This window comes from Erithacus rubecula, assembly GCF_903797595.1.
Source record: "Erithacus rubecula genome assembly, chromosome: 18".
Taxonomy (NCBI): domain Eukaryota; kingdom Metazoa; phylum Chordata; class Aves; order Passeriformes; family Muscicapidae; genus Erithacus; species Erithacus rubecula.
The window spans coordinates 1950216-2237101 of NC_136670.1; the positions used below are offsets into that span (position 1 = coordinate 1950216).

The 286886-nt window shown below is 47.7% G+C and overlaps 4 protein-coding genes across 4 annotated transcripts in view; 2 read left to right on the forward strand and 2 right to left on the reverse strand.

The window, feature by feature from the left end:
* AHCY (adenosylhomocysteinase) overlaps positions 1-14439 on the forward strand; it is a 23165-nt gene extending 8726 nt beyond the window's left edge. Inside the window, exons 5-10 of the mRNA XM_079321920.1 lie at positions 1921-2033; positions 4562-4769; positions 5558-5645; positions 6457-6574; positions 10471-10665; positions 13481-14439. Coding sequence (XP_079178046.1) covers positions 1921-2033; positions 4562-4769; positions 5558-5645; positions 6457-6574; positions 10471-10665; positions 13481-13612 — 854 coding nt within the window. The 3' untranslated portion in view covers positions 13613-14439. The remainder of the gene's footprint in view (positions 1-1920; positions 2034-4561; positions 4770-5557; positions 5646-6456; positions 6575-10470; positions 10666-13480) is intronic.
* A 12497-nt stretch (positions 14440-26936) lies between these two features.
* On the reverse strand, positions 26937-30469 carry ASIP (agouti signaling protein). Its single transcript, XM_079321915.1, has 3 exons — positions 30271-30469; positions 28193-28254; positions 26937-27269 (listed from the first exon to the last, which is right to left on the reverse strand). The coding sequence occupies exons 1-3, from the start codon at positions 30449-30451 to the stop codon at positions 27093-27095; spliced, it is 420 nt and encodes a 139-aa protein (XP_079178041.1). The 5' UTR covers positions 30452-30469; the 3' UTR covers positions 26937-27092.
* A 76281-nt stretch (positions 30470-106750) lies between these two features.
* Positions 106751-117220, forward strand: EIF2S2 (eukaryotic translation initiation factor 2 subunit beta). The gene is made up of 9 exons (XM_079322028.1): positions 106751-106909; positions 110886-111072; positions 111947-112050; positions 112999-113134; positions 113416-113516; positions 113888-114036; positions 114832-114888; positions 115294-115379; positions 116304-117220. Exons 1-9 carry the CDS (start codon positions 106895-106897, stop codon positions 116477-116479), a joined length of 1011 nt encoding a protein of 336 aa, XP_079178154.1. The 5' UTR covers positions 106751-106894; the 3' UTR covers positions 116480-117220.
* An 8338-nt stretch (positions 117221-125558) lies between these two features.
* RALY (RALY heterogeneous nuclear ribonucleoprotein) lies at positions 125559-239531 on the reverse strand. The gene is given in 11 exon segments (XM_079322029.1): positions 125559-127130; positions 127356-127404; positions 131030-131172; positions 132158-132271; positions 133411-133533; positions 133536-133573; positions 133724-133771; positions 140659-140731; positions 147548-147812; positions 201271-201352; positions 239309-239531. Coding segments are annotated over 8 exon segments (840 nt in total). The 5' UTR covers positions 147804-147812; positions 201271-201352; positions 239309-239531; the 3' UTR covers positions 125559-127130; positions 127356-127359.
* Positions 239532-286886: the final 47355 nt, after the last annotated feature.

The window sequence follows — 286886 nt, forward strand, 5'->3', positions numbered from 1 at the left end:
TTGAAGGATGAGGAGTGTGTCTCCTATTTGCCAGATACACAAGAAGAGAGAGGGCAGGTTTGAATTGGAGGTTACTTCCATGGCCTCCAAAAGTTATCCTTCAAGGAGATGACTGTCCATGATCCAGGAAATTGCTCTAGAAACTGATTCTTTTGGGATACTGTCCACAGATGCTCCATTTCACTGTGCACAAGGCTGCAGTGAACCTTAAACTCTCCTCCAAGCAAGCCCTAAATATGCCGAAGCCTGAATGCATTCCTTCAGCAGGTGGCCATCAGGGGAGTGGAGCTGTTGAGGGCTCTGTGGTGAGATAGAAGTGATGGGGATCAGTCAGCCTAAACATGGATCACAGAATGGTTTGGGTTGGGATGGACCTCTTAAAGGCCATCCAGTTCAACCTGCCTGCAATGGGCAGGACACCTTCAACCCAGGCTGCTCAGACCCCATTGAGTGTTCCCAGGGATGGGGCATGCAGCACTTCTCATGGCAGCCTATACCACCCTCATGGTAAAAAAAAAAAAAAAAACAAAAAAAACTGCCTTATCTAGTATGAATTGCCCTCTTTCAATATAAAACCATTCCCCCTTGTCCTGCTGCGACAGGCCATGCTAAACAGTGTATCCACATCTTGTAAGCCCACTTCAAGCTGCAGTGACCTCTCTCTTCCAGTTAATCAGCCTTTTCCCTTCTAGTGCTGTTGATCTCATTTCCTCCATGCACTACATACAGAGTGGTCTGGGGGCACTGGGAGCATCTCATGGTTCAGTCTCAGGCTCCACTGGGGAATCTGTCCCAAGTTCTGCTGTGAAACCTGTGTTCACTTGCATTCAGAGTTCCTCACTGGGGTTTGGATCAGCTCACAGCTGGATGTTTTGAGTACTGAGGATAGATTTGGGCAAGACTTGGCATCTATGAGTGAGCAGTTCCCTGGAGCCAGGAAGACCAAATGTGTCATGGGGGCATCACCAGCTGGTCAGGGGAGGGGATTGTCTTGCCCTGCTCTGGGCTTGGGCAAGTCTCACCTTGAATGTCGTGTGGCTTTGGTCACTGCAATGTAAGAAAAATGTTAAACTGTTAGAGAGTGTCCAAAGGAGGGACACAAGGATGGAGAAGGACCTTGAGGGGAAGCCATAAGAGGAGTGGCTGAGGGTGCTTAGTCTGTTCATCTGAAGGAGATTTAGGGGAGAGCTCATTGCAGTTATAACTTCTTTGTGAGGGGAGGAGAAGAAGACTCAGATAGTAACAGGAGCCAGGGCATGGCTGGAGCTGTGACAGGCTGGAGATCAGGAAAGGTTCTCCCCAGAGGTGCTGGCAGTGCCCAGGCTGCCCAGGGAACGGGCACGGCCCCGAGGCTGCAGGAGCTGCAGGAGCGTTTGGACAGGGATGCTCAGGGTGGGGTTATGGGGTGTCTGTGCAGGGACAGGAGCTGCCCTGGGTGACCCTGGGGGTCCCTCCCGGCGCGGGCGCTCTGTGTGTCCGTGCGCCCCGGGCTGCCAGCAGAGGGCGCCGCGGCGCCGCGGAGCGCGGCCGGGCCGGGGCCCGGAGGCCGCTCCTGTCCCCGGGCGCTGCTCCTTTCATCCCCCCGCCCCGCTCCTGTCCCCCCAAACCCCCTGCCCCGCTCCTGTCCCCGGGCGCTGCTCCTTTCATCCCCCCGCCCCGCTCCTGTCCCCCCAAACCCCGGGCCCCGCTCCTGTCCCCCCGTGAAAACCAGCCCCGAGGGGGTGCAGCAGAGCACGGGGCTGCTACCGGCAGGCACAGCACTGGCAGGAGCAGAGGTGTGTGCCTCTGAAGCGCATCCTCCGGTGTTTCTGCAGTTGTTTGAGGCTTCTTAAGCCTCTGGGGGATGCTCCCAGCACCTGAATGGGCAGGTTTGCACAGCATTAACTCCAACTAAAGTGAATCCTTTTACCTTTCCCGCAGGAATTAGAGGTATTTCAGAAGAAACGACCACTGGGGTTCACAACCTATACAAGATGAAGGCCAATGGGACCCTGAAAGTGCCAGCTATCAATGTGAATGACTCTGTCACCAAGGTAACACAGACAAAGCCCTTCTGCAGTGTTCTGTGCTCTGCCCAGATTGGTGTTGGGATGTTGTCATTCCCATGAAAGTATTCAGTCTCTTGCTGAGCTTTTCCTGATCTTCTGGTTCTGAGCAGAGATTTTTACCATATCCTAAAAGTGAGACCTTGATGTCTCTAATGGGATGTGCTGTTGTAAGTACCCTGTTGTAGGGTAGTTTTGGAGATCCTGGATACAGTCAGCACCTGTGGCAAGGAGCCTGTCCTCACTCTAATTTAAAGCCCCCAGGCAGGTGTCAGGCACCAGCTGGAAAAGTGTTCTACCTCCTTGAGCTTGTGCTGGTAAGGGTTGGTTGGTCATCCTGTGGATAATCTCTGAGCAGCAGTTGCAAAGGAGAGGACATGAGGGAGACATTTATCCCTTGCTTAGCTTTAGTACTGCTTCTGAGGTAAACCCTGGTGAAGTGAGAATGAATTGGAATGCTGTTTAAAGAGTGGTGGTGCTTTTTGGCTGCAGATGAATTATAGTGTGAATTAAAGGTGCAGTAAAGGTTTATGCATGTTGGTGTTTTTTAAATCTAGTTACTGACTTGAAACAAGTGTCTGTTGGCTTGGCAGTTCCCATGTTTGGTCTGCCTTCTCTGCATTTTGCTGCCTCCTTTCTGCTCACTGAGATGCACCTGATACTTCATAAGTAGTGGGCTGCAATCCAATTAATGTTCTTTGCATTCTTTTCACCCAGATTTGTGCTGCTTGCATAATAATTATTAATACTGTTTAGTAGATCTGGAAATTCAGATGTTTCTAACAAAGCCTCTTGAGGGGATTTGGGATTCTAGTGCCAAATAAGTGCTTATTTTCAAGTACTGTTTGGTATTTATGCAGTACAAGATTTGTACTAACCACAATTACAGATCTCTGGGAAAATGTGCAGCTGAGCTGACAAATTCTGCTCTCCTGGTCTGATATTTCCAGTTGGTGCCAGGCTCATGTGCTAGCATTTGGAGAAAGAAGGCAGGCACAGTAGCCAGCTCTGTTCTTCCCCTCAAGTGTATTTTGGATGGGGCAGATATCTGCATCCAACACTCTGCTCTCTTGTCTGCATGGGAATGTACAGACACCAGGAAGGCTTTGATTGCAGTTGGGGGATTTGGTGATGAGGAACCAAATCTGACCGTGCTGCTTTCCTTCATGCTGCAAGGAAAATCTGCAGGACTAGGAAAGAGGGGTACCAACTGGCACTAGCTCTAGTATTTGAAGGGTTTGTAACACAATTTTCTGATTTATTAATGCCTCTGATAATGTTTATAGGCACTGGGTCAGGAATTTCAGATCTGAGGTATAATTTGTTACACTTTGGCCAGTTTCTGCCAAGAGAAGTTTATCCCATTTCTCTTCATTCTTACAAGAACTGCAGATGTTGTGGGTGTACCTTCCACTAGACCAGCTTGCTGCCTCTGGGAATTTAACCTTAAGATTGCCTGTAGCAGACACTGCTAAGTGAGAGCAAGAAGGACTGGTGCCCTAACGCTGTAGAAAGCCAGGACAGGCTTTGAGACCAGAATTTTGCTGTGAATTATGATTTTTAAGTATTGCTTCCTTGGGGAGAACAGCACAACATTAGTAGCCAGATTCTTTAAAAAGTCTTGGTCTCTGTAACTCCCTTAATAATCAAATCTGTTTGTACAGCCCTTCTTCCTGGTCAAAACAGGAGACTCCAGGGGAAGGAGCATTGCAAGAACCAGTACGATAAGATGTGTTTGAGTTTAGGAAGGTCTTCAAGGGATGAAGTACAATAATATTTGATGTCTGACTTAGCTGTAGGCACTTTTGATTTGAGGGTCTGGCTCTTAATGTCAGTGTTACAGTAGGAGGATGTGGTGTGATGGAGCATTAGGAGATGAAATCCAGGGGTTCCTGGTTGCAGTGACCGCTATTGTGAATGGCTGCTTGCTGAATTTTTCCATGTCTGAGCAGTAGTGAGTGACTGTTTTAGGGAATTTGACAGTGTTAGGTTAACTCTTTGTGGGGGAAGATGTAATTTTGATCTTCTGGGAATCAGGAACCAGTTTTTCCTGGTGGATGTGGGCAGCTTGCTGCTCTGCAGGCTGGATGTGTCTTGCAAAGATAAGATGTGCTGCTGGTGTGTTTTGCCTTCCTGTGGCACTTGGTTTAGTTCATTATCTGGTAAACAGCAGCAGGGAACTGGTGAACATCTGGTTTAGGAACTCAGACCTACATTGGTATGAAAGACACTTGATAAATTCAGGTTACCTCTAACAAGTTCTTAACAAGTCCAAGCCCTGGTCAGTAGACATGATGTATTTATGAAATGCTTCTCACCATGTTGAAGCCTGGGTCTGATATAGCCTATGGATTGAAATTGGATAAATAAAAGCATCAAACCAGGTTGCCAGTCCCTCATCGTTGTTAAAATATTCAACTCTCGTAGTACTTGCATAAATCCATTTTCTTTCTCTCAAGGAAATCTCACTTGAGTGCCTTTCACCTCTTCTGAAACAGCTCTGTTTTCTCCCTCAGAGCAAGTTTGATAACCTTTATGGCTGCAGAGAGTCCCTGATCGACGGCATCAAGCGCGCCACAGACGTGATGATTGCCGGGAAGGTGGCGGTGGTGGCGGGCTACGGGGACGTGGGCAAGGGCTGCGCCCAGGCGCTGCGCGGCTTCGGGGCCAGAGTCATCGTCACCGAGATCGACCCCATCAACGCGCTGCAGGCGGCCATGGAAGGTGCGGCTGGGCCGAGCGCCGGGCTGCTGGCGGCAGCTCCCGTGGCACTGCCGGGCACTAAAGGACAGCTGGCCAGGAGCAGTTCAGTGGCTTCGGCCCTGTCCCTGCTGAGGTGGAGTTAGATCCAGTTTAACTGCAGGAATTCTTTGCTTGCAGTCAGGGAAGGAGTTTGTTGCTAGAGGCCTTGAAGGTGTGTTTGGAATCAAGGATTCAGAGATGAGTGGGGGGGGTAAGGCTGAGGGATTGTCCTCAAGTTGTGTGGTTCTAATCTCCAGTGTGGGATAAGGCTGGACTGGAACTAAAACATTAAAAAGCACCTGGCCTTACCCTTGATAGATTTTTGGAAGAGCAATGTCATCCTCTCTGTCTTTCCAGCTGAGGTCAGGTCATGCTCTGGAGCTGTTTTCTTCTGTAGGTGCCTCATGTTACTGTCTCTCTTGGTATCAGTTTATCCCATTTCTCTTCACACCTGCCAAGAACTGCAGGTGTTGTGGGGGCATTTACTTTGTGAATTCAACCCTCTGAATCCAGTCTGAGTGCTGTGACACTCTATACCTCTGGACATTGAATGCATAGATTCACAAATTTGAAAAGGGTAAGGGATGGATGGTTTTTGTGCCATGCTGTTTAGCAAGACTAGTATCACACCACCTCCCATCATCCCTAGGCCAGGTGTGGGCAGAAACATTTGACTCATTCTTTCTCTGCACTTCTCTACTTTTCATATTGTGTCCCCTTGTTAATAAATGTTGTTGGTTGTATAGCGAAGTAACTTTTTCCCTTTTCAGGTTATGAAGTTACAACCATGGAGGAGGCCTGCAAAGAGGGCAACATCTTTGTCACCACCACTGGCTGCACTGACATTGTGCAGGGCAGGTATGACCAAGCCACTTGCTTTAGTGAAAGCATACCTGTCCAGTTAGATTTCTTTCTTTAAATACAGTAATAACCTGTCAGTAGTGTCGTTACAGTGAGCACAGTCTGACTTCTGAACATCAAAATTTAGCGTGAATTTAGTGAGAAATTCAGTCTTTGGTCAGTTTTGTTGGATTTTGCCACACTGTAGTTGTTCCTGGCTTTTGGAATGTAATGAACAGAAGAGGAGGCAGGTAAAGGTTGAAAGGGATTCCATCTGTGGCTGCATATAGCAACTGAAAGCAGCCTGTTCTCAATGAGCTGCCCTGCAGTGTTTGGTTGCTGCTTCTTAGAACTCAGTTTATAGCCCCAGCTCCACAGACCCCTTCCTTTCTTTGCCATGATGACTGTAGATGTTGTAATGGAAGATCAGATTAAGTGGGAGGAGATCAGGCCATTAGTATCTAGAGATGTAAAACTGCTGGGAACTTCAAAGTCATGAAGAAAATATTTTCTTCTGTGTAAGGAGAATAACTGCAGGTATTTGTTTTGACCAATCAAACAAAATGTTATTATTTTCCATACTGGGAAAATACTTTCTCTCCAGTAAGCTCTTACATCCTTGGGAAATGTCCTTCCCAAGGACTTTGAAGAAGCTTTAAAGGCTTTTCCTGTAGACTTCCCATGCCTGGAGGGGTTTCCAGTCCCACACACCTTGTGAGAGTCAATCCAGTTACTGAGCTGGGCACTTGTCAGGGCTGTGGATTGGAGCATATGCTGAGGGAGAAAAGCTTGTGGATTAACTTTTGATACAACTTTTTTTCTTTTGTAGGCACTTTGAGCAGATGAAGGATGATGCCATAGTGTGTAATATTGGCCATTTTGATGTGGAAGTTGATGCCAAGTGGCTGAATGACAATGCAGTGGAGGCAGTGAATGTCAAACCTCAGGTGAGGCAGCCTTTCCACAGGCTCTCCTGCTGGAAAAAGGCAATGGCTGCTCAGTGTCTGTTTCTAGAAAGGAAATTATTTCCCTTGAGATTCTTTGGTGTTTCTAGCTTTGTTGGAAGCCACTGTTGCTGTGGTGAGAATGCAGATTCTGCTAATCTGGAACAAGCTGCATGTGATATTCTTGGGTTGGCATTTAAGCAATTGTTTCCAGCCAGTGCCCAAGTCCCTCTTGTGGCCTGGTGAGGTGCCTGGTATGGGTGCATCTTTCTCCATGTGTTTGTTCCCATTTCCTTGAGAGGCAGGAGCCTCCCCTTAGTGCTGATTGTAGAGAATTAATTGCATCAAGTCCATTCAGCTTTGATGTTTGGGGCATGGGCAGGGGGTATGCAAATGCCTGCTTCAATAGCCCTGAGCTGAAAACAATGCCTGAGCTCAGCTTCAGGAAGCCAGTTAGATGAGGAATGCAGAGCAGAGCATTAGAGACCCTGTAAAACTTAAGAGCAGAGCCCATAGATTGACTGATGCCTGACCTGAATTTCCTCCTGTGGAGCTGTTTGCTCATGTACTGTTCTGCAGCAGAACAGTTGTGGTCCTAAGGGAATCTCAATGGTATCTCTTTTGGGATTCTGTCAGGGTTTGGAAAAATTCACACCTCTTTGTTTTCAAAGTGATTTTCAATGGTGTGATTTTTTTTTTTTTTTTTTTTTTTTAATCTACTCTCAGATTGAAGCCTCAGGAAAGCCTGTCTGGAGCTCTGCCAGACTTAGAGGTCTCTTCCAGACTTGTTGGCTTCATTTTAGAAACCTGTGTGGGCAGACCAGGCAAGATGTTTCACCCTTGCCAAGCTTGCATGCCCACCATGTGTAGCTGAAGGCAGAGCTTAAAGCAAATACAAGGAAAATCAAAATCTGAAAATTTCAGCTTTCAACTGTCTTAAAGCAGAGAAGCAAAACTGAAAATAGATCAAAACTGTTCTGTGACACCAGCATTGAGGGAAAACATCACATAAAGCAAACCAGGCTTTATCTGACTTGGTGTGGGACTTCTGGTTACCTTTTGAAGAGTGAGTTTCCTTGCTGATATCAGGATTCTGGGACAGGATTTGTAGTTTTTAATAACATCACACCCAAACATACTTCTCACATCTCCATCTGCCCTTCCAATTTTCCTAACTCCCCTGTGGCTTATTGGCCACCCACATCAAAGTCTTACTAAGCACTTGTAACAAGTTTTTTGTTTAAAAAAAAATGAAATTGCCTTTTGAAAAAATATGGAATTGGGGTTAGGGTTGTCCATATGGATTAATGCTGAAGAAATATAACTTTCCTAAATATTCAGATTTTTACTAAAACCTGGCAGCTTCTTTTCTGTATTCTGAGCCAGCGATGGGAATATAGTACAAGAGCAAAAATCCCTGACTTTCTGTGAGGACATCTGTCTCTGAATGAGAGGATTGATGCCAGGGCTGAGCGTGGTTAACTTCAGCTGAAGGTACAAAGTAATTGAGACCATGTCCAGCATGAAAGTTTCAGTACAGTGCTGGGCTGATGTTAGAGATGTTTAATACTCCAATAAGAAAAGCATCTTACTGTGCCATTGTGACTGATGTGTTGCTTTCAGAGGACAGGTAAGGAGGAAATAGGCTTGTTACTGAAAAGCTGGCAGGTTGGTTTGGCTCTGGGTTAGCACTGCAGCCCTGCTCAGCTGTGTTTAGGTATCAGAGACTGACCTGCAGCACAAACTAAACTCGAGAGGACAAGGAAAAGTCAAAGTCAATGAGCTTTGGCTCTTAAATTATTCCCATATAGTGAAGGGAAGTGCAAAGCAGCCAGAAAGTCCAGAGCCAAGTAAATTCCAATGGGAAAAGGCACTTGTATAATGTGAAGAGGAGCTTATTGCTTGGATGACTTGAATTCTACTTCTGGAGCAATTTCTTGAGCTTATAAATCAGCCTGTTTATCTGCCTGGATATGAGATGTGTTTCACAGTATTAACTGAAGTATCTGCTGGTACCACTACTATTTTGTATTTATTTCTGTGCATTAATTTTATATTTCTGTGCATTAATTTGTATATTGAATGACTCCTGTCAGCACAAATTGCTGAAGATGTGGGGTACTGTGCACAAGCCAGCAGCTGTCCAGGGGCAAGTTGTGTGGATTTTATGTATCTTATAATATTTTGACACCTAAACCACCCAATTGAGAGTTCAAAACTGAAATGTTACTTTTAACTGCTCAGTTATCTTTTAGTAGGTCAATCTGTGAATGCAGTGTTTGTTATAAGTAATACTGTAGCTGTTCTCAGGATTTTTCATATTCTGTTTCCCATCTGGTTTTTTCTTTGTTTTTTTACTTCCTCCCATAATCTCATGATGGCCCATATGGGTTTTTTTGGGTGGACACAGGAGCACTGTCACTGGCGATCCACAATGGAGAACTGGCATCCAAAGTAACAACTGCAGCTGCTCAGGGGGATTGTCCTTATCCCACCTGCTGAGTGCTTTTGGGCAGGAGAAACCAAGACTGATTAGGGCTGCACTTTGAGGTGGTTCCTGCCTGCATGTGTTGTGCTGAAATCACAATAATCTGTCATGTTAACTCAAGAAGCAGAAATTGGTGTTGTGCTTGAAGCATAGCTGGGGAAGCAGGTGGAGGCACAGACCTGCTCTGAAGGCAAAATAGAGAATATGGTTTGCATTGGTTTGCTCTTGGCATCTCTGCTAAAGTCCTGCACAAGGATGTTTTTTCATAAGAGGGTATTGCAACAATTACAGCCTCATCACATGTGGCTTTTAACTTACAGGCCAAAATTGAAAATTATGTGTTTTACTTAATATTAAATAACTTTTAGCTTCTAAAGTTTAAGTACAGCTATGGGGAAGGACCCTTTTAGGTCTGTCACAGTTGCTCTGCTGTGCTAGCAGAATATAAATGGTCTGAAGCATTAGTTTTTGTTAAAGTTGGTTGCTGATTATGTTTTAAGTATTTCCAAAGTGCTCTACTCCCAAATGCTTGGTATGACATGTCAATAAATGCCAGTTAATACTGAATATTATTGTGACTTATGGGCCATATTGGTGTTACATTATTTCTTTAATATTGTAACCTCCTCCAGGGTGAAGGCAGGGCAGAGAGGAGCTAGTGAGAGATGGAAAGGGGAAGCAGGAGTTAAACTTAACATTGCAGGAGTGCAGCCTGGCCCAGGCAGGTGGGGCACGTGCTAAGTGGCATTGTCTCCTGAGCTGTGTGGGACTCTCACAGCTGAGGCTCTGTCTCCTTAGCCCATCTGAGCAGACTGTGTGCAGAGTTCTGCTGTTCCTGGGGAGACTTGGGGAGGATCATGCCTGTGGTTCCCCAAGAGCAAAGCAGGGTACACCAGGAGCCAGGACAGCTGTTTATTGTATGTATTGGCCTTGCAGAGGTGGGAGCAATTCCAGGTGACCTTCAGCAGGCTGAGGACTCTGGCTGTTACCCTGTGTTAGATGCCAAGGCTCTGGACTGGTGCATGCAGAGGTGTTCCCTCTTCCCTGTCACCACACACCAGTTGTGACCAGTGTGTGTAAATGAACTGGGATTTACTGCTAGCAGCAATGCCCATAAGAGCTGGCTGGGACTACATACATGTGGAAAACCAGGAGAATTGGGGAGCTTGTTAAAAAAAATTGTGGAGTTGACCAAAAAAAAAAAATTGGGGAGCTGATTGAGAAAAGGTGGGAGGGAGCTGTTTGAAAAACAAAGCGGGTGGCAGGACGGGTGTGCTGTGAAGCCCAGGGGTTTTTGCAGACACCTGGGGTGGAGAGAGGGGTGTGTGTTATGATCCAGGAGCTGAGGTGCTGGGGGAGGAGGCCCTGAGGCCAGGCTGCCCCGTGTCTGAGTGTCCCTGCTGCTCCCCAGGTGGATCGCTACACCCTGCGCAACGGCCGCCACGTCATCCTGCTGGCCGAGGGCCGCCTGGTCAACCTGGGCTGTGCCATGGGCCACCCCAGCTTCGTCATGAGCAACTCCTTCACCAACCAGGTGCTGGCACAGATCGAGCTCTGGACCCACAGTGACAAATATGCCGTGGGGGTCCACTTCCTGCCAAAGAAGGTGAGTGGCAGCCACACAAAGGTGCTGGTGTTGGTGTCAGATGTGCTAGGTGTGAATGCGCTGTTCTTTTGTGTGCAGAGCTGTCCTGTGATAGAACATCCAGGAGAAAGCTCCTAACAACCAGCTTGTTCCTTCTACAAACCTGTCTAGCAGCAAAAGTGTGTAGTGGGCAGAGTTGAAGCTGGAGGGAAACTGAATCCCTTTTTCGGTGGTTGATAGAGTGCTGATCCCATTTGCACCTGAGAGAGCTTATCACAATGTGGTCCTCATAACTTCACAAAATGTTAATGACATATTTTCTTGTATTTCCCTTTAAACTTATCTCTGCATTCTTTGTTCTTGGAAAAGTCTGGATCATGTCACAGGTTGCACATTCCTTTTAGAAAACTAACATGGCTTTAATTTTCCAAAACAAGCCTGAGAATTTGAGATGGTTCATGGAAAAAGATGCTGGAGTTAAATCCCACTGCCTTTGGAGCATAAGCAGGTGTGAGAGTAAATGTGAAAATAGTTTCCATTTGGGAAGTAGATTGTGTGTGTTTGGGCTTACTCATGAGGTGTTTGCTGAAGAACTTAAGTTTACAAACTCTTCAGTTAAGGATCAAGCAAAGCATACCAGAAATGCAGTGTAGGAGTGGATCAGCAAACTGCCACATAATTGTCTTCAAAGGGACAGTCTTAGTGACAGCTCTCTTGAAAATGAGAGCCCAGTGTGCTGATAAAATGTGACTTCATCCTTTCACTGAGTAACAATTTTTAATAAGCATTTTTTTACTAGAAATACATAGAAATGAGAAGTAACGTCCAGAGCAGTTAAACATGAAGTTGCCTGTTGGAGGAGCATATGGCAGTGATCTCAGGTTCATCCACTGTGACAAAACACTTCTGACCCTCTGTGCCTTCACAGAGGGCTTTATTCAAAGAATAAAGCAGTCACCTTGTCAGAACCAACAAAAGAGTTTCCTCTGATAATTTTATGGGTTAGTGCCTTTTCTTGTTCTGGGCAATTGCTTTGAGGTCCAAATGTAAGACTTAGCAATCACCAAGCACCTAACACTGCACTTTCTTTGACTGCAAGAATATTGCTTTGATCAGCCATTACAGATGTGCACACATTTCTGCAGTGTGTGTTCCTGGAAGTCTAGGCAAACTCTTGTCTCTATGTTCTTGGCACCAGATCTATCCTGCTCAGCTTTGATTTTAAGGTGAGAACGTCTGCTTATCTTCATCTAAATTTGTGTGTCTCTGTGTCTAAGTCTTGAAGTCCCCAAGCTGAAGCAGCTGAGAAACAATTGATCCCTGCTGTCAGTAGAAAACCTCATCTGGGAATTGTCAGGGACTTGGTTCCTTTTCAAGTGAGTGGAATCTGTCTTAAATTCACTGGAAGCATACCTGTGAGAGCTTCACACCTCAGTCTAATGAACCAGATAAGAATACAACTTCTGACCCTCCTTTTTTTTGTCTCCTGGCATCCTGACAGGATGTACTAGGCTTAAATACTTGTTTCCCTTCTAAACACAGACCTTCCCCTTAGTTTTTATTTCTTTCATGATTTACCTGACTCTTTGGTGGATTTCTTGGTTCACTGCCACCATTTCAGCCATTTCCCCTTAGGTTTCTGATTTTGTCTTGGTGACCTTTGGCTGTACTGGTTCCCAAGAGAGGCTGTCAGGTCCACAGTGGTCACAGTGAGCAGGCTGAGCTGCAGTGAGTTACACTCTGTGCAGATGGAGCTTTTTACCTGGTTCATGGCATGGGATTACTTCAGGGTAGTGGCTTTGTTACCACAGCCCCTGGAGGGGGAAATCCAGGACTAGTTCTTGATCATTTAGGCCCTGCTGGTTCACACAAGCTGCAGGTTTGGCCCTTGATTGTTTTGTTGATTTACTGTCCTTCAGTTATATTGCAGCCTTTCATGTCTGCTTAACTAATATGAGGGAAATATTGCTGGTTTTCTTCTGTGCTGCTGGGATTTAGACTTACCTTGTATTACCACTGTTTCTTTTGCAATGATTGCCTGGTTTTTGCAGGAATCACAAATGGTCAGACTTGTCTGTGATCCCTGCTTGTGCTGTCCCTTCTACCTCTGAATATCCCCTGTGGCTGTACATCCCCCTCTGTCACAGCAGCTTGTTCACCATCCTCCTGTTTGTTTTCTGACTCTCCTATACCTGCTTCTGGAGCACTTAACTGCCTTTTAACTTTATAAATTTTTCAGTTTCTTGAGTTTACACATCTGGGATAGAGAAATTATATCAACCTTCCTGTGCTTGTGTCCTACAGCCCAGCTTGTTTTTATTCTTCATGAAGATAGTGCCAGTAGATACAAGTAGCCTTGCTGAACTGCAGATTATGGAATGAATTTCATTATTCATGTGTCCCTAGGATGGGATATTTGGAGAGGACAGGAATCTTTTTCCTCTATTAAGACTTACATAATATTGTGGGATGACAGTGTAGTATGTCCAGATGTCTTTGTAGTAGAAACTGGGGCTTTATCATTCTACCAAACTGGATATTCTTATCTCTGAGGAGTTTGATCTCTGCTCTTTGCCTGCTGGATGGATGTGAATGTGTAAGTGAAATTGAAATAGATTTGATAAAATTTTGTCTCACTTAACTTGACTTCTGCAAAAGCACAAGGCTCTTCCATGTGAGTGCAGGTCTGTGAGGTGAGGGATGGTGGCAGGAAAAAAGCTGTGTCAGTGTTAGTCCCCTGGGACTGCTGTTGGTTTCCACATTCATTTCTGTGACTGTGACTTCCTGAACTAACAACTCAGTTCTAATGTTCTTATCTTAATGTTTTGTTTTCCAGCTGGATGAAGCTGTGGCTGCTGCTCATCTGGACAAGCTGAGTGTGAAGCTGACGAAGCTGAGTGACAAACAGGCCAAATACCTGGGCTTGCCCAGAGATGGGCCCTTCAAACCAGACCACTACAGATACTGAGCAGTGGCACTACCCAAAGACCAAAGTGCAGGGATACAACCTTCCAAAGCTCTTGTGTGTGCTGGGCTTCTGAGGACAAGCCTTTTGCCATTTTCCTCTCAGTGCTGCACAACCCCTCCCCTTACCAGGGAACCTTCAGGGCCCTGTCAGTGGAAGAGGATCACTGACTCCTGGAATTAGAATAGGTTACTTAGCTCATGTCACTGTGAAAAGGATCCTATGCACCTTTGGTTGGTTTGTAATGCTCCAATAAGGGGAGCAGGACAGAAGGTGGCTAAATGAGAGTGTGTAGTCTTGTCATACAAGTGGCTGACAGCTTTGAACAGGCTCACCAGTGAGGTGGGGAATGGTTTCTGCCCTACCCCAATCAGGTGAATCCCATTAGGAGACTGGCAGTGTCAGGCCCTCTCCACAAGAGTGCCCTGGTAAAGTGCATATTGTGAAACTGGAGGAAATAGGGAGGATATGGGTTGCTTGGTCTCCTTGCTGTAAAATCAGCTCAGCCTCCTATTCAGAGATTAGAGCTGGAGCCTTTACCTGAGTTAATTTACTCCATCAGTTTTGGTTGGAACAAAGGCTATTTTGTGCTTCTGCCATACCAGCTTGAGGAGGGGTGAGGTAAGAGAGACTTTTAGCAGCCTTCAAGTGTGTTGTGAGCAGCTGAGAAGCCACTGAGGGGAAGGTTGGGTTTAGGGACCTTGTTCAGTCCTCTGCAGATACCAGCAGCACACTGCTACCCCCAACTTGATTTCTGAGTTGTCATGTCTGCTGTATCATGTTTGTCACTGACTTCAAGTGCTTTTATTAAAGATCTGACTGTGGCCTGACTTGTTTTGTGCAATGGGATGTTTTGGGGTTTGCCTTGAAGTTGTATTGGTATCTTTAAGCTACTGAAAATATTTAATGTACCCACATGGGGTGTCCTCAAGGCAAAAGCCAAGATGCTGTGGCTGCATCTTGTGCTAGGGCTGAGAAAAGCTGCTCCTCAGGAAATATTTGAAGGGCTGAATCTTATGGGATGGTCACAGAATTACCTCCATTTGCCATGGAGGCTCTTGACACTGTGCTCTTCAATCAGCATTGTACTGCAGACCACCTCTGCTTTTGCATGTAAGAAGATGAAAGTTTGGAATGAGGTTACGAAGTGCTTGAAATTCTCAGATTCATGCTCAAACCTCAGTGAGCAGTTGGAACAGATGGTGTGGAGTGTGAACTGTTGGAGGAGGAAACAAAAGAGATGAGTAAACAAGGTGTTGCTCAGTGTGCAGCTTTTTCAATGGTTTTGTTTTTCATTGACCCCTAAAAAGCACCAATTTAAACTGAATTTAGGTCCACAGGGACACCATAAATTACTCCATAATCATTAATGGTGATTATCCTTTAAGAGACACAGCACTTGAATACACATCTAAGTGTAGGTTATGTGCACCTTGTGCTTGTGACATAGAGTACCAATGGTGGAAAATGTCACTGTGGTAGAACAAATGCAGTAGGAAAATAAGGACTGCTGGTATCCTTATTCCTTAGTTTCCACGACTTGGGCTTTGGCTTCTCAACCCATTTCACAGCTGAAATTGCTGTGCTGAAAGTGCAAGGCTGTAATTCTGCTCTTGGATCATGGATTCCTAAAATTCAATTAGGGAGGGCTACCTGGGGGTCTCTGGTTCATCCTTCACCTTATACCAGGGCCATGCTGAGATGAACTTGCCCAGGAGAGTTCCAGTTGTGTTGGGACAGATCACATAATCTCCAGAGGCTTCTCTCCCAGAATGTGACCACCCTCTGGTGAAACTCTTCTTCTGTACATTTAACTGGAATTTCCTATGTCACAGCCTGTGCTGGCTGCTTCATTTTCTCCCTCTGTGTGTCTGAGAAGGGGCTAGTTCCATCTTCACTGCATGCATGATTCCATAGGCAAACCAGGGAAGTGTCCAGAGCAGCTCTGAAAAGATCTCATCTGCTTTGCAAGGCCCTGGGCTGGGGCATTAAAGCATCACTGTGAGAACAAGAACTGTCCAGTGCCTTTCTTCAGCATGTTCATTAACCAAACTAATGAAAATCTGATTTGCTGCTGAAAATCCACTATTGTGAACAAGTTAGCAATGTGGGATGAGGATGGTTTGATTTGATAAAAGGCAGAATTTATATTTGGAATATATTATTGGGTCTTTTATTTTTTGGTGCTGAAGAGGACTAGATCAAATGCAGGCCCTAATAAAACCACTGGCAGAATTTCTCCCTCCCAGTGCAGCTGTGGTTTGGTGGCTGCAGCACTGCTGTGGTCAGTACCTGTCAGCAGAGTGGTTTGGAAACTGGAACTGCAACAGGAGCATGTTGAGTATTTTTGTTCACTTCACATTCTTTAGGTGCAGCTGTTCAGCCTTGGGGGGTCATCTTAGTTCTTAATGTGGTATGAGCTGTTTGAACTCTTTCTCAAGGGCAACTTTTGAATAATCTTTACAGCAGAATACACAGAGTTCCCTTGCAGAAGCTTTCCAGGACAAATGGAAGACTTTGACACCCGACCTTTGGTGTAGCAGCTGATTTCCTTTAAAAAAAATACATATTGTTCCATGTTGTGACTCCCTGCTGGCTTCTTAATGTGCACAATCCACATTACAGCAAAAGTGTGCCCAGGTGGGCAAGAGGCCAAGGGCAGCTGTGCTGCCCCAGGGCTGGTGTGTCCAGCAGGGCAGTGACTGCCCCTGGCTGGCCACTGCTGGGGCCCCCCCTCCCATCCTGGGCTCACTTTTGGGGCCCCTCACAAGAAGGAGACATTGAGGGGTAGAGTGTGTCCAGGGAATGGAATGGAGCTGGGGAAGGGTCTGGAGCACCAGCAGAGGCTGAGGGAGCTGGAAAGGGGCTCAGGCTGGAGAAAAGGAGGCTCAGGAGGGACCCTGTGGCTCTGCACAGCTCCCTGACAGGAGGGGACAGCCGGGGGATCAGGCTCTGGGAACAGGGAACAGTGATGGGACAAGAAGAAAAGGCCTTGTGTTGTTTCAGGGGAGGGTCAGGCTGGATATTAGAGGACATTTCTTCCTGGATAGGGTGGCCAGGTGTTGGCACAGCTGTCCAGGGAGTGATGGAGTCTCCATCCCTGGAGGGATTCAAAAGCTGTGTGAGTGTGGGACTTGGGGACATAGGCTTGGAGGTTCTGGGGGAATGGTTGGACTGCGTGCTCTTAAAGGTCTTCCCAACCTCAATGACACTGAAATCACTCAGCAATTTATTGAAAGAACTCAATAAATTGCTCTTTATTGGCAAGATCACATTAGATGTCAGAGTTTTGCTAAATCACTCACAACAGTGTTTTTCTCTGTTTTCTCTTTGTTTTCAATCCACATGCTATTAATTCAGAGCTCACTCTAGCCTGAGGTCGAGCATCTAGATTGCTTCAATGCAGATTGCCAGCCCCATTGTGGCTGCTTTACAATGGTTTTAGCGGCTGCTAATGAATGGAGAATAGCGCTGAGACGAGCCCGGCGTCTCTAGGTGCCCAGGCTGGGCAGTGTCCCCTCCCCAGCACCAAAACCCCTCAAGTGGGCTCCTCTGGCATCCCACACCTGGCTGGTGATGCAGAGCACGGTGACAAGGCTCCAGCTTTTCTCTCTTCTGAGCTTCTGCAGAGCAGGTGTCCCAGCCCTGGGGCAATGTGAGCCACGGGCTGCCCGGTTCTGGCAGGGGATCCAGAGAGGGGCAGCAGAGTGAGATTCAGTCTCAGGCTGGGGGAGCCCAGCAGGTCCGGATGGATGCACAGAACAGTGTTTGTTCCCTGGCAAGGTGTGAGAGGCTGAGCCAGAGCAGCCCTGGGGCCCTGTCCCAGCCAGGCTGAGCAAAAGCACAAATCCCAAAGCAGACTCACTTCGGTTCAGCAGCCTCTTCCCCAGCCTTGTGTGCAGGCTCATTTTGAGGGGCAAAAATACAACAAGTGAGATTTCCATGTGTGCCCAGAGGAAGTGCTGTTTGGGAAAGTGTGGGCCTGGGTGAGGAATGAGGAGAGCTGGTGTGTGCTGTCCTTCATGCAGCAGCAGCTGGCTCAGATTTGCAGCTTCCTCCCACCCCAATACCAGCAACCACTGGTTGAGAACTGGGAAATAGCAAGTCCCCTCTAGTTAACAGCTATTCCTTAAATTTAGCTCCTCCTAGCTATTAATTTAGCAGAGCTTTTCCCACTGTTTCTTTCTACTTGACCCAGAAAAAACCTTCAGTACTAAAGTAGTGCCAAACCAGCTGGGAAAAGTTTTTATTTGCTGCTGTGTCAAATTTCAGGTTGTTATTTAGCACCTTCAAGTGGTTTGCACTGTCCCATTGCCTTCAGTGAGGTTGAGTTGTTCTGGCTGGTAACAAACACTGTCATCCTGGGAAATCTGTCACTGCAAATTGATGGAACCTGGTGATCAAATGAAATTAATGATGAAAGATTGTGCTCCTGGTCTTCCAGCAGCTCTGATTTGGCCAAAAATAATCAAGTGTTTCTCAAATGACTGTCAGACTAGCATCTGTTATTGTTTCCTTATTGTTACCTGTGAAAATACTCCTCTCTCGTAAATAAGGCACCTCCTGGCCCTGTTTTCCCTCTATTGTTGTGTCAGAAGTGATAAGAGAGCACAGGTTGTACATTTTTCTCCATTTATCTCAACCAGAAAAGCCAGCCTCTTTGATTTTTAAATTTGCCTTATAGTCTTCTTAGGCCTTGCTCTTTATTTTTTTTGCAAGGCTGGAGTTCTGTGAAATGGAGATTGATGGAGGTGCACAGGGAAATACAGATCAGTGCAGAGGAAGGAAGGGATGGCTGAATGGATGCTGCTCTGATGACTCAGATTCATGCCTGAGCTTGTTTTCATAGCAGTGTTTCTTCCTGCAGATGATAGGAAGCTAATTGTGGGGTTTTTAGCCTGTGGGGCTTTTTGCTGAGACAAATCAAATGCAGTAAATGTAGCCTGGGAAGCCTCAGCAGGGTTTGCAGTAGCATTGTTTGCCACTGGACAGCTTTGCACTGCTGTAACAATTACAATTATTTTTCTTTTCTTTTAAAATCCCCTTCATGCCTGTGGTTTGCACGCCAGCTTAGGGAGAACAAAAACAAACAATAGACTGACAGAAGAACAATAAAAAACTCCAGACTCTTCCAGAAGTGAGTGGGATTAAAAAAAATTGGGTTTAAGGTTCTGCAGAATCCTTTTTATGGGATGGGGACATCCCAACCTCTTGTCTAATTCTCTGAAAATGCACAGCAGAAAGATTAAATACTTTAGGATACTTAGAAAGTTTGTAGTAAAGTTTTCACTTCTTGTTCCATCTGCAGAGTCCAGAGACACTTTTCAGCACACCTAGTATTTTTCTGTAGCACCCTGGTTTTGGTTTCATAACTGGAAAATAATTTCTGTAAGGGAATATTTAATGGGCCACAGCTGTAGGTGTGTGCTCCTTTTTCTGTTGGAGCAGCAGCATTTTGGAAGTAAACTGAACAGATTGCAGAGGTTCAGGTACCTTAAATGCTTAATAATTTAAGGTAAAATTATTAGTAATTGGACATGAAATTTTGGGTTGAGCCAGGGCTTGCTGTCATCATCTTCATTTTTATTAGCTTGTTTCCACTAAGAACAAACATTCAGTGGTCCTGTTCTTCCTCCTCTCCAAAACTTGTGTCCCGCGTGTATTTTATTAACAACTGGCTGCAGACTCCTTTGACTCTTCTGAGGGTCTGTCCTGGCACTGAGATGTCATTTTGGGGATAAATCTCAACATCTCTGACCACACTCCAGACTTGGAGGAAAGGAGCAGTGATGGGGAATGTTGAAGGGAATCAAATCATTTAGTTTGCTTCCCAAACTGAGAAATTAATACGAATTCAATCACAACTTCATAGCAAGGAGATCTTTGAAATACTACAATCTTCCTGTCAGATATTTCTGAGGTCTTTTCAGAGGAGGAGGGATCTCTGGCTGTAGAATTACTTTGAGTCCTCCTATTTCCACTTTAGAAGACTCTAAAGTTTTATGTCTTTCACCAACAAGTGAAAAAACATTATTTTAATGAATTGATGCATATATTTATAATAGATACATATATTTTTTTAATGCCACTCTTATTTGTTATGGAACACATGGAAGAGAGAGGCTGTGTATTTTTGTGGTGCATTTCTGGCTATTACTGTTGTAAGTCACATCATGTTGTTGTTCATCTATTTGAGACAACTGTGCACAGTGAAGAGGAGCCCATCAGAAATCCCAAATGACATTTTAACTGAGGAAACTGCCCAAAATGGCATGGGTACCACAAGAACATTGTTGGGTAAAGCTAATAGATTAGCTAAAACGTAGGCAGTGAGTGATGAAGGTGTTATTAGAGTATATTAAAGTCAATAGATGATTTCCACTGATTCAGAGGAGTCTGCAGGGGATGGTGTATTTTGGTCTTTTCCTGCTTTTATCTGTATTAAATTAAAGCCACATGTGAATTGTGTTATGACATTAATATAACCATTTTAGGACTCCCATATTTCAGACAGGGTTTAATCTTAAAGGATTTCCTGGATGGAAAGATAAGTGCATATGCCAAGAAGCAATTTAAATACTTCCTGATTTCACTGAAAAAAAAAAAAAAACCAACAAAACAAACTTCAGAAATGAGGCAGGAATGACTAAAGCTTCCTTTTTTTTTTTTCTGGGAGAGTGACTTGACCATATGTTGGCCATCTGCAAATCATCTGAGAAGCTTGCCAAGAAAATCTTTGTATTACCTCAGCAAATAATCTAAAAGGGGCAGTTTGAGAGTGGGTGATGGAGCTTTCAGCAGCCCCTGGCCTGGTGCTGCTCCTCCAGGAGGAAATGGTGTCCCACAGGTGGGAATGGTGTCCCAGAGGAGGGAATGGTGTCCCACAGGTGGGAATGGTGACCCACAGGAGGGAATGGTGACCCACAGGAGGGAATGGTGTCCCACAGGTGGGAATGGTGACCCAGAGGAGGGAATGGTGTCCCACAGGTGGGAATGGTGTCCCACAGGAGGGAATGGTGACCCACAGGAGGGAATGGTGTCCCACAGGTGGGAATGGTGACCCAGAGGAGGGAATGGTGTCCCACAGGTGGGAATGGTGTCCCACAGGAGGGAATGGTGTCCCACAGGTGGGAATGGTGTCCCACAGGAGGGAATGGTGTCCCACAGGAGGGAATGGTGACCCAGAGGAGGGAATGGTGTCCCACAGGTGGGAATGGTGTCCCACACGAGGGAATGGTGTCCCACAGGTGGGAATGGTGTCCCACAGGAGGGAATGGTGTCCCACAGGAGGGAATGGTGTCCCACAGGAGGGAATGGTGACCCAGAGGAGGGAATGGTGTCCCACAGGTGGGAATGGTGTCCCACACGAGGGAATGGTGTCCCACAGGTGGGAATGGTGTCCCACAGGAGGGAATGGTGTCCCACACGAGGGAATGGTGTCCCACAGGTGGGAATGGTGACCCAGAGGAGGGAATGGTGTCCCACAGGTGGGAATGGTTTCCCAGAGCAGGGAATGGTGTCCCAGAGGTGGGAATGGTGTCCCACAGGTGGGAATGGTGTCCCACACGAGGGAATGGTGTCCCACAGCACGGAATGGTGTCCCCCAGGCCCCATGTCACTCCTGCCAGCCCTGCATGGCTGCTCCTGGTGCTGGCATGAGGCCTCTTGTGGAAGTCAGGCAAAGAGCAGGATTTAATTTCCCTCTTCCAGCCCTCCCTGATGAGACTGTGCAGGAGGCAGAAAACACTTATGTTGATTCTGTAGGACCAGAAAAACTTGAACTAGCCTGTCATGCCAGAATGACTTTGTCTTGGGTGTCTTTGTCCCCAGATCAGGGTAGTTTGTTGGTAAAGGGGAAGAATATCCCATCAAACCCCCTTTCTAGTGGTGAAATTCCATTTTACAGGTCTTAGGGCTAATATTGTGGCTGCCCTGGATCCCTGGCAGTGCCCAAGGCCAGGCTGGATGGGCTTGGAGCAGCCTGGGACAGTGGGAGGTGTCCCTGCTCAAGGCAGTGGGAATGGGATGGGCTTTAGAGTCCTCTCCAACCCAAATCATCCTGTGATTGTAAGAGCATGGAAATGTACTGTGGGACTGTGGTGTGTATTCCTGTTTTTATGCTATCCCAGGAGCTGCTGATGCCTTTGGAAAATACCTGTTGGGGTCTGGACACCAGCAAGATGAAAGCTGAAACAGTGGAGGCTGCAGGAAAGGAAAGAATTGTTCATGGAGTGCCAAGATTCAGCACTGCCCGTGTGTGCCCACCTGTGATGTCCCCAGTTGTGGTTTTTATGACTGAATTGTGACCTGCCAAATGTTGCCTTTATAAGGCTGGGGACTTCACTCACTCCCTTTGGCCAGAGCTTGCCAAAAGGGACTGGTGATTTTCTCATCCCCACATGGTGCTTCAAGTGGTTTGCAGCTGGCCCAGGAAGCAATTATTTCTTTCCAGGTATTAAATGTACTACAAAAAAAAAAAAGATTTTTTTTCTGGTTGCCAATGAATAGCTGCTTGCTGTGCATTCCTGGTTTTGGAAATGAGGTGCATGTGGCAAATCTGCTATGGGTATTACAGGGGTAAGTGGATTTTGGAGTGCAGTAACCACAGCAGGGCACCTTGTGCTTCCTGCTGGGTTCTGGGGATCACAGTGTGGGGAGCACTGTCCAGCAGAGCAGCAGGTTGGAGCTCTGGAATAGACAGAAGAAAATTGTTCCTGAGTTTGTTAGGGGAATCCATTGTTAAATATCATATTCTCCAGGCCTGAGTGTGTAACTCAGAGACATGTCTTGGAGTTAAATAGATCACTGGATGTGGACAAGTGTTGAATTGGTCTGTTTAGTGTGTTTATGGAATCACTTCTGGCCATAGAATACTCTAATTCATCTTAAAACGCTCTGTTGAAATATATTATGATTTAATGTTTTTTTTGCATCGGCCTTGAGTGCCATTTAATGTCTACACCCAGCCCGAGTGAGCTGGAGGCTGCAGTACCTCATGGGGATGTGTCCCACCATGCTGAGAGGCCCCTTTGCTGGAGCATTGGGATGGATTTCATTGTGCCCTGTCAAATGAGCTCCCACAGATTCACAGCTCAGCATGTCACACACAGATTCCTGCTTGGCCCCTCAGTGTGGTTATACAGATCCCCTTCTGCTGCCCCAATAATTCTTTTCATCATGGGTTTAATGCTGTCCTCATCTCAGATGGGCCTTGCTCTGTCTTTCACCACCCTCAGCCAAAGCAGCATCACAGACACAGCTGACTCCTCTAGAGAGCTTGAAGAAAAGTCATTTTACCTTCCATCAAATCTTCCCTTCTCTCAGCAATTCCTAAAGGCTTTGGTTGGTTTCTTTTGGGGTCTTCCACAGAATTTGAGTGGTTAGGTTGGAAAGCTGTGGCATGTTTGGAGGTAGTTTGGTATGGCCATTAAAGTGTTAATTCTACTGCTTGTTTTATCCATCAGGATAAACATGGATTTTGTGGGCTTTGAGTGTGACAACAAGCAATCAAGTCAGGAAAATACAGTATCTGTTTCAAATTTACACAAGGCAGGAGATATATGGAAAAGCCAACAGTGATTTATTTGTGTTTCATCCTACAAACGTGTAACTGGGGTAGAATTTCCATCAGTCTCTAGGAGAACAATGACTGTCACAGAACATTCCTGAGACTGTCTCTACACTTGAATCCCAGTAAGTTTTGGTGGAGACGTTTTGGTGTGTGACAGGTAAAAATTACACACTCCATCTTTGTCATGTGCATGTTTTATCATCTGTGTGCTGATGACATTTCAGGTGGGACCCTGGGGGACTCCTGCACTGGCAAACATCCCCTCAGCATAAATAACTGCTCAAACTAAATAAATTGAAGCAAATATTTGGTGTACATATTTTGCTGATTTCTGCATCCTTTGTCAATACCTCATGCAAGGTGATTTTTACCCAGAAAAGTCAAATCACTAAGGCTAATAACAATTTCAGAGTATTTTATTATATCTATTCTCTGGTGTGATAGATGAACAACAAAGAAAGAAAAGCCTCTTTCTAATCAATTCCAGTTACAAAGAAGGCTTATGAATGAATCAAATTTAAAAACACACTACAGATAGATGCTATATTAAAAACTATGTGCATATATGTTGAAAAACAAATCACCTTACTGCCATTGACAGCTTTTTTCCTTCTCCTTCGTTGCCTGCACACGCCATCCTGTCCTTGTCTGGGTCAGCTCCTTGGCTGGGGCTTGGCACTTGGATTTCCCTGTCTGACAGCCCCAGGTTCTGCTACATCTCCATCAGTGGTGTGGGTGAGGGGGCAGAGGGAGCCCAGGGGTGTCCTGGCAGGAGTGGCTGATGTGCCAGAGGGATGTGCTGCTGTCCAGAGGGACCAGGCCAGGCTGGACAGCTCAACAGGGAAGAGAACAAAGTCCTGTCCTGGGGAGGACAAAGCCAGGACACTCTGGGGACACCCAGCAGGGAGCCAGGAGAGGTCCTGGGGCACCTGGTGGGCACCCAGAAGGGGAACTGTGCCCTGGGCAGTGTTGGGAGCATTGTTCCCAGGTCCAGGAGGGGATCCCTCCTTGCTCATCCCTGTGGAGCTCATCCCTGGTTTGCTGTGCCAGTTTGGGCTGCCCAGTGTGAGAGGGCAGGCACTGGGGAGAGTCAAACATGAGGAAACATTTCTTTTTCTGGTTTTAATGGTGAATTAGGCTGACCAAGAACCAGGACAGGTTGCCCAGGGAGGTGCTGGAGTTTCCCTCCTTTTAGATGTTCCAAGCTGCCTGGGCAGGCAAGTCCAGATGGATGGCTGCTGACCTCAACCATTCCAAGGTTCTGCAAAGCTGGAGTGGGAGCTGCAGCTCAGAGCAGCTGTTTGTTGGATTTCTGGCCCTCCTTCCTTCCATTCCATCTGCTCCCACTCCCCTTGACCATGGTAAAATATAATATTTCTGACCAGCTGAACTTCCTAGTATGAAAATGATCTTGTTTCCACATAAGAAGCAGTGTGATTTTTGGTATGTTTTTAGTATCAATCTGATGCTTTGAGAGGCTACCTAGAACAGAACCTAGACAGTGTTAAAGGAGTCAAGTAGAGATTTTTAAAAAGGCCTTCAAAGGATACACCTTGGGCAGTACAAGAGCCTGGTCATGACTCCACCTAAGAGGGACCCAAGTAATGAACTTTCACACTTTTATAAGTTTTGATCTATTTCCATATTGGGGTTCATTGTCCAATTCCAGCTCCAGGTTATGCAGTCCCATCCTCCCAGACTGCTCTCCTCAATTCTCTGCTGTTTACACCTTCTGGGCCTGAAGCTGCAGCAGTGTTTTTGGTTCTCAGACTGGAAAAAGGATTGTTTCGTCTGACTGAGCTGTGAGGAGAACTTGCTAACATTTTATATGAAGTTCAGAGTTATAAACTAATGCAGTACAGAATCTGGAAAATATGAAAGCTAAACCTTAAGGCATCAAATTAACAACAGTTTGTTATAGTTACGAGAATTTTGAAGCAATTTGATGGAACCTAAATCTTCACCTAGTAAAAGAAGGAGCCACCCTCTGAAATCTATTATAATGTATTGTTCTTCCGTGTCATCTCCTTTTTCATAATAACTGAGTGGCTTACAGATTCCTGAGCCAAGAAATCTGTCTGAAACACACACTTACATATATTTACAAGAACTCAAGCTTATATCAGACATGTCAGTTGATGTGCCTTATAAAAGATAAGGAATGCAATGACATTCTGTCATCATTAGGGCTCTTTCTTAGATTAATCTGACAACTATATATATATATGTCTAGTATGAACAAAAATTTCTGTCAATATCCAACCTTAGTTTTGACTTCTGGGCTTTAGACGATTATTAGAATTAAAATTTAAAAAATAAAAAATCTTGATATGGCTTGAGCCACTTTGACACTTTGGAGTGTCATTTGAGTCATCTTTTCCTGCCTGGAAGATTTTTATAGCCCTCAGCTGTGTTTAGACATAAATCAGTAAACAACTGTCTTCTCAATTAGACCTGCAGAGGAGATTAGAAAATGCCTGATTAGGATTAGAAATTCATGGCTGGAAAAAATCTGATTGTGAAAGCTAAAGAGCACCAAAAGGGGCCCTGGTGCAGGCAGGTGGAGAGAACACAGGAGATGTGGGTTAGCCCTGGAGTGCTCCTGTGCTAACTGAGAATAGCAGCTGGATCAAAGGAAAATGCTAAAAATGAGGAAGTAGAACAGAAGAAAAAAGAGTGTAAGGGAGCAGAGGAGAGACACTGTGGGTACAGAACAGAGGAGGCAGAAAGCAAGAGCTGGAGTCTGGCAGATAAAAAGTCTCCAATGTCAGGGATGTTTTCTGGGTCTGCTCCCTCCTCACTCTCCTGGGAGTTTAACCAAGAAGGGTTTTCCTCCTGTGCCATCTTGGATACCTCAAATTTAAGGCAAAGTCTTTCAAGAACAAGAAGAAGAAATCTTCTTCAGCTTCAGCCATCTGTTTCTGAGCCTTTAAGTGTTGATACAGCATGTGATGTATTTTTTCCCCTGGTTGCTGCAGCACTTGGACATTGCTGCCTGAATTCACCCTTGGAGATGGTTCTGGGAGTTCCTGAAGCAAGAAAGGGCAAAGAAAGGGATTGATTGCTTGGAATGGTTTGCTCTAAGATGTACATGTGGGATATACATTCATCTTTTGCTGATCTTTCTTCCTCAATGTCCCAGATATGTCTTGCTGTTTTGAGCTCTGTAGATGTTGTGTCCTTGAGTTGATTATTATAGATGGTTGGGGGGGGGGGGAGGGGGGAAATCTGATTTTATATTCCAAGGCACAGATACATTTAGTTTTCAAGTATATATGTATGTCATACCCTGGGAGGCACTGCCTGGTGGCAGAATGAATGACTGATACCTCTGAAGGTGGATGCTTAGCTGAAAATTACTAAAAAATGTCCTTATAGTCTTGGGTCCATCTTTTCAGGTGGAATAACCTACACAAATTCTTGTCCTGACTTTTGTTGAATATGTGAAATGGAGTTAACTCCAAACCCTGCATTTTCAGCCTGATTTTAGCCTGTGCTGAAGGCTGGTGATGCCCCTGTGAGCAAAGCCAAGCTCTAGTCCCTCGCTGGCCTAACCAGTCCTGTTTTAGTGGCCATTTGGGTGCCATGGGGACAGGTTTTGTGGTGCTGGTTAGACAGTTCTGCAGACTGGCATTAGTATGACCCTTCAGATAAAACTCCAAACCCACAGGAATCCAGAATTCATCATAAAACACAGCTCTTCTGCTAAAAATGCCTAATCAGTGCCAATCTCCCTGGCTGTCTGCTGCCTGAAACATTAACCCCATAATAAAGACTGTCCATTAAATTTTAAGAGGGGCAAATTCAAGCTTCAGAGCTCTCTATTTTGGTTCCTATGCACACAGGGCAATATGAAATATCCACTTGAGAAGCTGATGAAAGACAGAAGGCTTGTCGTGCTCCTGGCTTGGCTTAGCATTTGGGGTTTAACATCAGGCACTGGCAGATTGTCTGGAAGATTCTGCATTTGCACAGAGCACAGTAGTGACAGCAGGAATTCAAGTGTGGCCTGCAGGTTTTGAAGGTTGGCACACAGTTAGCAGCAGGTGGGGGCCTTGGCTTTGGAGATATCTTGTGTTTGGCATTTTTCTGGAAGAGAAGAACATGAGAATTCATGGACAGGTGAAATGAGGGTGATGAACAGCAGGAGGTTCTGGGGGAGGAGCAGGTGGCTGTGGGAGCTGTGCTAGCAATGCAGGGGCTGGAAATTAATGGGAAAAGGTGGCTTGAGACCAACCTGCTGAGCAAAATGACAAAACTCAACTTGACCATGAGTGGATGGAGCTTTGGAAAGGGTCTGCAGGGAAGAGCGTGCCAGCAGTGAAGGAAGGGGTGCAAAAATGTACTCAGATGTGAAGTTACAGTAAAAGCAATTCTGTTTGGATCTCCCAGCTTTTCAGATGAGTGAGAACTCCCTGTCAGTCTCCTGTTTGCTGAGCTGTGACACAGAGAGAGCAGGGCAGAGACTTGGCAGTGCTCACCTCGTGAGCCAGGTGATTCTCCTTGGGGATCCTCAGCTGCACACACGGCTCAGGGAGTGGGACAGACCTCTCATCTCCCCAGCAGTGCAGCTTCTCTGATGGGGATCTTGGAAAGGTGGAAAATTTTGGGTTGCCCAGCATGTGCCTGGGACCCAGGAGGGATCTCTGGAGCCCTGCAGGCTCCTGTGTACCCTGTGCACTTCTGAAACTCAGAGTTAAGGAATTGTTTGGATGGGAAGGGATTTTAAAGCACATCTCATCCCACCCCTTGCCATGGCAGGAACAGCTTCTGCCATCCCAGGCTGCTGCAGCCCCATCCAACCTGGCCTTGGGCACTGCCAGGGCCACAGCTCCTAATTTTCTTTCCACCATTATTGTTTCACATCTATTTTTGCAACATTTAGAGCTTTAAACTGTATGTAAATTATTTAAATCAGGGAATGACAGTAAAAGCCTTGCAAATTAATGCACCAAGGGAAGCTCTAGAAGTAGCAAACTGTTCTAATCAAAGTTTTCTGAACAACCACCTACCTTGGATGCTTTCTTGTTCTCTGCCTCTTTCCTGCTGACTTTCTGGGATTTTCTAGTTAAATCTTTAAAGAGAATAGCACAGCAAAATGTACAATCAGTTTTACAGAATGTTATTTCCATGAGATAATTCTATTTTTGTGTGAGAGGAAGCAGATAACCTGCACTGCCACCTCATTGCTGCATGGTTTGCACTGATGCTCATCTCAATTCAGAGTCTGAACTCTGTCACTGCTGCTTGTGAGGAGCAGAAGAGCAACTGATATTTGTATTTTAGAAGAGATTTTTAACACATTGTTTGGTAGATGCAAACAATGAATTATTTCAGAGAAATAAAATTAAAGGTCTCTGTGAAAAAGATTGGGGTGCTCACGCACAGTGGACAAAAACAGGAAAACTTTTTAGAATTCCATAATTTATTCTGTTAAAAGCTAGTGCTTCAGGCATAATTTTGAAGGAATTAACAAAGGTACACTGCTTTCCACAAACAAAAACTCTGCTGATTTGGAATAAACTCTGCATCTGTGATGCCACCTTTCATTCTGCAGTTCTCTGCTCCTTCTTCCCCATGACCTCATTTTACAGAATGTTACTTGCAAAAGTGTTTAATTCATATGCCTGTAATTTTATATCTAATTTTAGGTATTTATGACTATGTAAATTCCATATTGGGGATTGTTTTGGGCTCTAACACAGCAAGACTGTTAAAGTGTGAGACATTTCCCAGCTCACCAAGCTATAGTGGTTTTTTTGATCCCTCTACTCTGGGTATGTGAGTTTTGTAATAAGCACTGCCTGTATGTAATGGATGATTGAGATAAAAAACACCCATATCCCCACTGGTGAATGGTGGCCCCTTATCTATTCCAGGATCTTTTATCAACATATTTTTGAATATTTACTGATTGCTAGGATTTACAGAGTTGCAGAATGAAGAATAAATATTTTGAGCTGGTTTGGGAGGTTCCATTTATCTTGTGTTGTTATAAGTTAGGGTCATGCATCTCTTAGAAGCAGTGGGGAGAAATGTGGCACAGCTCAGCCCATCTGCCATGCCTAAAGCATGGGCTCACATCGGGGAGAAGATGGAGAAATCAGCTGAAGGGATTGTATTTTATAGCTCTGATTTTAATTGGGGTAAAAAAGTTACTGGGATTGTGAGAGTGAAGGCATCAAGGATCACAAGGACCACAAAATGGTAAAGGCTGAGAACAGCACAAGCTTTGCTAAACTCTCAGTCAAACAACACTGAGTTAATCAGGGTTCAGAGGTTCAGATTTCTTTGGAAATGCATGTGTGGGGCAACCGTTTCTCCTTAAAGACACGTTGCCCTGAGCAAGAACATGGAGAAAATACTGGAAACAAGATAAGAACCAGAGTGCTTTAAATTAAAGCCCTAAAAACCTGCAGAAAGGAGTAAAACAAGAGAAGCTTTACTTTTTAAAAACTATTAGCATTTTGACACAATTATGGATGTTCTGTAGCTGACTATCTCCAAACACCCCTGAGTTTCCTCAGAGGAGAAGTTGGTGTAAATTACATGGAAACAGTTAAGGCAGACATGAAGAAAGAATTTTGTGAAGAAAAGAATTAAGCATCACCCTAAGGAGGCTCTTCCCAAACAGGATAGCTGATCATCTGCCAGTAGGGATAGAGTTGGTCCTGCCTTGGAAAGATAAATAAATCACCTTGGCTCTCGCTTGCAATGCTCTTTTCTCCCCCAGGTAAATTAATTTACCTGAGATTGTATTAATACTGTTGATTTTTCTACCACAAAAGCAGACCCTTAAAACCCTCACATTATGTTCTTTTTTTTCTCATGTGCATAAGATTTTCAAAGGAAACATTTCCCATATTAGCACAAACCCACTTGTCTTCAATACAAAAAGGCTTATAGTGTGATAGGAGCTGAAGTGAAACCTGTTTACCACAGGTTTACCACATTGTCACTCCTGGGTGCTGCAGCCACCACAGTTCTGCAGCCTATGAAGCCAAGAAAAGTTATCCAAATAATCCAGAATAATCTGCAGTGTTTCCTGCAGATCTTGTTGATTTGGCACCGAAGGGCAGGTTTTACTCACCTACTATGGAGATGGGAGGGAGATCTGACAGGTCCATTTTGCTGCTCCTGGACAGGTTGCATTCTGTCTTCTCCTCAATGACCAAGTGGGAATCAGCAGCTCTGAACAGGCTGTAGCAGAGCAGGAGGCTGAGAAAGAGATTCCTTCTTGCCATCGTGGAGAGGAAAAATTCCATTGTCATGAAAACCAAAGTTGGTCAGAACCTGCAGAAGTGAGGCAGGGATATGAATTTCAGCCCTGGTTTTCTGTCATGTGGTGCACAAACAACAAATTTCTGAGAATTTTATTTGCAGCACTTTGCCTCTGGTACTGGAATACCTGAGATTGTAGTTGCAAGAGTGGAAGAATGCTATCTCAAATACAAGTCCCTGAGATGGTATTTTTTCCTGGTTCTTTTCTTAAAAGGTTTATTTCCCACAAGATGTGAGGGTTCTCCCACTGAGCTTTATAATGGTTATTTTATAGCCAAGGGCAGAAACTCAACCACATCATCAAATTTTTCCCAGAAAATCTTGTCTAGAAATTTGTGCTAGAAAACATAGAAAAATAATGACAATTTAAACCCTCCCAAATTGTGTTTCCTGTTAATTTTCTGCTCTTAAAAATAAATCATGAAGTAATGTCTTGTTTTATTACACCTCCAAATGGCTGCTCTAATCCCAGCCATAACTCATGTGAGTTATAAAAGACCAGTGCTGTAAAGTGTTTATGTCCCTTGGGGTTATGCACTGAATCATTTCCAAGATGTGGCCAAGTCTGGGATTTTGGGCTTCTGGAGGCACCTGAGCTGTGCCACTCACCCCAGGTGACAGTCCCTGCAGGGTGACAGAGCCAGCCTGAACTCCTTTCCTTGTCTTTTCTTGTACTTCAAAGACTTTTATTTCCATGTGCCTCAGTTTTCTGCACTGTCAGGGTCATGGGAGCCTTGTTCCCCCAGAGGGGAACTGCCAGGATCCAGATTTATGGGTGGCTTTGTGTCAGTGAAAAGCTACTGGATGCAGTAAAAAGAGCAAGTGAAACCAAATGTTTTGGGCCATTCATCTGGTTGTAACGACTTCATTAGTGGGAAGTTAAAAGATGAAGGGTTTCTGCATTGGGAGGGCTTCAATCTGGTCACTGCTGCTACACCAGGTCTGTTCTACACCTGCTTTTATGGCCCCACTGACCCCCTCTTCCCTGGGAGATGGTCAGTATTATGCTTCTAATTCCAAGTGCTTGGATCAGTTCTAGAATTTGTTCTGCAGACGATGCTCATGGAACAAATAAGTGCTGGTGGCTGTAGCTGTGCCAGGAGGATGCTCATCCCTGCTCTGGAGCCAGGCTGGAGCTGGAGGGGTTCAGCCTGGAGAAGACAAGGCTCCAGGGAGACAGGAGAACCCTTCAGCCCTTCTCAAAAAGAGAGAGAGCAACTTTTTATCCAGACGGAGGGTGATAGGACAAGGCTGAATGGTTTCAAACTAAAAGAGAGAGTTTTAGAGGGGAGAAAGAGTTTCTTTGCTCAGAGAGTAAAGAAAAGCTGAGGACCTGGCACAGGGTGCCCAGAGCAGCTGTGGCTGCCCCTGGATCCCTGGCAGTGCCCAAGGCCAGGCTGGACAGGGCTTGGAGCAGCCTGGAACAGTGGAAGGAGCCCCTGCCCATGCTGGAACTGGATGGGCTTTAAGGTCTCTCCCAACCCAAACTATTCTGACAGTCCATAATTCACTCCTGGACCTGTCTGGGCTCCACTGGGGTTTGCAGGGATGCATATGCTGGATCCTCTGTGGTTTATACATCAGCATGAGCTGCAACTGAGAGAGATTTATCTGGAGATTTACAGGGGAGGATTAACCTCTGGGGAGGCAGTGCTGCAGTGTCTGGAAATGCTGCACAGCTAGAGTCACTCAAAGCAGATGTGAAAGTTCAGACCCCAGCGGGGTCAGAGTCATGGCTGGGAGTCTCCTTTAAATGAGTTGATTCAAATTTTGTCATACCAGATGTGAAGAGCCTTTGATTTGAGCCTGAATCACCTCCAAGAGGAGAAGGTGAATCTTGTTTAGAAGACTCTAAAAATTCCAAAAGGAACAAGTCCTGCCTTGAGAATTTTTTGTTGTCATGGTAAAACCGTGGGCTTGAATTTTCAGCAACCGAAGTTTAGTAAAGTAACAAGATGATACTTCTGTGTTAATTCTTTACCTACTCTGATCTTGCAAACTCTCGTACACAAGCTCTGCCTTCACCCGTGGCAATTGCCCATTTATAATGTGAGTATCTGTAAATATTTGCTAGCTCAGGCTCCTACTCTGATCTTTTTCTTATCTTCAGAAGAGCTGCCATTTTATTGGCTTTTTGCCATCTCCATTCACAAAACATGTCCAAACCTTACAGAGATTTCTTGATGCTGCCTTAAGACTGCTCTAACACATACCTACATGCATAAATAACTATTGGGTCATAACCATTCAGGTCACAATTGGAACTTCTTTTCATCAAACTGATTTTACCAACCTGAGTATCCTCATATTCTAGGTCGATGTTACAATTCATACAAGAACTAATAATGACTTGTGTGCCCAAAAGCTTGTCTATGTTTTCCAAATATACAGCTGGTCAAATATAACATATTGTCTAAAAAATCTTAGCCTGCTAAACATTAAAGTGTCCTGATTTTTCAGATTTAGACTTGAAGGGAAGAAAGAAACTTTATATGGTGAGGATGATAAAACACTGGCACAGGTTATCTAGACAGGTGGTCATGCCACATCTCAGAAAACATTTAATGAGAGGTTGAAGGGTCTTTGAGCAACCTGATTTAGATGAAGATGTCCCTGCTTATGGCAGGGGAGTTGGACTAAATTACCTTTAAAGGTAAGGTCACTTCCAGCCCAATCTATTCCACAATTCCACAGCACAGGGCTGGTCTGTGGCAGGTGGATGGAGACATTTGGGCTCTCATTCTTTCCTTGCCCTGAGCTGGAGTGAAGAGAGCAGGCTGTGAGCTGGCAGCTCTTTTGCTTTGCACATAGTGGTGTTCATGCTGCAGGTTTTGGTTTTTAAAGCAGCTTTTTATCCTTGTTGCAGGATATGCTCTGTAGGATACCTGTGGTGCTCAGCTCAGTGTGTGCTGCCCACCTGGAATGTTGTCTGGCACAAAGCTGCCTGATGGACACACCACATTGGCCTGCCCCCAATGTGTCCTTTAAACAATCTTCCACCCCAAAATGTTGTTTCTGTTGTACTTCCTTTTCTCTATCTCAGTGAAATTGCCAATGGATGTGATTTTGTCTGAGCAAGCAGTAAAATTTTACAGCTGAAATCTGATCACTTCAAACAGCAACACTTGAACGATGGTGGGGTGGAAATGCAAACTCGGTTTGAACCCTGGTGCATGTGGGCGTTTTGGTCACAAGCACTTAGGTGGTAGAGACTGTACAGCCCTGGGGTGAGTGTTTGAACCTGGAAATTGCACATATTTGGGGAATAAGCATTTGATCTGCAAAACTCTGTCCATTGGCTGGAAAAGCAGCCCTGGGGCAGCAGAGCCTGTGAGGTGTGAGCAGCTGAGTTCATGGAGGGGTGAAGGAGGAGGAAAGTGGAATCAGGAGTGAAGTAAAAAGGTGTTCATGGCCCCAAACCTGCCAGAGCTGAGGAGTGTTGGGACAATGCTCTCAGGTACAGGGTGGGATTGTTGGGGTGTCTGTGCAGGGCCAGAAGTTGATGTTCCTTGTGGGTCCTTCCAGCCTCAGGACATTCCATGATTCTGTGATTAATCTTGGGTTTCCTCTTCTGCATCATATTGTAAAACTCTTCCCTAAGTTTGTTTTGTTTTTATGGCAGTAAAGAGAGGCTTACTTTTCCTTTGCCCATTATTTTCCTTCTGGGACTCATCAAAGACTGATTAAAGCAATCAAACTATTTTCCTTACCTCTAGCTATCTTCACATCTGTTTCTCTCTGAGCACTTAAATTTAGAAGTTTATTTTCATTTTGAGCCTCTAACAATTTAAAAGTAAATAGCTTTAATAGTGGAATCTTGAGAGGAGGGTTACAATTTCCCCTACGCTACTAAAAGGAGGAGAACTTTAACATACAAGAACTTTAAGATACAATTTTAAAATTTTTGGTTCTAGAGGCTCAGTCTTGCCCAGGGATGAAATTTAAGCAGTGAATTTTAGCTGCAGTTTAGCAAATAATGTAAGGAAATAGTTAACATGTTGTAGTGGTCTTGATTGTCAAGGGAGTGATAGAATTTTATTTAAAACCAAAACAAAGGCAGACATTTGAAAGTGTGTTGACTGTCGTCAGAGATCACAGTACCCTTTTATGTCCATTGCCTCTCTGCTTTGGATTATTATATTCAATATGTAAATAAAACATTTTTATCTTTACCCCAATTGTTATCTTTCACAAGCATTTTTCTTGAAGGTAAATTTGGAAAATGAGAGATGATGGGGAACAACTTTTTTCTCTTTTTAGTCAATTTTTTTGTGTCTTAAAAGTCTTCATGGAAATTTGGTTTGCTTAGAAACACCCCAGCATATTCAACACTTTTGAGGAGAACTAATTTCTTGTCACAGCTGATTTCACTCTGTTTAGAGATTTACCTTCATCCACAACAGAGTGAGGAGTGTGAGGCATTCATGCAAAAAGTCTGCCATGAACACTGGAAGGGACCAGTTGAAATTTCCTTAGACAGTTTTTCTGACAACTTCAGATTGACTCACAAATTAATCAGTACCTTTATAAAGAGCTGAAAAGAGCTGCTTGGGAAAATGAGATGTTAAAGGAGGTGAACAAAGACATGTAAAATACATAAACCCATTTTACAGCACTCAGTAAATCTTCACCTACACTGAGCTGCTGAGCTTCTGCTTTGAAAAGGATCCTGGAAATATTAAGGCTGGGAAAGAACTCCGAGATCACCAAATCCAACCCTTGAATAAACACCACCATGCCCACTAAATCATAGGAGAAGACATGAAAAAAACGGAATATGAGGAAAAAAAAAAAAAGCCAAGAGTTAGTGGCTGCCTTGAAAAGTGTTGAGATTTTTAGACTGTGAGAGACTGAAAAATTTGGGAAATGAAACATGGAAGTTAATGGGATGACTGGGGATCTCCTGAGGGAATTCCATGGTCACTTAGAACTGTCCTATCCAGTCTGCAGAGCAATCCCACCTCAACCATCAGGAATATCAGTAAAAAGGGAAATAAATGGTGTACTAAGGAGCACTTGGCAGGAAAGTAATGGATCTGCCTAAGAAAAATAGGAATCACCAGTGGGCCAGGCAGAGCTGTGCTGACCCAGCCACAGGGCTTCCTCTGCCTTATAAGTTTCCTAACAACAGTTTAGGATTGACTGCACAGAGTGCACAGAAAAGATTGGTGTTTTTACAGGGCTGTAAAGATGTGGAATCTCATGAGGAAAACCAAAGAAATAGCTGCTACTCCTCCTTAAACCACAAAATAATTTAAATTGAAATTTATGCAAATTACACAATTGAAATTAATTGAAATTGTGGCTCCAAGAAGAGCCTGCTGGCTCTGTTTGGATTCTGACCTGAATTTGTTCCACCCAGTGCTGGGGGACCAGGCTGATAATGTCAGTGCCCCTTTTTGGTGTGGGCCTGCTGTACACCTCTGAGAGAATAGTGACAGAGCCAGACCTTGCAGAGTTTTTGGTGTTTGGGTAGACACCTGAACTCCTCAATCCCCTCCCCATGTTCTCCCATGTCCCCGTGGACAGCTCGTTGCCATCCCCACCCAGCACATCTGCCTTTGCTTTTCACACATTTAAAATAAGAGGAAAGTTGAGTGAGACCTTCATGTGGAAATGTGACTTTGCAGATTGGAAATACACTCCACACATGCTCAATTCCAGCTGGGTTAGAGTGGGCTCTGCCCTTCATGTGTTGAAGTGGATCCTTGGAAGCATGAGAAGGGAAAACCCTTCTGTTCCCCTGTCATGTTCTGGTCTTAGTTCTTAGACCCTTGGGAATAAAATTTTCATTCTCTTCAAATCCACTTGCAAAAGGCAAATTATTGAGCACATCCAAAAGAACAGAAATTAAAGGAATTTCTAATTTTGCAGGTACATGGATGCCCTGGATCCCTGCAAGTGTCCAAGGCCAGGTTGGATGGGTCTTGGAGAAACCTGGTCTAGTGGGAGGTGTCCCTGTCCATGACAGGGGATGGAACTGGATCATCTCTAAGGTCCCTTAGACCCAAATCAGTCTGTGATTCTATGATTTGATCATCAGGGAATAGGTTTCCCTCAGCATTTGGATCTATTAATGCTTTACTCAAGTTCCACTTGGCAGTTGTGCCACTGTTTGTGTTGTTGGAGGAGGACACAAACAGGTTGTTTTATACAGCCTGCCTACAGACTGAGATGAAGACTTTCTCTGGGATTGCTCATGAAGCCCAGTTTCCAAATATTTTCTAATGTTCTCACCTTCACTGACTTTGCCAGGAGAGGGGAAGGCTGTTTTCCAGTAAGGGAGGTCTCTGTGTGCACATCCATCCCTTCCCCTTGACCTTCAGTGCAGGTTCAGTGTACATGGCTTTTCCCTTGGGGGGATATCCCATATATCCCCATCTGCTACTGATCATAATAGGAAGCCCTCAATGTACTCCCAGTTTTCCTCTTTTCTGCAGCACAGTGAGATGCAGGATAATAAATACCACTCCATTGCCTGGAGAGGAATGCTGTGGCCACCCCCAGCCCCAGTGCTTGCACAGACATCTCTCTGCAGGGTTTGTGCTTCATTAGTTCCAATCACTGGGGTTATAATTACCCCAGTTCTGCCAAACTCAGCTGTTCTGGAAGCCACAAGCAGTACAATGCTGATCACACTGGGTTCTGACATTGAGAAAGGATTTCAGACTAACCTTTACACATAACTACAGTAATCATTGCATAAATGCATTTACACAAACCACCAGATGCTGTATTTGTTCTGAATGTGATTCCTCATTTGTCAGTCAATGATTATTGATTCCACCCCACATAATATCTGTTTTTTTGTTATTCAAGAGCCAGGATAAATGTCACTATTGGAGTGTCCTGTTTAATACTTATTTCTGGGCATCTTTCATTCTAACTTCTCTTTTCTGATTTGCTTATAAAAAATTGACCATGGTTGTGGAAAAGAAGTTCCAAGAGTGTTCCAATCCCACACTTCTTTCATTAATTCACGTCCTACCTTTGCATTTTGGCTCATTTTTAAAAAATGCAAAGCACTCAGTTGTGGTGCTTGGACCTAAATAATAAACTCAGTGTAGTTAAAACTGATCCATGTGCTGTCTATGGAGACAGCCATGTCTGTAGCTGAAAATCAAATATTTTTCTGACTTTCAAACAAAATTAGATCCAAGTATTTTTTCTTTTAAGGGTAACAGTTGAGGCCATTTTTAGTTTTCCTCTAACACTTCTACTTAAAGCTACCAGCTAATGTTTTCCAGCCCACAGAATTAGCCTTAGGCTCCCCAGGAATACCCTGGAGGCAGAGCTGCAAGTGAAGCTTGGTTTTTACACCCCTTGCAGTCAGGGATTTCATCCACATGCTCAGATGCTGCCAGATAAGGACATTCCTGCTGCCTGTGCAAGACCCTCACTCAGGGTGTGGTGGGATGGCAAGACACCAAACAGGGGGGCTAAAAGGACTCAGTTTCCCTTTTAATAAAATGAGTTAAAATCCTTATTCATCTGTATAAAAGGGTGTCATCTTCACTTGTTTTTAAACAGAAAAAAAAAAAAAAAAGGACATGAATTTCTAGGACTGAGATTTCTATAGGATGCCAGTGTGTTACATCCAGATTTCTGCTCCTTTTCACACTTAAATTGGAAAAAAGAAAACCTGTAGAGTACCAATGAGTAAAGTGAAACTGGAAAGTGGCGTTGGAGGCCTTCTCTCAGCTCATTCTCATTCCTTTGGTTCTTTCTTCCAGACTCTAGCTGGCCTTTTGTGTATTTTTATGTCATTCCCAAGTGCAGGTGCCTGGTCCAAGAGGCACTGTCTCTTCTCTAGTTCCTCTATACCCACCCCACAATCAGTTCACTAAAATGAATTCTGTTTGTTGTACACAGAGAAGTCCACTAGAGGGGATTCTGTAGTGTTTGATGCAATATGCTGTTTCTGCGCAATTTTACCTTTAACATTTTTTTAACTTACTGAACTCAATCTACCCTTCTTGCTCCTTTTATTTCAATTTTCTAGTCCTACTTCCTGTTCTCTTTCATTTTTAGCCATCCACTGTGCCCTGTTCCAAGTTCCTAAAGAGAATTTGACAGAATTCCCTTTAGGCAATTTTCTCTTGCCTGCACGGTATTTAGTTATTTTTCCTTGGCACACTTTTATTGCTTCTCTACCTTTGTCCTCAGCATCTCCAGCTGGATAATCCTGAGGAATGAAGCAGTGAACCTGGATGAGATGCAGCAGTGCAGAGGCCACATTCAGACACTTTAGCTTGAGAGCAAAAAACCATTAATTTCTGAAGGTAATGGCTTCTGGATTTCAAATGATGGAAGAAGAACTGGCTCTATTGTTCACAGCATGAATGCAGCTGTGTATAAAAAGGAAATTGAATTCTGGGGTGTCTAGAGAAGTATTTTGTAACTGAACTATGAAAGTGTTTAATATTTTATGCACATAGTGGTCTTTATTTAGAGAATCATGTCCAATTTTGGTCACCCATGTGGAGCAAAAATGTGTGTAAGTCAGAATGAATTTCAGCAAAGAATAATAATTGCTTGAGATAAAAGGTGATCCAGCAACACCTCCAGGGGTCCTGTGCTTTGCACCCAATTTCCTTATACCCCACTGGCAAAAGTTCCCTTTTTGGCATCAATCCTTCCTATGATCTCCAAATCTTTGGGGCTCCTTGATGCTTACAGAGCATTTGTGAAGGTCAGACAGTATAAAAAGATTTGCCATGTGCAGGAATGTGCAATGACAGGAATAATTTGGCTTGTATATATTTCAAAGTCCTGACTTACAGATGATGTACATATTATTGTGCACATAAATATAAATGCAACCATTTTTAACTCTGTGTGTGTGTATGTGAGGGAGGGGACAGCTCAGCACAGACTCTTTCAAACCACCCTGTGAGTATTTTTCTCTCACAGTTACCCTGGTTTGTCAAGCCCCTATAATTAACAATGTGTCAGACTGTTTAGACCAAAATCATTTGAGCTTGGATAGGCTGGAAACAAAGAAAACAAAATTTCCCTCTGGAGGATCTTCAGCTGAGTTCTCTGTGCCATCACAGCTCAAATTCCAGATAAAAAGGTGGGAATCACACTCTATGGCAGCAAGGAGCCAAAACTCTCTGGCTTTCAGGGACAGCTGTGGTAAGACTGAAAAGGAAGAGTCCTCTTAGAAGAAAAACTTGTCACAACCTCTCCAAATCAGGATAAATGACTCTGCTTGTTCTCCTCCCTCCTAGTGACCATTTGGAGCCATCCCTGCTCAGGTGCTCTGTTCTTTGTTCAGGATGGACAGAACAACAAGCAGAGGTCTGAATTACAGGAGAAAAGAGGAGGAGACATAAGGGGAATCTTTGCCACGTGCAGCATAGGGAAACACTGCAATCTGTGCCCGGAGATTCAGTCTCCAAAGTCAGGGAGATTTAGGAACTATTTGAATGTCAGTCAGTCTGCTCTGGCATTTCTTATATTCAAAACTAACACAGATTCAGAAAGAGTCCCCAGACCAGACAAAACCACACCCTCCAGGAACTATCAGGTGTGATGGTGCACAAAGAGCACCATCAAGGGCTGGATCCTTGCCTCACTTTCCATACAGATGTCAGAATCCACAACTGAGGATGGAGTGAATCTTAAAACAGAAAGAGATTAAAACCAGAAATACTTAGACAGAATTAGCATCTGAAGAAGTAACTCTGATGCAAGCTGTGCTCTAGCCAGGTGGAAAAAGGCCAGGGAATCAAGAATTCCAAAGCCTGTTTGCAGGAATAGGGATGAATGATGCAGCTCTTGTAAATGGTTTCAGGGATGTGGCCTGTACCAGAGCTGTTGTGCTCATTACTGTGCTTGCAATGGGTTTAGAAGTGACTACTGACCCATAAAATAGAGGAACCTTAAGAAAGTAGCCTGAAATCTCCAGAACAGGACTGGATAAATAAAGTGCTGCTAAATACCTAGGAGGGGGAAAATCTGTATTGAAGCTTTTGCAAACACACAAAACCATTGGGATCCCCTGGTCTCATTTCTTCCAGGACAGGCTGCAGATCCTGCCTAGATTTCAGTATTTCAGGCTTAATTAAACCAAGTGATAACATCTCTGGTCATTCATTGCTCTAAATTTGTCTTATTTCAATTTCTAGGAACTGAAACCTTCTAAACCTTCTTTTTCATTTTGGAAAGTGCATTTACTTTTTTTTTTCTCCTCTGAAAGGTGCTTGGATGAGCAAATAATTTCCTAATAATCTCCCAGCTCGGGCAAACATGTTGAGCCTGTAGAACTGCTAAACCTAAACCACTTCTCTTCCAGTTCTCTGATTATCCACATGGCTCTCCTGTTCAGTTTGCTAATTTTTCATTACATGCAGAGACAGTGACCCTGATTGTGCCAAAGAATCTCCTTATTCCACTCTCGTCATCTTTAATCAAGTTCTCTACCTTCTAGTCCAAAATTTTGCTAGGATTTGAGTCAAACCAAGGCCTGTGCAATCCATGTGGCTTAATTATCCACAGGGCAATTAAAGCAGTGATAATTACCTGGCTAATCCCTGTTTTATTGAAAACCAGCTTGTCAGTCAGCTCCACCAGTTTAACAATTAACACCTAATCTGAGATGGCTGTTTAGCCTTCCTTCAAGGTGCAGCTTGGAATTTAAGCTGTCTCTGAAGTTTCCTGTTTTTAAGTAGTTCTAACATTCTGCTTTAATACCATCAACCTCCTATAATATTTTGTCCCTTTAAAATTATGTGTATTCCTGGTCCCAGGGTTGTTTAGAGCTGAGGGACAGGATTCTTCAATAGTGAAATTATACTCATGCCTTCATACTGAGATGTAGGGGATTTTTAAAAAAAATAAGTGTTCTCTTTTGTTTCTCATTTTCTGCATGTTTAAGTCTTTCTAGCATTTGGGGGAAATCTAAGATATTATGATTTCCAGCTCTGTGGAACCGTCTCTAGAAGAGTGAGCATTTAAAAAGGGAAACCAGGGAAGTGCCTTTGAATATTGTATGAAAGAGGAAGCTGTCAGGCTATTGCTGCTCCATTTTCACTTCCTAGAGAAACTCCTATTTTAAATACTTATCCCTCTGCTGTCTTGTAAGACATGACATTTTTGACATGTTCTTCTCCTCTCCCAATTCATTACTAGATACAGAGTTTACAGATATGGATATGTGAGATTTCCCATTGGTATTCCCTTTGAAGCCTCTGTTGTTTTGGGGTTTGTTCTATTGGTTCATTCAGAAACAAATCAGCTTTCATATTACAATCAAGACATCAAAAATGTAAAGTTTTCATTTTAATAGAATATTTGGTCTGTGACTGGTGGAGGCTGATGGTGGATTCACCTCTGAAATCCTTTGGCAACAACAATCCTTGTGGTCATGGAGTAACATGACAACTGAGAACAATGGTCAGTTTATGTCTGTTGGTAAAAACAAAATGAATTTGCTGTCTAGCTTTTCCTACTGATCAGTTTTAAGCAGCTGACAGTCAGAGGACAGAGCCAGGAGAGGTGCTGAGGTCCATGTGAGATCCCCATTTGCTGGGTGTGGGAAGCAGAGTGAGGAACAGGAGCTGTGTGCTGGCAGAGCTTCCCACTGGGCAGCACACGCCAGGAGATGGGATGTGATTCATCCTGGACTTGTTGGGGTGTTTCCTCCCTGCCCCAGGTGATGGGGCTGGCTCTGACACAGCACAGCTGTACCCTGGGGCACCCTGCTTCCCTTGGATGCCATGGAGACGGGAGGAATTCCTGCTGAGCTTAAAGCACACACACCTGCTGAAGGGGAACTTGAAGGGGCTTTGATTAAGTGGTTAAATTTAAGAGAGAATACTAAAAGTCTTTAATTTGTCTTCCATGTATAATGTGGTTTCTAAATATCCTGTCATTCTTTTTAATTTTTTCTGCCTGTGTCCTTGAAATCCTCACTGAGAGGGTCTGACACAAATTAATCTTGGTTTGTAAACACAATTCATTCTTGAGGGCACCACTTGTATATTGGTGACATATGTTGGCCTGTCCCAGCTGAGAGTGCTGAATGGCAAGGTGGGGAAACCTTCCTGGCTGCTGATGGGGAGAAAAGGAAGTTTCTGGCCATTCCTTCCACATCCTGGCAAGGTTCTGTTATCCTGACTGTGGCACAGACATTTAAGAACACCTGGAGCCATTGGATTCATCTGGAATAGCTGCAAACTTTATCTGCTGTACTCAGGTGCCCCCACTAGAAATTACAAAAAAGAAAATAAGAATAAGGTTATTTGCATTGCTCTTTTCTGTGTGTGGAAAATCCTGGGATCAGGGACTCAGATGTCATGTCCCATATGGAAGGAGGATATTGGAACAGTCTTGAGTATCTGTGCAAGATCAGTGAGAGATCTGCACTGTCTCTACAGAGCACAGCTTTTCCAGGGAAGGGGAAATCCATGTGTAGCCCATACGTGGGAAGAATGAAGACACATTTCTGAAAGTGGCACATTAATGGACTAACTGCCCACAGGAAAACACCAAATGTTCTAAGAATAAAGAAATGGTGGACAAATATCCAAGAAAAAAAAAAAAAAAGTGTGCTGTGCATTTGGGCTGAGAAATGCTGTTCTGGGAAGCAGGAATGCAAAAGGATTTGGGGTTGAAGTGGAAATGAGCTGTGTAGCATTGCTGTCAAAAGTGCAAATGGGAAAATTGGAGCAACTTTAGTAGGAGGAGGCATATTTGTTTGAGATGATGTGGCTGTGTCTGGAGGGCACTTCAAGAACACCACTAATTTATTGGAAAGCATTTGGATAAAGAAATTGAAAAGTGTGTCTAAAAAGAGCCTCAAAGCTGAATTCCTGGGATTCCAAAGGGAAAATGGAGAGTGTCTCACTTCCTGAGTGTGCTTGGCAGGACTGGAATGAGAATGGGGTGAAAAATGAGTTTTCAAGCAAGATGACAAAGCTCAAATGAGATGAAGCTGCCAGAAGTAGAAGCCAGGCCCAAAACATTTCCAGGATTTGGATCATTCTGGTTCAGTAACAACTATACTTTAGAACTCTGCCTTTGGCTTTTCTACTATAGAAATTTGATTTAAATATTGTTTTTTTCCCAAGAAATACAGCTTCTAAGCAAAATTGCTGGAAATCACATCATTTGTGTTATGGGCTAACTAATGACTAGAACCTCAGTTTTATTTATGATCTTACCAGTTCTCTGAAGCTGTGCTAGGAGTGTGGATGCTCACTTCAACTCTGGAATTTTGGGGAGTTATACAATTGTGGAGACAAAGATGTTGCTTTTACACTTACGGCATTACAGTTTTCCTACCCACTTGACCTACCTCTCTACTTATTTATTTCCAAGTGCTATTTAAAATATTTTATTTTCTTTTTAGGTTTGTTTTTGTTTGTTTTGTTTTGGAATTTTTGTTTGTTTGTGGTTTTTAAATTATTTTTTTAATCTTACATTTTGATATATCTGAAACCACTTGAGGTCATGGAAAATAAAAGTTACCTCCAGAGTGTCAGGTGTTGAGCCAGATGTATTGAAACAGCCCATTTCAAAATCTTAGGAATATAGTAAAAGAGCAAATTCTGAAATTCAACTTGTAAATGGTTAAAAACTCAGTGTGAATCTTAAATAATAGATACATAGATATTGTGCATATATATATATATATATTTTTTTTTTTTTTTTTTAATATGTGGTAACATACATTACATCTGATGGGGCCACTGGATGGTTCTCCACTGAGAATTGGCCACTTTCTGAATTTTTCTTTTCAGGAAATACATTTCCACCTACAGAAACCGTGGATGTGTCTGTCAGCTGTGCCTTCCCTGAGTGTTCCCCTAAAAGAACATCCCTGCTGCCATCAGCAGCTGGGTCTGGGACCTGCAGCTGCTCCCAGCACAGCTCCCCCTTCCAGGCTTGCTTTCCACTGCTGCAGGAAATGCCTCAGTTATGGGAATTTTGAAAAGTTCAAAATTAATTTAAATTTTTTTTTTCTCTGCAGGGAGATAGGAAGAGGCTGATGTGCACACCCAGAAATTTTAAACTGGGATATTTCTATTGGCAGGACAGAACCTGTACTTTATATTCTGCTAAGCAGTTAAAGTTATCATGTTGAATGGATTCAAAATGCTTAATTCAATAGTATTTATAAAGTAATGTCTTTCTCATTATCTCAGGTTGTTTTTTTAGAGGCATGAGCAATTCAAAACGCAGAGAGAAGCAAATGGAAAAGGTGCAGTTAGTGTTCCCTGCAGAGAGAGCTGCCTTCTGCTTTCTAATCACTCAAATTCAATATACTTATTGCAAAGAAATTAAAACTGAGTAAAGAAAATTGAAGAGAAATTGTCTGATTTGAAAGAAAAAAATAAGATGGCTATCCCACTTAGGTTAAGCAGTTTTCCCATTTAATTTGCTTTTCTAAATGAATGTATTACCATATAAAAAATAAGGAAGTTAATACTTTTACTATGTAAATATCCTCTATGAGCATGCACACTTAATTAACACAGTTTTTTATTATTTAGTCAAGGGTTTTAGTAGGTGTTCAGTCTGTAAAATACTGGGGAGTGATCAATGTGTATCTCTGCTTCTGTGTCTGTGTGTAACATATTGAAGGGAATGCTAAAGAAAAAAAACTATTTGAGCCAGCAAAATCCCTCAGTTTTCAGTGAATTGGATATTTTTATGTACAAGAAAAAGAGAAGACAATTAAGGAAAATACTCTGATATTTGTGTATTTTTGCATTTGGGCTAGAATGCTGTGAAAGCTTTCTGAGCCTGCTTCAGTGGGGGAAAAAAAATATTCTGTGAAGTGGGAAATGCATCGGGAAGTGAAACTCTGATATCTGTTCTGGTTTGGGTTTTTTTTTTCCTGAGAATATCCCATGTTTGCTTTACAAATATCAAAGAAAAAACCAAACCCAGCTCAAAACAACAGCAAAACAGCTCCAAACCACCACGAAAACCAAATGACAAAAAATCCCCTTTAAGCCCTAATATGCATCAAAAGACCCTTGTAAAGAGATTGATTAAACAACCTAAAATGAGAGATTTCAGGCTATCCAAATAAAATTTCTGGAATTTTAAAGGGGGACAGTCCAGTGATGCCTCTGCAGGACTTTTTCTGGGTTGGCCAGAGCATTTCTCACATTAAGAAGATGCCCAGAAACTCCAAAATTTCCAGCCCAGCACCAAAGGCAGTTCAGAACACAGAGAACTCTCCTGTGCCTTCATGGTGTGGCTGAAAGGCAGCAGAGAGAGAGAGCTGCAAAGTTTGGATGGAGAAATAAAAGAGGGAAAAGTAGACAAAAATCTGGACAACAGATATAAATGAGTCCTTTTTGAAAAATAACAAAAAGTATAAAATGACCAATAAAATTGTTCATTTTTCCAGTGATTGCAGGGATTATAAAATTGATAGAATTGAGTAGAAATCGATGTTAAAAGAAAAAAATCTGGTCCAGCAAACAGCAGCCAGAAATTATCTCTGCATTTATATCTTGTTAACTGTGTTTAGCAATCATTGCTTGCTGAACTTGCACAAAATTAATGAATATTAAGAATACTAATGGAAGACTGGACAATGGGATATGTGTGGTGTAGGATTAGTTTTTGTGAGGTGCTACAGAGAAAGCTGACAGGGTAAGTCAGAAAAATACAGAACACCAGTTCAATAAATAATAGTATCACTCCTAAAATAGATCAAATCAAATCATTTATCATTCTGGCTTGATGAAAGCTTCAGGAAAATATAGATTTATTTTAAAATTATATCATAATTTTATTTACTGCACTTAGGGGAATAAAATACCGTATAAATCAATAAAATCAATTGGAACAGTGTAAAAATAAAGCTTAGGAAATGTACGTTGTTAATTTTAAAATCATGTAATAAAAGAGTAAAGAGAGATAATATAATAATTTCAGGGGGAAATCCTTAGAAGTAGACTAAACGAAAAAGCAAAATTTGTAACAAAAAATCCTAAGAGGCAGAAACACCAAATAGAATCGAAACAACCTAAATCGCAGGCAGGGCATGGAAAGGAAAGTTTTGGAGTAGAAAAGCGGAATAAAATAAATGCAGAAGAGCAAAATGGTAAAATAACAAACAAAAGAACAAAGTTCGGAGGGTTTTAAGGCTTTCCTGCTTGCCAGGGAGATGAGCAGGGGTGATGTGAGGGAAGGGAAGGGAATGTGCGGCAGCCAGAGGGGATGGGCTCAGAGCGGAGAGCAAGGAGAGCTCGGGGCTCGCTCCTACCGAGGCACAAAGGTGTCCTGCTCATCAGGGCTCTGCTCCTGCCGCGGCACAAGGGCACAAAGCTCTCCTGTTCCTCAGGCCATGCTCGCCATTCCCTCGTTCTGCTCGCCCTCAGCTCAGCGCTGCCGCTGCCGTCCCTGCCTCACCCAGCGCTCAGGGTCACTCTGGCCTGCTTCAAGTTCTGCTTTTTATCAGTTCCCCCCGCTTTTTTCTTTTCTCTCCCCCCTCCCTCCTTCTCTCCTTGCTGTCTCATCGAAAAAAAAAAAAAAATAAATCCCAGTGGAAAGTTGACCCTCAGCCCCTCCTTTTTCCTCCCGTCTGAAACCCACCAGGGCCGAGCCGCTCCCGCCGGCTCCCGGCAGAGGCGATTCCAGCTGAGGTTTGGCTGTCCCTCAGGTGGGAAAGGATGGACGGCAGGGACAGGCGAGGGCCTGCAGACATGAACCCCATTGAGCTGTGCTCCGCAGAGCTCCTTTGGGGATCGCTGCGGGCTTCCCTGCCCGAAGATCGCTGTGAACGCTGGGCAGCTCCCCGGCCAGACAATGGCACTGTTCTGTGGAGTCGCTAAAAGCCAAAGTGCCACGGAGGAAAGGATTTTTTTTTTTTTTTTCCTTAAGCTTGATAAAGGCATGCACAAAGACCAGATGAGTTTATCCAAACGCGGGTGCGATTATTCAAAGCGTATCGAATGTCCCTGTATAATTTCAAGAGTTACATTATAGATCTCCATGGTTTTTTGTTGGCCATTTTGCAGCCATGTGCATGTCATGTGTGCCATGAGGGTTGGGGTTTGGGGCTTTTTATGCTTTTTTTTTTTTTTGACTTTTCATGCTTTTTGGGGGCTTTTCCCTGCCGGGGAATAGAAACACAAATGGTTGAGCTCTTTAGCTCTGACAACGCTGCTCGTGTTTGCAGCCTGGGGCACCAAAAACTTCAGACTGGAAGGAATGACAAAGCGGCGATGGGTTTTTTGGAAGCTGAATGATCAAATTTGATTTCATAGCCTCGAGAGTGGGTGTATAATAAAAGTTGATTGAGGCGTTGAAGGTCTGATATGAAATAAAACTTCAGCCCCCTTGCATTTCTCTGTCTCATTAGCAAGTCTGTATTTTTTTAGTGCTAAAGATCTCATCAGGACTAATCTGGGGTCAGAAAAACACCTCTTCGGGAGGTCTTTTTGTTACTTTTTTTGTTTCTCTCTGTCAGCCACCCAAACTGTGGAGGGTTAGGCGAGAAAGATGATAGAAAGGTAACACAAGCTGATTTTATAAGACTTGAAAAATTTGCATAGAAACATGAGGCCATGGGAATTGCTGCCTTGGAGCAGGAACCACCCCTTACAACCCCCAGACTGGAAAATTCTGTAAATATCTAAAGTTGTTTATTTTCTTTTTTATTACATCTGATTGAAAGTACTAGGAGTTGCTGATGTCGCAGTGTTTTAGAGTGCAGAATATTTGCTAAAGGAGATAACACAGTGCCTAGCCTGTGTTTTTTCCTAAAAGCATCCAGAATGTTAGCTTGGATCTGGGGACACTTAGGGATTACACACCAAAGCAATTCCTGCACGAAGGAAAGATGTGTCCAGCCTCCAGAAATATGGGGGACAAAATGGAAATTGTGTGAGGGTTTGAGAAGCAACATTTGAGGGACCCGGTGGAGAGGAAGTTGATGAGGAAAAAATACCTGAGTGGTGCTGGGAGCAGCTGCTCAGAGAAGCTGTGTGAAGATACCTGGAAGAGCAGGGGGGACACAGACCTGCACGAACATCTGGAAAGATGTTTTTCCCTTGTTCTCTGCCTCATTTTTGTTGGGTGATGGGTTTGAAATAGAACACACTGTAGGGCACACTGGCTGAATTTCAGAGGGTTGGGATATTAGTTTCTGAAACTGGCATTTATTACATGAAAAACTTTTAACAGCAACCAATTACTTAATCTGAAAGCATTTCAACTACAGAATTACATGCTGATATCTGCCAGGGAATTTACAGCATTAGCAGCATTCCTTTTGAAAGTTTGAAGTTCACGTTGAAAATTTTAATTTTTTTATCTCCCTTAAAAAAAAAGCTTAGTCTAAATTTCCCATTACAAACCCCTTACTTTTCAGACACTGCTGTTACTTAAATTAGGCCCAAATTCTTTTTTTCTTATCTTGCCTTTCAGCCTTGAGGCCATGAATTTACATCTCATCAAACTGCAGACATTTATGGGATGCTATTAATTTTCTCATTTAAAAGAGAAAGGAATCCCAGGGATTTGTTCTGTGCTGCTTTGTAAAGAAACTCCATTGTGATGGTGGACTGTGCTTTGGGTTGTCAGACGTGATGTACAGCACCTGGTTTGCATTCACTGTACCAGCCTCATAAAAATTTGGTGTGTGAGCACATTTGGGCCTCTTTTCTTGGCTTTATTTCAGTCAGTGTTTCATTTTCTCCCTCTTTGGCTTTTTTTACTTTCCATTCATTTGCATTACAACAAAATCAATGTACTTTTCTTATTGCCCTTATTCCTCAGTTAGTACATCTTGGCTTTTCTTCCTCCTCTTCTGTACATGAATGATTCCCTCTATGATATTTGTTTTTCCCATTTTTCCAGCCAAGTTTCCTTTCCTCTCTGATGTGTTATGCACCTGACTTTATCTGTCTTTCCTTTATCCACCTCATTTTTCCTATTATCCAAGATTTTTGATCTCTCAGTTGCCCCCATTTTGTCAACCACTTCATCTTCTCATAATTTCTTATGTGTGGGTCCCTCACCTTGCCCTCCATCATTCTTTGTTCTCTGACTCCTTTGTGCCACCTCCTCCCTGCAGATTCAATTAGTGGCACTGGGAATGGGTGGAGACAAAAAGAGTCCCCACAAGGATCTGGGTGCATTTGGGGTCTGTTTGATTCATACATTGATTCCATGGGTATATGAGATCTGACTTCTCTCAGCAACACCTCTTTGGTTTTTTTTTTGAGTCATGTTCCTGTGACAGGAAGCATCTCAGCCATCCTTGGTTTGCTGCATTTGTACAGTGCAAGAGGCTAATTTATTAATAATTTTTTTAAAACTTTAATCTCAGTTGCAAATGTTTTTATTGGGAAAACATTGCTATTCTGAAAGCTTTCTCATCTTGTCTTAAAAGGTGTTTTTCTTTCTAATATATAAATAAGAAAGTTAAATTAAATTGCTGTTATTTACAAGTCTGTCACAGGTTTCACTAGGCAGAAGGTTCTCTGCTTCTGTGACATGCCAGTATCAGCAGGTGATCTAAAATATTTACTGGAAGGACCATCTGAAGGGACAATTACAAATTTCATGATTGTGCTGCTCACTCCTAAGAGGAAAAACAATGTAAGTCTTTGGGCAGCAGAACAGTGCAAGGATGGGAAACCCTGGCAGAGCAAAATCAAATTTCATCATTTTCATGCTTTGAGATTTGTTTGGTTCAGTTTGGATTTTAAATCCAGGCTGAAATCTTCTGCTGGAAAAACAAGCTTTCAAACCTCTGTACTTAGTAATAACTTTCTTTCATCCTCTAATATTAAATGACAGCACTAACAATGTGCAATATCAAGTTACAAAGCATATTGTCCTGGTCATCCAATGAATCTGCTGTGGTGTAAATAAACCCAGCATAAACTCAGATGTGAAACTCACTGCAGCTGAGATAAGCAAAGCCAAAGAACAAAAGTTTTAGTTGATTAGAACTAGATGAAATTCATATCCAGATTGGTGTAAACTCTGGGTAATTTGCTTGAAATATTATCCACCCCTGAAGATCACCTATGTTTCTTGAGACAATTGATCATTTGTGCTTTAAAGCTGCTTCCCATTTTCTCAATTAGCCCCATCTGAGGAGCTCTTCATCTGATATTTTGCTTGTCAAAACTTGCTAGTCAAGGCAGGATTGCTTGTCAAAACTTGCTAGTCAAGGCAGGACAGAAGCAGTAAGACCTATGGGTAATTTAAGAGGTGAATTTGTGCTAAGGGCTTTCAAAAATCCCAACCACTGTAATGAAGATCAAACACATCTCTGAAACCGTTCTGTCTCAGTCAGGCAAGAAGAAAATCAGCAGGCAAGGAATTATTATCTTATTTATGCAAAGTTTCTAGAGAAAGATAAAACTCATATATGCACACATAGAGCACTGTGCTCTGGACCCAGGTGCGATGCAAGTCCTCTACTTAGAATACTCATGTACAGAGCCATAGAACAGTGTCATGGAATATCCTGAGCTGGGAGGGACCCCCAGGATGAGCCAGGGCAGCTCCTGTCCCTGCACAGACACCCCATAACCCCACCCTTAGCATCCCTGTCCAAACGCTCCTGCAGCTCCTGCAGCCTCGGGGCCGTGCCCGTTCCCTGGGCAGCCTGGGCACTGCCAGCACCTCTGGGGAGAACCTTTCCTGATACCCACCCTAAACCCCTCTGGCACAGCTCAGCCATGCTCTGGCTCCTGTCACTGTCACAGAGCACAGATCAGAGCTGCCCCTCTGCCTCCCCTTGTGAGGATATTGAAAACCCCAATGAGGCCTCCCCTCCGCCTCTTCCTTTGAGGCTGAACACAATAAGTCCCCTCAGCTGCTTCTCATATGGCTCCTCCAGACCCTTCCCCATCCTTTTGGCCTCCTTTGGATGCTCTCTAAGGCCTTAATATCTTTTTTTGTACTGTGGTGTGCAAACTGCCCCGGGACTGGAGGTGAGGCCTGTGCAGAGCAGAGCAGGCCCATCCCCTCCTTTGGCTGGCGCCGCTGGGCCCGATGGCCTCCAGCACAGGAATGTCCCTGCAGCTGCCAGGGCACTGCTGACACATCCAACCTGCCATCGACCAGCAGCTCCTCCTGCTGCTGCTTTCCAGCTCCCCATTCCCCAGTCTGCCCACACTCCCTGGGTCAGCCCATGCCAGGTGCAGAATCTGGCACTTCCCCTTGCCGAGCTCTGTCAGTCACTGATGGCCCAGTTCTCCCTGCAGGGCCCCCCTGTTCTTTGAGAGAGTCAACAGCTCCTTCCACTTGTGCATCATCTGTGAACTTGCTCAGTTTCCCTTCCAGCCCTGCATCCAGGTCATTTATGGAGGTGTTGAAGAGCACAGGGATGAGGATTGACCCCCCTGGAACCTCCCTAGTGGCCTGTGCCAGTCTGATGTCACCCCAGCCACTGTCACCCTTTGTGCCCAGCCCATGAGTCAGGTCATCCACCCAGTGGTGGGATGGATGTTTTGCCCAGAAGGAAAGCTTTGCTGAAGTCCAAAATAATTACATCTATAGGCTTTCCCAGGCTGAGCAGGTGTTGTTCCATACTTCCATAGAAGTGAATCAGGTTGGACAAGCAGGACTTTCCCCTCATGAAGCCGTGCTGGCCATGACCATTGGCTGCATTGTCCTCCAGCTGTTTTTCAATACTGCCCAGAATAACCTTCCCCCCTGATTTTACTGGGCATTAAAAGAACTTAGAGGCCCATAGTTTCCACCTTCTTGCCCTTCTTGAAAATCAGGACATCTGCCTACTGCTAGGTGGCTGGGCCCTCTCTGAATTCTCAAAATCATTCAAAAACCATTGAGAGAGGCTTTATGATGACATTACCAGCTCTTTGAAGATTTTTGGGCAAATCCCATCAGGCCCCATTGATTTTTAGGGATTGAGCTGGGGCAGCAAATCCCACACAATTACAAGGTCAATTGGGATTTGATTAATCTCACAATCATGGTCCTCCAGCAGAGGACCCTGAGACCCCCCTGGTCCATCATCCATTCTTTGCCTCCATCTTCAACAAGAATGATTGAGAATCAACTGAAGTCAGCACCATGTCAAATCAGACATTCGTTAGAGACTGGGGAAGGCAAATGTGAAATAGCTGCATTTCAGTAAAAAACAATTTCAGTCGAAGGAACATCAGAATAGAAATCAGCAGATTTTACACCTAATGTTTTAAAAAGAGAGCAAATTATCACTGTCAAGCAAATCCTTATCCATGTGTGAAAATGGATAACAACAATCAAAAATAGAGGAATGAAGTGTCTGAAGCATCATGACAGGGTGAGATGTGAACAATACAATGAGTCATTGGATGAGGGCTTCCAGCAGAAGGGCTCCCAGCACTCAGTGAAATCTCCCATTCTCTTACATCTGAGCTCCTGATCCCTCCTGAAAACAGCCAACTTGGTTAAACAGGCTATATCTGAATAATTCTTGCTTTTGCATGCGAGTATCTACTGTAAAATATTCTGTAAAATATCCCAGAAATATCAGGTTATGCTCATCTGCCTTTGCAAAAGTCAGTGGAAAGCAGTTTAGGACCTCTGTTATTTCAGTGGCACATCTCTTACTGCTGGTTCTACAGAGTTGCACTGCTATATTTATTTTTTTTCTGTGATAAGTAATGGAGAAGAGAGACATGTTTGGAAACATGTTTAGAGAAACCTCAGTGTTGGCAGTGGGAGAAGTGACATATGAAGTGAAAGTGACACCAATCCGATTTACACTTTTGAGTAAAATATTGTGAAATGTTGCATTTAATTTGGGTGTAATAATGCTACAGCTCAGGAGAATGTCTTACCTTCAGGCTCAAGAGGTCTTGTGTCTAATGGTTGGTCTGAAAGTTTGTGAAACCAAAGAATGCTGTTTCACTAGAAGCAGTCAAAAAGGACTGAAATCCACATGGCTACAGGTTGATTCTGGATTTACTGCTGGGTTTATGCAACATAAAACCCCCCAACCTCCCACTCCCCATTGATATTCTCGGGTTACTCTTTCCCCATCTTCTCTCATTCCTTCTCATTGCTTGGAAATTCATAATGTTAGTTGTCTTTCACTCTCATGATGATCTAAAGTATTTCAACCAGATTTGACTTAATTTGTTTACCTGTCACCCTCATTTTGAGAGCCTGGGGGTCAATAAGAGGTTAAGACTTTGTTTTGCAATTTAAGTACTTTAAATCCCTGAGAAGAGAAATAGAGTGTATTGATGATGGAAATATGGGAAAAGTATCAGAGCTTTTGGATTGGAACAATTAAAGGCAAAGTATTTATTGAAAAGCTTTATTCATAATACCTTTCATTATGTAATTTTATAATGGCAACTGCTCATGAACAGTTAATTCTAACCGTCTCTTTCACTTTCAGATTTAATCAGGAAGAGTTTTAGCAGCAGGCTGAATGTTTCATATTTGTGCTATAAACTTGTCTGACTTGATCCTGCTTCCACTAAAAAAAATATAAGAAAAGGAAAAACTTTCAAGGATGTGTTCTTAGTTAAAGTTTCTTCACTTGCCTGAAGAGCAAATGCAGCAAGAGTAGACTATTAGGAACAATGAAGGGAAGAGAAGGGCAATGGTAACATGAACTGCAAGGTGGCAGATGTATTTTTTTTATTGTCACTAATTGTTTTTAGGACTTTAAACTGTAAATGTTTATAGGGAAGGAATTTCCATGACTCTGTGAAGTACCTGCTGTATTTCTGACCTCTGCAGAACCTGGTCAAAAATGTCAAATATCTTCACTATGTATGTATATTCTATAGATAAAAAATGAGGCTTGCTAAATGCTTCAGTATTTTACATTGAATTCTTGCATTATTTGCACTTTAAGTTACAGGCTTTGATGGTTGTCATGGCCAACCCAATAAAAGAAAAACTGCATTTTAATTAAATAGCTAATTTACATCCAGCATTCATAGCTTTGTTAATGCACGTTATGTTTATAACATTTTTCATACCTTAGTGAGTTACTGCGCTGTGAGGGATGTATCTGAACATTAAAACAGGCTCTACTGTTGGAATCTTGGAATGTCCTAAATCAAATTTAATTGTTCTGCTACAGCTGTATTCTAACTAATACTAGAAAAGGATTTTAAGGACCCCATAATATTCAGTAACGATTGCCATTTTTTCAGGTATCAGACATTTCTCAGTAGTACTGCTGTATGTTTTGAGATAAAGCACTACATTTTTTTTCTTACAATGGAGTTTGAAATGGAGGGGGGAAAATCCACTACAAAACCGGTATTACAATACATCTTTTATTTTTAAAATTATTTTGGTTTTTACTTTCCTAACATTTAAAAATTATTTTGGTTTTTACTTCCCTACCATTTAAAAATTAAGATACCGGAAACAAAGATCAGTGGTCTAATTACCCTACCAAAAAAAAAATTATCTGGGCTTGCCATCCTCCCTCACCAAATGGAGAAAAGGGTCTCAGAAACTTGCTAGAATTAATCAGAAAATGCAAAACTTGTTCAGTGCTTCTGCAAGAGACACAAACTGCACAGACGTGGAACCCAGCAGCGCTTTTAGAGACCGAGGCACCAAATTTGTCAAATATTCAAATATTCAGTGCTTCCACCTTCTCGTTTTCTATACCAGAAAAGCAGCAAACATCTGATCTTTGTTAATGCTACCTTTGTATTTACAGGTTCCAAAATTCTCTGTAGGTCATAAAAAGATCTTGTATAAATCTGAACATATGATGTGTATAATCTTGTATAAATTTGAAAATATTAGGTGTTGCTGGAATAATAACAAAAATGTTTTGAAAGTGGTTTAAAACAACCCAACTCAACATTCAATGAAATCTCTCCTTAAACAGAAAATTAAACTCTTCTCATTGAAGAAGCTACTTATTCTTCCCCCGTAATATAAAGAATTTGAGGCTGATGTGTGACAAAACTCTGTAAGAAGTAAAACTATCAAAACATACCAAACATATCAAAATATGTTTACAAACTAGAGCTATCCAATTTCTAAAGCCAAGCTTATAATTGAAAAAGCAGAAAGAAAACGCTGTCTTGCCCATAAAGAAGATTTGCAGAAATTAGTATTTTAATTTAATTAAAACTTGTCTCCTCTTTTAATATATTCTGTTTATATTTCACAAAAAATGGGAAGTAGTTATAATCTTCAAGTTTCAACCAACCTGCATTGCTATTTAAAAAGTAAAATATATATCTATTTATGCCTACATATAAGCCAAATATTTAAACTACAGATTTTTCTGGCCCCTGTACTTTTGTTTTAGCCTACTAAACAATCCACATCACATCTAGAGTTCTCGCTGAAGCTGTATCTTCTGAAAATATTTTGTTGTAATTTTAAAAAATAAGGAAAAATATCAAATAATTAATAACTTATTAATAAAAGCAAAACGTCAACTTACACCACAAAGCATTTACTCACCCCAGGAGTGTAGCTGAAGAAAGCCTACTTCCAGCCAGACTGCAATGTCATAAAAGTGCTGTACCTTGACTGGAAGTTCTGGCTTTTCTCATGGCAAGAAATTCCACTGCAAGTCTGGTGAAACTAATCCTCCTAAATCCTTTGATTTATCTAGAGCTTCTTAGATAACTCAGCTTTTAAGGCCTCTGTCTAGATTTATTTTTCCTGAAGTGAGCCACTGGAGCAAAGGAGGGAAGGGCAGAGCTCTGGGCGTGCGAGGGCTCCTGGCACTGCAGTGTCAGCCCAGGGGAGAGAGGCACAGCAGGATGTGCTCAGTACACTTGTTTAGCTGCATTAGAGATGAGCCTCCAAGTGCATTTACCACGTACCTGCCTCATGGGCCTTCCTCTGGCTGCACTTGGGACATCCTGGTCTGGCTTCCTGCTTTTAGAAATCAGGGGTGAAGTGAAGGAGAGATGTGAGTGATCTTGCTTATATTCAATATCCAAAACACGTTGAGAGGGGCTGTACTTTGGAAGTGTTATAATTTCTTTCCTCCCTCTCCAATGTGATGTCTGCTGGGAATTCTGCTGTCAGTCCATCCCATCCTTTAGTTACACAATAGAAGTGTACATCAGAAGATTGAATAATTTGTACACCACATATGTAGGGCACAAGAGATCCACCCATGGGCACTTCTGGAGAAGGAAGAAACTTCTGACTTGGTTCTGCTCTGTGGGTTGTGTTGCTTGTTTTGTGTCTTTGCTGTTGGCAGCTATCACATGTTGAAGGTAAAGCCCCATCATCAAAGGAAGTCTATTGGTTTGGCACCTTCCTTCCATGAGTTACAAGTGATATCAAGTGGCCTGGGTTGAAAGGGACCTTTACACCTTCCACTCACTGTCCCAAGGCTGCTCCAAGCCCCACCAACCTTGGACACTTGGGCCCTTGGACACAGAGGCAGCCACAGCTCCTCTGGGCACCCTGTGCCACGCTGTACACCCTCACAGGGAACAATTCCTTCCTAATATCCTGGCATTCACCCTGCTCCTTCAGTGGGAAGCCAATCCCTTTGTCCTGTCACTCCAGACTTTTGTAAATATTCTCTCTCCATCTTTCTTTTTCTTTTTCTTTTTCTTTCTTTCTTTCTTTCTTTCTTTCTTTTCTTTCTTTCTTTCTTTCTTTCTTTCTTTCTTTCTTTCTTTCTTTCTTTCTTTCTATCTTTCTTTCTTTCTTTCTTTCTTTCTTTCTTTCTTTCTTTTCTTTCTTTCTTTCTTTCTTTCTTTCTTTCTTTCTTTCTTTCTTTCTTTCTTTCTTTCTTTCTTCCTTGCTTTTTTCCTTTCTTTCTTCCTTTCTTTCCTTTCTTTTCTTTCTTTTCTTTCTTTCTTTCTCTCTCCATCAGCTTCTTCAGATCCTGGAAGGCCACAATTAGATCATCCTGAAGTGTCTCTTCTCAAAGAAGGTACTTTCTTCATTAGAGAAGCAGAATGGTCAGAATGGCCTCCTTTTTTTCTTAAAAAAAAAAAAATATAAAAAATAAATTAGGCTTTGCTAAGCAGGCACTTCACCTGCTCCACGGGCATGAGGTCTCATGGCCTGCAGTTGTCTTCCCACCTCAGTCATGGTGGGCAACAGCGACCTTCAAGCACCCAACCCTAAAGTCAAGCCACTGAGTGCTGCGTTTCTGACTAGTTCCTGGGGAATTAAAGAGGGACAATGAGCTTTGTGGTCTGTAGGGAAGGCAAAGGGCTCCTGTTGGCTTCTTTGTCTTGCTGTCTTGTTCATCCTTTGCCAGGAAGTTCTGATGAGACCCTGGCCTCTTCTGCTGAGGAGGATGTTGGTTTGTAGAACAATGTGCAGATGAGGACTTGAGGCTGCTGCTCTTTTGTCCACATCTCCAGTGGGAAACCTCTGCCTTTCCCAGCAGAAGAGCATTTCCTTCCCTCCCACACTCAGGACACTCACTGATCCCAGGATACCATGGTGCTGCTCCAGCAACTTGCTCAGGAAATGGAGAAGAACTAATGGCCACCAAGGGGAGGGAGAAGAGCAGTGCAAGCTGGCACTGGCTCCTCTGTTCCCACTCGTGAAGGAGAAAAGGGACACACTGTAGGACTGTCATGGCCTGGAGACACAAGATGGGGCAGGGACACAGCAAGTCAGGGTCAAGTACTGCAGAACAGAGTCTGACTTGGCCACACAGGGCAGCAGGCTGAGGCATAAAGCTGCCACAGTGAACACTGGGGGTGTTTGGGAGCCTGGTTGGAGTGCATGGCCAGCATTGCTGCTGCTGGGGTGTTGGTGTCTTCCATCCTGACACTGGGACAGTGTGGGTTGGATGCTGTCTGCAGCAGTGACCTGACTCTGCCAGGGCTCTGCTGATTCCAGGGAGGTGGCCAAAAGCCCCTGGTGTTGGACAGCATGTGGGAGAGTCCATGGCATTTTGTACAGCCTGACTCCAGCACTCCTGGAACACTTTGTGTTTGAAGGGACCTCAGAGCCCACCCTGTCTTGGGCAGGGACCCTTCCACTGTCCCAGGCTGTTCCAAATCCCGATGTCCATCCTGGTCTTGGACACTGCCAGGGATCCAGGGGCAGCCACAGCTGCTGTGGGCACCCTGTGCCAGGGCCTCCCCACCCTCACAGGGAAGAATTTCTTCCTAATATCCCTTCTAACCCTGCCCTCTGAGAAGCCATTGACCCTTGTCCTGGAACTGTAGGCCTTTGTCCAAAATCTCTCTCCAGCTCTCTCAGGACAATTCAGGCACTGGAAGCCTGCAATAAAATCTCCCCAGAGCCTTCTCCAGATTGAACAATCCCAATTCTCTTGGTGTTTTCTTACAGGAGAGGTGCTCTAATGATGAAATGTTCCACTTGTATGAACCACACTCACAGAAAAGAAAGGTGCAAATAACACCAGAAGAAAGAACACTTCTCTACCTCTGTCTTGCTCTTGGTCATCACCCTCTATTGTGTGAGTCAAGGACTGGGAGGAGAGGTTGTTCTTCACAGCCTTGTATTGATGACACTCAAGGGGATGTCACCAGGACAAGGGGAGAGGAAGAAGCCTGGAACTACAGCATCCCAACCAATTCCTGTTTCCCTGACCTGGGCAGGGTGAAGTGAGTCCTGCTCCTCCAAGACCACCTTGACCATCACCTCTGCCACCAGGGCTTGGGGTAGGTTCTTTTCAATTTCCTTTTCTCAGCTCTGCCTTTCTCAAGTCTAAGGGCATTTACTTGAATGGAAATTTTTATTAAGCAATTACTAAGCATGAATAAGCATTGTGCAGCCCTAAAAACCTTCTCCTTCTTTTTACTGCACACAACACTTGTGGATATTTATTTTTTGCTGGCGGCATGACAGCAGTGCTGAGCTGAAAGCATTGCACAAGGAGAGCTGTGCTTTTTCACAGGCCCAGCTGTACCACACACAGCCTGGGACAGCATGTTGGTCAGTGCTGAGGATGGGCACTGCAGCTACACATGTAAGCAATCTACTCCCTCCAGTTTTCCCAAGAAGGCAATAAGAGCACAGAATCCCTTGAAGCAGATAAAAACATAAAGATTGGAACCACAGGGAAGATGGTGAAATAATGTCTCAGGCATTATTTTAGTGAGAAGAAATATTGAAGGTCTTCACAAGTTTTGGGGCAATGCAGGCCCTTGGGTGAATGATGGTCTGTAGCTGAGAGTGAGGCTTTCAGTAGATGAAAATATTGTTTATTATCTGATTATGAAATTATTTTGTAGTGACTTCTGTTGTATACAGTCAAGATAGAAAACCCAGAACAGTTAATCCTTTGTAATTGAAAGGGTACTTCATTTCAAGATGTAACCACAGAATTTTTATTTTTTTTTCATTTAAAAGGGGAAAGCATATAATTTTATTTCCTTCTCAGTATTTTCCCTTGATTTTTCTTTTGTTGAAATTTCTTTCATTTGCATCTGGCTGAGCCTGGCCTTATATATGATTACCAAATAACTTTGCCAGAATAAGCTTGAGCCTTCTTCACAAAACTTCTGCTTCTTTCAGCTTCCTATGACAGTGATTACACAGCGAATTTCCCCCAGGGAATTCAGTTGTATATTCACCAAACATGGCTCTTCAGATGCATAGCAGATAAAAATTTAGCTGAGAAAAGTAATTACATATTTTTGTCACTGAAGGTATTTTAAGAAAAACATATTTTGCTTTTTCCTAGAAGTGTTATAATTCCGACTGAAGATACAATATAAGGCAATATTATATAGGATGTAGTCTCTTCTCTCTCAATCTATATATTTTTCTACCATCCCCTTTCTAGCAACAAAATTTTATTATGTAAGTTTTCTGTCAGCCTAGAAGTAACAAAATTCAGCACTGAGGAAATACATTTCATCATGAGAACCAAATCTTCAGGTGACTGAAGTCAACAGGTCTGAGTGGGGTTTGGTTGGTCATTTTAAACCATCTGTAAATCTTGACTCATGGTTCTGTGTACCTGGTGCAGAAACTCCCAGTATTACCAGTTGGTGTGTAAATGGGCACAAAGGACCAACTTTGCAACAAAATCCTAACTTTGAACCAAGGAAAAACATCTTTTCTCAGGATGGCCTAGTTAACTCCACAGCCCCATCAAGATGTGCAAGAAGGTTCTTACTTTTGCACTTACTTCAAAACTAAATGGTAAAATCTTAATGGAATCTGGAATTATGTCCATAGCCAATATTGCCTATCCTTTTTGATCAGTTCTTCCTGTAGTATTTATCTAATTTCCTTTCTAGTTAGAGTGATCACATCAAAATAAAACATAACATCTATCAGAACAACTGTGCACCCAGTGAAGGCAGCAAATTGCAGAGAGAACTCCTGACTAAACATGTTCAGTGGTTTGTTTGGGGACCCAGCACAGCCCCAGGAGTCACTGCCAAGAGTCCTGGCAGCCTGAGCTAAGGTGTGTGTAAGGCACAGACCTGCTCTGGGGACATGTGGTGTCCAAGTCATGGCATATTCAGAAAAATCTGGAAAATTCGTGGAGCAGCATGAGAACAGAGGGCAGGTTAATAACTGCTTTATAATAACTGCTCTATTCTAAAATATGTTATAAGACAAAGGAATTGGGATTGTTTTCATCAGCTAAAAGAAGGCACAGAATTTAGATGAGTATGTGGAAATTTAGAGGATAAATCAGGGACCCACAGTTTTGATCTTTTCCCTAAATGGATGATGTCAAGCAACTGGCAGACACTATTGCTATTTGTCCATCAGAGCTGGCTGCAGTTGAATGGAACCACAACACTGCCAGCTGAAGTAGCTGTATCTTGGACAGGGACAATGTGTGAAGCATTGCAAAAGAGTTGAGTGATGGTGTCAGTGCTCCAGGCAGGGTGGGTGCCAGCACTGATCTGCACCTTGCAGCACTCTGCTCCCAGTGCAGCAAAGCCTTGGTGCTCACAGCTCCTCTCTCTTTACTTAACAGGTTCTCCTTTGCTTTATTTCTTTTTAACTTTCCACTCATGCTTGCATGAATTTTATCTCAATAATTAAAATATCCCATTCCTCTCATCCATGACATGTCCTTCTGGTATTACAGAAAAGTGGCCAAGAAACATTTCTCTTTTTTTTGTACAAACCTCTTGTCACATAATTTTTTAACCCTGTGGTGCCAGGGTGCTCAGGGGTCCCCACCCTCCCAGTGTTTCCAGTGTGGCCCCACGTCTGCTCCAGCCTGCCTGGAAATGGGGCTGGACTGGGGGTGCCTCTGTCCCGCCTCTCCCCCACCCCTATGCAGGGCTGGAACTGGTGAGGCAGTGAAGGCAGAAGCAGAAGAGTCACATTTTGGGCAATCCCCACTCCAGTGTGTCCATGGGGCTGGGGAGGTCCAGAAATGACCATGGTGGTGCTTGCAGAGCATGAGGAACTTGGCTGATTCTGCACCACCTGACGGTGCTGACATGCAGACGGGATCACCCTTCACCTCTGCAGGACTCACACAGCTGTGTCTCCCAGAAAGGGCAAGGACAAAACACCTCTCTGAAGTGTTTCCACACTTATCTGTCCTATCTGCCATCCAACTCCTCTAAGAAGAGTTCTAGGAAGTGTGTTGTCTGGCTTTAGCTAAACATGCTCCTCTTTGATGCCTGAGTAAAAGATGTGCTGCCAGAGTGCTCTGTGAGTGGGATGTGCTACTCCAAACTTCCATTTGATTGTGAGCACCAAGATTGTCAGTCTTATTTATAACCAGTGTCATCTGTAAAGTCCAATTGCATTTAATGAAAGGTTTTACATAAGAGGAATGGATGCTCAGTTTCTTTTGTGCCTATGGAAAAATTGTTAATCATTGCCAAGATGATGCTTATATGGCTGGTGGTGCTTTTTTGGGAACTGGAAAGAACAAAAGCCTCATCCAAGGCTGGAGCACATCACTCAGCTGTGGAGCACATTGTTTCCCTTTCTGTGAATGGACAGAAATGCTACAATAATATGACAGATTTCATTGAAGGGAGGTTTCTCAGTTTTGCTGAGTGCATGGAGTGCTGCTGCTCTCTTTTTGTTTAGGACAGGGTGTCTGTATTCCTGTCCAGAAACCCTTGACAGAAATCTAGGAGCAACACGAAGGGAGTAGGAGGTTTGAGCAGAATTGGTGTGGGCAGGCTCTGCCTTGTTTCGGGCATCTGGAGCCACAAGCTCCAGCTGAACTTCTGGTGCCTGGGACATTCTGTTCCTGCCACTGCTCCACCACAAACACATTCCTGAGCAGCACACAGCATCATCTTCATTTTGCTGTCGATGGATGGCCCAGGCTCAGCATCTCCTGGCAACTACTGCCCTGAGGGGATTGCCAGCTCTGGGAAACCCATGGAAACCTCCCCATTTCTTCACCATCTCTTCCTTATCTTCCACCTGAACTCAACTTGCAGTGCAAGAATAGCTTGTGTGCAGCCCCACAGATCTGGAAAAAATACATTACTTAGCAGAAATTCCACTGGACCTGGTATTTTCACCAGAAGTTTTGTTTTGCCCCAAGTGTGGTTTTAAAGCACAAACTTGGTGTTCTCAGCTGCAATGCTCCCTCTGTCACCTGCCTAGAGAATGCTGTGGCATTTTTTTATACTGCACTCTGACTTACCTGTGCCAGACACTCAGGTAATGTTAATTGTCTCATCCTACTCAGAGAATACACATATTTATTTTCACTTCTATCAATTATGTTTAGCATTTTACTGTATTCCAAGTGTCTGCTAAACAGCAAAAAAGTGAAAAAAAAAGCTAAAAAATATGACTTCTTAGGAATATAATGTATATAATGTAGCTATTTTTCTGGTACCCAGAGAAGTCGGGGCTGCCCCATCCTTGGAAATGTTCAAGGGTCCAATGTTCATTGGACCAACTTGGTCTAATGGAAGGATCCCACTTTTACTGTCCAGAGACAGAAAATGGTGCATTTAGAGTATTTTTTTTAATATATTTTAGAGTATCCCAAAGAAACTTGGGAACTTCCAAGACTACTTGGAGTGAGTGATGAAGCAATTTAAGAAATGCACAACGTTTTGTTTTGTCAGCAAATGTTTTGGGAAGCCTAAGTGAATGTGTGTTTACTATTGAAGCAACAATGAACAAGACCAGGAGGAATTTTCTGTTAGGCAGACATTGAGCAAGAAGCAGTTGTATTATTTAATCTGTTCTCTAGGACAACATCTAGTAAATGATCCATTGTGTGAGGGGGCATCTGTGCTAATGTGCTTTCTGTGAAAATTATGAAACTTGTTATAACTCAGACTTTGAGTGTCTGACAACGTAGACAGTGAGTGAATTGAAGAAAAACTTCAAAGGCTGAGTCTCCAGACACAGAATAATGGGATTAATGGAACACATTTAGCAAGCATGTAATTACCATGCCATTTCTTGATTCTGCAGGTTTTCTAGGATTCAGAATAAGATTTGCCCCATTTTTTTTTAAATCCTTAAAATGAAAACAATATTCATTCATCTGTTTGGATCAGGTTTTGAAAGGCTTGATTTATCAAGGCTGGTTAAAGATCTGAGTGCTTGAAAAAGGCAATGGAAGGAGTACACCATCATCTCTTAAGTCTGACTATCCACAGCAGCATCTGGCCTTGATATCCTCTTAGATCTAAGATAGATCAATGCTGGTGTTTGAAATCCTGCAGTGGGAAGTTCACATTCCCCTCCAGATGTTCCATAAGATTTTTGTGTCAGTTGGTGGCATCTCCTTGAAATAGTCAGTCTGAAATAATACTTTCTTTGGGACTGAGGGAAGGTTTAAGGCAAAAGTCTGGTGAGTCCTCAAGAAATAATTTCCACGTTAAGAATGTTCTTTGTTCTTGCACTTTGTTTTTTTGCAGAGGTCAATGCTTTATTATTGTTCTCTTAATAAGTGACACATTTCTCTCTCTCATTTCTCCTCCTTTAAGGGGTCAGTTGTGCAATGCTTCAGTGCTTTGTGTAGGTTGTGTCTCTTGCTCCACACAAATGTAGATTTTCCCAAAGATGGCAATGAACTGAGGGAAATCCTGAACCATGGGATTATTGGAACACATTTAACAAGCATGTAATTACCATGCCATTTCTTGATTCTGCAGTTTTTCTAGGATTCAGAATAAGAAATCCTGTGCCATAAAGGGCACATGGGGCCCAGCCCCACTTGTGTGCTCTCATGTCCTCACCTGGACACAAGGATTTTGTGGCAGTCAGTGTTCTCTGCTCTTCCTTTGCCCACACACTTCAATTTTCTGATTCCTATTTCCCAAACCTGAGGCTCTATTAATTATTTGAGCATGGCTACCTGAAATTAATCCATCAATCCAATCCAATACATAATAATATTACCCTGATGTGGTGACCAGCAGGTCAAAATGAATGTGAGTGGCCAGGTAAGGTCCCTGCTGCTCCTGCCAGCTTTGGCTATTTAAAGGCATCCTCAGTGGAGAATATGAAATTCCTCCCTGGCACAGGTGCCCAGAGCAGCTTTGGCTCCCCTGGATCCCTGGCAGTGTCCCAGGCCAGGCTGGACAGGGCTTGGAGCACCTGGGGTAGTGGAAGGTGTCCCTGCCCATGGCAGGGGTGGGACTGGATGGGCTTTAAGGTGCTTCCAACCTAAACCATTCTATGATTTTATGATTCTCTATGTCTCTGCTTTTGCTAGAAGTATTAAGGTTTGTGATTTTTCCCTCTAACTTTGGGAAAAAGTGAATTTAAAGACCATAGACCAATATCCAAATTTGCTCTCAGTGTTAGGTGAATGAAGGAGAATCACTGACATTGGTGTAATTTGCTAGTGTGGCCTTCATGCAGGGAGAGAAAGAGGCTTGCAAATTCCTGTTCCAGCCTGGGTGTACTGACCTGGTAAGAACAGATATTCTTCAGACACAAAAACCTTACTTAGAATGGAAAAGAAAAACAAGAAAGAAGAAGGCCAGAAATGCCATCCAGTGAGGCTCTCAGCACAGACCTAAGGAAAATTCCTATGCAGACTTAAAAATACTTCAAAGAGCTTTAAAAATTTCAATAAAATTAGAACAGCAGCTGAACTAACTAAATATGTGTTTTTAAATCAGTGGGTTTTCTCTCTTTCACTCCTCTCTCTAGATGGAGCTGCTTGTAAAATAGTCCAGGAAACTGAATAAAATATGTTTTCAGTTCTCTCTGGTCACAGTTACTCTGGTTATGGAATATAATTTACATCCATATTTTCTCAGCCTTCATGCCTTTGAAGTTGCTGTGGTTCATAACTTTGGTATCAAGGAGACTGACCTGTGCCAAAGACCCTTAGAGGAAATAAGAGGAGTAAATCCTCCCTTGCTGAACCCTGCTGAGGGTGAAGCCCACAGGGACCTGACACCTCCTCCTGAGCCTCAGGTGTCCTCTGACAGCTCCTTTGTGCTACAATCCTGCCACTGGGACACCTCCAAGCAGGACAGCTTTCCCAAGGGCTGCCCTGCCTTCGCCCCTGCTTGCTCTCTCTGTTCTCTACTTCTAATAAAGAAGTTGGAAATCAAGAAGAAAAACTGCAAGTTGTCATGGTGGATGTCAGAGAGGAAAACTGAACTCATGAATCAACTTTGCTCAGACCTGCAGGGAATGAGCAGTACAAGGGGAAGTCCTGCAGTGCTCCCAGGGGAGAAATCCTAGAATGGGATTGGAAAGAGGGGAAAGTGTCCAGAGCAAAACTGTGGCATTTTTATACTGCATTGTGACCTACCTGTGCCAGACACTCAGGTAATTTTAGCTGTCTCATCCTACTCAGAGAATACACATATTTTACTCTGCTTTCAGTTCTAGCAATTATGTTTAGCATTTTACTGTATTCCAAGTGTCTGCTTAACAGCAAAGAAAGTGAAAAAATGCTAAAAAAATATATGACTTCTTAGGAATATAATGTATATAATGGAGTTATTTTTCTGGTGCCCAGAGAAGCTGTGGCTGCCCCATCTTTGGAAATGTTCAAGGGATGAGGCTTGGACCAACTTGGTCTAATGGAAGGATCCCACTTTTACTGTCCAGAGACAGAAAATGGTGCATTTAGAGTATCTTTTTTTTAGATTTAAGAGTATCCAAAAGAAACTTGGGAACTTCCAAGACTACTTGCAGTGAGTGATGAAGCAATTTAAAAATGGCACAAAGTTTTGTTTTGTCAGCAAATGTTTTGGGAAGCCTAAGTGAATGTTTACTAATGGAGCCTGAGCTCTGGCATGGGATTCAAGCTTGTGTGTCTTTGTGTGGGCTCAAGGGTGGGAAGAGAAAGCTAAAAGATGGGCTCTGAAATCTTTAAAAGATCCCAGAAATGGGGTTTTGAGATCATCTACACAAAATCCAACATTTGTTTTTATGACCTGGTCCAGTCAGTAACATTCCCCTTCCTAAATGATCCACAAAATTATCTCTCCAGGCAATCACTTCTCCAACTTACTCTAGGCATGTTTCACTGCAACACCTTTTCTCTGGTAAATATTTTAAAAATTAATTTTTTTTGGAGGGCAGTTGTCTTTGATTTCTCTCAGACTCCATGAAACCTCCTTTCAGCTCCCAAAGCAAGAGCAGAGACAGCAAAAGTCTGAAAATATCTGGATATATTTCCCCATGTTGAATTGATTCAAGGAGGGTGCCCATGGGACTGTAGCTGTGTATTTCGCTATTGCTGCAGGGACTCAGCAGCTTCTAGAATTCTCTTCTCTTTGTCTGCTTAAATACAACTCAGATTATATGAAATAAGACTTGTGTTCAAGCCTAAACATTCAGAATTATAACTTTTCAAAATGACAGCTTGAGAGGTTGCAGTATTTTCCTGAATATAGAACAACCAGCTGTATATTTAACTATTAACTGCCATTTAGAAATAACAATAAATTCATTTATTGCATCTGTCCTTTAAGTATTTACTATGCAGATTTGTCTGGGAAGAAATAGTAAAAAAAAAAAAAAAAAAAAAAAAAAACCAAAAAAAACAAACAGAAATGTGTCATACATTTATATTTCTGTTGAAACAAAATGTATTGTTTTCTGTAGAAAATTCTGGCTGCAACAAAGAAAGTGAACTTCAGAAATAATAAGAATAATAAGCAGGGGAAAAATAAATAAAATTCCAATAAGTTAAACTCTCTGGAAGTTTATTTAGTCAAATTTTTATTTGGCTTATTTATTTACCCCCTGCTATTCCTATTATTTTTAAGAGCTTATAATATTAATAACTTATGAGAAGTTTAATAACTTATTGGAAATTTAATAAGTTATTAACCTTCTAATAATTTATTATAAGGGGGTTTTATTAAAAAAATAAATGAAAAAGCTTCTGAAGCAAGTTTAATGAACTTTAGGAAAAATAAGAATAGCAGGGTAAATAAAATTCTAATTAGTTTAATAACATCTGTCTTCTAATATCTTTATTAAAGACCAGTTTTTAATCAAATTGGGAAAGAAATTCTTTCTCATGGAGATGGGAAAACCTCTTAAAGTAATTGTGAGATGCAGATAGCAGTATCAAAGAATACTCCTGTATTATTTCTCTGAGCTTGTGTTCAGGTAACAGCTTTCTGCTGTTTCCTGTGCTCCCTCAATGACAGAAAATTTCAAGGGGTTTCAAATCTGCATTTTGAAAATTGATCATTGATTGCAATTTCAGAAAATGTAACCTCTCAGTCAGTTTTGTAGCAAACCCCAGGCTGAGGTGAGCTAAACAGAGGCTTGATGGTGACACATGAACTAAAAGAGAAAGAAATTACAGCTCTTTGCTTCTCCTTGCAGATAGAAACACACACAGGGCTGAAAAAGAAATCAAGCAGTTCTTTGAACTTCAAAAATACTGCTTAAATAGATTTCTGCTGAAGGCAAAATATTTACAGACTGTAGCATGAAGAGAAACATCTGCTGGTGGATGGCAGCTGAGAACTGAACATGGACCACAGTAGGACAACATCTGGAAGTGACACAGTGCTGAGTCTCCCTGTGAGAAATGAGATTTTATGGTATCTGTGCAGGAATGTATCACTGGAAAACTGCTCAGTGCTGTGACTGGTTTTGTTGCCCTTTTCCAGTGGTCCATTTGCACGTGAATGAGCAAACCCTGAAACCTTTTAGTGTTTTCCAGCAGCTTTTCCACTGCTGAGGACGAGTGAAGTTCATAAATTTATGAAGCCTTCTGTCTTCAAAACACAAACTAAAAGGCTTTCTGGTGTTTGAGTAGCTGCCCTTGAATGAGTCTGGGCAGAAATGAAATAGTGGGAGCTGAAATGTGTGGGACTCTGCCCAAGCCTGACAAAGGCCTGCTGTAAACCTGGAGGCATGCTCCCCTTCCTGAAGGCAGGTTGTGTAGGCACAAAGCTTTACTTTGTGTTTCCATCCTCTTGAAAGCTTAGGGTCTCTCAGCATCACCTATGGGACCAGTTCTTAGCTTGAATTTTCATTTTCCTTTGACTCCAGCAGTGTAGAAGGAAAGAGTCTTGACCAAATATCTATACATTTATAAATATATTGGCATTTCATCACCTGGTGCAGTGAGAGGTTTGGGAGCAGAGATGCCCTGTCTGGCCTACTCTTCTACCTATATAACCCCAGGCCATGGAGAACAATGTCACAGAATTCAAACTTTAATCCAAAAAGAGCATTTAGCCACCAGCACTTGCTGATTGCTGCTCAACCCCAGCACCACTGAGCCACCAGCTCAGTTTTTTCTTGTTAGGACGTCCTAGGTTACAATATAAAAATGTGTCCAAAAGTCTGTATTCTACCACCAGGTGTTGAAACCAGATGGGCCAGTGATCCTTATCTCTGTGGGAGATATCCTCTGCTAATGGGCCAGCTGTTAAAACCAGGTGGGGCAATCATCTTTATCTTTTCCACAGCCCATTCTCCCTCCAGGGAGATATTTTCTGCTAATGGCCATTGAGTCCCAGTGCATGACTGATAAAATTCCATCATCCCACTGAGAGATGCTCCAGCCAGGAGTAGGAGCCAAGCCTTTCCTACCTAGATAAAAACTGAGATTTGGAACACCAAAGCTGCCCTTCCCACTGGTTTCCAGAGGACAAGAGCTGCCAGAGCTTTCTACAGGATCACTACTTCAACAAGAGCACTTCATCTGGGCTGCTACCACCACCCCGACTAGCTGGGTGTCAGGTTGTATTCTGACTCTGTCAGTGGTTTTTCTTTTGTACTATTGCATGTATTTTATTTTTCTCTTTTTTCCTATTAAATTGTATTTCTGACTGGGAGTCTTTCACTGGTTTTGCTTCCAAACCAGTTCACAGGACAAAATAGTTTAAGCTACCAAGGGCATGGCTGGAGCTGTGTCAGGCTGGAGATCAGGAAAGGTTCTCCCCAGAGGTGCTGGCAGTGCCCAGGGAACGGGCACGGCCCTGAGGCTGCAGGAGCTGCAGGAGTGTATGGACAGGGATGCTCAGGGTGGGGTTATGGGGTGTCTGTGCAGGGACAGGAGCTGCCCTGGCTCATCCTGGGGGTCCCTCCCAGCTCAGGAGACGTTGTGGTTCTGTGATGGGAATTTTTGGTTTGCTTGGTTTCTTGGTTTTTCCCCCTCCCCCCCATCTTAAATTGAACTATGGCATAAATTTTGCTAGAATTAAGAATAGTAATTTACAAAAATATGCCTGTCAGGAGGAAATAGCTCTCTGCTCCTCAGAGACTCCCTTCTGGTGCTGACCAGCATGTGTTGAAATGTTCACAGTCAAGAGAACTGGGAAGTAATAATGAGTGTCCCAAGGGAACCTCTTTCACTAATTTGGCTGATGTTCAGGTAGCAACACAGTACATCCAAGAAACCCAAGCTGACTTATACACCCAGTTCATCTCTCTCTCATCCATACAAGCCCCACAGTTCAATATCCTGAATTAGACACACAACAGGGATTATATTCCAGCTGCCTGGTCTGAGCTTTATCTGGTTTCCTGGAACTTCAGAGCCCTGAATGGATTTTGTGGGACCTGAAGGTTTTTGTGGCAGTAGCTGTGCAGAAAGTGGAATTCAGAATGATGGTTACAGCATAGCCTGTGATTCCAAGGAGCCAAACTGATGGTACCTCCATCAGAAGAAAACTTCCTTTCCAAGGAATGGCTGGCTGGCTGAAATTTTTTTCATGGGTTGGGATTATTATTTTTGGCACTCCCTGCCTTCAGAAACTGCCTGATCTCCATAGACAAAAACAGGTCTTGTTCACATGTAGGTAGTGGTCTAATGCTAAATGAAAATAGCTTTGAATGTTTTTATGACAAAGTGCTAAACACAATATTCATTGGTGCTGAGAGAAGTTAATGGCTATGGCCAGTGAAGAAAGCTGGGCTAATTTTGAGACATCCTTACAAGAAAAGAAAAGGTATCTGGGACCACCATGGCTTTTGTGCCTTCTGTAAAGGCCACAGCACCATCTGGGGATAGGAAATTTGGTATTTGGAGCTGGCAGCAGCACAACAGGGCAATCACTGCCTCCATGTGTATGACACTAATTCTTGGCCTCATCAGGTGATTATAATAACACTGCTTTGTTCCACTTTAATGTATTTTTCCCCTTACTAAAGTCCAATTAACTTCCATTCAGGACAGCTGAGTACAAGCCAAAGCCAGTTGTGCCTCCACATATGTCCCTCAAACCCCTTTAGAGGCTGGATACCTCTCTCACATGCATTAATATATCACCTATTACCACAAATGTGTTGTGTATTTAATTTCTATATATCTATACCATAAATGTGTTGTGTGTTTAATGTCTATATATCTATCAAAGCAATCCCAGCAGTTTAACACCTTGGCCTTGCCTCTCTCACTGACTCACAGTGGTCCAGCTCTGGAGTGAATCTTTATCACAAATTCCATTGATTTTTCCATGGAGAGAATCTGGAGCTTGACCAGCTCTCTGTGTTTTCGTGTAACTCTGAGTGAATCAGCTGCACTCTGCAGTATTTGAGGCTTCCAAGCTGCAGAGCTCCTTCCTAAGGGAATATTTGACAAGAATCCCAGAAGAAACAATATTAGTTTGCTCTGAAGTGGTGGTTTTGTGTAGGAATGTGGGGACTTAAAAAACACTGGATTATTTTCTTTTCTATTTTGAGGCTTTTGTGTATACTACTATTTTGGATTCAAAATATGCCCTACTGCTGGTGGAGAAATTTTGGTTGGTTTGGGGTTTTTGTTGGCTTGTTGGGGCTTTTTAAGAGGACACAGAGTGTCTGCATTACCTGAACCCCACTTCTTGTAAATCAAACAAGTATAATTTAAAGAATACACCTTACTCTTGCAGACTGGATATAAAACCACCTGATCATTGTAACCAACAGGTCTTTCTGTTGGTTGTCGTGTTGCCACGTAAAAGCAGTTTGCCCCTCAATCATTTGAGTGCCTAGATGTGTTAAAAGGTGATGAAGAGTCTGTTGCATTTCTAAAGGTGGCTCTGGTGGCTCCTTTCCAAAGACAGGTGCTTCTTTTTGTGTGCAGTTTGGTTTTTTAAAAAATTTTCTTTTTCCTCTTGGTAGTCCAACTTCAGATTTTAATCAAATATCATCCTGCTTCTCTGAAACTAAAAATTCTGTTTATTGTAACAGTGTGTTCCTTAAGTTGTTCTTGTTGATTCTAGGAAAGTTGTGTCTTGAATTTTGCAGCCTGGTTTATGACTGGAGTGATGTTACTGAGAGCTGACTCATAAATGCACGTTGGTGGGCAGGGTGAGGCTCCTTTGTGTCTGTGGGGAAGGAGTTAGCAGTGCTGTGTCCATGGCATCTGTCACTTATCCTGAATAACCTCACAGAAACATCTTTTTGCATTGTTTGAACACGTAATTAGGGGAAAAGGAAGTCTAGTGAGAATTGAATCAGCTAGTTAAAAATTGGAGTGCAAACTTCAGATCTGAGAAGAGAATGGGTTAGAATTATTTTGTGTGCTTCTCACTGTAAAGTCTCATGTGATGAGAGCTGTGGATTTGGTTTACTTCCCATTGTACCATTTTTCAAAAACATCAATTTCATGGATGCAGGGAGAAGGAAGCTGGATATTGTCTTCATCATTCAGGAGGGGTTCTGGCAGGAGCAGAGATGGCATCCAGCTGTAGAGAAATCAGTCCCTGACTGCTGTGTTTCAGCTGTATTTCTGACCTGAGAATTTCTCTTCTGTCTTCTCTCTGTCTTATCTGGGCTAATGCAAAGAGATAGGAAAATCTTCCCACATACCTGACTGTGGGCAGTGAAACAATTCCAGTTTCAAGATCAAAGTCAGACAACTCAGGGTGAGGGAGAGGTAAAAGCTGCAGTTCCTGCTATGGAGAGACAGAGTAATGGGAACAAAACCAGACATCTGCAGTGTTAATCCTCACACTATTACTCATCTGCAATAGCTGATTTTTCTAGGGAAAAACAACTCAAAATTCAGTGAAATCATTGTTGCAGCAATGGGAAAGCAAAGGAGCATCTTAACAGCAATGATTAAAGGAGGTAAAACCTCTGTCTGGATTAACAGGAGCCTAAAGGCAGATGGAGCAGGGCAGGAGTGAAGTTTTGGACTCTGCAAGTGATCTCATGACATGGACAGACAGGATCTGGAGCCCTGGGGGATGGAATTAGGAGATGTAACACTGGAAGATTTTTGGCTTTTTAAAGGTGCCCTTTAATGAGGTTAATGACTCTGAAATGCTGCAGAGGAGGAATGACACTGCTGTGCAAATTCCAGAACCCACCCTCCCACCCTTGTGTGAGCTTGTGCTCACAGCACCCAGATTTGGGGATGTAAAGTCTCCATGTGAAATATTCTGTTTGGAGACGTGTCTCAGATTTTCTCCAGTAGATCTGCATTGATGTTAATTAGTTAATATGGTGATAATAGGATTTGGGAAGTTAAAGTCTGTGACTATGATGTAGCTCTTATTTCTTTTACTTTCCTCCTGGCTAGGATTTTATGTAAACTATTTATAAAGCTATATAATAAACCACATAAAATAAATATATATACATAAATACATAATATAAATTATATAATAGAAATAGACAATACATATTTATATAATGTAATTATATATTATGTAATACATAATTATATAATATAAATTTATACATTATATATAAAATTACTAAATATATATAAATATATAACATAAACCATTAATTTTAATAGGTAATATTATTTTTATTTATTTGCTGAAAAAATGGGTATTGGGGGAAGAAATACACTAAGTTTAGCTGTTTCTTGTGAGGATAGAAAATGTGGAATAGGTTTCCTTGAACTCATGTTCATGATGTTCTATTTCGAGTGCTGTGGGAAAAACAAAGGAAGGGGGAAAAAACCCTGTGTTGGCTTCCTGAGGCAAGAATAGAAGAAATGAGGGATAGTGATTGTACTCAGTTCATCCAAAAAGGCAGTCTGCATGCAATTTGATCACTGTAAAGCAAATTTTAAAAAAAATACCATCCAGGTCAGGTGACCTGGTAAGCATATGTTAGCCAGATTTGAAGAGAAATGGGTCTTCTGTTTAATGCACATTTCTTGCAAGGCTTTGGAGTATTTTCTGAAAAGAGGACCTGTAAGAAAGCCAACACTGAGGCTGTTCCTGTGGTTGTTGCTATCTTGCCAAAAAAATCACTTTGACACATAACTGCAGGCACATATAAAACACTTTTTGGCTACTCCCTTACCAATATGATGACACTGCTTAAGGACCATTACTTCCAAGTCCCCCAGATTAAAATGTCTTTGGTTTCCTATAAATCTTCTGCTACTTCTTCTGCCAGCAGTTCTGGTGTTTATGACTCTCTGGGCTTGCAGAAATAATCTGTGATTGTTATTACTTTCCACTCCCAATCTTAAGACACTTTTCCTTTGCGTGTTTGACACCCCATCTCTTTGTCTTCTGATGTAATTTTATACTCTGCTATTCTTTTCTAAGTTCTGTTTTAAAACCAGCACGGGTGGGATTATTGAATCAAGCAGTAATCACTTCAAGAGACTTATTTAATTATTTTCATAATGAAGTATTTTGAAGCACAGAGGTTTCAAGAACTGGAGTTTTTGGATCACTGAACACGAAGGCAAGGAAATATTGTCTCAGTTAAGTATAAATCAGAAAATGCTTCTTCATGAAATCAAGAAGTTTTACAGAAATATTTGAATTTTGACAAACTTTCTCCAAAGAACTTGCAGGTTTTGATGAACTCTTGCCAGCCTTTTTTGATGTCTTCTTGCCTTGGCTTTGCATCTTTTCGGAATAGTGATCCAAAATGCTTGACTGCTTGGTTGGTGGTGGTGCTTTTGAGTTGTTGTTTTTTGGGGGTTTTTTTCCCCTTCATAAAGAAGCTGTTAGGAAAATATCTTTTTTTCTAGGATCCATCCTTACCTCTGTGCAGAAGCAATCCAACCCTTAGATGTTGCAGCTCCACCAGGAACTTCTGTCTGCGCTCTATCACCTGCTGTTGCTCTGTCCAGCTCATCTTGCAGCAATGCCCAAGGTGATGAATGACCACCCCTGTGGACCTGGGCAGGCTTTTGGCAGAGTCCTGTCTGTGACTCTAGTGCATCGGAATGTTTAATTTCTAAAATCCAAGGCAGTTTTGTTGTCACTTGTTTCCTGGAAACAATTGTGATTAAATCTGAAGACTCCTTATAAGAATTTCCCTTATTTCTGTTAAAACTTTTCTTACAAACTCTGCTAACTGCTTCAGTCTGTCCTCAAGCTCTCAGAAGGGTCCTGTGTATCCTTCTTGACTATTTCTGTGTTGTTTCATTTATGCAATTTTCCCATGTTATTTTCATTTGGCTTAGAATCATGGTGCCACTGAGGTTGGAAAAGACATTTGAGATCCAGTCCAAACACGAACCTAACACTGTCCAGGCCACCCCTGATCCATGTCCCTCAGTGCCATGTCTGACAAGATGAGGTTTTCTGAGAGGCTTTTCTGTGTCCTGCACAGACAGGGACCTGTTGATCATGCTGGCAATTTGTGCTCAGCTCTCTAAAACCACCTTGGATGGACCTTTCTCAGCTCCATCTTGTCTTGCACCAATTATTTCTCCTTTGTCCCCCCTCCCTCCACCCCAGTTTATCCTTTCCCAGTTTACTTACTGTACTGATTTGAAAGCAAAACCAGTGAGAGACTCCAAGTCAGAAATACAATTTAATAGGAAAAAAGAGAAAAATAAAATACATGCAATAGTACAAAAGAAAAACCACTGACAAAGTCAGAATACAACCTGACACCCAGCTAGTCAGGGTGGTGGTAGCAGCCCAGATGAAGTGGTCTTGTTGAAGTAGTGATCCTGTAGAAAGCTCTGGTAGCTCTTATCCTCTGGAAACCAGTGGGAAGGGCTGCTTTGGTGTTCCAAATCTCAGTTTTTATCTGGGTAGGAAAGGCTTGGCTCCTCCCCTGGCTGGAGCATCTCCCAGTGGGATGATGGAATTTTATCAGTCATGCACTGGGACTCAATGGGCCAGCAGCAGATGATATCTCCTGGAGGGAGGATGGGCTGTGGAAAGATAAAGATGATTGTCCCAGCTGGTTTAAAGATGGCCCATTAGCAGAGGATATCTCCCACAGAGATAAGGATCACTGGCCCACCTGGCTTCAGCAGGTGGTGACAGAATACAGACTTTTGGACACATTTTTACATTGTAACGTAGGACACAAAAGAAAACAAAAATATGGCTAGACATACAACTCTCAATCTCCAACTGTGCTTGATTCTAATTGCATTACTGCTTGTTTTAAAGCTATTTAGTGTGCCACTGTTGGTTTGTACGGTTGTAGTTTCTCAATCACTGTTTACTACCACAATGCATCCCTCTCTGAAAGTGTGACATTTGGCACCAATGCTTTAAAAATAACCTGTATGTATTTCATCTGTTGCCCTTAGATTTTCAAAGGCTTTGCACAGAGGAATAAGCTCCACTCCAAAGAGGGAGTGGAGTGACCTTGATGTGGAAGTGCAGTGGTGGAAACAGGCAGGATCTGCTGATTCCAGTTACAGGTTGGAACTCTGAGTCCCATGAAGACAATCTCAGTGAAAACAAATGTAACTAATTATTATGAAAGTCAGAGTTGCCTGTATGTTCTGGATTTCCTCTAGAAAACAAAGCAGTTCAAATGTTTAAAGTTAGTTAATTCAGCCCCCACTTGAGAGCTTTGATGGAAGGGCTGGCTTCAATCTGGTTACATCTGATAGAAAGGGCTGAGGACAACGATAGAAAACAATTAGTTCTTACTCATTTAATCTTGGGATCCAGTGGGACTATGAGTTTTTGTTTTCAAGCTGCCTGTTTGCTGTGCTGGATGACAGAGTAACAATGCCACAGCCTGAACACAGAAATAAAAATCCATTAATGGACCTACAGAGGGGCTACAGTGTCTAGCTGTGCAGCCCTTCCTGCTGGACAATTGAAAATTCAAAGAAATAAAATCTCTGCATGGAACAGTCCCCTCTATGCAGGTACACAACTGAGTAAATCCATCTATCCCTGGGGGATTTTCAGCTCCAACACTACGCAGAATCTAGCGGGAGCAGAGGATGCACTAATTGCTGGGCTTTGGCTGAGAGCAAGTGGGACCAAATAAATTATCTGGAATAAGGATGGAAATGTGGAACATGGCTGTAATTCTAAATATTTGTTCTTAAAACTATTTCAACCAGTACGATTTTTTCCCTCTTTGTGTTTTGGTTTGGTTTGTGTGTGTCTTTTTATTGTTGTTACTGTTTTGGTAGTTTTTTGTTGTTTTGTTTTGGGTTTGTTTGTTTTTGGTTTTTTTTTTTTATTAGGAAAGATTCTCTGTATTTCTTTCTCTCTTTCCCTTGAGCAAGAAGAAATATAGAGTAATGTAGTGATGCCTCCTTCTTATCTCTTCAGTGCCTCCAGGGCCAACAGTCAGAAATACCTTGGGAAAAACATGATTCATTAAATTAGTGTTGCCTTTTGCCCAATCTGGAAATGAAACTGGAGATAATTTTAATCAAGAGATAATATAAAAGAGATTCTTTATTTAAAGGCCTTCAAGAGAAGTTATGGAAAGGTGTCCACAAAAGCCACCCCCCACCAGGGGTGAGTATATTTTATAGGTTTTAAGAAATAAGTGTAATTGATAAAAGGCACCAATTAGGAGCACAAGTGGTGATGAAATTACCCCCCCCAGGTCAAGCCCCTTCTCTGTAGCCCCCCTTCAGCACTGGCTGTACTTTATTCATGAAATGGATCTCCCAGAGTTGTTCTTTATTTTGGTACCCAGGAAGATCCAAGGTAGCACAGGGGTCTTGTAACCCCTGAGCTTGGAGCTCTGGAATCTGGTTGGTCGTTCTGCCTAGGGAAAGGCCATGAAAAATTACTGGGAGAACTAGTCACTAATACAATAGGTGACAGAGTTGCAAATAGATGTGTGAAGATAAGGAGAACATAGAAAAAAAAGGCAAAACCCAAACAGCATCATAGAGGTATTTAGTAGCAGTCACTGACTGATTGCAGATTAGCTGGTTGAAACTCACAGAACAGAAGAGCTCCTTTTAACCACTAGTGGGGGCTCAGCTCCTATTAAAAAAAAATAAAATATTCCATTCACATTGCCAGATTTGGCAACAGATATTTTTGGCAGTTACAGAGGAACACCCCTAAAACTCACTCAGTGTTTTTTTTCCCCAAATATTAAAGTCACCTGTGGTTATGGAGATGATTTTATCTTCCTGTAGACACGTGCAACACTCCAAGTAAGCAAAGTCACCAAGCCATTCTTAACTGGAATTTCTGAGGAGCTTCACAAATACAGAGAACATCATTCCTGCAATTATCAGGAAAAGCACAGTTTTTATTAGAAGGGAATTTTAAGTAAGTTCAGTTGGTAAAACACAGTCACTTCTAAAACTGAACAGTATTATCTAATGTTTTGTCACATCCTAAATTAATTATAAGTGAGAAAATGAAGGAAAAAAAAATAAAGAAATCAAAACCAAAACCTAGAAACACATTGTTTTTATTACAGCTTTAGAAAGGTTCTTTTTGTGCTTCAGGGTTGCTTTGACACATTGACTTTTGATGGATGGTTTGCATTAGAGCTTGACTTTATGACAAGTAAGTTTAGTCTATTTGCATATTGGAGGTTAATCTTCCAATTATGGCTTCAGGTAATGAAGTAATTTACCCCAAGTTTGCTCCCCCAAAACTCACTTTTCTTTACATTTCTCAGGGCCCGAGGTGTCCTTGATTCCTAGCCTGGAGAGGAATTGTTGTGTCTGACCACAATGGGAAAGCAGTTGCTAACACTGAATATGGAGTTTAGACTTACACATTAAAGAATTGCAGGGTTACAAATACATGAAAATATACAAGCTAAAATCCTAAGGCATCAACATGAAATAAATGAAATGCATGATCCATAGATATTGCAATGCAGGAAACACTCCAATCTCACGAAGTAAAACCACATATGTTGATTTTTCAAATTGCTATGGGAAGCCTGGAGCTGGTGCCACAGGGGGTCACCAATTCCTGCAGCTCCTCCTCCCCAGTCCTTGGCTCCAGCTCATGGTCAGAGTGGCTTTGCCATTTCCCAGCCATTCATCACCTCTGCACACACACACTGTGCCCAGCTGGTGCCACTTAGAGCTTGGCCTAAGTTAAAGCTGGCCCTAACACTTGAACAAAGAGTAATGTTATGGTTTCAGGCTCTTTCTGTCCATTTAAAATATAGTCTATCAATTTTAAGCAGGAGGAAAACCAATCCTTCAGCAAATGTTTCTCAGTGATGGAAGAAAAGGCTCCCAGCAACTGGATGTTCTCAATTTTCTCCTCCTTGGATTGGACCACACAGTTCATGATTAAAACATTAAATATTTATGTGATTTCTTTGGGGTTTTTTTCCTGGCTAAGGTTATGTGATTTCAGGCATCCTGGAAATTTCTAGTCCCTTCTGCCCCACCTTTCCTAGGGAACACAGCAAATTCTAATTTACCTGATACTGAGCAGATATAATCTAAGGGGAGGGATTCAGGTAAATAATGTCAGAGCAATTATAGGCTAATCATATTTTAAAAGATAATTCACTTTTTGAACATAGGCTATACATAAATGCCATCTTCAAGCTTTGTCATTAACCAGTTTACTCAATCTGCTAATCCAAACTATTGTACAAAAGAATCTCTATTTTCCCTATTTTTTGTGATTCCAGCAGTGCTGGAAAACAATACAGCTTAAACACAATAATAATAGGGGAAGCACGCCATGGACCAGGCGTGTGGAAATGGAATTGTTAAATGTCATCTTGGGAGGTTTTCTAGGATCAGTGGAAATAGATGGCTTTATGAACTGCCATACAGAAAAAGAAAAATTAGCTTGCTTAAACCCGTAAGGATGCAGTTATCCACAGTGGTCCTTCTTCCTTCATGACGCTTCCTCCAGGTTTGTAAAGTTCACTGTGGATTTCCCTTTATCTGTGTAACTTGTTTGCTATGTTGATGCACAATGACAGTTAATGCAATGCATATTTCCAGATAATTTGCACATTTGCGAGGAACTAATTTTGTCTCAAAACAAACAATTTCTTCTATGGTTGTCAACAGCAAGAAGTAGACTTGTTCCAGTCTTTGTTGTGAATGGTGGGGAGCTCAGGATAAAGAACTGTGGTGGGAAGCTGTGATGGAGGAGCTGTGGGCTGTCCTGGTACCATCCCCAGCACTCTCACTTGGAAATTACTGGCAGTTTAAAATAAAAATAAAAAATGGAGAACATAAATTTTAGTTTTGACAGTTAAAGAGTGCTGAACATGAGCTAAGCAGAGCACTTAGAATCATGGAATCACAGAATATCCTGAGCTGGGAGACACCCCATAACCCCACCCTGAGCATCCCTGGCAGCCTTGGGGCCATGCCCGTTCCCTGGGCAGCCTGGGCACTGCCAGCACCTCTGGGGAGAACCTTTCCTGATCTCCAGCCTGACACAGCTCCAGCCATGCCCTGGCTCTGTCACCGTCACAGAGCAGAGAACAGAGCTGCCCTGGGGATGAGCTGCAGCCCCTGGTGGGATCTGACCTCAGGCTCCTCCAGCTGAACACGCCAAGTGCCCTCAGCTGCTCCTCATGGGCTTCCTCTCAAGGCCCTTCATCCTCCTCCTGTCCCTCCTTTGGACCCTCTCTAACAGCTCTAGATCTTTTCATATTGTGGTGCCTGAAACTGCCCCCAGTGCAGAGCAGAGTGGGACAATCACCCCTCCCAACCAGCCTGATGCACCCCAGACACTCGGAACCACAGCAAGGATTGTGCTCCTCAGGGTCATGCCCAAGCTTTGATTTTCACCCTACATACCATGTAAATCCTTGTTATTGTGCCCCCATCCTTTCCTCACTGTGTGTCGCTGGGTTTCAACATTACCTCCTGCAGTGCCATTGTCAGGACTTTCTTTTGCACTTCTTTCCCTCTTCTGCTTATTTTATTTTAAAATAAAATTTTCTGTGGACAAACCCATGCTCTCTTCTTCCCTACCTCCCCAAGACATTACTAACTCTCCCCAACTCTAGTCCTGGCTGTGCTTGCAGAGTCTGCCTGGAAATTTGACCATGATCTAGCAACACTAATTATTTTTACAGCTTTGGGGCATCCTGGATGGACCCTGGAGCTGGTTCCTTGTCCAGAACTGCTGGTGGATTGCACCCCGTGGGAGGGAGGGAAGGGAGGAAGGGAGGAAGGGAGGAAGGGAGGAAGGGAGGAAGGGAGAGGAAGGAAGGGATAGAAGGGAGAAGAAGAGGAAGGAAGGAAGGAAGGAAGGAGGAAGGAAGGAAGGGAAGAAGGAAGGAAGGAAGGAAGGAAGGAAGGAAGGAAGGAAGGAAGGGAAGGAAGGAAGGAAGGAGGAAGGAAGGAAGGAAGGAAGGAGGAAGGAAGGAAGGAAGGAAGGAAGGAAGGAAGGAAGGAAGGAAGGAAGGAAGGAAGGAAGGAAGGAAGGAAGGAAGGAAGGAAGGAAGGAAGGAAGGAAGGAAGGAAGGAAGGAAGGAAGGAAGGAAGGAAGGAAGGAAGGAAGGAAGGAAGGAAGGAAGGAAGGAAGGAAGGAAGGAAGGAAGGAAGGAAGGAAGGAAAGGAAGGAAGGAAGGAAGGAAGGAAGGAAGGAAGGAAGGAAGGAAGGAAGGAAGGAAGGAAGGAAGGAAGGAAGGAAGGAAGGAAGGAAGGAAGGGGAATTACACAAAAGAAATATGGAAGGTAACTATGATAAGGTCTGAGAATGGAATGGGTGCTTTGAAGTTTCAGTGTTGTTAAAGGTATTCATGATAAAGGGATTAAAGTATGAAAAAGGCTTTTAAAAGCCACAAAAGGAAAAATAAATCCAAACTCAAAACTCAATAAAAGCCAAACAAGATGAAAACAAAGCTGACTGCCAAAAGCATAATACTCAACCCCAGACCATAAAGTACAAATGCAGTCCAGACAGAAAGCACTCTAAACACAGAGACAATCTGACTTAGAAAACATAAATGGAAACAACTGTCAAAATTAAAGTTCAGTAGGATAAAGGACAGTCTAAATCATGGAAAAATATAGTCTTTTCATAAAGGGACTCTTAACAGTGCAATGATTGATTAAGCTCAGCTCTATCCAGCAACATTTATAGTTCCAAGGCGACTGTTTCCTGTGGTATTTTGGAATTGTTTGCCATGTAATTAGGAACACATACATTTTTCTGCTCAGCTTTTAAAAGTGGATATTTTATAGCACATTCTGTCTCCTTTCAGCAGCCATTGCTTCCTGGTGCTGTGAAGGTGGCTCTGGGCTCCCTGGTGCTCAGCCTGCTGCTGTGCCCCTCACAGTGCCTGGGAGTCACTGAGCTCTCCTGCCCCACGTGCCAGAAACTCCAAACCAGGTCAGGACTGCTGTCCTCACGAAACCTCAGGCTCCTACAGCAGTGCAAAGGAGGAAAATACCAAATCTCTTTGTTAGGCTTCTTATTTCCATCATTTCTGGTAAATTTTAAAGGCCATAGAGGTTTTCTGTGAGAAAGTCAATGAGAACCTGTCTCCACTTAATACAAATGTTATTTTAAATGCCTTCACTGAACACAATGCAATGCAAATCCCAGAACTGTGGATTCTCAACTTTGGTGTCTCAGTGGTGTAGTCAAAAAGAAGCAGCAAATTTAGACAGATGAAAGACCCCAAGACTCCTTTATAGGAAGCCCTGTGAAAGAAAGAGACTCTTCCAGAATGATATTGAATTTTTTTTTTTTTTTTTTTTTTTTTTTGCATTTTGGAGATTAGAATGTGTCAAAACTAGTTTTCAAAGCTGCTTTGGCCATACTGAGTTCATCTGGAGCTATTTTATTTTGCTTCTATCATGGGGTGCACAAGAAGAATTTAGAAATTCAGTTAAGGAAAAAACTTGCATGACCTGCAGCTGCCTTTGGATGCTTGGCCCTGATACAGGAGTGAGGACTTGAGAGACACCTGGGCAAGCTGCAGCAAGTGAATTAACACAGAAATGGAACTCTGCCCAGGATATAAGGGTTAAGGTAACTTTAGAAAATCCAGATTTTTCAAGATTACATGCCCAAATCCTAATCTAAAATAATTAATCAAAAAAGAGATCATGAGTACTGAAAATGAGATATTTTGACTTTGTAGAATGAGCTAAAAATTTTAGCACTGAGGAAGAACAGTGCAAGTATAAAAGCATTTAATAAAAGAAAGCTTTGGTTGGGTTCCTATTTAGTGTCTGTTCCTGCTGATTTGTTTTTTCTGAATTACAGTGTTGATAGAGAGAAAAATACTCATCAGAAAAGTTTACCTAAGGGATTTCATTGACTTGTTAAAACAGCATTAACAATTAATAGCAATTGCTAATAGCAAAAATTTTAAGGGCAATCTATAGACCTGATGGGAATGTGGTTTTACCCTTTCAGATAAGGTGATGATAAACCCTAATCCTGCAGTAAAGGTTTGCAATATGTTATCCAAGCTGTTGATCAGTCCTGAAAGGAGAAAATGGGGGCTGTGAAAGGGTACAGAGAGATTAGTAAGGGCTGTTTCAATAAGAAAACTGGGACCTGAAGAACTGCACTCCTGGTTTAGGGGAGCTGGAAGTATTCCAGGGAATGAACCCCAGAGCCCTGGTTACTATTTGGCTGCTGTAAAAATAGAAAGGGTCGAGCAACAGGCAAAAATGTGAAAATTCGTTATTTTCATTACACATTCTTTTCAACACTTTCAAGGTATTTCTGAATCTACAAAAATGTCAGTTCTTCAGACCTCCAGAGAAAAGACAATTTCCTTCAGATCTGATCCCAAAACAATTAAAAGCCTCAGCTCAGCATTTAAATCCTCTAGGCAGAAGCAGATGTGTTGTGTGCTGTGAGGTGAGCAGGGAGCTCAAGGCCTGACCCAGCCAGCCTTGCCAAGGCAGTGCTACTGCTTCTGACCCATCAGTTGTGAAATCTCAATTAAACACAGCTCCTGCACTAGCAAATGGTCAGAGTGCCATGTGAGCTTCAAAAGCAAGAACAGAAATACAAAAGAAAGGGGAGAAAATTGTCTAAAGTAGCACAGGTCCTTGGAAGCAGAGAAATACATTTCTGATTGAAAGCTTCTGTTTGTGGTCTTTTAAATAAGAGCTAGACAGGCTCCAAATTATAACCAGGTGGCATCTAAAACAACTTTAGTAGATGGCCTGACCCCAGAAATGTGTCCATGTGTCTACTCTTAGGGTGTGTAGATGTGAGAACAGCACAAGATGTGTTAGAAGGTTTAGGGCAGGCAGGAATAGATTGAAATAATGAATACAGCTGGAAAAAAAATTGTGAGGAAAAAGAATAGCTTTTGTGGCTATAACTCCCTGGCATGTTCCCTTGGGACAGAAAAGGAAAGTCACTAGGTAAAAGGAAAAATGTAAGACTTTGGGGAGATTTAGGTAAATAATGCAGGATTGGATCTGCAACAGGAGAAACATCAGCTCAGTATGGAAATGGCCTTGAGGGATGGGGAAGGATATAAGACAAGGCTTCAGGATGTGTCCTACTTAATCCCTGGGCAGAGATCAGGATGGAAAAAGGGAAGGTGAGCCCAGGGCCTCCATCTCATCAGGTGTGGATGACACAGGTTCTGGAAAAGCAGGTGAGGGACTGGATCCTGCAGGTGCAGGGACTTCCCAAGGTGCCAGGGCAATAAAGGGATGCTGCTGGGTATTGGTGTGCCCACCAGCACAGGGAATGTAGGGCACCTGCAGCATGTGGGGCCTCCACAACCACCATGAATCTGCTACTGGATGCACAGCAAAATCCAAAGGAATTTTGCCAACTGAACTACACATTGGTTTCAAGAGGAATTAGAATATCTTGTGCACAGCCTAATGCTACTGCCAGAAGAGTAGGAGCAAGACCTTCTGCCTCCAGTCTTTTTGTGATGAACTGAGTTAATGCTGGGCTTGGAAAAGCAACATCCTCATCTTCTGTCCCAGAGAAAGGTGAAATACCCCTGGCCACAGTGGAAAGCAGGGAGCCCACCCAGGGAGGCTCCTCAGAGCAAGGACTGGTGGTGCAGTGCCACATTCCTATAGGGATCCTGCTTACCATATCCTGAAAGCAGCTGCCAAGGCTCCTCAGCAAGCCTCTTTCTGTTTATTAACAATTCCAGTTTCATTTTTCATGTGGGAATTTGTATCACTAAGATTTTTGCTAATGACTTTTAGGATTTGACACTGTTATGTACCAAACACCTGCTGTAGCTCACACCTGTGCTGGCGGCCCTGGCTGTCACTGGGGCTGGGACAAAGTGCAGTAAATTTAGCAGATGCTTTACTCATCCTGCTATTAAGAAGTGTTGCTACAAGCTTGTCTTGGCACAGGCCAGAAGCAGGGCTTGGGTTCAGCAAGGGTTTCACAGTGCTCAGCTGTGTTATCCTTGCATCATCAGAATGCAGGAAAAGTCATCCAGAGTTGGCAAAGCCTGTGTTCTGTGATGTGGCTGTGGTGCTTCATGGTGACTCAAATACAAGATAAAAAATGAATTACCCAAGTGTTAGTTACAGTTATGGAAACAGGACTCAAAATAAATTGGGAAGAGACCTGCCTGGTACAGAACAAAATGAAATGCCTGGAAGTAGATTTGGGTAGGAAGGCTGACTTTGCAGGAGCTCTTCTGGAAACACACTCATTCCAGACCAGCTGTGGTGTGTAAGCCAGGCTGGTGAGACCTGAACAAATGCCAGACTGGAATTGTCTGCAGAGAATTGTGCCAGTGTAGTAAGTGTGGCTGTAAGGACCTGGTACCAGCAGGGAGGCTGTCAACAAGGGCAGGTTTGGGGTGCTGTTAGCCAGCTCTCCAGCCACACCCACAGGCAGCAGAGATAGATTAATTTGGATGTGCTTTGCATTGTCAGATAACCCAATCCCCTCAGAGAAGAATGAAATTTAAAACTATTGCCCTGACCTTAGCAAATAAAAATGATAGGGTAGTATCTACTTGTAGGTTGTGGCATAGTTAGGGTTATGATATTTATTTCTCCTTCCACTGGTTCTCAGTTTCTCCTTTTTGGGTTTCCCCCCACACACACACACAAAAGAAAAAACTTCAAGCACAAAAAGAGCCAAAGTCCCATGCTGGCAAATAAGAAAGTCCTACCTGTTTCTGGGCACAGTCCAATCCATTGTTATTTGTCTGTGACTCAGAATCTGCCCCCCCTTGGGTAACTAACTGATCCTTGGGGGGTTTTCTGCTGGCTGCTAAATTAGGAATTAGGTATATGAAATGGAAGCCTTCACATTTCAAACTGCACAACAAGGTCCCCAAAAGAGCAAATAATCCTGGTCAGTCTCAGGAGTCAACGAAGTAAAAACTGAGGTCATAATTTGAAAGAGAGTGGCTAAACTATTAGAGCCTGTATAGGTCTTAACTTCAATTGCTTAAGTTCAGTTTTCCTCGATGAATTCTCACAATATGAACTATAAAGCTATGTACATAGGGGTTTTTTTCTCCTTCTTCTCAATTTCAAATATGTCTAATTAGAGGCGTATTTGCTAGACTTAAAGTAATTGCTTTTTGTTTCTCTCCTGCACCTCAGGCAAAAGATTCTCAGCTCAAATCTCAACAAACACTGGCAGAAATATACCCAGCTCATATCTTGTTTCTTACCTAAATGGAACTGTTAAAGATAGACCACAGAAGCCATATGGGGCAGAACCCTCAATGCCTCAACAGCCCCACCCCTGCTGAGCCCTTGAGCATCCATGGATGGTTCCTGTCCTGCCCTTGGTGCCCCAGTGGCATCCTGACACTGCCTAGGAAAGCCTGTGCCTGCCCTGGATCCCAGTTACAGTGGGATGAGGATGGGGATTGTTTCTACTGCAGGGATTTGAGTCTGCCCTGGCTCATCCTGGATGAGCCTGTGGGACACAGGAGCAGAACTGCAGAGTTACAGTGCCAGGACACTTTGGTTAAACCTAAGTGAGCAAAGAGCTGCCTAGTCCCCTTTGGATGTGGATTTTTCAGATTGTAATAGCACCACAAATCAGGCAGGGAGCACTGGAAACTGGGAACAGAAATGTCACTTCCATTCACATCTCCTGCATGCCAAGGGGCTGAGGCACTGGAGGTACCAAGCTTTGGAAATGAGGAGTGGAGATGTGGAGAGCAGCAGGGTTTAGGGGGAAAGAGAAACCTTTCCACCTGGGTTTCTTTATCCCATATGTGTTTTTAAGGACACAGAAATTTTCTTTCTTCTCCTTCCTGAGAATTCATTCGATTCTCTAATCTGCTGGGATGTACATTCATTACAGAAAAATGCATCTGGTCTTCCCTTCTTCTGTTTCTTCCTTTCTTTTTCTTTTACACCATCCATTTTTAACTGTCTCTCTTTTTTTTTTTCCTTTCCTGTAGAGACTTTGACTTCAAAAATCTGCACTTACCTGTGACAGTACAGCTGTGCAGACATAATAAATCAGTGCATCTAGTTCAAGGCTCTTTGTCTTCTCATGAGGGAGACAGTGGTCTAATGACTGGGGGCATTTCCACTGAGTGATTTACCAGGGTTCATTATCTTTCATCTGCCATTGTTCTCATTCCATAAGGTTTTGCTGTTCACAATTCTGTCCTACAGATAAAGGTGTAAGAAATTCTTCCCTGTGAGGGTGGGCAGGCTCTGGCACAGGGTGCCCAGAGCAGCTGTGGCTGCCCCTGGATCCTTGGCAGTGCCCAAGGCCAGGTTGGACACTGGGACAGTGGAAGGTGCCCATGGCAGGGGGCTGGAACTGCATGATCTTTAATATCTCTTCCAACATAAACCATTCCATGTGCTTCAGGTGCTATATCCCAGTGAATAAGGATGAAGTCTACTGCAGATTTATCCAGTTAATCTTGATGTTTTGATCCCCTCTTGTGTTATTCCTTTACAATTGCAAGAATCAAAATGTGTTTTGCTGTAGCCTCAAGCCATGCCAACTGTATTAAAACCAAAAAGTCAACTAAGTGGGATACGAAATCGTAAAATATTTAATAAATACAGAGGTAAGGCTGATACATCCTTTGTAGATAATTTCTAATGTATATAATATGTTGATTTAGTTCTTTGCTAAGCTATAAAGATCACCTTTTTCATTCTTTTGAAATAAAAGATTTAAAGGTCGTGGTGTGGGCAAACATGTACTTCTAAGAATGAGTGGGCAGTGAAGAGCAAAACACTTCCATGTTTTATTCCAGTGCATGCCATTTTTATTACATGCCTCTGTTCTCAATTCTCTGACTTCTACATTGGAAACAAAAAATTAATTATTTTCTCTGCATTACTCAGAACAAATTTACAGGACTTTCTTTTATGTCTCATACTTTGCTCTGAATAAACTGACCAGGCCTGAGTGCATCCAATGAAGCACTGAATCCTTGACAGGATTTCTTCTAAAAAAGGAATCCCAACTGCACTTTAGTACTACTGCTGCTGAAAAATCAATGACCCAGGAAATGATACAGATAGTGAGGGGATGCTCTATCCTTATCTGAAGAAATGGAAAATAACAGCTGGCACATAACACATAAAATGGGCTGCTGTGCCCTCGGCCAGGGACTCAGCCAGCCCAGGGGTTATCACCAGGTCTGAGAAGCTGCATGCTGACACCTGGAGAGGGCTCAGCTCAGGGACCAGAATTTCTCAGTCAGCTTCTCAATGTCTGTCCTCTTCTTGGTAAATATAAATATTCCTGTTAGTTCTTATGACTTTCTAGCCCTTTTCTGGATCCTCTTCAGTTTTTAACCACAGTTTTATTTCATGTCTATGACTTTCAATCTATATCACTGAGGTAAGAAAAAAATCTGTTTGCAACCAGCTGCCTTTCACTGTGGCATTCCTTGATCTTCCTCAACCACTGGGGCTGGAAAAGACATCCAAGATCATCAATCCAACTGTTAACCCAGCAGCCCTGTTCATCAAGTGCCACACTAATGTTTTTTGAACACCTCCACTATTTCCCTGGGCAGCTGTTCCAATGCCTTACCACCCTTCCCGGTGTCTTAGGTTACCATGTAAGATGTAACCACAAGTCATCATCTTCATAAACTGCCAAAAACAGGAGGGGTGGTGTTCTTAATCTCCTCTATGACTCATCCCTGGTAACTCCCTCTGAGGGATATCTTCTGTTAATGGGCCGTCAAGCCTCACTGCATGACACATAAATTCCATCATCCCATTGAGAGATGCTCCGCCCAGGGGGAGGCACCAAGCATTCCTACCAGAGCATAATCTCAGGTTTGGAACAGTAAGAACAGCATTATCCACTGGATTCCCAGGTGGCAAGAGCTCCATAACCACCACTGGATCCTCAGAGGATGTGCTTCAACAGAAGCACATCTATCCCTTCAACAGGACTGCAGCCACCATTTAATCAGACTGCTACCCCCACCCTGACCAACAGGGTGTCAGGTTGTATCCTGACTCTGTCAGTTTAAGCCAATGTTTTCTGCCTTTATTTTCATTTTTCTATTAAATTGTAGTTCTGACTGGGAATCTCCTACTGGTTTGTTTTCAAACTAGCACAGTCATGAAGAAATTTCTCCTAATATCCAATTCAAACCTTCCCTGGCACAACTTGAGGCTGTCTCTGTTCTCTGGGAGCAAAGCCCCAGCTGTCCCCTCCTGTCAGGGAGCTGTACAGAGCCAGAAGGTCTCTCCTGAGCCTCCTTTTCTCCAGGCTGAGCCCCTTTTCCAGATCCTTCAGCCCCTTCTGGGGCCCCAGATCCTTCCCAAGCTCAATTCCCTTCATGCTCCAGAGAACTTGATTTTCCCCCAATAACATGCACAATGTTGTGTAAGTCTGTCCTATTTGCACCTGTTCTTTTCTATATTTCTTACTGGAATGAAGAACAAATTAGCATAGCTGTACCTTTGCAATTTATGTAACAAACATGTGGAAGATATTTCAGTGCAAAGAAATTCTGGACACTTGGTTACTGGTCTAAACATTAACATTTCTTTGAACACAGGAACGTATTTTATAGTCAGAAATACTGTTTTTGCAGATGGCTGTTTCATCTCAATAAATAAAGCTTTGTTTGGGATTGCACTGAAGTAAACAATGTGGTTGGAATTTCAGAGAAGAGAATGCAATTAAAGGAAGAATGAAAATTGAAGCTATTTAGTTTTGTCTCAACTTGAAAATCAAGTTTCATGTTTGGGACCTTTTTGTAAAATCAGAATTTTTCAATTGTTACAGAAACCTTACAGAGACTGTTTGATTCCCTTAAAGTCTTTCTGGTAGAAGAAAAGATGTCACTGCCTAGAGAACCATCTGACTTTGCAGTCTTTCAATTACAAAGACATTAAATCTTTTCTCAAACCCAAAATAATGATTTGAGCCTACCTTTGATCATAATTGTCCAGACACTCAATAATTTTATGTGATTTTTACTGAGAAGACACCCAAACTTTATGGATCCTAACGGCATGCGAGACTGAGGGATGGGTGGATGCTTTTTTGTTGCAATATTTATAATCACTTATCCATTCTATTTGTAGACATAAATAATGGGAGGGGATATGTTGCTTCACCTTGCTTTCTTTCTTTCTTGACAGACAATTGGAAACATCTTGAGTTTCCTGGGTGTAACATGTCAAGCTGTGATTATGTTTTCAGCTTGGAGTGTCAGTGGTTTCTTAGTTTTTTGCTTCTCAGAGCCATTGGCAAGGATTTGAGCCACAGCACCAAGTCATTAGTGAGACAAAAACCTCATGAGGAATAATGCGATAATCCCCAGAATGGAGTTTTGCATGAGTGCATGAAGAAGTGCTTGCAGATGGGATAAATTACATCAAATATCTTCAGGCAGAAGGACAATCTGCCTTACCAGATCCTCCTGCTCTCCAGACATGCCACCCCTGTTTCTGGTTTCATCTTATTATATTTAGAGTTTCCATGAGAGTATTATTTTTTCATATCCAAGATCCCTCTCCTGCAGTCTTCCTTTTGAAGGTTGTATTTTTGGCAAAGAAAACCGGCGCTGTTTGTCCAGGACAGATATGTCTTCTTGTTCCATCTTCTGCCCTCATTTCTGTCCTTTAAAACAATGCCAAGGATATTACTGCAACCTGAGATCCTCTTCAGCGTTGCAGATTATCCTCAACAACATTTATATAATTTTAAGTTATGTGAAAGTTAAAGGAGGACTAGCAACATTCAAAGGAAAAACTGTGAAGCAAAAAGATAAAAGAAGGGACAGAAGTCAAAAATAATCAGGAATGTGGAAAATGGCTGAGGAAGATGGCACCTAGCTGTTTGCTGAGGAAGAGATATTTCTCCTAAACTGTGTCACCTTTTGGGATTCCAGGGTCTGCACAATCTTCTCCCAGCATTCCCAAGAGATACCCACAGCCAGCCTGAAATGGGACTTTCAAAGCCTTTGGGTGCCCCACTACCCCCCTGTCCATTTTACGCATGTTTTGTCTGCTGATCTTGAAGATAAACACTTCAAATTTCCCTGGAGGTGCAGAGTGGGGCTCTGTGAAGTACAGACTATGACTCACTGGAAAATGTGAGCAGAATGGCACTGCAATTGTTAAGGGGCTTTCCTCCTAATCACACGAAGTATTTGAAATGCAGCAGCCTTGTATTAAAACATATTTATGGCTCAACCAAGCATCAGATGGCAGGAGAGATTGGAAAAGCACATTTTTGTTTCCCCAATCACTCTGTTGTTCTCTCAGAACATATTGATCCCAAAATGCTTGCCCAGGCCCTGAAGCTCTGGCCCATCTGGCTGCACTGATCCATTGCACTGGACACCTCAGGCACATGACTCAGGAGTTTGATTCCAGCCAGGATTTTACTTTAGGCTGCTGTGAATCCAGTCCTCACCAGAGAGAGTCAAGAACAAAATGTGATTCAGGAATCCCAACCCAATGACCTTTGCAAAAATCAGCTGTTTTTTAAAGAATAAATCATTTTGGCAAGGTGACAGACAGGAGGCTGTGCCAGCCATGTGGGAATGCAGCTCCCAGGACAGGAGTCACATTGCTGCTGCTGGCATTTGTTGTAGTGCTTTCAGTGCAATCTTGTCACATCCCTCTCAGGATTGGCTCTTCCTGGAGCATTAATTAAGCATCCAACTCTGGCCAGCAGGATGTCCAGAATATCCCACAGTGTGCATCACAGAGTCATGGGGATTATCATGTGCACGTTCTCTACCATGATGGTGATGCCTTTCTTCATCCCTCATGGAAGTGTCTTCAGCTAAACTGCAGCACTCTACACTTAGCACAGCCTAGACTTTTAAACAGGCAACTTAGGGATTTTAGTGAGTGTGTTCTAGTGAAACTAGACTATTAGCTCAGCAGATGGGGCAACTTGCCACCCATACCCGAAATTCCTCATGTCTGGTTTCCTGGTTTAAGTGTCTTTATTATGAATCTTTTATATATTGCAATGCATAAATGATAAAGCAGACAGAAAGAGAAAATGTTGAAGCAGGAGTAGAGAATGCAGTATATTACAGAATCCCAGAATGGGTCAGGCTGAAAGGGATCACTGTGAGGAATCTGGTCCCACCTCCCAGCTCCAGCAGGGCCATCCCAGGGCATAGGAGTGGGTCCAGATGATTCTGGAATACCTCCAGTGAGGGAGACTCCACAGCCTCTCTGGACAATCTGTTCAGGGCTCAGTCGCTGCACAGGAAAGAATTTCTTCCTCCTGCCCAGCTGGAACTTCCTGCTGGCCCTGCTCCTGGAGCTCCATGTGCCCCTCATCCAGAGGAGCTCAGATGCTGAGAGAGGCTGCATCACTCCCTGGCCTGCTGGCAATGCTTTCCAGGATCCCAGTGGCCACTTTGACCACAATGCACAATTCCAAGCACTGTTGGCTCATGGTTAGTGGTCAAGGACCAGGGGAATGGTTAATATAGGAAGTGTGCTGGCTGAGAGTGAAGTACCTTGAACAGATTTGGTTTTTTTTGGTTTTTTTTGGTTTTTTTTTTTTTTGCGGCTAAGGGCTGCAAGTTGCACACAAACATCATTAAAGCCACATAATAGATGTATTAAGGCTATAGCAAAAAGTTGTTGTCTGGTGAGGCTAAAAATGACCAAAAAAAGAGTGAAAAATGTTCCTTGGTAAAAAAATTAATTGACTTCATTACCAGATGATGAATACCACTTGCTGGGAATTCTCTGCTCTCCTGCAAAACAACACTGAAATGCAATTTTTCAGTTTAGTGAGATTTAAAAATAATTCGTGGTGGCAAGTGTGTGGAAAGGAGTTAATATTTTTCAGGAAACCTGCTCTTGGTTTGCGTTGTAGAAAGTGTTTGCTTCCTGTCTGCAAGCTGAAGTTTTTCAAGGAAGTATATGACCAGGATGTTATTTCTCCTTTCATTTTAGGTTCAAGTTTCTTGCAACAAATGGCTTCAATTATCACTGTATAAGAGGATTTTTATTTTCTGATAGTAAGAGACTTTGTTAGAGATTTTCCACGGAGAATCTTTCTGCTGTTACTGTTCAGAAATAATACAACTCTTGATCTGGGTTTTTTAAATTTCACCGTTTATTACAAATTACAGCAATTGTCAGAACTTTTTAAATACCATTTCAGGTTAAGCAGGCAGGTAAACTGTCCTATCCAGAATTTATGAAACAAGATAAAACCAGACCTGGATAAAACACATGGCTGTAAGCACAGGATGCGACCCCAAAGAGAAAATGGTCAGAATGACTTTACAGATTTGTTCCTACATTTCTCAGGGCAGGAATTGTCTTCCTATGTACTTACAGAGTCCACGTTGTGCAAAAGCCATGGACATGAGGGAATCAGCCTGAGGAATTACCTCATGGATTGCTCCATGTGGGTGCTGTCTCAGTCATTTCCAAAAGGTTTGGTGGGCATCTGGTGCCCAGCCAGAGCCAGCCCACCACATGGCTCATTCATCTCTGGGGGTGGGGAGAGCTCCAGATTGTGCCTAAAAGAGAGATATGTGCAAGGGAAAGGCAAGAGTCAGGGACTAAAGAAATCTCCAAGTTACCAGATGAAACTAAACATGACTTTATGGGCTGGATTTATCTCTGTCCTGGCTTACTGGCCCTTGCTGTTTACTGTGGTTTGGCTTTGCCATTGCTGCAGCAATAATAAAGTCACACATTTGGTCATGACATGGAACAGTCTGTCTCCCCTAGAAAAAGGCAGTGATAATAATAGGCAGTGAATTGGATTTTCTTCCCTCCTGGCAACAAAGTGAAGTAACTGGTGTGGCAGACTGCTTACTGCAAGGGATTTGAGTCAGTTATTGGAGAAATCTTTCAACAAATGAAGGATTCCCAGCTTGTCCTGTGCAGAAGGGACAGCAGGAGCTTCTGTTCCCTCCAGACAGCTCTTTCCAAATGGTTCCCTGGCTGGGCTGTCCCTTACCTTCCACTCAGCATCTTGAGTTACAGCACAAATCTGTGCTTGTCCTGTCCATGTGAACTGTGGCACCAAGCTCAGAAAATCACTTGAGTTGTGTCCTCAAGGGATGCCAAAGAGAAGGAGATGCAAATGGCAGGAAGTGCTGAACATCAGGATCCCTGTGCTCTGCAGCCTGTGATTGGGGAGCAGTGTGTAATCCAGAGTAGAACAATAGCCACAAACACAGTGTCAGCCATGGCAAAGCTGGTTTTTGCTCTGACAGGCAATGGAATTGAAGTGGGATGGTCCAAGATGCTTTAGTGCACGGGGTTCCCAACTCTGGGTAAATTTTTCAGGGGAAAGAGGCATGTAGAAAGGGATTTCATTCCTTTCCCAGTGCTGCTGCAGAGGTGTGATGCTCACAGGCTAGGGAGGAAATGCTAAAACAGTCAGATGCTGGAACTCCTGAAAGTCAGGCTGTCTCCAAAGGGGCTTCTCTGGAAAAAGGGTTTCATTATAGAATGAAAATGAAAAAGTGAATTTTGGCTTTACTGAGCCAAAATCTGCCCCTTCAGTAGGGCATGACTCAAACCAGCCTCCTGGGCTAAATCCTTTGAGTGTTTCAAGTAAACATCATCTTCCTGCAGGACTTGGGTCCAGCCTTGGCCATGACTGTTGCATCCTCATTTAGAAGTCAGCAAAAATGAAAGGTGCTCTCAAGGGTGCTGTTAGAGGCCTTTGAACTGTGCAAACCTCCCAGCTCTTAAAATATGCTCTTAGAGCATATTTTAGTAACTAAATGGCTTGAACTATTTCAAGATGTAGATGGGGATGGATAAATCTTTGTGGCACTCATATTCTTACACTAACACCCAACTGAAAATTAAAATCCATTGTGTGGAGTGGAAAATGCAGCCAAATGAGAGTGTAGTGTTTGAGGGCAACAAAGCAGCTGGGTGTGAAGCAATGCTTCATAAATCTCCAGGCGCATTTCAGCTGCTTTGCCCCTGCCTTCAGAGGATTTAGAGATCAAGGTATGTGGAGATGAAATACAGTTTTCACTTCTGCAACTTGGGCTCCTGACTTTTGTTTTCTTTCTCACTTGTCTCAATATAAACAGAAGTATTCAATACCAAGGCATGTGTTTACTTGTTAGGAATGTCATGGCTCACTTACCATGAAAGAAATACTTATGGGAAAGCATACTATTATGGGAAATACTTATACTGAAATTACTCTTTCAGAGTCCAGAGATTTCCAGACAGCTGCACTGGGAAGATGATGGTGCTACTGGCAGATCAGAAGGGGTGCCTGCTTTCCCTTTTCCTTTGAACAAAAGGATGCCTTTATTTTCCAGACCTGCATCCTTATGCTCAAATCCAGAGCTGGGAAACTAATTCGCATTTAGTTTTGTATTTGCAGTTAAATGACAAACTCCATTAGGTGGGTGGCCAGAAACCCAGGGCTATCTGCAGCCTTTGCCCTTCCCTTTGCTGTGTATCCCACAGACCCTAAGAAGAGTCTCCTCTGCTCCTGTGCCCACTAGGATAAGGCTAATTGCTACCTTTTTTCCTTTTTCTCTCTCTTTTCTTTTTGTTTGTTTGTTGTTGTTGTTTGAGGATTTTTGTTGCTGTTGCTGCTGTGTTTTGGTTGGTCCATTGTCTTTTGGGATTTTTTTTGCATTAGACTGGTGTCAATTGTGTTTGTCTTATTTTTGTTTGTTGGTTTGTTTGTTACCAATCTGTTGGTTTGTGACCAGTAATCAATTTCTGTTTGACTTATTGCTTATAAAACAGAATATTTTCTCTGCAGCTGTCCATCACCTGCAGTGATTGAAAGGAGAAGCAGCAGCCAGAGCCACACTCCTTTGCCATGTCCCTTGCTGGAATAGGACATGAGCTCCAGCAGATAAACAGGCTGATTCAGGATTTATACACACACTAGACACCACAGAGGGAAACCAAGCATGGATTCTTGCTCTATAAGGATTCAGGTTTCTTTCAAACACAGAGTTGGGAGACAGTTTTGTTTTCTCCATTCTGTAAGAGCTCCAGTCATGGAGCTGAGTGTTCAGAACCTGCTGCTGTGAGAGTTTGTGAAGAGGAGGGAGGGACACATGAGGCTGCCTTTGGAATTCCCTCTCCCAGCTGCAGCTGGATCGCACCTGCAGCCATTGGCACCAGAGTGTCACAGTCCCAGCTCTAAGAGCTGCCCACCAGCTGGAGATCCAGCACATCCAGATGTGATCACGTGTTCTGAACACTCTGTGAGGCTTCCCCAGTGTGTTTGGTGCTGTTTGGTTCTGCCAAAGGTGCTCTTAGCAAAGCAAACACAAAGCCATGGTTATTCTTATGGAAAAGATTTCCTATGGAATAAAATGGCATTTAAGATCCCTTCTTACCCAAAGCATCCTATGATCTTTCTTTACTTTCATGCACAAGTCCAGGCTAGGATTTAAACTCCCGGACATTTGGATCCTGCAGACTTCTGACTCTCTGGTGACAACAGGCACTGAAATCACCCTGTCCTGGTTTGGAGGGCAGGTGTCTGCCAATAAAGACAGGAGCTTGTCTTTGAAATGGAGAATGTAAAGCCTCTCTCTCTGAATTATTATAACTTTGGAATTAAGAGGCTCTCAGGCATAGATATGGAAATTAGGAATAACAGTTCTTTACTGGGAAAATTAAAATAGAAATACAGTATTACAAAGAACAATCCCAAACACTGCCAGAGTCAGAATCCAAGCTGACACCCATCAGTCAGTCAGGGTGGTGGCAGCAGTCCCATTCAATGGTGGCTGCATCCTCCTGCAGTGGCAGATGTGGTTCAGCTGGAGCAGTGCTCCTGGAGAAGGTGCAGTTTCCTCTGAAGCTCCAGGGATGATGTGGAAAGGTCTGTCTTTCCTCTGGAATCCAGTGGAAAGAAGGTACCTTGGTGTCCAAAATCTCAGTTTTTCTCTGGGCAGGAAAGGCTTGGCTCCTGCCCTGGCTGGAGCATCTCCCAGTGGGATGATGGAATTTTATCAGTCATGCACTGGGACTCAATGGGGCAGCAGCAGATGATATCTCCTGGAGGGAGGATGGGCTGTGGAAAGATAAAGATGATTGTCCCAGCTGGTTTAAAGATGGCCCATTAGCAGATAATATGTGCCAGGAGATCAGGGGCACTGCCCCACCCAACTGCAGCAGATGGGGACAGATACACATTGCTGGGCACATCCTGTATTGCAACCCAAGACACACCCTCAGCTCCCAGAATTAGCATCTTGTAAAGCACTAGGTCCAGCAAATCGCCTGTGTCTGGAGCAAATCATGTTTTTTTTATTCTTCTTTTTTATTATTATTACTGTTATTTTTCTGAATATGGATTTTAATGATAGAGGTGCCTGCATGCTCATGCTATAAACAATCTTTGTGCATTTCTTTTCAAACTGCTCCAAAGAAACAGAAGCTGCATCCTTGTCCCAATAGAGTTTTTAAATTTTTTTAATATCTTGAAGACAGATTGGTCTGAAGTTAGGGTTTGTGAGGCAATTCCATGAAACTAACGGGCTAAAAATATTATTGTTTGTAGAGAAAACCTTGTCAGATATTCATCTAAAACACATTTATCCTGTTTAATTGCATAACTGAATCTTCTGCCTGTTTTACAAAGCTTTTTTTCTTATTTTCTGCACCTTCACCTGCCTCTCAGATTCATCTGAATTCTTGGATAATTGAAAAAAAATCTTACATTTTGTTTAAAAACCACTCATTTGTCAGAGTTTGTTCCTAAGGAAAGGTGAGCACTGGTGTACCCTGTGCAGGGGCTGCACAGCCCAGTGTGCTCCAGTGATATTCAAGTGAGATATTCATGGCAATTGGGCACTTAATATGTGCTCAGAGCCTGGGGCAAAGTGTCAGCAGTTCCAAGTGTTTCCTTCTGACTCCATGTTCCGAAATGCCACTGCTGTACAGAGCATCATGGGGGAGGATTCAGTTCCAGGAACTGCCACAACACTTGTGCAGCCCCACAAAATGTCTCAGGCAGATCCTCTCCTGGCTTTCAGGGGCACCAGCAGCCTCAGAGGGGCAGCATTCCGAGCTCCCAGGCCAGCTGAGGTGTTGTGTGAAGCCAAAGGTCTGTTTGATGGTGTGATGCTGGGTGTGCACACACACAGGGACTCTTAAAAGTCTTTTTTCACTCGTCCATAGCTGTGAGTGCCAAAGCACTGGGATCTATCAAAATGTGTGACTAATGAAACCATCCCCTCATTACTCAAATCTTTGTAATTTACTGAATGCTCTCTGTGGGTCTGCTGTCACCACTGAGGCAAGCCAAAGGCTTTCAAACTTGCCAACTTTCATGGACTGAAGAGTTTCCTCTCCCTGTGAAGGAAGGGCATTTGCAGCTTGCTTCCATGATATTACCATTTGAAAATAAGACCAAAGAACCAAATATTATTCTTGAATTTTTGCTTTTTAAATAATTCACAGAATCAAAGAAGATCCTTACTGTCAGAACGATGACAAAAAAGTTCATTTTCAGGCCAAGGTATTGGAGGCACCACTAGCATTTCTGTGAGCAAGGCCATAACATGCCCAGAATAACACTTCTCATTTTTCTTTTCACTGTGTGCAAAAACCACCAAGCCTCCATTTTCCAACCATGACTGTACAGAAATCCCATTTAGGAATGTGGGTGAGTTACACAGTGTCCCTTAACTCAGCTTACTGCTCCAGTGTTTGCAGTTCTTTCCTACATTGTACAATAATGCACTAATTAGAAAAAGACTGAGCAGAACTCTTACCAATCCCCCTGATTTTTCTCCTGGAGCAGCTTCCTCCTGTATGTGCAGCTTCTGCTGATGCAGTCACCTGGTCTGACCAGTGCATCTGTCCCTACAAAAGTGTGGGTGCTGCCAGAGTGCCAAGCCTTGCACATTGAACAAAGTATCTGTGGGAGATGGAGAATGGCTTAAAATGGGGTTTTAAAACCCACTCAACATTTGTTTTTTCCTTTATTGCAGATTTATTTTGACTGGGCTTAAGTCAATCACTTATAAATTTAGGTAATAGGAAGACAAGGAGCTGCTTCAGTGAAATACCTGCACTCACAGATCTGTGACAGTTTAGAAATGGATCTAATTGTTTTTATTTTCATCAAGGAGTTTGCTGGAATTCCAGAACCAAGATGTAATTTACTTCTGGACTTAAACCCTGGTACTGATTCATATTGCCAATTATCACCAGTGTGTGTCAACTTCCAGTTAAGGGGCTGCCATGAGAAAATAACCTAAATCATATGTCCATGTGTATCCATTTTTCTCCTACTCACAACTTGTGACAGAAGGTGACATTTCCATCAGATTGGGGAAGTTTTTTATGCTCTTGTATCATTCCTAGACATACCTTTGACATTTTTATCCAAATGCAGCTTTCTGTAATACAGACCTAGAACAGAATGTTTCCTGGCCATTCAGGATTTATTCCTCCCTTAAACAGATGCAGTTAAAATGCTGTGTACACAGGGTGGGCCTGGACCAAAGCTAGTGACAATTTTTCCTGAGTGAGATGTGAATCAAGACCTGCCTTGGTGCTTTGAACACTTTTGATCTCAATCAGCCTTCAAGGGAAGGAAAGTCTCTAGTGAAAAAAGTGACGCCTCTACAAATGCGAGTCTTGTACCTGTTTTCTGTAAGAGGAGGAAAGGTTGATGGAGACAGGGAATATCAATGCACTTTTGATGACAAAGGCAGAGCCTGCTGTTCCTCATGTGCAGGAGGGACTAACATGGGCCGTGTTCTTGGCTCTAGGACCAACCCACTTTCACCTGCTCTTTCTCAACCTCATGTAGAGCTTGTCCAAGCTGTGTGTTCATCTTTACGGCTTTTTTTAATATCCAAAGATGTTTTCTCACTTCTCTTTCTTTCAATGTGTATTGGGAAGGGTACCTATCAAAAGCTCTGTCTGTATATTATTTTATTGCCAAATGGGTTTTTCTGTGATTTTTATCAAGCAGAGTAATAAACAGCACCTACCTGTGCTTTAGGGCTCCAGGGAGCTCTTGGACAGACTCTGCACTGTGACTACCAAAGCAGGCTGGCAGAAATCCGACAAGAAAAGTTACATGACAAAGGCACAATTCCCAACATAAGCATTTCTCACACATTGGAAAAGAATTCACTTCAAAAGACACTCTCTATGCTTGTCGAGGCAGAATGCTTAGCAGACTGAGCTGTGACAGAGGGGAAGTTGGGCTCTCTATAACTACAGTTTTCAGTGAATTTTGAGTACCTGGTTTGTTCAGTAACTGTTGAAATTGTCTCCAAATACCATTCAAATTATAGCAAAGAGCTGGAGAGAGTCAGGAGAACAAAGTCCTGCCTGCCCCTCTTCTGAAATAGCGAGTGGTGTGTTCAATCTTCCCTTTGCGAGGAATGCACAAGTGGTTTCAACCACTGCATAAACCTCTGCATTCACTGTTTTTGTCCAATTTGAACCGAAAGCTGACTGATCTCCAAATATTACGGAAAAAATTGTACTTTGAGCTGTACCACGAGCCATATGCCCCCATTTATGCCCTTTCCAAAGGAGGTGCAGGAGAAAGGGGGAAAGTCCAGGGTTGCTGTGCCGGGAATGGCGGAGGGAATCCCGGATCCCAGGGCCCGTGCAGGGCAGGGCGCTGTGCCGGGAATGGCGGAGGGGATCCCGGATCCCAGTGCCCGTGCAGGGCAGGGCGCTGTGCCGGGAATGGCGGAGGGGATCCCGGATCCCAGTGCCCGTGCAGGGCAGGGCGCTGTGCCGGGAATGGCGCAGGGAATCCCAGACACCACAGCGGGCCCGAGCTGCTGAGCACGGGCGCCCTCTGGCGGCGGCGGGCGCGGCCTTCCCTCATGGATCCCCTCATGGATCCCCTCGTGGATCCCCTCATGGATGCTGAGATAAACAGGACAGGAGACTAGCTCATTTTTAAGGTCTTTATTGGAGGTCAGCTTTGGGAGGGGAACATGAGGGGTCGCGCACACCACCGCTTGTTCCTGCTGGACAGCGCTGAGGAGGAGATACACAGCTTTGTCTCTCGGCAGAGCTGGGGCTTCCATCCTCACAGAAATCCCCAGAAAAACTTGCTGGCTCCTAGCTTAGGGGTGTCACGCCAACCAGGTGCTGTAAGGTTATAGTGACCAGCAAAAAAGCTCTGGTTGGTGATTCCATCTCCTCCACTGTTTTCCTCACCTGGGAGTACCATTTTTCAGTCCTACATGTTATACTGGCTCGTTGTTTTAGGGGTTTTTACCACTAAATGGTATCCCGTGAGCACTTGCTGTCACACGCCATTTTGGAGGGGACAGTGGAGGTGTGCATGGGTAAGAGAGCAAGTACTGGAATGGGGTGAGGGACAAACAGCTAGGAGCATTAACAATTTACAAAGACATAAAATGTTAACAACAAATAGTTAATATCAACAATTCTGGTCGACTGGGTGGAAACACATAAACACAAATACCAACAATTCATTAACAATTCACACTTAATTAATAACTTATAACTTCATGCCCAACGTTAACTCATTTATAATAGATGTCCTCATGGATCCCCTCATGGATCCCCTCATGGATCCCCTCATGGATTCCCTTATGGATTCCCTCATGGTTTTCCTCATGGTTTCCCTGATGGATGCCCTCATGGACCCTCTCATGGATCCCCTTGTGTACTCCCTCATGGTTTCCCTCATGGATCCCCTCATGGATCCCCTCGTGGTTTCCCTCATGGATCCCCTCGTGGTTTCCCTCATGGATCCCCTCATGGATCCCCTCATGTTTCCCCTCATGGATCCCCTCATGTTTCCCCTCATGGATCCCCTTGTGGATCCCCTCATGGATCCCCTCATGGTTTCCCTCATGGTTTCCCTCATGGATCCCCTCATGGATCCCCTTGTGGATCCCCTCATGCATTCCCTCATGGATCCCCTCATGGATCCCCTCATGGATCCCCTCATGCATTCCCTCATGTTTCCCCTCATGGATCCCCTCATGGTTTCCCTCATGGATCCCCTCATGCATTCCCTCATGTTTCCCCTCATGGATCCCCTTGTGGATCCCCTCATGGATCCCCTTGTGGATCCCCTCATGCATTCCCTCATGGTTTCCCTCATGGATCCCCTCATGGATCCCCTCATGCATTCCCTCATGTTTCCCCTCATGGATTCCCTCATGGTTTCCCTCATGGTTTCCCTCATGGATCCCCTCATGGATCCCCTCATGGATTCCCTCATGGATCCCCTTGTGGATCCCCTCATGGATCCCCTTGTGGATCCCCTCATGCATTCCCTCATGGTTTCCCTCATGGATCCCCTCATGGATCCCCTCATGCATTCCCTCATGTTTCCCCTCATGGATCCCCTCATGGTTTCCCTCATGGATCCCCTCATGCATTCCCTCATGGTTTCCCTCATGCATTCCCTCATGGATCCCCTCATGCATTCCCTCATGGTTTCCCTCATGGATCCCCTCATGTTTCCCCTCATGGCTCCCCTCATGGGTCCCTGGGATTGGGAGCACTCAGAGCCATGGCACCCGCCCCTCTGGGATGACTGCTGTGCCCATGGCTCTTCCCACTCACGACTCACAGGGATCACAGAATTCCAGAATGGTTTGGATGGGAAGGAACCTTAAAGCCCATCTCATTCTATTCCTTGCCAGGGACACCTGCCACTGTTCCTGCTCCAAACTCCATCCACTGGGACACTTCCAGGGATGCAGCAGCTGCAGCTTCTGTGAGCAATCCATGCCAGGGCCTCACCACTTCTTCTTTCCCAGTATCCCATCCAACCCTGCCCTCTGGCAGTGGGAAACCATTGCTCCTTCTCCTGTCACTCCAGGTCCTGGTCCCAAGCCCTTTTCCAGCTCTCCTGAAGCCTCTTTAGATACTGGAAGGGGCTCCAAGGTCTCCCTGGACCCTTCTTTTCCTCAGGCTGGCATGAGCCATGTGTGATCCCATACCCTCAGTTTAGGTATGTAATGGCAACATCAAACAGATGTGATGTCTTCAGGTTTTAGCACCGTGGCACAATCTGGCTTCAGCATCACAGCGAGCCCAAGAGCACAGCTCAGAATTCAGCCAGGTAAATCCATGAGAAATTTGGAGGGCTGGGTAATACTCAAAAACACAAACCTCCACAAGGGTGTTTTCCATGACTGGGGTTTCCACTGTGCCATCTCCACAAATTCAAGGTTGCACTTGAAGTTTATTCCTCCCAGACTGTGACTGCTCCTCCCTGTAACTTGGGTAACTGCACGATATTTGCATTGCACTCAGATTCTGAGCTGCAAGGACCTGAGCTTTAGTTACTGAAGTTAAAATCCTATTTGATCTGCTGTCTCATAGGCCTCTTACTTATTGCCACAACTGTTGCTCTTCAATAAAATAAGAAAAAAAAAGTAATCTTTAATTCTGTGTGTTTCTACAAGCTCTTTAAAGAATCCACACTGTGCTTTTCTGAACAAAATTCATGTAGCATTTTTCCCTCAAGATATCAGATCAAAGATAAATATTCTACCTGGTCTTGGCAAAATGTAATTGATAACAACTAATTAAAAACGAATGTAACAAGCACTATTCAATTTCTGGAACTTAATTAATTCACAAGGAAAGCAAGGAAGAAGAAAGAACGGGGCAGTCCTGGATCCTGAACAGTGTGCTGGCATGGGAAGGGGAAAAATCAATGTAAAGTGACCTGGAGTGTATGCTTTGATGTGGTGGGGCTACAGCCAGGAGCTTCAAGGACAGCATTTTGGGGTCTGTGCAGAGAAACCCCAGCCCAGCACTCCTGGCAGATCTTTTTCTCCTTAGGTTTTCCAAGTATCATGCACAGCATTATGTTATGTGTTATTCACTAGGCAGCCCAGCTGAAGGGAATCTCGGGATTTTTGATCATTGAGTATCTCGGGATATTTGTCATCAATAAAACACATTGTCCAAGTATCACTGACAAAGAAAGCAAAGAATCTCATTCCAGAATGTGTTAGCAGATATGTTATGGATGAGGCATTAGGGAATTGTCTGAGTTGGTCTGGTACTTCTCTTTTTTTGAAGCTGTGTTTCAGGGATTTAACAGAAAAGTATTGTAGTCATCTTGGGAAAAGCTAAAAGTGGTCCTGTCCTGGTGCCTGCTTTGTCTCCAAAGTGATGGCTTTGCTAACAGAGCATGCTGGGGGCCCTCACTGCCCACTGGGGCAAGTGGGAAAGGCAGAGGAAAGGAAGACCAAGGATAGACAAGATATTTCTTGTAGGTGATGACAAAGTTAAATGAGAGAGTGTGCATAAGTTTACATCACCTAATGGGAAGTTATTATGGGCCTTCAAGAATTCAAATTGTCTGGAAATACTAAAATGTAAAACAAACCCTGTAACAATGTTTGGGCTGCTGGCTCTGCCTGCTCTAATACTATACCTTGCATGAAACAGATGACCTTTAAATGTCAGAGTTGGGAGGCAGAATTTTAACACCTCGTGGTAAATAGCTGTTTTCTCTGGTGCCATGTTCTTTCATTAGGTGTTATTAGGGACATGGAGTGAGGAAAGTGTTCCTGCCCATGGCAGGGGGTTCAAAGTAGATGATTTTTAAGGTCCCTGCCCACCCAAAACATTCTGTGATTTTATGACAATGGGATTGGAGAATCTGACATATGAGGAGAAGCTGAGAGAGCCTGGTCATTCAACTTATAAAGACAAGGCTCAGGACAATCATATCAGTGTGTACAGAGGAAAATAGAAGAGAGCCAGACTCTTCTGGGGCGGGAGAGACAGGCTGAAATTCTGCTTAAAGAGAGAACAAAGACATCTTACTGTGAAGATGGAACAGGTTGCTCAAAGAAGTTTTGGTGGTCCCATCCTTAGAGATATTAAAAACCCAGAAGGTCCTGAGGAACCTATTCCTGCTGCCCCTGTATGAGCAAGGAGCTTGGATCAGACACTCTCCAGAGTCCTTTCCTGCACCCACAAATCTCCAGTTCTGGGGATCACACAGGCTGACCAACCAACCTGTACCCACACAAGCTCACAAGGTCAGCTCCCTTTTCCAGCTGGTACATCACACATGCCTGGGGGCTTTAAGCTGTTTAGGAGGAATTTCTTCACAGAAAGTGTGATTAGGCATAGGAATGGGCTGCCCAGGGAGGTCATTGTCCCTGTCACTGTCATTGAGTCACTATCCCTAAAAGTGCATAAGGAAATACTGGATGTGGCACTCAATACCATGATTGAGTTAACATTGGGGTGTTGGCTCATAGCTTGGACTCAATGATCTCAGAGGCCTTTTCCAGCCTAATTGTTCCTGTGATTCTGCATTCAAGAGTGAGGACAAGCTCCTTGCCACAGCAACAGACTGTGCCCCTGAAGCCATGATCTCCAAAGATGTCTTCATATTATTAAACAGCAAAAGAATGTACATTCTTACATACAAAAAAGCCCACGATGTTCTGACAATGGGGTATTTACAACAGCATGTCCCATTAGAGACATCAAGGGCTCAATTTTAGGATATGGTGGAAATCTCTGTACAGAGCCAGGTCAGGAAAAGCTCAGTGAGCAAAGGAGACTTGCATGGGAATGTAAACATTCCAACACCAAGCTGGTCAGAAAGAAGAGTGGCACAGCTGGAGGCCTGTCATTAGTGGTGTCCCCCAAGGCTCACCCCTGGCCCCACTGTTGTTGAATCTGTTCATCAATGCCTTGGATGAGGTAGTTGATGCCTCCCCATCAGGGTCACTGTGCATCCCTTCAGAGGGATCTCAGCAGGCTGGAGAGATGGGCAGAGAGGAACCTTCTGAAATTCAGCAAGGGACTACACAGCTGCACCTGGGGAGGAACAGCCCCAGGCACCGGCACAGGCTGGGACCAACCTGCTGGGTTGCAGTGTTGTGTAATAGGACCTGGGGGAGATTCTGCACAAGCCAGCAGTGTCCTTGTGACCAACGGGGCCACTGGGATCCTGGGAAGCACTGGGAAAAGCATTGTCAGCAGGTCAGGGAGTGATGCAGCCCCTCTCCTCAGCATCTGGAGTGCTGTGCCCAGCTCTGATCTCCTCTGGACAAGGGGCACATGGAGCTCCAGGAGCAGGGCCAGCAGAGGCTGCAGAGATAAGGAAGGGCCTGGAGCATCTTCCTGATGAGGAAAGGCCGAGGGACCCGGGGCTGTTCAGCCTGGAGAGGAGCCCCAGCTGAGAGGGGCCCTCAGCCCCGGGTGTCCCTGCGTGCAGGAGGGGCAGAGCAGGGCCCAGGCTCTGCTCCAGGGCCCAGCAATGGCACCAGAGCCACGGGCAGGAGCTGATGGCCAGGAACTTCTAGCTGGGCAGGAGGAAGAAATTCTTTCCTGTGCAGAGACCGAGCACTGAACAGGCTGCGCAGGGAGGGTGTGGAGTCTCCCTCACTGGAGATATTCCAGAAGTGTCTGGACGCCATCCCGTGCGATGTGCTCTGGGAGGCCGTGCTGGAGCTGGCAGTTTAGCCCAGACGCTGCACTGTGCTCCCTCGAGCCGGGTCCGTGCCGGGCTCCCCTGGCCGGCCCAAAGCGGCGGCAGGAGCTCCGCCCCGCCCCGCCCCGCCCCGCCCCGCCCCTCGGCGCTCCCGCCGCCGCCCGGCGCGTGCGCAGCGCGGGAACGCCGCAAGTCGCGCGAGGCGGCGCGGCGGGCGCGCGCAGGCGCGGGGCGGGGCGGGCGCGCGGCGCTGATGCAAGAGCCGAGCACGGACTGACCCCGCGGCACCGAGCGCCCCCGACTCCGGCCCGCGGCCCCGCCGCAGACATGTCCGGCGACGAGGTGAGACCCGCCGGCCTCCGCCACTGCCACACGCGAGAGAGCCGCGCCCGGGGGCCGCGCCGCGCCGGGGCCGCCGCCATGTGGGCGCCGGGCCTGAGGCCTGCGGCGAGCGCGGCCTCCGCCCTGCCGGGGCCGGGGCGGGGGGCGCGGGCCGGGCCCCGGCGGACCCGCGGCTGGCTGCTGGGGCCGCAGTCCGGGGAAGGCCTGGAGCTCTCCTGGAGCTCCGGGGTGCTGCCGGCGGCCGCCCCTGGCACGGGGAAGCCGGAGAGGGAGGCAGATGGCACCGCAACCGCTCCTCCATCGTGTTCCGCGCTCTCCAGCGAAACGCAGCGTTTAGGCAGTTACTGCTCGCTTCTGGAGCTTTAATAGCTCGGCTTTTAACCTTGAGAGCCGAATAGCAACATCTGAACAAATGGTAACTTCACGTTTTCCGCATCTGGTGGTGTTTGTCTAGGCACAGTACCAGGGACGTTAATACATCCGTGTCTGAGAAATTTTTCTTTCAGTTCTTGTAAATGCCCTGTGTTTGCAGCTTTACTGGCCTCATTTCCAGTGCTCTCATGGAGGGAAAAGGAAAGTTTCCCGTGAGAAGCTGCTCTGGCTGGATCTAGGAGATGACTGCTTCTGGCCTTGTGTCTTTTCTCTGGTGTTATTTAAAATACCTGTGTGGCTTGTTTCCTTCAGAGCAAAGTGATCACTCAAGCCTTGGAGACAGGCTTGTCCTGCGTCATACAACTGGTGTAATTACGACTTATTTTAGTGGTAGCTGTGACTGGCTTACTCAGCTGCTTTAACGTCTAGAATGAATACGTTGCATTTTTGTGCCGAAATGTGTCGTGGGAGCTGCAGGTCTCATGTCTGGGCTGTTTTTGCACTCAGGAATGCTTGCATCAGGTGCTGTCTGACTCAGGGGATCACAGGGCCACGGAGCAGTTCATGGTTTGAATTTAGTTTGTGTCAGTAAAGTGGGATTTCTTACATAGTGGATTAATTTGAGGTGATTCCTGGGATCCATAGTGGAGTTCCATTTCTGGGCTACTTTATGTGACAGAGAATAAAGATGATGGCAGATGACACAGCTGAGCTGGCACTGTTCCTCAGGCTCTTGTGCAGTGAGTGCAGGTGCCTTCCAGAACTTCTGTGTCTCTGGTTGCTGGGAGCCAAGTACTTTGATATTAGTGAAAGTTTTTAAAGCCTCTGAAGTCGAGGAGGGTGAAGACAATTGAAGACAAATTAACACTGGAAACTGGGACAGATGGTAAGAACTTCATTGTGTTGAGCTGTAGCTTAAAGTTTTCAGAGCAGTGTATGAATGAAACTCGTTGGGAACATCCCTCAGGGCTGCCCAGAGCTGGGGCACATCAGGGGCAGCACTGGGCCAGTCTGTGGGGGGAAGTGGTCTGTTAATGTCTGTTTTGTTTATTAAAAACCTACAAAATACATAATCCTACTGAAGATCTGAAAGTTCTTTGAATCCTGCAGTTTTGTGAAGCTTCAGGCCATAATATTAGAGTGTTGTGTTTTGAGCAGCCAGAAAATTTCAGTGCTGTTTGCTGTTAGTAATTTTGCCCCTCACCCTAGACATAAGTCAGGGTAGTGTAAGGACACCTGAAGTGACTCGATCAGGGCAGGGGTCATATCTGCTTCTTAGATATGCCTCTGTTTATTCAGACTTGGGAAATGGGATTTATTTGTGACTTCTCTGCCACAGCAGTTCAGGGGATCACTGGCTTCAATCTTGAGTTGCATTTGGCCTGTGAAACTTTGATTCTGTTTCCCCCTTCTGTTTGTTCAGTTGCTAATTTTTTGTGAGCTGGGATTTTGTCTGTGCAGACACTTGAAGTAAGGAGCAGGTATATGGAGATGACTGTGAGAAGGAGCCATGTGGTCTGCAGAGGAGAAAACCCTATGTGGGAGTTTGGCTCTGAGAGCAGGAACAGGATGGGAATTTATAATTCTTTTCACGCAGGAGAAGTGTCCAGGTTTGTTGTGTTTGTTCTGGGAGCTTAGGTTACTTCAGTAAAAAAACTGCAACTTTGTAGTTTGCCAGCACTAAATGGTATCATAAGGTTCGGACTAAGCCAATGTGTTGAGCAGAGAAAAGAAATAAAGAAAGTTTGGAAACACCTGCCTCAAAGCCAGAACACGACCAGCTGAGTTATCAGGCTGATTCATTTATGTCATGACTTGTTAAAGCAAATGTGACCTAAGATTTCTGCTGAGTGCTTGTTGGAGCCCTTGGTGAACAAAATATCTCAGGCTAGGCCTATTCCTCCTCAGGCTGTGGAGTGTGACTGGTTCTGGGTGGGTGCTGGGTGTGCACAAGCCTGGCTTGCCCTGCTCAAGGCCACCTGTGTTTAAAGCTGAAAACCAATCTCCTGCATCCAGGAGCTATCTTGGTGTGTTCAGTTCAGTGTGGTTAGGCTGCAGACACTCTGTCTCTGTAGACACAAGAGATCCTTTATGGAGGTTCAGATGACTTTTCCTTCACAAAAAGAGTGATTTGGGTTGGGTGAGCTGGTTCCTTCTTAGAAACTGTTACATCTGATCCTAAGTTTGTATCACATGAGACAATAAAATCCTCTTCAGAGTCTTGCAGAGCATCTTCATGGAGATGAGTCAGGCACTTGTGCTTGATCCCGAGGCTGTGCACTGTGCCATGCAGACAGCTCTCTGCTGTCCCAGCAGCCTGGGGAGCTCCAGGAGGAAGCAGACGTGGAACCAGTTGGACATGCTGTGATTTCTGTGCATTGCAGCAGCCTGATTCTTCTGCTGCTTCCTTAGGCAGTGGTGTGAAGCCCTCTGGCAGAACTCTTGAAGATCATTCCAGCACAGTTTGTGCAACTAAAGACCCATTTCAGCATCTGAAAGCCTCAGTGGCACATAAATGTGCAGGCTTTGGGGATGTTGTGCTGCAGACACCCATATGAGCAGATTGATGCCTTTAGTAGAGGCTGTATGTTTCAGAAAACGGGAAGAATGTCTCAAGAACAGCATGGGTAGGAGAATGAGAAGTGCAAGGAAAGGTGGTGTTATGGGGAGAGGAAACCAGCAGACTTCAGGGGGTAGCTGGGCAAGAAGTTGGAGAACTGCTCCTTAGTGAAGTGCTGGCTCTTGCCTCGATGAGGGTGTTTATGATGGTGAAGTACAGCCCTGTGAGAACATTCTTCCATTACTGGATAAGAAACATTGGAGAAAGTGTCTAAAATGGTTGTATTTAATATATACCATGGTGTGACAGTCCAGATGTGATAGGCAGATGTGTGTAACAAGCTGACCAACAGCTGGGATGTCAACTTGTGTTTGAAGTGAAATAAAAGGCTTTAATGTGTTGGGAAAAGTCCCTCATTCAGATGATGAATAGGTTAAAAGTGAGTCTGGGGTTAGTGCCTTCTTCACAGCCAGACAAGGTGAATTAAGCTGCTTTGCTGGCTAGAGAGCTCGTTAACAGCTTTTAATTACCCAGTGTCTGAGGTTGTATTCAGTCTGGGGCGGGAGGAGGGTGAGACCTTTGCCATTTCAGTGTTCAGAGCTGATGCAGGTCTTGCTGTAACACCAGCCCCTTCTAGGTTTCTTTCTCATCCAGAGTGTTCTTGTCAAGAGAGTTATTGGCAAATCCTGCTCAGAATAAATCTGGGAATTTATATGTCTCACAAGTGGAAGTGATGTGTGATCAGACTATGTGCTTTGGTGGGGTTAAATTCTCTGTGTTGAGTGGTGCTGTATTACTGCAAAATTGGAGTCCATAATGGTCATAAAATAGAGATGGTAGCTTTAAGGTATTTTCAGCTGCACTAATAAGTAGGTGACAGGAGACTTGGGGTACAGGAAAAGTAGCAGATGCTGTGAACTCTGTCAGTTTTCCCTTGTAGTTGCCACAGTTGAGTTTGAAGCCGGGGAGCAGTTTGGAGAAATTGTTACAAATACTAAATGGGCGGTGATTATTGAGCTTCTAAGGAGCTCTTGACTTTTACAGATGATTTTCGATCCTACTATGAGCAAGAAGAAGAAGAAAAAGAAGAAGCCCTTCATGCTGGATGAGGAAGGAGGAGGAGGAGACCCACAAACAGAAGAGACTCAGCAATCAGAAACAAAGGAAGTTGAACCAGAGCCAACAGAAGACAAAGATGTTGAAGCAGATGAAGAAGACAGCAGGAAGAAAGGTAAAGTGAATCCATGCAGATAAACTCTCAGAGGTGCTGTTTTGGGACCACAAACCCAGTTTCCAGAATTTGGCATCCCAAAATATAGTGCCAGAGCCTTGGTTTGTTCAGAGATTTGTGAGCAGTCTCTGCTGCCTGTTTGGAGGGCAGATTGCCCTCCTGCTTGCAACCATGTTCACAGACATCACCAAGCTCCCAGGGGCTTTAGTAATTTCCAGTTTTCTGACTCAAGCAGTCCTTTGTGTAAAGCACTGGAAAGAGGCTCTCTGAAGTGGTGTAAAGTTTTAAATCTTCCACGTGCAGTTGTTGCTGTAATTCCACAATTATGGCTCTTTTTCATTTGACCAAGTAAGCAATAGTGTGAATAACTGAAACATGGTTAAAGGAGTTTGTAGTTTTTGTACAGTTCTGAATGTGATAACCAGAATGTTCTTTGGAATCTTTCAGGAAGTGTGTGATTGTGTATAAAAGCTTGCTTTTTAAATTGAGGCCAATGTCATTTCAAGATTGCCTAATTCAGAGAATGCCATTAACTGAAATCCAGTTTGTTGATAAAATTGGCTCCTGCTGCAGACCAAGGAAACTTCCTCCTGCACTTCTCATTTTTTGTCCAAGCATCTCTAATGACAAAAGTGACTATTTTATCTTGTACAGTAGAAAGAATCAAAATACACAGTTAGGAGATATTGAAACAATATTTGGGGGCAGAGTGGAATGATCTCTTCAAACCTGAAGGATGTCCACAGGGGTTACAGATAGTTGCTCATGTCTTACTGTAATGTTTTAAAGCCTTGGGTATGAGTTAGAAAGCTTCATATCTGAGCTGTTTCTACAGTTACACTTCTTTAGGCAATCCTTTGTTTTTGTTTTTTAGATACAACAGATGACTTGGATGACTTAAACTTTTTCAATCAAAAGAAAAAGAAGAAAAAAACAAAAAAGATATTTGATATAGATGAAGCAGAAGAAGGTGTAAAGGTTTGTTTACATAACTATGGCTGAAAACTCTCTTGCTTCCATTTTCTTGAGATTGGCAGTGCAGGAGTTGTCTCAAGTCTTATCATTGTGTCTTGGTGCAGTTCATAACTAAACTTTGTGTCTTTCTCTTTTTTTGTTGCTCCTGCCTGGGCTTTTTGTCCAGAAGTGGAAAAACCTGCCTGCTCTGAAAGAGCAAATAATTCACCAGTCTGTAGGGAGAGCTGATTAACCTCAAGGTTAATTGTCTTTTGGGGTTAGAGAGGGTGCTGGATGTCAGAAGACACACACAGAACAGTCCTCTAAAGGCCAGCACTTCAAATAAAGTGCCCATATCTGCCAAGAAATCTGTTTTCACTCTGGTGTTTTCTTTAGAAAGGATTGGCTACTGTGCTGTGTTCCAGAAGGTGTACAAGATATTTTTACTCTTCTCAAGTTTTATTCCAAGTAGTGTTTTTGTATCACATGTCAGTGTAACTGGCAAGCCCAGAGAGCAAGAGGACAGAGAAATGTAATGTTATACATAAACCTTCTCTTTAGATTCTGCCTTTTGGGGAAGAAAATGTTCCTCTAATCTGGCTCAGAAGACAAAATACTTGCTCTGTGTTCTTTCAGTGTGCAGAATTGTGATAACAAATTAGAGTGTATCACAGCTTTGCTTTCCCTGAGTGCCACCACGAGGAGTGTTTTGTTCCCTCCTGGCCTCAGATGGCTGCTGCCTTAAAGTGCAGCCTGACCTTGTTCCTGGCTAGCCAGAAAGTACAAATCTGGCCCTGCTCATGGCAGTAGTGCAGGATACAGGACTCTCTTGAACATGCTGGAATTCCATTCTCACCTGTTGGATTTCAGGCTTGGGGTGGATGTCACCAGTATTCACCTCTGTAGTGCAGCTGGTGTTATTTTTGATGTTGGGGTTAACACTGGATAAACTACACTCTTACTACTTTGCAGGAATTGAAAATTGAAGGGGATGTGCCAGAGACAGTGGAACCTGAAGATGACCTTGATATTATGCTGGGCAATAAAAAGAAGAAAAAGAAGAATGTGAAGTTTCCAGATGAAGATGAGATAATGGAGAAGGATGAAGGTAGAAGTATAACCTAACTCTGTGAGATTTTGAAAGTGAAATGTAGTCCACCTTGTATGTGAATAAGTTCTGTTCAAATGCCTTTTTTGTTCCAAAATTTATTGGTAAAATGTTCTATAAAAGCACTGTATAAATTTCCCATGAGTGCTGGTGTCTCCTGCTGACAGAGAAGACTTGAGTCTACATCTTAGTGGAATTTTCTCCTGTGTACCTTTTACAAATCATGTAAGCATGAGTTTAAAGAATATTTCTTAATGAATCCCCAAAAACTTTCTTTACAGCATTTGAGGATGAAGATAGCAAAAAAGATGATGGAATTTCTTTTAGTCTTCAGTCAGGACCTGCGTGGGCAGGCTCAGAAAGGGACTACACATATGATGAGGTAATGTTCCAGAGACTTTTAAAACATATTTTCCATGTTCATCTGCATCAGTAGAGCCTTATGCTCATATTTCCTATTTCTAACTTCATAGTCAAGGGCTTGTAGTCAGAGGCTCTTGAGCAGAAGCTAACAAGGCATGTCTTCTATCACAGTAATTTTCACATTGGTTGTGGTTCAGACACCTCTGCCATGGGCAGAGCAAACCCTTGGGGGAGCAGTGTTGGGATTGTGAATTGATCAGAAGGTTTTAAATGTGCTCTGAGGCAGGTGGGGCAATGCTGTAGGCAGAGGCAGTGTGATGCTCACTGTGAACTGTTCCAGGTGGCTGTTAGGGGTGAGATGCTCAGTGCTGTGCATCCCTTCTTTTGCAGTTGCTCAATAGAGTGTTTAACATCATGCGCGAGAAGAACCCGGACATGGTGGCTGGAGAGAAGCGGAAATTCGTCATGAAGCCCCCGCAGGTTGTGAGAGTAGGGACCAAGAAAACGTCTTTTGTCAACTTCACAGATATCTGCAAACTGTAAGTTCCCCTTTGGATTTCCCAGGGATAGCAGATGGATGCACTGCTCTGTGCTCCTGTGCTGAAGGCAGAGTTTTCTGGCAAGTGTCTCTTTTTCAGAGAGCTCGTTGCATTTCTCTGTGAGAAGATATTTCTGGACGTGATTTATTGAGAATTTCTAATTTTGTACTTAAATTACAAAAATGGTACATGGGCTGAAACTTGCAGAGTTCATTGGCTTCTCTCAAGTTGGGTCACCAGTGACATTTATGTGCAAGCCTTGAGGAGAAGGGTGGGAAAAGTTCTAATTTGAGCTGGCTACAAATACTGTTCTCTTGCTAAATGATATGGGCTCCAGTAGAGTTTTCCCACTGTTTCCTGCAGGGATATCTGTGTCTCAGTTATGTCTTGTGAAGGCAGTTCTGTTCTTTTTGAGCACTCCTGGGAATGCAGATCAGATGGGTATCAGAAGTGTGCCAGAAAACAGACCTGGTGAAACCCTGCTGAGGATCTGGGTTGTGCATTGAGGGAAGCTTTTCATGTTTTTTTAGGGGGATGGGACACTAAGAATGAAAAATCTTTAATGGAAAACTTCTTTTCACTAGTTGCTGTAATTTTGAGTTTGGGATAGTGGGAGGTTTTTTTGTGTGGACTGTTCAGTTTTCTTGTGTCTTCATTCACTGTGTGTGTGCTCCTTGTTGCAGACCCCTGGCACTGCTCCCTTTGAAAATAAGTTGGATTTACCCTGTCAGTCCTGTATAAATACCAAATTTCTCTGAAGGGGGAAGATTAAACATTTCCTTACTTTATTTTTAGATTACATCGTCAGCCAAAACATCTCCTGGCGTTTTTGTTGGCAGAATTGGGTACAAGGTAAGGCTGCTGGGTTATGTGTGTGCTTAGGCTTGTTATTGGTTAAATATAACATTTTTGGGGTTAGATCTGTATAGATGTGCTGGAAAATGAGGCTTTTGTTCCCTGCACTTCAGTGCTGTGCTGGGTGATTGAGGAGAGAACATTTTAGTGAGGAGGTACAGAGGGAAACTCCAAGGGAATGGTCTTGTTCACTCCTCTGAGACAGGCAGGTGAGGGTTGTGCCTGGGCAAAACTCCCTGTAGGAAGTAGCTCTAAGTACCTCAGAATTGTGCATTTTACTCCCTACAACACAATTGTGGATGTGCTCTTCTTGAGGAACACATCTTATTTTGCTTCATGTTTCTGATTTGTTTTGATGCTTCACACCTGCAAATCAAATAATTATTTTTTCTTTTCAATTAGTGGTTCAATAGATGGTAACAACCAACTGGTAATCAAAGGAAGATTCCAGCAAAAACAGATAGAAAATGTCTTGAGAAGATATATCAGTAAGTAGAACTCCCTTTCCCACTGCAGATTTCTCTCAGGCCCTTTGTGCTGCCCATGCATGGCCCAGGTGTGTGCCCACCATGGAGGAGGCTGAGGAGCCACAGCTTTCCTTTGTCATTGAATAATACAAATACAGGTGGTTCTGCTCTGTCCTGCACTAAAATGTGCCAAGGAAAGCAGAGCATTTAAAAACTGCTTGTTTTCATGTGAGCTTCATATCTTGGCTTTGATGAGGACTGTGGAAAACAGCAGCAATTGTTAATTTTGCAGTCTGTTGTACCCATGAATTGACAGATGCAATGTTTGTGTGCCACAGCTGGTCAGAGGAGTCAGATGATGTGTCACAAATCCTGCTTTAGTGCTGTGTCAGTGGCAGAGCTGCTGACACCTGGCAGTGCTGCCTCAGCAAAGGAGCTCAGGCCACACCAGTCTGTACTGGTTGCTAACTTCAAACCAGTGTCAGTGCACAGAGTACCACATGTTACTGTATATGGGGTTGCAGAGTGGTGAAAGGACACAGTAACGTGGCACTCTCTTGCATGGTGTAAGAAAGAGCAATTTATTGAAGAAAGTCATTGCCTTAAATAAGGCATTTTGTGAAAAACAAAATATAGATAGTTCATTGGTCAGAGAAGGAGACACTCTTGTCCCAGGCTTCTCAGGTGTTTATCTTTTGTCATGATTCTTTCTCTCACATTTACAGTAGAGAAAGAAGCTCTAGCCTGGGAAAAATCCTAGCTGAGCCTGAGAAAGCCAGAGTGCAAAAATCCTTCCAGATTCTCCCTGGCCCGTGATGGCCACAACCCCACAAACCCTCCTGTTCCTTAGCCGGGGGCGATGTGTAGGTGTTGATAACCAGCCCCTCGCAGCTGGTGGAGCTGCCCTGCAGGGCCCAGTGCACACTAACCTGTCATTGCCCACAGAGGAGTACGTGACCTGCCACACGTGCCGCTCCCCCGACACCATCCTGCAGAAGGACACGCGCCTGTACTTCCTGCAGTGCGAGACCTGCCACTCGCGCTGCTCCGTGGCCAGCATCAAAACCGGCTTCCAGGCTGTCACCGGCAAGAGGGCCCAGCTCCGTGCCAAAGCCAACTAGCTGGGCTCGCCCAGATGGGACTGCGCAGCTTGGCGGCGGCCGATGGCAGCCGTGTATTAAAGCCGGCTTGGAAAAACCACAAGGGATTTGGCTCTTTGATTGATTGGGTCTGGGAAATCCTTGCGAGATGCAGATCCTCGAGCTGTTCACGTACATTTGCTCATTGAATATATTTTACCGACTGTAAGGAGCGTGGTGGGAAAGGAGGTGCTTTTTAATCCGTTCAGACTTCTGTAAAACACGAGATAAATTAAAGATACTATAACAGTGAGTGTCTTGGATTTGGATTTTTCCTTCAGTTTCTTCTTCCAACACTGGTGGGAATGGTTGGTGTGTTGTTCTGCAGATCCTGTCACTGAGCTATGTCCAAGACCCAGAATGAAGTTCTTAGATAAAGGTTATTTTGCTTTTACATAACAGGCTTGTTTTAGTTATGCTGTCATGAAGCAGAGAAACCAGTGACAGAGTCCCAGGGCTGACAGGCCACCATGAGCCCTGCTCCTGCTTGTGCACAGTCAGGGGGGTCAGCACATGCTGGTACTGCTTAATTAGGCAAAAATAGCTCTGAGAGAGTTCAGACACCGGACTGGTGCTGAATCTTAACACAGAATCAATAAACTGTACTGTAAGTTTTCATAGTGTCATTGTACTAAATTTTGCAATTTCTAATAGAGAAACGTTTATATTTCTGAAGTCCTGCACTCTTCATCACTTTAAAAAGAATCTAAATGCAGCAGAAAACAAAGAAATAGTAGGTTTGTCATTGTATGGTGGCTGCAACACAGTCTTCTATAAATCTTGAATTTGCAGGAGATACTGCCAAGTAATTTGGGTTCCAAATTAACACTTTCTGCTTCAGGATCTTCCCATGCCTTTCCTCAGCTGGCATTGTCAGTGACCTTGAGGGCCACCCACTGCTGTCCTGGCTGAGTTTTGTGTAGAAGTTGTTCCAGCTGGGGATGCAAAGATGCAGAGGGGGAGTGAAGGTCCCCCCGGGGTTGCAGAAGTGGGGACAGTTGTCACTTGATTGCCACAATGTCCTGGGGGAGGGAAAGGTGCAGCAGCTCAGGGCCCTGGACAGCCACCCCTGCAGGTCAGGGGAGCAGCCTCCTCCCCAGGGGAGCTGGTCCTTCTGAAGGCAATACAGCAAACACCACAACTTGAAGGGTTTCTACTAAGTTTTAACCTTTGTATGTTAACACAGAGCACAGTATTGCTGGGGAGTCACTCACTTGCTATTTGAAACTTTGACAGTGCTGTAAGGTGAAAAATCAAGGTTTTATGGTTGGTTTCTTGAAAGCATTTGAATTTCAAGTGAGCTATAACAATGTTGGATGTATCTTAAAGTGAATAAAGCCAGGATCAGTGCCTCTTGTAACATTATTGTTGTATTCTTGTTTCTTCCTCTAGCTAAGAGTTTCCCATTGGGAGTAAAACCTTGGAGAAGTGCGAGTTGCTTTTTTGTTTTGGTGACTTGCTGGTGGGACACCCTGAAATAGCTGAAGAGCAAAGATACTTTGTTTTTAAATGCTTGTTTTTCCCTGGATCAAATACCTTTAACATACTTTTAAAAATACACTGGGGCCTTGAGCTGGTGCTCTATTTCAGTGCTATAAAGAAAAGTTTGATTTAGTGAAATTAGATCACAAAGATCCGAGTTAATAAAGGAATAACTCATTGTTCCAACCTCTCAGCTGTGAGCTCTGGCTTGCAGGAGAGTTTCATAGGTGTATTTTGTAGATGTGCTTTGAGTCTGGGCATGAAACCCTGAGGTTTTTTAATGACTGATACTCGAGTGCACCATGTGGAGCTGTAGGCTCAGATCCTGCTGTGCAATGACCTCACTAATGCAGAAAAAGTCAGTCTGAGAGCAGATAGCAGCTGGGGTTTATTCTTTTTAGGAAAAACTTCCAGAGTGCATTCAAATATGAACACAAATGCCTCATGCTGCTTGTGAGGCTGATGTGACTTTGAAGTGCAGTTGTGTTCAGAGGCAAAAGTTTTACTTGAGCTGGCTGTGAGAAAGCAGAATAAGAATGGAGCTCCTAAAAGAGGAGGGGTGGCTGTGGTTGCCCTGATCTGTGTGCAGATGCCTTTTTGCAGGCAGAGCTGGCTGGCTTTGTCCATGTTTTTTTCTCTCTGAGCTGGAAATTGGCTGTGTGTAGATGTGGGAGCCAGATTTTAAATACTGAATGTCCCTGTTTGACCAACAGCTGGGCTGCTTCTCTCTATGGATTTTGCCATGCCCAGTTCTCCACCCGATCCAGGTAATCTGAGCAATGCAGGGCTGTTCCTTCCCAGCAGTGAAGGTGAAACATCTTCCAGCCCAGAACAGTGAAGAGTAAATCATCTAAGACTTGTCCCTGGAAGTGCTGGGAGAACAAACAATAGTTGTGGTCAGTCAGCCTGAGATTTACTGATGCCTTGGAAGAATAATCTTTTTATCCCCACTTCTGCCACAATATGATTTTATCTCCACCCTCAGGTGGTTGCAGCTCCAAGAAGTGGGGACCTTGCTCATATCCCTGAAGTAACCAGGGAAATGGGAACATCTCATTCCCTAACTGAGCACAAATCCAGTGGGATCAGCTGCCCTGGGGCTTGTGTGCTTCTGTTCTGAAATCACTGGTGGCTACTATGAAAATCAGTGAGAATAAACTCCATGGCTGGGAGCTTCTGGCCAGAGCAAGAATTTATTCATTATTATAAGTAACCAGAGCTGGTGTAAAGGAGGAGCATTTCTGAAATGGCTCCATGGAGAGCTGGGAGTTCCTGCTTGGTCCCAGGACTGTGACATTGTGCAGCATCCTCCAGGTATGGCCCCCACACCCCGAGATCCCTGGTTTGGTTGGGGCAGCTTCTCAGGGAGACTGGGGCACCTGGGGCTGTCAGCAAGGAGACAAAAAAAGCAGATTTTCAAAGCTGCTGCCACCGGGACAGGGTTTGTCACAAACTGCAGGGGGTGTTGAGCTTTAATCAGGTGAAACGACCTGTGGTGGTGGCTGGGGGAGAGAGGGAAATACAGGAATTGAAACAGCAGGAAGTTCCTGAAAATCAAGAAAATGGGAAGTCGAGTGTGATGCTGACAGCTGAAAATCATTAGAATGTATCTGTTCATCTTCTGCATAACACCTCCAGCTCTCTGTTCTGCCCTGTGCTCAGTTTTCCCCTAGAGGTTTATTCCAGATTACTGGAATAGCATCCAAGAAGGTGAGAGGCCAGGCTGTGAGAAGGATTTGAAGGCAAACATTGAACAGAAAGCACAAGAATTTAGCAGTCCAGATTCAGTCTGGCTGGAGAGCAAACTGCAAAGCCTCTCCAGCTCCTACAAGAATGACTGGATTTTCTGGGTTTCCTGCTGTAGTGAAGGTCAGTGCCTGGATGCCAGAGTAGCAGAGGACCCAGGTCACAGGGGGAACAGGGCAAGCCTGTCCTGGTGAAAACCTTTCCTCATTTTTGCAGCAGTGCCAGCTGGAGCTGCAGAGTGTTGGATTCCCTCAGTGCCCATGGGAGCAGCCAGGGTAGGGCTGGACCTGCCTGGCTCTGCCCCTCATTCTGCTCTCTGTAGGGACATTTGGCATTTCACAGCCTGCTCTGGTTCCAGGGGTTTGTCCACCTTGGGAATACTCAAGTGGCTCCAGTTTGGGTTAATAGCTGAAAGGATTTTGTGTGAACAGTCAAATCCTGTGGCAGAGAAAGGAACACAATTCCATGTGTCCTTTCCCCCAAATGCAGGGAGCTGAGGGAGCAGAAAGGTTGCTCTGATTAGTTGCTTAAATGATCTTGTGACAGGAGAAGAAAAAAGCCATTTGAGAAGATGTTTAATGGCAATATCTTCCTCCTAAAATTCAGGGCCTGATGCTGATCCTTAACACACATTATCTCACCTGGACAAGCCTTTCCTTTGAAGGGACCTCACCTGGCTTCAGTCCCTGGGCTAAGAAGTTTGGTGTTTGCAGCTCTTTCAGTCATTATTTTATCCCTTTCATTATTTTACCTATATCAGTGATGAAGACAGGGCAGTGCCATCAAAGGTCATTCAGCCAGCCTTCAGTTTTTAAGGACAGGCTCATTCCTTGCTTCCTGAGATTGCTGTCCATCCTTTTTCCTTTTTGCACATTGCAGACACCTGCAGAATTCTGGAATAAAGCAGTCACTGCTTTACCTCTGTGTTGGGATAAATTTTGCTGCCCAGTACCCACAGGTATAAGTGGTACCTCCATCCCTCCCTCCATGGCATCTCCCACTGTTGTTCTCTGGACTCAGAAGTTCTGCTTTTTCTAACATTCTTCATTCTGTAGGAAAGCAAATCCCTTTTAAAATCCATTGTTTCTTCCCCCAGCCCTGCTTTGGGTAATTATCCCATGAGTTTGGTGCATTTCTTTCTTCAGTGTGAGACCCTGCACTGGAGGGGAGCAGGACTGTAGGACTGATGGCAAAGAAGTTTGTACCCTGATTGTCACCAGTGACAGGTGCTTTATTACAGGGAGGAAATCTAAATGTGGTTCATTTTCAAAATAACACACAGAAGGTAAATAAATAATAAATTTTCAGTTACATTTTTTGTTTCTTGGGCTGAAATGTCTCTGTTCTGCTCATGGCCCTCAGAACCTGCTGCAGGCCTTGTGCTGTTTTTGTTCAGCACCAAAATTGCCTTTTTCCCACCAAGACTGGGGAAAAAAAAGTTCTGAGAAATGTGACTCATCTGAAATGAAGCTTAAAACATTTCTCTTTGCTGCCTTGTCCTCACCCTCCCTGACACCCTGGGACAAGAGAGGGAAGAGTGGTTGCTTTCTCTGTTCTGAAGGAGCTGTGCAGAGAGCCCTGGCTTCTCCTCCTGTGATTTGGGCTCCAGGTGTGGCTGGAGGCTGTCACTGTGGCTCCAGGTGAGGTTTCCCTGTTGGTGGGTAAGTGCTTGCTTGGGGCTGCCTGTGGGGTCTTGAATATTCCACAAATGGCAGTTTGGTTTAATTCCACACCTTCTCCACTTCCCCAAAATTCATTTAAACCATGTGCTGTAGCACATTGTTTCCCTCTACTCTTTGTACTGGACAAGGGAGGTGACCTTTATTTAAATCCTTCCCCTGGCCAAGAACATCCCTGGATTGGAGTTCAGTGTGCTGGGACTGGAGCCCCTCTGTCCTTCTGAAGATGCTGTGGGCACAGAGATGACTCCTGAGCTGGCCCAAAGCAGCACCAGGGATGCTCTGGCCTGTGTGGACAAAGGGAAGGGCTGAGCTGGTGCAGCCCTGGAGGGGATGTCCCAGGTGAGCTGCTCACCCCACCTGGCTCAGGCTCACCCAGCAGGAGGAAGCTCTGAGCAAACCCGTGGAGTTCTGGGGGATCTGCAGCCCTGGGCCAGCAGCAATCCCCTGCCTGGGAGGAAACCTGGCCAGTGAAAGGTGCTGAACTTGGTGTTTTCTTGCTGGGCCAGTGCAGGGTGTCCAGCCTGACCCCTGCCCTCTGTCCAGGAGTCTTGGGTTGCAATACAGGATGTGCCCAGAAATGTGAATTCTGTCACCATCTGCTGCAGCCGGGTGGGGCAGTGCCCCTGATCTCCTGGCACATATTATCTGCTAATGGGACATCTTTAAACCAGCTGGGACAATCATCTTTATCTTTCCACAGCCCATCCTCCCTCCAGGAGATATCATCTGCTGCTGGCCCATTGAGTCCCAGTGCATGACTGATAAAATTCCATCATCCCACTGGGAGATGCTCCAGCCAGGGCAGGAGCCAAGCCTTTCCTACCCAGAGAAAAACTGAGATCTTGGACACCAAGACAACCTTCTTTCCACTGGATTCCAGAGGAAAGCCAGACCTTTCCACATCATCCCTGGAGCTTCAGAGGAAAACTGCACCTTCTCCAGGAGCACTGCTCCAGCTGAACCACATCTGCCACTGCAGGAGGATGCAGCCACCATTGAATGGGACTGCTGCCACCACCCTGACTGACTGACGGGTGTCAGCTTGGATTCTGACTCTGGCAGTGTTTGGGATTGTTCTTTGTAATACTGTATTTCTATTTTAATTTTCCTAGTAAAGAACTGTAATTCCTAATTCCCATATCTTTGCCTGAGAGCCTCTTAATTACAAAATTATAATAATAATTTGGAGGAAGGGAGTTTACATTGTCCATTTCAAAGAGAAGCTTCTGCATTTATTGGCAGGCACCTGTCCTTCAAACCAGGACACCAGGACAGGCACTCCCAGTGTGGCTGAGTCCTTTTGGCACTCAACCAGGAGCCTGTGGGGTTCCTGAACACATCTCCACATGCAAAACTTTATTGAGAAGAGGGAATTGAACCTTCTGCAGGGGGCAAAAAGACAATGCAGGAGGGATACAAGCACTGTGACAGACCCAGAACTGGCTCTCACAAATTCCCCAGAGGACAGTCCTGTAACAGCTGCAGTAACTGAAATGTTCCCAAAGTGCTGCACAGCCTAGAAATGTGATGCTCATCAAAGTTAATGGGAGTTACAAAAGCCAGTGGGAATTTTGTTGCATCCTCTGACTCAGACTGAATGAGTGATTGCAGGCATTTTGGCCCCAGTGATGTTTTTGTCCATGTCCAGAAGCAATGGAAGGAGCAGCTGGGACTGGAGGAACCTTGCTGTGCTGCCTGTCCAGGCCAGCATGGGAAAACCAGAGCACCAAAGCTTCCTGCACATCTGTCATCCCATCCCATCCCATCCCATCCCATCCCATCCCATCCCATCCCATCCCATCCCATCCCATCCCATCCCATCCCATCCCATCCCATCCCATCCCATCCCATCCCATCCCATCCCATCCCATCCCATCCCATCCCATCCCATCCCATCCCATCCCATCCCATCGTGGCAGCAGCCTCAGACATTGCAGTTTCCTTTGCAGAGGTGCAGGCAAGGGCAGCAGGGACAGAGACTTTTGCCACTGATGGGATGGCAGCAAACAGCAGCACAAGTGAGAAGCCAGGTGAGGTCCAGGACACTTGGGAATGGGACTTTCCCTCTGCAGGTGGTGGGGAAAGTCTTTCACAAAAACTTTATTTATTTTTTTTTTTTCCCAGCTCACACCATGACAACTGTGTATGTTCAACTGAGCTGCTCAGCTTATCTGGTCACTTTTCTTCACAATATACAGATGGTGAACTAATTGTTGCCTGTGGGCTTGTTCTGGAGAGAATGGACTGGCCCAACCCTTGTCTTCCCACATCCCTGCAAGGGAGGGACAATTTACAGGGAGTGGGGACACTGGACCATGGAAAAGGAGGTTGGGTGCAAATAGGGTGGGACCCTTCACATTTATTCAAGAACTAATGGGATCTGACATCTTATTCTGTCATGGTGTTTAAAGGGCCCTGGGGAGGACCACACCTCTGTAAGACAGGACAATCCTGAAGGGCCTGGAAGGCCTGAGATGAGATGGGGAAGAACACTGGCTTGGCTGAACTTCTGCCTGGAACTGAGGAGAAAAGAGTAATTTTTGACTTTTGGAAGAGCAGGGAGGCAATTTAGGGCAACAACAAAGGTGCCATGAGGTTATGCAGGGAGAAAATAAGAAGGGTCAAAGCTCAACTTGAACTTAACTGGCTACTGCCAAATAAGACAGTAAAACATGGGGTTGTAAATGCATCAGCAACAACAGTAGGAGTAAGGAAAATCTCCTTTATGGGATGTGGCTGGGGCTGGTCTCTTTTCCCAGATATCAAGGGATAGGAAATGGCCTCAGGTTGTGCCAGGGGAGGTTTAGGTTGGATATTATGGAAAAAATTGTAATTGAAAGGGTGGTTGGGCACTGGAACAGCTGCCCAGGACAGTGGTGGAGGGGTTTAGAAGAGGTGATGTGACCTGGGGACATGGGCCAGTGATGGCCTTGGCAGAGCTGGGCAAGTTGGACTGGATGTCCTTAGAGAGCTTTTCCAACCTAAACCATGCTCAGAGCAGGGGTGACCCCTCCTGGCCCCCCTTCCTCCTGCTGGAGCAGTGCAGCCACAGGGAGCTTTGCAGCTGCTTTATGGCCCCAAGGGGGAATGAGAGGATTGGGGGTGTCCCTTTCCACCCCTGCTGCCCCTCACCTGGGCTCTCTGCAGGGTCACAGACAGACCTGGCTGAACACCCAAAGCCCAGGACTCACCTCCTTGGGGCCCCACCACCAAGCCAAGAGCAGAGTGAACTGCCCTGCTCCTGAGAGCTCCCAAATCTTTCCTCTCCGCCCAAATTAGGAGCAAAATCAAAGCAGCTGTTTGCTGGGAGGTCTCTGTGCTCCAAAGCTGAGCTGGAGTGACCCAGCCCCAGCTCCTGAGGCACTGCAGCTCAGAGCTGGCAACGTGGCTCAGCAGACTGAAGGCTGGGCTGATTTCCATCTTCTGGGCAGCCAGTTTGACTTGGTTTGGCTTTGGGTTTCCCCCCCCTTCTGTTGTTCCTCCTTCCAGCCACAAAGACACCCAGCCTCAGTCTGATGCTGCTGCTTTCTCACTCAGCAGCAGAGAGCTGGTGGCTGATGGCAGGAGGGATGCACAGGTGGATGTTCAAACACCTCACACTCACCATGAACTCAGGCAGTTCTGCCCTCCAGGGCTGGATGGTGGCTCAGCCACAAAGAACCCATCCAGGTTGGATGGGCCTTGGAGAAACTTGGTCCAGTGGAAGGTGTCCCCAGGATTTTTAAGAAGGTCATCTTTCCAACCCCAACCATTCTGGGATTCTGGAATTCTCCCCACTGGTCACTAGTACCTCCTGACAGTGCTCTGGTGCCAACCAGAGCAACACTGTGCTTTAAGGAGCAGATTTTAGCACTGCTGGCTTGTGCAAACTGGCAAAGTAGCCAGATTTTTCCAGTCTGAGTTGGACCAGTGCAAAGTCCAGAGATTAAAGGCCTGGATTTGGCCCCTGCTCTCCCGCATCAAAGAAGTTCCCAAGCCTCCAGGGGAGAATCCCAGAACCCCTGTGAAGGCTGATGTTTTGCTCAACCCAGTGGAATATACCTTGGGCAAGGGAGAGTAAATCCTGTGAGCAGAGCTGAGGCTTGGAAACAATGTCTGGAACAGAACAAGTGTGTGTATAGGGCAGAGAGAATAGAGGGAAGCAAATTCGATTTCTTTCTTTTATTATACAGGATTGTATGTACAAGGTCACCTCTCTCCCAACCAGCAGCAGCACAGACAGTTCACAGCCAAAGCTGCAGCTCATCTCTCCAGGCCTGGAGAACAGCTGGGGACAACTCAGTGCAGACCTTGCACAGGAACCGGGCGAGGGCGGGGCAAGCACGGCTCTCCAACCCCTCCTCAAGCAGCCCAAACTGAGAAATGCAAAGAAAACTTTGTGCTTCAAGAGCCATGCGTGCTCCAGGGTGGCAGCAGGGAGCTGGTGTCACCCCTGGAGCTGTTTTCCCTTCACCTTTCCAAGAGATGCTGTGGATGAGACTGGAGCTCTCAGTACCACGCAGGTGTTGTGTGGGAAGGACTGGCCAGGCAGGGGAAGGTGTGGACACTGCTCTGGGTTCCAAGCACTGACTCTGTGTGTGTGTGTGTGTGTGTGTGTGTGTGTGTGTGTGTGTGTTCTGGAGGGGAAGGGGAATAAAGTGCTGTGTGAGGTTCAGCCCCTCCAACCCGGGAGAACAGGATGAGCCCAGGAAGGAGAAGGGAGGAGGAGAAGGGCCCCAGGAGGAGCCCAGTGCTCCCAGCAGGCCCAGGGCAGAGCAGCTGGCAGCAGGGGAGGTGCTGGCACAGCCACATGCTCGGTGCTGGGGGTGCTCCCTGTCCCAGCCTGGGGCCATGGAGCTCAGGCAGCAGCAGGAGCAGCTCTCCTGCCTGGGCAGCAGCAGATGTGGGCACCAGGGAAGGGCTGAGTCTCTGGCTCCAGGCTGCAGGAGGTGGCTGCTCCACATCCCTTCCAGGGAGCAGCTGGTCCAAGGACAGGGTCTGATCCACACCTTGCACCCCTCACTCTTGCTCAGCCCTGACACGCTGGAGAACGAGGACACCAAACCACCAAGGGTGACGTTTGCTTGCTCTCCCCTGCTTGGGATCACTTGCTTTCCTGCAGCTTCCTCTCCCCTTCCCTCTCAAAGCAGCTTCCCAGAGCACAGCAGCAGCTCCAGCACCAACTCCTTTCCACTGGGGGTGACCGTGGACACACAGCAGCTCATGGGGCACAAGAGAGGTGACAGGAGGTGGCCGTGCTGAGGACAGCTCACCCCACAGCCTCTGACTCAACAGGATCTTCAGCACAAGAACACAAACTGTCCAGACTGAGACACCACTCTCCCCTCAGTTAGGAAATGCTCTGGCTCTCACATTGCACAGGAAAAATGTCTTTACTGGGCTGGGCTGAGTTCTCTCTGCTCTCCTGCAAGCAGCTCTAGAACACCTCTGGCTCCCCTGGGGACACACCTGCTCTCCTGCTCTCTGTGGTGGCTCTGGGTTGTGCAAGTCAGGCTCCTGCCTCCTCTGCTGGCTGCAGAGCTCCAAATCCATGGCAGGGGTGGTGGGGATCTGCTGGGAGGATGAGTTTTCTTTGCCTTTGCTTTACAGATGGATGGAGGATGTTGGGCCATGTTTCTCCTTTGGATGCCAGGTAGAGATGACAGCAGCACTTCCATTCAGCTCTTGCTCAACGTGCCAGGACAGGGTTTAGCCTCGTGCCTTCCTCACACTGTTGCTCATAGCTGCAAGGAGAGAAGGGGGAGCTACAGCACTGTCCTTGAACCCCAGAGATTTGTCACTCAGGAAAGGGGGTGAAGGGCTGGCCATGACCCAGCTGAGCAGCCAAGCTCCATGCTAGTAAAACACAGAGGATCAGTGGAAAAGAGCCTCTCCTGAAGCAGCAACCCCCCAGGCCCAAGAGGCACAGAAGGAGAGCCTGGGCTCCATCAGCAGCACAGGAGCTGTACCTGGTTACTGTAGCCTGGCATCCTCCACGGCTGTGTAATGGCTGTTCTCCTGCAGGGAAAAGGGAACCACAAACAGTCAATCACCCTGTGTCCCTCCTGCCTGCCTGGGACACTGGGACACCTCCCATGTGGTCACCAGCTGCTGTGGGAGAGCAGTGCCAGGGTGCTCAGTGTGATGGAGGAACTACAAAACACACCTGGAATGGACACCAGGGGCCAGGGCTGTGCTTTCTGGCACAACAGAGGCCCAGGCAAAACCACACATTTCCTCTGGCTCCTTACTCTGAAATGGCTCTAGCAAACAGCCCTGGGGTGGGTAATTCCCTCCACAGCTTGGAAGTAATAGAATCACTGAATCATCTCAATTGAATGAGACTTCCTAAGATCATCAAGTCAAACCATTAACCCAGCACCTCCACGTTCACTCTCCTGGGCAGCTGTTCCAATGCCTGATCACCCTTCTCAGTGAAGAAATTTCCCTGATCTACAATCTAAACCTCCCCTGGCACAGTCTGAGGCCATTTCCTCTCCCCCTGTTTCCTGTTCCCTGGAACTGCCCAGTGCTCCAAGGTGCAGCAGTTCACAAAGGCCAATCAGTGTCCTGATTCTGCTGCTGAGCACAGAACTGGTCCCAGTTTGGAGCAGAACTCATTCTCCAGAATGGCAACACCCATCCATCACTCAAAGGCCACAACAATGGTGCTGAACTGCTCCCCATGCAGGGCTATGGGAAGCATGGCATGTGTTTGGACTGATTTGATGTCTTGGAAGTCTTTTCCAGCCTTTCTGGTTCTCAGTGGGATTTCCTCCTGGAGCTGCTGTGCAGGGCAGCATCACTGGGGAATGGGGTGCTCAACAGATACTGCACAGGGTGAGTATCTCAGGGATGGAACTGGATCCAGGATCTGTCTGCAGGGGACATGAGGGGCTCCAAAAGGAAAGGCAAGAGGCTCTGCCTGAGAGCCAGGGAAGGTGGCTTTGCTCTGGGCAAGGCAGAGCCCAGCTGCAGTGGCTGTGAGCCAGCTGAGAGCCTGTGGGGGAGGATCAGGGCCAGCCCAGAGTGGCAGGCATCCCCTGGGGGGACCTCCACCCCTCTGGCATCTGGGGGGAAGGAGCAGGGCTGGAGCAAGAAACAGGAGACTTTTGGAGAGCATCAAGAGTAAGTTCTGACCAACTGAGCAGAGGAGACATTGTTCTGGTTCCTGATGGCCAAGAACAGCTGGTCAGGGATGTGAAGGTGGAGAGAAGCTTGGCTGCAGAGCCCAGGGGACTGTGAACCTGAATACCCCCAGGGAAGTGACCAACACCAACAGCAGGATCAAATCCCTGAACTTAAGAGAGCAGATTTTGGGTTGTTCAGGGAACTGCTTGGTAAAATCCCATGTGAAATGTCTGTGGAGGCCAAGGAGACCTGGACTCCTATGGTGTGAGACTTTCAGTGGGCACCCAAGACCAGCCCCAAGAACTGTCTGGATGCAGACTGGGCAGATAAATGACCAAAACTGCATGAAAACAGAAGAAAATCTGACTGCAAATCAACCACTGTGTGCTGTAAATACCTGAACACATCAGGTTCTCTTTAGCTTTCCCTCCAGAGCAGCTGTCTGTGTGCAGGGATCTCCCCTTGAGCAGGGCCATCCCTCAAGACACCCTTCAGCTGACAACAGGCACTGGTGGGCTGGCAGGTGACATTTTTTGCACACATGTGACATTTAAGATATGTACACAATAATCTTTTATCCCATACTAAGTGTAGTAAACAGTACTGACCACCAATCCAGCTGCACTTACTCAGTATTTTTCATGGTTCAGAACTCAATAAACTCCCTCAGCTCAGTCTGACTGATCTCTGGCTCTTCTCCTGCCCCTCCCCTGCCCCTCAGAGCCAAAGGGATTTTAGGGACCCCATGTGGGTGCCATGTCCATGGACATGGTGGTGACAGGCACACTGGGGTGTGGGATGAAGCAGTCACTCCCAGGAGCTGGGGGAATTCAGAAGTGCTCAGTGCTGTGAGCTCTGGTGAGCTGCCTTGCAGGGCTCCCTGCACACGATCTGCACACACTGCCTGACCACCCAGAGCACCTGGGAGCCTGGCTGAGGCTGGCAGTGCATTATTTCTGGTCTTGATGCCACATCAGGACCAGGGAGTTACAGAGAATAGAGATGTAAGTGAGCTGAAACAGTCATCTTTTTCTTCTCTTAATGAGGACCAGCTCTTCCCAAAGCACTGCCAGCAGATGTTTCTCCACTTTTTCTTACCCCAGCAAAGGCAGAGAAGTGCACATTTTTTGTTGACAGGCTACGTGCTGCTTTATCATCATTAACATCAGCAAGTCTCCCCCTAATTTCTACCATCTGTTTGCTCTGGTGTAATTCAAACCTGGCCTTCCTTTCCCTGACACAGAGCTTGTGCCTTCCTTCTCCCATTGCCTGGTGTGATGCCTCCCCTCCAGCAGGACTGGCAGACTCCAGCCACGAGGCCCCAGAGCTGAAAGAGCTGAAAGAGCTGAAGGAGCCTGTTCAGAGCCCTCCCCAGCATGGCTCAAGCAGGGCAGAGCAGGAGAGCACAACCCAGCTGGCAGTGTTCACAGCTGGAGCAGTTAAAGGCTTGGGAAGTGCTGTGGATGTGCAGATGGTCACCCCAGGGATGGGGGGAGAGGAAGAGGAGAGGGATGCTGAGCTTCATCCTCACTTCTGCTGCCACCAGTGCTGGGGTGGAGCTGTTCCAGGGGCCACTCAGGGCAGGTCATGTCTTCCTACCCTGCAGCCCTGTAGCCCTCAGCCTGGATCTGGAGCTGATCCTGTTCTCAGCAAAGCTTTGGTTTGGATAAATGGCAGTGCTGCCAGGGCTACCACAGTGCCTGGAATGACCTGTTCTGTATCCAAACACTGGGCTCCCATCCAAATGCACACATTGGTCACCAGGTTCACCAGGAACACCCTTGTTTGGGGCAGGACTAGGAGAAGTGGGGCTGATGTGTGCCCCACACATGGCTGGGGTCAGACCTTGGCTTGAGCCATGGGACAAATGGCTCTGGAGAGGGAGTTTGGACAAGGGATGGAGGGATAGGAAAAGAGGAATGGCTTCCCACTACCAGAGGGCAAGGACAGAATGAATATTGGGAAGGAATTCCTCCTGTGAGGGTGGGCAGGCCCTGGCACAGGGTGCCCAGAGAAGCTGTGGCTGCCCCTGGATCCCTGGCAGTGCCCAAGTGCCAGGCTGAACAGGGCTGGGAGCAGCCTGGGACAGTGGAAGGTGTCCCTGCCCATGGCAGGGGGTGGAATGAGAAGTTCTCACAGGTTCCTTCCAATCCAAACCCTTCAGTGACTCTGTGGATGTCTGATCAGCTACAAGAGCACTGCAAATGCAGCTCACCTACCACAGCCTGTCCTTGCCATGTTTAAATCCATCCAAGAATCCCTTGGGAACAAAGCACTCAAGGGTACATGTCTGCATTTCAAGAGCCAACTATGTTTCTTCAGCACCTCCACACGTGCTTGCACGGGCAGGCAACAGAGCAGCTTGAAAGAACAAGCTGTGAGCAACAATCAGATTGAAACACAGCGATTTCTCTGGAGGAAGGAAAGACTACTTCTCCTGGGGATTTGTCAAGTTCCAGTGACCCTGTGGCCCAGGACTGGGCTCCCTGCTGCAGAGTACCCAAGCTCTTACCAGTTCATCGTCACCCTCGTCCCGTGGCAGCCCCTCCTCCTCGCCCTCGTCCCCGTTGAGCGGCTCCTCGGCGGCGGCCTCGGCCTCGGAGGCCGTGTCCTCCTGGGACACCTCGCTCTTGCTGCTCTCCTTCTTCCTGGCCTCTGCAGGGAACAGCAGCCTCAGGGCTGGGAATGGGGCCACTGCCTGAGCTGCCCACACAGCCCCCACACAGGGCTGGGGAAAGAGTCCTGATGGAAACGCTGCCTGCACTGGGGAGCTCTGCTGGTTCTCAGCAGGCAGCCTGGGGGATGGTGGAGAGGGCAGAGAAGGTTCTACACCCCAGCAGGATGGTGGGAGCCAGGATAGGGACAGGGACAGGGATAGGGATAGGGATAGGGACAGGGACAGGATAGGATAGGTACAGGGATAGGGACAGGTACAGGGACAGGGATAGGGACAGGGACAGGGATGCGATGGGATAGGGACAGGGTCAGGGGCAGGGATAGGGATAGAGATAGGGATAGGGATAGGGATAAAGACAGGATGGGATAGGGATAGGGACAGGGATAGGGAGAGGGACAGGGATGGGGTTGGATAGGGATAGGATAGGACAGAGATAGGATAGAATAGGAAGAGGGAAAGAACTGGAATAGAGTAGAGTAGAGTAGAGTAGAATAGAATGGAGTAGAATAGAATAGAATAGAATAGAATAGAATAGAATAGAATAGAATAGAATAGAATAGAATAGAATAGAATAGAATAGAATAGAATAGAATAGAATAGAATGGAATGGAATGGAATAGAATAGAATAGAATAGAATAGAATAGAATAGAATAGAATAGAATAGAATAGAATAGAATAGAATAGAATAGAATAAGAATAGAATAGAATAGACAATATGATGGGATATGACAGAGTAAAATAGAACAGTAGAACAAAAAAATCAAACTAAAAAAATACAAACTATATGAGAATAGAAAATCTCATCATTTTAAACCCCAACTCCACAATTTCAGGAACTCTGGTGTGTAATTTTGGCCTGGGTGATTCTCCCCTGAACCTGGGAGTTGACACTTCCCTGTCAGAGCCTGGAGGAAGCTGTGATGCCCAAGGCCAGCCCTGAGGCATCCCCACACCCCACTGACCTGCAGACAGCTTCTGCTCCTCAGCAATCTGCTCCAGCCGGCCCAGGAGAGCGTCAATGTTGGATTTGATCTGTGTCAGCTCAGTTTTGATTGTCTGCAGCTCGCTGCTCTTCACTTGGGGGGAGGAAGGAAGGAAAGGAAATCACTCAGTGCCCTGCAGAGCAGCCCCACCCTCTGCCTGGCTCAGAACACCTCCCAGAGCAGGCAGGAAAAACACAGAGGAATCCCAGGCTGGGAACTTGCTGGGAAGCTGGCAGGGAAGCTGGGGGGCTGCTCCCCACGAGCCTGTGGGTGCTGTGTGCAGGCAGCCTGGGGAGGCTGAGCCCAGGCCTTGGCACCCTCAGGCTGGACCTGCTCCTTCCCCAGGCACACCCCTGCAGCCAGCTCCCCAGAGGTTTTTTTGGGATTTTATAAATACATATTATGGTATTGGTTTTTCACAGATATTGGGGTGGATACAATATGTGTGGTGTTGAAATGTTTTTTAAGGTATGGTTTTCTTTAGCAGTAACACAAGCTGATAAAGTGTCTTTGTAGTAAGTGAACTGCCTGCTTGGTTGGATAACACCCAGTGAAGACACCTGCTACTGATATACCAGCTACCAGGATGGACTGTAGAAATGGAAGCCCAAATTGAGACAGATAAGGAAAATAAATTAAAACCACAGCCAAGAAACATGCATACTCTAAAAAGGGGGACTCAAGGAGTGGCCATGTAAAACAGTTCCTGGGGTGACTTTGTGATATTTAAGGCTGGATTTGAGAGTGTAGAGGGGGAAGGAGAAGTGGTGGGTAGCCAAAAACTAAGCAAAAGCAAAATAGAGCTCTCTCCTGGTGTCCCCCACAGGGACACAGTCCAGGAGACAAGCAATGAAATCCCATCTCTGTGCTTTGGAAACAACCGACTCAGACATTCCACCTCTTCTCCTTCCCCCCTTCAGTCTCAAATCCAACCTTAAAGGTGCAAAGCTTATTTCTGGGCTGAACAGATGAATGGGGACACAATTCAACATCACAAAATCACCCCAGGACAAATATAAAAAATATTTTTTAGAAAAGTCTGAACATGCATGACAGATCTACGAATACGCAAGGGGCTGATGAATTTAAGCCCTTGGCTGATGAATGCCAAGCACCGGCCATATCACCCTTTGCTTTATTGCTTGTCGCTCATTATTTTTCACTAAACCTTTTAAATTTCCCCAGGAAAGCGAATCTCGTTTCTCAGAGGGAGGCCCCGTGCTCATACTCACACTTGATCTTGGCCGAGCTGTTGGCGATGGCGGCCGACCTGGCGAACAGCTTGACGGGCAGCGAGGCCTTGACGCGCCGCACCAGCGGGATGGGTGACGCGCGGGGCCGCTTCACCGGCACACCCGCGCACCGGCGGACACCCGGCCCCGGTACTCGAAGATCCTGAGGGCAGGGCAGGGCAGGGCAGGGCAGGGGAAAGCAGCTGCGCTGCAGGGTCCCAGCCGAGCCCCGCAGCGCTCCCGGCGCTGCCATCGGGCCGCCCCTCAGGCACCCACGACCCACCCCCGCCCGCCACCCGGCGCGCCGCCTCACCTGTCGTAGAAATCGTCCCTGTAATAGTCATAGTCGAAGTCGTAGCCACTGCAGAGACAGTCAGGGGTTAATTAGTGCTGGTAATCCATGGTTATTGTTCCCTCTGAGCGCCCCCAGGGCATCAAGGATGAATAAAGGGATCCTTCCTGAGGGACTCTGCAGGGAGCTGGCCGGGCCCGGGAGATGAGTGAGGGGGTTAAGCTGCTTATCTCAAGGAGGAAAAAAGTTGGGACAAAGGGGGGATTTATGGGGATATCTGCCGATTTAAACCTCTCTGCCCCCAGCCAGACAATGACCATGTCCCATTTTAAACTTGAGCTGCATTTTAGCCCAAGGTAGGGCAGGGAAGGATGAGCACCTACATGGCTAGCTGGGAGTTCATCTGGTGTTCTGCATCTTTGAGAGAAGTGGCAAGAACGATGTGTGGCTGACTGGGATGGCTGGGAGGAATCATGGAATTCCAGGCTGGACCCAAGAGCTGTGTCCTGCCTGTTCTGGCACTGAGCTTCACAACCAGTGGCTTGTTTCAGTAACTGGCTGCCTTCCAAAAGATGATTTTTCCACACTCTTGGATCCCTCAGATGACCCAGCCTGTGCACAGGGGGGACCTGAGCCCCTGTGGATGGCTGGAGACACCAGAGCTGCTGTGGGACAAAGGAGCTGGTGCCAGGGTTAAGGACAAGGAGGTGGCTCCAGCACCTCCTGCCCGAGTGCTGCTCTGCCATGGGGACACCAGGGAGGATATTCCATGAATCTGGGCTTTATCCCTGAGCAGCTGCTGCCTGTGGCATTCCCAGCTGGCTGAGGACGGGATGGGCAGGGCAGGGTCTCACTGCTGGGCTGGGGAGGTGTCATCACCACAACCCTCCCAGATCCCACTGCAGGCTGTAAATGAGCCATTCTTGACAGATGAATCCCAGATTCTGCTCAGGCGCCCTCCCCTTCTGACCCCACTTGTAGCCAGCATTTGTGCTAGGCTCAGAGGAGACAGGAATATCCCACAGACTCTCTCCCAGTCCAGTGATGGTCTGGGTTTATTTATTCCCTCTTCTGGATTGAAAAGGAAAGGCAGCTCCTCCCAGGGCAGCTGTTTGTGGGACTGAGGGGATGGAGAGCATGGAATGAGGCACTTCCATGGAGCTTTTTGTGATGGGTAACTGGATTTTTGTTCTAACCTGGGGTGAAACCTGGAGATGCAAAAACTCTCCAAGAAAATAGCTCGCTCCTCAGTTTGCCAATTCACTTTGATCACTAAGGATGTTTGACTCCAGCTCTGTTTGAATCCAATAAATACAAAATACCATCAAAATAGAAAACCATTTGAAAGGAAAATTGAAGTAGGATGCTTCTATGCTGTTAGACTTCCCCTCTTCAATTTTCCCCCCTCTCCTTAGATGCAACTCAAATGAAATTGGTGCAATTTTGTAATATTTTCAATCCTGACGGGCTGTGGTGAAGTGTTTCTGACTCTCTCCAGCAGAGCCAGTGTTGTCCCCAGTCCCAGAGAGAGGACAGTGGTATCTCCCTGTGGCCCAGGCCCCTGGGTGGGATAAAGCAGAGCACAAACTCCTTCCACGAAGAGCTGCTCTCGCTGGGAAGCTCCCTGGGCTTAGAGCACGAGGCAGCTTTGGAGCACTTGTTCATAAACATCACTAAGCTTGGGGGTGTTTGGCAAAATTCTGAGATGCTCAAATTCCTTTCTCCTGATCCCAATTCACACTCCTGATCTGAGCTGGCCTCTCCTCCAAGCCCTTGCTCCCTGGCACAGTTGTGGGATCAGCACATGGGCAGGTTTGTGGGATCAGTGCATACAATCAGCTGTGGGATCAGTGCATGGGATCAGCTGTGGGATCAGTGCATGGGATCATCTGTGGGATCAGTGCATGGGATCAGCTGTGGGATCAGTGCAGGGCAGAGCTGTGGGATCAGTGCATGGGATCAGCTGTGGGATCAGTGCATGGGATCAGCTGTGGGATCAGTGCATGGCAGAGCTGTGGGATCAGTGCAGGGCAGAGCTGTGGGATCAGTGCATATGATCAGCTGTGGGATCAGTGCATGGCAGAGCTGTGGGATCAGCGCACGGCTCAGCTGTGGGATCAGTGCATGGCAGAGCTGTGGGATCAGTGCATGGGATCAGCTGTGGGATCAGTGCATATGATCAGCTGTGGGATCAGTGCATATGATCAGATGTGGGATCAGTGCAGGGCACAGCTGTGGGATCAGTGCATGGGCAGAACTGTGGGATCAGTGCATGGGATCAGCTGTGGGATCAGTGCATGGGATCAGCTGTGGGATCAGTGCATGGCAGAACTGTGGGATCAGTGCATGGGATCAGCTGTGGGATCAGTGCATGGCAGAGCTGTGGGATCAGCTGTGGGATCAGTGCATGGCAGAGCTGTGGGATCAGTGCATGGCAGAGCTGTGGGATCAGTGCATGGATCAGCTGGGGATCAGTGCATGGCAGAGCTGTGGGATCAGTGCATGGGATCACTGTGGGATCAGTGCATATGATCAGCTGTGGGATCAGTGCATGATCAGATGTGGGATCAGTGCATGGGATCTCTGGTGAGTCAGTGCATGGGCATCAGCTGTCTGACAGTCTCATGCATTCAAGGGGGGCATGCATGCAGGCTGTGGGATCAGTGCATGGGATCAGCTGTGGGATCAGTGCATGGCAGAGCTGTGGGATCAGCTGTGGGATCAGTGCATGGCAGAGCTGTGGGATCAGTGCATGGCAGAGCTGTGGGATCAGTGCATGGGCAGCTCCATGGGGCTGTGGGGATGGAGAGGAGCTGCAGCAGTGCCCTGCTGCTGCCAGCACTGTCCTGGGCCCAGCCTGGCACCTGGGAACAGGAATGGAGTCCTGAATGGGGTGGGCACCTGCATCTCCAACACTGACCCTGCCCTGAGGCATTTGGGCACCTCTGCCCTGTTCCTGGGCCTGGCTCCAGCACCAACACGATGAAGCTCAGCCTCAAATAGATCCCACCTGGAGAAGGGTGGAGATGCCCAAAAGCCCTAAGGCTCTTCCCAGATGAGTCAATCTGCTGCATGAAGTGGCCAATGAACCCTATCAAGGTTATAGCCCTGTGTTATTCCCTATTTTCCCAGGGAATGTGGGAGCAAAGCTGGGCAGCCCTGTGTTTTTCTGGTGGGAATCACTCCTGGCAGCTCTGCAGGGCATTCCCAGAGGCAGTGAGGAGGTCACAGCATGCCTGGACTGCAGGGCAGGGGCTCCTGAGCATCTATGGGTGCAAAGCCCAAGAGTGAGGAGCTCTTCTGCCCTGGCCCTGAACCTTTATGGGACTGGAGACACTTCCACCCTTTCAAAAGGGATTAGGGACATAATTATTCCAGGGAGCTGGTCCTGACCTCCCAAAACACAAACCCAGCCTCTGCAGAGCTACTTTGACTCCTGCTGACCATGGGGCAGCCCTCAAGGAAGGCAGGGGGCTGCAATGAGGGATTTGGGGCAGCCCTCAAGGAAGGCAGGGGGCTGCAATCAGGGATTTTTGGGGCAGCCCTCAAGGAAGGCTGGGGGCTGCAATGAGGGATTTGGGGCAGCCTGTGGCTACATGACCCTGCTGTGACACAGCAGCCACTCAGGGCTTAACAGATGATGTCAGGGAGGTAGGGGCTGGATGGTTTTAGCAGCATCCCTGGAATCAGAGCACAGGGCAGGTCTTCCAGAATGACTCCAGGGAAAAAGCTGGCAAAAGGGAGTGCCTTAGCATGGGTGATTTATTCTGAAAATTCCACTGCTCATAGGACAAACCATCCTGAGACTGAGGGATTATTCCTCAGTGACCTGGCAGCTCTTGTCTTTGTACAGGAACAGTTTTTGTAGTTTGTCAGTCAGCTGGTGACACTGCAGCCTTGCAGAATAAAGCAGGGACAACCAGAGTGAAAGGCTGGAAAGCAGGAAGGCTTCAAGGAATGCCATGCTTCCACCTCCTGATGCATTGCCTCTGCTTTGCTGGCCTTTAGCAACCAAACAACATTTCTACTGCCTCAGGTTCAAAATGCAACTGCTCATAACTGAGGGGAGATTGTTTCCATGTGCTGCCTCCCATTGCATTTGTGGAGCCACTTCTGAGCCTGGACCTGAACAGCAAAGGTGCATTTGAGCATCTCTGCTTCAATTACTGCCTGACACTGCTGATCCTGAGTGCCATGGTGAGCTCAGCTCCCACCCTCCTGTCATGGCATTACTGCAGCAGGCAAAGGAACACCTGCTGGAAAGCTGCTTGGAAAATGTGGCACTGATCAGTGATCTGGAGCTGTGTGAGACTTCTTCCTCCTCATCCCCCCACTCCAAGGCAGTGGGAAATAAAGGAATGTGGGATAAAGCCTGGCATTCACAAAGTGCTGGGGCTGCTGTAGGCTGGGAAATCACTGCTCAACTCCCCCTCTGCCCTGGGGCTGCTCTCAGCCCTGTCCATGTGGATTTGGCACTGGGATGTCACTGCTCCAGCACCAGGGCCTGGGAGGGGTGTTTGGGGATGGGCTGACACCAGCTTTGGGTGTAGCAGGGGATGGATGCCAATATTCACTGGCTGTGACAGTCAGCCAGCAGTGGTTCAGAGACCCCTCCTGGGACCACCCAGCAGCTCTTGCTCAGGTTGTCCTCTCTGTCCCTTTGGCCAGGGAGCAGCTCTAGCCCCAGCTCTGCAGGGCAGGGCAGAGATTTGTGCCTCCAAACCCCAGAGTGGCACTGGCAGAGCCACCTTCCCTTCCCAGCCAGCTGACAGCAAGGTGAGAGTGTTGGCATCAACCTGAACATGGCCCCAGGTACCCCAGGAAATGCTGTCCAGACATTTGCTGTGCAGGAAAAAAAAAAAGTTGCCAAAGGCAAATTTGGAGAGGCAGTGAGTGACTCCCTGGGGACAGGGTCACAGCAACTCACTGCCCAGCCACGCCTGTGGAGGTGGCCAGGGTGGCAGGCAGGAGCAGCCAGGGACCTTCCCTGTGCAAAGGGATGCTCTGGGAAATGCCAGAGGGAGGGAGGCCCAGAGGCCCAAGGGTAGAGGAGAGCAGTGATGGCAGCAAGGTTTTGCAAGAAGTGGAGATGCCTCCTGTGGAGACACCTGAGAGAACTGCTGGTGGCATGAGCCTGGGTGGGGGTGGATGGGAGGCTACATCCCCGAGGATTTCTGTTAAACACCTGGACACCCACCTGGGCTGGTGGATAGGTAAAAATGTCACACCTGCTGCTTCCTGTATGTTGGAAATGAAATTTCCCTTGCCTGTCCCTCGACCCTCCCATGCAAAGCAAAACCAAGCCTTGGGAAAAATCCTCTGTTGTGTTTAATACAGCACTTCTATAAATTACAGTGCTGTGACTTTCCAAGTCTAACATTTAGAAAAATTGATGGTGGTTTGGGAAGCTGTAACCACAGCTCACTGCAAACCAGGGAACCCTGTTTTCCAGGAGATATCATCAGTTCTGCCAGTCCAGATGGCAAAGTTTTAATCTGACAGCCAGTCTGGGATGAAATACTGCTGGAGCTCGGAGCAGTGCAGTTTTCTGGCCCATATTTTAGCATATCCATATTTGTGGGAGGGAGCAAACATCTCTCTCAGCAGTCTGGAAGTCTGAAATATTGGTGATTGCAGAGGAAGGGATTAGTGCTGCAGGCATGGCTGAGCAGTGAATGGAAAGCTCGTTAGTGCAAGATGTATGGAAGGAGCTGCTGTGTGCTATGGCCCAGCCCCACATGAGCAGCAGCATTTGTGTCACCTCTGCTCCCATCTCCTTCCCCTCAAGTGGCATCCCCTGGGAATCCAGAGAGCCACGTCCTGTGAGAGGCCAAAGGGGCCCAGGGTGGGTGGAGAAATGTGGGAGGAGGTGGACTGAGAGGTTCTGGAAGGAACCCAGGGTCCCTGAGGCTGCTGGGGCTCTGGCTGTGCCAGAGCTGCACTCTCTAACCAGGATCTGCCATTCCACACCACTCCAGTGCAGAACTCATGGCTGAGTCTGAATCACAGGGCTCTCTTCACCCCTCACACTTTTTTCTTCTTTTTCTGGAAAAATCTCCAGTTCTCTCATGATTTCCCCTTTTGCTACACCCACCTATAACCCCAATACTGATTTTAGTATTTTCCTCCCAGCCTCACACCTTCCAACTCCTGACTCAGTCCCTCAGTCTCCTCACCACGAGACTGGCAGCAAAATTATGACAATTTATAAATAAAACACATTTGGGGATGTTGTTATTTGGTTGTGGGCTGAAGCTGCAGGGCACTCCTGACACACCTTTTCAAGTTTCCCCTTTTGCACCCAGAAGCAAGAACTGAGTGAATTTCCCCCACATTCCCCTGACTCCAGAGTCTGACACTTAAATGAAAATCTTCACCTCTTGTGGAAATAATGATAAATTCTCTCGAGCTGAGGGCTCAATGGCATCTGTAACAAGCTCCATGTGCCAGACCTCTCCATGTCCCTCCTGTTCCCTTGATCGCTGGGCTGTGCTCCTCAGAACAGGCTCCCTTGGGATTTCCCCCAGCCACCTCCTTGGTTCACCTGCATTCATCACCCCAAGGGCCTCCCACTTTCTTCCCTTCTTCTCTCCCTTCAACAATCATCCTTCTCTTTCTCTAAATTATCCCTGTTTTTCCCCCACAGCCAGCACCTCTGTGCCCACTCCTGCTCCCTGGCTGCAGGGGGTGCTCCCCTTTCTACCCCTCCTCTGGTGTGGTTAAAGCAGGTACTTCCACCCTTCTCCAACACCTGCACAGGTGGGATTATGTCAGGAAACCTCCCCAGAACACCTTGGGGCTGGCAGAGCCAGGAGAAGGAGCCCTTGGGAGAAGCTCTGGATGTGCAGGAATGCCCTGGCTGCTGGGGGCAGGCAGCAGGGAGCTCAGGGCAGTGCTTGGGGGTGCTGCAGGGAAACACCAGGCCAGAGACCTCACCTGCTGTGGTGAACACCTACCTGTACAAGGCAGAGGCTGCTCTCTTCAGCCCTTTGGGTCTGTTGGGTTTGGGCTCCCCAGCCATGTTGATGTCTGCAAGGAAAGGACAAACAGCTGTGACACAGCACATCCCCAGCCACCCCTACCCTCACCTGGCACAGAGCTGGGGTGGGTCACACAGCCCTGCCCCAGGGAAACCAGCTCCCCCACACCCCCACCCATCCCAGCTGCTGCTGGCAGCTGCACAGCAAGGTGAATAAACCCTTGCACTTGGCAAACCTCTTCCTTTTCCTTTCCAGGGCCACTCGCCACTCCCTGAGCAGCCAGCACCCTGCACATGGCCCTCTCCACACACACACAGCCAGGACAGCTTTCCTGGGAGAATTCAGTGTGAAAGGCAAAATCCAAACCTGCTGCATGCTGCTGACTGCTGACCATCCACCCCTTGATCCTTTGGGAATAACAAGGAATGCTGGGCAGGAGCCAGCTGGGCACTGGCTGTGTTAACTCTGCACAGGGTGCCTGTGCCTGCAGCCTGCATCTTCTGCCAGGGGAGGGGAGAAGGAGCTCCTCTAATCCCCTGAGGAAATGTCACTCCATGGCCATGGGGCCAAAACTTGCTCTTGATGTGAGAATGAAGTCACCCAGCCAATTTCATGGAGCTGCTAAGAGCCTGGCAATCCAACATGGGTGTGGAGCCAGAACTCAGAGAGGTGAGTGCTGGCAAATGCCCTGCTGCCTTCTCCAGCCAACCCTAAACCCTGTTGCTTCTTCAGGTCCTGTGTGTATGAAGAGGTGTCAGACCTCTGGGCATGTCAGATCTGAGCTGAGCAAGACAGGATTTCCTCATGTGGACCAGCACTGCCAAGCCTACCACGAAAACATGACAGGAATAAAGAGAAAGGAGTATTTATGTAAAACAAAAAAACCCCTCATACTTCAAAAATCCAAGAACTGGAAGGTGAGGGAGTGAAAGACCAGCTGCTGAGTCTGTGGGGTTGGTAAGAACCCTCTCTACCAGCTGGTGTGAGGCCAGTGATCTCCAGGAGCTAGGAGGATCCACATCTGTGTTTCTGGAAAAGGTGGGTAGGTTCAGGAGACTCCTCATCACAGGTGCACCTCCTGAACCTGCTGGTCCTCAGGGCTCTGCCCTGACCTGCCCTGAGGGACCTGGAGCCCCACAGAGAACCAGGGGCTGAGTGTCCCACCCCTGGGTACATCCTGCAGCTCCATGAGACCAGTGCCCCATGGAAGCACTGGATGGGCCAGAGAGGTGATGGGAATAAAAGATCCCAAAATGGTTTGGGTTGGAAGAAACCTTCCCTGACAGCCCATCTCATTGTACCCCCTGCCATGGGCAGGGGCTCCTTCCACTGCCCCAGGCTGCTCCAGCCCCATCCAGCCTGGCCTGGGACATTCCCAGGGATCCAGGAGCAACCACAGCTGCTCTGGGCACCCTGTGCCAGGCCTCAGCATTGTCACAGGGAGAAATTCCTCCAATCCTGCCTTGTTTTCTGCTACCTGCACCTTAGAGGACATCCAACCCAAGCTTTTAGCAATTTAAAACTTTTGTTTTTTTCCTATTTTATGAAGGGACTTTATGAGGAAACCCAGACAGGTGGGTCCACACACCATTAACACAAAGAGCCCACAAAGTGATCCAAAGGAACATTCTGCTGACTTAGGTATTAACCAGCACAACCATCTTCAGGAGCACAGGAAGCACTGCTGGGATGGGCTGCACACACAGGACACACCTCTGGAGGAGCATGGACACAGTCCCACTGCCCAGGGCCTTGATGTGCAATTCCTTGGCTGCTTTCTAGGGTCTGTCAAGAGACTTTATTCCTGCTGAAGCTGGAGCTTGGCCTCTTTCTGAGCTTGAACAACACAAGTGCTGTGGTGTGGTTGGCTCAGCACTGCACCAGGTGCTGCTCTGGAGGCACATTCCCATCAGAGCCATCAGATCCCCTTTCCTTGTGCCTTCCCCCCTCCACCCTGCCATTCCCAGCTGCAGGACAGAGTGGAGCCTGAATGGTGAGAGGGCTGCACAGGGCAGGTCCAGGGCAGGCTGCTGCCAGCAGGAACATTCACACACACTCACCTTTCTGAGCCAGCAAGGCACTGCAGGGGAACAGAGGGGTCAATCCTGCCTTGCTGCAGCCCAGGACACATCCCTGGCCAGCTGCAGCTCGCTGCTGTGAGCCCTTTCTGCTGCCAGCCACTGCTCCTGCAGGCTGCAGAGCCCCTGACAGCACCAGGCTGGGGAACACCCTCCAAGGGAGAGGCACTGGAAGCCCAGTAGGGGAGAAGGACAACAATTAGCTCCACTTGCTGGTGCCAGTGCTCCAAAGAGCCCTGTGGAGCCCTCACTGGCACCTGACAACAGCAGGGAATTCACACTCTTAGCTCTGGTGGTGAAGAGCAGTCAGATGCCACAAGATTCCCTTAGAGTGGAAAAGGACAGACAAGAGCTCAGCAGGAACATCAGCCTGGACAGATTTTGCATCCCATTCCCATTGTGGCTCCTTCCTGTGCATCAGTGGCTCCATCTGCCCCCCAAGGCAGTGCTGGCCCTGCTCCCTCAGTCAGTGGGGAGCTGTGCTTTGTGCAGTCCCCATGGCAGGGGCAGGGCATGGTGTGAAGCCAGGGCAGCTGCCTCCTGCAGTGACTGGGGTGGCTGCAGAGGGCACTGCAGGGGCTGCCAGGACCTGCAGGGACAGTCCCCTCAGCAGGGTGGCTGCAGTGTCCCCTGGCAGCCCCAGCCTGTCCTCCCTCGCCACATTCCCACATGGCCATCCCTCCTCTATTTAGAGAAAAGCTTCCAGCCTTGATTGTGTCTCCTCTGCTGGCTTCTCCTGCAAGGGGAAACCCCAGGGCTCACTCCTCCCAGGAGCAGCAAGGGGAAGCCTGGGGAGCTCTCCTGTGCTCAGACTGGCACAGGAAGGGCAGGCAGATCAAAGGCAGCTGAGTCTGCAGCTGATCCAGCTCATGAACAGCACACCCAGCTATCACACAGTCCTGCTGCCTCCTTTTGCAACTCCAGGCCCTTGGGACCAGCAGAGGTTTCAGGAGTTTCCTGAGAGGAGGTTTTACTCACAGCAAACCTCTCACCTCTCTCTTCAGCTAAGTGAGCAGGTGCTCCCTGTTTCTGGCCACATCTCCTGGGCTCCCCAAGTCCCTCTCCATCCTACCTCAGGCTGCACATGTGGGCAACATCTGGGCTGGAAGCATTCCTGGCATGCTGAGCTCTGTCTGGTCTGCAGCTCCACTGTCTGGAAGGGAAGTGAGCAGAAGTTTCTGGTGTCTGGATAAACCTCAGAGGCAACAGCATGGCCTCAACACAACTTATGTCAGCAGCAGGGTGGGAATAGGCTGTGAATTGCTTTCCTGGGTGCCCAGTGCCCACAGCAGGCTTGGAAATCACTATTTTTCATTAAAAATCCTCTCCCCTGTTCCAATTCTCAGGTTGGGGCTGGTGATACCTCAGAGCAATCCGAAAAAGCCAAGATGTAGCTGGGGGGATTTGCTTGTTCTCATCCCTCAGCAGTGCAGATGTGGGGGGGAGTTTAACATCCTGTTTCACATCTGCTGGCTGAAGTCATGAGCTGGTCTGGAGATCAGCTCTCCTGACAGGCTGAGGGTAAGGGCTGCTCCTGGAAGGGAATCACTGAATCACAGAATGGGTTGAGTTGGACGGGACCTTAAAGCCCAACCAGTCCCCATGGCAGGGACACCTCCCACTGTCCCAGGCTGCTCCCAGCCCTGTCCAGCCTGGCCTTGGGCACTGCCAGGGATCCAGGGGCAGCCACAGCTGCTCTGGGCACCTGTGGCAGGGCCTCAGCACCCTCACTGGGAACAATTCCTTCCCAATATCCCAGTAACCCTGCTCTGGGGCAGTGGGGAGCCATTCCCCATGTCCTGTCCATGGCTTGGATACCAGGCAATGTCTTTCTCCACCTCTGCTTTTCCCCAGCAGTTCCCATCCATTGTGGAATGATCCAGAACTGTGGTTTCACTGTTTGACTCCTACAGTCAGAGCCCAGAGCTGAGGTTTTGGGTCACAATGTCACATGTGCCTTTGATCCCCCCCAAGGGGAACTGGGAGCCTTCAGCCCCTGCCTGGGGGTGCTGTTGGGATGCTGATCTCCAGCTCTGTGCCTGGATCCTGCTGAACCCTGCCATGGCACTCTGGCCCTGCTGGGTCACCTCTGACCTGCTCTGCAGATCCAACATCCCAGTCTGATGGCACTGGCCATCCCTTCACCATCCCCTAAGGAACTGATGCAGTTTTAGGTTTTGCCTCTTTTGTTCTTTGGTATGTTCTTTGTATTCTTCACACATATATTTGTAGCTCTGTAGTATCTTGTATTAGTGACTAATTCTCCCGGTAATTTTCCATGCAGAAAGACAAAACAAATTCCAGAGCTCCAAGCCCAGGGGGTACAAGACCCCTGTGCTATCTTGGGTCTTCTGGGTACCAAACTAAAGGACAATTCTTCAAGATGCATTTTTGTAGACAAAGTACAACTAGTGCTCAGAGGGAGACTCCAGAGAAGGGGCTTGACCTGGGGGGGAATTGTCTCACCACTTGTTCTCCTAACTGGTGCCTTTTATCAATTATACTAATTTCCTAAAACCTATAAAATATACTCAGCCCTGTGGACATATTTCTGTAACTATCCCTGAAGGTCTCCAAATAAAAATGTACTTTTATATTATCTCCTTACTAAAACCTCATGATTTCCCCTTTTGCTACACCCACCTATAACCCCAATACTGATTTTAGTCTTTTCCTCCCAGCCTCACACTTTCCAACTCCTGACTCAGCCCCTCAGTCTCCTCACCACAAGACTGGCAGCAAAATTATGACAATTTATAAATAAAACACATTTGGGGATGTTGTTACTTGGTTGTGGGTTCCTGAAGCTGCAGGGCACTCCTGACACACCTTTTCAAGTTTCCCCTTTTGCACCCAGAATCAAGAACTTGATGAGTTTCTCCCACATTCCCCTGACTCCAGAGTCTGGAACTTAAATGAAAATCTTCACCTCTTGTGGAAATGATGATAAGAGGAATGATAGATTTGTCTTTGCAAACAAGCTGTGGGTCTGCTGAAAGGTAAGACTAGCACTGAGAGAGAAAAGAAACAATGGGAAGGATTCCACTGACTGATGAGTGGAAAAATATATTTGCCCTTACAAACAAACTGTAGGTTTGCTGAGAAATTAAATTGGATATTGAAAGATGAAAGAAGCAATGGGGAAAATCTATGAACTCCATAAGAATTAAAAATTAGAAGGGAGGGTTTTACATTAGAAGGGAATCTCAGGTATCAGGTGTTCTGGGCAGTCTGTGCCTCTCAAGTGCCTCAGCCAGTGGGGAAAGAGAGAGGGAAATTCAAGCAGAAAAACAGGATAAACAGGAGGCTGCATCCTCCAAAAATTTGAGAGATCCCAGGGGAATGAATGCCTCATGGCCTCTCTCTTTATTTGAGTAAAATAAAAAGGACTCCTCTGTCTCATTCTGGACATAAACCTCTGGTGTTTGTGGATTAATTTTCCTACCACAGTTCAGTTCTGTCTCCCACAATCAACGTGCTTAAGGAAAGAGCTGATGAAGGACAAAGGGGAAGGGGCTGCTGAGTCTCCTCTGGAAATCTTTTCCAGGCTGGCTGAGCAGGATGGGCACTGGCTCTTGGATTGCTCCCAGCCTTGTCCAGGGCAGCCAGACAAGCCCAGGGGCACCAGAGATGGTGCCACAGCTGTAATGAGCAGGGCTGGAAGGCTGTTAAAGGGGCTGAACAGTTCACAGAACCCTCAGGGCTGCAAGGAACCTCTGGGGATCATCCAGACAACCCTCTGCCCAGGCAGGGTCACCTGGAGCAGGTGGCACAGGTGGGTTTGGGATGTCTCCAGAGAGAGAGTTCCACACCCTCCCTGCCAGCTCTTCCAGAGCTCTGCCACCCTCAGTGTCAAGAAATTCTCCCTCTCATTGAGGTGGAACTTCTTTTGGGTTAGTTTATGGCCATTGCAAATCGCAAAAATTTGAGAGACCCCAAGGGAATGCCCCATGTCTTTATTCAAACAAAGCAAAAAGGACTCCTTTGTCTCCTTTTTGGACATAAATCTCTGGTGTTTGTGGCTGTCTTGGGTTACAGTACAGGATGTGGCCAGCAATGTGTATCTGTCACCATCTGCTGCAGCCGGGTGGAGCAGTGCCCCTGATCTGGCACATATTATCTGCTAATGGGCCATCTTTAAACCAGCTGGGACAATCATCTTTATCTTTGCACAGCCCATCCTCCCTCCAGGAGATATCATCTGCTGCTGCCCCATTGAGTCCCAGTGCATGACTGATAAAATTCCATCATCCCACTGGGAGATGCTCCAGCCAGGGCAGGAGCCAAGCCTTTCCTACCCAGAGAAAAAATGAGATTTTGGACACCAAGGCACCTTCTTTCCACTGGATTCCAGAGGAAAGCCAGACCTTTCCACATCATCCCTGGACCTTCAGAGGAAAATTGCACCTTCTCCAGGAGCACTGCTCCAGCTGAACCACATCTGCCACTGCAGGAGGATGCAGCCACCATTGAATGGGACTGCTGCCACCACCCTGACTGACTGACGGGTGTCAGCTTGGATTCTGACTCTGGCAGTGTTTTGGGATTGTTCTTTGTAATACTGTATTTCTATTTTAATTCTCCTAGTAAATAACTGTAATTCCTATTCCCATATCTTTGCCTCAGAGTTCCTTAATTTCAAAATTGTAATAATTTGGAGTGGAGGGTGTTTACATTGTCCATATCAAAGAGAAGCTTCTGCCTTCATTGGCAGACACCTGTCCTTGAACCCAGGCCAATGTCCTTATTTTCCTGAGCTCTCCCTGCCCCGCAGCATCCGCACTCACCCAGGGTCTGTCCGGCCAGCACGCGGCCGTTCTCGCCCAGCACGGCGGCGCGCGCGTGCCGCTCGTTGGAGTACTGCACGAAGGCGTAGCCCTTGTGCACGGAGCAGCCCAGCACGCGGCCGTACTTGGAGAAGATGCTCTCCACATCCGACTTCTTCACCAGCCCCGTGTTCAGGTTGCCGATGAACACCCGCGAGTTGATGGATTTGGGGTCGTTCTTGTTGGTGATGTTGCTGGTCTGCACCTTCAAGGACATCTTGGATGCCTGCAAGGAACAGGGGTGTTGGGAAGGATGAGCCAGGGAAACCTTACAGATATGCATGGTTAGATTCTGAGAATATAGAAATCATTGAAATGAAAGCCATCTTTGAGACACCAAAACCTCAGTTACTGAATAACTAGAAGACAATAGAATGGCCAGCTGAAAGTAATCCCCTCTTGATAGAACAATGTTTTCTGCTAGACACCAGATCCAAAGCTCAGAGAAGATCCTGCTAGGGTCCAAAAAGTAGTTTTTAGAGTTTAAAGTATAACACATTATGGTAATGTAATGATTCTTATACGCTGTATGTAAATGCTATAGAATTTGTAACTTGTGTTAGATTGGTTAGTAGAAATTAGAATATTCAACATAGAAGAAGATTTATTGTATTGTAAACAGGAAAATTGCTCTCTTGCTCTTGCTCTTACTCTCTTACTGCTACCACCCCTCTCTTACCTCACTCTCTCACTTCTTCCTCTTACCCCCATTTTCTCTCTGTCCTACTCTAGGCTGCGGCTGGCAGCCCTTAGCAGGACTCTGCATACCCACACCCTCACAATAAACTGCAACTTTAACACCAGCTTATACAGAGTGCCTGAGTTTGTTCCTGAGGACCATCCACTCCCATATAGAGACTCCCACACAGGGGGAAAGTTCACAGAGAAATGGATGGGGACTGATCCCTCAGTGGAGGTAAAGCTCCTCAATTCCAAGTGGTCACAGATTTCAATTTCAACAGATCTCATCTCTAGGAGCCCCTGGGTGTTAGGAGACCACTGGCACAATCAATCCTAAATTCTTGCTAGAAATTAACTGATCAGGCTGACACCTGGCTGGTTCTGTGCAGGGCCAGAGGTTCAACTTTAATGACACTTCCAACTCAGGGTATTCTGTGATTTTGAGGTTGCTTTTAAGGGAGAAATCAAGATTTAAATCCATTTTGCATCCAAGTTGTGATTAGGATACTGCTGGGAGCCAAGCAAACAGCCTTTTGTCAGGCTGCTCAAGGACAAGGAATTATAACAATGATTATGCACCTGCAGGGTGTGTGAGATACATGACCAGGGCTGTCACCTCTCCTGTAGGGGTGTCACCTCCCCTGCACCAATTACATCATGTCTATGCTTGCTACCACGAACTACCCTATATAAGTGCAGTGTTTCTTTAAATAAAGGCTCTCTTTTTTGCTCCTCTATTACACAAAGAACTTTGCTGCATTATCATTTTGCAGCTCTCCCATAGCTAAAATGCAACATTAAGTAAAAGCTTTAATGCTGTCATACCAAAGCTTTTACCTCTCTATGTTAAATCACAATTCAAATAACTCTTTTTGAAGCAGTCTGCATCCTTTTCCAGGCTTTCCCCTGCCAAACCCTCCCAGCCCAGCCCAGCCCTCACCATGTACAGGGATGGGTTTGTCCCTGGGAGGGCCACACTTGCACCTGGAAAAGAATTTGGGAGTTCTGGATATAAATGAAAGGATTTAAGCAAAGATCAGCCCATGTGCTCCTGCTGGCACCTGCACTGCCTGCACATTGGGCTTAGAGCTGGACTGTGTGTGAACAGGAGGTGTCACTGTTAGCTCAGAAATCACATCACAGCAGCTGGGAGCCACTCCACCCCCCTTCCCCTTCCTTCCTGGATCCTCCTTGGTGCCAGTGGAAACACATCTGCCCTCTGAGCATGAGGGACAGGGCTGGAAATCGTGTGAAATCCTCAGCTGAAAAGTGTCTGCTCAACAAAACCCACAGCTGTCCAGAGAGATCAGCTTCATTTCCACCTTCCAGCCACAGAGGGAAGCTTTGGGATCCCAGCAGGGTGTGGGATTTACCTGGGGGCTGTGCAAGGTGCTTTGTGATGCTCACTGAGCTGCTGCTCTTCCCCAGCCCCTTCCAGCAGCAGCCACAGTTCCCACTCCCAAGGGCAACACCACCAGGCTGTCCACAACTCTGCAGGTGCCCAAGCCTGGCCTGGTGTCCTGCCTGCTGGTCCCCAGCTCCTTCCCTGCTACTGCCTGGCTTTGGGGCTCTCTGGGCTCCAAGCCCAAGTGTGAACAGCCTGTCCAGGTGGGACAGTGGCAGCTGCCACTGGTGCAGCCCTGGACCCTATTCCCCTGGTCCCCAGGCCCTGGCAGGGCACTGGAGGAAGTTCCAGCTTTGCTGAGCCCTAAAACACAGAGCTCCCTCTCCAATACTCCTGCCCTGGCAGGCTGAGCCTGCCACAATAAAAGCCACAACATTTTGGGGTTGTATCCAAGACCACAGGACACAAAATCTCTGGCTGCTTCTCTCTCCCCTGCTAGAGGGGAGAACATCATCACAGCCACCTCAGCCTTGGCCAGTAGAGCCAATTTTGGCTCCTCAGGGGATGGATGCTTTCCCTTCTGAGCTCCCAGTCCCCTGGGATGGGATCTGCTCCTGCCCAAGGGTGCCCACACAGACAAGCACTGGTGTGTCAGGGCTCACCGGCACTGCTCCAACCCCAGGAGCTGCAATTCCATCCAGGACAGGCTACAGGAGGAGACTGCCCATCCCTACACTGGGGGTGTTTGCAGCCTGAGCCAGGAGCCCCAGGGTGCTGAACAGCCCCCAGCAATGGCTCTGTGCCCAGCTCCAGGGGCACACCTGCACCTTCCCACCTGGGAGCACACGGCTGAACACCCCATCCCTTTCACCCTTTAAACAGCACTGGAGACCCCTGGCAGCTCTGAGACTCTCTCAGAAGATGTGGCTCCTCAATAAATCTCCTCTGGCTCCAACCCCTGCAGCTCCATTAACCTGCCATCAAGGCTGGCAATAATCTTCCTGTTAAATCCAACCATAAAAAGTTAGACTTTGTCTGAGTCTGGCTCACTGTATTTTCCCTTTAACACTTACAGATTAAAACAGCCAGAGACTTTTGCTTTATTACTTTAAAACCAATTCCTGGCAGGCAGAATTTTCCTAAAAACACTGGGAAAAACAGCCAAAGGACAGGACTTTAAAAGGAATCTATGTGAATTCTCAACCTTTGCCAAGTGGTGCTCCAACTTCCACCCCTGCATCAGCCTTTGTTTAATGCTCTCTGAACTTATTTTTGCAGTGCCACCTGGAAGAGTCTCTCAGAGGAAAACTGGTGCAGATGGGGAGAAATTGAGGCTTTTTCTCTTTGGTCATTCTGGGTCCAAGCCTAAGCCTCAAGGATTAATTTCACAGAAATCCTGAGTATCTGCACCAAGCCCAGCTGGAGACTGCTCCAGGGTAGCCAATGCCCAGGGAATCTCCATCCTGAACCTGGTCAGTGCTCAGGGAATCTCCATCTTGAACCTGGTCAATGCCCAGGGAATCTCCATCTTGAACCTGGTCAGTGCCCAGGGAATCTCCATCCTGAACCTGGTCAATGCCCAGGGAATCTCCATCCTGAACCTGGTCAGTGCTCAGGGAATCTCCATCCTGCACATGGTCAGTGCTCAGGGAATCTCCATCTTGAACCTGGTCAATGCCCAGGGAATCTCCATCTTGAACCTGGTCAGTGCTCAGGGAATCTCCATCCTGAGCCTGCTCAGTGCTCAGGGAATCTCCATCCTGAGCCTGCTCAGTGCCCAGGGAATCTCCATCCTGAACCTGGTCAATGCCCAGGGAATCTCCATCCTGAACCTGGTCAGTGCTCAGGGAATCTCCATCCTGAGCCTGCTCAGTGCTCAGGGAATCTCCATCCTGCACATGGTCAGTGCCCAGGGAATCTCCATCCTGCACATGGTCAGTGCTCAGGGAATCTCCATCCTGAAGGTGCTGGGAGTGGCTGAGGCTGTGCAGACCCTCAGAGACCCTGCACACTGGTGGGGTGTCTGCAGCCAGGTGGCCCTGGGTGGCATTGCTGCCCTGAACCCATGGACAGCTCTCATTTCCCTGGGGATTCAGCAATGTCACACTGGTGACTCCAACCCATGTCACACCTGGTCACTCCTGGAGTCTCCAGCCCATATTTTCTTGTTTCAGAGCCAGCCTGCCCTGGCACCTCTTTCCCCCACCCCAGGCCATGCCACAGGGACACCCTTGGTCCTTCTGAGCTGCTTCCCCTATACAGGATGCACTCTCACTTTTCCATCTTCATCTGGCAGAGTCTGGGCAAGTCTCAAACCCATTTTCTACCCACCCATGGTCCTCCTTCCCCCCAGACCTCAGAGAAATTCCCCTGGTCCCTGGGCAGAGTCTGAGTCCTTCTCCCCACCCTTGGGACCAGCATCCAGCCTGCACTGCCCTGGGGCCATCCCACCTGAATCCAGGATGCTGCAGGATCCTGTCCAAAGCCTTCCTGAAGTTAGGGCAGGCACCAACCACTTCTCTTTGCCACAGAAAAAAAGTAGCTTGGTCAAATTTGGCCACACCATTTCCAGGTCTGGCCCTGCTGGAGGCATTGCTGAAGAAAGTTCCTCAAGATCAGACTCAGCACTCAGATCAAACACACCCCTGGCTCTGCCCTCACACCCCAGCACTGAAGAACTTCACTCTGCTACCCCCAGTCCAAATGAGGGAAAGTCCAAAGCCTCCCCAAGGACTGATCAGCCCAGTCAGGTATTACACGAGCCTGAAGCTCTGCCCAGCTGTTTGCAGCTGCAAACCCCAATGACATCAGGGGCTGAGCTCCTTAACCTGTGCAGGAGGGATGTGGGTTAAGCTCCCCTGTGCCTGGGCTGGAACAGCCTGCAGGATTCAGGTGGGATGTGGGGAAGGTGGGGGTATAAAACTGTGTTTTCCCCCAAATTCCACACGAGCCAGCTCTGCAGCTGTCAATGTGGATTTCCTTCCCCATGTGCTATTTTAAAAAAAAAAACCTGGCTAAAGGTGAGGTGTGGACAGGAATGTACCAGATGGATCTTCACTGGGAAAAGGAAATCTCCTAATGCATCTCCCAAGATGGAGATTTTGGCTGCCATTGAGTTGAGGGGGTTGGAAAAGGGGAGTCCCTGCTGCCCATCCCCACCCCACCCTCCCTGTCTGGCTCCTGTGACCTTCCCCACTCTTCCCACAGCTGGACCAGCACTGCTGTGCTTGTTCCCTGTGCTGTGTCCTCCCCTGCCCACCTGGGAGGCTGGGTCCCAACAATCCCACCAGGCTGGAGATGGAATGAGCAATTCCAATCCCCATTACTGACAGGTAAGGATTTACAAAGCTCTACCTATGGTAATACCCCCCACCCTGCAGGGAGCAGTGATGGAGAGGGGAGCTCATCCCTTGGAACTCCCAGGGGAGCTCATCCCGTGGAACTCCCAGTGGCTCCAGGGCCACCTTGGGACACAGCAGGGGACGTGCCTGGGCTGACAGGGACAGGAGATGGGACAGGGCCACCAGATGGCCAAGCCAAGGTCAGGCAGGGTGATGGAGGGAGGCAGTGGGACCCTGGTGTCTGCAGCTGGGAGCTCTCCAGGGCCATCAGCCCAGCAGGCAGCAGGATTTGGCAGCAGGGAGAAGGGAAGGCCAAGGCTGGGGATGCTCAGAGGGTTTGGGCCCCAGCACTGGTGTCTGACAACCCCCTGGGCACTCACTGTGGGTGCCAGCATCCTGTGCATGCTCTGCTGTGCCACCCAGAGCCAGGCACTGGCACTCCCTGGAGAAATCAGCCTCCCTTTTTCCTCTGTCCCACTCAGCTGGGATTTCTTACACTCAGCAGTCACTTGGCAGCCCATACCAGCCTCCTGCTGTAACAACTGGAAAAGGGCATTTTAGCCATGGCTGTTAGTATCTCCCCCTCCCTGCATTCCAGCAGGGAATGTGTGTCCAGCTGAAATCCAGCACAGCCATCAGCAATCAGCACAGCACCACAGCTGAGGGGAGAGTGGCCTCTCCAGCCTCCACCACCTGGATACACCATGGAACATGGAGGGGCTGGGTCAGTGCACAGCAACTCGGTGATGTCTGCTCTGAAACACCCACCCAGCACACACACATATCCCTGGTAATTCAGGATATTCCAACAACCATTGCTGGCATCAGCAGGTGCATTTCCACAGCTCTGATTTCACTTTCATCCCCCATCCCACAACTGCCTAGAGCTGGGAAAGAGAAAAGACAACAGGCAACAAGGAATAATATTTGGACATGAATAAATGAATGTGTAAAGGGGTTGTTCACCTCCAGGACCCCAGAGAACATCAAGGACAGAGAATTATCCCTGTTTTCTGCAAGGGAAGCTGAGGTCTGGGGTGGAGGGGTGTGTGCCCCCAGCCTCACCACAGCCTCCAGTGTTACTCCCAGTCCCCAGTGCCCCAAAGACTCAAGGAGACCTAAGGATGAGATTGCCAGGAGTAAGACTTCTCCTTCCATACTTCCTTCCTTCTGTCCTAGGATCACAGCATCACTTGAGGAGGAAGGGACCCCAAAGCCAATCCCATGGCAGGGACACCTTCACTGTCCCAGGCTGCTCCAAGCCCTGTCCAGCCTGGCCTGGGACACTGCCAGGGATCCAGGGACAGCCACAGCTGCTCTGGGCACCTGTGCCAGGGCCTGCCCACCCTCACAGGGAACAATTCTTCCTAATATCCAATCTAAATCTACTCTTTTCCCCTTTATTGCTTCCTTCCCTCCCTCCCTCGTGCCTGTGCCATCCCCTCTGCACAGGGGACAGCAGTGAAACCACACCCTGGTGACCCCAGGCTGGGCTCCCCAGCACCCTGGGTGCACCATCCCTGCACTCTGACCCTCCACACAGCCCTGGAGCCTGGGCACAGGGCTGTGTGCCACTGCCAGCTCAGAAGAAAATACAACAGGGATTAACTGAGCTGCACAACCCAGAAATTTAAGGATCCCCCACCAAGAGGTGGTGAGGACCACTGCAGGGTCCCAGTGAGGTCCCACACCCCAGGACAGGCTGTGCCCACCTGCACATGCCCCAGTTCCAAACCAGGAGGGATGGGTGCCAACAAACCCTGCCTGTGACAGCACACCTGGCAGCAATGTCATGCACTGCCTGCTGCCAGCATGCAGGAATCCCTTAAAAATCCTGCTATTCCAGCCAGGAACAGCCCAAGGCTGGCCCTGGTGTGCAGATAAGCTGTGTTCCCTGCTCTCAGTGCCTTGTTTCCCAGATTAGCTGCTTCACTGAGAGCCAGGTGGCTGCACATCCCAGGGGCAGTGAGGAACTGGCACGGCAGGAGAAGTGAAAGCAAAAGGCAAAGCCAGGGCCCTGCTCCTGCAGGAGCTCTTTGTGTCTCTGTGATGGCAGCAGCCAGGCTCTTCTCCCCCCCAGTCACATCTGCAGGGGAGATGTGCTTTTCTATCCTGCCCTCATCTCCCCCAGAACAGCAGCCACGTTTCTCCAGCTTGGAGGTTTGACAAATGCAGACATCCTGCAGGGACCTCCAGCACAGGGCAGAGGAACAAACTTGGCTCCTGCCAGGTTTGGGGAAAATTTGGCATTTGGGGTGTTGGAAAAAGCACCAGTAACCTATGTCATGCCAGCATGGACAGGTGATCCAGCCTTTGGAGCTGCAGTGGGAGTGGGGTGCACCCTGCTCAGGTTCTTTTTACCAACCCAGATACTCCTGTGCAGGGCAAACCCTCTCCCCACTGCTATCTGGAGGTTCCCTCATTGCCTTCATCCCAAACCTTTCACATCCAAACATCTTTCTTGCCACTTGCAAGGGAGCAGCACAGAAAAATTTTGAAACTTGATGGGGACAAAACTCTGAGTAGGGTCTGTTGTGACAGGACACAGGGGAATGGTTTTAAACTGAAAGAGGGTAAATTTTGGTTAGATACCAGGAAGGAATTGTTCCCTGTGAAGATGGGCAGCCCTGGCACAGGTGCCCAGAGCAGCTGTGGCTGCCCCTGGATCCCTGGCAGGCCAGGCTGGATGGGGCTGGAGCAGCCAGGGACAGTGGAAGGTGTCCCTGCCATGGCAGGGGTGGCACTGAATGAGCTTTAAGGGCCCCTCCAGCCCAAACCAGTCTGTTTTATGAACTTAAAGGTAAATCAGCAGCATTACACTGCAAGACAAAAATCCACCATGGGAGTGATCTGCACTTTCTTGCAAGCAGCCAGAAAAAAGAGTTTTAGTGAGTCTTAGGGAAGGCCTGGGCAGTTAAGATCCCCTAGCACAAACCAATTGGCACAGGGAGGATCTCACTCTGGGCAGCCATCAAGCTTCTCCTTGGCTCTGAGAGGTTCAGGAAAATCACAGCATCACAGAATGGCTGGGTGGGAAGGGACCTTAAAAATCATCTTGTTCCACCCCCTGCCATGGGCAGGGAGACCTTCCCTTATCCCAAGCTGCTCCCAGCCCTGTCCAGCCTGGCCTTGGGCACTGCCAGGGATCAAGGGGCAGCCACAGCTGCTCTGGCCAACCTGCTCCTGGTTGTTTGTTTTTTTTTTCCTTTAAGCTGAAAAAAAGCAGCTTTGAAAAGAAGCACAGCCAGCTGTGACACAGGGATTGCCCTGCCCAGCTCCATGGGGAGCCCAGAGCTACACAAGCCCTGGGAAGCCTCTGCCACCTCCAGAGCCAGTCACTCCTCCCTGGAGAGCTCTGAGTAATTTCCCCAAGCACTAGAGCCCAGCTCAGAAGTGTTGGTTTAATAACCAGCACAAACCCTGCACTCTTTTCAATAACTCCTGAGTCCCCAGCAAGTCCTGCACACAATCCTGGAGGGCTCAGCCCTCCTCACGGAGAGCAGGGAGATCCTGCTCACTGCTGTGAGCTCCAATAAACAGAATAAACTGGGGGAAACCAGGGCCTGGGTTTTCTGGGGAAAACAGCTTCAATCCTCTCAAACAGGAGTGTTGAAGGACTGGGAAGTTATTAAAAAAGGGGGTAGACAAAGATACCACAATTATTAGACTGGTTCTGCAGGCCCAGGGCTGTCCTTGGGGAATGTTTGCTGTGCTGAGAGCAGGGAGGGCTGGAAAGCTGGAGATGAGCTCAGCAGGAGCCAGAGTGGGAATCTGTGGGGTCTCTGCAAACCCTGTTCCCCCCGTAAATGCAAGCAAGCACATCCCAGCAAGGGAGGGTCCTTCCAGGCAGGTCCTGGGGTCCCTGAGTGCCCCCTTGGGCTGTCCCCTCTCCCCTGGGGCAAGGGGCTCCTGCTACAGGGACTGTCCACTTCCAACACTTCCCAGGGCTCCAGATTACACATCATGGAATCTTTCAGGCTGGAACAGACCCCTGAGAGCATCAGTCCAAGCATCCACCCAGCACCACCACCAGGCCCAGCACCATCTCAACCACATTCCCAAGTGCCACAGCCACAGTTTTTTATCACTTGCAGGGGTGGTGACTCTACCCCTGCCCTGGGCAGCCTGTCCCAATGCTCATCAACCCTTTCCATGAGGAAATTCTTCCTAACATCCAAGCCAAACCTCCTGTGGCACGGCTTGAGGCCATCAGCACCCTGCTCCTGCCTCTGCAAGCACCTGGATTCCCCCAGGGAACTGAGGCTGCCACCCCTGTTTACAACCTGACCCCCCTCAGTTTATGGGGTGGGTGATGGGGGAGCTGCTGCCCACCCTGCTCAGGGGAGGCTGCACCATCCCAAACCTGGTCTGAAAACAGCAGGGCAGAGCAAAGAGCCAGGTCTGGCTGAGAGTGTGTCTTGGGCTGCAGTACAGGATGTGTCCAGCAATGTGTATCTGTCCCCATCTGCTGCAGCTGGGTGGGGCAGAGCCCCTGATCTCCTGGCACATATTATCTGCTAATGGGCCATCTTTAAACCAGCTGGGGCAATCATCTTTATCTTTCCACAGCCCATCCTCCCTCCAGGAGATATCATCTGCTGCTGGCCCATTGAGTCCCAGTGCATGACTGATAAAATTCCATCATCCCACTGGGAGATGCTCCAGCCAGGGGAGGAGCCAAGCCTTTCCTACCCAGAGAAAAACTGAGATTTTGGACACCAAGGTACCTTCTTTCCACTGGATTTCAGAGGAAAGCCAGACCTTTCCACATCATCCCTGGACCTTCAGAGGAAAACTGCATCTTCTCCAGGAGCACTGCTCCAGCTGAACCACATCTGCCACTGCAGGAGGATGCAGCCACCATTGAATGGGACTGCTGCCACCACCCTGACTGACTGACGGGTGTCAGCTTGGATTCTGACTCTGGAAGTGTTTTGGGATTGTTCTTTGTAAACTGTATTTCTATTTTAATTTTCCTAGTAAAGAACTGTTATTCCTAATTTCCATATCTTTGCCTGAGAGCCCCTTAATTTCAAAATTATAATAATTTGGAGGGAGGGGGTTTATATTCTCCATTTCAAAGAGAAGCTCCTGCCTCTATTGGCAGACACCTGTCCTCCAAAACAGGACACAGGGCAGTCCTGCAGGAGGTCAGCACTAATCCAGCCTGGCAGATGTGGCTCTGCAGCAGGGGAGGCTCCAGCCTGATCCTGCCCCGCTGACGCACAGGGATTGCACTGGCAGCATCCTGCCCTGGAGCTGCTCCAGCACAGTCCCCAGGCACCTGGGCTGGTGTCACCTGAGCTGCTGCCCCTGCCAAAGCAGCTCCTTTAACCCTCTTCTCTGCAGTGATGTCCCCACAAACCTGGGCTTCACTCCTGCCTCCCCCCCCAGCCTTCCTTCAGCTCTCCACCTCGCTCTGCAAAGAGCTTTCTTTTTAAATTTTTAATTAAAACAAGTCATTTCAAACTGCAGAAATCCTGCCAATCCTTTGAAAAGCTGGCTCTGGTTTAAATTTCTGAAATCTTCCTAACAGAGCCATAAATAATCAATAGCTGTTTAAATAAGTATTTAATCAGCTGTTAAAGGTACAATAGTCACAAAGTCTATCAGGTCAGCACTCAGTTTATAGCTGTGGCTTGTTACCATCTGTCCTATATATTATTTATGCCTGTAGGAGCTTAAAAATCTATTCATTAGAGCATTAAATCCTTCCTAATAAGTGTGATAAAGGATGACCTAGAGCTGGGCAGTCAGAGCTGTCCAAGCAGCTCCTGCTCCTCCCTCTGCTTGGTCTGCACAACCTGGGGCTCCCCAAATGCTGCACAATTCTCTGCTCACCCCAGAGCTGCTCAGCCCCTCTGCACATTGAACAGGTTAAACACCCCACAGAATCATGGAATGGTTTGGGTTGGAAAGGACCCTTAAAGATTGATTTATTCCATCCCCTGCCATGGTAGGGACACCTTCCACCATCCCAGGCTGCTCCAAACCCCATCCAACCTGGCATTGAATATTCCCAGGGATTGGGCAGCCACCATCTCCATCTGCTTGACAAGGCTGAAGTTTTTCTTTGAAAGCATTTTCTCCATGAAAATGTATTTTAAATTAAGGCACTTTTCTCCTAGAAGCCCTCCCTTCACAAATAGGAGCATCCTTTGATTGCAGAATATGCAACAAGTGGAGTTTTCAGGAGCCTCTGCTTCCAATCATCTCACAAATCTCTCATGAACATTCTTTTTGACAGTAGCAAAATAAATTTTAAAGGTCAATTGAATCAGATAAGCCCAGTCTGGCAGCCCTTTCAGATGCAGAATTCCATGGACAACATTTAGGTTCTGTTTGAGTATAGAAACAAATGTCTATGGAGAAAGAATCTTCAAAAGAAAAAAAAAAAAAAAAGGAGAAAGAAAATGAAAAGGAAACAGCAATTAAATAGAATGTCATCTGTAATCCCAGCAGTGCAAAACCTGATGATTACCTACCAGGCACTGGACAATGCTACATGCACTAATCTAATTAAAGGCCTTTTTCACAGGCAGCTGAAGCCAGCTCATTAGTGTGTTACTGAGATGCTCATTAATGGCTGGCCATGACTAATTCCTTGAGAATCATTCTTTAATTCTTTATCATTCCCAGCCTAACAGCAAACACAATGTGCTTCCATCCCCCCTCTCCCACTCCCACAGCTCTGATGCTCCTTAACAAACACCCCCCACCAGCCCAACTCCTGTTTTAACAGCAAATGATTTATTTATTTATGGGGGAAGCCAAGGGAAGTTTTTGGGAAGTTTCTCAGCTGGTATGAGCTGCACTGCTGCTGCCAGCACCCCTGAGCTCTGCTGCCCACACAAACCCCTCTGGCTGTGCCCAGCAGCTCTCCCAGGCTCCACATCCCCTTCCAGACCAGGATGAAGGTTCCTGTGGGAAGGACATGGGGATCTCACACCAGGGAGATCTGGGCACCAGGAAGGCTCCCATTTCATGCTGCCATTGCCTGAAACCATGAAGAAGGAAGAATAAGGAACAAAAAGGAGACAACTCCCAAAAAACTCCATCCTGTCCCATACCTATTACTATATTATAAAAACCCTCAAATTCCAAACCCTTCACCATGTGAAATCACACACTCCTATTCAATACACACCCATGATTTTAACTCCATCACTCAAATTTGGCAGCCTTCTCCAAGGCCTCAGGTCAAAAGCAGTGTTCTCCAGGGGGTCAGAAAGCACAGAAAGCTCAGAACTCCCAGGGTTCTGGGATTCAACAGGCTCGTGGCAGGGGGTCAGAACACGGGAATGAGGAGCTCAGGGAGCCTCACTGAGAGCCTTGACCAGCTGAGGGTTTTGCCACTCTCCTTCCTTCTGAGTTAATTACCAGCTAATTGCCCTTCACAATTATTTCAGACACTTCCAATATGCAGAATGACATGAATTATTAAGACACCAGTCTCTGGGATGTGGCTCTCACTTCATTTCTGGTTGGATTTGCTGAGTTTGGTTGTCTAAATGCCACCTCTGAGAACCCCCAGAGATTGGGGAGGGACCTTTTCTGCAGGGAAAGCATCTCAGGAGGGACAAGGACACCTGGAGAGGCTCAAGGGACCAACTATTGCAAGGCCTATGGTGGCAGCCATTCCTCTCCTTCCTGAAAAATAACAAATCCTGCTCCCAATCTACTGGCCTTTGTCTCTCCATGGATGCAAGGACTAAAGCCTGGCTTTGCAGAGGGTGCTGTGTTCCCCTGGGGACTGCTGGTCTGGGGATTTCCCTTCACATTGGCCAAAGCTGAGCTCAAACCTCACCTGCTGCTCTCATGCTGCACCAGCAGCAGCCCCTCATGCTGCCAGGGTGATGGGGAGGGTCCTGGGACTCTGCTAATGCTGCTTTCAGCCCTTCCTGGGGACACCATTCAGCTCCCACAGAAGGAGCTGAAGACACAGACCCCCTTTAAATAAAGCAGCAATATTGGTAGCCCATCATTGTTTGTTGATTATGGTCATTCTTTCCTGTAAATTAAGTTCAAAAGTCATCAACAGATTTGTCAGCTGTGACTTATGAGCCCTTCTTGCTGTAGGGGAGTGAAGCAATGACCAATCCCCTCCAGCAGCACCTCATCTGTCATGTGTGAGGAGTTCCAGTCCCCAGGAACCCTCTGAATCCATGAGCAAAGAGCTACAGAAACATCCTCCCAGCTGATGGGACATTCCTGGGTCCCTAGCACAGCCCCAGGCTCAGGGAGCAGGGACATGGGGCTTTACCAATGTCAGCCTAGCCGTGGGCTCAGCTTTGGGGATGTGATGCTTTGGGTTTTAGCTTTTGTATTTTTCAGAATCTGTGCTGCTTGGTAACTCTAAAACTTCAAATTAGGTGTTGGTGACTTCTCTTCACACAATAGTCAGACAAACTAAGTAATCTAGGACAGCTTCCTCCCAGCTAAAGAATCAAGGAAAACTGGTACCCAAAAAGCAGAAACAGTGGTGAGGAAATAGGGGCAAAGCCAGGGGGCTGAGTTCTCATAGCCTGGGGCTGTGCTTGGACAACTGACCCCAATGTGAGGATGAACCAAAACTTATAAAAGTGTAAAAACTCATGACCAGGATCCACCCTGGATTTGATTTGGGTGCAGCCCTGGCTGGGCTCTTGCACTGCCCAAGGTGCATCCTTTCAATAAATACCTATTTCCTTTCAATAAATTCCTGTTTCACTCCTTCTGCTCTGTCTGGTCTCTGTTCCAGGTCAGCAGCTGGGGCATGTCCCAAGCAGCAGATGTGGCTGCAGGGCTGCAGGAGCTGAGGGATGGAGCTCTGGGAGTGTTCCCCATCCAGGGAAGCTGCTCCTGGTGATGAAGAGGAGCATGGAGAGCTTGCAGGGAAAGCAGCTGGTGCTGCACACAGCACTGGGGGTGCAGCACCCTCCTGGCTCTGTCTGGGATAGAGGTGGCTCCCCACAGATCATCCTAGTCCAGCCAGAACTCCACACCAGGGCAGGGATCCTGCAGCTCCTGACCCACCAGGGATGCTGAGCTCTGCCCTTGCTGCTGAGCAGCTTCCCCACCCCAGGCAGGCTCCCCTCCTGCTCCCACTCACATCAGCCCCAAACACTGCTGGCCCTGAGTGTGGCAGGAAGGCAGAAGCTCTCCAGGTCTCTGCAGATCCTTTCTCTAAGCCAGCCCCAGTGTGGGGGTGACATCCCAGTGCCACTGGGGAAGGGCACACATCCCATGTCAAACTGCCTGGGTGATGCCAGGGGACACTGTTGTTAACACAACAGCTTATAACATCAATTACATCACATTCAGTGGCAACTTGGCCCTCATCACTCAGCCTCCTCTGGGAGAGGGGTCATGGCCCATGGACATTTCCTCTTTGGCTTCCATTTGTTGGGGCTGGTGGAGGGAGCACTCACAATGGCAAACCTTGATTTTCCAGGCAGCAAAACCTGTGGGACAAGCTTCTCCCAGAGCCCTGAGGTGTCCTGGGGGAGCCAGAGCAGAGCAGGGATGTGGCCCTGCAGCTGTGGGGCTGCCAGGATGGAGCAGAGCAGTGCCAGGACAACACCCAGCCCTGCCTGTGACAGCAGCAGAGATGACAGACAACAGCCCTGTGTGTGCCTGACATCCTCATGCCCAAAAGCTGATCCTCCCTCATTCACCCTCACATGAAGAAAGCAGAATTTATGCAGTTAACCCTATTTTCTCCTATGTAACCCAGTCAAACCTGCCCTTTATCAGCAAACCTGGCACTGTGACTGCCAGCTCTGTTTGCTTTCCTGGCTGTGCAGAGCATCTCTGGCTGTCACAAAGAGCTGGGAGCAGAAACAGATCTGTCTGGACATGGCTGCTCCACAATTATTCACTTTAACAGTAGCAGTCATTGGGAAAGCAGCAGCAGAAGAATGATTTCATTTTCATAACCTTGAGTTCCCCCTGCCCTGCCTGGATGAGCTTTCCTCTGTTATTTCCATCCCCCAGGAATGCTCCAGAGTGTTTTCCATGTGCTGAGGGCTCAGCCTCAGCTCAGATGCCCAGGGCTTGTTCCAGTGTGATGGATGATGAACCCCCAGGGAGTCTGTGATTGACCCTCGTGGATAAACCCTGAGCAGCCAACCCAAACTCATTTCCTGTGCTGAGAGCTCATCTGCAAGTGCTAAATGAGCTGCTGTGAACTGTGCCCCTGCTCCTGCACACACACAGGGCCAGCCCTGGCTTGGGGATGAGCTGAGGCTGAGGAAGCTGAATGGGGAATTTAAACTGGTTTAAGGAACTCAGGGGTTGACTGTGGTTGGATTTCAGCCTTTCCCTCATCTCCCACTTTGCCATGGAATCAGCCCCCTGATGCACCCACAGCCTTTGGCACTCCTGGTCACACTGGTTCTGGCAAAGGCAGGAGGTTTAATAATGTCTATTTTATTATATTCTATTTTATGCATTTCTATTTTATGCAAGAGTCTGAGCCAAGCCAACACCTCTTGGTTATTGCTTAGGACCCCACTGCTGCCAGAGAAAAATGAAGAGAGTTCAATTTTGAGGGGTTTTCCTAACCCCACTCCATCCACATGGCTTTTGTTTAGTTAAACTAGTGACAGCAGCTTGGTTCTTTGCAGGTGGGGTCTGCAATGGCAGCACTTGGTACCCACTGAATGGCTGCACTGGGAACCCACTGGTGACCAGAACTGTCTCCTGGCACCAGGGGATTTTGTGAAACTCACTTTGATTGTCAGCCACAACTCCCACAGTGCCTCTGCAGTGGAGAGCTGCAAATGTACCCCAAACACTGCACAATCCTAGGATTATTTGGGTTGGAATATCCTCCAAGATCAGAGTCCAGTTGTTATCCCAGCACTGCCAAACTCACCCCTAACCTGTCAGACATGGCAGGAATAAATAAAGAGAAAAGAGTGTTTATTTGAAAAATGCTCCTTTGTTTTTTGGTTAAAAATCAAACTAGTGAAGAGAGTGAGGGAAGATCTAACAGTTGTGTTTGTCTCCCTGCCCAGAGGACCCCTCACTCCTGAGCAGAGAGGGGGAAATGTCCCTGCAGTCACCTCCTCCAGAGTTACTGAACTCCCTTCCCTGTGGCTCCCAGGCTCTGTGCCTGCTGCCAGCCCAGGGGGACATTTCAAACTGGGAGGGCTCTGCATGAAGAGCATTCACACAGGGAGATGAGAACTCCCCCTCTGAGCAGCCACAGGAGCACTGACACAGGACAGATGGGAACAATTCTTGCTTTCACTCTGATCTTGAACCCCCCATGCCACAGCCCAGTGAGCTGCTCTCTGGGCTCAGGATGAAGCCAGGAAGGTTTGCTGGAGGTGTGAATCACTGGAAAGCATCCTGTGGATGCCAATGATGGCAGTGATATCTGTCATTAGTGCCAAACACCCCCACACAGCCAACACACATCTTGTCCCTCAATGGGGACAGTCTACAGCAACATCCCAAGTGGCTTTATGAAGAGCTATTGAGAAACTTCCTTAAGATGTTTGACTTGGGGCAGGTGTTTTCATCAGGATCTGAACATTTACTCTGAGACCTGCATAACAGAGCTATGACAACACCCAGCAGCAGGAGGATGGGGCCAAAATCAGATTACAAACCAGGTACAAACACTTAAAACTGGGGGTAATCAGCCTGAGAGGCTTCTTGCTCTGACAGATCCTCTGCTGCTTTAAAGCAAGGCAGATAATCTTCCTAAAAATCCTGACCTGCTCCCTCTTACATGCTCCTTTAATATGGAATTCAGGGAAGAGTCAGGGCCTGATTTATACAGATGGTCAGATTAAGGGATAATTTAACCTAATAAATTTATTCAGCAATGTATCACACACATGACAGTTCATGCACAGAGTGCTGTCTCCCTCCAGGTTCACATCCCTCTGTGAGCTCCAGGACATCCTGGCAGGAGCAGGGGGTCCAGCTGCCTTGCTAAAGCTTGTGGTAGTTCCAGCTCTTCATCTAAAATGCCTAAGAATGTTCCTCTGGCTGTTAAACTACAAGTTCCCTCATTTAAAGGATGTTCAGGAACTATTTTCCATTCTCTTGGAAAGGGTGCCCAGAGCAGCTGTGGCTGCCCCTGGATCCCTGAAGTGTCCTGGAATAAGCTGGGGCAGTGAAGGTGTCCCTGACATGGCAGGGGTTTGGAATGAGATGGGCTCTAAGGTCCTTCCAACACAAATAATTCCATGATTTTATGAACCTAATGCTGTCAAACCAGAGAACTGAGTGGACTTCTGCAGAAACTCCATGGATAACACAATTCATGCCACCATCACATTTCATTTCTACTCTTCAGAATTAGTACTTCTCTGGAATCTCTGCATATTCACCCTGAATTTCTGAATATCCACTCTATTTCAATCACCAGTTACAGCCCCTGGGAAATGCAATGGAGGACATGGGCAAACTCAAGCATTAAACAGGCACAGGTGGGAAATCTTCAGCCAAGCTCAAATTTGGCCACCCTGAAGCTCTGCAGAGCTCAGCCTTGAGCTCCTCAGGTGGAGTTGGTGACTCCTTGTGCCAAGGGCAGCTCAGCAGCACCATCCTGGCCCTGTGCTGGTGCTAGGGGAGCATGGTCCATCCAGAATGTGGTGGAGAAGAACTCCCAGAAGGTGGGGAAGGGTTTAGAAAGAGATCCCCTTTCTCCTTAACCAGCTTTGAGCTTCTGAAATCATCATCCCACCCTCTGGGCAGTGCCCTTCCTGCTCCCCTCTGGCAGGGGAAGGTGCCAGGCAGAGCAGGAGGGCATTACACAGGAATTTGGGGAGATTTCCACACCTTTACAAAGCTCCCTGCTGCCTGACACCTCCTGACTAGAGAGATTAAAGGGATTAGAGGCTTATAAATGATGAGGCAGGGAAGTGAGGGGCTTTAGAAAACACCAAGGTCTTAATTTACAAGGAATGTTTAAAAATGAATGGAGTGAGGATTTTCTCCTGCAGGGAGGTGGGAATTTTTTTATTGTGAGGGAAGGTGATTTGACCAGACAAAAAGCATCTCCTTTACAAGTGAGGAGAGTGAAGGGGGTGGCAGGAGTGAATAAAGCACTGGAGCAGAGTTGGGGAGCACAGTTCCATGACGAGTTCATTGACTAAAAACTCTATTTTGGGTAGGCTGAGGTGGTCACTCCTGCCAGGGACTCCTCTGCCCAGGGTCCCAGGAGGAGGAGGGGTGGTGTAATGGCCAGGCAAAAGCCATTCTGGATGATTTTTATGTATCTTATCTCTCACAGAACAGAGCAGAGCTGGAGTCACACATTATTCTGGAGTCACATAATTTCTGCTCATAAAATCCACCCCAGGTCCAGACACTTCAGTGCAGAGCAGGGAGTAAACACAACATATCTGAAAGGAAGGAGGAAGTGAGAAGGATCTGGGACTCTATAATTAACCTTGTGACACCTGTGGATGGTTGACAGTGTGAGTGTAAATTCTGACACACATTTTTATGTGGTGCAGCCTCCCCTGCAATGCCACAAACCATAACAAAACCAGAGCCACACTAGAGGGCATGAGCAGCAGTATTAAACCTGTTCACCTACTTATACTTCAAAACCCCTGTGCAAAGTTAAATTAAGGCAAATCAGGACTCTAAATGGAATTCAGTAGTTATTGGTGCCTCAGTAAAATTCCAAAATCCCAACCATTAAGGTGAGAATGTGGGAAGCAAGGATGCTCCACCGGGGTTTCCAGCTCCCAACAGCCTGACCATGATCATGAGGTGTCTGGAGCCAGTTTGTCCCTCAGGTCACTTGCCCTGTGCCTTGCAGAGAGGAGATGCATTTCCTCATCTGGTCTGAGGTTCATTCCTGCAGTGAAAAATCAATAATCACTGTAATCACACCCTAGAGGGCTCCTGGTATAGTTCTCCTTCATTCCCTAATTTTGGAGGTGGACCTTGCTGCTTTCTGTAATTTGCTCCTGATTTATTTCTGGGGTTGTCACCAATTTATCAGGCACAGTGTGGCCAGCAGGACCAGGGCACTGCTCACCTCTCTTTACTCCAACCCTCAGATCAGTTCTGGGGCACTCATCAGAAACACACTGAGAGGCTGGAGCACCCAGGGAAGGGAACAGAGCTGGGGAAGGATCTGGAGGGGCTGAGGAAACTGGAAAGGGGCTGAGCTTGGAGAAAAGGAGGCTCAGGAGGGACCTTGTGGCTCTGCACAGCTCCCTGACAGGAGGGGACAGCTGGGGGGGAGTCGGGCTCTGGGAACAGGGACAGGAGGAGAGGGAACAGCCTCAGGCTGGGCCAGGGAGAATTGTGGTTTGAGATTAGGGAGAATTTCACCACTGAAAGGGTGAACAGGCTGCCCATGGCCATGGTGAGTCCCATCCCTGGAGGTGCTCAAAGCCCTGTGCATGTGGCACTTGGGGACGTGGGTCAGTGGTGGCCTTGGCAGTGCTGGGTCTGAGACCAAGCTGGACTCCCTGGTCTCAGAGGGCTTTTCCAAAGCTCTAAACAGTTCTGTGATCCTCCCTCTTTCCAAGCAGCCTCTGGCTGCCTCAGAGCAGTTGCTGGTGGCCCTGGGTTGACTTTTGTGCCTCTCTGCCCCTCTGTGTGCCCAGGGTGTGCCCTGGAGCCTGCAGGGCTCAGCCCTCCCCAGCCTGAGCACAGAAAAGCAGGAGACAGAGAGGAATAACCAGGACACTGTGCCTTAGAGCACTTCCCCAACTGGGCAGGCTGTGGGTGAGATTTGCAGAGCACTGGGTGAGGGGGAGTTTCTGGTGGAGCAGGGGAGTGCAGGCAGCCAGCACGATCCATCAGCAGGGCAGAGCCAGACAACTGCTCTGTGAGCTGCAATCCCACTTACAGCCAAGAAAAATGAGCCATCATCACAGGAATTATGTGTGGCAGGGAAGGACAAACTGCTCTAATCAAATCAAGAGTGGTGCAGGTAACTCCTGAAAGAAGGAATTATCTGCACCCAGCTCCATTTGGAGGGAGACACTGGGCTGGGAGGATGCTGCTGGCAGGACACAGAGGCACAGGCACTGCCCCAGCCAGGGGGGATAAATAACACTCAGCAAGCAATGCAATGCACCTCCAGAATACTGATTCCCTGCTGCTAATATTTCCTGGCTCCCTGCTCCACAGCCAAGGGGATTTGATTTAAGCCAAAACATAAATAAAGAACTTCCCAACTGCACGGTGAGGTGAGGCAGAAGAGGATGGTGGGGAGGAAATATGGAGCAATGAAAACTAAAGCTAATCATGCAAGTTGCTGACACTGACTGGCTCCCAGAAATGCCTGAACTGGCTCCTGAAGGCAAAACTTTCATCTGGGTCTCCACTGCTCTGTTATTTTCCTCAAGAGGAGTGTGAACCTCAGGGTCAACACCTTGAAGCTCCTTTCAAGTTTGCTGATCTGAGCAGCAGAGAACTTTCTTCTGCCCCTGTGCTGGCACAGAGCAAACCCCAGCCCCTGAAGTGTTTTTTAATTCAAAGTTTTGGGGTCCTTACCACCAGAAGGATGTGGAGTTGCTGGAGAGGGTCCAGAGGAGACCACAGAGGTCTGAGGGCTGCAGCCCCTCTGCTTGGAGCCAGGCTGGGAGAGCTGCAAGGGCTCACCTGGAGAAGAGAAGGCTCCAGGGAGAGCTCAGAGCCCCCAGGAAAAAACAAATTCCCTCACTTAGGGACACACAGGGCCATTAGGATTGTGAAGTCCTGAGCAAGCACCCCTGTATCAGACCCCATCTGGCTGCAGGTGCTGCCCAGGGCAGGACAAGCTGTGCCCACAGCTCCCAGCAGGTCTGGCCCATGCTGAGCCAGGCTGCACTGGCTCTGCTCAGCTCTGCCTGCTCCTGTGATGTATGAGAGCTGGGAGCTCTCATATATCCACTGGGCAGCCTCATTTATACAGTGTTTGAGAAATAGATGGTGTATGAAGTGCAATTTGGTGTTGTAGCAGAGCTCTGTCCCCCTTGGGGTGTCAGGGCATTTGATTAAAGCCCTTTTATGGGAAATCAATATTTTCCTCATTATAACTTTCATTCTCAGGCCTAAAAACTACTGAGATGGACTTGTAAGATGCTGCACTACATGCATGCACACATGGGTCTATTCATTAGGGAACTAATCCCACAGCATTTATTTTTCTTTCATAAGCTCTGACAGAGGTAAATAAGCAGTGAGGGGATCTGTCTAATGGGTGAGACACCACCTGCAGCAGGCATGCACTGCTTACTGCTGGATTAAAGGATCCTGCTTCCAAAAACTGCCTCAGACCTCCCCAAGATCCCAGCCAGATCCCTGGACAAAACTCTTCCAAGGCCACAACAGCCTAAAGCACTGAGTCACACCCAAGGGCTGCAGCTGGGTGTCTCTGCCCTTGTGAGACCCCACGGTGGCCATGGGCAGGGGACAAGGACATGGAGCTGGAGAGGAGAGGAGAGGAGAGGAGAGGAGAGGAGAGGAGAGGAGAGGAGAGGAGAGGAGAGGAGAGGAGAGGAGAGGAGAGGAGAGGAGAGGAGAGGAGAGGAGAGGAGAGGAGAGGAGAGGAGAGGAGAGGAGAGGAGAGGAGAGGAGAGGAGAGGAGAGGAGAGGAGAGGAGAGGAGAGGAGAGGAGGCTCCAGGGAAAGCTCAGAGCCATTTCTAGTGAGCAACTTTTTGCACAGACAGAGAGTGACAGGGCACAGGGGAGCAGGCTTAAACTGAAAGAGATTTAGGTTAAGTGTTAGATGTCCCTGTGAGGGTCACAGGCCCTGGCACAGGGTGCCCAGAGCAGCTGTGGCTGCCCCTGGATACCTGGCAGTGCCCAGGGCAGGGTTGGATGGAGCTGCTGGACACTGGAAGGTGTCCCTGCTATGGCAGGGCTGGAATGGGATGGGCTTTAAGGTCCCTTCCCACCCAAACCACTCTGGGATTCCATGGTATGATTCATGCTCAGTGGAATGAAATGAAGAAAGGCCTGACTTGAGATCCATGGGATCCATGACTCAGCTCCTGCCCCTGGGGATCTGGGGCTGTCCCTCTGTGCTCTGGCTGTCCCTGCAGTGCCACAGGCTGAGGCCACTGTCCTGCAGTGGGGTGACACCTGCACACACACACCCCTTAGGGGCTGGAAAAGGACTGGGAGGGTGCCTGGGATTTTGGCACAGAGCCTGTGGCTCTTCCCATGGGCAGCACACCCAACCTGCTGGGACCACCCTGGGCTGCTGCTCCTTCCCACCCTGCAGCAGCTACAGGAGCCAGGCAAGCAGCAGCAATAATAACAAACTAATGCTTAATGATCCCTTCCCAGAGCAGCTCAGATTTATTTCTCCAAGGGCTCACTTTGACTCCTGCAACCTGAAACCATGGGAACAGCCCAGATGCTCCACTTTGGAATGCACAGCCACCTGCACCTGCACCAGCACCCTGCCTGCATCCAACCTAATTATGGAACCATTTGGCTTGGAAAAGCCCTCTGAGATCCCTGAGTCCAAATGCTGCCCCAGCACTGCCAAGCCCACTGTGTCCCCAAGAGCCACACCCACATGGAAATGATGATAAAATTACAATAAATCCAATTTCCCCTCTGCTGACCACTGAGGAGGCAGATGAACATGCAATACTTCCTCTTAACAGTTTGAATTTAAAGTTTTCACATTCCAGTTTATTGCTGGTCATGGATTAAGATGATTTTGGGAGCCCAGACCTGTGCTGCTCACTCCACTCCATCCCTCTCTTGGGCAGCTCCACTATGGACTCACCTGGTTCTGGAAAGATCAGAATAAACTTTATAACCCTCTCCTGAAAGCAGTTCAGCCACTCCACCCCCCCACTGTGACAAAAGGACAAACTTCTCAACAAGATGAAAGGAACAATATGACCCTGCTGGCAGACTGAAGGGACAAAGTCGTAGCATCAGCTGGGGAGAGAAATGTTTCTGTTTGTTACTTTTTTTCTATCAAAACACAACATTTCATTAACATCTGAAAGGACTGATTATCTTCTGCTTGCTCCCAGGAGATTAGGAAGTGGGAAGGAGAAGTCTGCAAACATTTTCCAACTCTCCTACTGTTTATTCTTGGAAAAATGTCAGATGTTCAAAATATATCTGAGGGTTTTGTGCCCAACCACACATGGATAATGATGCTGCTTTGCAGTGGGATGAGTGTGTATGAGAAATGCCTCAATTTAGAGGAAATATGACTGGATTGGGGTTTTATCCAGGATGAATGGGATCAGACAAAGGGAGTTTTGAAAGGGACCCAGCTGGTTTTGTGGGGACAATCTTCCCCTGGGTGAAAGCTGGCAGGGCTCAGATGGGGATCTGCTGCTGGGAACAGCCAACACCAGCCTGAAGCTGATCCAGTGCTCATCTGTGCCCTGCTCTCTTCCACAGCTCCTCTGCTCGACAGTCACACTCCCACAAAGCCCCAGAATGAATTAGTTTGTCTGGGTAAAGACATCCAGACAAGAAATAAACACAAAGCCAGGCATCAGTGTCCAAGGGACAGCAAAGCACATCCCCATCCTCAGCTCAGCCCTGTCTTTGTGTCCAGGAGAAAACACCTTCCCAAGGCTGGGATGGCAAGGGGCAGCTCTGCATTTGTAGCCCAGGTAACTGATGGTGACCTTGTCCTCTCAGGGGGGCACATCCATCCATCCATCCATCATCCATCCATCCATCCATCCATCCATCCATCCATCCATCCATCCATCCATCCATCCATCCATCCATCATCCATCCATCCATCCATCCATCCATCCATCCATCCATCCATCCATCCATCATTCATCCATCCATCCATCCATCCATCCATTCATCATCCACCCATCCATCCATCCATCCATCCATCCATCCATCCATCCATCCATCATCCATCCATCATCCATCCATCCATCCATCCATCCATCCATCCATCCATCATCCATCCATCCATCCATCCATCCATCCATCCATCCATCCATCCATCATCCATCTATCCATCCATCCCCCCTGCCAGGCAGAATAATCCCTGGTTCCTCCTGACCCCACATGACAGTGTGGATCTGCACACCCCCCCGCCCCAATAATTTTAGGATTTGCCACTGAGGGATTTTCATCATTTTGAGCAGCTTAGACACCAGAAGGGAGCTCTGCTGCTTCCCAGCACTGGCAGGATTTACAGGCAGGGGAGGGGAAGGAAACTTTATGAGATTTACACACTTTCTTTTCTTTAAAAAGTGTCACTTTCTATTTCCTGACCTGGTTTCCAGGCTCACATCTGCACGTGCACTCGCAGGAACCTGACTTCAGGATTAGAGGCAAGCAGTGCCTTTAATGCTTTTATTTGATTTAAAAGGTGTCAGGAATAAACCCAGATGTCTTTCCTCCCTAGCAGAGTATGTCCATCAGGAACCCCACAGCCTCCAGGGACAGGCACATCACTGGGAGCACCTCCAGGGCAGTGCCAGTGGAGATCCAGAGCTGTCCCAGGGAGGGAATCCAACAGATGGCTCAAAGCAAACACATGGAATCACAGAACCCCCGAGTGTCCTGAGCTGGAAAGGACACAAGGATCATGGAATGGGGCACAGACACCCCATAACCCCACCCTGAGTATCCCTGTCCATACACTCCTGCAGCTCCTGCAGCCTCGGGGCCGTGCCCGTTCCCTGGGCAGCCTGGGCACTGCCAGCACCTCTGGGGAGAACCTTTCCTGATGCCCACCCTAAACCCCTCTGGCACAGCTAAGCCATCCCCTGGCTCCTGTCCCTGTCACAGAGAAGAAATCAGAGTATTCCTCTTCTCTTGCTCACATGGAAGCTGCAGACTGTGACCTCAGTCTCCTGAGCTGAGCACACCCAGTGCCCTCCTCACAGGGCTTCCCTCCAGGCCCTTCCCCATCCTCCTGTCCCTCCTCTGGACACCAGGACCCTCTGGGGTGCACTGGCTGCTCCCCAGTGACACAGGCTGGGGATCCTGGGGGATTTGGGGCTGTCTCTCAGTGCTGTGTGAGGTGCTGCTGGAACCCACACCCAGGGCGTGTCCCTGAGTTTCCAGGAACCTCTCCTCTCCTCTCCTCTCCTCTCCTCTCCTCTCCTCTCCTCTCCTCTCCTCTCCTCTCCTCTCCTCTCCTCTCCTCTCCTCTCCTCTCCTCTCCTCCTCTCCTCTCCTCTCCTCTCCTCTCCTCTCCTCTCCTCTCCTCTCCTCTCCTCTCCTCTCCTCTCCTCTCCTCTCCTCTCCTCTCCTCTCCTCTCCTCTCCTCTCCTCTCCTCTCCTCTCCTCTCCTCTCCTCTCCTCTCCTCTCCTCTCCTCTCCTCTCCTCTCCTCCTGTTACTAACACATTTGAAAAAGCCCTTCTTGCTGTCCTTGACACCCTTGGCCATCATCCTGGGACAGAAGGATGACACTGGGACAGTGTGTGTATTCCAAACCTGCTGCTGGCAAACCCAGGAGCAGCTCATGCCACTGCACCTCAGGTGTAAATTACAGCAAGCTCCATAAAAATGAGTGCCTGAGAACAGCTCTAGGAAGGCCTTGAAGAGCTCCTGGGTAAGACTCTGACAGGGGCATGATCCTTTTTAGACACCAGAGAAGTACAAGGAGTGGCAGCTTCTGAACAAGGCAGCTGCAGAAAACATTCCAGCCCAGCACAAGAGAAAATCCAGGTCTCAGCCACTCACATTCCACACTCATGGACACCCACCCAGGCCCAGGCAGAGCTCAGCTTGTAAAACTGGCACAATTCTGTGAGGAAATGCAGGAGCTGACACCAAAACCTGAACAAGCCACAGCAGCACCAGCTGCTCGTGCAGCTCCAGGTTCTGCCCTGCTTTCACAGAAGACAATTAACTATAATTAATAATTAACTTCAGTGCAGCAGGATTGGTCCCTAAGGAAACACCAGGATGACTTTACTGGGTTTCACTCATCCTGTAGGAAACATTGCCAGGTGACAATGCTCAGTAAGAAATTTCCATGGAAATTGTAGGATTTACAAACTTCCAAACCATTTATAAACCCTTTGATTTTCAGGGTGAGTGAAAACCACAGGTCTGTATTTTAAGCACCTTCTCCAGAACACCTTGTGGCCCCAGGGGTAGCAGATTATTGTGATTTGGGGTGAAACATGTCCTGGGAGTTTGACTGGAGGAATGGCACTTCTCCAAAACCCAGGGTACTCCACAACCATGACCTTGGCTAAGCCTGACATCACTTGTTCCAGAAGAGAACCCTTCACTCAGAAGGCACTTAAAAACAAGGTCTTGTAAATCTGCCAAGTTTGATTAGGAAATGTGATTGTTTTCCCCCCAAATTCTATCTCCCTAAGAACCCTTCTGAGTGAAAACATCTCTCTCTCTGAAGACACTGAGGATTCAGGGTGCTATAACAGAAAACCTTCCTTGAACTTCCAGGTGCTTTCTGACAACTCTGTGAAGTTTGCTGGTGTGCTGTCAATGCCCTGTAATTTAACATCTGTGCACTCAAATTTGATTTCAAATGGTCACTCAGGTCTGAGTTTTAAAAATATCTTCTAGATTTTCTTAATAAGGGCTTTGACTCTTTATTTTATTTTTCGTTCTTTTAAAAGGAAGTTTAAAAGACATGAAATTCCACAAGAGATAGAATTCCCCAAATCCTTGAAAATCTGTGCTTAAAAGATGCCAAAACAATTGCTCCTAATTCTGGAAACTTCTGAAACTCCTGAGAGGCACTTGGTAAGTGTAATAAAAAAGCCAATAAACACCTTCCACTCCTACCATGTGCTGTGTACTGGGGAGCAGACACATTCCCAACAAAACCACATTATGCTTGTTAGAAAGATCATTACATTGCTTTTGATTAAGTGTCAGGAATAAACTGTGGATGAATGATGGAGTTTTTTAATGAGTTCAAAGTCCATGAAATAATTTTCTTCCCTGGGTCAATTAGAATTTCAAAGCAAAATTCCTATGGGACCAATTTATTGGGAGTGCAAAGAGGCTTTTGTTCTGCATTTCCCAGACACTCCATAGGCTGCCTGTGTTTGAATATCTGGGATTTTGCTTACTCAGATAAGAGGCTGAATGCCCCAGCTGAGAGCTCTGGGGAGCAGCTTTCCCTTCCTGCCTGATAACACAGATTCTGCTGCTGCTCCTTACAAAAGGAGATAAATGTCCTGCACAGTGAGCACTTCCCCAGGACTTGTCAAACTACCCAGGGGTTTTTGCAGGAGGAGATGCTCAGTGTAATCTGGATTCAAGGAGCTCTTGCTCTGTGAATGGGATCCTGCCTGGAGCACCCACACAGGTCAGCAGTGCCACTTGAGGGGATGTGGGACAACACAGACACACATCCATCATCTGTGCCAGCCAAACCATCCCAGCATGTCTGGAGAAGGAGGCCATGGACAGATCCAAACTGCTCTTGGGTCTGTGACACAGCTGTGAGCTCCCCAAAATTCCAGCTGGAAGTCATTTTCCAAACCTCTCAGAGAAACATGGAAGTGCTGCTGGCAGCACCAACAGTCCAAAGATGCATCCCTGTCTCTGTGGGCAGGGGACAGTGTGTGCAGGGTAATACTGAATATATCTACAGGGTAATACTGAATATATCCAATCATTTCATAGAGGAAGTCAAGAAACATAGCTGAGAAACATTCTCATTCTTAAAAAGTGCTTAAAAAAAAGCAACCTGGAGGAGTGGAAGGTGTCCCTGTCCCTGGCTGGAATGAGATTGGACTTTCATGTCCTTCCAACCCAGACCAACACTAGCACTATAAACACTCAAGTATTCCAGCCAGCTTTGGCAATATAGCTCATTCATCTGATCTCTTTGCTCTCAGGAATAACTTAATTTTAAAATTTTTTTAAATTTAACTTAAGAATATAAATGAAGTGACTTCCTGCTCTGTTATACCAGGCTAACAGTGCTGTTAGCACTATAGCATAAATATATATATATATATATATATATATAACTACTTCTTTCTGAACTGATCAGTGGTCAATGAATCCCAGACCTGGGCAGTGCTGGCACCAAGCCTTGAGGGACCCCTGGGCCCCAGACTGCAGCTTCTACACCACAGACATGGTCTTGATTTAACCAGTCACAAGTCCAGGTGCTGCTCTGGCACATAACACATCTGATCCAAAGCATCATGGTTCTGTTAAATTCATTCCTTGCCCAGCAGGATGCACTAAAAATCAGGAAATCCATTCTTCAAAACTTCCCAGCATGTCAGCTCCTGCAACTTCCACAATAAAACACAGCCCTGGACTCAACAGGAAATAAGACACGGGCTCAAGTCATGCTTGGTCCTCTCCTTGGCAGAGTGAATTCCCAGATTTCTGATTTTCTGGATTTTCCATTCAAGGCAGCTTTATCTTTACCCCCACAAGAACAGGTTTGCCCTTGGTGGGAAGGTTGAAGCCCATTAAGTGGAGAGGTTCTCAAGGAATTCCCTGTGAGCCAGCACAGCTGGAGAAGGGAAACACAGGCAAAAACATGGAATATCCTGAGCTGGGAGGGACCCCCAGGATGACCCAGGGCAGCTCCTGTCCCTGCACAGACACCCCATAACCCCACCCTGGGCACTGCCAGCACCTCTGGGAACAACCTTTCCTGATCCCCAGCCTGAATCCCTCTGACACAGCTCAGCCATGCCCTGGCTCCTGTCCCTGGTCACCAGGGTCCAGCCATGTGAAATCCTCTGCTCCACAACAAGGAGGGGCAGTTGTGGTAGTGCTCAGTACCCTGGTGCTGGTACTCAGTTAATTCTTTGTTTAAACCTGAGCCCAAGAGCAGCCTAGTTAGATGCAACAGGACACCCCTCCAGCTTAAGTGCTTTGCTGGACCAGCTCCTGATTATAATATAAGGCCAGGGGCTCTGTGCAGAATACAGAGGGATTTTGATTCAATTTTTCTGATGGGGAAGGCAGGAAGGAAGAATGTAGCTTTTAATGAATGCCCTCCTCAGTTTCCAGTTTATATTCCAAAAAGCTGAGAGCTGTGGTCTTAAGGCAGGGAGGAGCAGCTCAGCATCACCCAGTGAGCATCCCCCTGCCCACCACACTGTACTGACATGGAACTTAAAAAGGAATCAACCTTATCTTTTCAGTCAAAAAGAGAAAAATAGAATGGCTGTGCTTCCTCGAAGGAGGGACAAGTGTGACTCAGGCTTTCCCCCTGATTTTGGATGCCCCCAGAGGACACCCACCTGCAGAGAGCCTGTCCCAGGAGCAGGTCCAGCTGGGCAGAACCTCCTCCAGATCCAAGCAAACCTCACCTAGAGCCATGCAAAGCAAAAGGGAAGGCACTGCCTGTGCAACAATGGGGATGCTGCCCCAGTTTGGAGGTGCTGAATCTGCCCAGCAGTCAGGATGGCAAAGGGGGATTATCCCAAACTACCAACAGCCCCCAGCTCCCTCCCCCCAGCCCTCCTCTCATGAATGAACCCCCTGAAACCCTCCACAGCCACATGGCTGCACAGCTCCATGTCTGTAATGACCAAAATGACAATTCATTTCTCCCTCAGCCTGCAGAGCTTCAGAGATTCCAGCTATGGTGGGAGCTGCTAATGACCAACCATCAGCACTGCAGGACTGCCCCAAAACCATGGGCATTGTGAGAGCTTCTACTAACCCTGTGCCAAAAAATCCCCATATTTCCTCAAAAATCATACAATGGGTTGGGCTGGAAAGGACCTTGAAGACCATCTTGTTTTAACCTTTCTGTCATGGGCAGAGACACCTTCAGCAGACCAGGATGCTCCAAGCCTTGTCCAACATGGTCTTGAAAATCAAACCATGGAAAATCCAAACCAGCCCAAACCAGCACAGCACTGCAAACTCCCAGTTCCACAAGATGGCAACTTCTGCCTGTTTCCACCAGGATTTCCAGAGGGTTTTTTACCAGCAGCTGGTCTGGAGGGGGTTTGGCTGCTGCCAGTTTGAACACACTGTGGCTGTGAGTGGTCAGCACTGAACTGGAAACCAGCTCTGCACATCAATAATTGTGTATTTAACAATCCCCAGATCTGGCTGCTCTGAATTCATCTGTGTCCCAGTTCTCTGTTCATCCCAAGCCACTTTCTTCTTAATTTCACCTTGTGGTTTAACCCCAGCTGGCAACTCAGCCCCACAGAGCTGCTCCCTTGTTTCCCCTGGGTGGGATCTCACACCTGGGAGGGTAAAAATGAGGAAAGCAGGTTGGGATAAAAGCACTTTAATGGGGAAAGCAAAAGCTGTGCATGCAAGCAAAGCAAAACAAGGAATCCATCCCACACTTCCCATGGGCAGGTTTCAGAATCATTACAGATTTATGGAATGGTTTGGGTTGAAAAGGACATTAAAGCTCATCTTGTTCCACCCCCTGCCACAGGGTGGAATCCCCCAGACCAGGATTCTCCAAACCCTGTTCAACTTGGCCTTGGGCATTTCCAGAGCATCCTGGGGCTCCTTGACCCTAACACCATCACCCCAAGCCTCACCTCCTTCCTTCTTCCCCCAGCTTTCCATGCCATTCCACAATCCCACACAGCCTGGAATATCCCTGGGCTCAGCTGTCCCTTCCAACTCCCTGTGCTCCCCCGGCTGCTGCCCCAGTGGGGTGAGGAGCAGAACAGAGCTCAGGTGTGCCCACAGCATCCCTCTAACACCTGTCCTGCTATTAACCTGCTGTGCAAATAACCAGGTTATTTAACAGAAAATTAACCAAAGCAGCCCCTGGTGCTGCAGCAGAGAGATCCTGCATCACCACCCAGGGCCAGGCCAGCTCCCAGTGGGATCTGCACCCAGCTCTGGGCTCAGCCACAGCCCCAGGCAGGTATTTAACCTCTAGAGCCATCTAGAAATGGAGCCCAGGCAGTCCCTGCCCATTCCTGAACTGCTTGTGACCACAGGGCACTGCCACAGGGCTGCCTTTTTACTGTGGCCACTACACTTCTGTGCAGATTTGTACCTTGTAACTTGCCCTTCCAATGAGCTCTAAACTCTGGGACTGGGTGGAGAAGGACAGAAAGTGTCTGTTTCCTTCACAAAATAAAAAGGCCACTTTTTCAGGGAGCAGGAGCTTTGTTCCCCTCCAAATGCACTCTTGAGCCTCCCTGCATATGCACAGACACAGACAGGAGCTCTGAGAGCAGCTCAGCTGTGTGGTCTCAGCAATCCTCCAACCCCAACCAAGTCAGAAATATTCCTCAACAGCAAAGACAGCAACCAGAGATGCTGGTTAGACCAAGCAACTAATAAAGAAAACCTTTCACAGATCACAAAGGCTGTGACTCAAAGCTAAACTTTAGGATTATTGCACTTACAGCTTCAGTAGAAAATTCAATTAAATGACAGCCTAGCCTGAGTGCTCCTTTGCAGGGATGAAATGGACACACCAAGCAGAGTCCCTCTGTTGTGATTTGGGGAAGGAACAAGAGCAGGAAGGAAAAGTGTCCAGGGATGGAAGACAGGAGATGTAGGACCCAGAACAGATACTGGAGCAGCTGGAACAAACCAGTTGTGGGAGGCAATTTAAAGTAAGGAATTATGAGATAGGCAAGGAGAATCTAGAAAAACAAACCCCAGAAATTCATTCCTTTCAAAACAGAGGGGGAGACAGGGGCAGCAGCAGCAGGGTGAGCAGCTCAGCCTGGGCACTGGTGGCTCCTTAAGGATTCCTGCTGCCACCTCCTGTGCTGCTGGCCTGGCCTGGCAGAAATGGGGCACAAACCCAGAGGAGTGTCCCACCTGCACAGACCTGCCTGACTCACTGCCCTGGGGCTCAGGAGCTCTGTGCCATCCTCTGCTGATCCATCCTCTGCTGATGCAGCTCCTGCCTGGCCTGGGACAGCTCATTTTGGGAATGTTCTTTGCCTCCTTCCCACAGGGCAGGCTCAGCAAAGAGCAGGGACCTCTCAGACCTCCTGTCCTTTGCTCTCCCCTCCCTCTGCTCTCCTGCCTTGCTGGTTTTCTTCAGGAGCTGATGGAAAAGCAACACAGGGCAGCCAGGTTGCTGAATTTTGGCTGCAGTGCCCTTGCTCCACACCCCAAAACCCATGTGGGTCACACTTCAGGTGCCTGATTCCCCCCTGTCAACCTGGCTGTCCTTGGGGAGACTGGCCCTCAACACCTCCATGCCAGACAGATGAAAACACTGAAGTTTAAATTGCTGACAAGAAAAACATGTTGGCATCTGAAGGGAGGCTCCCTGTTAAGCAAAAACATGAAATAGTCTGTAAAATTAAAAAATAAAATAACAAAACCAACAGGCTACTCGAGCATCCAAGACAAAATCTGTGCTGGTCATGAGCTGCTGCCTGCTAAATGGCCAGGCAGGTTTTATTAACCAACAACTGCAGCTGCAAACTCCACTGACAGCAGAGCTCAAGAGCCAAAATAAATCTCAGACTTTGCAGCCCAGGCAGTGGAAACACCAGGGTTTGCAGCAATCTGGGATGCCTGGGGAGAGCAGAGGGAAGGACATTCAGAAACTGGCTGGGCAAGTGTAACTACACTGAGCAGATCAGCAAAGCTGGAGTCAATACCCAAACCTTCAGATTCAGACTTTCAATCAAGTGCTTAATTAAGGGAGCCTAGAAAAGCAGGGTTCTGCAATTTAATGAGACACTCAACACAGAGCTAAGTGCTTCAGATATCCAAGCTTTCAAAAAACATGAGAGTGATAAAAGAAAGTGAAGACTATGCAAATATAACCCCTCTTTGGGTCGACTGCAAGGCTTGCTGCAAAGAAAGGAGGATGCACCAGTGCTGGAATGGCTCTGAGACTGTGACAGGAATCTTGATGAAGGAACTTGATCCTCAGTGGTTTCAGCTTCTGAGTTTAACTGGACAGCCCAGATTTCCATCTGCTATGGGCAGAGCTGCCTCCTGCACTTCACTCCCCTGGCTGCTTCACCTGAAGAGCCCAGAAGAGGCCAACAGCTGTGGTGGCAATTCTAGCCAAGTTTCACAAAATGAGCCCTCTAGGTGTCTCTTTCTCTCCTCTGCATGTCCTGACAGGGGGATCAGAAAGCAAAATGCCCAAGCAGAGCTGGAGGAGCCCTCAGTGCAGGGAGTCATGTCAGGAAGACACCTGGAGAGACCAACTTCAGATCCAGGGAAGCCTGTGAGTGCTTGGCTTTGTTCTGCCCCTGAGCTGGCCTGGCCAGAAGGGGTTAATAGGGTTAAGGGTTAATGGGACAGGTCTGGAGAGCCTGGGAGGCACCAGATGAGACACCTCACTGAGAATGGCTCTGTGCAGTGTCACTCCTGCTCTGAGGGCTGTGACTGTGTGGTAAACCAGAGAGAATCCCAGAGTGGTTTGGGTTGGAGGAACCTTAAAGCTCATCCAGTGCCACCCCTGACACAGGCAGGGACACCTCCCACTGTCCCAGGCTGATCCAAACCCTGGCCTTGGGCACTGCCAGGGATCCAGGGGCAGCCACAGCTGCTCTGGGCACCTGTGCCAGGGCTGCCCATCCTCACAGGGAACAATTCCATCCCAATATCCCATCCATCCCTGCCCTCTGCCAGTGGGAGCCATTCCCTGTGTCCTGTCCCTCCATCCCTTGTCCCCAGTCCCTCTCCAGCTCTCCTGGAGCCCTTTAGGCACTGGAAATGGCTCTGAGCTCTCCTGGATCCTTCTCCTCTCCAGGTGAGCACCCCCAACTCTGCCAGCCTGTCCCAGAGCAGAGATCCCAAATCCCAGTCTTTGGGGATTCCTGCCTGATGAGCATCCACAGGGGCTCTGTGCAGGGTGAGATCCACAGGTCAGACCCTAAACCCAGGGCTTGGCAGGACTTTTGCACTTCTGATTTGAAAACTGAGATGCTCAATTCCAGATTGACACTCCAGTGATTAAAAAAAAAAAAAAATTATTAAGTACAGCAAGCTGCTCCAGAGGTGATTCAGGGCTGGAACAAAATGCTTGACAAAGGGAAAATTAAAGACTTTGTTCTGTTTAGCTTATCAAAAGGGATATGGGAAGGTGATGTGATTACTGTGTGTAAGAACCTTCATCTGCAGACAATACCAGATACCAAAGGGCTCTTTAATCAAAAAGGTAAAGACAGAACAGGAATAAATGGCTGCAAGCTGAAGCCCAACCAATTCAAATGAGATAAAGGACACAAATTACAGCAGGGAAATGATTAACCAGTGACAAGGGGGGGCAGGGGAGTCTGTTGACATCTTAACTGCATTTCTGAAAGAGACACTTTCATCATGCTCAGGCTCCCAGGCTGGGCTGGGCTGGGAGTGACACCAGGAGGCACAAACGATGGTGGAACACACTGATGGGCTGATCCCAACACCTCCCACAGCCTCCAGGCTTCTCCTTGAGGAAACCCATCCCCAGGCATGCCCCTGGTCAGAGGCAGCAGGTTAACCCTGCCCTGGAGGGACAGGCCAGCCTGCCCTGGGATGCTCCTGGGCAGCAGAGATTTGGGAATCCATGCACAGCCCACCCCTCACTGTAAGAGACCTGCCTGTCTGTGCAAAACTGCTGAAACGTTTGGCTTGCTCCCCCTAATCACAACTCTGCTTTTTTCACACTGCTCTAAACACCAGCTCCAGCCCCCAGCTCTATTATTTCCTGCATTTCACACCCAGAGAATACATTCTGGCAATTCCCCCCGGTTCTGGTTTTTAAGCACAGTGAACAATTCCACCCAATGCACTGTGAGCAGTGTTAATGAGGCTCATCCACACTCTGCTGGCAGCAGCTGCTGCACAGAGCCCTGCACCCATCTGGGAGCTGCAGGGCTGCCAGCCTCCCCTGGAATTCGGGTCCCCCTTGGGTGGCAGCCCTGTCCTGGGGCTTCTGCTCTCACCAGCAGCAGCAGCTCTGGGCAGGCACCCACTGAGGTCAGGGCAGGGCCACCATCAGCACAGACCCATGGAATCTTTTGGAAAAGCCTCTGGGTCCAACCATCAGCACCATGTCCTGATTGGTGTCCCCAGGTGCCACAGCCCCACAGCTCTCCAGCCCCCCAGAAATGGGCACTCCAGCACTGCTCTGGCAGCCCCTGCTGTGCTTGACAAGCCTTGATACCCAACCCAGCCAGCAGCCCTGGCTCAGACACTGCACAAGGGTGCCACCCTGCACCCAGGAGGTCCTGGCAGCACCAGGACTGCCCCAGGTGAGGGGCTCTGCACTCCCAGGGAGCCCCAGATGAAATCATTTGGTACCCTGGAGTTCTCCCCTCTGCAGACCATTCCAGGGGTGGTTTCTCAGAAGCTGGAGGAGGAGGATGGATTTACCCTGATCCCCAAGGACACCCAGCACCCACTGAGGAGCTGCAGGTGGCTCTGGGTGGAATTGGGAGCCCAGCCCTGAGCTGGTGGGGCACAGGCTGCTCTCCCAACCCAGGACTCCTCTGTGCTGGTGGCAGATGTATCCATATCCCTGGGAATGCATTAATGAAGTCCCTGCTCCAACAATATTTACCTGCAGGCTGCCAAGTGCTTCAGGGCTGAGCAAATATTTGTGTGCTCCACCCTGAGAGTGCTGCTGGCTGGGAACAGCATCCTGGGGAGATGGATCCATGGGGAGCTGCATGGCTGGGGCTGCTCCTCCACAGCCAGCAGAGCCAGCAGCTCCTTTTCCACAGGTGTGACAAGGGACACCTCAGGGGCCAGCCTGGGGGAAACTGAGGCTGCTCCCTTCTGCCACAGGGCTGCTCCTGAATCCTGCTGGGATAACCCAAACCCACCCTGAGCTGAGAGGACACAGCTAACACCCACTAACTCCCTGCTGGAAAAGCCCAGCTCACTGTGAGAGGCTTGAGGAGTCTCTCTGGACATGACCCATGAACCCTCCTGGGCAGGGCTCTGTTTGGCTCCTTGAAGCAGGGGGCAGCAGGTTTTGGGGAGATGCAGCCTTTCCAGAGGGCACTGCTGGCAGCAGTGGGATCCATCCCTTTGTCCTGTGCCTGGGATGCTCCTGCTGATCCCTGCCTGGGGCTGGAGCTGCCAGATGCTGGGTTTGGGCACCACAGGCTGCCCCACATCAGGCTCCTGCCCTGCCACAGAGACAGGAAAACTCACATCTGGGGTCCAGGGACACTCCAGCTCAGCCAGCCCAGAGATCAAGCAATTACTGCTAATTAGGAGGTGAAAATGGGGAGTGGTTGAGCAGAAAGGCTTTTTTGGCACTGAGGATGGAGGGGACAGGATGAACCATCCCTGTCAGGGAACCAAGGCAAACATCTTCAGCATCTTAAGGAGGACATTTGGTAAGCTGAGCCCTGGTTGTGTTTCACCCCAGGAAAGGCTGGATATGGCATTCAAGGACCCAGGTTTATTCAGGGATCCAAGTTTATTTTATCCTTTGTCATCAATTTGTCACCCTTATCTCCAGCAGCCCACACTGGTCTGGCAGGGTTGGAAACAAATATTGTCCTTGAGGAAGCAGCACAAGCTGGGAAAAGAGACCTGAAAAAAGAGGTTTCCCTGGAAGAGAATTCTCAGGTTTCTGGGAGAGGGACAGAGTACCTCAGCAGGGAAAGGGGCTTTGCTGAGGATTCCTCTCTTCTGTCAGAAAATACCCCCTGACAGTGCTGGAAAGGGAGGGAAAAGGGTTTGCCACGAAATCACAAAGCTCACAGAAAAATGTATCAGCTGTGGCCCCCTTTTCTCAGATTAAAACTCTAAGTTACAATTTACTGTTTCTTATTCTTCCTATTAGAAGCATGATAACTCCAAAATTAAAAACTTTCTATGATAATTGTACCATCCCTGGAAGTGTCCAAAGCCAGCCTGGATGGGCTTGGAGCAACCTGAGACAGTGGAAGGTGTCCCTGCCCACAGCAGGGACAGGATGAGCTTGAAGGTCCCTTCCCACCCAAATATTCCATGGCTCCACGATCTTTGAGGTCTATCTCTACTCAAACCACTCTGTGATTCTATGACTCTAAGAGGAAATAATTTTTAACCTAAGAAACTTGAATTAAAACTCACCCTTTTAATTTTTCTTCTGTAGAATGAAATCCTCAATGTTACTGCTGTGGGGAGCTATGGAATCTATAAAAGGTGGCCTTCCCATAAATTCTGTGATCATGGCATTATTGATCTATCCCCACTCCACACGACTTCCCTGCAAAGAACCTAAAATTTCAGATTATTGAGAGCATTGGTCAGCAAACAGCCACGTGCTGGACTATTTGCTGTGCTGCTCCCTGTGATAAATAAATAAAACTGCTGCTTTGCTCTTTGTAGCATTGATTAGATCTAGGTAAAACAAACAGAAAAGGGGAAAAAAAATCACAGGAGGGACTTACAGCTGCTCCTCAACTCAATCTCAGCCCAGGGGAAGAGTTCTGGGTGATCATTAAAGTCTCTTCCAACCCAGCCCATTCCAGATTCTGTGATTTTTTCCCTGCTCCAACCTTTCCTTGTGCAGTCCCAAGCCCTTCAAAGCCCAGCAGGCTCAGAGCCCAGGGGCTGCAAAGCTTGGGGTGGGACCTGCAGCAGGTGAGGGTGCCCAAGGCAGCACCAGCCCTGGCACAGCTCAGGAGATGGGGACAGGGGGGGCAGACACCTGATGTCCCATCACACAGGAGGGCACAGAGGCAGAGGGGACAGCAGCCACGAGATCCAGGGCTCCATCCATGCATGCACAGCCCTCCCTGCTCCCACACACTCACTGCAGTGCCACCCCTCCCCTGTCCTGCTCTGCCACCCATCCCTTCAGCACCCCCTCCTCCCACCTCCTTCTCCACAAAACACTCCTGTGCCAAATCCTGACTCATGCAGGAAGAGCAGAGCCCTTCTCAGCCCAAATGGTGATCTTTAATTCTGCCACCTGGAGCACAGGCTTCACTCCTCATTACTGGTGTACACAAATCTGCCTGCAGCAGCAAGCTCCCAGTGCTGTTTTTCCCAGGGTTTTTGGGAATGACACTGGCATCACATTCTCCCCAAGCCTTGTCCAGCCTGGCCTTGGGCACTGCCAGGGATCCAGGGGCAGCCACAGCTGCTCTGGGCACCCTGTGCCAGGGCTGCCCACCCTCACAGGGAGCAATTCCCTCCCAATATCCCATCTAAATCTACCCTCAGTAAGCCAAAAACCATTAGAGGAATCCCAAATTATATTTTCTGTTTGCAGGCAGGAACTTCCTGTGACCCAGGGGGCTCACCCCACATTCCAGAGGGAACTGTGGAACAGGATCAAGCCACCTTAGCCAGCACACCCTCTGCTTTTTCTTTTTGATCCCCAAACCTTCTGTTGCTCTGTCCCTCCCACCCAAGCCAACACCTCCCTCCCTGCCAAGAGCAATCCCTTGGACAGAGCTTCTTGTTACTCTGAATTTTATGGAATATAGATCTGCTTTCTCCCCAGCTCTGAGCTTTGCTGACTCAGAGGAAAGGGATCTTTAATGATCCCCTAGATAGCTGTATTTTTCTTACCTAAGTGCTCACAAATTGCAGCCTACGACCAATTAAACAGATGGTCTCTCGTTTTTTAACAACAAACATAATTTGTAATTCTGAAATGTCAATAAAAAGTCCTTTCTTCCTTTTTGTATTTCACAGCATTTGCAACTCAGCTCGGTAATTCTGGAGTCAATAATGAAAAAAAGGGAGCAATTAGTGTATTAATTGGGAATCACCAAGTTACTTCATAGGAGATATTCCATATTTACCCTGCTCTGCCCAGCCTGCTCCCAGCACACAAATGCTGCCCCATCATCCCAGCTGGGGTTATAGAGCAGCCCATCCCTGCTCCCAGCCCTTCCCCTGGCTGGGAACACCAGGCCAGTGATGGTTCTGGTACAGGGCAAGGGATGATGAATCCTGGAGGGATGAGCAGGATTCACCTTGAACTCAGCTGTGCTTGATTTTTGGAAGCAGGTGGGGAAAACCAGCCTGGTCACCGTGGAGAACTACAATGAGAAAAGGGGAAAAGGATTTTCTGAAAATGTTGATGTCCACCTTTACCACAACTGTTTCATTTCTTAAATTATTCCTTTTTTTTTTTTTTTTTTTCCTGCTGACTGTTCTAGTCTATTCCTAGAACTGGAAAACAGAAGTGGTGCCCAACAGGAAGCAGTGTTTTGGTACTAGAATACCAGTGGTGTAGTTAGCAGACAAACCACAGTTCAGACCTCCAGGATAGGGGATCCCTGAGCCAGGCAGGGTCCCCAAACCCTGGGGAGGTCCAGGACCCCACAGCCCACGGGGCTGTCTCACACCAGGGAAAGGAGAGGGGGTTATGGAGGGATATGGAAGGTGATGGAGGAGCAGGGACTGAGCACCTTTGCTGGGTGGGGTCACACCCTGAGTGTCCCCAGTCCTGCAGGACAGCCCAGACCAGCTCCCTCAGCCCTGTCCCTGCTCCCCTGCAGCCTGACATCTGGGGAGGGGATGCTGCTCTCCTTTCACAGCAATATCCAGGCTCACAGGAGGCACTCTGGCAGTGCCACACACCAGGCACAGGCAGTGAGTGCTCTCTGCTTTCCCCAGCTCCCCTTGGAGGGATCTCCCTGCTATCAGGAGGGATATTTCTGATAGCAGAGTGCTAATGCAGCCTGGCTTTAGATGGATTGACAGCTCACACCTGCAGCATTAAGGCTTCCATCAGCTGGCTCCTCACACAAAGAGCAGCATCTCTATCAAATCCTAATACCTGGTGATTCTGCAAGTTTGGGATTAATACCAAGGATAAGGAGGAAATGCAAGTCAGCTGAATGCAGGGGGATGTTATCCCAGTTTGGGAACAGCTCCTCTGCAGCAGCCCTGGCACTGGGAGCACACTGAGGATGCAGAGGATGAAGGCACAGAAGCACAAACAGCCTGAGGGACCATTGCAGGAACTCTGGAAATAGGTCTGCAGGTGAAATGAGGAGAGGCAGCACAGGCAGTGAGGGGCAGGGGAAGTTCACAGGTCTCACTGAGCCCACCAGAATGGCCTGAGGAGTGGCAGCCCATCACCACCTCAAGGGAGGGGATTCTCCTCTCACTGCTCAGGTGAGACCCCACCTGCAGAGCTGCCTCCAGCCCAGTGCAAGAGGGAAATGCAGCTGATGGAGCAAGGGGCAAGGAGGCCACAGAGATGCTCCAAGACAGGCTGGGAATGCTGGGGGTGCTCACCTGGAGACAAGAAAGCTCCAGAGAGACCTCAGAGCTCCATCTCCAGTCCCCATCCTGCCTCCAGGAATGGCTCCCAGTGCAGACACCATGGCACAGGACACTTCTCCTTCCATGCAGTGCTGTGCTGGCCCCAAAGCAGGGCTGCCCAGGACACCCCAGGAGGAGCTCACACCAGCTGGGTCCCTGTGGCCAGAGCTGGACATCCCTCCCTGGATGCACTGGTGTCCAGAGGGCAGGATGGAAAGGGCAGCAGAGAGCAGCTGGGAGAGCCCCTCCTGGGCTGGGTTCTGTGTCCCTCCTGGGCTGGGTTCTGTGTCCCTCCTGGGCTGGGTTTCTGTCCCTCCTGGGCTGGGTTCTGTGTCCCTCCTGGGCTGGGTTCTGTGTCCCTCCTGGGCTGGGTTACTGTCCCTCCTGGGCTGGGTTACTGTCCCTCCTGGGCTGGGTTTTGTGTCCCTCCTGGGATGGGTTTTCTGCAGAGATTCCATCAGTAAGAGATGGTGATGGATTTTCCAGCCACATGGCTCTGGGATGAAGCTCCTGATCTCTGGATCATGGCTGCAGCTCTGAGGAAAAGAGCTCAGGAGGAAGAAATGGCATCACTGACGAGAAAAGCTCAGGGAACATTCTGTGGGGCTGGTCTCTTAGAAAGAACTCCCTGTAGTGACAGAACAGCTCCTGACTGAGCACCAGGAGCTGCCTCTGAGCAGGATGATCCTCCAGGCTCATGGAACCACAGAATTATTGGAAAAGCCCTTCAAGATCCCTAAGTTCAACCATTAATCAGCACCAACCCAAACCCCTAAGGACATTCCCATCACTGCCCTGCTCCAATGCCTGACTCTGTTCCAGCCTTTCAGGGAAGAAGTTTTCCCAATATCCAATCTAAACCTCCTCTAATGCAACTGAGGCCATTTCCTCTTGTCCCCCTGCCCCTGTTCCCAGAGCCTGACACCCCTGGCTGTCCCTTCCTGCAGAGCCACAAGGTCCCTCCTGAGCCTCCTTTTCTCCTTTCCCAGCTCCCCCAGGAATTCTCCAGCCCTTCCCCAGCTCTGTTCCCTTCCCTGCCCACATTTCCCACACTGAGTGTGCCCATGAGCTGTATCTGTATCTATGGGAATTCCTTCTCCACAGAGTCCTGGAGCCAAAATTCAGCCAAGCGTTACATTGCACACCAATTTCCAGCAGCTCCAGTAAACACTGCCACACCATGTCCAGCCCTCAATTCCTGCCTGCATCCCACAGGGCACCACAGGCACCAGCAGGGCCCTACAAGAAGGTTTTTCCCCAAATCTCCTTGCAGGGGTCTCAGCAGACTTTCCCCAGCCAGGAAAGGGAAGTGCAGCTCCCTCCAGCCCTCCCAGTGCATCCCTGCTGCCAGTCCACCAAACCACTATAAACCCCAGCATTTATCCTCTGCTTGTGAGCATGAGAAAGAAAAAGTCCAGTGAAAGACCTGCCTGGGTCCAGATCAAAAACTCTCCATCCCTTTCAGATTTTTTTCCTCAAATTACAAGTAATAACAACTTATTTTACAGTTCTGCAGATTTCATGTGCCACAAAGCAGCATCTGTGTGTGCTCCCAATTTCTGCTGGCTTTGCTTGGAGCATCCCTCACCTGCCCATTTGTATTTACAAGTACAAAGGCAAAGCTCCAGTGCAGCTTTGCACCCCCTGCAAACAGAGACATTGGTGTTTATTTATAGCTCCTTGTTTGCAGGGAGCCCATGGAGAGGGGAAGAGGTGTCATTCCCAGGGGAAGGCAGATGGATTGAATCAATCACCACATGGAGGGGCCTGGGGTGCTCCTCAAAATTCACAATACAAGATGAATTATCCAAACAGATCCAAACACATCCTTGTCTGTCACCTACTGTCTCCATAGAATCTTCCCAAAACACAGAGCAGGATCCCCTCTTTGAAGTCCATCAGTAAAGTGCAGCTTTCCTCTCCAGTTTTTGAGTTTGCTCAAGCTGGATTCTCACTGTGAATCTCAAACTGACCCCAATGGTCTCCAGCTGCTTTAAAGGTTTCCTCTGACAGCAGAGAAACAAATCCTCCCAAAGTGCTGCAGACAGCTCTGCCATGGACTGCCTGAAGAGTTTGGGTGGGAAGGACCTTAAAGCCCATCCATTCCACCCCTGCCATGGCAGGGACACCTTCACTGTCCCAGGCTGCTCCCAATGTCCAGCCTGGCCCTGGACACTGCCAGGGATCCAGGGGCAGCCACAGCTGCTCTGGGCACCTGTGCCAGGGCTGCCCATCCTCACAGGGAACAATTTCACCCCAATATCCCATCTAACCCTGCCCTCCTTAAGCTTAAAGCCTTTTCCCCTTCTGCCACCCCAAACCTTTGTAAAAAGCAGGGTAAGGTCAGGATGGATAGAATGGGGGGCTGTTCCTACATGAATAAAGGATATTTCTGTGCCTGGAGACAGAGGGAGAAGGGAGCTCCTTTGCCCAAGCCTTGATAAAAATTGCTGAAGAAGGACAAGGAGAGCTTCTTAATTTGGAAAAAGGGTCAGCACCTCAGACACCCACAGATTTCCCTGGCAGCATCAGGGCACTGACCTACCTTCAGGAGTTAGAGGGTGATCCTACCTGCAGTGCCAAACTCAACTGAAGAGAGAATGGGAAATAGGGAGATTGAGGAAGAGAAAAGACTAAAAGAGAGATAATGAATAAAATCAATGGAATGAACATGTTCCCAGTTTCCTACACAGCCCTGCTGAGTGCAGCCAGCTCCTCCAGGCCATGGGCAATTAAAATCCCACAGTTCCAGCATTTTATTCCTTAATCAAATCTAACCATGCCAAAACCTCACTGTGGTACTACAGGTATTTATCACCAACTACTAATTAAAGCAACAATGCTCCTTTGGCTCCTCTGAGATCTTCCAAGCTCTACATGACCCATGCAGTGCCTGTTGTACTTCCTCATTTTCCATATGGTGTCAATATCCCAGGTCTGTTACACTCAGGACATTACCAGTCTGATGTCCTGGGAGTCAGGAGGTGGAATGACAGAATCAGGGAATATCCTGGGCTGGGAGGGACCCCCAGCATCACCCAGGGCAGCTCCTGGCCCTGCACAGAGACCCCAAAAACCCCACCCTGAGCATCCCTGGAGCTCTGGCAGCCTCAGGGCTGTGCCCATTCCCTGGGCAGTGCCCTGTGGGAGAAGAACTTTTTCCCAATATCCAAAGAACAAGATACATCCAACCACATCCACTGCCAGAGACAGTTCCAGCCTCACCCTTTGTACACCCTGCTCCTCCATCAGACAGAACCAGCTCAGCTACACAAGATCCCATGAAAATGCAAAGCCCATATATGAGCACAGCTCTAACCAAAGTATTTTTAGCAGGAACAGGTAGATACCCACTCTTTTGAGCCTCAGCCTGCTGTGTTTTGTGCCTGTTCCATAGGTGAGCAGGTAATAGCTGGTGATGTTTTTTAACAAACATGTGGTTCCCATCCTCTGAGCCCTTTCCACTTTTGGGCTCAGCTTGCAAATCACATGGCCCCAGATGACAAAATAACCTGAATATCTGCAGTAATGTGCTTTCCAAAGCCATTGTGGTAATGGCAGGAACTGCTCTGTAAGTAAATGGAGCATTTATAGTGGCAAATAAAAGCTCTCAATTCCTCACAGTGGAGCAAAGCAGGGGTTCCCTCTCTGAGCTCTGGGGAGCTGGGCTGTGGCAGCCACAGGGCAGCTGAAAGAAGAAAAGTCATTTATTCCCTCTTTCCTCCCACAATTTCCTCACTGTTTAAAAGCAGAGCAGGAAAAAGCTGCAGAGCAGCAGGAGAGTTGGGCTGGGAGCAGCCAGGGCTGGCTCAGCTGCACATCCTCACCTGCAGGATAATGCCAGGGATAAAGAGCTGTTGGGGGCACTGACTGTTCAGAGCTGGGTCCAGCTAAGCCCAGCCCAGCTGGAACAGCTCACTGCCTGCAGCAAACAGGAGCTGCACCAGCTCAGGGCATCTCCCTCCCATCTGAGACTCTCTGGGAAAGCAGCTGTTTCCTTTGAGACATTTGGGGTGCAAGCCAGGCCCAAGCAAGGGAGGGGATCCAACAAGCAGCAATCCCAGCCTTGTTGGGTCAGGAATTACAATGCAAGGTCACAAATGTGGGGGGAAAACTCATCCAAGCAATTCTGACTGGGAGGGAAGGTGGGAGATGATGCTGGCAAGTGCAGGGTGGAATCAAACTGGAGGAATCAATAATGGGAGAGGACAGAGGAGGGGCAAGGGACACAGAAGAGATAAATTACAGGCTTGCCCAGGTGTTGTGATGGCTAGTGAGCAATAAATTAAATCAAAAAGGGCAACAGGGACAAGCAAAGCACTGTGAAAAATTAATTAAAAGGAAGAGAGGCATAACCAAGGCATAAACCATGGGTGCTCCTGGAAGGATTAGAGGAGCCAGGCAGGGAAGAGGCTTTGGGAGTGTAATAGGAGCCAAGGCAGAGGCTGTAAAGGCAGTGACCACATGGGAGGGTCAGGTAAACAACAAGATGCATTTCCAGACTCTGAGAAGCAGGAGAGCATGGGGGAAGAAAAGCAGCCTCCTGCAGAAGGAGCTGCTGGCACAGCAAACCCCAGCCCTTGGTTTCTGCAGCCCAAATGCAGCAGGGCTGGAGCCCCAGCTGCCTGCCCCTGTGCCCAGGGGGTGCAGTGCTGCTGGCAGCTCCCTGGGACTGCTCCAGGGGTGTCTGCACTGACACAGGGAGGGGTGAGAGGGGCAGGCTGGGGCTGGCTGCCCCCAGGGCACCCCCAGGGCACCCCCAGGCTCCCTGCACGGATCCCCCAGTGGGGTGGGTGCATCCTGCTGGTCCTGCTGGCACAGGCAGGGCTGGGTGAGGCTGCAGAACAAGCACAGACCCACACCCACACTCCTGCTGGCTCCAGTGGCCATCAGGGCTGGAATTCCCAGTCTGAGTGACCAGGGGACCCTGCTTCCCTGCTGGGCTGACCCTGGAGCTGCTCCACTTGGAACACAGCAGTGCCATGGGCTGGAGAAGGGCTGGGTGGAGAGGGAACAGCTCAGGCACCTCACTGGAGCAGGGGGGAGCAGAACTGCCTGAAATCCCATTTGTGTCCTGTGCCCATCATCCAAGAGCAGCATGGGGTTCATTCCCTCATCATCCTGAGAGGAATGTCTCAAGCTGTGGGTCTGCTGGTAGATAAAACCAGCACTGAGACATAAAAGAAACAATGGGATGGATTCCACTGACTGATGAATGGAAAAAAAATATTTGCCTTTACAAATAAACTGTATTTTGCTGATAAATGAAATTGGATATTGGAAGATGAAAGAAGCAATGGGGAAAATCTATGAATTCTATAAGAATTAAAAATTAAAAGAGTGAGTTTTACATCAGAAGGGAATCTCAGGTATCAGGTGTTCTGGGCAGTCTGTGCCTCTCAAGTGCCTCAGCCAGTGGGGAAAGAGAGAGGGAAATGCAGTTGGGAAAACAGGATGAAAAGGGGACTGCATCCTCCAAAAATCTGAGAGATCCCAGGGGAATGAATGCCCCATGGCCTCTGCCTTTATTTGAATAAAAAGGACTCCTCTGTCTCCTTTTTGGACATACACCTCTGGTGGATTAATTTTCCTGACAATCTGGGACAGGGGAAGGTGTCCCTGCCCATGGCAGGGGGGGAAGGAGAGGAGCTTTAAGCTCCCTTCCAACCCAAACCATTCTGGGATTCTGTGAAATGATTACAGGAATATTTTCAGGCCCTTCAAGCCACAGGGGAAAAGAAAGAATTGGCCAAGTCTGGCTCACACCTGCCTTTAAAGCAGATTTCTTTGAAATGAACAGGCTGCCTCAGTGCTAAGAAGATTATAAGCAGAGACACCTCTGCCAGAGGAGGGAAAAAGGAATAATAAAGGCATTCAAAACTATGACAAGAAAAAGGGGAAAAAACAACAAAAAAAAAGAAGAATGCATCAGAGACTTTTTGGATCCAGCAGGAGGGGTACAAGGAAGATCAAGGCACAGACAGTGACAAGCAGAGTGGGACAAGGAACAGATCCAGAACATCTCTGTGGGGCTGAGCCACCCAGCCCAGAAACAGCACAAGGACTTTCCTGAGCCCCAGCAAACCCTGAGCAGGCAGGGAAGGTTTATGGGGAAAGTAGGGCAAGAAATGATGGATAATTAACAACATCAGAGAAAGCTCAGTGGCCCACAAACCTCTCCATGCCCTGACAAACTTCTCCTTGGCTTTGGACCAGAACTGTGGGGAGCCCACTCCTACAGACTCAGGGAAAATGTGATTTGAAGAGAGGGATAAAGGGAGAATTTCCTCTGGCTCTCCACAACTCTGGGTTCTGCTCCCAGGGAAAAAGGGACAGGACAAGAGGAAATGGCCCCAAGTTGTGCCAGGGGGAGTTCAGATTGGATATTGGGGAACAATTCTTCATTAAAAGGGTGGTCAGGCACTGGAAGAAGCTGCCCAGTGGAGTGGTGGAGTCACCATCCATGGAAATATCCAGAAAACATGTGGATGTGGCACTTGGGGACATGGTGAGGGGTGATCTTGGCAGTGCTGGGTTCAGGGCTGCACTTGGAGGCCCTTTCCAGCTGCAGTGATTCCAGGATCCTCTGAGGAGATGAACAGGGTGCAGATTCCTGGTTCCCCCCAGCACAGGCTTGCAGGGAAAGATGGAGAATGAAACAAGGTTTGATTACAAGGATTTCCCCCAGTGCCACAGGAAAAACAGGCAAGAGAGCAAGGCTGCAACAGCCCCTTTGTGTCTCTCTCCTGGGAAGGGATGGGAAAATGTGTTTGTCCCAAAGAATCAGGGAATGTCCTGAGCTGGGAGGGACCCCCAGGATGAGCCAGGGCAGCTCCTGTCCCTGCACAGACACCCCATAACCCCACCCTGAGCACCCCTGGAGTGCTGTCCTGCAGCTCTGGCAGCCTCAGGGCTGGGACCATTCCCTGGGAATCTCCAGAGTTCAACTGAGAGCAAAACTGGGGACCCACATCACCCTCCAAGCTCCAGCACATCCCCAGCTCAGCCCCCCTGAGCTCTCTTTCCAATGGAACCTTCCACCCTCAGGAAAAAAAAAAATAGGAAAGATTTTAGCAGAAACCCCCCCAACACCCCCCAACAGCTCATTACAAACTCAGGGGTTTGGAACCATGTCCCACACTCTGGGGGCACAGCCCAGCCTCTCACAGGGTCCCCAGTGTTTCACCACACCTTTTGTCACAGCACTGGGAAAGGGCAGTACCATTTGATGATGAAATGGCAAAATAAGCAACTTTTTGGATTGTTTCCTGAAATCTCCAGTTCAGGCTGAGCTGGAAGCAAATCTCAGGCCTGGATTTCTATAGGTGAAGGACACCTCACTGTTTATTTTTTCTGCATTTCTTGCTAACCTTTATTTGTCTCCTTAAAAAACCCCTAAAATCCATGCTCTCATGTCATGCTTGATGTATGTGCCAAGGCCAGAGACATCATATCCCACCCAGCACACGTCAGTGCAGCCTTGTAAGGGGAAGCTGAGAAAAGATGTGCAGGGAGATCTATTTTTGTACTTTCATTTTAAGGCACCCCCTTGACTCCCTCCCTTTCTGACTCACATTCCAGCTCCAGAACTGAGGAACGCAGCCACAAAGCTGCACCCAGGAGAGGACATTGTGCCAGTATTTTCACCCAAAGTTTGAGCACAGCCACAGCAGAAGAAGGGACTTGTGCCATCATCTGTCTGGTGTTTGCACAAACAGTTATCTGGGAAAAGATTTTACATTTTCCATTCATGCACTACCTTAATCTGAATTAACCTCCAAGTCTTGAGAGGTTCTGAGATGCAGATGATTTAGAAAAGGAAGCCCAGAAATGAAAAAAGAAAAACAAAAATCCCCCAGTCAGATAATTTAAATCAACATCATATTTCAGTAAGATCAAGATTTGCAGAACTCTGAGTGTTCATTAAGAATCACTTGCTCAGCTCTTAAAAGAATGAAACATTTGGGTTGATCACAGAAACCAGCTCAGCTCTGGAGATGAATCACTGCCTTAGGAAGGTTTTATTTGCTGTGGAGTTTCCAGGTTTCACATCCCAAAGCAGGTGTGGTGCAAGGCACTGGATCATGTTTGCTGTGGGAACTTGTGGTTGAGGGATCAAACATGATTCTGATTTTCTGTTCAGCCTTACAGCCCTTAAATAACACCCAGGACTCTGCTCTTCCCAGATTCCAGCTGAGCCACACAACCTTCCACTCTCAGACTGCACCATCAAGGTGCTGAGCAGAGGCTCCTGTCCTGCATCCCCTGGCATCTCTCCTATTGCCCTGCAGAGCTGAGAGCTTTAGGCAGCTAATTCTGATCTAAAAGGCCAGGTAAGCCCAGGGACAGAGCCATGAGGGTGTTCATAAAGGTTAATTAGCAGCTCCTCTTCCCTCACTCACCCAATGTCCATCTCTGAAGGGTCAAGAGCAGCTTGGTGTGTCAGGACTTGGCTGCCACTGGAAATCCTGATCCTTGCTGGGACTGCCTGGGTCCCCAGTCCCAGCCAGCCCAGCCCAGCCCAGCTGCCACAGGCCCTGGGGCACAGGGAGGGCATGGCTCCATCCCTGAGAGCTGCAGAGCTGGACAGCAGCAGGGCTGAGCCTGCAGACACTGAACAGCTGTGCTGTCCCCCAGGGGGCTGTGCTGGGGCCAGTCCTGTTCAGTACTTTTATTGATGACAGGGATGAAGGCATTGAGTCCTTCATGAGTAAATCTGCAGACAACAATGAGCTGGGAGTGTGTGTCCATCTGCTGGAAGGCAGGAGGACTCTGCAGAGAGACCTGGAAGGGTTGGATGGATGGGCAGAGTGCAATAAGATGAAGTTTAACAAGTCCAGGTGCTGAGTCCTGCATTTTGGCCACAATACCCCCTGCAGTGTTACAGGCTGGGGAAGGTGTGGCTGGAAGGGACCTGGGGGCACTGATGGGCAGCAGCTGGACATGAGCCAATGTGTGTCCTGGTAGCCAAGAGGCCAGTGGCCCCTGGCCTGGATCAGGAATGGTGTGTCCAGCAGGAGCAGGGAGTTCACTCTGCCCCTGCACTGGCACTGGTGAGGCCACACCCTGAGTGCTGTGCCCAGTTCTGTCCCTCAGTTTAGGGAGGACACTGAGGTGCTCAAGTGTGTCCAGAGGAGGAACAGGGCTGGTGAGGGGCTGGAACACAAACCCTGTGAGGAATGGCTGAGGGAGCTGGGGGTGTTCAGCCTGGAGAAAAGGAGACTCAGGGTGACCTGATCACTCTCTACAGCTCCCTAAAGGTGGCTGTGCTCAGGTGGGGCTGGTCTCCTTCTCCAGGCAGCACTGACAGAACCAGAGGACACAGCCTCAGGCTGCACCAAGAAAATTACAGGTCAGATATTGAGAAAAAGTTTTTTATGGAAAGAGTGATAAAGTACTGGAATTGTCTGCCCAGGGAGGTGGTGGAGTCACCACCCCTGGATGTGTTTATAAAAGACAGATGTGGCACTTGGTGCCATGGTCTAGTTGAGGTGTTGGGGCATTGGGTTGGACATAATGATCTTGCAAGTCTCTTCCAAACTGGTGATTCTGTGATTAAATGACCCCTAATTATCCTCAACCAAAACAACCCCTCATGCTGGCAGTGCCCAGGCCAGGCTGGACAGGACTGGGAGCACCCTGGGATGGTGGAAGGTGTCCCTGCCCATGGCAGGGGTGGCACTGGATGGGCTTTAAAGTCCTTTCCAAACCAAGGCATTCTAGGACTCTGAGCCAAGAGCATCCCAAAACTCCTCTGCTTCCCTGCAGAGTGGTCAGGGACTGGGGTCTGTGTGAGCAGAGCTCTCCTCCCAGCCTGCCTTTGCCAGGGGGCCCCACATCCCACTGCCATGGGACAGGAGTGAGCCTGCTCCAGCCAAAATCTCTCCAGACCCTTGGAATGTGCTCCAGCCACCCACTCCCAGATACTGCACGTGCCAGGACATGGGCAATCCTTCCTGAGAGCCAACTGAGAACATCAGTTTTAACTTAGAATTTTTTTTGTGTGTCTCTGAATTTTTTTTACAGCAGATAGATTGGGCAGAGTGCATTTTGGGGGGAATTTCTGCTTGTGCCCTCCACAGCCTGGTTTCTGATGGTTCTCAGCTCCTGTGGAGCCTGTGGAATGAGTTCCACCCTGAGTGACCAACACACCAATTCCCTGACAGAGGCACAGAGGGGAGCTCAACCCTAGAATTTGGCTTTTTTTAGCCCTGGGAGGGTCTCATCCTCCAGCTCCTCTGCCTGGGCCCTGCAGCCCTTTCCAGCTCCTGCCCCCACCATGTTCCAGGCTCTGCAACCTCCTCCTGACCTGGTGCTCTCTAAATTAAGAAGCTGTTCATCCCTTCCTTCCTTGGCCACGGGGTGCTAAGAAGGTCACCACAGATGGCAGCTTAAAGAGCCCCAGTGCCCCCTAATCCTGGCCAGACAGGACTGCCCCAGCTGCTAACCTGAGCAGGTGATTAGAGCCTGGATTTATTTATCTCTGCTCAGAGCCCTGGGCTGTTCTGAGACACCAGGAAACTTCAGCCTTTCTGTTTTTGCTGAGCCACCTAAGGATGCTCCTGTGTCCTCTCCTTAGGGGCACTCCCAGCCCTGTGAGGATGGACTCAATAACAGCAATTTCCAACACTCTCCCTGTATTCCTGGAATAATGGGCATTTTCATCAGCCTTGCTTGCTCTTCAGTCACTCTCTGTGTTCTTCTCTAAGTGCCTGAATGACAGATATTTCCCCACTGAAATATCTCCCAAGGAACAGGGAGCTCTGCAGCTCCTTCTGGCATCTGCCTTTATTCTGTGTGCCACCAGTAAGCACAGGGAGAAGTGAAAAATGAAAGAGCAAATAATCAGCCAGGGGCTCAGGAGTCCTGAGAAAGGGAAGAACTTCCTGCATAAAAGACAATTCCCTCCACTTACAGTAAATACCTTGTACAAAAAGAAGGGTCCATGTTTCAAAACTCTACTGAATATGCCAACAGCCAAAACAGAACTTGGAAAAATTTCTGGCAGTGTTCTTTGTAAAAATGTCTTCAGCAGTAAAAATCCATGTTTTTCTTCAATGCTGCTGAATCCCACAGTTTCATTTGCTGAGTTAAATCCTGGTCTATGGAATTAGGGTACAGTAGCCATGCAGAGAAGGATTTTCAGTCAGGTAATTTGTTCAACCTATCCCATTTTGTGTCAAAATATCCTCAGTACCACCATGGGCAGCTGGAACAGAAATTGGTTATAGACAAATCTGATCAACCCCAAGTTCCCTTTCCCCCTCAACTGCCTCATTTGGATTTGAAGAAGTTCAGGTGAATCTTTTTCCTGCTGTTATTTGGAGTTTCCTGGGTTAGATTTCCAAATGAGATCCTTATTTACTGTATGTGGCATCTCTGGGGGTCCATCACACAGCAGCAGAGCTCCCACCTCTGTGGTAAGAAGTTTTAAAAATCTGATCATGTTTATTTCTTCTCTCTTCTATGTAATACTCAAAGGAAAATTCCAACTGTGACACCAATTAGAACACAAATTCTGCAAACCCTGCTGGAAACTGAGAACCCCTGGATCCCTGGGAATGTCCCAGGCCAGGCTGGATGGGCTTGGAGCACCCTGGGATAGTGAAGGTGTCCCTGCCCGTGGCAGATGGCTTTTAAGGTCCCTTTCTGCTTTCATCCATCTGCCCAGGAATCAGAAGAAAAAATCCACAGCTAAAAACTACACTGCTGCATCCTCCTGCCATGAGCTGAGCACAGAACAAGGACCCGCTGAAATCTTTACCTGTGCTGAAGCAAACTCCAGTTTTTAGTCCCCTGAAGTTTTGCTGATCCATTCCTACCACAAGGACACTCCCAGCTCCAGCCCTCCCTGACCCCTTGGCTCAGGAAGCACAGCAATTCCCACCAGCCACAGCCATTCCCAGGCCAGCATTTCCCAGCCCTCAGGTGATGCTGCCACTGCAGCTGATCCCTAAATCCCTTCCCATCCCTCCAGAAAACCTCTGCTCCACACAGGTGCTTTCAGCTCAGCCCCACTGGCTAAGATAGGTCTGGGGGATGCTAAACTCCCTGAACTGTGGCCTGAGGACACTTTGGGGAGGGGGAACTCTGTCCTGACCTAAGCACTGACAAGCACAGCCCCAACAGGGAAATTCCACAGGAATGTTTCCTCCCAGCCCAGGTGCCAGAGGCTGCTGTGTCCCCCTGTCAGAGACAGCAGCAGAGGTGACCAAAGCTGGACCCCTAGCCCCACACACCAGCTGTGCCCTTGGCTGCCCAGGCACAGCATTCCCACTGCCCCAGTGGCTCTGGGATGTGCACAGCAGAGCCAGCAGCTCACCTCACCTCCAGGTTACTCACAAGGCACACTCACTGTCACCTCCACCACGACAAACTGCAAACAGAACTCTGAGCAGCACCACAAGCAATGAACATAAAACACAGACATGCCCAAAGCTGTGTTCAGAACAACGCACAGAGTCAAAGAACCACAGGACTAGGCTGGGAAAAGACCTTTGAGATCACTGAGTTCAACCTCTGACCCAACACCACCTTGTCAACAAGACCAGAGTTTCCTCAATCACCTCCAGGGGTGATTAAGTGACCCCAACTCCATCACCAGCAGCACTGGGGACAGGGGCAGATTGTCAGCAAACCCATCAACCTCTGAGTCCCTGAACACACACTAGGCCAGGGGGAGGGAGAATCACCTCCCCAGCAGCTCCAAGGGGCTCCTCAGGCTGACCCCAGAGCCAAGGGACCTGCACAACCCATCTGCTGCCAGGTCAGGGCTGCCCCAAATCCCCCTGCTGTGCCCCAGCTGGGCAACCCAGGGATCCCTCCCAGCACTGCCATCCATGAACACAGACAGACAGACAGACACAGACAGACAGACAGAACAGAGATACGCAGATAGACACACAGACACACAGACAGACAGAACAGAGATACACAGACACATACAGACAGAACACAGACACACAGACACAGACACAGACAGACACAGACAGAGCACAGACACACAGACAGAGCACAGACACACAGACACACAGACAGAACACACACAAACACAGACACAGATATACAGACAGAACACAGACAGACAGACACAGAACACAGAGACAGAAAACAGACAGAATACAGGCGCACAGACAGACAGAACAAACACACAGACACACAGACACAACACAGATACACAGACAGACATACAGAACACAGACAGACACACAGACAGAACACAGACACGCAGACACAGACACACAGACACAGCCACAGACAGACACACACACACAGACACACAGCCAGACAGACACACAGCCCCAGGCACTCACCGGGGCTGCGGGGCCCTTGGGCTGTGTCACTCTCCCGTCCCCGGGCGGGAGCAGCCTCAGCTCCTCTCGGTGCCTCTTCACCCTGCAGGAGGCAGGACATGGAGGGAGGGTGAGCAGATAATCCAGGAGCTGCTGGGAGGGTGAGCAGGGCTGGGCAGCAAAGCTGCTGCTGCCTGCAAGGATCAGAGCCAGGACTCTCAGCTAAGACTCTGAGCTGCTTAGAGCTGGAAGTGCAGCAGACAGAGGTGCTTGTGTTCCCAGGGCTGGGCACTGGGGGGTGGTTCTGGCTGGCCCAGGCACCAAAAATCCCACAGAAACTCCTCCATCAGGTTAATACTCACAGAGGACAAGGACAGAAGCAGGCAGGAATTTTTGGTCATGATGGCTCAGGGAAAAACAGAGTTTCTTCAAAGTGAAATATCCCACAGTAAAACTTTTTCATAGTTTAGTTCATCTGTTTATTTAATATTTGGAGAACGTGCTTTTGAAACTGAAGATTTTACTTTGGGTTAGGCCAACTTGAAACTATTCCTTGATGGAATTAAAATGTTCTGCTTAAAGTCAGTTCCTCTGTGTCCTGAGATCCTCCTGGAACTTTAAATTAAGGTGCTTTCCTTTCCTTGCCACGGCTGAGGTACCTGGCTGACCTGCTCAGCATGAGAGATGTGCCAGGTGGGGACATAGCCACGGTTCAGGAGTGGAAATGCAGGGCTTTAAAAGGCATTTTTTGGCTGGGTCACCCACTGGCAGAAGATCCTGGTGCTGGGGTTGGTCCAGCCAGGGATGCTCCTCACAGGGAAGGGTGCAGAGCATGGATGCTCAGCACTTTGTGCCCCCAAGGATGTGACATTAGACCTGGATAAGGTCTAAGAAGTTGACTGATAACCTGGAGTGGAAGCAGAAAAGAGGTGCCAAAGAAAAACCTCATCAAAAGCAAAACCAAGGGGAAAAAGTCACCTTCCACTGTCCCAGGCTGCTCCAAGTATCCAGCCTGGCCTGGGATCCAGGGGCAGCCACAGCTCCTCTGGGCACCCTGTGCCAGGGGCTGGCCACTCTCAGAGAAAAGCTTCTTCCTAACCTCTCATCTAAATCTACTCTTCTTCAGTTTAAGGCCATTCCCTGCTCTTACACTGAATTCCCCTTTACTGTGCAAGTCCTGTGGAATTCAGGCAGCAAAAGCAGCTGAGTCCAGCCCTTGTAAGGCTGGAGCTGATCCACTGAGTGCCCCATCCCATGATTTTTGTAGAATCACTTCAACCCACAATGCTAAAGTGAAGAAGAGTGGAAGCAAGAGCTCTGCCAAAACACAGCATCACTTGAACAAAGTAACTGCACTAAAATGTGCTGGTTTATTCCCACCCCAGGCTCCCCAAGCCTTTCCCTTCTCTCCCTGAATGATAACAGGCATAAAAATTAAACACAAGTTCTCCAGGAGCAAAGGAAACTCACTGAAGGGCAATAAATCACAGGGCTGGATGACAAACCCAGGGAGAAGGGGGGGAGAAAGGATGAAACAGGGCAGGACACTAAGAAATATCACAGACCCTAAAAAGCCAGGACTCCTCCTTGGGCAGGGGCTGCACACACTGGGCTGAATCTGGATGGAGAAGCAAAGCTGCCAGCACAGCTGTGGGGCTGCAATGAGGTGACCTTGGTGCCACCAGGCTCAGGGCACAGCCAGTGCCACCCCAGCCACACCTGCACCCCTCCTCATTTCCCAAAAACACCTCCTCATTTCCCAAAAACACCTCCTCACTTCCCAAAAACACCTCCACACTTCCCAAAAGCCACAATTCCCACTGCTGGCTGCTGAGGGCAGAGGGACCTGCACACACACAGGGTTTTTTAGGGATTTCCAAAAAGTGCCCTTCCTGCCAGAAGGCCCTGCAGGATGGACACAGGGCTGTCCCACTGACACCAGGATCAGTGGGGACTCCAGGGAAGGAGAGAGTCCAGGTGAAGTCCAGTGCTAGGATGGGATGCAGACATCTCTGAGCAGCAGAGATTCCCAGGAATGCTCTCACATCTGCCCTGGGATCCTACAGCAGCACTTCCACCCACCTGAACACTCCCAAGTACCACACACAAGCCAGTGCTCTGGGAACACCAGCAAGCAGCACTGATTTTCTTCTAGCAAACAAGATCACCTTTAATTTAGCAGGCACCTCCTACTTCATTAGAGAGCTTGCTCTCCAGGGATTTGCTCCTCAAGTGGGGCAGGAAATGAAAAGACACAAGATGCCATTTAATTGGGGATAAAGATCCATCTTTGCAGTGCCTATCTTAATGATGTGTCATTTAAAAACAAGTGTGGAGCAGGTGTGAGATGGCACCAGCTCTGGATGTGCATGAAAGGGGCTGACAGCAGCAGCATGTCTGAGACAATCAGCTGGTGCAGCTTCAGAACTCCTGCTCCCTTTGGGCTCTCTCCCCTCAAACTTCTTTGCAAAATTTACTTTTGAAATGGATGAGAAGAAATGGCATCTCAGGGAAACCAAGGGGTTTCACAGGAAGAGAATGGCCCCTGAAATGGTCCCTGAACTGTGGGGCAGGGCTGGTGCTGGTTCTGAGGATGGAGAGGGGAAATCATCAGCACTGCCAAGGTTCAGGTGACCAGAGCTGTCCTGATATCCAACCTGAAGCTGCCCTGACACAGCTCCAGCCCTGCCCAAGTGACATCAAGGTGCTGATGTCTGCCTTGGGAGCTGAGCAGGGGGAGAGGGTTCCTGCTTTCCCTCAGGTCTCCCACCAGCAGCAGGAGCAATGGGATAAATCACTTCCACAGTGGGGCTTTCAGAGCTGCAGGGAGCAGAGGCAAAGAGCCTAAGAAAAGAGTCCTAAGGAAAGGGAAACCTGGAGTTCATCTTTTGAGCTGCACAGAGTTCAAGGCAGCTCAGTTGGCTCAAGTCTGCCCAAACCAGCTCCCACAGCTGAGGTTTCCCTTCTGAAGAAGTCCCAAACCAGAATCTATGTCCCTCCACACTGAGAACTTCTCCATTTTCCATGGGATCTGGGAGCTTGGATCTGATCATGCCCCAGCCTCTCCTGGGCATCAAATCAGGGGGTGAGTGTGATCCCTGAGCATTGGGAGACACTGGGAGAGACTGGCAGGAGTCCTGGAGAAACCAAACTATTTGCCTTCACACCAAAGGCAGAGTGGATCAGTGTGAGTGTGAGTGTTCCTCCTGGAAAAGAGACACCAGAGCAGAGATCTCTGCCCTTTGTGCCCCTCCAGATGTTATCTGTAACACCCTGGATTTATTTAAATCTATTTTTGTTACAAGTACCTTTCCTGCACCTCCTCTCATGGGAGACAAACAGGGAGGAACCCTGTTCAGTTGATGCACTTTAATTAACTGCCTGTTTTGTCAAAGCCTGCTCCTGTATTCTGATGCAAGTTCACAGCCCTTCATTGTAAGCAGTAACTCAGTTTGCCTTCAGCCTTAACTGAGGTTTAAATACGCTATTTTCTCCCCAGTGGGTCCATACTCACAGAATCCCAAATCCCAGTGTGCTCTGGCTTGGAAAGGACCTTGAAGATCATCTTGTTCCAATTCCTGCCATGGGCAGGCTGCTTAGATCCTTCAATTATCCCTTCTCTGCTCATCCCAGCTTGGGCTGGGTTTCTTCAGCCACTGGGCACATCAGACCCTTGTCCTGAGCCAGCTTTGGGGCCAGGATGCTGCCCAGGGAGAGCTGGCTCTGCTGCCACCTCTCCACACTGTGCTGTGCAGGAGCAGGATGTGCCTGGCACGAGGCAAGCAGGAGCATCTTCTGTAACACACAGGAAACCCTAAACCACATCCCAGGCCAGGATGGGAGCAGGGATAGGTTCTCCTGTTTCACTTCAAGGGGCAGACACAGCTCCCCATCCTCCCTAATTTTGTATCTTGACATCTCCATTTTCTGCCTGAGAATTCTCTCCTGCTGTCAGAAGGTCACCAGGCCAGCTGGAAAGCCATTTTTCACACCCTGGCTAATCCAGAGGCACCTGGCTGGTGCTTTGCTTCCACTGGCAAAATGCTGACAACAAAACTAATTAGTGGGCAGCAGGACTGTGGCTGGGTGACAGCACTGGCCTTTACTGTACCAGCCAAAACTTCAAGGGATTCAGGAGCAGCTCCTGGCTCCTCCCCAGACTCCTTTTGTGACCTTGGGCTCCAGCTCTGTGCTCTACCCACTGAGCCTGATAACACTTCCCAGACATGGGAAATTAATTTATGGTGAGGAAATAATTCATTAGAATGGGCACAAAGGTCTGTTCAGAATAAAAATGTAACGTGGTTAAGCTTTTTACCAGACTTGTGCATTAGCTGAATATTCGCAATATTCTCACCATGTCTGGGCTGAGCAGATTGAGTGGAACAGGCTGCCCAGAGCAGCTGTGGCTGTCCCATCCTTGGAAATGTCCCAGGCCAGGCTGGACAGGGCCTGGAGCAACCTGGGCTAGTGGAAGGTGTCCCTGAAGAGCTTTGAGGTCTCTTCCAACCCAAACCATTCCCTGACTCTGAGCAATGTCCATTGCCAGCGATGCTCTGCAGCAGAGGGGGTGAATTCACTCAGCTGGTGGTGTCATGACACTGATGAAATCCACCACTGAAGAATGGTGCATGGATTTCATCCTGACATCAAGTCAGGGGTGGCAGAGTGCCCTCCCTGTCCCTGGAGCTGCTTTCCCTGCCTGTGCCAGCCTCCAGACTCCCCAGAGCTCCTGGGATAAGCTCAGCTCAGAAAGGGAATGAGAAATATCTCAACGTCCCCATCCAGATGGCTGTTCCTGTCCATAAAACATGAAGGGGGGCTCAGTGAGCAGGGCAGTGCCTGCTGAACCCCAGCACACCAGGACAGCCAGAGACAGGCAGGAAAGGAAAGAGAAGCCCTGAGCAGCCTGTCAGAGCTCCAGCACTGGGGATAATTGGTTTGTACACATTGCTCCCACACCCAATTACCAGCTCAGTTTGGTGTTTGATTGTACACGACTCTGGTCCAGCAGAGCTGCTGCTGTTTCCATTCCTGCACATCTCACCCAGTCCCTAAATCATTTTTAATAGCTCCTCTCCTCGCCTGCCCTCCCAGCTCATTCCAGCCCCATCAGCACGAGGCAGGTTGCAGATATGGAGGAGCTGACATTTCTCTTTTGAGTAATTTGCAGTGGATTTCTTGCCCATTTGATGTAGTCATTTTGTTCTCGGCACTGATGTGACATTAATTATTGTTAAATATTCTTATCTGTTACACACAGTTCTGTTTAGATAAAGGTCAGTGCATGAACCCCTGACAGTGCTCGTTGCTGCCATGCTCCAAAGCCAATTTGTCATCCTCTCCCTTCAATACCTTCATCTTGGTTTCAGTTCATTTTTCCATTAATTCAGACACAGCAGAGAGCCATTAAAAAATGCAAAATCTCTCAGCTGTTCAGCTCAGCACTCGGACAGGGAATTATGAGGTTGGGAGCACCAGTTGCACAGGGAGGGCAGGGAATAATGCCCAGGAAAGTCCAGCAGCAGCCTCTTTAAGGAACTGTGTGGCTGCCCCCAAAAATATGTGCATAGTTCTGCTTTAATGAAGATGTGTGCAGCACATATTGTTTTCTCCCAGCCTGGTGTGCAGTGGGATAAAAGCACAATCCTGAGCACAGGGTGCCCCTGGATCCCTGGCAGTGCCCAAGGCCAGGCTGGACACTGGGGCTGGAGCAGCCTGGGACAGTGAAGGTGTCCCTGCCATGGCAGGGGTGGCACTGGATGGGCTTTAAGGCCCCTCCAACCCAAGCCATCCTGGGTTTATGACTCTGCTACTCCCACACCACCCTCTCTTGGCAGAGGACAAGAAGGGCAGGCTCAAGCTGTCAAAATTTCCCAGAACAGAAGCACCCAGCAGTGACCCATCTCCCCAGAGCCCTGAGGAGCAGCTGGGCCTGCTCAGGGTGAGTGAAACCTGCACCAGCCTCTGCTCTGTCTGGCTTTTTATCTCTCTGACCAAATAATTCCCCTCTGCCAACCTGAGGTGTCACTCCCCACCATGCCCCCTGCAAGGTGGGACTGCAGTGCAGGGACAGCCCTGCTGGGACTCCCTGGTCCAGCACACCTTGGGACCTCTTGGAGAGCCAAAACTGGGGCTCCACAGCCTGCCAGGAGCAGGGAATGCTGAGAGCTCCCAGCAGCTGTGCCCTGGCATGGCTCTCCCTGGGGACAGGGGATGCCATCCCCAGGGACACAGCCAGCAGGGCACCAAGAGCAGAGCTCTGGCACAGCTGGCAGCACAGCTGGCACAGCTGGCAGCAGGGACAGTGCCAGCCCAGCTGACAGTGCAGGGAGCAGGGCTGGAGCACAGTGCTGAGCACACCTGTGCCCCTGCCCAGCTGCACTCTGTGCTGCAGCACAGCCAGAGCCCAGAGCCAGCCTGGAGCCCAGCACAGCCCATGCACAGCTGAGGAGGCTCTCTGCACCTCCAGTGCTCCAACCACCTGCTCTGCAGCTCTTGGCTCCTACTTTGTTGGGTTATCTCAAATAAGCAAAGCAGCTAATAGTTAAAAAGGTTATTTATTACCAAGCACAGCAGTCTCAACAGTACACAGACAGGCAATGGCAACAAAGCAGAAAGGCAAGAAAGGCAAAAGGCAAGTGGCTAAAAGCACCAACTCTCCCCAATACAAACTCTTATATAGGATTTTTCCAACAAGACACTAACTCAGACCACCACTCCTTAACCTATTAGAATTCTAGTTTCTTAGCACACCAGGTTATGTATAACACTATGCATACAATTTATCTTATTCTATCTAATAAATGTAAGCAATATTGTTACTATAACTCTATTATGTCTAAGCACTGTCTACAGCTGTGGGCCTGGAGCCTCTACCAGATATCAGTGTGTTCACTAGAACACCCACTGCTACTGTGGCATTTGAAACCTTTCACTTACTACAAGCATTAGAACTCACTCTAAAACTTATTCAATCCCTGCACTCTGATTTCTCTCTGAAGAATTCAGAGAGACCCCTGACTCACTGACTCCAACAGAGAGGAGCTCAGCCCTCAAGCCAACCCTTTCAAGTGACAAGGACCAGGGGGAGGATGCTCAGGAGGCTCCAAATCCAGGATAGGATAATCCCAGGTGGGTTCTGCTGCACAAGTACAGAAGGATGCAAAGGTGGATTTGACATAATTGAAGTACCACATCATGAATCATGTGCTTGTCCCAGCACTTGGCACACAGAAGAACATTTGAGCCTTTATACAAAGTGACATTTAATTCTGCATTCTGATAAATCATTCTGCATTTCTAAATAAAGAGAGAATAAACTCCCAGACTTGTCCCCCTCTCAGTGAAATGCAAGGAAATAGTGCAACATGCTGAATGTAATCAAGTGTGGATTTTTTTCCTTCACTTGGAATCACAGAATCACTGAATCTGCAAAGGATCTCTAAGATAACTGAGCCCAACAATGCCAAACCCACCAGAAACCCTAAGACCCATACCCACATGTTTTGTGAACACTTCCAGGGATGGTGACTCCACCACTGCCCTTGGCAGTGTGTTCCAGGGCTGGACCACTCTGGGGAGGTATTTTCCCCAATCTCCAAGCTCAACCTCCCCTTGCACAACCTGAGCCTGTCTCCTCTCCTCCTTTTCACCTGGGAGCAGAGACCAACCCACCTGCACCCTGCTGTCAGGGAGTTGAAGAAAGCCAGAGGCTCCCCCTGAGCCTCCTTTTCTCCACACTAAACAACACCTGATCCATCAGAACCATAAATAAACTCCTGGACAAAGGGATATTCCATGCCAGGTCCCTGGCTGCACCAGAGCCAGTGGGAAGCAGCAGCACTGCCCCCTCCCCTCTGCTAAATTGGGAGCAGGGAAGGGCCAGAGCTGGCAAAGGTATGAGACAGCACAAGTCCTCTCCAGCCCTGGGGACACAGTGTCCTGAGGCTAAAAATACAGAGACAAACCAAAAAGTCAAGGCTAGCAAGAGGCATTAACAGAGGCAGTTTATTTCTGTAGCCAGTGAGCACCCAGAGTGAGCCCAGCCCGCAGCACTTGCTGCCTCTGTGACAGACAGGCTGCTGCAGCTGGGGGAGTCTGGTTTCCTGCACACACAGGACTGTCCCTGTCCCTGTCCCCTGCCCCAGGGCAGCCTCACACCTTGCTGCCATTATTTTTAGCTGGGTGATGTGCAGGAGCAGAGGGACAAGGCAAAGAAAGGATGAGAAGCACAGCCCTGGTGAAGGCTCCCAGCATCACCCCAGGGAGTCAGGTCTGGCTTGTCTTGGGTTGCAGTACAGGATGTAACCAGCAATGTGTATTCTATCCCATCTGCTGAAACCTGGTGGGGCAGTGCCCCTGATCTCCTGGCACATATTATCTGCTAATGGGCCATCTTTAAACCAGCTGAGACAATCGTCTTTATCTTTCCACAGCCCATCCTCCCTCCAGGAGATATCATCTGCTGCTGCCCCATTCAGTCCCAGTGTGTGACTGATAAAATTCCATCATCCCACTGGGAGATGCTCCAGCCAGGGCAGGAGCCAAGCCTTTCCTACCCAGAGAAAAACTGAGATTTTGGACACCAAGGTACCTTCTTTCCACTGGATTGCAGAGGAAAGCCAGACCTTTCCACATCATCCCTGGAGCTTCAGAGGAAAACTGCACCTTCTCCAGGAGCACTGCTCCAGCTGAACCACATCTGCCACTGCAGGAGGATGCAGCCACCATTGAATGGGACTGCTGCCACCACCCTGACTGACTGACAGGTGTCAGCTTGGATTCTGACTCTGGCAGTGTTTTGGGATTGTTCTTTGTAATTCTGTATTTCTATTTTAATTTTCCTAGTAAAGAACTGTTATTCCTAATTCCCCTATCTTTGCCTGAGAGCCCCTTAATTTCAAAATTATAATAATTTGGAGAAGGGGATTTACATCCTCCACTTCAAAGAGAAGCTTCTGCTTTATTGGCAGACACCTGTCCTTCAAACCAGGACACAGTTTTATAACATTTGTGAACAAACTCATGCAGAGTCAGCAGCATCCAAGATGGAGATCTCTCCAGCAGCCTTTACCAGTGGGAGATGTCCCACACCTGGAGCAGGACTGGGCTGCGCCACACTGCCCACAGTGCTCCCAGCACACCTGGACACACCTGCACAGGGGGCCTGGCCCTTTCCCAGCCCAAAGGGCCAGAACTCCATGGAAAGCTTCCACCACCAAAAGCAGTGGGAGCAACTTCCCAGCTGACAGTGGCAGGGATGCCCCCTGAGCCTGCTCCAAACAGAATGAGCACAGAATCCCTGAATGGTTTGAGTGGGGAGGGACATTTAGGACAACCTGTTTCCAGCCCCTGCTGTGGCAGGGACAGCTTCCACCATCCCAGGCTGCTCCAGCCTGGTCTCAGACACTTCAGGGATGGGCAGCCACAGCTGCTCTGGGCCCTGTTCCATGACTGGAGCTGTCAGAGCTCAGCTCCTCTCACCTGGCATAAAACACCCCCAGGGACACCAGGATGGAGCCACTGAGCACCAGGGAGCACCACAAGGAGCCTCTGGCACTGGCAATGTGCCAGGCTGAGCCTCCCACACAGGACTCCTGAATTCAATCTGCCTTCCTCCATTAACCACCATGGATTTACACCAGAACTGAAAACAATCAATTATCTGTCTATTTAACCTCCCTGCCATGTTATCATTCCCTCTGTCCCATATTTGGCTCCCCTCTGATATCCAAATTCTTGCAGAGCTGACAGAACTTTGGCACAGCCTTCACACTGCAGGACAAACTTCCAAGGTATAGAGAGGATAACATCCCAGTTTCTTCTGCAAGAGTGATTTCAGCACTAAGTACTGCAAAAATACAAATAGAAAAGTTGAGACTTGTGAGTGCAGCTGATCCCTCTGCAATCTGCACTCCAGTGCATGGATTAAGGTCTGCTCCAGCTGTAAGGAACCACATCCTTCTGACAGGAATGCTGCTGGAGCTCTGGGATAAGCAGAGCCTTGATTTTCAAGGCTGATGGCAGAGGTACCTCATGGGAAAAGAGCATCCAAGTTTTACCCATCAGCAGGTGCTGGTGTAGCACTGAGAGCCACAGAATTAAAGATTCCCCAGTGTGGGATAATTTTTTTTTTTTGGCCTCTGAGAGCCCATCAGATGAGGCAGAGCTGGTCTGAAACTGAAGGGAAGGTGCTACTGCTGCTCTGCCATTGCTGAGCTTTCACACAAAACCCAGCAAACCCCAGTCTAGCAGCCACCCTGGACATGGTGCACAGACCATGGTGCCTCAAAGCTCTGACCAGCTCCTCATCATCACAGGCACCTCCTGAGAGCCTCCTCCAAAGAGCCAGTGATGCTAATGCAGCCACAGGAGACTGCCCATGGCCAGGACATCCAGGACATCCCCACCATCCCCACAGTTCCAAGGGGGGATGTTCACTCTGCCCTCAGCTGGGGGCTTGCTGTACACCAGCAATTCCTTTTCTGTAATGGATTGGGGGTGCATCATTATGATTAGGCACAGTTGTTACATCCAGCCCTTAATTAGATTTGTGTAATTACAAATTCACTGTGTTATTTCACATGGTAGAAAAAGTCCTGCTGGGTGGGGTTACATGAGACAGAGAGAGATTCCTCTGGAGCTTCCAGAGCTGCCTGATAACCTGGAACAAATGACACCTCCAGTTCTGGACCTCCACAAGGTGTGCATAATGCTCAGCATCAGGCTGATTTTGCACAGCTGAAAGGCAGAAATCAGGCAAAACCACATGGAAAAGACCATGACAGTTCCTAGCAGAGTTTTCTCCTGCAGAGATATTCAAGCAGCACAATCAGCAGGCTGATGCTGCACTGGAGCTCCAGACACCCAGCTGGGACCAGGAGATGGGATGTCCCCAGGGCACCACTGTGGCTTGGACACAGGAATGAGACATTCCTGTACTGAACACAGAGGAAGTCACTGGGAGAAATCCCAATGGATCAGAAGGCTTTTGCAGCAGGCCAGGCAGAGCTAACCCACAGGACTCAGATCCAGCCCCACCAGCTGGGAAGCATCAGGATCAAGCAAGCTGCTTGCCCTCTTTGGGTTGCTAATCCTAGGAACATCAGCTGAGAGGTGATCCTGGCTGCTTTCCACAGGGGCACGAGTCAGGTCAGACAGAAAATCACCTGGGCTAAGAGAGAAACTGCTACTCAGAGAAATCAGGGAATGGTTTGGAGTGGAAGGGAATTTAAAGACTTTGGCATTCCAGCTTCCCTGCTGTGGGCAGGGATTGCACCCACCAGAACAGGCTGCTCTGACTCCCATCCAACCAGATGCTTTCACACTCCAGCTGGCAGGGGGGAAATTGAACCCAAAGTCCTTTTAATTCACCCCAGGGCAGAAAATCATCTTATGGCACAGTCAGGAGCAGATCTGGACTCACCCTGTGGTTCTCTGAAAAGTTCCCTAGCATTTCCTCCAGGGCTAGCTGTTGGCACAGCACTGCACCAGGCACCTGTAATGGGCTGAGAGCTCTTTGCCCCTGCAGGAGAACACCACCAGCACAAAACATTCAGGGAAGCAACCAGAAAACACTCCTCTGAGAGACTTGAGCCTGTTTTTTTTTCCATTAGACTATTTTTACAGATGGGGAAATGAAGCAAGAAATGGCCCCCAGCCACAGAGTTATTTATTGGTAAGCAAACAGCCAGCCCTGCTATCAGATGTACACAGGCTGCCCTGCTACCCTGGGCAGAATCTGCACCTTGTGTGGCTCCCCCCAGGCAGGTAGGGCTGTGCTCAGGGATGAGGTGACAGCCAAAGGGATGCTCCACACCTTCCCCTGGCTGGGCCAGGGGTGGCCAAAGGGCCAGCAGAGAGCCTCTGAGAAGGGAACACCTCTAACACCTCCACTGCCTCAGATCCAGCTGGGAAAACTCATGGCAGGATTTGAAAGAAGCTGGAAGAGAAACAGCAGGTCTAAAAGTGGAGATACCAATGCTCCAAAAATCATGGCTTCTCCTGGAGAGTTTTTTTCCATGAAGCTGCTTCTAGCAGGTGGGAAAAGGAGGAACCAGTTAAACAAACAAGAAACTCATAAGGATGAGAGCATTTGATTAAGGGGCACTTTAAAGGAGGTCCTTCACAGACACCTGAAGGACTCTAAAACATGTTTGCAGTCATGTCTGGGGCTAATTTAAACAAAATGTTTAATTGCACAACCAGGTGACAGTCAGATTATATAGTAAAATCTGGTTTTCTTCCTCTTCCACAGCCTTCCCTTAGGTTCATGGTCCCCGCTACTCCAATTTCTCCCACTCCTGTTTATGGGAGTAACACTTTTCCTGCTCCCCTTCCCACTGTCAGTGCTCAGTCACTGCAATCACAGCCCTGAGTGACTCCTGGGGACCCTCCAGCTTCTCAGGCCAATTACAAACAAGCAGCAAAGCTGGAATTTCAAGCATTCCTAGAAGGTGAATGACTCTAAGAGCTCTTCACTAAAACAAACAAAAAACAAGCTTGGGGAAAACCTCCTGTTCTGTAGCAGGGGCTGGTGAGAGGAATCTGCATCCAACCAGAGCCTCTGAGTCCCCAGAGAGCTGCTCCCAGTGCATCACCCCAGCATGGTTTGGGCTGGAAGGGACCTTAAAACCCATCCAGTGCCACCCCTGCCACGGCAGGGACACCTCCCACTGTCCCAGGCTGCTCCCAGCCCTGTCCAGCCACTTGGGCACTGCCAGGGATCCAGGGGCAGCCACAGCTGCTCTGGGCACCTGTGCCAGGACCTGCTCACCCCACAGTGAGGAGTTTTTTCTAACCCCATTCTCTTGTCCTGTCCCTCCATCCCTTGTCCAAAGTCCTTCTCCAGCTCTCTTGGAGCCCCTTTATGGACAGGAAGTTTCTGAGGACAGTAGTCCAGTAATACTCCAAGAACAGGGGAAGAGTAGATGGACTTAGGGCAGAAGTTCATTTTCACTTCACTTAGGAGCAGAAATCCTCCAGTTTTATTCCAAAGCTACTCACCAAAGCAGAACAGCAGGTGTGCTGTCTGGAACATCTACAGTGGGCATTTCTCAGCTCCCCAGCAGCTTCTGCAGCTCCAGTCCTGCACAGGAAGTCCAGGAGCTGCTTCCCCAGCCCCCAGCACATCATGCAGGGGGGTGGGATTCAGGGATGGGATGTGAATCCTTGGTCACACAGTGGCTCTGCACCTGCATCCCAACAGCTCTGCCCCCACAAAGGAGCAGTTCTGGAGGTGCCCACTGTCCCCAGCAGTGGGGCTGTGCAGGGTGACCTGACAGGTCAGCTGGGGTCAGCAGAGCCTTGGGCAGCTGGGGCTGTCCCTGCTGGCTCAGCAGCTCTGCAGGGCCCTCCTGGCTCCCTGCTCTGCTGGACACACGTGGCTGCTGCTGGCCCAGACAGATGGAGGCAGCTGGGGACATGGAGGGTGGCTGAGCACACCCCAAAGGCTTTGGACAAGGCCCCTTAGGCTGCACCCCAGCACTGGCTCCTCTGTGTTCCACTGTGGAAGATCTAACCCAGCTCCTGAGCTCCTGCCCCTGCCAAAGCAGCCTGGAACAGCCCCAGCACCTCCCAGTAACTCCACTTAATTAGTGCCTTGTCTTCATTTTGTTCTGCCTTCACTCAGAGCCAGGATAAAAGAACACGAAGGAAGTGAATTTTCTAGTGTTTGGGATTGGTTGTTTATCAAATCTTATCTAAAGTACAGAGAGTTCAGCAATACTTCTACCCACCAGCTAAAAGCCAGCAAAATGGAGGTGAACCTAGCTAGCTACAAGATTTCTTAAAGTTAAATAGTCCAACAGAGATTGACACCTGTCTCATTTACACTTTTGACCCAATAACCAAACTCCTGTGACTTGCAGTGTAGCACTGTTCAACCAGAAACAACTGCCTGAAATCATGAAGAAGGAAGAATAACAAAAGGAGACACCACCCCAAATCCTCCATTCTGCTCCATACCTATTACTATATTCTAAAAACCTCCAATTCCAAACCCTTCACCACGTGAATCCACACACTTCTATTTAACTACACACCCATAACTTTAACTCCATCACTCAAATTTGGGAGCTTTCTCCAAGGCCTCAGGTCAAAAGCAGTGTTCTCCTGGGGGTCAGAGCCAGAAAGCACAGAAAGCTCAAAAATCCCAGATTTCATGGATCCAACACCTCCTCCTTGCTCTGCCCACACCCCAGTTCTCCCCAGATCCCTCCTTTTGGGCACTCCTGCTTTGCACACTCCTCCTCAGCACAAAGCAGGGGGTCTCTGCTCACTGTGTCCTTCACACAGGGCTGGGTAAGCCCATGCACAGGTATTTGGATTTTTTTGGATCCTGGAAATCCAAGCTGGGAGTGTGAAGGAGTGACATTCCTGCAGTGACATTCCTGCTGTGCCCCTGCAGAGGTGGAGCTGCTGTGGCTTAGCAGGAACCTGCTGGGCTCTGCTCCTGCATCCAGCAGATATGGAAACCTGATCCCAGAGGGTGCTGACACAAATCCCTGCTGCTCCCCACCCTCCCAAGGGAGTGACTGTCCATCACTGCTCTGTCTCCTGGGAAGGAAAGGGATGCTAAGCCTGCGTGTGTGGTGGGAGGGAAGAGCCACAGGAGATGGGAGGGGGTGGAACATGCTGGTAATTACAGGAGAAAGGTAATTGCCTTCAATTACAGGGCAAAGGTGCCTTGCAGGGCTGCAGCCATGTCTGGCTCTGGTAATGGATACTGCCAGCTGGAATTAGCCCTGACAGTGAAAATAAAACACCCATGCCCCTCAGACCACAGCCACAGCCACAGGAGGTGCTGTCCCACCTCCCCAAAGGACTGTGCCACCCTCTAGGAGCAGCAGCAGTGCCCTCTGCTCCCAGACACAGCAGGGCTTGTGTACCCTCCACAAAGGGCTCAGCACACCCTGGCCAGGCTCAGCCCACCAGCCCCAGGAGCAGTTCAGTGCTAAGGTGCCAGTGGAGCAGATACAAGAGCTTCCCTCATTCCAAAGAGCATCCTTCCTGGATTGTTTAGCCCAATTTGTCCTAAACTGATTTCCCATCCCCACTGGCTTAACGGAAGAGCAAAAGAGCTTGGAAGATTATTTCTGATTCTTGCAGAGGAGCAGATCTGTGCTGTTTAGAAAATGCAAAGGTTTTGCTGAGGCAGGAATATCAACCTGGGATTTCTACCTGTGTGTGTGGACAGGAGGCTTCACCCCCAGTGTCCCTGCCCCAGCTCTGGTCCTGACCATGGGAAGGAGCTGGAGCTGTTGGACAAGGGATGGAGGGACAGGAGACAGGGAATGGCTTCCCACTGACAGAAGGCAGGAATTGCTCCCTGTGAGGGTGGGCAGGCCCTGGCACAGGTGCCCAGAGCAGCTGTGACTGCCCCTGCATCCCTGGCAGTGTCCCAGGCCAGGCTGGGCAGGGCTTGGAGCAGCCTGGGACAGTGGAAGGTGTCCCTGCCATGGCAAGGGTGGGATGGGATGAGATTTAAGGTCCCTTCCAGGCCAGACCAGTTTGTGATTCTCTGATCCCCCCCTGATATTTGGCTTGGCTTTTCAAAAACACCTGGGGAATGCAGATGTTCATTAGAATTCATCAGGATTGCAAATGGGACACAAGGCAGGAAGAGACTTGGGCTCCAGTCTAAGTCTGGCTGTTCAACAATTAAATGTTAACACTGAAATCACGTTAAACATGGTTTGCTAAGTACAGAATTACCTCCATTATTGCACCTCTCACTGCCAGGGAGCCCAAACCACTTTTCCAGCTGCAAAGCCACATCTGCACTGAGAATGTCAAATCCCACACCACAACTTCCCCAGAGTCCCAGGGGAGGTGCCACCAGGACACATCCCTCACCCACCTGGTGTCCTGCTGCCTCTGGGGTCTCTGCTCTCAGAAAAGCCATCATCATCATCATCATCTCTCCACGAGAACAAGTTTCCATGAGACATTTCACGCCCAGCCACATTTCCCAGGCCATGTGGTGACTGGGCACCAAGTCCTTCCTACAGAAACCCTACCAGAAACCTGCAGTTCAAGCCTGGCTTCCTTGTAAGAGCAAAGGGGTGTAAGAGCAAGGAGGAGTAACAATCATGGACATACAGCTATTCCCTGCTCTTACAAACCCCAAGCACAATGAAATCCAAACCCTGCAGGGCTTTTATGGGCGTGTACACTTCACTGAGTTTAAGGGGAAGCACTGGGATAATAAAAATACTCAAATCCACAGAACTGCTGCCCTCTTTTCTCATTTATATTCCATATTACTGGCCTCAAGTCATAGCATTCCAAATGTGGTTTGGAGCTGTTTGGCACCAGTATCCACCCCTGCACATGGACCCGGGAGCTTTTTCTCTCTCGTTCTGCAAAATAAACTTTTAGTCCTTATAAACTATAGAGCCAGCTCAAAACTGGACAAAAATCAAAATGCATCAGCCCTTCTTCCACGCTGGGCTGCTCCATAAATTAACCAGGTCAGAGAGCAGAGACAATGAGCTGGTGGCACTGCTGTGCCTGGAAAAGCAGCAGAGACAGTCCTGGAGTCCAGAGCTCACAGGAGCAGGACAGAGCAGCTTCACATCCCCTCTGAACCCACAGAGGTTCCCAGAGACACCCCCAGGTTCCCAACACCTGGAAATTTTCCTTATTTCTTCCCATTTGTAGGAATGATGCTTTCTACCTCAACTCTCTCATAGGAAAAATTCTGCTCAATTTGCCCTGAGCCTTAAGGATCATCCAATATTCCACTTCTTTCTCACTCAGACTGTGGCTGCAATGTATCCATAAAAGCTGCAGCAGAGCAGAGGGTTCCTGGGGATTTTTTCCCAGCACAGCTCAAGCTCCCTGTGCTCCTGGCCTGTCTCATCAGTGATGCAGAGGCTGCAGCAGTGCCCAGTGCATCTGTGCCCTTCTCACTCCAGCTCAGCAGGCTTCAGTGGGCATTTCTCAGGGCTCAGGCTGATCACTACCAGTGCCAAGGCAATGCTGAACCACAGAGGGACTGGTACCCACCAAGCCAGAGACCCTGGGATGGGCAATGCCACCTCCCTGGCTGCAGATGGGGGTGCCCACTGAAAAGCAAGGACAGAAACACAAGATCTGGGGGGCAGAGGAGCCTGGCAGGGGAAAAGAAGGAGGCTAAGCATGCAGCGGCACCATGCCACAGGACCACTGCTGCTCTAAACTGCCTCTAAAGCAACCCCTTCCCAAGGACACAGGGCTGTGCTGAGGGGTTTGGTCCAAGAGGACTGCTCTGCAGGCAGAGGAGAAGTGAAAAAGACTCTCTTTATCCTTCTTCAACATCCTCCCAAAGGGCAGTGGAGGGGAAGGTACTGCTCTCTGTGACAGGAGCCAGGGCATGGCAGGAGCTGTGCCAGGGAGGGTCAGGCTGGAGATCAGGAAAGGTTCTCCCCAGAGGTGCTGGCAGTGCCCAGGCTGCCCAAGGAATGGGGATCTCAGTGCTGGTGCCAAGCAGAGCATCCTTGTGAGCTCCTGGAGCTGCATCCTTACCTACCCCAAATCCCAGAACCCCAGCTGCCTCATACCCAGCCAGCCAGGATTCAGCTCCTAAATCTACAATCTCCCAACTCTCTTTGTCTTGAAGCAGTTTAAAAAGCAGCTCAGCACTTCAGATCCCCTCAGTGTAACACACTGTGCCTTATCAGGGGGTGAGAGCAAGGCAAGAGTGGGACACAGGAACACCCAGCCAGGAGCATCACCCCTCCCTCTCCAGGATGATGGGATGGGGCTTTCACTGAAAGATGTCTCCCAAAACAATCTGATCTCTTATTTTATCAGTTCAAACCTTGCCTCCAGCAGCACAGTATCTTGTTTCAGTTCAGCTCTACCCCTGCACACAAAGCAGGCAAGAAGCAAAGCCTGTGGCTCCAGCAGGAAAGGATCAACTCCTGGTCCTCCAAGGGCTGGGTGCAGCACTGGAGGGAAAGGTTTGCAGCCAGGTGCCCAACAGAGCTTGAAGGAAGCACTGGAAAGAACCTGTGTGCACACGGCTCAGGTGAGCCCAGCTGCAGCTCCTGGAAATTGCAGCTGTGGTGCCTCCAGGCATGAAATTCCATGAGGAGTCTGGGGATTCCACCTGCAAGGACTGGTCCTGGCAAATGTGAATCCCTCTGCAGAATCAGAACCTCTAAGCAGCCATGGCTTCTCTTCACAGTGACTTTCTAGGGTGAAAAATCTGGACTAGCTCAAGACAGTGCTTGGGGCTCATCCCATTGCTGAGCTGGGGAGGGTCCAGTCCCAGTTGATGCCTGCTGAGAGTCCCAGGATCCCATCTGAGCAAACAGCCCTCCTAGATTTTCATTTCAGACAGTCACCAACACTGTGCCTTTCATGAAGAGCAGGTTTGTGAGTCCCTCCTCAGCCACAGGCAGCTCTAGGTACAAAGCCATCATCACTCAATTTGTGCTTGCCCAGCATCCAGCTGCTTTTACACCCAGAGCTGGGCTGTGCCCTCAAAACACAGTGAATTAATTAATTGGGGTCCTGAATTAGTGAGGTCAGAGCCAATTAGCACAACTTGACCCAGCTGCTTTAAGCAACATTTTTCTAGTATAGTGGTGCTTGTTATCACACAGGTTCATCTTGGTGCCAGGTGAAAAATGAGCTGTCAGAGCAGCTGTGAACCCTTGGGATGCATTTTCATCCTTTCTGGGGGGTGGCAACAGGAGAGAGGAGCCTGGTGTTTGCAGCCCAGCCTCTGTGTGCCCACTGCTTGTCAAGGAAAAAAATGTCCAGACACCCCTCTGCTCCTGCCAACCCCCCTGCCCCACATGGAACCTGCTCAGGCCACAAAGTTCACTAACTGTGTGCTATTAGTAACTTATTAACTTAATGTCTAATAGCTTTGTGCCCAAGCAGGGGCAGCCACAGAGCCACCACTGCACAGGTACCACATTAACTCCAGCAGTGGACCTGCAGTTGACCAAAATTCCTTTTCTGGACACATTTAATCTGCAGAAAGCAGATTAAGGCTGGATGGGGCTTGGAGCAATCTGGGATAGTGGAATGTGACCCTGCCCATGGCAGGGGTGGCACTGGAAGAGCTTTAAGTCCTGTCCAACTCAAACCAGTCAGGGATTCTGTGAAAGAAATAATCCTGCTCTGCCCCTTGTCATTTTAAGAATGAAAAAAGCAGATCAGAGAAAGCTCAAGCCACAGCATCCACCTAAGCAGCAACCTCAGCACCTGGGGTTGTATAAAAGTGAAAGAATCCTCAACAAAACTTTCCCTTTTCCTGAAAGAAAATGTACAGTTTGAGGGTTCTTTTCTAATGAGAAATGTTAAAGCAAAAATAAAAAAGTTCCATTTTTTTTGAACCAGTATTTCAAAGCAACAAAATAAGCAGCAAAATAACCCCATTTTATGTGTCACTTTATTGACATCCCCAGCTATGTGAATGGCACTGCAAACCCCCTCAGTGCAGTGGAAACCACCAAATTCTCCAAATTTGTTTTTATTCTCTAAGCACCACTTGGAGTCTGTCAGATGTTCTTGTCAAGATGTCACATCCTGAAGCATTTAGAATTTCTTCTAGACAAATCCCCAGCTCCAGCAGCTCTCCACAGGCAGTGGGGGGGGGGTTTCCCATCACACCTGGCACCAGCAGCAGCTCAGGGCACTGCTCACTGGGAGATTCCCTCAAAGGGATCCAGCAGAGGTGACTTAAAAGGTTCCCCTCTGCACTGGAGGCCATTCAGCCCCAAATTCCTCACTGCAGGTCCAGCCAGTTTGGGTGATCATGGCTGGGACAGCCCAGGCAGGATGGGGAGGAGGCAGTGTCACAGCCAAAGGATCCCTGAGTGATGGAGGCTGGCAAAGACCTCCAAGGTCACCAGGTTCAAGCCAGCACTGCCAAGGCCACAAGTGCCACATCCACATGGATTTTAAACCCCTCCAAGGATGGTGACTCCACATTGCCCTGGGCAGCTGTTCCAGTGCTTGACAATCTGTTCAGGGGAGAAATTTCCCCTCATATCCAAATGAAATACTCCCTGGTAGAGGTTGAGGGCATCTGCTCTTGTCCTGTCACTGACTCCCAGGGAGCAGAGCCTGACCCCACCTGGCTGCACCCTTAGGGGGGTGTGAGCATCACACCCCTTCCTCTGGAAAAGGGAGCAGTGACAGCCCCTAATGCCAGGGCTTGGGATCCCCTCTCAGAGCTTCCTACCAACACTGGGAACACCTTGTGTCCCCCCAGGAGCTGCAGGGGGAACCCCAGCCCATGGAACATCACTGCTGTGTGTGTCCCCTTCCTGCTTACCTTTGGTTGGAATAATGGACTTTTTAAAACTCATCTTTCCCTAACACTCCCTTATTATCATAACCAAGCCTAATGAATGCAATTAAAGCCAGAAGTCTCTCAATTTTTTTCCCTTCTGAACAGGTTCCATTTATTGGTTTTTTTTTTTTTGAAGCCCTGGAACAGAGGAGCAGCTGAAGTCACAATTCACACAAACAGAATTAGAAACAAAACCCCAGCCTGAGTAGCTGTTCCTCCAGGATTGCCAAACACACAGCCTCAGAGATTAGGGAAATGGAGGGGGTTTGTGCACAAAGCTACAAAAATAAAAGTTAAATGTTGTGTTGGGCCAAGAAGAAAGCAAATTCACCAAGGAATAGCTCTTTCTGCCTCTATTAGTTTCAGCAGGATGTGGTGCTTCCCACAAGCTCCTAATGTAGCCTAATTGGGAGGGGAGGGATGGAGCTCAGCAGCTGCTTAGCAAACTTTATCATTATTTTTCATGAGGTCCCAATTTTCCCTGCTGCCTTGGATTTGCTTTGCCTCTGCATATTTTGCTGTCCTGTGCATCATTTTCTTTCCTCTCTTCCTCCTCCTCATCTCTCTGTTTTATCACAACCCCCAGGGCTGGCTACTGAAAAAGAACCTTCACAAGCCCCTCAGAGCCTGGCAGGAATGAATTTCCTGCTGAACCCTGAGTGAAACAGCAGGACAGCACATTCCTGCATCCCCCACAGCTCCTCCATGGCCAGCAGGGAATGGCCCAGGCCAGGTCAAATGGGATATTAGCAGGGAATTCTTCCCTGGGAGCCCCTGGCACAGGGTGCCCAGAGCAGCTGTGGCTGCCCCTGGATCCCTGGCAGTGCCCAAGGCCAGGCTGGACAGGGCTGGGAGCAGCCTGGGATGGTGGGAGGTGTCAGGGATGGGATGGGCTTTGGGGTCCTTTCCAACCCAAACCATTCCAGGATTCCATGTTCATCAGGACCAAAGGCCTTGTGCTAACCAGCTGTGGTGAAAGGTTTTTAAATCAAGGTGATGGAGGCTGTGTGGTGATGGGATGAATCCAAACCAGATGACAGGCTGGAAACACCAAGTCAGGCTCATGGCAGAACAACCCCAAGAATTTTTCACCACAGGCTGTGAAACAGATGGGCAAAGATTCCAGGGATAGACTCCTGGCAGGGATCAGAGAATATCAGGTGATGGTGGGTGTTCCTGTGTCCCACTCTTGCCTTGCTCTCACCCCCTGATAAGGCACAGTGTGTTACACTGAGGGGATCTGAAGTGCTGAGCTGCTTTTTAAACTGCTTCAAGACAAAGAGAGTTGGGAGATTGTAGATTTAGGAGCTGAATCCTGGCTGGCTGGGTATGAGGGAGCTGGGGTTCTGGGATTTGGGGTAGGTAAGGATGCAGCTCCAGGAGCTCACAAGGATGCTCTGCTTGGCACCAGCCCTGAGCTGGGAGAGGAAGAAGGAGGCTGTGGATTTGGGAGCTGGGATCTCAGCCTGTGCTCTGATAATCACAGAATTCTGAACATCCTGAGCTGGGAGGGACCCCCAGGATGAGCCAGGGCAGCTCTTGTTCCTGCACAGACACCCCATAACCCCACCCTGAGCATCCCTGGAGTGCTGTCCAAACGCTCCTGCAGCTCTGGGGAAGAACCTTTCCCTGATCTCCACCCTAAACATGCCCTGGCACAGCTAAAGGATGCAGGGACCCAAACCTCACATCCCCCCCTGTGCACCTCCCACCCAAAGGAAGCTGCTTTAATGATCCAATTAGGCTCTGAGAGGTGCCAGCTCCATCCAGGTCCCTCCCTGGGTGGGTTCCAGCCTCTCCAGCCTGAGGAATTACACACTTCATCCTCTGTCATCTGCTCCCCCCGGAGGAAGCAAGGCTCCAAATTGAATTATCACAAAGAAATCAATTCCAGATCAAACCTCTGTGAAATTCTAATTGCTTTAATGATCTGCAGGCTGGAATAGACAGGGCCCAGGGAAAGCATCATACACTTTCCCTCTTCAGTTCATAAGGCTCCTGTAGGAATCAGCCTTTGTTCACAGGGAGCATTAGTGTTTTCTAATTATGTATTAATTTAATCTACTATTAATTTTCAATTATTGTTATTACACAGTAACTTCCCTTTTCCCCAATGTGACTGCTGTGTAAGATGCTGAATTCCAAGCAGCTCTGGGGTGAGCTGACAGGCAGCTGCTTAGCCTTTAAAAAGAGGAAAAAAACATTCAACAACCAATTTTGATGAAGACATTCCAACCAAACAAAAATATATTAAAAAAAAAGACACATACAAACCTTTCTGACTCATCTGAAAATGAGCAGCATTTTACCAGCAGCCTGTTTAGCCTAAAGGCTTAAATCACTTAGGTATGGCGTGTCTGTGGAGATTTTCATTAGAATTGACATTTTGACAACTGCAAAAAAACTCTACAACAACCCTGCTCACAACATGACGGGCAGTTTAAAAATAATTATCAACCACAGGACAAAGGCAGCCAGGGAAATGAAGTTTCACTGAAGTCTCTTCTTCCTAAAGATGGTATTTAGAAAATAATCAACCAACCGTCCTTAATTAATTGAAGATGCAAAAATAGCTCTGGATTTTCAGCATTACATAGGAACAGAAAGGACAGGGCTGTGAGCAGAGCTGCCCTGGATGGGCAGCAGAAATGTCTGAGTGGGGGGGGATTTAATTCTGGGATTTCACATTCCAGAGACTGCTCATCAGAAAGCTGCTGGCACTGAGGGTGGGCCCTTCTCACCATGGAAAACATCCAGGATGCCCAGGGGAAGAGGAAGCTCCTGAAAAAACAGATTATCAAACCCAAGTGGCTTGGTTGGTGCTGCCTTTCCCAGAAGGAATGCAGAATGCCTGTGCCTGGACCTGGGGCCTGTCTGCCCTGCCTTGGCACAAGATGCTCAGATTTTCCATGGACAGCTGGAATCCCATCCAAGAATTAGTAAACTAGGGAGACTCTCCAAAAGCTTCAATAGCTTTGCAGCAGAGGGACTCACACACACTTGCAGTGCATACAAAACAAGGAATTAGATAATCCTGGAAATAAAGGCTTAGCAAGTGCCTTTGGCTCTGCTGGCCCAAGAGCAGCAGGATGAGCCCATGAGAGCAGAGATCACAGAGCACCAGAGAGACAAACAGCTCCTGCAGCAGCAGGACTGATCCTGCACAATGCTCTGACCCACATCCCCTCTGTGTCACACTGAGCTGGGGACAGCCCCACATCCCCCTGAGGTGACAACAGCCCAGTCAGGGCACAGGGAGCACCCCCAGGTCTGTGCCCCATTCCCTGAAACACACAGCCTAAATCCCTGCAGGGAAACCTCTGGGCAAATCTGCAGAACACAAAGAATAGGTGAAACCTGATTTTTTTTTTTTTTTCCAGGAATAATAAAGTCTAAGGTTACTTCATGATGTCAAGGTTTCTTTTGAGCTGTGTGGTCCAGGTGTGCTGTCTGTTGTCAAAGCCCCATTTATCACTGAGCTCCATTCTTTTATTATTGTGTATCTAAACAGCTGTAGTGAAACCAGAACTACTCCCAACTTGGACCAGAACATCAGCAAGCCAAGCTCAGCTCATCAGCCCCAAAACTGTTCAGGCATGGAAAAGCCACACAGTGAATAAAATCTTCCTAAAAAAAGGAAATGGCTCATTCTGTGAAACAGCCCTGGCATCTCCCAAGAGATAAAGATCAAGAACTAGGCAAGTTGAAGACAAACTGCAGAGGTGATACAGAGACAGAGGTGAAAATTCAAGACATCTTCAAAAATTAGCACCTTTAGAGTCCTTTCCAGTGCCTAAAGGAGCTCCAAGAATTTCACTGGCTTTTGGGGCCTAAATCAGAATATAATTTTAAAAAATAAGAGAAAACTCCCATATCTTCATTAGATGCAAAGGTGCATTTTAAAGAAACCTGAAAGTGCAGCACAAGTCTGTCCAGACATGCACTACAAGGTCACCACTCCCACCACCTTCCAAGGTTTTTTATTTGTTCTTATTTGAGTTCCTGACACTTGAGGCTCCTGAGGTCAAGCAACATGAAAATCCTGAGGCTTTTGAGGTTTTTTTTCTCTTATGCCTGCAGCTGGCCATCCTGCTGAAATAGCTGCAAGAATAAATCTTGCAGAATAAATCTTGAAAACAACATCCCTGGAGGAGGCCAGGCAGCAAAAGGTAGAGAGGAAAGAAAAGCACAACACTCAAAAAATAATACAGAATTTGAAATTATGAGACCACTCATTTGGGGATATTTATCTTGGCACAGAAAAGGGTAACAAAAACCCACCAAGAATGGAAGACATTTATAGACAGCAGAAGTCCATTGAAAGATATTTTGCTCAGTGAGTACAAGTAAGAATGGGGTTTGGTTCTACATTTGAGCATTTGTGCCAGATTATTACCTTGAAATAGCTGCAATTGCACCCAAGGGAAATGTGCAGAAGTGATGGGACAGTCCAGATGTCCCAGCCCAAATGAAACAGGCTGGAAAAGACCTTTGAGACCAAATCCCATGACCCAACACCTCCTCCTCAAGCAAACCCTGGCACTGAGTGCCATGTCCAGTCTCTATTAAACACATCCAGGGTGCTGATCACACTCCATCACTCAGTCACCATGAAACCAGCACATTTCTTCCCCACAAGGGGCACAGAAAGTGACCCCTGCCACCTCCTGAGCCCCTTTCCAAGGGGCAGAGGGAGCCACACAGGGCCAGCAGCACTGACTGCCAGCCCCAGCCTGGGCTGCAGCAGCTCCCCACTGTCCCTGCTACACAGATAAATGTAAAGTTTGGTCAAATTGCTTGGGCTGGCATGTTTTCTGCCTTCCTTTAAACCAAGTAACTCATGCTAATCTGCAGCTAAATCCCACCATCCCAGAGGCACTGCTGACATCAGTGAGGAAATAATTCCCATTCCAAGGGACAAATCAGATCCTACTGACAAAATCCAGTGTCACATTTTTATTTAAAGGAGTCTCAAGCTCTGCTGAACAAGCAGGAGACACCTTGTTTTGAGCATTACTTCAAGGATGGCCAGATCTGAGCTGCCCCCAGAGGAGCAGGCTGGTTTTGGCAGGGTCATGTTTTATACATGACCCAGCACTGCAGCTTCTGCAGCACACAGCTTTGAAGAGTTATTGTTTATGGATGGGGGATTTTAATAAACTGGAGCAAGCAGGGGATGCAGGATTCCCAGCTTCTGTGGCATTCCCAGGTGATCTAAGATCAAAACAATCCTTGTGTGCATGGAGGCAAAGCAAAACACAGCCTTGGTGGCAGCAGAGGGACAGGCAGAACTTAACTGAGCACCAGAGACTCCCACTCCTTTTTAACACTACAAGGTAATGGGGAGTGCTGGAGACCCTGCAGTGCCTCCTGGACTCTGAGCAGGGTGGTTTGCTACTGAACCAGCAGCAGGGATGGACAAGGCTCCGTGTGGAGCCCCCTTGGGCAGGCAGGTGAGGAACGCAGCCCCACCTCAACCTCACCCTGCCTTGCACAAGGAGCAGCCAGACAGAAAATTACTGCAGAAGGTTAATAAATTCCTCTTGGAAAAGGACTGGAGGCACACAGGGTGGTGGCAGGGTCAGAGTTTGGCAGACTTCTGACAATCCCAGGATCCCTGCAGCCCTTGCTGCTCCTCCTGAGTTGACACAAAAATCACTCCAGCAGCCCAGGCAGAGGACTGATTTCATTCCAGTTCCAGGAGGGAGAGAACAAGCAGGCTGCTGGGAGAAGCAGCCTGGTTCTGGGAGCAAACCCACCCCAAAACTCCAAGAATGGAGAGCTGCTGCCTCCAGCTGTGACAGCAGCATCCCTTCCCTGGCACCACAGCTGTGCCCAGTCCCTGTGCAGGGAGAGGCTCTCTGGTTTTTGGCATCCCCAGGGCAGAATGGTGCCCACCACCACCACAGCACTGGTCCCAGCACTAAACTCAGCCTTAGCCCATCTTCTCCCACCTGAGCTGACATCAAATGAACAAAGGTCTTGATGAGCTGCTGGGAGGCTCAGTCAGGCTCACTCCCCTTTTCCTCCAAACCCTTCCCAGAGGGACTTTCTGCCACAAAAATGTTTGAGATTTATTGTTTTGGCCAAAGCAGTCATTTCACTTCTGCTTCAAGTGCAAAGAATGACACAGGATCCTTCCTCCCTCCCATTTTTCATCTCTAAAAATAAGGAGTTTATACCCTGCTTTTAAAAACAAGTCAGGAGAAAACTGCAAAATACTCCAGTACCTCTGTTTGCTTCACAACCAGAACACAACAGAGACCCTCAAAAGTCTAGGGGACTCCACCTGTGAGCTCACCAGAACCCAGAGCACAGCAAATTCACCCCCTGCTCTGCTCCCTGCCTCCACTTTAAACCCCCACAGCCCCCACTCCACCTCCCACCCAAAACAAGCCCAGGTCTCCTGGTGGGACTCCTGACTCACCAGCACATTCTCCTGTTAAAGGTCAAAACAAATGTGTTGTGGCAATAGGGATTTCATTAGTTCCCTCTTAGTTTCAGTTATCAGCAGGAGTTTAAGAGATGGGTTGCACTCTGGAGCTCTCCTAACAAGGCACTCTTCATCTTATTCAGGAAGAAGGGAAGGAGCAGCCATGGGAAACATCCCTGGATCTGTGGCTGCACACAGCAGCAGGGCAATTAGCAAGGTGCTCTCTGCAGCAGAGAGCTGCACTGGGATGTCCTCACACTCATTTACACCCTGAGCAGGACTGCAGCTGGAATTCTTGTAGGACAAGCAGTTTTCAGTTACTCCAATTTCCCTTCAAGTGTTCCAACACTGCTTGTTTCCATGAAACTCTGTGCAACTCTGAATTCCAGAGTCCATTTCCTCGCACTGGAAGCCTACTCCAACCCAAGAGCAAGGCTCCCAAATCCAGGGATCAGTCACAACCAGAGCAGGGCTCCACTTAGCACCATTTACTGCTCCAGTCACCAGGAGCAGCTTATTGCCACTGTCCTGAGCTCCTGGGAGCTCATCCAGCTGCTTCAGGACACCCTTCCCATCCCATGTGAGGTCTCTAAAAAGCTGTTGGTGCTTGTAGACAATCCTTCCTTTGCTGAATCCTCTGTTGCAGGTGTTGCTCATTTTCAGAGGAGGAGGTGGCAGGTGGAGCCCTTCTTTCAGTTCAAGTTGGTAAGACTTGTGGAGCAGGCAGAACAATTTTAATACTGGAAATATCTTCCACCCTGCACTACTGGGTTGCATAAGGACATCCACATATCCATCTTCATCTGATCCCCCTCTGCCACTGCTCCAATCGTGGTCATCTCAGCTAAGGAAAAGTAATGTGGGCAGCAAAGCCAGTTCCCTCTTCAGATGTAAATGAGTTTATCTGCTTTTAATAGATGGTCAGAGACCTGTTTTCAAGCTCTCCATCCAAAAAAGCCTCTTCTGTGAAAAAGAAAGTTCCTACATCACCCACAGAGCCTCAGGACTGAAGAGAGAAGAAACTCCCAAGGAGTACAAACCAGCCAGACTGGTTTAGGTCTCCTGTTCCATGGGCTGGGGTCAGACTCAGGGGATCAGAGGACACAAAGCTGGATCTGAGGCTGTGTCCATGAGCAAGGGCAGACTCCCCACTGCTCTGGAAGGTGTTAGATCATGTCCCTAACTTGCTCCTGGGTCTGACAGGTTGCCTGTTTCCAACTCATTTTCTCCTCCACCACTGCCAGAGTCAAAAGAGGCCAAGGAATCCCAGGACAGGATTGGCTGTGGGGAGGGAAGGGGAGGGAGAGGCATTTGCATGTGAAGAAATACAGCAAGAGAAGCACGAGATTAGGGAGCAGGCTTTCAGTGGGAGCAGAGCAAGAGGCAGAGCTGGAAGCAGGGCAGGGAAGCATTTAGCATTTCCAGCTGCAAGGCTAATCTGATATGACACTGAATCCAGCCTGGATACGCAGCTCTGATAAATCTTTCACCAACAAAGCTCCTTGTCACAAACCTGGAGACCCCAGGAAGGCAGCAAACTCCACCTGCACACACACAGCCCCCGTGGGGTGTCCCCCAAGGACATTTCTCAGGGAGGCAGCATGTGAATTGTGTGATCCTCCCTGGCTGGCTGCAGCCAGGAAACGCTGTCAAGTTGAGTCTTTGTAAAGAAGCAAGCACACATCTGACCTACATAGAGTGCACAGATGTGAGTAGCCTCGCACAGCACGCCACGGATTTTTTTTTTTTTTTTTTTAATGCAGAAAAAAATTAAACACCACCTGCTTTGCCTGGGAATGTGCAGGAACAAAAGGCAGCTGTGCACAGGAGTGGTGCACCAGGATTCATGTGGGAACTGGGAGCAGCATTGTCCATCTTTTTTTGTTTAAATACACTTCTCAGGATTGCCCATCCCTGCAAAGGCAGATTGGACAGGGATTGGAGAAAGCTGGGATAGTGGAAGGTGTCCCTGCCCATGGCAGGGGTGGAAAGGGATGATCATTAACCAAACCACTGCACAATTCTATAATTTTCAGGACTGGGACACAGCTTTTGCTCTCAGGACTAACAGTCCTGTAACCTTGGGCAGGAGTGTGAAGGATTGACATCCACCCCCCAGGGACCCTGACAGGATGATTAATGGCACCAGCACAGGGACAGAGCCCTGGGGCTGCTGAATCAGGGGACAGCCACAGCCCTGCTGCAAAATCTCTCCACCTGAAATGAGCTGCAGGTGACCTGGGGACAAGCCCAAGCCCATCAGGACAGCTGGGGCCAGGCTCTTCTCTCAGGGAACAAGTCACAGGATGACACTGCCTGAAGAAGTTTAGATTGGATATTAGGGAAAATCTCTTCACTGAAAGAGAGGTCAGGCACTGGGCAGCTGCCCAGGGAAAGGCACAGACACTGGAAGTGTTCAAAAACCACATGGATGTGGCACCTGGGGACATGGCAGAGGTGCTGGTCTTACAGGTCTTTTCTAACCTCAGTGATTCTGCAATTTCAGGCTCTGTTACCTCCCAGAGTTGAACTCCAAGACACAAAAGGTGGGGAAACCAGTCTGTGCAGCAATAAACAGGTGCAGATTTGCCAAGGAGGGTTCTCAGAGCAGGGCCAGCTCCTCAGCCCAGCAAAAATGGCTGCTATGAGAGAAATGCCACATGCCAGGCATTCCCCAGAGTCCAGGCCCTCCGAGAACATCAGCTGTGACAGGGCAAAGCCCCAGGAATGGGGTGGGAATGGCCAGCAGGGATCTGGGGGAGGCCAGAGCAGCCCAGCAAACGTCACTGGGAGCTGAGCCCTGGCTTTGTGCCCAGCTCTCTGCCCAAGGTCAGGCCAAGGCACATGCCCTCCTACCTGTTATATATTTAGAGCATCAGTGCCAGAGCCACACTGCTCCTCACCAAGCTTCACTCACCACCCTGCTGCAGGGGCAAGTGTCAGCACTGCCCACCAAGACATACAGATTGCTTAGATTTGGTTACATTTTTTTTTTCCATGGTGGGAGCAAAAAGCAACTCTAGTGAGTGGGAAGCCTTATCAATACCTTTATTTTTAATATTTAATATTTCTAATAAAATAAATTAATTGGTTTGCATCAATTTTATCAGTTGGCAATTCCTCTTGCTCAGGACTCAGAGTAAAATAAAAAGTTGACAAGCTTCAGGGAAAGAAAAAAAAAAAAAATCCAAACTTATTGCCTGATTTAACCTGGAAATTTATAAAGCAGCCACTAGCAGCACAAAGCCTGGTTCCCTGCACCTCAGCAGCATCAGCCTGTTTGTTTCCCCTGCTGTACCAACTCCAGCATGGGCTGAGGGCATCGACTTGCAAAGGCAGCAACTTCCAAAAACACTTCCTTTTAACAAAAACTCAGTGGATCTAAAGGCTTTGTGCAGTTTGCCACCACTGCACAAAGCTTTCTCTTCCACATCACTGCAGGTTGTGGAGATGCTCAGGAATGCTCCCCTCCTGTTACAACCCAGGAAATAATTGAAAATTCACTTTATTTATAAGATTGCTGGGCTGCTTTTCCCAACTGCATTTTGCCCCAGGGTATGGCACCTCCCCAGCCTGGGCAGCCTGTAAAAGTGGTTCATCCTCTTTTTGGGGACTTGGAGAGAAAAGGCTTTGTGTAAATATGCAATATTTACTCTCCAACATGCTGTAGTTCAGCAATCCAGCTGTGCAGACTTGGGGTGAGCCATAAATTACTCACATCACTGAGTGGTAAAAGCCTCTGACTCGCTGAGCCAGAATCCTCTGCACCAATGCCTCACAACAAACTATAAAATATAGATGTTTATGCTACATAGAAGGCTAAAATCTGTTAACTCTGAGGTCACACTGTTTTTTCCCCCTCTTGCATATGAGGAGTGGAAAAGGCAGAGAGCATCAGCACACAGAAGGGGATGGGGATATGGAATCTGCAAATGGAACTGCAGGAGATTGGAATGAGATGAGCCTTAAGGTCCCCTCCAACCCAAACCAGTCTGTGACTCTGATATGATAAATAATAATAAAAGCAATGAATGAAGACCAGACTGGTCTGCAAGAACACACAGACAGCTCAAGCTGCTGCATCCCCCTTCATTGAGGCAAACTCCAGGACCTCCTCTCACCAGTATTTTGGGACATGCACCAGGGATAAGGGTGATTGTGCATCTAAACAACCTGCTCCCTCCCAGCTCTGCCTGGCAGAGAGGCTGGTGTGACCTGTTACCAATAAAGTGTTAACAACACCACCACAAAGAACTGTGTCTGCATTAAGGAGCATCAGAAACCTGCTCCAAATGATTGATTAAACCTCCCTGCCTGTTCAGCTCTAGCTCTGGGCTTTTCCATGCTGAATTAACCACCTCTGCTGTCTGCTGCCTGTTTGACACAGAATAAATGTTCTGCTGTTAGCAAGTACTTATTTTCCCAGATCTCAGTGCTCAAGTGGCAAAGGAAGAGATCCAAAGTTTCTTTTCCAAACTTCCCTGCCAGCAGCTGCCAGTGTCAGACATCAGCTCACCTCTTAATCCCACTGTCTGCACAGCACCATGCCAGGGAGCCCCCCAGCCCTTCCCTAGGGAGCAGCAAGAAAAAAGATCCCACTGCTGAAATAAGGGGAGAAAAAGTCATTTTCAAACAGGATCCTGCTCTCCAAATGGAACACTGCTAAATCCCGCCTTGAAATTAAGTTGCACTTTGGCTTTTATCTTTGCTGGAATCCCTACTCTGTAGACTGGGCTGGAAGATGAATCCAGGAGAACTGGGCAAAAACATGAGAGCAGCTGATTTATAGTTTGCCTGGAAGAGCTTTAATTCTCCCAGCCCATACACACAGCCCATTCATTTGGGGGGGGGAAAAGGTAATTTAAAATATCTTTCCTAATGTCTGCTGACAGAACAAAGATGAAGGACTGTAAGAGATGATCAATGTTTAAGCCCACCTTCAAAGCTGCAGATCTGGGGAGCTGCTGAAGATAAACAACCAATGGGTGCCCAGGAGCCAGGCTAAAAGCTGACAGAGAAATTGCTTTTTTCCAAGGCAAACAGAAGGCAAGGAAGGGCTCCATTCAGCAAGGCTGTGCTCACTCCTTCGTAACACCAGAAGGGCAAGGGACCAAATTTAATTTCTTCCTCACAACAAGTTTAATTAAATGATCTGAGCCCTCCCTGACTGTCTCCTGCCACGAGGAGTGGCTGTGCCCACAGGAGCTATCAGCAAACTCAGCCTCACTCCCCTGGCCAGCTGGAGATGCTGCTCCTGCTGCAGGGACACGGGCTCCTCACCACAGCAGGACACAAACCACACCTGGGATGGGCAGCAGGGCAGCAGCCACTGCCCTGGGGATGCTCCACAGCATCACCTGCACAGGGGGGGCTTCCCAAGGGGGGCTGTGTCAGCCTCACCTGGGCCTGGGGGTGCCCAGGGGGACAGGAGGGACACTGGCTGCAGGGCATGAGCTGCACTGAGGATTTTTCATCATCAACAGAAATTTCAGAGCCAGCTCCTTGACTTTGGACAAGGGATGGAGGGACAGGACAAGGGGAATGGCTTCCCACTGCCAGGGGTCAGGGTTAGGTGGGATATCAAGAAGGAATTCTTCCCTGCAAGGGTGGACATGCCCTGGCACAGGGTGCCCAGAGCAGCTGTGGCTGTCCCTGGATCCCTGGCAGTGCCCAAGGCCAGGCTGGACAGGGCTGGAGTACCTGGGACAGTGAAGGTGTCCCTGCCATGGCAGGGGTGGCACTGGATGAGCTTTAAGGTCCCTTCCAACCTAAACCATCCTGGGATCTCTCAGAGTCATCACAGAGACAGGCAAGGTTTTATTGGCCTATTGAAATGTGTGAACATAAGCACTGCACTCTTTGGAGCAGAAGTTAAAAATTATAAACAACAAAAATTAAGTTTAAAGTACTAGAAGAGCTCAAGGGGATTTTTGCTGTGCTTACAGCTTTTACCAACTTCACAAGGAGCTTTGGGAGCTGTAAGAGCTCCAAGCATTGCAGATTGCTGCAGCACCAACAAAAACACCTGTTTTACAGCAGACACAGCTCCAGGAGCTGCTGAACCCCCAAACCCCTCCATGAACCCCCCAACCCCTCAGCAGGAACACAGCTCAGGCCAGGCAGCACCATCAGCTCTGCAAGGTCTATCCCACAGCAACCAAGGAGATTTTTTTTCCTAGATCTAAAAAATACAATTAGTTTTTCACGCAGGGCCACATGCTGGGCCAGAAGAGTCACCCTGCAGTCCCTGGAGTGGAGGATGTCACAAAGGCCAGGTGAAGGCAGCCTGGGCACTGACACAGGTGCCAGGGGCACACCAGCCACAGCAGCAGCTGCCCTGGGCAGAACCGGCAGAGCCAGCACTCCCCACATCCTTCCAAAGGAACTTCTCCTCTCACAAGTGCTCCCAAGACAGCTTTCCAAAAGAGAGTTTGCTAAAGACAGAAGGGCAGCACAAGATTTAGACTAATAAAGGCATCAAGAGCTTTGGTGGGGAGACCTGCAACCACCTCCTGTCCATCCTGGGACCTTTGCCAGCCTATCCTGAACTCAGCAATTCCCACCTTAAAATGAACAAAAACGATTCCACAGCGAGTGTCCATTGCCACCTTTTCACCACCTTCTCTTGCAGAAATTGTCTCCTGTAGAGGTGCCAGCAGGGGAAGGATGCTCTCCTCCAGGGAAGGGACACAGGAGCCAAGGGGAATCCTGACCCAGCAGGAGGCAGAGCTGCACTGCCTCAGTTATTACTCCTGCTCACACATTTAACCCGGCCATTCTCATTCTGCCTGCACTAGCAACCCGAAAATGAGTTCTCATTCATTCCCAGCGAGGCTGTATTTGTTGAAATGTAAGCTGCTTGCAAAAGCATCAGATAAAGCCCTGGCATTTCTCAGCTCCTTTTGTTTGGTACCATCCTCACATGGAGGTGATGCTGCAGATACCACCTGGAAGTCACTGAATTCACACAGACATAGCCCAGAGGTGCCCATCTATTATTTACTTTACTCTTAGCAGAAATAAACCCTAGCAACGTGGCATTGTGTTTTCTATTTTAAAACTAGATCTTTTTGGAACAAATTAAAAAAAAAAATCCAAAAATCCCCACAAAAACAGACAGTTGTGCAAGTCTGTGGATGTTCAGTGAAGGAAATACTCTGCTGCAGGTGCAGGGATGCTCCTGGAACAGAGCTTGGCATCCTGCTGGGCACATCCTGCAGGGCAGCTCTGGCAGCAGAGGGGAAGGAAAAGCCCAGAAGCCCTGAAATCAACTGGAGACTTTCCCTGCAAAGACAAAGCCAGCCTTGCCTCAGATCCCAGCTTGCCCTACACATCTGCAACACATTCTCAAGGCTTGATTTTAAATAAATAATAAAACATTAGGGTTCAGAGGTGCCAGGGTGAGAAGTGCAGGAGGCAGCTGCTGCAGGAGCTCAGAGGTGCCCCTGGTCCATCCAGCCCCACAGTCTTTGTGCCAGGCAAGCCAAGAGGACAAACAGCATTGTTTGGGTGCTCTACAAGAGCCAAAAGCATGAGTCAGGCTGCCCTTATAGCCCTCCCCTGGCTAGCCAGGGCCAGGGCTGAGCAATCAGCTGCTCCCAGGGATGGGGGGCTCCAGGGACACCTCCTGCCCAGCTGAGACAGCCCTGGCACTGCTCCTGCTGCCAGAGCTGCTTTCAGACACATTTTCAGACAAAACCTGCTCTCATTTTATTTGAGAACAAGAAGTCATTACAATACTCGCAGGATTTCACCTTCCTCTAACAAGCAGCATCTCGCTGGGAGCTCACAGCTCTCCAGATTGCAGGCAGCAGACTTTTCCACATCCATGCTCCAGCATCATCTGTTACATCCTGCACAATATTCCCCCAGCTCGGCTGGCAGGAGCAGCTCCTGTTTGCCCACAGCCTGGCAACACGAGGATAGTCTTTCTGATTGTTTCAGGCTGCAGGTAACACGAGCAGCCCCAAGAAAAGCTCTGGATTCACTATGTGCATGCAGGCTGGTCCCTGTGAAAGGAAACAGCTCACGGTTCAAAGCCTTGGCTTTGGTATTCCCAACATCTCAAACACTAAACTAGACACAGACAGATGTTAATTCTGCAGAATCCACATCTCAGTCAATGCCTGCCTGGTATCACCTCAATTTTTTTATAATGCACCTACAATTCATTTTCTATTGGAGATGGAGCTGGAAGACACCCGACCTTCTCATTAAATAAGAGTTCCAGGTGAGACCCCCTGGGCACTGTCACTCACTGGAATTGAACAGGTACACCAGCACTGCTTGGTGGCAAAAATAAAAATAGCCCCAGCTCTGGGCACGCTGGGCAAGGCAGTGGCCTTCTGTGCACAACAGCAAAATCAACTTAATCACAAATGACAACTTCTGAAAGCCTTTACTTTGGATTCATCCTTGGCATTTTTCTAGGCCAGCTTGAAAACAAAAGCTTTGTCTTCTTAAAATGCAATTGCCTGAGGCACCTCTTAAAAAAGTGACATAACTCAGGTTTGAAAAATGCCTCCTGGGTTTCAGATCCTCCTAAGAGCCTCTTTACTATTCAGCTTGATTCAGATTACCCAGATCAGCATGAACTCTGCAGATTTAGCCCCAGCTACCAGCACAGGTATAAAATGCACACATTTAGGATTATTTTTTTAAACTATATGATTAAAGCGCTACAGTTGTAAAAAAAGAACTTGTTATTGATCTGAATGTTTGCTCCCTCCCTTTTCTCCAGCAGGTTTATAAACACTCTCTGATGACAGTTTATTCTGAATTTTCCTCTGTTCAGTTTATTCCGGATTTTTTTTTCCCCCAGCCTGTTTTTCTTGCTGGGTATTTTCAACCTTTTCATCACAAACCTCAAGCTGTGAGAAGAATGAGCAACTTGTTTTGGAATCACAATTTGAGCCTAAAATTTGATTCTTGTTTCTTCTCCCCAGCACAAACCTTTTTTATTTCAGTAATTTTACAAGCAGTGACTTTGTGCTTCTGCAAATCCAGGAGCACAGCCCTGTGCCAGTAACTTGATGGGAGGGGGCAAGGAAGGAGAAGCTGCAATTCTCCAGGACAGACACAGCTACTTCCAATGCCTGTAATAATCACCTTGGATAAATCCACAGTACCTTAAGCACATCGCAGATTTTTATACCCATAGGCTGTTTCCTTTGAGCAGATAAAAATTTACTGCTAGGTCTGAAAACTCCTTATGCAGCCACCAGTAAAGAACTCAAATGAAAAGGAGTTTTGTTGCTTTTATTGAATGATTTGGGACAAGGAGAGCTATAAGCTGTCTTGGTGATGGGAACACGTTAGAGTCTTTTTCTGAATGATCAAGTCCCATCACTTACTCCACATAAATTGCTCTCTGTCAAGAGCTTTAATCCTCTCTTTTCAACGCCTAAATAAAACATCCTCCCCAAACTCACTGCTATTATCAGCCATTTCTAAAGAAAGTGGTTTTTAAGAGACACACCTCTCTCTGCTTTGCTGTTCCCCTGAAATCCATCTCCAATATCAGCCTGACAGAAGTAAAAGAGCAGCAATCCTCAGAGAGCTGGAGGAGTGTCTGAACACCCACCCCTCCCAAAGGAAGCTTGCACACACGGTCCAACACAAGTCACAAACAGGCTTCCAGGAACAAAAGCAATACACCTTGTGACAGGTGTCACCCACAGCAGGCAGCCCACAAAGGTGCTACAGGGTCACACAGCTCGTGGCACAGAGCTCCCTGGAAGCCAGGCTCCTTCCTGCCCTTTAGGATAATGCAAAGAGCCCAAATCCCAACAAAGAGCAGAATGAAAGGGGAAGCACCATCTCCCACTTCACTGCTCAAGGGAGAGCAGGAGCACCTGTGGCAGAGCCCAGCGCCGCTCCCGCACGGGGACAGTGCAGAGCGCTGGGACATGGCCAAGGAAAACAGGCTCGGCCCGGGCAAATGCCAAGGGCTTGTGCTGGCCCTGCCAGCCTGGGAAGGGCCGGCAGCAGTGTCTGACCACCGTGGGGGACACACACAACCACAGCCTCAATATGAAATAAAAGGGTCTTTTCTTCCAGTCTTGGGAGTCAGCTCAAGCCAGCCGACTGCAGTCTCCCCCAAAGCCGGAGCAGCTGCTGGAGTGTGGGAAGGCCCCGGAGCCACCACCAGCACCGGCTGGTTCCCAGCCCTGGTTCCCAGCCCTTCCCCGTGCCAAAACCATGGGAGAACTGCACTCAGAAGTGGTGGAGCCACCATCCCTGGAGGGATTTAAAAGAGGGGAAGATGTGGCACTTGGGGACATGGTTTAGAGGTGGGCTTGGCAGTGCTGTTAATGGCTGGACTCAATCTTAGCGGGCTTTTCCCGCTAAGTAATTCTATATTCTGTGCTAAAGCACTGCAGCAAGCACAGCTGCGATGGGTCGTTCCTGCAGGTGAGCTCTTGCTTCTCAGAAGCAGGTCAGGAAAATAAGGTGCCCATCCACCCTGCTGTCCATGCCGGCAGTCTGTCCAAAGAGGGAATCATCCCCCGGGTCCCTTCCAAAGGCACGGCCAGACCCGACTGCCTCACACTCCTCAAAGCTGCTCTGGAGTAAGACCCGGAGTTTCACACAGCACCTCAAATCAGCGGAATCGCTAAGCTTGGAAAATACCTCCAAAATCACCAAGTTCTAACATCTAACCAAGTCCACAAAAATCGTACAGCCGAGTGCCACATCTGCTCGTTTTTAACATTCCCAAGGATGGTGACTCCACCACGTCCCTAGGGAGCCTGTTCCCAAATACAGCTCCCGACAGAAATCAGCAGCCCCAACAATCGCGACAGAGCGGCTCCGGCACGGCGCGCTGCAGCCGCAGGGCTCCGCACGGACCCGCGGCTCAGCGCCGATATTCCGCCTCTTTTCTCGCTACGGAGCCGCTCCCGGCCGCCCGAGGCCCCGCTGGCAGAGCGGCCGAGCATCTCCGGTGTGCAGGAGGCACAAAGTACCCCCCGATGGTGCGGTCACAGCGCGGACATCCCTCCCAAGCGCGCAGCCCCGGCGGGGTCGGACCCACCCCGAGCCGCTTCCCAGCGCGGCACTTCCCCATCCCATCCCATCCCGCGGGAACTCCCCTTCCCGTCAAACGGGGAAAACGCGCATCAGGGGCGGAAAAACCTAGCCACTCGCAAGAAAACCGGTGGGAAAAGAGAAGACTAAAAAGGGAAAAAAAAAAAAACCAAAAAAAACAAAACCCAGTAATAATAAAGCGGCACTAAGTCACTGGCAGGGGGACCCAGCACGGACCGCACGCCGGGGCTGGCGGGACGGCCCCCGCAGCAGCCGGGGGAAGGGGCGGCAGCACTCACCGGGCAGGTCGGTGCCGTGCGGACGCAGGGCCCGGCCCGTCCCGCCTCGCCCGCGGGAGCCGCCGGCTCAGTGCCGCGCACCGCCCCGCGCCGCGGCTCCTTCCCGCCGACCGTACCACGGCTCCAGGCCGGGGGGGACCCGCGCGCCGCGGAGAGCTCACCCTGCCGCCCGCCGCCCGCTCTCGCTGCTGCCGCGGCGCGGGCCGCACCGAACCGCCCTGACGAGGCTGTGCCGGGCAGAGCCGCGCCGCTGGAGCTCGGCTCGGGGCAGCGCCGCTCGCCCCCACCGCCCGCCCCTCCCGCTCCGCTGCCCGCGCGGTGGAAGAGTCCAGAGCGGGGCGGGCACGGGCGGAGCCGGGCGCGCGGGGCTGCTCCGGGAGCGGGTCGCCGTGAGGGAGCGGCGGGGCCGGGCCGGGCGGGCTGCGCTCGGGGGTCACGGTGTCGGGACGTCCCGGCCCCGTAGCGCGGCCCAGGAACGGCGGAGCAGACGCTCCCAGCGCTCGCACCGGCACCGCTCGCTCCTTGCCTACACCCGGTTCGCCGGAGCCGAAGTTCGCAGCCGCCGCGGCTCCAGCCCGGAGCTCCAGCCCGGCCGCTCTTCCCCAGGGGCTCTCGGGAGCAGCGCGATGCTCAGCTCGGCTGCTCCGTCCTGCGGCCGCCCGCTCCTGGCGCTCACCGCAAAGAAAACGATTCTCTTGAGAAGACGATGCTTCCTGCAGTTCCCGTCCGGCATTCCGCCGCTGCTGGAGGCGTGGGGGGCACAGGCGGGGCGCTGCGGGCGGCATCGCTCCGAGCGGCACGCTGTGTGTCCCGCCGGGAGCGTGTGTGCTCCGGCTCACGGCAGCTGTTCGCTCACATCTATGCGAATCATTCCGTGTAGCTGCTCTCAACAGCGTGTTAGGGAAGGGCAAGAGCTCACCAGCGGGAATGACACATCACACAGTCATAAATCAGTCAAGTCCAGCCGTTATCGTGGCACTGCCAAGCCCACCGCTAACATATGTCCCCAAGGGTCACATCCTCACGGCTTTTAAATCCTGCGGGGATGGTCACTCCCTCCCACTGCCCTGGGCACCTGTGCCGGGGCTGGACAACACTTTCAGTGAAGAAATTTATTCCTGTTACATGCCTGGGATAGTATCACAGCACAAATGATTAATTGACAATCAAGGCAAAATCCCCCTGAAGTTTTCCCAGCTGATCCAAACAGAATTATAGTGGTATTTAAGTGATCAGTTACACAAAACTACCTGACACAATGCTGATTCCTGATGGGACTGGTGGGAGTGTGGAGGAGCTCAGAAGGTACCTCTGAAGGTTGGGTAAAGATCCCTCAGTAATTGTGAATTCTCCTGTCAACATCAAGACCTCTCTGGCTGTGAGCTGGAGACAAGAACTCAGTAGCTACTAACTCAAATGTGAGCAATTAACTGGCTTTTTCAGCTTAATTTTTCTTGAGCAACTCATGGCTGACAGGGATGGATGGGATATCAGGAAGAAATTCTCCCCTCTGAGTGTGGGGGGGCCCTGGCACAGGGTGCCCAGAGCAGCTGTGGCTGTCCCTGGATCTCTGGAAGTGTCCAAGGCCAATTGGACAGGGCTTGGAGCAACCTGGGATAGCAGAAGATGCCCCTGCACATGGCAGGGGGTGGAATGAGATGGGCTTTAAGGTCTCTTCCAACCCAACCCATTCCATGATATCCCTTCAAGCTTCAGTTTTCCACCTGCACCCTTGGTGAAAGGGTTTCCACAGACTGTGTTTATCGATTTAGGAAAGAACCAAAGGGTTCTAATTCACCTTGTCTGATAGTAGCAGAAGCATTTACATGGGTACCAGCTGGCTCGACTGAAAGTAAAGCTTATCTAGCAGCATTTTTAATATCTGTGACTGTAGGTCTAGGCAATTCCACTGCCTGATTTTCTGCTCTGTGGAAAGGTGTATCGCCTGCTAGTAGGGCAACATCTATAACCCCATAAGGAGTATTTTCATATTTTAAAACTAATTTGTCAATAAGTTTTTTCCATTGCAATTCCCATAAAAGATATTGTGACTAAGGATTAAGTCATTGCACCCTTTTCACTTTGTCAGGGTGGAAAGCCACATCAGCTTCCTGGTGGAATATATTATTTCCCATGAAATCCAAATCCCCCATTCTGACATGGGATGTTGCTCTTCCTCTCTCCTTGGAGAGCAGTGTCCTCTTTGGGTTTGTTTTTCCATGATAAATCCCCCCTGAGAGTGCGATCAGACAGGGCATCACAGCAGTGCTGTGATCAGGGTGTCAAAGTGCCTGTCCTGGGCATGGCATCTCCCAGTTTCCCTCCAAATTCTAATTCCCTTGGAGCTACACAACAACATTTCAGAATCATTTAGTGATATTTTGCCAGAGTTGGAACATTCAGAGCTTTCACCAAAATTCTCCACCCACCAAAGCCCCAGGAATGTCTGTAAACTTGTGCAACAGCAGGTGCTTCACTTATTAGTCCAGAATTAAGTTTTCTTCAAGCCCTCATTTTCTTTAGAGTCCTATTTATTATTGCTTAACAATCACTTGAAAGTCTATGGGTGGGAAGCAATACAAAAGCATCTTTCATTATTCATTAAGGGCAAGTGATGCAGGGCTTTTGGAAGGGAATAAAAAGTACACAGACTTTTCTGCATTTAAAACAATTATTTCTTATTAATAACCCTGCAGAAAGGTGCCCCACAGAGATGTGCAGTTTGGGTGTTTTGAAGCTCAGTCTCTTGATCACAAAAAGAGCTTTTCTTCCCCTGTGACATTCCTCAGCAGAGATCCTGGGAAATGCTTTGTCATCTTTATTTTTAAAAAGTATTTAGGTGATTATTTTTGGTGATGTCCCCTTCCTGGGATGGATAATAATGCAGTGGTGATTGTGGAGATCAAGACCTGATCTCCATGAGCTTCTGTCATGAGAATAAAAAGTTGCAGCAACAGAACAAACCTGCAGCAGGTTTGGGAAGAGGATTGGGGAGCTACAAGGTCCCAGGAGAGCTCAGGTTGGAAGGGACATTGAGGGTCTCATTTTGAGGGTGCATTTCTCAGGTCATTGCTGTGGCTATTGGGGCAGGTCCCAGGAAAGAGCCCTGAGGGGTCTTGTCCCTTCTAACTGACCCAGGCAGAGATAAACCCATCCCTAATCTCCCTGGAGCCCAGGTCTCATCCAGCCTTTACAAAGCCACCTCTCTGTGCTGTGAGATGCTGATTTGGAATGCCAGGAGACCACACCAAAGCCTTTCCCAGCACCAAGGCACCTGGGCTGGTATGGGATTCCACATGAGCAGCCATAGAAGATGCTCCTTATCAGCCAAATCCCAGGATAAAGAGGATGGGAACCACTCTCCAACCTGCAGAGCTGAGGATCTGCTGGCCCAAGTCCTTTGGTCTGCCCTGAGGAGTCACACACTGCTCTGAGGCTGAAGAACCACACAGAGCAATTTTGCTGAGGTCTCACAGGTGAGGAGGCTGTGCCTTCCCAGAGGATCTGTCCCTCCAGTGCTGAGTAGGTGTCCTTGAGGCTGCAGACTGGGAAATTCAGAAAGCACTGGAAGAAGTCAACACAGGGCTGTGCAGAGGCAGAGTGCCCCACCACCAGGGAAGGAGGCACTGGGAGCCCAGCAGAGCATCCATGGGGAGCTGTTCCCAGTCCCACTGCCAGCAGAGTCTGTCTGTGCCTCAGATTCCTCCAGTTTGTCCCCCAGGGTCAGGCTGGAGATCAGGAAAGGTTCTCCCCAGAGGTGCTGGCAGTGCCCAGGCTGCCCAGGGAACGGGCACGGCCCCGAGGCTGCCAGGGATGCTCAGGGTGGGGTTATGGGGTGTCTGTGCAGGGACAGGAGCTTCCCTGGCTCATCCTGGGGGTCCCTTCAGCTCAGGATATTCTGTCCTGAGATTCCCTGAGAGCAGAGCCCCAGCTTGGGGAGCTCCCTGGGGCCGTGGTGCAGCTCCCAGAGCTCCTCTGAGGGGTCACTGCCTGCTGAAACATCCCAAAGAAAGTGAGTCCTGTGAGACCCTTTCCTGACCCCTAACTTGATAGTGGCACCCTGAGAAGATGACAGGTTCTTTTCATTCTTTTTATTGGCGTATTTATCCCAGACATTGTGTGTGGCTTCTGACATTTAACCCTTTCGCCCTTCCCATCACCCTGTTTTCCATCTTCCACATTTGATTTTTGTGCTGGGAGATAGAGTAATACCAGTGGGTTTCTTTCCTCCATTTTTTTTTCTCTGTTTTTAATGAATTTTTCATTTTGTTTCGCTCATACAGAAAGAATAACAATGAAGCAACAGTGTCAACATAGAAAGAATTTTCTCCAAAGTCACACTGTGGCCAATCTACAGCAGCAATAATAGATTTTATGAATCCCACTGAAGGGAATCATAAGTGGAAGGGGTGGGGGGTACAAATGAAAGGCTCTGAACTAATTTGTGCTTTCCACACCATGAAACCCCATTCTAAGGAGCTGTTTAAGGAAAGATAAAAAAAAAAAAAAAAAAAAAAAGAGAGCACTCTGCCAAAGCAGATTTCCAATAGGGGAGCAGCAAGAAATACACAGGTGCTTTGTGATGTTTAAAAAAATAAGTTGCCTAAAAAGGCAGCATTCTGCATCTCCATCTCCTGGGAGATGAGCAGGATGCTGCCAGGGGCTGGGGTCACATCTGGGCTGAACAGGCATTGGAGCTGGGCTGGATTTGCTGTCGTGCCAGACCTTGCTCTGCAGTGGCTGCCCCAGTAATGGCTCTGCTTCCCCATCTGAGCCAGGTTCTCCTTTTATATTTGTTGTTCTTTCCAGGAGGTGTTAACACCAATTTATGAGCTCAGTGGGATGACAGAGCCGGGTGAGCAGCGCTGACCTTGGAACTCACCTCTCTCAGATTTCTTTTTCCACCCCATCTCAAAGTCAGTCTAAAAGCAATAAAAGTATGTTGGAAGGGGGGAGCTGGGGCTCATCCTCTTCATGTTAAAGGAGGGAAAACTCTGTGAACATGATCTCGAAAAGTGGATGCCTCACAGGTGGCTGTATCTGTACTGCTATTGTCTCAGGAAGGGCTGCACGTTTCCCCTCAGTCTGCTGCCAAAGAGTCACAGAATCATGGGTCAGAATATCCTGAGCTGGAAGGAGCTCCCAGGATCATCAGCCCAACTCCTGGGCCTGCCCAGGACACCCAACACCTGTGCCTGAAGCTGTTGTCCAAATGCTCCTGGAGCTCTGGAAGCCTTTGGGTCTTACCCACTGCCCTGTGTGTATCCGGGTGCTTTTTCTTACAGGATCTGAACACTACATGCAGCTGAAAACAAAACCTATGCTTAATTTATTTTGTTTTTCTTACTGTTACATTGAGGAAATCACAGATTTGCTGCTAAGAACTCCCTGCACCTCACCAGGACACAAAGCAGCTCAGGCCCTGAATGGGAGGCAGCACAAAGAGGATTCTCTGAAAAGACAGAAAAACAATGTGTTGGGGAAGGGGGAGTAAATAAAGAATTTACTTCCAAAGATCATTAAAAAGAAACCAATTTGCCTGAAATGTGGTGGTTAAACAGCACTGGCACAGGGTGCCCAGAGTAGCTGTGGCTGCCCCTGGATCCCTGGAAGTATCCAAGACCAGGTTGGATGGAGCTTGGAGCAACCTGGGACAGTGGAAGGCGGGGTTGGAATGAGCTGATATTTTGATCTCTTACAACAGAACACATTCCATAATTCTAGGATTTTCTTTCTCAAAACAACACTTTGTCTGTCAGTGTACTTTTTGGCCCAGGAATGGTGCCCAGCTCCTGCAGTGGCATCGTTCATGAGCTACTAAGTGAAGATGACTGCTTGGAATGAATGTCCCAAGGGAAAGGAGCAAGGACACTGTCTTGGTTTGAAGGACAGGTGTCTGCCAATAAAGGCAAGAGCTTCTCTTTGAAATGGAGAATGTAAAACCCCTCCCTCCAAATTATTATAATTTTGAAATTAAGGGGCACTCAGGCAAAGATATGGGAATTAGGAATAACAGTTCTTTACTAAGACAATTAAAATAGAAATACAGTATTACAAAGAACAACCCCCAAACACTGCCAGAGTCAGAATCCAAGCTGACACCCGTCAGTCAGTCAGGGTGGTGGCAGCAGTCCCATTCAATGGTGGCTGCATCCTCCTGCAGTGGCAGATGTGGTTCAGCTGGAGCAGTGCTCCTGGAGAAGGTGCAGTTTCCTCTGAAGCTCCAGGGATGATGTGGAAAGGTCTGGCTTTCCTCTGGAATCCAGTGGAAAGAAGGTACCTTGGTGTCCAAAATCTCAGTTTTTCTCTGGGTAGGAAAGGCTTGGCTCCTTCCCTGGCTGGAGCATCTCCCAGTGGGATGATGGAATTTTATCAGTCATGCACTGGGACTCAATGGGCCAGCAGCAGATGATATCTCCTGGAGGGAGGATGGGCTGTGGAAAGATAAAGATGATTGTCCCAGCTGGTTTAAAGATGGCCCATTAGCAGATAATATGTGCCAGGAGATCAGGGGCACTGCCCCACCTGGTTTCAGCAGATGGTGACAGATACACATTGCTGGGCATATCCTGTATTGCAGCCCAAGACAGACACCAATTCCTCAGGGCCACATCTGCCCAGGTAGCTCCTCATCCCCTGGATGGTGCCTGGGCACCAATAAATCTGCCTCTGGCTGGTACCAGCAGCCTTTCCCTGATCGACGTTTGCACTGTTTGGTTCAAGTGCCTGACAAATGAAGGAAGCACAAAACGATAAAGACTAAATCTTATCTTAATAGCCTTTCATTATTAGCTGTCTCCAGATTTATTTGTCACTGAAGGAGGGAGGAGTGAGCCAGGCAGCACTGGGCTGAGCCCAGGCAGATTCCCAGCTGTGTGATTTCCATCACTGGCTCTGTGGTTTGTTTTTTCAATGCCTACTCTGCCTGTAGGGAAACTGTCCATGTGCTGCTCCCATCATCTGATGGCTCTTGGCCACCAGGTCCTTCTCCTCTTGGATCCCCCTGGGATGGCAGTTCCATGGTGAGGGAGAGGCAGGGACCAGCTCCTGGCCCAGGCTGCTCCAGGGAAAAGGGAGAAGTGGAGACTGTCCCAGCTAGAAAAGAACACTGAGGAGCAGGATCATCCCATTCCCCACCAGGCTGCTTCCCACTGCCTTTGCCATGCTCCAGGAGAGGGATGTGGATGTACCCCAACGATGCTTTTATTTCTCAGCACCTTTTTGCCTTCTTGTGCCACCAGACAGACACCTGCCTGCTGAAGCCTGGTGTTTCAAAGGATTTCTTACCTGGGAAAGCTGACAAAGCCCAGCTCACTGGCAGCTCCTGTGGGTGTGCATTGATAAATGGATCCAGCACCACGGGAGCTGCTGGGGAGTGGGGGAAGGATCAAACCTTCCCTGAAATAGGGAGGAGAAACGTGGGGTGTGGGTGGGAAAGAGGAGGGGTCTGGCAGCAGGGCCAGGGTGCTACAGCTGAGCCCAGCACCCCTGCCTGGCTGCCAGAGCCTGTGCTGATGGCAGGAGAACAGCAGCAAAAAGAGAAAAATTCAAAGTGCCTTGCTTGGGAAACACAGATCAATCCCTTTGCAAACCAGTGCCTCCCAAACTGTGAGGTGTTTCTGCCCACTGGAAGCATGGGATCATTTCTTAGGCAGATCTTAATTTGTGTGTCCTTTAGCACTTTTCACTAAAAAGCCCCAAAAGGAGAGTTTCTGCTGCAGTTGCCATCCAGGAGTTCCCATTCTTAGCTGGAGCACATCCACTTCCCCGAGACCTGCTGTCATTAGGTGCCCAGACAGAAATCCCACAGAAATGCTTTAATTAAAACGGACATTAAGAGCTCACTCATTCAAGCCAAAGAACATTAGGAGGAATTTAAATGAAGAGATTTTTAAATCTGTGACATTTGTTCTAATGAGAAAACACTTTCTAATCCTAAGTGTCTCCTAATTCAAAACAGATTGGAAAGACTGCAAGTGAAAACAATTTTTTTTTCCTCCCAAAAACACGTCCTGTAATTAGTAGACCTAACTGGCAAATACCATTTGTCTTTTCCCTACAGCTTCCACTTCAGCTTGGAAGCAGGAGGTGAAAATCAGCCTATGAATGCACCCACACGTGCCTGCATTTTATGTTAGGACAGGTAACAGAACTCATGGAAATTTCCACCACTTCAATCCCAGCATCTGGAGGGAAACAGCACAGAGGATGCAGGATGCTCCTGATCCATCTAATGAAAGGGATATTGCTGCAGCCAGGGGCTGGATGCTGAGGAGGGGCAGGGAAGCAATCTGTTTGCAACAGAGGAAAAACATCCAGTGATTTGCCAGAGTGGGACTATTTTTGTCTGGAAACACTGAGATAATGAAATGTAAAAATAACAGCAGACAGAAAAGTGTGAAGCCTCAAATGAGAGTAACTGGGGGATGCAGCAAACGCTTTTGGTGGGGGGAGTAGACAGGTGTTAGAGAGGTGAAATATAATCCCTTATCTTTTGTTTCGGAAGAGCTGGCAGGAGAACTGAAGGATCCCTAATTTTTGTGTGTTTCACAAATGAAAGTCCCACAAGGGGGAGGGTGACATGTCCTGCTCCTCCCTTGATTGCATTTCATTTGGGAATATTGCCCCCAGCATAGAACAGTAAAGCAGGAAATATGCTACTGCAACTTTCTGGGAATCCCAGATATCATGGTTTGTAAGGACTTTATCTTTTTCCCTAGGAAAGCCTGTACCAGCTGAAATCCCTACAATATGAGCAGTCCATGAGCTCTCCCTGTCCCTGTGTGCTGGGACAGTGACCTGGTGGTGACAGCTCATCCTGTCCCAGATGATCCTCCCTGCCCAGGCCTCCCAGGGCAGGGCTCCACAAACAGAGCATCCTCCCTGAGCCAGCCTGCATTTGGGAATGAGGGTGCACTGGACAGGAGCCAGCCTGGAGCCACCCTCCCACCTCCTGCAGATTTTGCAAAAATTGGCTCCAGAGCTAAAATTCACCATCTTACCCCTCCAAAGGGACAAACAAAAGGATCTGGATATAAAGACCCAAAGTCTGGGTTGGGATGTTTGTGGCATTCACCTTTAGCACAAGGTGAACTTCCCTAACAAAGAACATGGTTCAGATGACATGATCTTATTTAAAATCCAGATCTGCCTGGTTGCTGTGCTGGAGGGGATGCTGGTGCCAGTGGTTCCAGATGGATCAGGTTTGCCTTCTTTCTTTCTGGCTCACTGTAAATCCATGAGCACAAATGACAGAACAATTCCCAGAAAAACACATACTTTTAAGCTTGTATCAGCAACCCTGTGAAAGTGTATTTGTGTTCATCCTACTTTGGAAACATGAAACACTTTACCTAAAAGTCAAATTAAACCAACTTAGGCTTTAAAGCTTGGGTACTCAGAGCCATCTTCTTGAAAGAATAATCCTGAGCTGGCATAAATGGATACAAATCAATGAAGATCAAGAGACTGACACCTGGTTATGCTCACTGACAACCCAACTTAGATCTTAGTAAATCATCTCAAATACTGTGCAAAAACTCAGAGCTGTTCTGAAACCCTGCAAACACAGAGACAGAAAATACATCCCTTATTTCAGGAGAATTAATTTGCAGAAAATACAGAGTTCCTCAGGTTCTGGGTGCAGAACTTGTAAACATAAAGCATTTAAAGCAATTTGCCAGTTTTGAAATAGAATCTCTTAATCCTGACTGTCCCCTCTGAGATCTCATCTGCATCTTCAGGTGGTTTTGTAGCTGTTCTAATCTCTCCTCCTCCTCTTCCTGCTTTGACTGTCACCATGGATGACCCACCATGAATAAAAGATTAGGATGTGCCAGATTCAAATGAAACCTTTGCTCCTGGGCTCCCTGAGCTGCAGCACAGGGAGGCTGAGGAGCCCAGAGGGTTCAGCTCTGGTCTGGATTGTGGGGATGCATTTCCAGTCACCTGCTGGCCCAGGTTGAGAAGATAATTCTTCATCTGTGAGACCTAACAGGGCCAGTGCTGTGAAGGCTGTCAGTCCTGGTTCTGTTTTCAAAGAGATAACAGGGCCTGTCACCAGCAAGTCCACAGCAAGAGGGATGAAGGCTACAGATGATGGGTAAAGGCTCTAATGATGGCCAAAGGGAAAAAAAAAAATAGGATCTAAACTTTGAGTTTCTGCTCAGGATTTCATGGCCCATCTTGCTCCAACCCTGCAGCTGAATGCATGGAAGGGTCACCCTGTGCCCAAGTGGTGCTGGCAGATCCTCTCCTTGGATGTCTGGTACTTTCAGTGGGTTTTGCTCAGTTGTTGCCACACTGAGAACTTGAACAGGCTTCAACTTGGTTCAACTTCCAGGGGAAGGTGCTGATCTCCTCTCTCAGGTGATACCAGAGGAGGAGATGGGATGAAGCTGTGTCAGGGGAAGACAGGTGGGACACTGGGGTAGTTGGTCTCTGGAACAGGCTCCCCAAGGAAATAAATGGTCATGGCAGAGCCTGCCAGAGCTCAGGGAGCAGCTGGACACTGCTCTGAATCCTCTGGTTAGTTCTGGATATTCCTGTGAGCAGGAGGGAGCTGCTGATCCTTGTGAGTCCCTTCCAGCTTGAGACAATCTGAGATTCTATGAAAGTTCTGAACAGCACCTGTCCAAGAAATCTGCCTTGAGGAGAAGGGAGTGAGAAGTGTTAATCTCCCTTTTAAACACGTGTCTGGATTCCTCCAGGGTCTTTTCTTCTCTGCTGTGCTGAAGTGGCCTCCAACACCCACCTTTCCCTCTGAGAGCATTTCCCCCACAAACAGGTAACCATGAGCATGGGCAGCACCCAAACCCATGGGCCATTACACCCCCACTTCAGAGCACTTCTCCCATCTTTAGGTCGTTCCTGGGCTCTTCTCCAGGCACAATTTCCCCTCCAAAAGCCTTTGAATGTCCCAGCAGTGGTGCTGGGCCTGTGCTGCTGGGAGAGCTGTGCACAAACAAACCCAGCCTGACTGCTCCCTGCTGAAACTCCCAGGGATCACACTGGGAGGAGATGAGAACTGATTTTGAGCCAACTGATTTCTTATCAGCTGGAGATCCGATTTTGTGCTCAGATACTTTCTCTGGCAGCAGCTGTACAGAAATACCAGGCCAGCTTTGGGCTGTGGTGGCACTCTAAACAAACAGGGATGGCAGAACTGGGTCTGCTGGAGGAAGACAGAAATGAAATTCACCTTCCAGCATTCACTGCAAGTGAAGCTGATCTGCATTTCTTATACCAAGCAAAGGCTACAGCTCAGATGCTAATTTTATCTTGCCGGCTTTGTAGTGTCCTTGATCTTCAAGAGAATTCAAAATAACATGGAGCAAATGTATAACTAAGTCATTTTAAAGAAGGAACTGCAAAGTGCATAACTCTGCTCAAGGGGAAACAGCTTCTCTGCTAAACACAGAGTATGAAATCAGATCATGCTGGCAGACTGAGCAAATGGGCTCTTTACTCCTCATCCTCACAGCAGGGCTCTTAGGGAGCTCGTTTCCATCTGCCCTACAAACCCAGCCCGGTGGGAATGTGCAGGAAAGCCAAGCCCACCCTCATCTCCTCATGGCTTGTGACAGATTGTGACAGATTGTGACCCTGCCTGACACAGCTCCATCCCATCTCCTCATTTGGCATCACCTGGAAGTGGAGACCAGCACCTTCCCCTCCACTGTTGCCTGTGAAATTAAACCAGGTTTAAACCTGTCCAAGTTCTCAATGTGGCAACAACTGAGCAGAATCCCTTTGCTGAGCAGACACAGTGATTGATGTCACCAGGAGCACTGTGTGTAAACACTGGGCACAGTCACTGCTCTGGTGTGAGCCCCCAGGCCCTGCTGGGGCAGCAGGGCTGCTCCTCTCCCCAGAGCAGCTCTGGAGAGTCCCAGCAGTGCCAGGACAGGAGCAGGGGACACAGACAGGGTGTGCTGGCCTGGCTGGGGACATTTGCACAGGGAGGGGAGGCACAAGCCCAGGAGAGCTGGGCTGGAGGGCTTGAAGCCCTGCCAAGCTGCCAGTGCAGCCCAGGGCCAAAGGCTGGGCTCCCTCCCTCTGCAGAGCTGGGACAGGAGCTGGGCAGGAGCTGCAGGGCTCCCAGGAGCAGGATCAGACTGTGCTGAGCTCACAGACCTGCTGGAAAGGTCCTCAAGGCTTTGGGAGAGCAGCTGGTACAGCTGTAGCTGGCTGGGAAGCAGGCAGAGGCCAGCTCAGGGTCACCCCAGGGCAGGGGACATTCTTGTCCCTTGCTGCAGGAAGAAAGGAGAGCTCAGACAGCCTCCTCCCAGTCAGACTCTGCTCCCCAGGGCAGTGCCTGCCACCAAGGAACACTGAACAATTCCTTGTGGAAAGCAAAGGCTTCCCCCAGGGCTGCTCTCCAGCCATGGGTCCTGCTTATCCCCACCCCAAATGTCGGGTTGCAGGTGAGCTGGGGGAGAGCCTGGTGTGCCAAGCAGAAGTTTTCAAACCCCTTCCCAGGAGCAGCCACAGCTCTCCCACCATCACCCCCCAATTATTGGGGTCTGGGACAGAGGGAAGAGGAGATTTCTCAAGGCAACAGGGAAACATTCTTGTCTTTCACTGGTACAAACTCCAGAGAAGTCCCTGTTTTCCAGGGGAGAGGTGATGGGGTGTTTGAATGGAGCTGTGGAGCTGTCACAGGCCTGGGAAGGGGCAGGAAGTCCCAGGGCAGACAATTCCCACAGCAAGGATGCTGTGGGGATACCAGGGCACAGCCTACATGCCTTTCCCAACTCCTGCAAAGCAAAAAAGGAGAAAAATGCATGTGAGGCCAGAGAAACACCCACCATGACAGGATGGAGGGCAGGCTGCAAAGAGCTCTTCTGAGAGAGCTCAGAGGAGAGAGAGTGATGTTCTTTCTCATCACTCCCATGTTCATTGCCACACTTACTCGGCACAGGGAGGAATTCCTGGGGTGTCCTGTGCAGGGCCAGCATAAGGATTCCTCCCAGCTGGGGATATTGTGTGACTGAGGTTATTTGGCCATATCCTCCCTCCCCAGCCAGGGCTGGAGTCCCATCCCTCATCACATCTCTCCTTAGGGATTGGTCAGGACATCCTGGGAGGTGGGTACAAGGAAGGATTTAACCTGATGGCACCACAGCCTAAAGCTCCACCCTGCAGAGCTGAAGACATCAGCTGGACTCAGTGAGAGCAGAACATCTGCCAGGGACTTTAGACTCTGCTCCCTGCCTGTATTTCTTTCCAGTTGGAGACAGATAAAGTGCGAAGAAACAAAACAACAAAAAACTGGAGAAGCAGCTGTATTGAAAATATGAAATGAGCTGAGCTATTTATTTTCTTTGCTTGGATTTTATCCTCTTTGGAATAAGTAGTGAGAAGCACTGCTCTGCAGCTGAACCTGTGCCAGCCCCACTGCTTTGCCCTGTGCTCTCCTGAACCCCTGCCATGGATGGGACCCTGCACACAATGCTGAAGGTGAATGATGAGAGGTGCTGAGCCTTTCTCTTTCTTGAGCACATTTGGCCTCAAATCCCTTTCTCCACCCTCTCTGTGCTTTCATTAAGTGTTTCCCTTATTTTCAGAGCAGGTGCTTGCTTCAGTTCTTAATGAACCTCTCTGCTCACTTGTAAACAAGCCCTTTATTAGCTCTACGAGCATGTGCTTGTTTCTATTTATACCTTTTCCATATCAATATTTGAAAGCACACTCCCCTACACTGCATTCCTTCTCTGTGCCCTTTTCAGTTCCTGCTGCCTCTTTCCCACCTCTGCTTTCTCTCCCAGGTCCATCCAGGCTCATTTAAATCAAACCTTGATTTTTCATTTCCTTTGTTGGCCTGAATTAAATAATTGGGATCTTTGTTTCTCAATGATCTTTATTCTCCATTTGCCTGCAGAGGTGTTATCCTCTACATGAGCTAGAAATAGGTGGGAAGTGAAGACCTAAATCCTCCAGGCATTCTTCTGATGCCTGCTGGCCACTTGGCTTTGGAGAGAGCTACACACTGATTTTTTTTTTTTCCACTGGATTTATAGGGATAGGACACCTTTCCTTGGAGGAAAGGCTGAGAGAAGGCTTTGGGGTGATCTAATTGTGGCCTTTTGGTGCTAAAGAGGCTCCAGGGGAGCTGGAGAGGGACTTTGGACAAGGCCAGGATGAGAGGCAATGGCTTCCCACTGCCAGAGGGCAGGGTTAGGTGGGATAGCAGGAAGAAATTCTTCCCTGTGAGGCTGCTGAAGCCCTGGCACAGGTGCCAGAGCAGCTGTGGCTGCCCCTGGATCCCTGGCAGTGCCCAAGGCCAGGGCATGGAGCAGCCTGGGACAGGGGAAGGTGTCCCTGCCATGGCAGGGGTGGGATGATATGGGCTTTGAAAGTCCTTCCAGCCCAAACCATTTCACGAATCTGCTGCTGCACCTTGTGTTCTAAATTTTCATCTCATTAACACCAGGAATTACCTGTAGAAACAGGAGCTGTTTCCCCTCTCCCCCAGCTGTATCCAGGGACAAGACTTCAGCTCCTTCCCCACAAGTGCTGGGAGTAGCTTTGTAATGTAAATAGGCACTTCTGGTATTTTTAACAAGCACCTGCTTTATCCCTCTGCCTAATGAGAGCCTGGACAGAAATGCAGTGAAAGCACACGAAGGTAAGACTGCCATTTAAGCTAATTAGCAGCAAATTAAATTAAACTGACACACACATATATTTTGGGCTCCTGCATCTAACAGAAGGCAATGCTGCAGAGGTTTCATTATTCTCATTTCCCATCACCTGCTTTTCTTCCCCCCAGCACCTTCCTACCCAATTACCTGGGGAAGGGAAAGGGAGAAAGATACTAAAGCCAATAAGATAATTCTCATTTACATAAAAATTTTTCTGTGTTGTGCTTAATAGTCTGCGAGTAAGTGCAGAAGAATATATAGTCCATTCTTTAAAAAGCTCCAGTGCACTAATTGAAAATAAATTACATGGAACCCAGTGTCTGGTTCCTGCTTGTTGGGAGATAATATGCAAGCCCCAGCTTTATGTGTTATTATTAATATTGATGGATGGAGTCAGCACAGAGCCACCTCCCAGGTGCAATCCTCCTCTCTCCAGCTCTAGGGGAGCCTGACCCAATGGTTTTCTCCACATGAATATTCTTCATTTGCTGCAGGGCTGGGATCCCTTGGCATTCTGGCCATCCTGCACTGCAGCTTCTGGTCCCTCTGTGCTGCATTAACCCTGGGGGATGCAGCTGCAGCCTTTCCTTCACCTTCCTTTGCTCCTCTCACAGCTCGATCCATCCTTCAGGGGGATGCTGCTGTCGCAAATGAGATTTAAGGGAGTTTCACAGGCCTGGAAAGCTCTGGCTGGTGTTCCCTGGCAGAGGCAAAGCACCAGGACCTGCTTCCCCACCTTCCCAGGAGCTGCTGGGGATTCACTGTGAGTGGAACTCGCTGCTCAGCTTCCCAAGGAGCTGCTGACAAGGGAGCCAATTAGTGCCAGTTGTGATGGGAGCACTTCTTCCACCAGGAGCTGGATTGAAACCTTTAATTCGTTATGCACCAGCAGAGGAACACAAAATGTTCAAACCTGGATAAAATCCACAAGTTTGGAGGGTTCAGGGTATCTCTATGGATTTTATTCTTTGTTTCAGACTTGCAGCTTTCATTAAAAAAACAAAACAAAACAAAAAAAATGTAGAGAGAGGAAAAGGAGAAAGGTTTCTTGCCCTTTTGATGATGAAACTAATTCTCCTCATCTAAATTAGTAGCAGGCTTTCTTGAATGACTGATGCTGAAATGGTCCCTTGGTGATCTGGGCCATTGGAATGAGGAGTTATCAAGGTTGGACATCAGTCCCTGCTGCTGGGGGCTCCAGTGACATCCTGCCAGCCTCCCAGGCCTTGCGACACTTCCCACATGGAGCAGGAGAGCCCAAATGGAGCTGTGAGAGCCAGAGGGAGCAGGACAGACATGGAGAGCCCCTCCACCACTGTTTCTGTCCCAAAGAACCCAGCAGGTTCTGCCAAGGGGTGCCTGGTCCTCAGTTCCACCCCATTCCAACATGGGAAGGGCTTTGAGCTGCTTCTGTGCCTTGTGCTTGGACCTCTGCAGGGTTAAAGAGAAGACAAATGGTCATGTCCCTCCAGGACCTGGTTTGTCAGCTGGAGACAGACAGGATGGTGCGAAGGTGCCCTGAAGCTGTGCAGAACAGTCCAGAAGGAGTTACCACCACCAGAGCCCTGCAGCTCTGAGCAGCTCCATGGAGCTCCCATCCCAAGGCTTGGGAGCATCTCCACTGCCTTGAAGAGCCCAGCCCTGCCCCAAGGACTAAAGATCTTCTGGAGGGATGAAGTTTCCTTTCAAAGGAGCTCACACACAGCTCACACCCTGACAGGATGGGATCATCTTCCAGAGAGGTAAATGGGAATGCAGGCTCCCCCCTGTGCATCAGATGAGTCACCAGGCAAATGCTCCTGAAACCTCCTGTCAAACAGACTGCACATTAAAGGCAGCATCAGAAGGCAAAGAGTGTTTGTCTCAGGACATTTATTAAGTCCTGCAGCTAATTAATCCACACATTTACAAAAGAAATGCTTGACAATACACAGAGTTCAGCAGAGTTCAGGGAATGAAAGAAAATATCAGATCAGGGAACCTGCACATCTCCTTTGGTCTGTGACAGATCTCCTTAGCAGCAAATCCCAGCAAGAAACCTCTCTGCTTTTCCCCTCAAGTCAAATCCTTCATGTCAAAGCCTGTCTTTAACTCAGCCCACTGAGCTTGTGAGGGTGAAAACCCCGTGCAAGGACCCCAGTTCTGCACCACTGCTCTCAATGGGAATGCACTGGGGAAGGATTATCCCCAGCTGGAGCTGCAGAACATTGGAGAGCAGAGGAAGCAACACAGAATTTCTTCCTCAAGCACACAGAAGTTGTGCTTGGATACCTCATTGGTACTTTAGGAGCCTGGCTTGTTTGCAGCTCTCCAGATCTTCCACTTTTTGTTTTTTTTTAAATGGGGATTATATATTTTTTTTTTCCCCCAGTCATCAGGAACTTAACCTGGCTGCCACAATTTCTCAAACATGATGGATAGTGGACTAGGAACTCCATCTGCCAGATCCCTCAGTGCTTCCTCGGAGGAGGTGATCCCTGGTTTTGAACTGAAAGGGGGAAATTTAGGCTAAATATTGGGATAGCAGCATACGGATAAGAATAAAAACATCCTGGGAGCAAACTGACATTGGGCTGGGAGGAGAGAGAAACAAGTGAGGTTGTCACAGGCTGGTGGTTTAAGAAAAAGTGTAATTCCAGAGCTCAGACTCCATGGGGTCAACAGAACTGCCCCTCACCTTCTGTACCAAGCAGGACTGTGCCCTACCTGGATCTTTTCCAGAGGGGAATTGGCAGTCAAATTACAGTAATTGTTAGTTGCAAAATCATAATTAATGGTTTTATGGGGCTTCTGTAAGTTCAATAATTTTGACAGCTGTGAAGTGCAGCTTTGGTCAATGAGCATTTACAGAGCTCTGGCTGGACTGTGTGGGATTTAAAAGCTGAGCAGACATGGGGACAGAAGGAAGGATTGCACAGGCTGTGCCTCTCCATGAAGATACAAGCAGGAGGTCCCCATGGAGCTTCCAGCACGGAAGGAAAAGCAAAGCCTTACTCTAATAAACTCCTTGAATTCAGCACTGACACCACTGTGGGGTTTTGAGCTACTAAATCTTCCTTTTTTAGCTTCCCAGGAACACACAATCACATCCAACATTTGCTTGAGGAAACACTGGCTTCCCATTCTCAGCAGCAGAGTAAATATGGCAAAGATAAATTGGAGAAGATACCAGTCAGCTGCTGAATGGGTTTCAGAATGAGTTCCTCCAGCCTTGCCTGCAGAAGCTCAGGGATGCTGGCCAGCACTCACCTGGCACTGCAGTGGGATTCCCTGGGACAAGGGGCAGCTCTGTGCTCTGAGGGGTCAGACAGACCCTGGCAGTACTGGCAGGGCTCTGGCTGTGCCTTACCTTGTGCTATTAACACACAAGGCTCATTTCACCTTCCTTGTGCAGCTTAGCCAGGGGCCAGGATCATCTGAATGGCCTGAGGGCTGCCAAGGCCTTTTAGCTCTGCATAGACACCTCAACAGATGGGGAGGCAAGGGATAGAGTGGATCTCAAATTATTCCATATAGCCTAATTATTTCATAATAACATCTTTAATGCATCTGAGAAGCTTGGAAGGACTCCTTTCATGCCTAATTGTGAGGCTTTCTGAGAAAGCAATCACTGCTCAGAGGTATTTTCTAAGGATTTTTCTGTCTTTTGCCTTTGTAACATCACTCAAGCAAACCACTACTGAGCAGTCTCTGTAGTCTGGCTCTCTTTTTAACCTCTCCTGTAAAACCTTTGGATATTATTATCCTTTCCCTATTTGTTCATGTCTTATGAGTGCAGATGCTTATTTGGGGCTTGCATTAGTGCACTCACCAAACAAAGAGGAGACATGAAAGGAGCAAAGAGAGCAGCTAGGTTGAAAGTCTCTGGAATGAGCTTGGGAGTTCTTTGTTAGGGAATGAGGAGCCCCCTTTCATGTGCCTTCACCTGGCGGGCTGGGAGGAGCAGGGCAGGGATGCACAGAGTGAGGAGTGTCTGCAAACAGCCCCAGCTCTGGAAAGGTTCCCCCAGGGGGTGCTGAACACTCCAGCCCTGTCTGAGCTCACATAGGCTCATGCTGGGCACAGAGGGCTTCTCACTGTCACTCACTGCCAACAGCTGCCAGGGGAGTGGGGCAATTCCCTGCTGGGCTCAGGTGCAAACACAGCCCCCAAATGAACACAGATCCCAAATAAACACAGCCCCCAAATAAGCACAGATCCTAAACACAGCCCCCAAATAAACACAGATCCCAAATAAACACAGATCCTGAATACAGCCCTCAAATAAACATAGATCCCAAACAAACACAGCCTCCCAAAAAACACAGATCCCAAACACACATCCCCAAACATAGCCTCCCAAATAAACACAGATCCCAAATAAACACAGCCCCCAAATAAGCACAGATCCTAAACACAGCCCCCAAATAAACACAGATCCCAAATAAACACAGATCCCCAAACACAGCCCCCCAAATAAACACAGATCCCAAACACAGCCCCCCACATAAACACAGATCCCCAAAACACATCCCAAACACACATCCCCAAACACAGCCCCCCAAATAAACACAGATGCCCAAACACAGCCCCAAACAAACACAGCACCCCAAACAAACACAGCCCAAACAGACACAGCCCCAAACAAACACAGCCCAAACAGACAGCCCCCCCCCAGCAGCTGCTGCCTGGCACCCCTGGGAGCCCTGGCCAGCACACACCACCTGGGACAAGGGAAAAGCAGCTTCCCCTGGGGCTCAGGTCCCCAGCACAGGGCTGGAGGCACAGGGGTGAGGGGAGCATTGGCAGGGCTGTGGAGCATCCCCTACAGCCAGGACACCGTGTTTGCTCTCCATCCCTCCAGGCAGAGTGGCTTCACAGGCTCCTGGGAGTAAACATACAGCAACTGTGACCTTTGGAAGAGATCTTGCACTGAGAAATAGTCTCTCTAATCACACAGCCAGTACTGCTGCAGGATAAACTCGTGTCCCCAGTGCTCAGTGGAGTTGGACACGGTGGCTCCAGCTTTGCTCCAGCTGTTGCTGTGCTCCTGATCCCAGAGATGCCCTTTGTGTGCAGGCCAGCCCAATTTAAACAGAAGGACTAAAGGAGACAGAGCTGCTTAGTCTTACATTTCTGGTGTCCCAAGGGACATTAATTCCCCTCCCAACCAGCTTAATTTCCTTTCATTGTGTCTGGAAACCAGCCCATGGCTCATCAAAGTGTTTCATGATCACTCCTCTAAATATTTCAAGAGCCTCTGCTCCAGCTGAGTCAGAAGCACCCAAAGGCTTCTCTTCATTCCTGAGCTGTTTGTTCTTCCCTCTCATGTCTGCACAGTAACCTGGGATGATGTTCAGTCGTGGGACCCCCAGAAAGTCTCTTGTTACCACATCAAAGCACACCCTCCATCACACATGGACCATAAATCCTTGCTGGGTTCCCAGGTGAGAGAGGAGAACAGAGTTAGATTTGCCCGTGGGTGTTGGTCTGCGTGAGGGACATTCATCTACTTCATAATTGGCTTTGCTATTTTTAATATAATTTCTTCAATATTGCTTCAAAACCAGTGCACTCTTATACTGATAGTTACAACTCCTATCCTGTGTAGTAAGTAATTCTGATTGAGATCGTTTAGTCTAATCATTATCATCATTAATAATTTATTTTTATATAAACAGATCTTGTTTGCCATCCTTATTCCTGCAGGACAAAGGTTCAGTTACATCTGTATAATCCTTTAAACTCCCCTAAGAGGAGTTTAGAAAGCAAGGAGGGTCCTGACTCAGTGGAAGGGTCTCTCTCTGGAAAATTGAAGCTCCCACTCTGCCCAGGACACTCTGGAAAAGTGGGGAAGGTGGGGAGGAAACACCAGGAGTCAGGGCCTCTCTCTGATAACCCTTGTACATTTAACATCCAACCCTCCAGTAACAAGCCAGGCATCACTCTCCCAGCTACATTCTGTCATTCTGGGAAGATAAAGAGCAAAGGCAAAAAAAAAAAATAAAGGAGAATTAGGAGAGTGACAAGGCCACACTGGTAATGGCCCTTGCACAAAAGCCAGGGAAGTTTGCTCTGCTATCAGACAGCATCAGCCTGCTGTGCTGCTACAGGACACGGAGGTGTCAGCCCACTTAGGTTCCCTTTTGATCTGTAAACAGGCAGCAGATCTGCTGCACGAGGTGTCTGTCACACAGAATCCTCAGCTGGCACCTGCAGCAGCTCCAGAGCAGCACACAGAGATGTGAGCAGCTTCAGCTCTTACAGACACACTCAGGGAGCTCTGGGAAGTGTTGCCTTGGGAATAAACACAGGAGTGACACTGGCTGGAATTTGGTGAGGGTCTGTTTAATACTCCTTCCACTGTCCATCACACTGAAAAGGTTTTCTGACCATGAGATCACAGGTGAGGTGCAGGAGGAGGATCCCTGGGGCATCACTCCCTTCAGCCCCACACTGCTCATTCTCTGGGCTTCCCAAGTGCTGCTGCTCCAAAACCCAAAGGGAAGGGCAGGGGGGTTATTCAGGATTTCTCCTTTCTTGTTTACCTGTCCATTTTAGCTTGGGGAGGAGGCAGATTCTTCTCATTTGTGCTGTGAATAGAAAGCAAACCAAGATTTCCCAGGTCTCCAATCCACAGTGCCAGCCCCCCAGCCAAGAGCACTCACATGCACCCCAAATGTGAATTCCACACCTCCTACATGACACCAGCATCACAAGAGCTCACTGCCCTAAAGCAGAGGGAAGAGTTGTCAGCAGATTTTGAACTTTTAGCCACAATCTCAAGACCTCTCATTTGCTCAGGAGATGCTTCCCATGCTCCCAAGGAAAACTCACCTGGCATGCTGTTGTTGGTCCTGCCAGCATCACCCTGACACTCACACATTGCCAGAAGTTGAAATAGCACAAGCAGCAGAATTAGACACAAGGACATGGACAGGGAGCTGTTGTGTGTTAAATCAAAGCATTCAGTCATGAGGCCAGAAATATTTACATCAGAGGGAGCTCAGAATAGAAGCCAGGCAACAAAGATTTTGGCCACTGGAGTACCAGAAAGAGCCACCAACCTTGGTATTTCCACAGCTGATTTTCACAGCCAGGCCTTGGTACCTTTGCTGTAACCCCCACAGCCAAAGCACTTTGCACGGATTCTTTTCCTACAAGTCCATCAATGGCTTTGCTGGCCCAGCTCCAGGAGAGGAGAGCCACCAGATCTGGTTTTGGAGAACACACAGTTGAGCAAGATCTGTGCAAAGCTCCCCACTTATATCAGTGTCATCCTCCACCTTGATAACAACTAAAAATAAAGTGCTGCAATAATCAACTAGATTGACTAAGACAGATGCTGCTTTTAACATGTGTACTGTAATTAACTTACAGAGGGCTAGAAAGCTCCATCTCAGCTCTTCCCACAGCAGAGGAAGTTTGCCTTTCTAATAATAGGAACTGGTAACACATGTTGAATTATAAAGTAATGAAAGTTGGTTTTGGCAGGAACAATCCAGATTTGTTGTGCTTCCATTCAATTTCCAAGTCTGACAGGAGCTCTGTTCCCTATGGACCTGCTGCTTTTCCTGCAGCTCCTGCTGAATTTCTTTCCTCTGGCATGAGGCAGGGCACAAACAATCCCAGGAGGAGGGGATGTGTCTCTGTGCTTTCTCTCCCTGCAGGATGGTTTGCACACACTGGTTAATACCCACACTCTACGCTCTGTGCACACCCACACAAAACCTGGCCCAGCCCCAAGCTGTGCTTGCCTGGGGTGGCCTCACACACATGGATCACACAGCACTAATTCACTCCTGGATTCTATTTTCAGAGCTGGATTCCCTTCTTGGAACCCACTGTCTTGGGATTGTTATAAGTACTTATTTTATTATTGGATTTTTGCAAATATTAAAATGAATGTTTTATGTATAATGTTGGAAAACTTTGCTGAATGAATAGAGTTTCTTTTAATTCTGCTATTAACAAAACTTAGAAATAGTAGTCTGATAAATATATTTTTCTTGGACTATAACATGGTGATGTAAAAGCTTTTGTTCATAAAAGTAACTCAGAGAATGGTAAAAAAAGATAATCAGGAAATCCTTCATATTCCTGGGTTATTGGTGACACCAGAACCCCAGGGAATGAATTTATTGAAAAAAAAAAAAAAGTTGATCTACAGTTTGGGTGGGGGAGGATGATTTTGAATAATGCATGAAGATGTATGAATATGCAACATGTTCATGCATTTAACAAAGTGTTTTCTCAGTTTGTGTGTGCTCTTAGCTGAATGCCAAGCACCCAGCCATATTACCTTTTGCTTTATTGTTTGTCTCTTATTGTCTTTTATTAAACTTTTTAAATTTTACCAGGAAGGTGAAGCTAACTTTTCACACTGACCAGCAATCACTGACCCTCCCTCTCCTTTCACAGCTGCTGCCTGCATTCCCCCAGGCTCTCAGATTTGTATAACAATTTATCCCAGTCTGACTTTCCTGCTTCCACACATTAAAGAAACACCTCCATAACAATATTTGTGCATTGTTTGTGTGTGTGTGTGTGTGCAGACATCTGCTACAAATCCTCATTCTTGAAGGGACATCCCCAAGACACAAAAGCACCAGGAATGCACTTGGTCAGATGTGGCCAAAGAGTAATTTTTAATATTTTTCCCCACATTTTTTAAGTCACTAGGACTCCAGAGGGGAAGTTTTTGGCCGTGTCCACATCACATAGCATTGGCCTGGCTTCCATCAATCTCCTCTGAGCCCTGGGGAGGTGAGCTCAGGATCCACCAGTGCAATGCCCTGAGTGGACAAAGGTAGGAATGGGATTCCCTTCCTGGCCCAGCAATGATTCAACAAGTTCAGCCTTGAATTTGCTTTTTAAGACCTGGTGTTCTCTTACCACTCTTTTATTATTTATTTACTACATTGGGTTCACACAAAGCCATGGTCAGCACAGCACAGGGCTGAAGGCTCAGGCTAAGGGGATTAGGGGCTTCCACCAAACAAGGAAAAGGCTGCTTTGTGTTGGAAACTAGAGGAAAAGGCAGGAAAAGAAGCAAACAGGGCCCTCCCAGCACCACCAGTACCAGAGGTACAATTTCAGGCCACATTTGAAACCCAATGCTGCATTTCAAATGTGATACTCGGACTCAAGCTAAGCACACCCAAAATTAAATGGAAGTCCTGCTACTTGGCTTATGGATTATAATGAAATTCTGCCAAAAGTCATGTTTCATGGCCTAGCAGTCACCTAGAATAGAAAGCACAATGCACTGGACACTTCTGGCATCCTCAGCAGCATTTCCCCCAGGAGCATTTGCTGTATCACAGCTACACTGGTGATTTTCCAAGGATTTCATTGCATTTGGAACAAAAGTTGGTAGCTAAACATGCACAGTCTTCTCAGGTAGACACATGTAATGCAGGTGTAAGTCTCCCAACTCTTTCCAACCCAGAAGAGAAGAGATCATTTCAGTTTGATCAGGGCTGTGCCTTTGTACCAAGGGTTACCCATAACCAAGCTCTAGCTCTTGCACAGGGATGTGAGATCCATAAAATCAAAGGGGAGATAGATACATGCAGCAGAGACTCTGCCTGCTGACTTCTGAAGTTTTGCAAATGCCTCCAGGTGGGGAACACTGCTCAGAACATCCCAGTGATCTGCAGGAAAGAACAGACTTGCAAATACAACACACACACAGCCAGTGCCTGGGAAAATGGCAAATGTAACATTCATCCTTTTGCTTTGTGGCTGGACTCAATCTTGGAGGTCTTTTCCAAACTTTATATATCTTTGACAGTGTCACTTTAGTGCAAATCACTTCTTTCCTGTGACACCTCTCACTGTTCCTTACAGCAGGAGTTGAGCTGCACCAAGACAATTCTGGAGCTGGAGAATTTTGTGCTTGCTGAGAGGTCATCCTTCCCCTCCAGGGACAGAGGAACAGGGAAAATCCACTGTCTTGGGTTGCAATACAGGATGTGCCCAGCAATGTGTATCTGTCCCCATCTGCTGCAGCCGGGTAGGGCAGTGCCCCTGATCTCCTGGCACATATTATCTGCTAATGGGCCATCTTTAAACCAGCTGGGACAATCATCTTTATCTTTCCACAGCCCATCCTCCCTCCAGGAGATATCATCTGCTGCTGCCCCATTGAGTCCCAGTGCATGACTGATAAAATTCCATCATCCCACTGGGAGATGCTCCAGCCAGGGCAGGAGCCAAGCCTTTCCTACCCAGAGAAAAATTGAGATTTTGGACACCAAGACAACCTTCTTTCCACTGGATTGCAGAGGAAAGTCAGACCTTTCCACATCATCCCTGGAGCTTCAGAGGAAAACTGCACCTTCTCCAGGAGCACTGCTCCAGCTGAACCACATCTGCCACTGCAGGAGGATGCAGCCACCATTGAATGGGACTGCTGCCACCACCCTGACTGACTGACGGGTGTCAGCTTGGATTCTGACTCTGGCAGTATTTTGGGATTGTTCTTTGTAATTCTGTATTTCTATTTTAATTGTCTCAGTAAAGAACCGTTATTTTTAATTCCCATATCTTTGCCTGAGAGCCCCTTAATTTCAAAATTATAATAATTTGGAGGGAGGGGTTTTACATTCTCCATTTCAAAGAGAAGCTTCTGCCTTTATTGGCAGACACCTGTCCTCCAAACCAGGACACCCTCTCTGCCTGGGCCAGGCTGTTCCTGGCATGAGCAGAGCCCAGAAGAGCCCTGGCTGCCAGTCTGAGAAGGAAATTCATTTGCAGAGAGAGGGAGAGAGGGAGAGAGAAGGACCCCAGGGAGCAGGGACAGGTCACAGCTCATAAACCATGGCAGGGCAAGTGCCATCCCTGGCACATCCCTGGTGTTTGAGAAGAGTCTGGATGTGGCACTCAATGCCATGGTGGGGCTGACAGGGTGGTGTTAGGTCACAGGTTTGACTTGATGATCTCAAAGTTTTTTTCCAACCTAATTCTGTGTGATTCTGACTGTGGCAGACTGGAAAAGGAGGTGGAAAAATTACTGATGAAGCAAGAGATTAAGGAGTGGGTGATGTTCTGGGAAACAGAACCCTCAGAGATGATAAAATACCCTGTGGAAGACAGAACCTGGACAAGGACAGGTCATTCTCCATGGAGCCCCACATTCTGGAAGCTGGAACCTCCCTAAATGTTCCAGTGGAAGGTTGACCTAGGGCAAGGCACTGAGAAATGCCCAGTTTGCTGACTCCAGCCCTGCTGCTGCTATGGATGTCCAGCCCAGAGGGAAGAGCAGGGGACAGACACACCAGCATTCTCTGCCTCCTTCTCACCCAGCTACAGCCACAGCCCTGACTGCTGGGTTCAGCAGAATTACCCTTTATTGCCAGGTGACAGCATGCAGCAGCTCTAAAGGCAACAAAATTCATCCGGCTGCCTTTTCTATGAGTGTCTTTTCTCAAAATGCAGTCAAAGCCACTTTCAGCTAGTTTCACTTATAAAAAGTCCAGCAAACCTGCGAGTTTTACACAAAATGCGAGCCATAAAGCATCAAAGGTTCTGTTGGAGGGTTGGTGAACTTTAGCAATGCCTTTGATGAAAATGGTCTGAGTTTCAAGTGTGTAATGAAACCCCAAATCATTCAAGTTTCACATGGTTGCAAATATTTCTCACAGTTCTGATCAAAGGTGTATTCAGCAGGGAAGAGGCTTTGATTTTGCAGTACAGGGGACGTACTGAAATTTTCAAAGCCAGGCCCTGGGATTTAGCTGAGCACTTCTTCTTGGAAGCAACACAGCTAAACTTAGCAATGCTTAGGGGGAAGGAAGAGGAAGATGCCATGTTTGGATGACTCCTGTCACCCCCAAACCCCTTCCTAGGGGAAGCTGCAATCCTCTTGGGGAGCCCAGGAGGCTGCAAGCTCCAGCAGCAGGTCTGGCTCCTACAGCTGCCCTCCCTGCACATTTATTCCCTGACTTCTCTCTCCTGGCTGCTGACACTGCTGCTCTGTGCTCAGCACTTCAGAGGGAAAGCTGGAGTGTTTGGAGGAGGAGGAGGAGGCACTGATGCTGCAGGACTGGCTGCTGACCCACATTCCAGCAGCCAGACAGTGGGAAGGGCTCCCTGGCTGCCCATACGGGATCCCTCCACCACCCTGAGTGCCCCTGGCCAGCAGGAAACAGCAAAGCAGCCTCATCCTTGCCAGGAGCCCCAAATCCCCCCGGAGCCAGAGGCATATGTAAATGTCTGGGTTTAATACCACTGCCGTGCTGGGAAGGCTTCATTTGTGACAACAATTTCCATAGCAACAGACTGAGCTGGCTGGCAGGACTGGGGTCCCCATGGAAGAGCAGGTGGAAGAGGGAACAGAGAAATGCTGTGGAGAAGCAGCTCTCAGTGTTTGTGGTGTCAGCACAGTGCCAGGCTCCAGCAGGGCAGAGCTCTGGAGGAAAGGGAATTCTCCTGGAATGCAGTGCAGAGGATGCTGTGATGGGGTCAGGCTGGGGATAAGCACACACAGACTCTGCCCAAAGCCCTTCTCCCCAACCTGAGATTCCCTGCACAGCCTGGGACTGCTGGGATACCTCCCTGTGCCATGGGACACACTACAGACACCCCCCTGTGCCATGGGACACCTTACAGGACACCTCTCTGTCACAGAGCATACCTTCCAGGACACTTCCCTGTGCCATGGGACACTTTACAGGACACCTCTCTGTCACAGGGGACACCTTACAGGACACAGAGGAGCACTCTGACCCTCAGAAGTGTGCAGGGCAGGGATGGATCCCAGCCAGGGCAGGGGGTGGCAGCCATCCCCACAGCCCTGCAGGTGGTGGCTCTGGCCCCATGTCACCTCGCTGGCCTGTTTGTGTCCCTTGAGGGCAGCAGCCTGCAGCCTGAGCCAGGATCAGGCACAGAGCAAACCAGACACTCACTGCCTCTCCAGCCTCGGTCACCTGCAGAGAAGCAGAGCTTTGTCTGATGGCAGCTCTGGTACACCACAGATCACTGCAGAGGCTGTTTTTCCTGAGAACATTTTCCAGGCAGCCTGGCATGATTCTACAATTCATTCCCACATCCAGTTTCCAATCAGCACAAATAATATGCACAAGCATCACAGAGCCATCAACTGCAACCCTGGGGCAGGAGCAGAGCCTGCTCCCAGAGGGTTGGGGCAGCCAAGGACTTTTTATAGGCAACAGCAAGTTTTTCTGGTTAATGTGCTCTGCTTCTTGAAAATTTTGTTGTTTTCCTTGAGACATTACAGTAAGTGCCTGGTAGCCCCTGGTGATTCCATCCAATAAATCACATCACAGTACAGAAGCACAGAGGTGGCACCTGGGGCTGGCACATCTCACTCTGGGCTGTCCAGAGGCCTTGATGCAGAGCCCTGCAAAGCCAAGGCAGATTTTTCCTCCCTGCCTACCCAACTCCCTATCTAGTTGTTTTTATTGCCCAAATCAGAGGCTACTGTAATAACAGCTTCAAAGGCTGGAAGCCCCAAGGCACAGAACATCCAGCAGCACAGAAATCTTGAGGAGCTTTAGTATTAATTGATTAAACACTTCACCCAGCAACACCAGGCACCACCATGCCTGAAATTCAAGCCTCATAAAGGCCTTCTTGAGAGAGTGACAAATATGTTGAGGAGCTTTACTTGCACAGATTCCCTGAAGCCCTGGGGCTTTAATTGTTGAAGGCAACATCACTGTAAGAATTGGAGCTATTTCCTTTACTAATATCAGTAAAGGATGCCCCAGCAAGGTTTTAGGATGTCTGTGTGGGTTCAGATATTTATCAATAATTCCTACATATATTCAATTTTTTTTCTTGCTACAGAAGCATCCACTTGCTAGAATAACCTCCTCACTGTTTGTGTCTCCTACCCCATCACTCCTAAAATTTCAGGGTGGCAGGAAAAAAATAAACAAAAAAAACCCTCCTCCAAACCAACGCCACAAAAAATCCTAAGTGCAAGGAAAGCTTTCTTACAAAGGTTACACATAGAGAGACACTCATTTATCCAGGTTAAATCACACAGTTCCCAAAACAAAACCATCTCTCCCCTCATCCCAGCACACTCACAAGAATTTTAGGAGCCAAGCCTTTATTCCTGGGGAGGGTGAACACTCCGTTTCCTCCTGGTTTGCTGAATTGGGGATTTTTTCCCCTCCATGCAAACGAGCAGTTAATTATTTACCAGCCTGCCTGTAATGCTCTAGTTTACATGCTGGAATTTACATGATTTATTAAACAAAATAGCATTTAAAAAGGAATCCTGTCATAGAGGTGTCATCCTTAAAGGAGACCAAGCAGTTTTTGTTGCAGAAGGAGGTAAATTGAGGAATTGCAGCTGGAGGAGCTCCCTCCTCCTGCCATGCCCAGGCTGGGGCTGAAGCCCCAGCAGCTCAGACCTGGTGAAGGTGTTGGTGAGGCAGCAGGAGCTGCTTCCTGATCACACATCAATCATGAGTTCCTAAAGAATTGTCCTAAAAATCAGGAAGGTCAGCCTTAACTCTGTGTTTTTAGTGATCCTGGGAGCACTAAAGTGAGAAATTAAATGGGTGTTTAACCCTTGCAAGGGGATTTCTTCTCTTTTAAGCCAAGTATATTTATTCTTCTGCTATGAAAATCCGATTTAGTCTGAGAAAACCTTTCATAGTGGTTGTGGTGGATCGTTTGGCTAAAAAGCTTTACAAATGTAGAAAAGGAGATTTCTTTTTCCTTTTTTTTTTTTTTTTTTTTTTTTTTATTTTTTTTTTTGTGCTGTAAAACAATATCCCATTTAGGGGGAAACTGCTGGTGCATATTCTTGAGTATTATTCATTCCAGAAACAGACTGTGATGCTGTAGAGCCTGACTAATTCACTAATTCCTGACTGGGAATTACTCTGTGCTTCTCAGTGCTGGACTTTCTGAAAACCCAGTCAGAGCCTCCAGCAATTAGCTGAGCTTGTCTCCCTTAAGTGCAAATAAACCCTGGTGCATTTAAGGATGAGTCAAAATGATTGAAACTGAACTTCAAACAATAAACATATCAATCATTGTCCCTTCACTGGATCACACCTGTATCAATCACCATCTGTGCAGCCACCACAGTTCCTGCACCTCCCACTGCTTCAAGTACCAATGTCCTTGCACTTGGCACGGGCATCTTGCAGTCCTTAACTCATCTTTTGTCAGCCAAAATACCTTCTAATTTCCTATTTTTGACAAGCAGGGATGATCCATCACTGCTAAAACAATAGGTTCATTTGTTATTGAAGGAAATGATGCAACTGAATAGAAGTTACACTGCAAAATCTGCAAATAGGAGGGATTGGGCTGTAAAGTGAGAGTTAGATGTATTCAAATAGGAAAAAAGTGAACTTTTGGCAGTGGCAGTGCTTAAATCACTGAGCCAGGTTACTGAGAGATGGATATGGAGCCTTTTGAACTGAGGTCCAGTGCCCTGTCAAACACTCAGTTCTGCTGCCAGTCCCTGGCTTTGATGTATCAACCCTGGGGTGAACTTTGGCTTATTGGGGAGATCAGGCTCGATAATCAGAATGGGCCTTTCTGGCCTTAAAATCCCTGGAGAGCTGAAGCACAGAGTGTGTGGATGAATTTTTCAGCCCTGACACTGATGTCTCTCTTCTTCTGCAGGGCTGAGCTGTGGAAACACTCAACAGCAGCAGAGTCAGCACAGCAGAGTCTGTGGAAAACACTCAGTGAGATTTGGGGAAGTATTGCCTCTCATCCCGTGGGGATGTGACCATGGAGTGGGTGATTGTGACCCATGGGTGACAGCAGAGCTGTGCCCCCACCCCTCCTGCTGCCTGGCTCCCTCTGGCTCCCTCTGGATCAGCTGGAATGAGAGGACCTGATGTGTGCCTGCAGGTTTCCTGACCCTGCAGCCTGGGGGATGCTCATTGTGAGCCTGGGCTGTGGTTTGATCTCCTCTTGCAGCGGAGCAGAAATAGGTGTGCATGATGACAGGTAAGGAGGGATCCAGTGAGCTCCAGCACTGCCCAGCTCCACAGGTAAAACTGTGACTGAACCTCCTGTAGCCTCTGACCCTAGCCCAGTGTCCTGGTTTGAAGGACAGGTGTCTGCCAATAAAGGCAGAAGCTTCTCTTTGAAACGGAGAATGCAAAGCCCCTCCCTCCAAATTATGATAATTTTGAAATTAAGGGGCTCTCAGGCAAAGATATGGGAGTTAGGAATAACAATTCTTTACTAGGAAAATTAAAATAGAAATGCAGTATTACAAAGAACAATCCCAAAACACTGCCAGAGTCAGAATCCAAGCTGACACCCATCAGTCAGTCAGGGTGGTGGCAGCAGTCCCATTCAATGGTGGCTGCATCCTCCTGCAGTGGCAGATGTGGTTCAGCTGGAGCAGTGCTCCTGGAGAAGGTGCAGTTTCCTCTGAAGGTGCAGGGATGATGTGGAAAGGTCTGGCTTTCCTCTGGAATCCAGTGGAAAGAAGATTGTCTTGGTGTCCAAAATCTCAATTTTTCTCTGGGTAGGAAAGGCTTGGCTCCTGCCCTGGCTGGAGCATCTCCCAGTGGGATGATGGAATTTTATCAGTCATGCACTGGGACTCAATGGGGCAGCAGCAGATGATATCTCCTGGAGGGAGGATGGGCTGTGGAAAGATAAAGATGATTGCCCCAGCTGGTTTAAAGATGTCCCATTAGCAGATAATATGTGCCAGGAGATCAGGGGCACTGCCCCGCCCGGCTGCAGCAGATGGGGACAGATACACATTGCTGGGCACATCTTGTACTGCAACCCAAGACACTCAGCTATCAGGGTCAGTGGCTGCACTGAACTCAGTGATTTTATGCAGAAAGAAAATCTAACCTGATTGTTCGAGAACTAAAAACTTTAATAGCAGAAAATAACAAACAGCAAGCCCAAACAATTTGTACTGAATGAACCAGGAAAGATGGTACAGGGAGACTAGTTCCATGCATGAGGGCAAATGGACAAAAGCAAGTGTTAGGGCATGTCAGGGGTATTTATAAACTTGGAGGAGGGGAGGAATTCGGGCAGGGTTTAGGGAGGGGATCCAATAAAGAAAGGTGATCAGGAAATTTTAAATTATTGCAGCAAAAAGGAACCAGCGATAACAAGGGAAGTAGAAACTTTCTGCCAATGATCAACATACAGGAACTGGAGGATTCTGAGGGTGATTTTTTACTCACCACTATTGCAAGGGTTTTCCCATGGCCTTAAACCATGGTCAACTGCACTTTTATTGGGCCTAATCCCAACAATCTCCTTTCAGCCGAGCCCAGGCATTGCTGGGCCCCAAAGCTCCTGCAGTAAAACACACACAGAGTGTAGGATGTGATGTGGGAAAGACAAACTGCCTTGACTTGAGTCCCTCCTGAATCGTGGCCTGGAGTGCTGCTGCCTGCCCCATTCCCTGTTTAATGGATACTCTGAACAAAAGGATGAGCAAATCATAATCAGATGAGGCAAAATGAAAAAGATCTCAAGACTCATCTACCCCCTGCCTGTGAGGCTGGAGTTGCAATTTTTGGTTACCAGGATAACAGCAGCTGTACAAATTTCCAGCTGGACTCTGTGTACCTCAGCTGTGACCTAAATGTACAATTTTCACATCAAAATGTGAGTCTTGCACCTGAAAATGGGAACATTTAGGTGGGATGTTGGGAAGCAATTTTTTGCTGTGAGGGCAGTGGGGCTCAGGGTGCTGTGGCTGCCCCTGGGTCCCTGGCAGTGCCCAGGCCAGGTTGGACAGGGCTGGGAGCACCCTGGGACAGTGGAAGGAGCCATGGCAGGGATGACACTGGATGAGCTTTAGGGTCCCTTCCAACCCACCCAGGATTCTGTGAATGGTGACTGAGCACGCTGGAATTGATCTGCATTCAGCAAACACTGGAGACTCACCGGGAGCTTCACCAACCCCAGTGTGCATGGGATTGAATTTATAGGGTTTTAACTCAGGTGAATCCTGCAGTACCCTTTGGGATGCCCTGTGGGCTGTGAGAAAGGCCCAGGAGGAGCTCTGGGGGCTCCAACTCTTGCTGAGACAAGAAAGCTGAGGAGTTCCTGGCTCAGTCCTCAAGCTCTAAGCCAGTACTGCCCATGGTTTGCTCATTTTGTGAACATGTTCATCCTAATCCCTGGTGGGGAGTCAAAGGGTCCCTTTCAGACAGATTTTATCTGGGCTTTGCCTGTCAGACCCTGCCTGCAGCATCCTGGGAGGAAAATTCTCAGCAAGGATGAAAGTGCCACCTCAAACAAGGAGCCTGGAGAGGCCAGCACTCCTCAGGACACAGGGCCAGGCATGTGGTTTGTGATCAGCCTGTCTAGAACATGTGCTCCCCTCGGACTGAGTAAACCAAGGCTCTGTGCACCCCACTGCAGCAGCTCTGACTTCAGAGACAGCACTGAGCTGCCAGAGGGAGAGAGAACAGGTAGAAGTTGCTTTGGAATCCAGCTTCCATCTCTGTCTTTGGAGCTGGATTCTCCTCGTCTGCAAACTTGGCTTGATTTACACAGGGCATCCTGATTCTCCCTCTCATCTGCTTCAAACATGGGATTAGGCAAAGCATTCAAAATCGAGGACAACCACCAAAAACCCCCTTGGCCACTGAATAAACAAAGCCAGTCCTCCAGAGAGTGAAATCAATTCCTGTTAGCATTCTGTGCCATGCAACAGGAGCAATTCCACTTAGCTCTGCCTTAAATGCCAGAGTGTGTCACCCTTTGCAGAACTGATAGTTCCATTTTCAGCTCATTGATCTCCCATGAAGTCAATGGCTTTGAGCAGGTTCAGCTGCCCAGTGCTGGGAGCAGCCTCAGCCCCCCAGTCCTGCAGGTATGGGCCTGGAAATGTCCCTGCAGCAGCATGAGTTCTTCCTGTGCTGCTCACAGCAGTGCCATCCCCAGCCCCAGGACAAAAGGGGGTTCACTTAATTCATGCAGGAGCTGGTTCCTGCAGGGACAGCCAGAGGAGCTGTATGGCAGGAGATCCCACATGGGCAAAGGAATCTGCTCCCCTGTGCCACTGCCAGGCTGAGAACTTCACCCTCAGGCAGAGCCAGCCCAGGGCAGCCCAAGGAATTCTGTGAGGAGCCTGTGGAGTGACCTGGAGGGAGCTGGAGGCTGGATGGGCTGCTGTGCTGGGTGAGATGCTGTGCTGGATGAGGTGCTGTGCTGGGTGAGATGCTGTGCTGGATGAGGTGCTGGGTGAGATGCTGTGCTGGATGAGTCCTGTGCTGGATGCTGTGCTGGGTGAGATGCTGTGCTGGATGAGATGCTGTGCTGGATGAGTCCTGTGCTGGATGAAATGCTGTGCTGGATGAGTCCTGTGCTGGATGCTGTGCTGGATGAGATGCTGTGCTGGGTGAGTCCTGTGCTGGGTGAGATGCTGTGCTGGGTGAGATGCTGTGCTGGATGAGTCCTGTGCTGGATGCTGTGCTGGATGAGATGCTGTGCTGGGTGAGATGCTGTGCTGGATGAAAGGCCAGCTCCTGGCAGGGCCAGCTTTGAGCCCTCCATGAGCTTGGTCCTGTCACCTCCAGGGAACACCATGGGCTGCATGGGAGATGAGCAGAGCTGACAGGGTGAGCAGGACACTTCCAACCCTGGAGCTGGGCAGGCCTTTCCAGCTGGATCACAGTGCTGAGACAAGGGAATGCTTGTGAGGAGCCCCCTGGACTCACCATCCTCCCCCTGGAGTCACAGGAGAAATGGGATGTGCAAGGGATGCTTCAGAGCAGCCACTGGTGTACCCCCAGGCACAGTGGGAAGTCTTGCTCCCAAGGTCCATCAGACTGGGGGGACTTTGCCACTTGGAAAGTCCTGAGATGGCTCCAGGCTGAGGGGGAGCAGGGCATCTCCTGGGAGGTGGTGTGTTGGGGAGGCAGGTCCTGCTCAGTGCTCAGCAGGTCCCAGCTGTGGGATCAGGAAGGGATTTTCCCCGGCACAGATTGGCACTGGCCCCCAGGGGCTTTGGACTTCCCCTGCAGCACAGAGCATTCCCACCTGGCAGCCCTGTGGTCACTTCTGGCCAGGCTGCTGCCTGCTCACACCCCACAGAGGTGCCCTGTGCCCTCACTGGGGGAGGAAGGATTCTTCTCCCACTGAGTGGACTGGGAAGTGTGCTTGGGATTTTCCTGTGCAGCACTGAGCATAGCCAGGGCTCCTCTGGGCAGTCTGGCTACATGGCTGCTGCCCATGCTGTGATCTCCAGAATTTGGGTGGGGGGAACTTTCTTTGCCCCCAGGGTCAGGGATCCACTGTGCCTCACATGAGAAGCGACAGAAAAGGTTCAGAAAGTGCCTGCTCAGGTGAGTATAAGCTCCAGGGACAGCAGAGTCAGGAGTGTTGTGGATAATGGACCCCTGGGACAGAGTCACCTTTGTCCCCAGTGAGGAGAAACATTTATTTAGGCTGGATGGTCCTGAGTTGCCACTGTAGGGCTGGGAAGTGGTGAAAGAACACAGCAACACGTCTCCTTCCAAGGAGCAAGAAGTGATTCATTGAGAAGCCAGAGCATTTATATAGGATAGATTGTGAAAAACAAAGTAGAAAAGACTCATTGATGCAAGAAGGCAACACCTCTTTGAAAACATGCTTTGTGCAAAACATCACGAGACACTCACACAGCTCAGTGGCCAGCACCAGGTGTGTATCTGTGTTTTCTTTCTACCTTCCCTTGTTTCGTCTCTGAGAAGGATCCCCAGCCTGGGAAAGATCCTGGCTGGAGCTGGAGAAAAGTCAACAGCCTAGGAAAAATCCAGACTGGGCTCCCCACAAGCCTTCAGCAGTGTCCACACAGAGTCCTCCCTCAGAACAAAACTGCCTGAGCACATTTACATGGGCAGATGGCAGCAGGACAAGGAGGAAAGCTTTAAACTACAAGAGGAGAGATTTAGATTGGCTGCTGGGAAGGAGTCCCTCTAGCAGTGAGAGTGGGGAGCCCTGGCACAGCTGTGGCTGCCCCTGTATCCCTGGAGGTGTCCCAGGCCAGGCTGGACAGGGCTTGGAGCAGCCTGGGACTGTGGAATGTGCCCCTGCCATGGCAGGGCTGGAATGAGAAGGGTTTGAGGTTTCTCCAGCTCAAGCCATTCCATGATTTCTGCCACTCCTCTTGCTGGGATCTCTCAGAGTGAGCAGAGGATGGAAAGCATTCCCATATGGACACTGCTAATTACTGGGCTCAGCTGAGATCCATACAATGACTGGGCACTGTCCAGGACCATTTTGGGCACAGTGAGGTTTATTGGGGGGGAAACAGAAACAAAGAGCAAAATAATTTGCCCATGTTGCTCCTTAGGCAGAGCAGGAGGGCAGGTGATGCTTGAAAAGGGGCTGATGAGAGGAAAAGGGAAATATCTGATGAGAAAGCTGCTCTCCTTCATCTGCTGGACACACTGGGAGAGAAACCCAGCTGGTAGAAAACAGAGTGCAGGAGTTACATAAAGTTCTCCAGCTGCATTCAAGGGGGCTGAGTTTTACTCACTTATTTTACATCCTTCATTCACACACCACTGATGCTCTGATGGGTTGGATTTGTCAAGCTCCTGTGACAGTCTCTGCTGAACTTTGGCCATCAATCTATCTCCTTCCATCTGCCTGGAGCTGGCTCCATATTTTAGGAGCAGAGGAAGGTGCTCTGCAGGAATTTGTCACACCCCCTCTGGGGCTGAGCACAGCCCTGCTCTGTCACTCTGCCCTCAGTCTCTGGGAGGTTTCTGGTACAAAACCCTCTCCCTGAGGCAGGAGGGCTCTCCTGGCACAGTTTTGCTCCACAGGCATCTTCTCATCCCTGCAGAGCAATCAGGGATGGACTCAGGAGCATGGGGATTTTTTACTAAATATTACAGAAAGTATCTCTGACACTTTTGTTATGTTCTTACGTCACTGCCTGCAGCAGAACCCCAGCTCAAAAAACCCAGTTTGTCTCTGTATTTTGGGCAATGTTGGAGCTGCACAGGGTGGGATTGTTGCAGGTCAGGAGTTGGACTGGATGATCCCTCTGGGTCCCTTTCTGCTCAGGATATTCTGTGATCCCACAATTTTGACAAACCTCAGAGTAATCTATGAATTTCCTGGTATGTATAGAAATATAATTTGCTCAGTGGGCATTAGACTTAAGAACTTTAATTGTTCCAGTGTGGTTTTGGTCCATGAGCAGGTCTGTCCCACTCAGTGCTTTGTTGTCCTTCTCAGCATCTCTGGGATGTTGTAGGGAGGTTTACAGGCAGGTCTGAGCTCTCTGCAGGTGACAAGAGCCCAGAGCAGCTCACAAACCAAGCCCAGGGTTGAGAAGATTCAGAGTGACAAATGAAAATATTGCAAAATAGGAGCTGGAAGTGATTTCCTCCTTTTCTGACCTATTGTTAATGCAGTTGAAGGGGAAATGCTAAACTCCACTGCTGTGGTCTTGGCTTGTGACAAGCTCCCCAGCACCTCTGCAAGGATTTTTATTTTAGCCTGACAGGTTTTAGAATTTAATTTTCAGTGGTTTAGAATTGTGACCTCCCCAGCTCACCTGAGTTCAGGGAGCCCAACAGCACTGGCTGTGTCTCCTCACCACACAGGAGACACTTCCCCAGAATTTCCTTGGAAGTTTTACACCTAGATATGTGGGGTTTGTAGGAAATAAAGTACTCCTCATGAACAATAATCTGAAGCAGCTCTGCCTATTCCTAGATCTAGGCTTTGGAGATTTTCCACCTGGTTTCCAGTCATTTGTAGGTGTGGTTTTCATTTGAAACAAACGTTGGCCAAAGCAAAAATCTCCTGAGTACCTGGGGTCCTGCTGCATCCTGTTGGATTTTCCTGTCAAACCAGAGAGGAGCAGATTGACTCCAGCATCTCATAACAGTCCAAGTGACCAGACAGGCTCAGGGGTCACTCAGCTAAGGCTGAACATGGATGGAAATCAGAGCTCAGAGCAGAACTCAGGGTTTGGAAGAGCTTTTCCCTGGCCCACTGTTCTGGCTTAGGGCAAATTTGGGAGGAAAGTTTTGAATGGGTTTTTTTTTTAGGGAATAGATTTAAGCAGTCTTTCCTACAACTGGTTTGGGGAAAAATATTTTTTTTCAGAGAAAAGTGGAAAAAAAGCCTGTTTATTTAACAGACAAAGTGCTTCCTAGCACAAAAATGAACAATACTAAACATTAAAACTTCTTGCTGCTCTGAAGGAGATGATAAATTTAGAAGAGTCACAGCCCTGCTCACTCATTTTGTTTTCAGATTTTTTGGAGCTGGGAAATGTCACAGCCCAGGCCAGACCTGGTGTGAGCTCCTGGTGCTTTTTTTGAGTTTTCAGTCTAAAGCAGGTTTGAATAATTTTAAGAAAAAGAGGAAAAAACCCACAGTCCAGGAGAGCTTTTTTTGCCTTTGCTAGTTCAGAAAAACTAACTAAAAGCAAAGAGAAGTTCTCTCCCCAACTGTCCAGTGCAGACAATACAGTTTGTGTGAAGAATGCAGGGGAGCAAGTGGCATCTTTGATAATAAACTTTGCACTTTTTTTCTCCCCTTTTCATTACTGAAATCAGTCTTAAACTTAAACAGAACTCAATATTCAACACCAACAGAACAGAACAGACATGTAAAGTGACCCCAAGACACCCAGGTTGTGCCCCCAGAGTGTGGGCCACCTTGGGCAGCTCTGAGCTGGCCATGCTGTCACCCCTGAAGGTGCTGGGTGCAGTTTGATGGGGTCACAGGGATGAGGGACCCCAGCAGCTTGGACAGAACCACCATGAACAGCCCCTTACCCTGCCCCTTTCCCTTTGGGAAGAGCTCATGAACAGCCCCTTACCCTGCCCCATTCCCTTTGGGAAGAGTTCACTAGCCACAGCAGGGTGGGAGATGGCCCAAGCAGGCTCTGCAGAGCTGGCTGAGCCCAGGGCCCTCCCTGGGTGAGGATGAGGAGCAGAGACCCTGTGGCTGCCATGGACCAGATCTATTCACAGAGCCAAGATTTCCTTCTCATCTCCTGCTGGGAGTTGGGTCCTGCTCCGTGGGTCCCAGCTGCTTTTGGATAAAATGTGACTCTGGTGCTGCCAAAGCTCTCTGGCAAAGAGGAGGAGGAGGAAGAAGAAGCAGCCCTGTGAGTGCAGCCCAACCCCAGCACAGAGGACAAGGCAGGGCTTATCTTAGGAAAACTGGAACCAAGAGCCTGCTTTGTGTTGGAAGAGAACTGGCTGCTTCTTGAAATGGCACCCCCATTAACATCAAACTGGCTGTAAAACGTGTTTGAAACCTTTAAATATTTGCTTGCCAGGTTGGAATCTTGCTTTTAATCCTCTGGAATAGTTGTCTAGACCTTCAACAGCTACTGTGTTCCTGGAGCTGTTTCTGGAGCAGGATGTGCTCTCACCCTCTACAGTGCTGGCAAGGCAAGGAGCAGAGCCCAGAAGGGCTGAAAGGGTTAAACTCCCTCATTTGCCTGGCAGATAAACAGGACCCAAATGAGTGACAAAGGCACAGCAGTGCTGGCACCAGGAGCAGGGTGGGATGGGCCATTAGCCTTTGGCTGAGGCTAATCCAGCACTGGGGAATGTCCAGCACAATTCCCAGTGCCTGGTGGGAGCTGGAACCAGACTCCTGGGGTGGGTGATACAGGAGGAGGATATAGGCTGGGAAAAGTTCAAATATAGCTTTAAAATGCAGCCTGAGCTGAGTGAGGGCTTGGCTTCAGCACGTGGGGGAAGCAACTTAATGGTGAGAGGTGCCTGAGCACTGATACCTCTCCAAAGGGGTCCACTGGCATCAGAGGAAGCACAAGGAATAGATTAAATGTGCATTTAGGAGAGTCCTTTCAGGCTTGGAGCTTCTGGGTGGTTGGAGGCAACTTTTGTTCCAGATAGGGCAGGAAACTGCCAACAAAATCAGCCTCTTGGGGCTTGATTGGGGAGCAGGAGCAGAGGAAAGGGAGGCCAGGTGAGGGCTGGGGGAAGGTGAGGGAGGTGATTTGCTGAGGATGACAGGGGAGGACGTGGGCAAGAATGGAGAGGACTGTAGGAGAGGCTGGGGACAGCAAGAAGTATCCTGAGGCATTAATCAGGCATTTATCTCTGCTGTCTAGTGAAGAACTGGTAATCACCATCTCCAGCCCCCTGTCCTGGAGGTCCTGGAGAGCTGCAGCAGCTCCCTGCTGCTCCTCATTAGAGCTTAGCTGGAGGCCTTGCCGTGGGTCAGAACATCAAATCCTGCTGATTAACTGTGTGAGGAATCACTGCTGCTGCACCCCAGGATATTTTTTTCTTCTCAGCTTTTAGTTTTTATGAGAATCCATGAGCTGGGGGCATTTGTGAGCTGGCAAAGTCAGGATCTCAGAAGCTGGGCACTGTCTGTACATTCAAAATCCTCCTCTGGTTCTGTGGGATGCAATTCCTTTTAATGAGCTGTGCATGCAGGATGTGCCCTGCCCCTGCCAGCACAGTCCCTGCAGGTGCTTGGTTATCAGCTATGTTCTATCAGCTATTTTCTATCAGCTATTCTCAGGCCTGGCTGATTAACTGGGATTCCAGATACCTTCTTTTGGCTGGTAACTATTTCAGCACGTGCTGAAATGTGTTTGGGAATTGTGTCCCAAGACAGAGCCTCAGGGGATGTAATTCAGCATTCTCCAGGATGAGTAAAATAGCTGAAATATAGTTCTTATAAAGATGATTGAGAAGAATCTGTGGTGTCCCAGCCTACCCAGCACAGGGCTCAGTCCCAGCCCAGAAATGCTGATGGTTTTTCTTAATCAGCCTCTAATTTCTCCCTTCCAAGGTGACAATCCTGCTGCACAGGTTCGTTTCCTCCTGGGTGATCTCTGAGTGTCTCAGTGACCTGGGAGGAGCCCCTGCCTTGGAAGTGGCCAGATGATGATCCAGGGGGAGGTAGAGCAGGGAAGGGATTTTGCAGGGATCAGGTGCTGCCTGCTGAACTTTGGGAGAGGGAAGTTGCAGTGCCTTGGGGGTGAAAAATCTCTGACTGACGTATTTTGCAGCAGCTGCCAGAGCCAGAAGTGATTTTGGTGCCAAACCTGAGCTGTAATTATTGCTAATGGTGTCATGTTGGCTTTGCTGCTGGTGGTGCTCAGCACAAAGGTGGGTTCAGTAAACACAGAAACCAAAGCCAGCTCTTAATAAAAGCCATGACTTCTGCAAGTGTGTGCCTGAATGCAGGGAGTCATGTGTGGGAACACTCATTCCAATCAAAATAACAAATTCTCCAGCATTTTCTCATCTGTTCTGTCCATTCCTCATCAGCATTCATAGAAGTAAATTGTGTTTGTGGAAAGTTCTGTGAGAAAAGAAGTGTTTGAATATTAATGGGAATTACAAGAAGTGACATGCAGCTGTGTGTGGAAAAGCTGGAGGAGAAGCTCTCAGCTGCCCAGCATGTGATCTGGGGGTATTTTGCACAGTTTTGCAACATCTCTGGCACCAAAAATGGGTGCAAAAGTAGGATCAGGTGACTGATCAAGCTCTGGGGGCAATAAACAGCTGATACTCAAGCTAAATGAACTCCGGGGAAAGCCTTGGCTTAGACCTCTTCTGCCTGCAACATTTAGCTCATAGAAAACAAACAAATACATAAATAAATAGTGCCTGGGTTATTAGGGTAGGCAGTGAAAAAAAAACTCACCTCCTGACTCCAACAGTGTCAGGTTTTTGCCTTAAACTCTTCAAGCACAACTTGTGAGCTCAGTTTGTGAAGAAACTAGAGCTGAATTTATTGCTCAGTCCTATGACCAAGCAACTGTGCAGAGTTTTGTACTGGGGCCAGGGACTGCTGCCTCTGCTGCTTCCAAGGGGAAAATTACCCACCAACAAACAGGGCACAGCAGTGACTCTCTGAATAGAGATCTGTGTATTAATGCAAGGTAAAAATCAGCTGTTTGGGATTCGGGATTGTTTCCTGGTTTGCACAAATGCAGATCCTCAGCTGGGCTGGTGCCAAGGTGTGGATTCTGTTCCATCCCCTCTCCTCCTCCTCTTGCCAGAGGGGTGATCATCCCAGTGCTGCCTGAGTGATCTTTGTGCCTGTACTGTAAATCTGTGTGCTCTTGATCCTCCTGCCCCAAGTTCCAATCTTGCACAGGGTTGCTCCTGAGCTTCTACCCAGATCTGAATCAGGGATGAATTTTTAGTGAGATCTCTGCTCCACCAGCCTGGGCTGCTCTCTAGTTCTGGATCTGTGTGTGTTCCCTTTGGAGTCAACTCTTCCAAAATTTTTCTAAGTATCATTTTTCCTTTTTGCTTATCAGAGAAGCCCAGAATGGTTTGGATTAGGAGGAACTTCAAAGACCATCTTGTTCTTCCTTCCACTATCCCAGGCTGCTCCAAGCCCCATCCAGCCTGGCCTTGGACACTTCCAGGGATGGAGCAGCCACAGCTTCTCTGACAGAGTTTGTTTCCTTTTAAACCAAGGCTTGTCCTTGACCTCTTTTCCTTATTTTGAATGAACTACTTTGAACGGTTTCATTTTGAAGGAGCTTGTCCTATTACAATTTATTCTCCTCTATTGCATGGCCCACCCTCCCTGTATTATCTGAACAAACAGGCTCCAAATCTGCTGTCTGGATATTGATGTACTGGCTGGTTGGATAAGGTTGCCTGTAAAGTGCATCTAAATAATAATAAAAAATAAATTAATAATAATAATTATATATATATATATATGCATATATATATATAATCCCAGCCAAAGAGGGTTCCCCAAAGAACCAAAGTTAATTAATGGGAAGTTTGTGGGAACATTTGGAAGTATTTTCTTGGCTCTAAATCTGTGGGTTTTGTGTCCTTTCCTCTGCATAGCCTTGGGAAATAGAAGCATGATGAAGGACAACCAAATTAAATTTTACCTCATGAAACTGGTTTAAATTTTTGACTGCTTAGACTTCTGCCACCTTTTGGTACAAACCAGGGAGAGCTGTTGGCAGCCTGATTTGGGGGAGAAAAGCCTTTTCCAAACCTAAACAGCAGTGGGAAGGGGTCACCTGGACACAACCTGCTTGACAAGAGCGTTATCCCTGGAGCTGCTTCTGCTCCTCTGTGCTCTTTCCCACTCTCAGCTCTCTACTTGCCTGTTGTTCTCCCCACATGTGTTTTGGTGCCTGTCCCATGATGGATTCAGCCCCAAACTGCTTCCAGCCTGCAGCAGGGATGCTCTGGTGCTCCTTAGAGGAGGAGCAGTGGCTTAAATCAAAGCCATGGAGCATCAGAGCAGGCTGGAGAAAATTGCCTAATGGAGAAAAATGCTTTTTGTCAGAGTGCTCCAGTGCGCTGGCAGCGTGCAGCAGGGCTGGGAGCTGAGCTGGGCTCCAGCCTGCCTGGCAGGCAGGGGTTCCACACAATTAGGCTGGGAAGGCTGCTGCTCCCTCCCTGCAGAACACAGCAGATGAAGTGACCGGGGATGTGCCTGGGTGTGTTTCCCTCCCTGCCACTCGGGGTTTCAGTGCCTCTGTTGAAGGCTTTGTGCTGTTAAACCAAGAGCAGAGGGCAGACCCTCAGCAGACCACAGGAGATTGTTTTCACTGAGGCTTTCTGCAGCTCTGAAAGGACACAGATCTCAGTTTCTCCCAGAAGGAAGCTTTTTGGAAGATGCCATCTAGAAACTTTCATTCAGCTTCCCAAACATTGGTATGAGAGCTGGATATTCCAATACCTGCAGGGATCACAGAATCCCAGATTGGTTTGGGTTGAAAGGACCTTAAAGATCATCCAGTCCCATGGGCAGGTGTCATTGGATGCTGCTGGGAAAAGCAGCCTTGAAGCCTTGGATTTCTCAGCCTGCTCAAGGACAATAAATTATAACAATGATTAACACCTGCTGTTGATCACAGAGCTGTACATGTATGTGATGTTTTGCACAAAGCATGTTTTCAAAGAGGTGTTGCCTTCCTGGACCAGTGAGTCTTTTCTATTCTGTTTTGCACAAACTGCCCTATATAAGTGTAGTGTTTCTTTCAATAAAGCTCTCTCTGTTTCTCCATTACACCAGGAACTATCCTCATTGCATTTGGGCTAGGAGAGCTGCAAAAAGGATAATTCAACGAGGATAGTTCCTGGTGTCATGGAGAAGCAAAGAGAGAGCTTTATCTCTCAGGTTCCCTGACCATAGTCCCTCATTTCTGGCTCCTGTAGGGATGGAGGCATGGCTTTATCCAGGCCATGGCTGATGTTCCCCCACAGCCCCTGCCAGCACCAGGCAGGGAAGTGTGGGGTGGGAAGAATTCCCTGGGAGCTGCCAGGAGGGGCTGGGTGAGCAGCAATCCCTGGATGGGCAGTGGGAGCAGCAGGGTGCAGGGAACCAGCAGGTGCCTAAAAGATTTTAATTCCCATTTCCAAGGCTGGGAATGACAGGAATTTTTTATTAAGTGAGAACAGAACCCATTTCTTTACTCTGTAGGCTCCAGCTTATAACTGAGAGTTAAATATCACTATAATTCTCCTCTACAATGCATCCAAGATCTGGTTTTACAGCCTTGAGTAGTTCTTTCCCACAGGAGTAGAATCCTTGACTTTAAAGATATTGGCCCCATGAACAAAGATGCAGAACTGTGTTTTACATCTGCATTGAAATTATGGGATGGATGTTGGAATTATTATTATCATGTTAGGAAGGTGTGATTGCCTCTGTCCCAGATAAGAACAATCTGTTCCAGAGGAAGATTCCCTGCCTAGGGCAGGGGGTTGGAATGAAATGAGCCTTGAGGTTCCTTCCAACCCAAACCATTCTGTGATTCTGTCACTGTGTGATTCTGCAGTCAATAACTGGGAAGTAGCTCCAAAGGAAACTTAGTGATTTGCAAAATACAAGATGTCAAGATCTGACATTCTTCATTGCTCCTAAGGAGACGTCTAATAACTCATAAGTGCATGTAAATGTCATATCACTCCTAAAACATTGTGTATCCTCTATCAACCAGAATAATGACTGATTATAGATGTTCCAGTGCACAAAACACCAACAAAACAAAAGGAAAGCATGAAATTAAATTAAAGAAATAAAGTGGAAAATAATAATAATAGTAATAATAATAAAAAATTAATAACAACAACAACAACAACAACAACCACAACAACAACAACAACAACAACAACAACAACAACAACAACAACAACAACAACAACAACAACAACAACAACATAATAATAATAATAATAATAATAATAATAATAATAATAATAATAATAATAATAATAATAATAATGCTACTCTACCTTGCTTTTTTCATCTTCTTCATCTGGAAGGGTCCCAGGACAGGATGGGCTGCTCTGGACAAGTCTGACCACATAAAAAGAACCCTGAGTTTTTCTAATTCTTTCTGGACTGGCAGTGAGGCAGACACAGAATTCTGGAGAAATGAAATGCTTTTGGAAGGTTTCTTTGCAGTTTCAAGCACTGGAAAATGAGAGTTGGCAGCAGTAGCAGGTGAAATCACAGAACTCCAGGAGCTGAATTCTGCAGTACCTCCCAAAAAGTGTCTGCATGGGAGATATTCCCTTTCCTAACAACTCCCAGCTTTTCTGCAAGAGTCAAGGAATACAGGGAACATCCTAACTTCTTAGTTTTTCTTATTTCTGTCTTTGTATATCCTGTGGTGGATCTTCTTTGAGCACTTTTTATCTCTGCTGTGCCTGCAGTGTCCATGGTATCATTTTCATGTTTCCTTATTCTGCCTGTTTTTAGTTTTCTCTGGGGGTTTGGGTAGAAAACACAGTTTACTCCTGTTATTTGTCATATTTGGGATAATTTACTCAAATGCCAAGTTGTTATGTTTTGGTTTTCCCCAGTAACATTGAAAAATATTCACCTGCAAAATGTCCTAATACGCCTCTGGAATCTGAAAGAAAAGGTGGGGTTAAAAACTGATAGCTAAAGATTGCAGGAAATAATGGATTGGTTCCATTTCCCATGCTCTTTTAAAAAGTAATAAAGCCAAGTAGTGTTGAGAAAAAAGAATGTTTTATAAATCACATAAGGGCAAATTCAGGGACTACCCTGTAAAAACTTTCTCTGTTGCCATCCATGTGCAGAGGAATATTTCTCCCAGGGCAGCAGGAGCTGGGCTGAGCTGGGCACAGGGACAGAGGGAGGGGATCAGGGTACACACCCTGCAGAAAAAGCAGCTCACACCTCCCTCTGACCCTGTGCTCCTGCAGCCTGGCCCCCAAAAATCACAGAATGAACCAGGATGGAAAAGACCTTTGGGATCATCAGGTCCAACCTGTGACCCAGCACCTGCTCATCCCCTAAACCCTGCATTGAGTGCGTGTCCAGGGCCCTTTCTGTAGCAGAGCTGCTCACCAAAACACCCAGGGTGGTTCCTGCTGGCAGCAGAGCTGCAGTGGCTGTGCTGATTTTGCTCTGTGGGTGATGCAGCCACAGCAGAAAAGTCAGGGATGGGAAGGGCAGAGCTGGCCCCTGCTGCATTTTGGCTATAGGAGCAGCAGAAAGGATAATGCAACATAGTTCTTCGTGTAATGGAGAAGCAAAGAGAGCTTTATTTAAAGAAACACTACACTTATATAGAGTAGTTTGTGCAAAACAGAATAGAAAAGACTCATTGGTCCAGGAAGGCAACACCTCTTTGAAAACATGCTTTGTGCAGAACATCACATAGGACACACATCCTGCAGTGCAGAATCATTGTTATAATTCCTTGTCCTTGAGCAGCCTGAGGAACCCAAGGCTTCAAGGCTGCTTTCCCTGGTTCCAGCAGTGTCCAACAACAGCCCCAGGCAGGGTTCGGATGGCATCTGGATGCACATGGTGGGTTTGCTGGAGGGTGACTGGGTGGTACCAGCCTGGGTTGGCCTGAGACTCCTCCCTGAGGTTGTCCTGTCACAGGAATAGCTGGGAAACTCCACAGTTCTGGCCTGGCCTCTCCAGGTTTGCTTCCAGCCCTGTAAGTTCCTTTTGCATGAGCAATGCCCTCCTTCCTTCAGCTGTCTGTGTGCCAAAATTCTTCCTGCTGGATGCTCCTATCCCATTTCTGTCACCAGCAGAAGGCATTTCCTTCTGGCTTACCCTCACATTGTGGGGTCACCTCTTCCTTCTGGGCCCTTTCCTTCCTCTAGATCCATGGAACCCACTGTCCTAAATCCCTTCTCCTCCAAGAGAGGAGGGTGCATCCTTCCCTGCACTTTCCAAAAGCCAGTTGGCTACAGGTCCTTGCCTTTCCAAGGAGTGTTCACCAGGACTGCTATTCCAAGAACTTTGGCTGCATGTCCCAGAGCAGGATAAGGAGAGGAGCAGCTGGGAGGAGGAGAGGGAAAGAATTGCAAAATCCCAGCTGGCAAGCCAGAATCCAGAGGAAAAGTGGTGAAAGGAAAGGCTTGGAGGTCAAAGCAGGCAGAAAAAGCCCAGGGCCTTGACTTGCAAGGTCCCTGTGATAATGAGAATCTGTATTCTGGGCTCTTAAGCTGAGTTTTCTGAAAGAAACAATGACTAATTGTGATATGATGTTGTCTGAATACAAAACCAGGGTGGGAAATCTATTTCCAAGCCTCAGCTGTTGTGTCTGTGCTCCTGTAAAGCTCAGACCCTGATCATCACAGGTTCTCTGGGAGCACAGGGCTGTTTGGAAATCCATGGAAATCTGTGCCCAGAATGGCATTTTTCAGTGAGGACCTCCTGGCAAAGGGACAATTTTTAGGAGCTCATGTCTTGCTCAAGAAACCCAGATGGAGGTTGACTTCACCCACCACCAAATCAATCTTCAGTATTTCTGAATCACTCCCAAAATTTCTGTTGCTGTCTTCTGTTAAGTCATGTAGGATTTTTACATCGTTTATATAGAACATTATTATTGTTGTTTGTTATTTTCTTCTCTTTTTCTCTGCCACAAGATGATCAGAGCCAGAGTATCCTGCCTCCAGCCCATTCATTTCCTCCTTCTGTTTTATTCCCTCCTCAGCCTTCACTCAATGGATTGATCCCATGGCACACAGTCTGTGCCATGGTTCCTGCAGGGTGAGGTTTCCACCCCAGAGTGA

Excerpts from the sequence above, each read along its gene's own strand:
- ASIP (XM_079321915.1), bottom strand. The coding sequence starts at position 30,451 with ATGACAATGGAATTTTTCCTCTCCACGATGGCAAGAAGGAATCTCTTT. Across the intron at positions 28,255-30,270 it reads CCCTCCCATCTCCATAGTAG|ATTTAACTAGAAAATCCCAG; the intron begins GTGAGTAAAACC and ends TTCTCTTTAAAG. Across the intron at positions 27,270-28,192 it reads AGAACAAGAAAGCATCCAAG|AAAAATGCCAAACACAAGAT; the intron begins GTAGGTGGTTGT and ends CTTCTCTTCCAG.
- EIF2S2 (XM_079322028.1), top strand. Across the intron at positions 113,135-113,415 it reads GATAATGGAGAAGGATGAAG|CATTTGAGGATGAAGATAGC; the intron begins GTAGAAGTATAA and ends CTTTCTTTACAG. Across the intron at positions 113,517-113,887 it reads GGGACTACACATATGATGAG|TTGCTCAATAGAGTGTTTAA; the intron begins GTAATGTTCCAG and ends CTTCTTTTGCAG.